This window comes from Numenius arquata, chromosome Z, assembly GCF_964106895.1.
Source record: "Numenius arquata chromosome Z, bNumArq3.hap1.1, whole genome shotgun sequence".
NCBI classification, from domain to species: Eukaryota; Metazoa; Chordata; class Aves; order Charadriiformes; family Scolopacidae; genus Numenius; species Numenius arquata.
The window spans coordinates 23,202,612-23,454,714 of record NC_133616.1 but is presented as its reverse complement, the minus strand read 5'-3'; the positions used below and the strand labels follow the sequence as shown (position 1 = coordinate 23,454,714).

At 37.9% G+C, this 252,103-nt stretch overlaps 3 protein-coding genes across 5 annotated transcripts; 1 reads left to right on the top strand and 2 right to left on the bottom strand.

The window, feature by feature from the left end:
• Positions 1-32,145: 32,145 nt before the first annotated feature.
• CWC27 (CWC27 spliceosome associated cyclophilin) lies at positions 32,146-148,681 on the bottom strand. Of its 2 annotated transcripts, none has more exons than XM_074166896.1 (14): positions 148,317-148,681; positions 147,070-147,166; positions 145,340-145,452; positions 143,761-143,904; positions 142,939-143,037; positions 142,658-142,761; positions 141,508-141,577; positions 137,535-137,614; positions 136,066-136,099; positions 131,685-131,860; positions 65,266-65,363; positions 54,452-54,561; positions 51,448-51,551; positions 32,146-32,577 (listed from the first exon to the last, which is right to left on the bottom strand). In XM_074166896.1, the coding sequence occupies exons 1-14, from the start codon at positions 148,356-148,358 to the stop codon at positions 32,415-32,417; spliced, it is 1,434 nt and encodes a 477-aa protein (XP_074022997.1). In that variant the 5' UTR covers positions 148,359-148,681; the 3' UTR covers positions 32,146-32,414. The 2 variants fall into 2 exon arrangements, with proteins under 2 accessions (XP_074022997.1, XP_074022998.1); XM_074166897.1 differs by having other exon boundaries at positions 32,415-32,577; positions 65,260-65,363; positions 131,685-131,853; positions 136,062-136,087.
• Positions 148,682-148,706: 25 nt separating this feature from the next.
• SREK1IP1 (SREK1 interacting protein 1) lies at positions 148,707-161,856 on the top strand. The gene is made up of 5 exons (XM_074166898.1): positions 148,707-148,776; positions 151,480-151,527; positions 152,792-152,932; positions 155,043-155,121; positions 159,810-161,856. Exons 1-5 carry the CDS (start codon positions 148,764-148,766, stop codon positions 159,997-159,999), a joined length of 471 nt encoding a protein of 156 aa, XP_074022999.1. The 5' UTR covers positions 148,707-148,763; the 3' UTR covers positions 160,000-161,856.
• A 9,105-nt stretch (positions 161,857-170,961) lies between these two features.
• Positions 170,962-216,461, bottom strand: RGS7BP (regulator of G protein signaling 7 binding protein). 2 transcript variants are annotated; one of them, XM_074166520.1, is made up of 6 exons: positions 216,286-216,461; positions 213,388-213,554; positions 188,561-188,691; positions 175,947-176,094; positions 174,426-174,496; positions 170,962-171,966 (listed from the first exon to the last, which is right to left on the bottom strand). In XM_074166520.1, the coding sequence occupies exons 1-6, from the start codon at positions 216,448-216,450 to the stop codon at positions 171,875-171,877; spliced, it is 774 nt and encodes a 257-aa protein (XP_074022621.1). In that variant the 5' UTR covers positions 216,451-216,461; the 3' UTR covers positions 170,962-171,874. The 2 variants fall into 2 exon arrangements, with proteins under 2 accessions (XP_074022621.1, XP_074022622.1); XM_074166521.1 differs by lacking the exons at positions 170,962-171,966; positions 213,388-213,554; positions 216,286-216,461 and having other exon boundaries at positions 174,464-174,494; positions 188,561-188,624.
• Between the last annotated feature and the right edge of the window lie 35,642 nt (positions 216,462-252,103).

The following is a 252,103-nucleotide window of genomic DNA, read 5'->3' as shown; positions in this document are numbered from 1 at the left end:
ACAAGGTGAGATCTGCTTGAATACAATTCTTGGGCACAGATTCATCTGGCCTCTACCTAAATGCCTACATGCTTACCTAGCGTTCTACCTAAGTGTCCCACCTAGATGCCTGTACCTGGTGCTTGTACAGCCTTTGATCAACTGCTTCGTAGTGGCCTTCGTAGTGACCTAGTGTCACAAAAATTTAAGTGGGATTTAATCTCTGTAAATCTGGGGCTAGCATTGTCTCTTGGTTTTGGGCTTCTATTTTAGGGAGAAACAAGCTGTGCAGATAAGCCCAGGATAAAGAAGAGGAAGTAGCAATATTATTCCTTCATTTTTAAATGAGACACCAAAACTTGGTCAAAATTATTTTGATTTTATTTTTCTTTACCTTGTGATTGATATACACAGACACTCTTAATTGGTCACAAATATTGTACCTGTTTTGTACTTCTTGTTTACCGTGGACCAGGACATTCTATAAGGTACTGTACTGTGTTATAAATCAAAACACATTTTGGGGACTGAACATCTGTAAATGATCTGTCTGCCATATATTTTAGAACTGTTCTCCATAAGTTAAAGCAGCAGCGTTGCTGAAGTTGCCAACATGGAGAAAGCTTATGTTTAAGAAGCATTTATTGAAATACAGCTTTCTACATCCAGAACTAGCCACCTGGATTTTTATATATTTCCTCACTGTGTTTCCTTCCTGTGCCTTGAGGAAGGGAAGTATCCCACTGTCAAACATAGTTACATAGGTTTTGAGGAAAGGGAGGGAACAAAAAAGGAGTCCAGTACAACCCTATTAGCCAGATGTTTACTTCCGTGCTATGAAATGAGATCTGCAGACAAAACAGAGTCTTGTGATTAAAACCAATTACCAAAGCATACAAAAATGAGAGATGATGAGCCATATCTTAGTCAGTGTTGAGCAAGTTTCTTATAGCACCAAAGCTGAAGAACTAACTTGTTCTTTAACCCAGAGGCGTAAGGCATCCAAGTAAAACATCTCAGTTTTTATACGTCTTTTGATGTAAAGGTGAAGTTTAAACTATAACAACATCAAATAACTTCTAAGCTCTGTTCAGATTAGAAAACAATCTGATGGCTTAGTTTTTGAGGTGTAATCAATGTACATTACATTTATTTAGCTCTTTACTGAAACTATTCAGTACTCCAACTAATCAACTTCAATCATCTTGTTAGTGGAAAAACAATGTCAGCACCTAAAAAGGCCAAGAACACTCCTTCCCCAAATAACCTTAGGGTCTTCTATAGATCTCCCCTGCTCTGAGCAAACAACACTGTAGAGATTTCTCTCTTCCTCTTTAAACAAGTTTGACTCATCTCTTCTCTTTCTTTGTTCTGGCTGCAGTGTCCCAAAGTAAGGTAATGGATAGAAAATAACAGGTACAATTAAGTTCTATTGTTATTCAAAATAAGGGCTTTATAACATGGAGTCCTCTTTTCAATATCTCAATTAAGTCTAGACTGCAAGCTATGTTTCATCCTCCATCCTAGCCTAGCACAAGTGAAATGTGTTCTTTGAATATACTGATATATTTTTTTCACATATATAAACATTCTAGCTATTTGAGGCTTTGATTAATACAGAAACTAAAACTCTGTAACTGTCGATGAGGTTATAATGACTCAGGAAGGGTCTTTGTAATTAAACAGCTTTTCAAATTCTGTAAAATGCAGGCATATAAAAATACTGGGTTTGGAAGTACCTCCGTTAAGCATGTATCCAGTTGCAAAAGCTCTTTCAATGGTTATGTGAAATTTGAACTTTGAAGAGACTAAGGAAGAATGAACTTATCACATGTTTTAATATTTTTGCTCAAAGTCCGGATCCAGACCGTATTCCATGCTTTGAGACTTGCCAATCTTCACTTTTTGCATAGGTCCATCCTCCTGTTCTTAGGTTAGCACAGGGTGTTGTAGTTGTGTGGCCAAACTTTCAAGTTTTAAAGAAATTATTTAATTTATTGTAACTTTTGTTAAAATAAAACCTGAATTTCAGGTCTAATTTGGATATTCAATGACTTTGCTGTTTTTAAAAAGGAGAAAAAATCCTTTTTTGCAGACTTGTTTATTGTTATATCAGTTTGACTCCTGTCATCTCTGAGATAACTAGATAGTCATGTCTCTCTAGCAAGAGGATTTAGGTAATATTTAAGCTAAAACAGAAGAAAAAATTTAGAACAAGCTTTTTTATTATAACCTTCAGAGAGCTTGAGGGTATGGACAAAAGTGTTTAACTTATCATTTGATAGGTACTGTCCTGTGTAAGCCACTGGAGATAATTGAATGTATGACAAACTTTTCATATTCTACTTCTATTATAAATCAAGAAAGTAACGAAGGAAAAGAAGGAGAAGTGGGAGTGGAAATAGTTGTACAACAGTAACAGATGATTGCCTACACTTCCTACTCCTTTTGTGGGCCTGTCTGTTCCGCTTAATTGCATCTTGTGGTCTGTAACTAATCTTTGATAAGCAGAGTCTTGAGGGGAGGAAACTGGAAAAAACATTCACTCTTGCTGTGGTATGTTTAGAAATCTCACTGTGTTCCATCATGTGGAAAAAGCCTCCTAAGACCCTTTGAAGACCTGGAAGATCTTGGTTACAACTCATCCTTAATGAAAGTCTCTTCCCATAGACCAGCATCTATGACATTGTAAACAGACATCTATAAGAAAGAGACCTTCCAGCTCCTCAAACAACATGATGAGCCTTTATATTTTATTACTTCTATGATTCTGGGATTTTGTTGGGAGAAAAGCTACTTACATTATCCAAGCTAGGATAGATAATCCTAGGGCTAGACCAATATGGATACTTAATAAATAGCTGGGACCCACATTTGATAAATGGTCATGTGGACTTCTGAAGAAATTAGAATTATTAGGATTTGGCTCTGCTACTTGAGACATAGAATCATACAATAGTTTGGGTTGGAATGGACCTTAACGAACATCTAGTTTTACTGGGCCGTGGGCAGGAGCACCTTCCACTAGACCAGATTACTCAAAACCCCATCCAACCTGAACTTGAACACTTCCAGGGAGGGGGCATCTACCACCTCTCCGGGCAACTTGTTCCAGTGTTTATTTCACCACCTTTCTTGTAAAAATTTCTTCCTTATATCTAGACTGAATCTACACCCTTTTACTTTGAAATCATTACCCCCCTGTCCTATTGCAACAGGCCGTGCTAAAAAGGCTGTCCCCATCTTTCTTATAAGCCCCCTTTAAGTACTGGAAGGCCACAATAAGGTCCCCCTGAAGTCTTCTTTTCTCCAGGCTGAATGATCCCAACTCCTTCAGCTTTTCTTTACAGGATAGGTGCTCCACCCCTCTGATGATCTTCATGTCCCTCCTCTGGACATGCTCCAACACGTCCATGTCCTTCCTGTGCTGAGGACTCCAGAGCTGGATACAGTACTCCAGATGGGGTCTCACCAGAGTGGAGTAGAGGGGCAGAATCACCTCCCTTGACCTGCTGGCCATGCCTCTTTTGATGCAGCCCAGGATACGGCTGGCTTTCTGGGCTGTGAGCACACATTACTGGCTCATGTCCAGCTTTTCATCCACCACTACCCCCAAGTCCTTCTTGGCAGGGCTGCTCTCAATCCCTTTATCCCCCAGCCTGTATTGATACTAGGGTTGTCCCGACTCATGTGCAGGACCTTGCACTTGGCCTTGTTGAACTTAATGAGGTTCACATGGGCTCACTTCATGAGCTTGTCTAGATCCCTCTGGATGGCATCCTGTCCCTCAGGCAAGTCAATTGCACCACTTAGCTTGGTGTCATCTGCAAACTTGCTGAGGATGCACTCAATCTTGGTGCCTATGTCATTGATGAAAATATTGAACAGTACTGGTCCCAGTATGGACCCTTGAGTGAGACCCCTTGTCACTTATCTCCATCTGGACATTGAGCTGTTTACCACTTCTCTCTCAATGCAACCATTCAACTGATTCCTCATCCACCAAACAGTCCATGCATCAAATCCATGCTTACCCAGTTTAGAGAGAAGGGTGTTGTGGAGGGCCATGTCAAAGGCCTCACGGGCGTCCAGATAAATGACATCTGTAGCTCTTCCCTTGCCCACTGATGTAGTTCCTCCACCATAGAAGGTCACCAGATTGGTCTGGCAGAACTTGCCCTTGATGAAGCCATGCTGGCTGTCTCAAATAACCTCTGTGTGCCTTAGCATAGCTTCTAGGAGGATTCCACTTCCTGTACAATTCTTTCTTGGCCTTTAGTTTGACCATCAGGTCTAGATTCAGCCATGCTGGTCTCTTGCCATTCTTTCCTGATTTCTTATACCTGGGCATCAAGAGCTCTTGTGCTCTATGGAAAGCTTCCTTAACGATCTGCCAGGTCTGTTCTGTTCCCTTGTCCCTGAGGGCAGTTTCTGAGGGAGTCTCATTGACTAACTCCTTGAAGAGCTGGAATTTTGCTTTCCTAAAATTCAGGGTCTTGACTTTACTTTTTACTTGACCCATATCCCTGAGGACCGTGGACTCCACCAGTGCATGATCACTGCAGCCCAGGCTTCCTCCAAACTGACATCACCAATGAGTTCACTTGCAGTGGTGACCAACAGGTGCCGTAACATATCCCCTCTGATGGGGCTGTCTATTACCTGGCTTAAGAAGTTGTCCTCAGTGCATTCCAGCGGTATCCTGGATTGCCTATAGCTTACCATGCTACTTTTCCAGCAGATGTTGGGGTGGCTGAACTCCCCCAGCAGGACGAGAGCCTGTGAGGACTCCAGCCTCCTGTAGCTGGAGTAAGAAGGCTTCATCAATAGCTGCACCCTTGACTGGGAAGCCCGTAGTGGACACCAGCCACAAGGTTCCCTTTGTTGCCTTGGTCTCTGATTCTTACCCATAAGCTTTCAACCTGGTTGTTGCTATTCTTCTGAGAGACCTCTTCACGCTTTATCCATTTCTTGATGTAGAGGGCAATGTCACTGCCCCTCCTTCCTCACCTGTCCCTTCTCAACAGCCTGCAACCATCGATAGCCACGATCCAGTCATGGGATGCAACCCACCAGGTTTCAGTAATAGCAACTAGGTTGTAGCTTCCTAGCAGAACACTGGCTTCCAACTCCTCTTGTTTGTTGCCCATTCTGTGTGTGTTGGTGTAGAGGCACGTCATTTGATTTGTCAGTATTTTTTTAAGGAATTAGTACCAATAACCAGGACAGTATTCTGATAAAGACATTAAAAACTGCATTTCCTTTCCATTTTCAACAGTCACAAAAGAACATGTATATGATCACCTGCTAGTTAATGATAGACTTTTCTCAGCAGTTTCCTTCAGGAAAAAATAAGGGATTATTGAACTTTTTCACTGAATTTCACTGAATTTTTAGAGTTGGAAGGGACCATAAAGATCATCTAGTCCAACTCCCCTGCTGAAGCAGGATTGCCCAGAGCATGTCAGAGCATGTTACTCAGGACTGCATCCAGGCGGGTCTTGAAAATCTCCAAAGAAGGGGACTCCACAACCTCTCTGGGCAGCCTGTTCCAGGGCTCTGTCACCCTCACGGTAAAGAAGTTTCTTCTCATGTTTGAGTGGAACCTCCTATGTTCCAGCTTGTAATAATTAATTACTAATTAATACTAAATAATACTTTATGGAAATCATTAATATCCTTTAGTGTGCAAAGTTATTCATGTTGTTCATGCTGTGGGGCATTATCTGACTTTGAATTACTCTATATGTTGCAGTGAAATAGCTTAGTGCTGTAAACTTGATGCCTAGAGGGATGCTCATTTCTTCTTCCTTTCAGTAATTTATTCTGCTTTCTGTGACAACCATTATGGTGATTACTTCAGCCAATAGATGACGAGGCACTCGTTTCCTTTCTGTTAATCACTTATGGAATTGCAGCCTCAGGGTATGTCCATCAAAATATGCAATACAGGTTACATTCTTGAATTCCTGACTCTACTTGCTACAGTAAATAGAAAGAGGTTTGAAGAAGCTGAGAATATCTTTTTGTGTAATGGTACGAATCCTCTCCTGACAATACAGTTGGACAAAAATTAAAAAGATTATACAAAATCTTAAATGTGACAGAATGTTATTTTTCTCAATACTAATTTACTTGAACTTTTAATGGGATCTTTCCAACAGTTAAACTATTCCATTAAATTTAATTCTCAGCACCTGCAAAGTATTTCCATGCTATGGTTAAAATGTCTCCTTTTGCTGGCTTGAAACAGGATTAAAGATCAGTGCATAGTTTATCTGTACAAACACAATGGAATTTTTTTTCCAAACAGATTTATATGTAACATGGAATTTGGGATGGATTTTTCCGGAAAAAAAAATAATTGGTGTGCATTTTCATTTGACTAGGAAGTCAAATCTAACTACAGATCTTCAAAAGACGACAAATAAGATACTTTGAAATATGTAATATAGATATATGCCAGTTAAATACCATCATGCTAAATGTCCTATTCCACCATATGCTTCTGAGTATATACTAATAACTTTGGAGCAATGAAGAAACATCCTTAATATTAAATAATCTCATAAACCTTGGAAAAAGTTTACCATTATGTGCAGTCTAAAAGAACATTTTTCTCTTAGTCTAAGCCATAGCAATGATATTCACCCAGTAAAAATAATTTATGTACCTTATATATATCAAGTTGTTTTCTCTTCACCATCTCTTCATTTCTCTTTTTTGCTGTCTGATATGTTTATGGTAATTAGGATGTACTTTGGTCTAGACTCACCAAGAAGCAAGAAGCTTCTTAGAATCTTAAGTGTTACCACTAGTAGGCATAATAACAAAATAAAACAAGACACACTTCATTTTCTCAGTTTTTAGGGAGAGTTTTCTGAATTATGGGCAGCCTGGAGTTTAGTGCTAGAAAGGAAACTTTCTTTCTCTCTCTCTCTCTTAAAAGAAAAGTGTTATACACAGATGGGTCCAGAGAAAAATGCTCCAGATTACAATTTATCAGCCTTGACTGTGAAACCAGAGTCTTCTTTCTGTGGTTCTGGCTTCATTCAAATTTTTCTTCCAGCTTTTTCGCCAAACTGAGTACTTGCAGAAGGCAGCCTTTTGTACTGCATGTGGAGCCTTGATTCACCCTCCAAATATGGAACATACAGAATGGGGCAGAGGTCATGAAAAAAAATTGTTTTGTGATCATTAAAGTATGCAACATAACATCATGGACAGATGAGGGGAGTGAGGGAGTGTTGCAGTCTCATAGGGAGTGTCCTGAGGTTCAGGCTCTCCCTACTGAAATGCAGTACTTCCCTCAGTTTTAGGAATTGCCACGTTCACAGGAAAGGAATGCAGTGGTGTTCAGTCTTGTAGACTGGAGTTGCAGTGAAGAAAATGTTAGACAACTAAGTAAATAGCTATTTACCCAACCTCAGTACTAACTCAGTATTAACTCCACAGTTACAAGGTTAACTTAGATGAACCCCTGAAGGATTTTTCACTCTTTCATCTGGTGAAGATTTCATACTTCACATCAAGAGTAAGATTCAATCCTATTGCAAAATCTGTCTTGGATATAAAATTATGCAGGTAACACTGAACTTCTCCTGAGGTTTTGCTCAGATTCAGACCCCTCTCTTACTAATACAAGCACATTCAGAATTTACTGTTAGGCTTCACACTTCTGATGGATTTTTCACAGCTCCTACCTGCCTTAAACTAGAAGGACCTTTGGGCAAAGCTCAGACTCCCAACAGTAAGCAGAGATTTTTAATGACTGCCCTGCTGCTGAAATATATTCAAACTGTTAACCTGTTGTGAGGGGAATGTTGTACTGGTGTTTTGGGATTTGTATCTAAGTGCACATGTAACTTTACACGCTGAAACCTATTTTTCATGTAGGAAAACTAAAAATTCCAAAAGCATGTACAAACCATTGCTACTTCTTAACTGAAACTAGACAGGATGATTGTATGTAACTTTTTGGATGCTAATAGTTTTGCAGTGAATATTACTAGCCCTGGCTTTGAGAAGTGTCTTTGTAAAAGGCTGGTGTCCTTTTAGTTCCATTCCCTGTTAGATCTGTAAACAGGTAGTTGAATTAATGTTGGATAAGCAGGTCTTAAGTTCATGTCCTTATTACTCTTGAGTGCTTGATTTTAAAAAATCATACTACTCTTTTTAAGGTGCTCTTTTGGTTTTAAATTGACTGAAATCTTTGGTTTATCATAGAGAAGCAAATCCTTTGAAGTAAGCAAGTAACTGGCAACCATAGTAGGTTGCTGTCCTCTGTATGAATCTTGGACATTTTGGCAGTGGTTTTCATAGATGTTGTTGGCAAGGGAACAGGGAAGTCAAAGATGATAAATATTTTCATTAAGAACATGATTTTTTAAAAGTTTTGCATTTTTTATGATGTTTTTCTCAGAATCAGCTAGATAATTTTGACTGACACATTAACTGTGGCCTGCTTGCCTGCAGAACTGCTCCTCCCAGATCTCAGATTGCATTTCTGTCTTGCAAAAAGCTGTAAAACAAATTGGCAAGGTGTGTGTCTTTTCCCCCTACAGATAAGGCCACAAAATGAGAGCCAGTCTTTTATTACTGCCACTAGCTCAAGTCCTGGGAAGTGCTACAGAGGAAAATTCCTAATCTTGCTACTTAATACATTGCAAGCAGGCATTTTGGTTTTAATATAGTTAAACATGAGAAGTTAAGAAATGCCAGGATTTAAAGCTGCTTACTGCTGAGCAGAGTTTATCATTTGAGGCTCAATGATGTGCTAAATGCAACAGTATGGCTTTTCATTCAGAGCTGGCACCTGTCCTGCTGGCTCACTTTGGGTGGAATTTTCATGTGCCTGACTGCAAAATGCCGTGTAAACAAATGCTGTGGGGGGATTTTCTAAGAGTGTGTAATGGCTAGATGCACAAGAGTATGTTGTGTCAGTGTAATGACATATCTCCCTTTAGTGGTATATGTCTTTACCCCTTGCTTAAGGTATCCCATAGTTTGATGTTTGGGGGGAAAAAAAAAAAGGAAAAAAGCATAGGTGAGGTATGGAGTCTAATCCCAAAGGCATATAAGGGCATAGAACCCTGTTCTCCCACATCCTGGATGACAGTCTTAATCACTGGGTGGGAGACAACAATGATATTTCCTTTATGTCTTGTTTTGACATATATGTGGTCTGACCGCATATACCCACAAGGGAGAAAGATTCAACATCTCTATTCTGCAAATAAGGAATAACTAACACCCCTCTGCCTAATGCGTCTAATGTGATATGCATTTAGGTACATACCTATAGCTAAGTTTAGTTTCTTAGTAACTTTGCTAACTAGTTATTTAGAGGCATAGGTGGGGGCATTCAGGAGTCAGGTTTTGATGGGCATCTAAATGGATGCAAGTCTTGAGCTTCTTTATGCACCTAATGTATTGACTTCCCCTGCCCTAATAGTAGCCATAAAATACTGCTGTTAATTTGCCTGAAGGTCAGCCTTATAACATTTTCCTGTGCTTATGCTAATTAAATGGGATCGTGAATGAGAAAAAAAATCTGGTTTACTGTACTGTGGAGTTAAATGTTCTTAGGAAACTTATGCTGCATTCAAATAATGCCAGAAACTCTTTTAACAGGGATAAATCCCGAGGATAAGCATTGTTTTGTATAGTTTTTGACTAGCCAGAATATAGTAGCTGGTTTTTTTTTTCTTTTGTTTCTCTTTTATATATTTTTGTTATGATCTTCCAAGTCTCTCTCAGCTTCTCTCTCCTCTGGGGTAAGCTATGCACTTTGGAAGCTTGGAAAAGAACAATAAGATTTGATGCATGTTTATACAAAACAATTCATTTAATAGCTGAAGGGGATAGTTCTGTAAAAGAAACATGATTTATAGAGCACAGGGTCAGCTTTGGAGTTTTTGAAGCCTTAAGCAATGGATGATTACAGTGCACCAAATGGGATCAGAGATAGCAGACTTTGCACCTGCAGTTGCTTTTTCAGCCTTTGTACTCTGTGCCATTGATTGCTCAGAGGCGCCTGAGGCTGTTCAAGATGATATGGTATGACCTGGTAAAATGAAAAGTCAAAATATCAGGTAAAAACAACAGAGCAAAGAAAAATTGTCTGTGCAGAGAAGACATGTCAGAAGTTGAACTAGCAGCTAACTATTCTGTGCTGAGTCAAAAAATACCATACTTCTTATTTGTTTTTGTTTTTTTTTAAATTTGTTTTTATATAACATTTATATATAAAAATTTATATATACTTATTTGTTATATATATATAACAAAAAAAAAATTGGTTTTATACTGCATATAACCAGCAAGTGTGCTCCTGACTGTGGTGTATCACTTCAATGCCAGCTGTGTAATTCCTTTGTCCAATTGATGCTTTGAAAGGAAGAGAGAAAATGGAATTAATAAAGACTGGAGAGCCAGTCCTTAGAGTCCTAGCTTCCAGTAAGGTTAACTGTGTAGTTGTGAACACACAGATATTAAATGACAAATGATGACTATTCACAGAATCATAGAATAGTTTGAGTTGGAAGTGACCTTAAAAATCATCTAGTTCCAACCCCCTGGCCTTAGACAGGAATAGCTTCCACTAGTCCAGGTCAAAGCCCCATCCAGCTTGGCCTTGAACACTTCCAGAGATGGAGCACTTATTCAGAACAGAGCTACAAAGAGCTGTCCTTAGAAAATATTGGAGATGCTAATACCATTATTGTTTTGTTTGTCTTCTTACAGTGTTTACATTTAAAAATTAGCTATTTTGAACTTCTAGTATCCCTCTTACCCATGTGTCCCAACTTTCCTAATTTGGTGCACAATCCTTTTTCCAATGCTGTGTTTGCTGTCCTATATTTCAAGAATTCTTTTGGGTAAATGTAGTTCTGCTGAGTTTGTGTGATAAATCATGTGTGACCTTATAATGAAATCTCTTGCTGTGATCTTGGTACACGGATTTAGCACACAAATACTTTGGGCCCTTTTTAGAAGAAAGATAAAACATGATGTCTGACTCCAGTGTGGTGTCAGGTTCTGATTCATTGCTGCTCATATGAGCATTTTGAGCTCCCTGGTAAATATTTCCGTGGTTTTGGATTTTCTTTCCTCAGTGAATCCAGCCCTTTCTCATCCCTGTTGTTACTCAGGATGATGTATAAGCTGCAAGCTTATTTTAGTTTTTCGATGATCAGAAATGATGGCCATAAGAAGAGGTAGACACAGTGATTAGGACAGCTAGAAGTACCACTTAATGAACTAAATAACTCACTGAAACTAAAAATAGTAGTATTTCTTTAAATTGTTTCACACTGATGAAGCGCTTCAGCCTTTTAACAACACTTCTCACGGAAACTCTTCCCCCCCTTAGAAAAGATAAATCATGTGATAAACTCTGGACAAGAGTGTGCACAGGCTTGCTGATAAGAAGGGTGAAGGCCTTTGAAGATTGTACATTTATTTAAGTATAAAGGCTGTCTTGCAGCTCTGACTCTTCCCATAACTGTGGTTATGCTTATATAAGCTTCATTTTGTTGGAAATGTGCATACTTCTGGTTATGAAAAGTACCCTGAATGTATTGATTGTACAGTACTTTTCTCAATTTGTAATGTGAAGTGGTATGTGAGAAGATCTTTCAAGGAGTTAGTGGGCAAATTGACTACCTGACTCTCAGCTCCATGTGCCAAATCACATAATGGCAAGAAAATTAGTGTTTGGAGTCTTTTTAAATTTGGCAGCCCTAATTTTGCCCTCAAGAAGCTAAGTGCACAAATAGAAAGATGTAAATAGGCATTTTTGATTTTCTGATCCTAGAGATTTTGCTTTTTCTGAAGCTAGTAATCCTTTATAAATAGAAAGTACCAATTAAAAGTACAAATTAGTGCCCAGAGTAAAGTAACAGCATAATTTAGGGGAATGAATTTGGCAGAGTGTTTTTGGGGAAAAGGGAAGAGATTACAAGCATCCACTTACTGCTTTTTGTGTTTTGACCTTAAATTAAATTTCTCTCTTTAATATTTTCCCCTTACATCTTGCCTTAACCATGCAAATAACTTCAAGTTGTGGTGTCTGCATTTATAAAAGCACTTTCTTATTAAGGGCACTTTTGAAAGTGTCCCTTCAGTGTTGAGTTGTGACTCATGTACTTTCAGTGATGTTCTGCTACTGCTCTGTAGTCTCTGAAGGGTTATTTACACGTCTTCGTGCCTTGTGGCACTTTTGAAATTGCTCTTAAGTGGTCAGATGTGTCTGCCAGGTTATTCAATTAACTTCTGCTTCTGCAAGGTTGGAGCCAGCCACTGGAATGAACATGTTTATGCTCCACTGACTGATGTGGCTGCCTGTGCTGGATCCTTTATCAGGAAGTGCTCTCTTTCCCTAACAACCATGAATGCAGATCTGGGAGAGACTGTCTCTGGCTGCACATTACATTCTTGCCTTAAACCCAGATAAATGGCCATTACTACAGATGCCCTTTCCTAGTGTTAGGTGGTCAATACTGAAGGCAACCAGATATCCAAAGAAACCAAAAATAATGAGTTTTGCAAATGTGTTCCCTCTCCTCCCTTCCTCCTTATTATTTCCATATCTCATCTCAGCCTCATGCAAATTTTTAATCTTTCCTAGTGAGTATTTCCTATATCTGTGCCTACAGCTGAACACATCTGTTCCCTGGCTCCTTCTTTCCTCTATTAAATGTGGCAACTGCATCAGTTCTTTCTCCAGCCTATTAGTGATACCTCTTTCTCAGTAAGTTGTCATAAATCTTTTCTATAAGGTTACCAGTTCCCCTTTCTTCTGCTTTCATAATTTGAGCATTTAAGTCATCTGGGTCTAGTGCTTTGCTGGCTTTCAGTAGTTCTAATTGCCTTCTTATCTGTTTTATGATGAGGGTAAAACCTTTCAATGATTCACTCCCGCAAGCCAAGGAAAACATGCCTCAGTCCCTAGGATGTTATCTTCTTTCCTTTTGTATGTACTGTCATGAAAAAATAATTTAGACCTGTAGCATATTAACCATCTATCACTAGTTTTCTTCTTTGATCCTCTGGTATTCATTATGTATCTTTTATTTTTGTTTTGATAGTATGCCTTTTTTTACTTTTTTTTTTTAAATTTTTTTCCCCTATCCTTTCTCTGTTCGTTTTCCATTGGGGCACTGTTTTGATTTACGTGTTTCATCATTTTGGTTTTGTCCAGTATCTCTTTATTCATTTTCTTATCTAGGAAATAAAATTTCTGACAACATTCTCTCATGCTACTCCTGCAGATTCTGCTTTTTTCCAGAATTTTCTGTTTCACTACTGCATATTTTTTGCAGAACAGCACACATAAAGGCAACTTCTCCTCATGCAATTAAATGGAGATCTATGAAATTTCACCCATAGCTATTTCAGTAATTCTAAACATGCATTTCCTTGTCAAGTGAATGTTGTGGCTATGTTTTAAAATCTCTCTTTACTAATTGCCTAGGACTGTAAGACTTAGTAAAAAATTCTATTATTCTATCAATATGCAAAAAAAAAATCCCATTTCTTTCAATTTTAAAAGCTCTCACTGCATGCTCTAAAGTTGGTGTGTGGCATGTTTTGTTTGGTTTTGGTTTTTTTGGAGTTGTTTTTTTAATTTTATGATGGCACTGGTGTTTTTTGTGTCTGTGGTAGCACATTATTTGGTCTGTGAGGGGGAATGGAATGAAAATTGACTGAGTGCAAATGAATCCCACAGGAGTCTGGGAAATGCAAAAATCAATCTAAATGATCAGATCTGATTTAGGCATATGAAAATAACTGAAAGCATGAATTGTAAAAGGTGTAGTTATGCTTGCCCTTTCCCTCTGAGATCTATCAAATGATGAATAGTAATCTGTCACTTGCAGATGAAACAAAATGATTTGATTTCCAGACAGTTAGGGTAACATACCCCCCTTCATAAGTGCTTAGTGTCTATATATATTCTCACCCTTTCAGAGTTTGTTTTTCCAGCCTCAATTATGATTTTTTTTTTTTTTTGTATTCACACTGTTCTTTGGACTGACATCCTAAAATCCCTATACTTTTCCTTAAGAGAGACCTAAGTTTGACCGTGGCTGAGCTGTGTTGTGAGGCCACTGACATGGCCTCCCAGAGGTTTAATCTTCCTGTCTGTTTACCCTGTTCCAACCTTAGGACACTCCGGGAGCACCTGTATGCTTGGATGGAGCAAGAATGAAGTCTTGGCAAGCAGGCTCTGCTTGCCAAGTCTGCCCATGTGCAGTTTCTGCAGCCTTCATTAGAGATCTCCCCATATTCAGTACACAGTGTTTCAATACACAGCACACGTGGTTGGTTGCACCAGGACGCTCACAGTTGTGTTGCCACCGTTCCATAACACACCTCTTCAAAGTCAGTGGCACAGACATAATTCAGAGGCCTCTTCTTTAGTTAATATAGTACCAAAGCGCCCATCATGTTGTGCTCATGCACTGCCCTACGTTGAGGTAAAACAATAACAAATTTTTTTCCAGTAATTTTACTTTTCAGTTAAGTCTCTTCTAACTAACTATATTCACTGAAATTAATGGTATGTTTTTTAGACAGTGCCTGCTTCTAGCAGATAACCTCTGATGTTTATAGTTAATACCAAGGAATGGTATGCAGAGAGGCTCTTGCATATACTTATCACTATAACTACCTAGGATAAGTATATGCAACTCAGCTCACTTTGTTATGTATCACATATCATGTTGGAGGGTCAGAAGAGTGCAAGGGGGTTGCACCTGTGGGGAGGAGTGGACAGGACAGGTCACCCAAAACTGACCAGTGGGGTATTTCATCCCATCTGCATCATACTTAGTACAAAGCTGAGGGAACAAAGGAGCTTCAATGGGTGGCATCCCAGGGGAACTCTGTCCAGTCCCCGTTTTTGTTCCTGATCCATGCATTCCTGAATCCAGTTTTTGAATCCAGTTCCGGTTTGCCTCTGAGTCCAGTTCCAGTGCCTGCCAGTAATATGATCGTCATCCCAGGAACTCGATATTGGTTTTATATATATTTGTATATATTTAATTATTTTCTTAATACTATTATTATCTTTTCTTTTTATTGTTAATGTTTCATTAAAGCTGTTCAAGTTGGGGGTTTGTTTTTTTTTTCAACCCATAAATCTCTCTCTCCCTTATTCTCTCTCCCACCCTTGTGGGAAGGGAGAGGAGTTAAGAAAACATGTCATTTGTTTAGTGGCCAGCCCAGCCTAAACCTTGACATGCCCTTACTGGTTGGTGAGAAGAAAAGAGAGGCATAGCATGGCCCCATACAGAGCAAGTATACAATTTCAGGAAGGCATGTAGACCAGTGCCTGGAGGGCCCAGCTGGGATTGGAGACCGCTTTGTTGGGAAAAAAGTCTGAAATGAACTGCTGAAGAATAGTCTTTCCAAGGTAGTAACATCTTATTGCCCTTCTCCTAGACTTGAGATGGCAACAAGATTGCTGGAGGAAGAACATCACTGCACACTCTGTGACTCTGAAAAAAGCCATCCTTGTGGGGTAAGAAAAAGACACTTGTCATTTGCTGGAGAGGGGAAGAAAAGCAGTTCAAAGTGAACATCCATGTCTCCATCCTCATGCTGTCTCCAGCATGGGTGATGGTGAGACTCACTGCTGTCTCTTAGCCAGGGGGGTGATCTGGTTGTGGTTAAGATTAGTCTATGGTGGTCGTAGGATGGCCTCTCTTACAGTTAGGTACATTTGGTGTGGGTTGCTGCCTGCCAGGTACTAGAGAGACTCCCAAGCCCCTACTTTAAGGCTGTCTGGCAGCAGGCATTACTCGCTCTTGAGCACTCAGACTCCCACTGGATTGCCAAGCATCTGCCGTGGGGCATCGGGGGAATTTTAGTGAGGAGTCCAAGGATCCTGCTGTAGCTGAAACAGGAGAGATGCTGTTTTGATGTTTGGCCTAGAATTGAACTTCACAGTGACCTTCATCATCTGCTGGAAATTAGGGTAGAGACAAAGTATAGGACAGGGCCACCACCATGGGAACTACTGACCATCTATACATTTCAGCGAACTACCTTTTCCATCAAGTGCATGTGAGGCTTTTGCCATTAGCTTGCACTAAACAATTTGGAAAATGGCATATACTGAAGTGCAAATGTGTGTCTGATTTCTTGTCTTGATTCTCTTAAAGGAAAGCTAAATATGCTTGTACCCTGACATGTGTATCATTCAACTCATCTTGTCCCCAAATTGGCAGCAAGACTGGAGCTTCCCATAAAAGACAAGCCAGATGAGGTTGTATGCTAAGGAGGCAGGGGAAGGGTAAATGTCCAGAGATCTTAACTTGGCCTTTTCAGTAGTGTGTGGTGTATTGGCTGGCTTGTCCTTAAGAAACAACCCCTGGCCATGAGCTACAGTGGTGATATAACTAAGGGAGAACATCTGACAGAGGGTGTGGTGGGATAAGAGAATGCAGTTCTGATCAGAAAAGGGTTGTTGCTTGCCCCAGCAGTGTCCTGGGATTTTTTTCCCTTTTTTAAAAAAAGGTAAGGAACAAAGAGGTTTTCTATCTTTGTAGCCAGATGTAAAAGACTCTTAGCAAAGAGGCAGAGCGGAAGGTATAGAAGAGTCACATAAGACAGATGGAGTCAGGCTGCTATATTTAATGGCAGCAAAAGAAGACAAGCATGTGGCTTTGCAAAGAGAAAGATTAGAATCATAGAACTATTTAGGCTGGAAAAGACCCTTAAGATCATCAAGTTCAACTGTTAACCTAACACTATGACGTCCACCACTAAACCATGGCACTAAATGCCACATCTACATGTCTTCTAAATACTTCCAGGGATGGTGACTCAACCACTTCCCTCGACAGCCTGTTCCAATGCTTGATAGCCCTTTCAGTGAAGGAATTTTTCTTAATAACCAATCTAAACCTCCTCTGGCATTACTTGAGGCCATTTCCTCTCATCCTCTCACTTGTTACTTGGGAGAAGAGACCCAGTCCCCACCTCACTACAACCTCCTTCCAGGTAGTTGTAGAAAGTGATAAGGTCTCCCCTCAGCCTCCTTTTCTCCAGACTAAACAACTCCAGCTCCCTCAGCCGCTCTTCATAAGACTTGTTCTTTACACGCTTCACCAGCTTCATTGCTCTTCTTTGGATGTGCCTGTAGTTCCCTGGATCCTCCTTGTGGCTCTTCTTGTAGGTGGGCATCCCATCTGCTAACCTCTAGTCAACCGGGACCTCCTGGCTTAGGCAGGACTGCTGATAAATGATTGGAAGCAGCTGAAAGAAGAAATAGAAGAAACCTATTTGAAAATAAGGAAAACTAAGAGGAAAGGGGCCTTTAAAGAACCTCTAGAAAGGTGGAAAGAGACAGAGAAAATGAAGGAGAAACTAAGCTGTATAATCTATTTGGGTTTTTTTCCCCTCATATTAGTTCCTTTTCTTGCTTCTGAGTGTTATATATATCTCTAAATAGACCTTTTATCCTATAAAGAAATCTGGTAATGACTCCAGAATTGAGACTATGATGAAAATTATTTTGAAAGATTGACTAAGACATTTCGTATGGTAATTTTTTTTATTTCATTTAGCAATTATGTTTAAAGGCTAGGAATGAAGTTTTTTCCTCAATGACTCCTTGGAGGGGAGCTAACTTTCCATTAAACAGTTTCTAATAAAATGGAGAGAGAGAATGAGTCTTTTCTACAGAAGTAATCTTTTTTTTTAACACAAATAGAGCTGCAAGGTTGATTTACATGAGGACACATTGTGTGAGCCCTTGGTGGGATTTTTCTGTACCATTAGCTTTTAAACATATTTTTATTTTATTAAACATGCTTTTATTTCACTTCAGAGAGAAAACATTCATATGTCTTACAGTTCAAAATGAATTTTTGTGCAATACTGAGTACTGACGCTGTGATCTTGCCATAATATGTTTATTGTGGAGAAGAGGAAAAAGCCTTCTGTAATCTGCCCAGAGATTGTTTTTTCAACAATCTCCAAGCTTGTTGTTTGATGATACTTTTCAGATAGTTGGTGAACAAAGTAAATCCATCTTAATCTATTTCAATGGTATTTGCATTCAATCTGCTTTATCAAATGGACTTGCTCCATAAAAATCTTCCCAGACGTCATGTTGAAAGGGAATTCAGAAAACAACCTCTAAACACCACAATAATGCATGATTATATTTTTTTGTCAAGGTTAAAAAGGGTAGTTTAATGTTTACGGTTTTCAAGACTGTCAGTTTTAAAACCCCAAGTACTCCAGAATGGCTTTTATGTCTCTAACTAATCTATAACTGAAGTTCTGAGCTTGAGAGCTGGTATCCTTGAAACACTAAGTCAGTATGCAACACCTGAGACTACCCATACAGGGAAGTAAAAAACAACTAGGATCCAAATACTGAGCAGGGACTTCTTCTCGTTGGATTCCTGGGGAATTAAGTGCTGTCTTCAAACACTTCATTTAATTTTTGTTTGTGAGCATGGGCCAATGTAGCAAGACACCACAGCTGCATTATTTTGGAGGTGAGTTGAACTGCTTTCAAATAGCATTGTCCCAGTACGTCTTCTGCCTCCCTACAGCCTAAAAGTAAGTTTGGCATAGGTGCTATGGAAAAACATTTGTAAAGAGAAAAATGTCACATTAGTAAAATCCATACAGTAAGATGGAAGTTTTAGAACAGGTGTTTCTGTTTGGTCTTCCTCCAAGAGTTTTTCACCAAAAATGAAACCCCAAAACAAAACTAACAACTTGGTAACCGTAACTTCTAATATCAAGTAAGTAAAAATAGCATCATATTAGGTGAAAGAGAAACAACTGTTTTGGTGCAATCAGTGTATAAAGAAGAAGTGTTCTTTATTTCTGACACCTAGCGCTTTGCTCTAACAAGAAGACAAATTTTTTTTTCAATGCACAGCATCAAAGCAGAAATGAGGTGCAAGCAGACAGAGGAGATGAGATAAGTGAGCACTGTGTTTGAAGCAGCATGTGAGTGTTTTACAACTAAAACTGACTGAACTTCTGTAATGTGCTTCTCAGAAGCGCAGCCCAGACTATGGTCATTGACCATGTTTTGCCCAACAGGTTGTAAGCTCTGCTTGGGTGGGGAGAGGCTGGTGGGACAGTCTGACTCCAATTCAACCCTGATTCAGGACTGTTTTCATTCAATTATGAAAACATGAATATTTAATCTTTCTCTTTAGACCTGAAAAGAGATAACTTTTTCTGGATCCTACTGTGAAGGGTTTCAGCCTTGATTGTCATGTTAAAAATGTCCTCATTTCAGAAAAATGAGTCTAGTGTGTGCTTTTTCTGGGGGATGCATCGCTGACCGTTGTTTGACCAGCTGTTTCTAGTTGTCTAGGCAGCAAAAATTTGGAGACCTAAGGCACAAACTACTCTTGTAATAGCCACATCTGCTCTGATTATGTAATGCCCACTGAAAAAGAGTTGTTGAAGAAATGCAGAAGTGTCCATTTAGTCAGATGATATTGTATTGGGTCTGAGGAAAGCAGTGGCTCTGTCCAAGAAGTGTCTGATTTAAAAATGGTCAAATTTTTGAGCATGGGACGGGATAGTCCTACAGAAAGCATCAATAGCAGAACACTAAGGACTGTGTTCATATGAACAAGGAACCACATGCTAGTACTAGCATCTCCCAGGAAAAAACTGTCACTCTTTTTTACTTGTACCTGGTAGTGGATCAATCTACTAATTCCAGCAGTACATGGAAACACTACTCCCCTAAACTGTACTGGTATGCCAGCAGGAACAAGAAAAGCCAATTGCTTCCCAGTTCAACAGACTTTTCAAGACGTATTGTTTTTCTTGGATTCTGTTTAATGAGCTATCAGGCCCTATTCACAAAAATATGTTCTTTGATCCTGAGAAGACAGTCAAATCAAGCTGCCTAAAGTCTCACTGATGTCCAGAGAAAAATCAAGGTACCAGAATCAAAGGCTAGATGATAGCAAAGACTGCACTGCACAGGACAGAAGGACAGATATATTTGGACCTGCTTAGTTACAACAATTCAAATAGAATATGCATCCTGATTATGTGTGCAATATTTCAGAAGATAAAGACAAGAGATTCACCCTCAGCCTGGGCAGTGACAGATTCTGTTTTCACATGCCAGGCTGGGGGTCTTCTTAGCGAACATCCCATTATCTCAGTGTAAGTCCAGTTGGCTTTCACAAATGCAAAATGCTGTTTTACATTCACAGTCACCACTAAGTATTTCACACACTTAGCATCTCCCTTATCTTCCTTCTCTGTAGTGTGTGGGCTTCCTCTCAGTGGCAGCACACTTAACTAAAGTGTAAAGAACCGTGTGGAAATCAGTCTAAAAACAATTGCTGGAGGTGTTTTACTTCCTTTGGTGCAGACATGGCAGGTCAGTTATCAATGGCAGATGAGAACAATTATTCTGACACTTTAATTCTTTGCCTTTTCACCTTTTTTCTCGGTAAGAGGAATTATAACCATTCATATGAGGACATACAGGAAATGAAATTTTTGTAGTTACTGTGTCTAGATAGCACAATTTGCCATGTCAGCACAAGGAATAAGCCTCTACAGTTTCCCAGTTTTCAGAAGGAGCTCTGTACCCTTGCAGACATAAAAAGATTGATAAAGCTCGGTAGTGCTTACCTGCATCATACCATCTGTTCAGACCCAGAGCTGGATTTTGATTGAGCTTCACACATTCATCCGGGCAGGACTTGGCCTGGATTTAAAGGACTTGAGGCTTGAGGTATGCATATTCTTGCAATTCACAGCCAAAGGTTATATTGCTACTGTTCACGACACACCTGGGGAAAAGAAATGCTCTGAATGGCTAATCAGGCTTTAAGCCTCAGCTCTGTGTTGGTTCATGCTGATGGATTTAGCGAACTATGGAAAGCGTTCATTATTTTACACAGACTATATCATATTTAGGATAAATTGCATTTCAGCAAATATTTTCCTTCCAAGGAGAAGATTTTTTCACTTCATATTATTCTTCAAAACATGACAAAATTGTACTTAGCTTTGGTAGCATGAATTTACTTTGGTTATCCAATTTCCTTCTAAGGTATAATAACAGAGCTTACAAATATCAGAGAAGTAATGCAAGTTTAATTGTTTGATAGTTTGACCTGTCTCATATGGCATTCCGTTAAGCAATTTAGGAAGCATTGCCTAGGCAAAACTGCAGTTAAAAAGGCCTGCAAGCATGCTGGAGAGTAAGACTAGAATTCATAATGATTGCAACTAATTGAAAAAACATCTGCTCAAAGTAGGGTGCAGTCCAATACAGATGAATACAAAATACCACTCTTGTGAATAATCAATCACTAAAATAAAAAATAACTGCTCACCAGTAGGTTACTAGCAAAGGATTTAAGAATTATAATTGTTCACAAGCTGGACATCATTTTATAAAAAAAGTCAATGGAGAAGGGGAAAGCAAAGCCCATGCTGGGATGAATAGGCAGGTGTGCTGTAATTTAAGATTCAGTACCCTCTTCTTAGCACTACCAAGGCTTTAGCTAGACTGCTGTTTCCATCCTTCTTTAGGTACAACAGGCAAAGAAGAATGCAGGCCAGCTGGGAGAAAAGCCAGAGAAGATCAGTAGGGATGATTTTGAGATATGCAAAACATGGCTGTTAAGGAAAGAAATAAAAATTTGGGATTATTTATTCTAGAGAAGAAAAGTTTGAAAGGACACATGATACATCTTCCAATACATAAAGTATTGCTGCAGAGAGGAAAAGGTTATTCATTCAGAGTGGTACAAGAAGTTATAGGCTTTACTACAGCAAGGGAGATTTTGGTAAGGTTTCAGGAAAATATTTCTGAAGACAAGAATGGTCATGCATCGGAAAAGACTGTGTTGGGGAAGTGTGGAGTATTAAGGGAGAGAGGTTAGACAAATTTCTCTCTTAAATTATGTAGGTACATTTGATTATGTCCCATCTGTTCTGACCTGAAATTACGCTTAGTGGCTATGTAATTTTTATTTGGAAAACTCAGTAAAAAGAGGGTGTTCTGTGTAAGAACAGAGCCAAGAAAGCATGAAAAGAGAAGCTACAGGGATATTTGTGTCATATGATGCCCCACTTGCTGTCAGTGAAGGTCTAGTATTAAAGGTTCTTGATTAATTCACTACTGTTAAATGAGTCTAGACTTAACTTTTGTTCAGTCAGGTTTTACCTTTGTACAATATCATCTTTTTTTCCATGATTAGAGTTGCTGCCTGTATTGTCCCTTCCTAACGTTACCTATATTTCTGAGGTGTATAGTGCATATTTATTCACTAGTCTGTGAATAAATGCCACCTCACCCTCCAAGCTCTTTTAAGATGCATTCATACCATTCAGAAAATGTATACTTTAGGTATTCAAGATAGAAATCAATCGATAACTTGAGGCACTGAGTCTTTGTGTGCGATGTCTTTGGACTTGCCCTTCAGCTGAGCAGTTTAACATATCTATCTTTTAAAACTACATTCCACACAGGGCGATCAGGAGACATAAGCTATCTGTCCATAGCTGTGTGATATTATACTGGCTTGCTCAAATGGATCTGAATGCTTGTGGCTTTCTGTGACCCCTTCTCCAAAAGCCACATGGTATCATTGTGGAAATAGCAAATAGTTTGTTGCTATCGAAGCTCTTTCCTTGCCTCTCGCCCTCCTGTTTGGAGCCTGAACTAACCCTGTGATCTGACAACTGAAAGGCCAACTGATATTTGTGAAATAGAGATCAGACCTAAACAACAGAATGTCCGGATGTGGGAGGGCAACACTCCACTGTCTGCTGCCAGTTCTTAGAAATGGAGTTGCTTTGACTAACAGTTCACAAAAAGCATTCTCAAAAACAAAACAAAAAAATCATTGCTTACTCTTGTGTAGTTTTTCTCATACAGTAAAATGCTCAAAAATTCTGCGTGTTTTGTCACTGTCAAAAAGCATGGATGTAAATGGCACAGAAGCAGAGGAAGAATGTCAGCTATTCCACAGTTCTGTATGGTAAATAAACACTTTTCTGTATTGAAAGTAGAACTATTATATAGTGGATAGAGCTATTATGTAGTGGATATATTATGTATTGTGAAGCCTCTTATGCCATGCACTTTTACTCAAAATCCCTGGCTGGGTTTTCCCATGGCTATGTGGGCTTCCCATGGTTGTGTGGCTAAGATCCTTACACAGTTGCAGTATTCTTCCAGCTCCTTCCTCAGCCTGTGGGGTCTCCTCTTGTGCTTCTGTTCCTCCAAATCTTACTTACACTATCTTAACGAGCCTGATGCATTGGGGTTGTTTGGATGCAAGTTGAATTTCAAGTGCTGTAATGTTTTGTAGCGCTTTTCTGGTGTGGACTTTGTCATCTCAGTCACTCACAGCGTGAGAATCATCATCCTTCTTGGTGCACTGAAGAGATTCTGATAGCGGGCAAGTGGCTTTCTTTAAGGAATAACGCCAGTGTCCTTGATAAGAATGTCTGAGTCACAGGAAAAAACACCTTTTCCAGTTTTTAAATGTTGAACTTCGTGAATAGAGAAGTATTCAATGAGAATTCCTGTTATTGCAATAAAATAGCATGCTTCCTGAATAAATTAACCTTTTAAACAGCACAGGTTACAAGAATCAGTACTGTTATCAGACAGATTTCACAGCATAAAAATATATTGCATTCTCACCATAATTTTAGTCAGTAATGATGAATTTGCAGTACAGGTTTCAGCCCCTGAAGAAGTATAATTTACCAGAAAAACTGTTACAAATTGGTAAGAAATAAAGCCTGTGGACGAAGCTTCTCTTCAAAGAACAGAGCTTTAGAAGAAAGAAATGTGCTTGTTTTACTTTACCTTCTAATTGCCTTCTGAAACATTTGGTCTGGTACTAATTGCTTTGGCTATGAAGAGTGCATTGTCTTCACCTTAGTATTTTTAAAAACCTTTTTTATTGGAGTTTGTGCCATTCCCCTCCTGTCCATTCCCTGTTCTAAGACTGTAGCTGAGAATACGCTGTCCTGTCTGCTTGTAAAAAGTCATATGCCTGAGTTACAAACTCTCTTTTGAAAAATATCTTTTGCATTTTGAATATCCAGGTAAGTACTGAATTCAGATGTATTTCTCACTTGTGCATTCATATTTCTGGTTAAGCTCAGGAATTCCAAAAATAATATCAGAGAGGAAAACTCAAAAGCTCATTGCTTTTGTGGCTTTTTTCACTGAGGCCAGTTTTAGACGGTACTGCCAATGATCAGTCTGTACTCTTTAGTTCTATATTATATACATAAGCTGTGTGTGCAACAAATGATGTTTTCTTAGCCTCTCCATATAGCCTATTAAACAGTAGTTGGAATACTTCCATCCCTAAAGTGAAACCTTTGGCATAAATAATATTGTCATTTGGATAGGCTAGACATACTTTTGCAAAGTGACCTTGTAAAAATATTGTCTGAGGTATGACTGAGCCTAAATTATATGACAGTAAGGTAGTATATTCTGGTCTCTCCGGTATCTGAGGTCTCATCTTGTAGCAGTAAAACCACCTGAAATTAAACAAAAAACAGTAGTGTGCATCAGATTTAGAGGTTGAAATAAGCTGGTTTGGGTGGTTTGTTTTTTTTTTTTTTTTTTTTTAGGTGCAGACGTTTATGTAAATTCTTTGTTTGGCAAAGGCAAACATTGCTTACTGTGGTTTTTCTGTCTGATGATTTTTGCCTTCATAAAATCAAATGATACAAAACACCTGAAGGTGACTCTTCTGCCTATATTATAAATGTAAATAAGTCCGGAGCAGCTGTGTCAGAATTACTTTTTCTTCTCTCTTTTACAGCTCTCTAAAATGTTTTTCTGTGTCATTCAGGGGTACCTTGATTGTTTGTGTGCTCTAGGTGACATCTTGTTCTCTATTAAAACATGCTTATTACATTTTCCTCTTAAGGATCAGTCATCTTAAAAACTGTCTTCCTCATCTACAGGGCAGGGACAGAAATTATAGTTGACTATCCCATTGACCAGCTCATCCCCCTGGATTCAGATCTGAATCCATAGCTGGATTCAGATATTTGTATTTCAATAGCTGCTGCAAAAACATGATCTTCCAGACTGTGTTTAATATAAAAAGCTTCAGCTTTTAATGCTTTATTGCTGCCAAAAAGAAGCTGCCAAAAAAAAAAAAGGCTATCCTAGGGCTTTTCTGTAACTGTGCCTTCTACTGTCATAAAGTAAAACAAATCATAAAGGGGAGGAAGTGTACAACTTAAATATCCTTATGAGTATTGGACTGAACTTTCAAGTTTGTGACTCCCATCGGCTGAGGAATATGACTGTCGTATCTTGCTTTCTTCCACAGCCAGTGCATTTCATAAATTAAAAATAGGAATCATAGTAGAAGCTCTTTATATTAGGAGTTTTTTCTCTTACATGTGATCTCCTAAGTCAAGAACAGTAGATTATCCCTCTACCTTCCCCATACTGCAAAATTCCGTTGTTTAGATTTGGCGAGTATATTCGTAAAAATGCAACTTTTTTTCTGATGCATTGAGGTTTAAGAACAGATTTTTTAATTTTTTTTTTTTTTTTGAGAAGGTGCTGTCTTGTTTGTAGTTTCCTTTCATGTCTGTAAATTTAGAGTTGTTAAAGTAGGGTGCTTGTGCTTCTTTTTAATGGAGTAGAAGGTTACTATCAACTAATTTATACTTGAAAAAATGCAAAAGGATAGGTTTGAATTTTTTGCCTTCAAAATTAGTTTACAGACTTTTGTACTGCTTTGGAGGAATACCAGATGCCAGCTGTAGGTTACAGTCAGATCCTTATTCTGTGGTCAGATTTTTCTGAGTAGCAGACACTTAGTACTTAGCCAGGTAATGTCAGTTTAGTGTAACAGTCTGGCATAGTAGGTATTTCTAGCAGCTTCCAGTTGTAATCCTTTATGTGTAACTTAAAGGTAGAATCAAGAGTGAAGAGAGAAAACACTTTTGGTATTTTGGTATGTGTTTCAGGAATTTTAGAAGTGAGATATACAAAGAAAGTGTTTTAAAAGTTCTAAAGTTAAAATATTAATTATAAATCTACTCACTGAAGCTTTGATGGCAGGGTTTTTTTTTGCATTTGTAGTGTGTGCAGAAACAACACATGAACATAAAATAAAATACAGCTTTGCATGTGGCAAAAATGTGGTTTTTCTAAGGGTATACAGATTCTCCAGCTCTGCATTGAGAAGCCAAACAGACACAGTTATAAAGACCAGGCTGGATGGGGCTTTGAGCAGCCTGCTCTAGTGGGAGGTGTCCCTGCCCATGGCAGGTGAGTTGGAACTCGATGATCTTTAAGGTCGCTTTGACCCCAACTATTCTGTGATTCTATGATTCTATAAAGATAGTTTGAGAGGACAATGGGGCAGAGCCTATAAATGTAAGAGCTATCCATTTTTAAAAGGGGAGGAGCAGGGTATAAACCTTTCCTCTGGCCCTTTGGTAATAGTGGCTGACAGGGAAGGCATGATGACGAGAAAGTGTGATGATGTAGTCTGGGGAGACAAAAAGCATTTCTTACACAGCTGGATGAGATGCATAAGAAAGACCTGAACAAGTGTGCAGTAGCTTTTTAAACTTACTCTTCCAATCTGTGTCTTATAAGTGAAACTTGTGCCGTGTGGGAGGGTTCTGAAAAAAAAAAAACCAAACCCAAAAAAGCCCAAACTCATCTGTGACAGATATGAAGTGGAAGAGAAATCCTGTCAAGAATAGCAAGTATTTGTTTCACAATATTGTGAAAAAGAAAATTAATTCATAAAGTTATTCTGTGGTGACAACAGCTGAGGTGACTTTTGGCCACTGACAGGCTGGGTGCCCTGGGTGTCTTGCAGATTTTGTGACCAAAGTTTATCAATCAGAGAGCCCTACCATGGGTATGAAGTTTCTGTCCATCTGCATGAAGAATTTGTGACCAGCAAGCTGGAATGTGGCAAATCAGACCAGGATATTTGGTCACTTTATAGCATTAGACAGGGGTATAGCGAGCTTATGGTACTGGCAAGGCAGGAGTGTTTTATCAAGGGATGATCATCTATATTATCATTATTCTATTCACAAGTGGGATGAGAGTTGATGGACACAAGCACATATTGACCCAGAGACATTTTAGTCCGAGGTACTGCCTGAGAAGGAAGACAAAATAGCTGTTGAGTGGAGCCTGGGTAATGTAGCTGCTGGAAGAGGAGGCCAGGGGAGCAGCGGGCAGTTCGTACCCAGCCTGGATGAATTCACACATATGCTGAGCAGCCAGGAGAAGCAGGGAGCTGGAGGCTGCGCTTCAGGGTAGTGATGGGAACTTGTCACCAGTCCTCCTCAAGGAACGTCAGTGTCATCCTTTTCAATGTGCATCCTGGATACATAGTGCACTCAGCCTCCTGTGTTTAACTGGTGACATTTGGTAGACATTAATGATTGGTCTAGCACTTTATACCAGGATAAGAAACATGAGGACACATGGTCTCACTTCTCAGTTTATATCCTCTGTGCTGTATATACTTCATCAGGAATCTTCTAAGTGTAGCCACTGTATGATCAGCTCATGTTTTGTTACAGTGAAAGATGTAAGCAAATGTCTACATCTTTTACTGAGAATACACACTTAGGAGTCACAAGTCTGTCATCATTTAAGTAATGACAGACACACGTCTCTGCCAGAATGAGGCAGAGTCTGGAGCTATCCATTCTGTCTGAGGCTAGTTTTTATGTTGCCAAAACATAACTGTGTCTCCTACAAACTGGAGGTCCTCTAGACGAAAGCAGACAACATTGGTGTGCAGTTATTTTAACCATTAGATTTCAGACACCCTTCTACTGGGGAATGGAGACAGCATGGGAAAAACCTCTTCCCAGACCTGCTCATGCTGTAAGCCAGAAGCCCAGGGAAGCTGCGTAATGTGGGATTGCAGACTACACGCCTAGCAGCCCAGGAGCAGTGGCTGTTTGGCAGAAATAAACCAGCTTCAGTTGTACTTCAGGGTTTTTTTAGCTCCGAAGCAGAAAGGGCACATTGTACTAGCTGTTGGCATCACGGACTGGATTTGTGAGGCAAGCCATTAAGCTGTTCTTGAGGATCTTGCTATTACCAGATGTGGCCTAGAAGGACCTTATCTACTTGAAATCCAGCTGGTCTGGAAACAAAAATGTCAACTTTACCAACAGAATGCTGTGCACAGGGATGCAAGACTTTCCCCCCACCCTTTCGTTTCATTTAGGAAAGTTAAATTCCCTCTGACATAATGAAAGGTCCCATTACAGGGAAAGCAGGTATGGCTGGAAGGACTCTGTTTCACAGACTGTTCGTCAACACTGGACCATTGTGTTGGCAGCAAAGCTAATGTATAGATGTTGCAATTTAGCTGCCACTAAAAATAGGTAGCCTTGACCTTTGTGCTCTAATTCAAGATTCAGTCATAGTTCAGACTCACACCATTTTTAGCTTATTGAAATGAGTAACCAAAAAGGCAGGTGGCGGTGGTGGGGAAGTGGAGCATACACTGCAATTCTAAACAGTGACTTTTTCCAAGAAATTATTTATGTATCAGCATTGTGGTGTGCAGCTTCAGGCTGGGTGGTCTGTGCACATAATTAGCATTTTCAGGAAGGAAAACTTCCCAAGTAAGTGTCAAATAACTGGTTTTGTATCAGTAGGGCGCAGACAAACATTCCTAGCTTTATGTTACAACCATGTAGAAGTGATGCTCACATATTTATACAGATAGGTGAGGTACCACCAGGTTGGAACACGGGAACTGCTAAGTAAAAAGATTCAAGCAAACATATTCAGTGAAAAATCTCACTACCACAGAACAAATCCTTTCTACAGCCAAGAAATCAGTTGTTTTCAGCCACTAACCTTGCACAAGACTGCTGCTTCGTGGAGAGAGGAACTCTTGCCCACATTGCATTTCCCACTTGCTCTTCAGTATTGCCAAAATATGTAACTCTGAATGTACGTATTTCATAGTCTACAAAAAATACTGCAATTCTGTGGCATTCAACATTTCATGTAACTATAGCAACATCAGACAATGAATGAAATAAGTTTGAGTTAAAAGATGCTTCTGCTAGCCTAGCGGTATGGGAAAGAGGCAGGATTGTTACTGGCAGTATGGAAGCTAGCTGTGACATTGCAAACTGGTTGTTTCAGAGAACTGTCATCATTACAACCTCTTTGCGGTTCTTACTCCTTAGCATTGGGTTTAAGGACAGTTACCTGAGTGTAAGTGAGGCTTCTGACAGCTTTCCATAACTTTGCTCCAGACATCTCCTAAATGAACTACTTTTGCCTTAGTGAAATTAATAAAATTTAGACACCTTAGTCCATTTCTAAGTGATTCTTGGTTGATTAGCTGAGATAATTTCTAATATTCTTATGCTGTAGTGTATGTCACTCTTTAGTGCTAGGAAAGTTTTGTCATTGGGTTGAATGAAGACAAAATAACAGGAATGCCTATTAAAATTGCCTTGCTTAAAAATGGAAGGTAAATTTACTGCATAGGTGTGGTTTCTTTCCTACAAGCATAGTTTTGTTCTTTCCTTAGGGAAGGAATAAAGGCAGGTCCTTTTCTTTTCTTGAAGAAACATTGATTGGTATTAATAAGGGCAAACTGAGAACTCTGAGAGAAGCCTATTCAATGAATGTTGTGAAATGCTGTGCAAGGCTGATTAGCTCTGAAACTAGTATCACTTGTAAAAATCACTGGTAATTATTAAAAACTGTTTAGAGGTTCTACAATGTGAAATAAGTAAATTTAAAAATGCTTGAATTCATTTATTTGTAGCATTTCTCATTGATGTTCCCTCATGGCAAGCCCCAGTGGCACAGGACTGATTTTAGACAAAAGTAGTCCAAATATCTTCACAAAGCATCCAGGGCCTGGCACTTGCAGCCATCCCCATCAAGGTAAAGTGGATTTTTCCATTCACAATCACTACAAAATCGAAGGATTTTAATCCAAATACCCTTACCCTTATGTATGGGTTTGCTACAGAGCAAAACGCAAACTGCCAGGGAAGTTGGTGCCAACTCTCATTTTAAAAAAAACCCTGAAACCAAACCTACTTCCCTTCCAAAAAGCTTTCCTCTTTCATATCCAGACAGCCAGCCTCAGTGCCAAGCACATGCCAGCTTACTACTGGGAACCTAGGTTTAATGAAATAAATGTCCATTACACCTGAAATGGAAAGACGGTTGCCTGAGGTAAGCGACCTTCCACTGGGGCCAGCCCTTGCGCTCTCCTAGCACAAAGCGTTAACAGTGTAGTACTTACAGTTACCTTAAACAGGCAACACATTTGGTTTCAACTTTGGCATTAATTACACAAGTTACATTATCTCTGGAAAAATGTTTATGGATTTTCAATACACATCTCACTTAAGAAGAAAATGTCAGCATAGTTACTCTCCTGTTCTTGTGACATTACCAGTCCTGTGTATGCAAGGTCCAGCCTTCCAGACCTCTTACTACTGAGCAGAGCCCTAAACCCTGTGTTAAGCTTTTCTCCCTGTGCTTGACTAGTGCTTAAAAACAGGAATCATCTGATACAGCACACACAGAGCGGCTGCAGGTAGTCGGCAAAAAGATTCAGCTAAAAGGGGTGTTAGTCAACTTGACCATTCATTGACTCATGCATCCTACTTTAGTTTATGGGAAAAATATGTAATAAGAACATTTTTCTATTACAGGGACAGTAGCTGTCTCCTGGAATTGAAGCTCAAGTTTCCTTCTAGATCTAATCCTCACATTCCCCATGCTGACCTCCTCTACCAACACGCACACACACACACTCACTCTCTCTTCCTCCCTCCAGTCCCCATCAGAATGGGGGTCTGATATGCTCATTTCCTGTAATGACTGTTTCAAAATCTTCTCCACAAACACAGGAATGAGTAGAGATAACAGCATGTGACATTAGATGTTCTTGATTTTGCCAACAGCAGCCCGACAGAAAATGACTTAGTGATTAAAACACTTGGACTTACTAGCTTGCAAATGGCTTGTGTTTAAGAATGTAACCCCTCTTAACTTCTTTACACCACGGTACAGTATAATTCACTCAGCCTAAGAGGAGGATAATGACAGCTTTATACAGGATCTCACATCACACCTCCAAGTTTCCTTCTTATCTCAAAGGTTGCACCGCGCATTAAAGCAATAGTCTGTATTAATCTAACCTCTGACATTTAGGCCATATTAACCCACCAATGCAGGTTTATGTATCTCACACCTCAGACCCTATCATGAAATTTGGCAGTGGCAGCTTGATAAGAACACCATACCTTACTGAACTTGTTCTAAAAACAACATCAGCAAAACACTCTGGTTGCACTTTTTAATGACCTTGCTCACTTGTGCTCGCTCTTCTTTAGTTATTGCCCATATGGTAGTCCATGCTTCTGCAGCATCAGAAATGCTGTAAGGAAGGAGGACTGAAAATTCCTATTTTTCTGTAAAAATATTAGCACCCTGGGGAACAAGTCTGTAGAAAGTCTATAAACTGGAAAGTTGACTTGTTCATTTTTAGGTGGTAAAATAATTGTTAAAAACAGGGTTATGTTTTTAATGAGACTGGCAACATTTTTTTTTGTTTCTGTACTGGACTAATTACCAAACCAATCTTCATTACTAGGTACTTTATAGTGAAAATTCTATCAGAGGGATGTTTCTGGTATTGCCAACAGTTTAAGCAACCACTACAGTACATTTGAATTCTCTTTTTTTGTTCACGGGGTACAGATAGTAAAGTAACACTCCTCAAATTGTGTATTATTCCAGCTTCCCAAGCTGGGATCTATGTTAGAATATGTGTTTCAAAAGAAGAAAATAACCAAATCCTCAAATTAAACTTAGTTTGTTTCAAGAAAGCTGGGACCATCCTAAGGAGATCTGCAAGTGCATCATCTTAATTCTGTGACACAGTGATTCAGCCAGGCAGTGTTTACTGCTGTAAAGTTTATATGCCTTTTCAAAAAAATAATAAAAATAATTAAAATTATACTTTCAGAAAATCTTTAAAGCCTGCAGATAGGGATTCTACCTTCTAATTTCACCCTTACTTAGACAAATTCTCATTCATTATGTTGAAAAGTTTTTGACTACCATATGTTGATTAAACAATGATGGTGGCTGTTGTAATTAAAGTACAGACAAAAGCCAAGTCAGCTGTTTTATTAAATACATAATTCTAAAAACTTTTAGAGAGGTTGGATAATAAGTGCACTGAGAGCACTTGACTGCACAACTTAAGAAACAAATGATAGCTCTGCTTCAAAACTGCACAACAGGTTCTTGAAAGATTCCTTTTCACACTTGTCCAGTGATATTTTTAGGAACTTCAGCCTACAAAAGAGCCAGTGCTTTATTGCAGTCACTTTTCAAGGCCGCTCTGGCCAGCTTTACATTCTTTTTATCTCCTTTCCTTTTTTTCTCTCATTATCTTCTTGCTTTCTTCTCTTCTCCTCTTAGTTACAGGATTCCGTGGATCATAGATCTCAAAAGTGTCTTCATCCTGCATGCTTGCATCTTTCACCTTTCTGCTTCTATCTTCAAATTGAAGTACATGTGACATCCTACAAAAATAAAACAGCTCAAATTCAGTGAAAGAACAGAAAGTTATGATTTGCAATTATGATATGCATAGCAAAATTTTAGCACTGTGAAATATTTTTGTGCATACCAAAAATGATCCAAGTTTTGCCATTTTTTATTGTTGTGGTTTTTTTTTCTTAGTAGACCCTAATATTATAGAGTAACCACATTTTTGAAAAGCCATTTTGAAAAATGCAGATAGAGTTAGCTCTGCTGGACTTTATTTCATGTACTGAACTCTCTTGTCTTGTCTTTTTCTATCTAACATATCTTCCCAAACACACTGAATAATTTTCCCAGGAGCAAGGAGTGTTTCTCAAGTTTTCCTATTAGTCACTTTGGATTTCCTTTCACCATTAGGGTTTTACAAAAGGGGAGAAGAGCTTGCTTGGAAAATGTTTGAAGTAGGTACACACAAGATCAAAAAGGGAATTCTTCAGGTTCTGCTGTTCTACCTTAACTTGGTGCTTGTCATACTTTCTATGTCTTTGAATACCAGACTAAACTAATGCTTTGCTCAATCCAGTATTTTTTCTACTGTTGATTAGAAATTTTTCCCCCAATAGAAATTTCCCCATTTCAGCACATTTCCACTGGTCTGAACACATCACCATTACAAGCTCAAGAACTGGGCCCATGTGAACGTCAGGAGGTTCAACAAGGCCAAATGCAGGGTCCAGCACATGGGTTGGGGCAACCCCCAGTATCAATGCAAGCTGGAGGATGAAGGGATTGAGAGCAGCCCTGCTGAGAAGGACTCAGGGGTACTGCTGGATGAAAAATTGGACAGGAGCTGGCAATGTGCACTCGCAGCCCAGAAAGCCAACTGCATCCTGGGCTGCATCAAAAGAAGTGTGGTGAGCAGGTCGAGGGAGGTGATTCTGCCCCTCTGCTCTGCTCTGGTGAGACCCCACCTGGAGTTCTGCATCCAGGTTTGGAGTCCATACCACAAGAAGGACATAGACATGTTGGAGTGAGTCCAAAGGAGGGCCATGAAGATGACCAGAGGGATGGAGCACCTGTCCTATGAGGACAGGCTGAGAGAGTTGGGGTTGTTCAGCCTGGAGAAGAGAAGGCTCCGGGGAGACCATATTGCAGCCTTTCAGTACTTAAAGAGGAAAAGAAAGATGGGGACAGCCTTTTTAACGGGGCCTGTTGTGATAGGACAGGAGGGTAATGATTTCAAACTAAAAGGGGCTAGATTCAGACTAGATATGAAGAAGAAATTTTTTACTCTGGGGGTGGTGAAACACTGGAACAGGTTTCCCAGAGAGGTGGTAGATGCCTCATCCCTGGAAACATTCAAGGTCAGGTTGTACGGGGCTCTGAGTAACCTGATCTAGTTGAAGATGTCCCTGCTTATTGCAGGGGGGCTGGACTAGATGACCTTTAAAGGTCCCTTCCAATCCAAACAATTCTATGATTCTATGATAACCTGGAGTCAAAAGTTGTTTGTTAGCTCTAGTCAGTGGCAGGAAAGCCTGGAGCTTATCAAATATGGCCTTATTAGCAGGTGTTGCTGAGGTGAGAATTAATACAGAAGTTTTAGCTTGGACAAACAAAGTCTTAGAGAAAAAGATAAATGACTTACTCTCCTTAAAGAAAGAGAGAGGGGGGAGGAAAAGAGAAGAAAACCAAAGATACCAACTTACAAGTTGACTGATTGTAAACCTATTGGTCTTTACTTACAAGATAGCAAGACTTTTGAATACGCAGTCGTAGTAGAGCTGCTACTTAGGATAGGGGAGAACAACTATAAAGTTCATACATTCAATTAAAAAATAGCCCAAAATGGAATTAAAAGATTTTTCAGTGCAAAAAAACATGCCTAGGCAAAACCCCCACATACATTTGGATTCTGTACTAATCAATTGCAAAAACATCTTTGATGGGACAACTTAAAATAATAATAAATATCCTCTTATCAATCTTTATAGCATAGTCTTTGTGACAGAAAAGCCAAGAACAACCAGTCAGTATGAGAATGAAAGTTTTGTAGCCAATGAAATACTGCTTTATCAGTCTCTTGCAACATGTAAGAGGTCCTGAATTGAATAGGTTTTTCAAAGAGCTCTAGTGCAAATCTCCATACATAAAGAAAGGAAGAACTAGCTCAGTTAGTGTACATTACAATATAGTACTATCAAAGAAACCAGACAAAATTCAAAGCTATGGACTCTATGGGATCTGTTTGAATGCTTTAGAAAAATCTTAAAAAACTGAGACTTTTCATCACAATTGATTCTTGACATGTGGGTTTCATAAATCTCTTACTGTACAGCATTGTCAGCATGCCTGCATATTATTATGCCTGTCCTATGGAAATACTTAAGATTTATTTCCAGTGTATAAAACTTCAGTAGATTATAACCCTGTACATACTACTAACACCCAAACTTATTTTTTTAGTCATATCTGCAATTCAGAATAACATAATGTACCATCAGAGTGACTCATGATTGCGTATTTGTAGTTTAATTATAAAAACATTGTCTCACAGTGGAGAGACTGAAGTAATTTATTTTGGTTAACATGCTTTCTGCATTTGTCATATTCTTCTCAACTTATTAAAGATGAGCATTTGAATATTTTTTTAAGAACACATACCAAATCACACTATCCTAGTCTGAATTAAAATATAGGGCTACAGAGATGGAGTCATCCCTTGGTGAGTGGTTTTAGAGAGTGTTACACAGTGTATACAGAAGTGTAGTCACACTTAGCCATTTCATCAACTTGGGTTTTCAGAGTATACCACAGCACACACAGAGGATGCAACTAATAGGAATTAAAAATAAATACATCTCTAATCCTTGGGTCAGGCCATACTGTGTCTCAGGTAGCTTGCAAATTAGATGCAGTGGATTCAGACTAAGCAATGTTTACTTCTCTCCAAGAGCTGAAAGAAGTCATAGTCTCTGACTCCTATTCATAACTTTCCACTGAGGTGTTCCCAGCTGTGATTAAAAATACGCCAATATTAAGAAACTTTTTGATATTCCCAGAATCAACTTTAGATGCAGCATTTTACAGGTAAAACAAAATAAACACAGACTGCAGTGGAGATTTTAAAAAATATTTTCCTGATCTGAACTTAAGCTTATTTTTTGCAAGTCACACATCTTCACAGGTAGACCTGTTTTGCACCTATGTAAGTGGTAAATCACACTTAATACAATTTTCCAAAACCAATTCAAATAGTTTTCTTTTTTAAGGAGTGTAGTAAGTATTTAATGATTATTTCTATATGAATTATTTGAATTTACAGTAATCTTACACAAGCTTCCCCAACAAAAGTTTGTGTACTTGCACAATTTTCCAAGCGCAGAGATAGGGCTGCAGATCTACAAGTATAGGTTGAATGAGACTTTTCCTTGCTTGGTTTATAGCTCTCTTCTCTTCCACATGCTCTGGGTTCAGTGGGGAGCTGGCTGCACAGTCATGCTTCTGCAGTCACTATGCTGAAGTCTCTAACTTCATGTCTGGTCTTTGGGAACCTACCAACTTGTGTTTATCACCGCTTGTTGACAGTTCATTTTAAACAATGAAGACATACAACTTTAAAACACCCTTTTTCTTCAAAATTTAAAGGATGAAAGGTTGTCAGATCTCCTATGCAAAACTCAAAAGAAAAAAAGGTTTTGCACCTTAGGTTTTTTTTTGCTCAAAACTTGGTTCTAATAAAATAGCTTGCCAAAATTGATGATTCTGGGGTTAAAGTATCTAGGTGTGCAATTGTTGAAGTAACTGTAAAACTATTTTCTTAACCTCTTTTATTAAGATAGTGCTGCAAATCAGAATCAGCTACCTTAGAACAGATATATTGCTGGAGGAAGTTGATTTTTACCCTGGCCAGATGACAGCATTCTACAGTTAAACCATTGTCCTATCCGATGTAATGGGGGAGCAGCTGTTCTGCTGTACTGCTCTTCTTTCCTTCCCTGTTAGTAAAGGACATTCAGTACTTGGCTCTCTTCGGTATTCCAAAAATGAAATGTCTTGAAACATTAGACTGAAATACCTGGATCCATTCAAGACCGTTTCAGAAACAGCACAGGATTTCCAAGGCACGTGGATATTCTCCTGGCCTAGTGATATTCTCAGATAATGATTTTTGCAACAGTGAGCAAACAAGACTGCTTCTTCACAGCTACTAGCACAGTAGCTCCTATACGTCCTTAAGCTGCAGGAACTAATACATCACCTTTGTGACCAGTTTAATTACTTTCTAGAAGATAACAAGTGGGAAAATGTTGGCTGCAACTGAAGCCATCAGCACATCAGAAAGCATTCAAGAACTATTACAGTATGATTAAGCCATGTGTCCAACAGCCTAACATAGTGTTGTGGTTTAACCCCAGCCAGCAGCTAGGACCACACAGCTGCTCACTCACTCCCCCTTCATGCCCCCTGAAGGGCAGGGAGAAAAGGAAGGAAAAGGGAAAATAACCTTGTAGATTGAGATAAAAATGGTTTAATAAACAAGAACGGAAAAGGAAAATAACAATAATAATAATCATATGGTAAAAGAATATACAAGACACAAGTCACTCTCACTTCCCAGTGAATTGGTTGCCCAGCCCAACCCAAGCAATGATCGTAGCTTCCTGCCCCTTGGCCAACCCCCATTTATATACTAAGCATGACACCTATGGTATGGAACATTCCACTGGCCATTCCATTGTTCTGTCTATGCTCCTTCTCAGCTTCTACAGGAAGCTGAAAAAGTCCTTGAATACTATAAACACCACCTAGCAACAACTAAAATAATATGCATTACTGACATTCCTTTCATACCAAGTCTGAAACACAGCAACCACGAGAAAGAAAATTAACTCTATCCAAGCTGAAACCAGAACACATAGGCAATACCATACTTGCCAACTGTGCATCAGAGAACGAATTCCACCTACACAGTGCTCTCCAGGCAGACTCAACCAGTTTATTCAGGAGACAGATCATGTTCTTTTGAATTACTCTAGTGAGATGGTACTTGCAAGAAAAGATATGATATGCAGAAATCCCTCTGATTTTGAGATGTGTGAACCACACACTGGATCTGAACCATATGCCAGCTGCTGACAGGTGGCTGTCATGTTAAGTGTGGCATAAACAGAAAACTGGTATCACAATGGCTCTGGCCTTTCCAGAACCGCCCTTTGGGAGAAACTGAAGCGGCAGTCAGTGGACTGAATCATTCTGAATCTCACCAAGAGCAAGGACGCACTGTGCTTTTGCACTAGTGATGAAGCTCAGATCTCCAGGTACACATGCACTGCAGACATTCAGTGATTTTTATACTAACTGAATGAGAGTGCAAAGCCGCATTGCTTAATTCCAGACTTGCTTTTCAAACTGACACAGCTGTTGGCTGTTATCAGCTCACCTGCTGCCCATTCAACCCTCCTTGCGCAAGTGACTCTACATAGAATGCCCTCTGGTGCCTCTGCCACTTCAGTGGAGAGCCTGGGACATTATCTTGCACTCACCTATGTCAGCATTTTAAATGCCTGAGCTTTGCAGTAAATCATCAACAGGTGTGGACAAAAGTTACATTCTGCTAAGTCTGCTGTGATGGTAACAGCTTTTGGCAGAGAGGGAGTAACTTAAACAGCTTTAGCCGTGATTCATTTGAAAGCACCTGTATAAAACATGGCAGCTGGTGATGATATATCCTTTGTTTCTGCAATCAGTAGGCAAAAGAAAAGTAACACAAAGCTTTTCCCTTTCCAAATGCAGAACTGCATGTTACTAAACATGCACTACTTACAGACAGTACATCTAAACTGGTGCTCAGAACATGGGCAAAAATTGCATACTACTTCTAAATGCAGACTAAAGGAATCAATTTTGCAAATTATTGCTACATTTCATGAAAGTTACTTGTTGTCTCCATCAGGATGCTTAAAATGAACAAAGCAGGAGTATGTACCTGTATCAAGAAATTCAGTGCTTCTTTTTGCATTGTACAGTCTGTATAAAAACAGAAGGAGACCAATATGGACCATAACTGCTAGAACTGCCATTTGGTTTTGAGTTCAACACCGCTTGCAAGTAATATGTTACCTACTTTTCTCAGTTATCACCAATGCACCCATATATTTAAAAGAAAAATAATGAGATTTCTGCTTTCATTAAGTTACATTATATTTGCCATTAACATTTTCCTTCAAATATTGTAAATGTGTATGTTGAACTATAAGTTTTAATGTAAGAAACATTATAACACTTTCCTCCCATCACCCTCATGATACATAGGCAGTGAATAGAAATGTAGCTCATGTGAACAGATGAGAAAACAGATGAGTGAATCCACAGATCAAAGCAAATGAGATCTCTCTCCAAAGGAAAAAACATTTTGGCTGTTCTGGAAGAATGAACTCACTGGCACTCTTCTCACTTCCAGCAGTGTAGCGGGTGGCACAGGAAGAGGAGAGACAGTTGAGAAACAGTGAGAGACAGTTGAGAGACCAAAAAGAAAAATAAATTGAGGAAGGTTAAGACTAAAAAGAAAGATAGGAATGAGAAACAAAAACACAGAAAAAGAGACTGACCAAAATGCAAATAAAATGGAGAAAAATGTGAAATGACAATTGAAAACAGGCAAAAATTTTGAATAAAGGCAAGAGAACACGAGTATGAAAAAGATAAAAAGAATGCCAAAACCATAAAACAATGGGAATTTTGAAGGAGGAAATACATTAATAACACCTAATCTTGTTCCCACCTTTGTTCAAAATTGAGATGCTACAACCAAAACAAGTCTCTTGGCTCAAGCTGCTGTCACCATTCCTTGCATAACAGCATCCAAGAGCTTCACAAATAAAACACAATGCAGCAGGGGAGAGGAAATATTTTTATGTCTCTAATGAAACCTGCAACCATGACTAAGTGCTCTGTGCAACACAACTCTTGCAGGCAAGTTCCCTAGTTTCTGTCTGTCCCACCTCACCATCCAGCTTTGTTTTTCTTTTCATGTAAGAGATAACCCATCATCCCTATTTTCACACAAAGGAGTGCTGTAATCCAAGTTTCTCTCCTTACAGATCATGAAAAGAAAAGTAGTTTTTCCCCAAATACCTGAAGGAGGTTCTGATTCTTCAGCAATGAGGGTTGATAGCATAAGCACTGCTCTAGATACAGTCTCAAACCTGGATTAATCTCTTTAATTCTCACTGTTTCACACAGCCACTGCCACACAAAAAAAGATGTGTGCAGGAAACAAGCTTCCTTGAGTATGTTTTGTCTCATTACCTCATAGTATCAGAGCTGTGCTAAATATTACCTATGAAAGCCTGTACTCTTCCATAGCATTTGCTATTTAAACCTTCCGCTGTTATCACACGCTGTTCCTGTTTGAGGCTAGTTTGCCAAATTGAGTTTGATTTCACTTTAACAAAGTTTAAAATGCCTCCTCGTAATAATCTGTGATCAAAGGTTTCTGCTGAGGTTGTTACTGCTAAGAGATTTCACTCTTTCTTATTTCACTGCTTGTTTCCACCATTCCACATTCCTTTGGTCCTGATTCACCATCTCCTTTCCTAATGATCAGACTACTTGTCCCTCCAATTTTTTTTGCTTTCAAAAAAGCTTCTGTTTTTCAAATTTATTGACTTGCTATTTAAAAAGAGAAATAAGATTTGCTATTCAGGCCTAGCCAAATTAAAATCATTAGTTATTCTTCAGAAGTTTCTAATATTAAAAAATGCTTATAAGAGTATTAAGAAAATTGCTACAAGTACAGATATTTACCACATTGCAGTCAATTTCACAGGTTAAGTAATGCTACATCAAAATAATACCATTTCCATCCATATTAGTTAATAAGGTACGGAGCACAGATTTTAGACTGCATTTTAGACTGAAATTTAAGATTTCACTGTTGCTATAAATACTCCTACCCCCAAGCACTCTCCTGAGGTTAATTTCATTTCAGCAAGAACTGAAAGTGGTACTTTCTAGCTTTTGGATGAACGGAGTACTATTAGCCTACAATATTTCCGCATTCAGATGTTAACAATGGTGGTAACAGATTATGGCTGCACTTGCACAGAGTAAAAATCTACCAAATTCTAAGAAGCAAAACTGATTAAAATATGCTTTAAAAAATACTATACAAAGTCAGACTGTACACTTCTGTTAACTTTGACTAGGCCTTTGAAATTGTATTACAAGTACTGGAGGATGAAGAAAAGGAGAATAACGAGCAAGTTGTGGGTCCTCCATAGGCCAAAGAATTAATTGTTTATATTACCTCTTGCTGTAGGCCTACAGCATAAAATGATCAGAACAGAACTTTTGCAGATATTTCTAACACACTATTTTTTGAGATATTCTATTTGAATTCGACAAGCACAGTTTTACAACAAAATAGTCACTGCAGAAATAATGAGAAACTAATAGTTTCACGAAGTATGGGATATCCAGGTTAAAACCCCCCCAAAGATACTTCAGTTTTTGTAAAGCTAACAACAAAGTAAAATATTCTTGGTGAAGACTAATGTAACAGAGTATCCTTCTGTTGTTCAAGACAGTACTAAGCATTTTTTTTTGCTCTTGAAATAAGATTTAGTTGTAAGTAACCTTCTAAGAGAAAGGGGAAAATCAACTTAACTACGAAAAAGCTCATCCAATTCAAAAGATAATCAAAGCACTGGAGGCTAATGTGATTCGTACTCATAGTATCAGAATTAAAAGTATGTAAACCTGTGATGACTTCTGATTTTAAGCAATAAATATTTTTCTATAAAAATATTCGGTTATCCTATTTTTATATTGCATCTGTTTGGTAACAATTCCTATATAGTATATTTACACTACACCCTTGTCCCTTTCACAAAAATGTTAAGTAGACTGATGAAAGAAACTGGGTGCTTTAAACAGACAACTGCTCCTGGTAGAGTACATTGGTATGGAAGACTATAATGCATATTCCAGATGTTGTTCCAGACAGTGTACCAGTGTAGAAAAACTTTACACAGCATCTACTATAAGGACATGGGAACCGTCATACCGGAATAGACCAATGATCCATCCAGTCTAGCATCCTGTCTCTGGCAATAGCTTGTACAGTATCTGATACTCTAAAAGTCAGCAAATTGCCTCCCCAAATTAATGCAAACAGACAGGCAGTATTGTATCACCAGAGCACAGAGTTGCAGTGAGGGGAAGAGGAGAGTGCTTCTAGCACAAAAATATTCAGATTTTCATAACATTCAACATTCTCTAGACACTTTCCCTTCTCTTTTGTCCTTCCCTCTCCCCATTCTGAGTCCAAATCCCTACTGTTTCAACATGTCATTGAATGACTTGAAGTTGGGGTGCTTGAAAAGATATGTAAATACGTATGAAGCTTAATTTAGGCTATTAAAGATTTAAAAGATTATTTCTTCATTCTTCACTAGGTTTTCTGGCAATAAATAAAATGTAAGATTTCCAGACAGTAAATGTAATACTAGATATCCTTTGAGTAAAGCATGGATCATCTCTGAATTTAAGTCAAACAGTAGTCGATTCCAGGCCCAATGCTTAGTCCAAATAAACTTAGACATGGAGGGATTAACAAAATATAAACAAACAAAAAACCCATCCCAAATGCTCTGACTTTCTCAGGCATGTCGAACAGCTAGAAGCAATAAATATATAACTTCAGCAGAAGAACAATTTGTTAATACAAAATTACTGACTGACGCAGAGGGCTAGCAGCTAGCATTTACATATCAAGTTTTGATCACATTCTAGCAGTAGTGGGGTGAAGGTGCAGAGAAAATTGGAGGGAAAAAAAAAAAAGAGCAGAAGGTATTATTTTTTCTTTCTTTCTTCCTTTAAATGTCATTGGCAATACTAAACCCCAAACAAACACTTATTTTTTGCCAAACAGAAAAGAAACCCCTCTTCCCAAGTGTTTTTAATACAGACCTCTGGCATTCATTTATCCATTGTAACAATCAAGTAAGTATTTTGTCAACTTTTTAAAAATGTATTTGAGTAAATCAATGGCCTTAGCAGGAGAGACCTAATACAGCGCCAGTTTTTCCAGACTAGTGGAGGAACGTTGGCTCAAGTCTGGATGGGAGGAGGGGAGCAAACATGGCTTTAATCCATCTTTGTGCCTCAATGGCATAAATTACAGCAGCACTTTTTCTTTCATTCCCCAAGCTAGCATCGGCATGTGAAAAAGACTGCTGCTTAGTTTTCAGGAGCTTACTGTGTTTGTCACAGTTAAGCTTCTGCAACTGAATCTGCAAAGACTGGTGCAAATCTTGAGGAAGCCATATTTCATAATCCTCAATCTGAGGTATTATAGCAAAGAAAGAGACTGCATTTTAGAAAATGTATATAAAGGTAGGTTTATGAGAGAAATATAACCATTATTTTTAGGCGCTTATCCAGAAGAATTTCACCATGCAAAGTTTAATAGTGAATGCTGTATTAAATAGGAAATCCTGGAAATAAAATGTGGAAGACATTATCAAATTTATGTGGTGCAGATACTAACAGTGTGCATCTTGATTTAGTTCCTAACATAAATGAAATCTTGCAATATAAAACCAGTCTTGCTAAATTCAACATTTATCTGATTCTGAAATTGCTATTTCAATAAAAAAACCTCTAACCCAGACCAATTCAAGACTACTCTCTGTAACACACATTGGAATGGTGGTGTCTTGATATTTTTTTTTTCAGACCCCAAACTCTCTCTCAGCCACAAAGCCTTTTACTGGGAGAATATAAAATAAATGAAATACTGTGTGTTCCCACTCCTAACTGCACCAGACTTTTCATTGAAACCAGTGTTAAATATTCTGAGAGAAGTTTTCCTTATATTATTAACAAAACCATTTTTTAAAGAAGATAAAGGACATAACTATTGATGCTGGATAGAAAATACCTTCATTGAAATACAGATTTTGTTTGTTCTGGAGTAATATATAACTATCGCTACAAACTGAGTAAAAAATTATACTATCAAATGCAGTGAATGTCCTGGCAGAAAGGGCTTAGCATTAACATCCAGTGTTGTCAAAATATTTAACTGGCCTCAGTGGTAGTGGTTTGCAAAATTCAGGACTGAGAACAGATTACAGAATTTGACACATATAAACCAGGCTGCACTTTAAATGGTTAGCACTGAGTTTCAGTGAGGTTTTTTTCCACAGAAGCAATAAATTAATAAAAACCAACCTGTTCCCTTTATTTTTTGCTATAATCTGATCATCAGATCTATGCAAACCGTCACTGTGGAAACCAAAATAATATTTTGTGACCAAGAAGAAGATATCTTTAAAAATCTTCTAAAAGGCACAAGATTTTAAACAGTCTATTTAAGTGAACAATGCCATTAAAATCCTACTTGAATTGTTTTTAATCCTTGCTATCTTAAATGAGGCTTGTCAAAAATAACTACGGTGACAATCGCCATGCCAACGTAAGTAATTACACAACATACACATGAAACAAACTACTAAGCAAGTCTGAAATGCCTTTTTGTTTGATATGGAAGACCTTATTCTCCCATAATTTTCACAACAACCTTTTGACTGTAAATTGAAAGGTTTTTTCCAGCATTGACTTATTCACTTTGATTTAAAACAAATTTTTCCTATTTTTCCTATCCCTCAGATTAACCAACATTTAGAACAGTTCAGACTCAAGAAAGGTCACTAACCATAAGAATTTTAAACTGAAAAACCATGTGAAAAACCATCACCACATTCCAAATTGCCATTTTACTCATTCTTTCTTGTCCCACAATATAGCTGAAAGCTGAATGGATTTATTTTATTTCATATGAAAAGAAAGTAAGTTTCAGAGTCTAGACATCGTCCCAAAAATACTTAAGTGACTGTCTCATTTACATTTGTCGCTTGGTTACAGCTATGAAAGCGTTCCATGGGGAAGGAAAAAGTTGATCTCTTTAAAGATTAAGAAGCTTTGTAGTTCATATCTAACACCTTACATTTCACCCAGGAAACACTGCAGTGGTTCAGTTATGAAACACTGGCATCACATGTTATTAATTAAATCAACTACATAGCATGCTGGTAGTCACAGTCAAATTCTAAATGGCTGTAGAGTTCATTACTGAGAGCAGACAGAGGCCAGTGATGACATCTGAAACGAGACGAAGAAATCCTAAAGTTCTAGCCCGGTGCAGAATGAAGGAAAAATTACTGGGCTCCACTGTAACACAAACTCTAAAATCAACTGGAGGTCTACTTGGAGCCCTTACTTGTGAACTGATGGGATTAATAATAGACCAAATGCCTCTCCTGAGGATGATAGAAACTTTGGCTGCTTCCCTAGAGGCAACAGTAGTTTAAATGCACTTCACATAATCATGTTCATCTGGTAAGGAACAGCTTTCACATGTTAATATTCCAGTTTCTACACTGAATACTGAAGGTTTAGCAGGATGAATTGGGCATCTTCCACCAGATCCAAACTGAAGAAGAAACAATAATGTAAAAGCATACTTACCAGGACTTAGATTACCACCATGGAAACAGTCTTCGAGCAAGAACAGAATACTGCTTCAATGCAATGTTCATATACCAATACCTTCTGGTGCTCTTCTCGTATTTGCTGCTTATTAGCTATTATGTACTTCAACTAAGAACTTAGTTTGTTGTAGAAGTGAATGGATGGGAACATCTTTTTAATCAATCCACACAAAAAAAAATCACCATGATTAGCTAGCCTATGTGTCTACCAGGATTTATAAGGTAGTGTAAACTTGATTGGTTTAGTATGCAATGAATTTTGTTCTTCAGTTGCATGGAGTGCTGCTCCTTTTGAGTTATTTGATCATAACATCTAAGCTTTAAATTCAAGAATGATACCAGAGTTGGTCTGTAAACCTTCTTGTGCATTGCATCTGTGAGAATGCACAAACAATGGGGGACCTTAATAGAACTATGCTAAATTGACTTGGCAACCAGGTGAGCTTCAAAGAAGGAAAGTGGGGGATTTTTTTTCTGCAGAAGACTCCATCAGCTCAAAAATTGTCAGGATTGCAAAATTTCTCATAGGGATAGAAATACTTCAGTATGTCAATAAATCTAGCAGTATCAGGAAGCCTCTGCTTGTTTTCAAAGATCAAAGAGAAGAGCAGAAGACAGTCCAGAATTTTGGTTAAGGTTATGACAGGTGTATTTTCATAGCAGAGAATCTGTACCTTCCACAAAGACCAGTATTCCATCTGGAAAAGTGTAGATATATATTTCTTACATTTCATAAGGATGTAAGCCCGGTAAAAATTCATCTGGAGACCCCTATTTTTAGGAGTAGACAACCATAGTTAAATGTCAAAGTGAAAAGATTAATGTGGTAGGGTTGGTTAGTTCACTTTGATTCATGACTTTACTGGAGAAGAATATAATTACAGAATGTTTATATAATATGAGGTTTGTAAAGTTGTGCTTTGAAAGTTTACTTTCAAATTTAGAATTTATGTGATTTTGGAAACAGGAGTAGTAGTATGAAAAATAGGATACAATTCAGAAAATGCAACGGCTGAATTTAAAAAAGGGCGACCAACAGCAAGGGTGAAGGACAGAGCTAGATTAGGCAACCATTCAGTAAGAAAAGATTTGTGGTTTAGATGGGATTGGATACCAGGCATGAAAGAAACAATGACAAATCAAGTAATCCTTCCACTCAACACTGACAAAGACCTAGCTGAGTGCTGCATCTAGTCTTGGATTTCACACTTTGGAAGAGAGATGAACCACTCAGAACTCTCAGAATTACTTGATGGGAGGTTGTTTCGGAGTACTAAGTATCACTCTTATCCTATTTGAAGAGGAATATTTTGCACAGATTAACTAAAGCAATCAATCTTTGAATATACTTGACTGCATCTCCCATAGCTGGATTCTCTCTATGGAAAATATTTCCGTGTTCACAAGATCTGCATCATTGGTTTCATTATCCGAAGTTGCCATAACTCTTTCTGGACTGAAATTTGGGCTTTACTATTGTTGTAACTATTTGATATTATAATCAGAGCCCTGAAGTGGCACTACAACCTGACTGGGTGTCACATGTGTGCAACTATATGTATACAGCAGTCCAAGTCCTAAAGAAGATGAGGAGCAGCAGTGTTCTGTATGAACTGTAGCCTGTCCAGTGTTTTCACTTTCAAATTCAGGCCTATCCAGATAGGAAGTAGCAAGTAGATGAATTATTCCAGCTGGGTCTTCTGCTGTGACATGTCTGGTTTTCATACTATTAGTCTCTAAGCACACGGCACCTCACTGATGCTGTGATGGACTTCATCTACATTTTGGGGAAAAGTCTTCTTGCGTAAGACTTTAAGTCCTAAATGAGCAACTGAATTCTGCCAGATCATTTCTACCTACCTCTGCTGCGCTCTGTATAACCTTTGTGCAAGAGAAGAATGAAGTAATGCATCTGATTCTTTCTTATTTGGACTGTAAGCAAATAAAGAACAACTAATGATGAAATTGTACTGAAGACATCTGACAAATCATTAAAAGAAAAGCATAAGCAATAGTTCTCCATATGAACCACAGAAACAATAAAGCTTGTGCCTGGAAGAACTAGGATCAAGCATGTCTTCCTGAGGTACCCAGATGCTGTGAAAATGTGTCTGTCTACTTGTTTGCAGACATTTTTATTGTTACAAGTACCCTTTCTGGCAGTACATACCATGTTTATTTTGATACTTTGGAATTCTGTAGGGGAAATTGGATTTTGATTGCTGCAGACAGATATATATATAATCATTCTCACATAGCAGTAGAATTTGCAATAGAATGTCTCAGCAAAGATTCTGGTATTTCATGTTAAAACTTAGTATTATGCATTTCTCTTCAGCTCTCTTCACAACACTTCCTCAGATGCCTTCTTAGACAGTAAAATCTGGTAATAATTATCAAACACCATACACACTGTTTACAATAGAGTCATATTTCTTCTTTTTTTTTCTTGCATAAAAAGTAGAAAGCTGCTGAAAAGTGCCCAAACGTCTGCTATGCTCCATGCCAATACAGCAGCTCAGCCAAATATGTAGAGAGAAGTTTGCCAAATAAAAGAAAACATAACAAATTGGTAATGGTTTCTATCTTGACAGAAAATGAAAATCATACCTCAATGTGTGGCCACTCATGTGGACACATAAAAATGTCTTAGAGGCAATCATTTTACCTCAGATAACACACCCTGACAGTAGAGCAAAGCATACTGGCAGGCTTTCACTTCCCATAAAACAGCAAACATGACCTACAAAATGGCCTGGAGGAATCACATAATTTGTGCATATCACATATGCATACACTATACGCTAATTATATTTAATAAAAATCAAATAAAGTAGGATTATTGTCTTTTGAGAAGTAGATTGGAATTTAGAAAGAATTTTAAATTGTAAAGTCACTATAGTTATCTCAAATATTCCAATACAAAAAAGACACTGAAAATGTAAACTCTTATCCCAAAATATGAAATTTAACTTTCCAAGCGATTCTAACAACCATTAATAGGTTTTAGAAGACTTCATTGCTTTGTTAATGTATGTGTTTATAGCCAATTTGTGTAACGTGTACATTTTACAATTTATTTAGCTTCAAAGTATATTCTTTGAAAATAACTCTGTAAAGTTAACATGCACTTTTACTGTGCTGTAAAATTAATAATATGATGTTAATTATTAGTCTATTATGTAGCTTCATATTATTCTAAGTCTTCATTATAGTGCAATTCTGAATGCAATATTATTTTCTGAACAAAAATATAACTTCACAATCCAAAATTAGGTGTCAGTAGTTACTCAGAAAGGAATAAGAAAGATAGTGATTGGACTTTATAAAAAAAGTCTTTAAAAGGCTGGTTATATTACTGTGACAAGAAAATATCAGACATAAAGACCAGTCCTTGAGGTTCATGGAAAGGCTGCATAAGGGAGGTTTAGACTGGACATTAGGAAGCATTTCTTTACCAAGAGGGTGGTCAAGCACTGAAACAGGCTTCCTAGAGAAGTGGTCAATGCCCCAAGCCTGTCAGCATTTAAGACGCAGTTCGACAATGCCCTTAGTCATAGAATCATAGAATGGTTACAGTTGGAAGGGACCTTAAAGATCACCTAGTTCCATTCCGCTGCCATGGGAAGGGACACCTTCCACTAGACCAGGCTATTCAAAGCCTCATCCAGCCTGGCCTTGAACACTTTGAATAACATGCTTTAACTTGGTCATCCCCGAATTGGTCAGGCAGTTGGACTAGATGATCATTGTTGGTCCCATTCAACTGAAATAGTCTATTCTATAATTCTTGGAGAAGTTAGAAGCATGTTGGTAGCTTAGAATGATCTCAAAATACCAGTGAAATTCAAGGACGTCAAAATTTATGCTGTATGTTACCCCTCATTCTCAAAGAGTCTGAGCTGAGAAAGAAAAGAGCAATGAAATAGATGGTGACAAGAGAAAACTTACAATCATAGCAAGTTAGTAATAACAGCTACCCTAAATGGGGCAAGACTTAGGAAATTATTTTCTCTCTTGTTTCAAAGATAATAATCCAAAGCCAAGATGTTTGTATTTTGATCTATTTGTTAAAATATGTCAAAGAACATAAGCAAAGAAAGCAAGGCTGTATTTTGAGATAATAGAATTAACACTGAAAATAGAAAGAAACTTGTACTTCAGAAGCCTAACCTGCATTTTAAAATGCTATGTTCTGTTCTTCTTCATAAATAAAAAATAAATAATGAGAGAGAGAGAGATAAGGAGAGACAGGGAGGATTTGCTTAGATTCTAAAGCTATGAGAAATGCCCAAATCTTCCTTGGGAAAAAAAAAAAAAGAAAAAGAATAGAATCAATAAAATAAAAAGCAAAATGTTTGAATTGCTATTATTTTGAAAGAAACACAGAATTTAAAGTAGCCAACTTAGTAACGCTTAAGCACGTTTTCAGTTATGAAAATGCCAAGGTATCTGTTAAGATGGAAGCAGACTACACTAATGCCCAAAAAGAAATACTGAAAAATAAATACACTCATTACCCACTACTTACATAAAAATGTTGTTTTATAAACTGCAAGAATTCTACACTAAGTGCTATACTACTAGTGTTAGTCTTTCCACCAGTACATGTACCTGAAGTTTTCTGCAAATCCTAGAATTTCCCATGTGAGGCCTCAACTTGATTCAGTGAAAAGCAAGAAGGTGTGAAGGTAAAGTTGCAGAATCTGTGTAGCTTTATCTAACTAAACTATAGTATATGCAATGATTCATCATGTATATGATACAAATACGAAAGGAAAAATTATCTAGAAGTGATCTAAAATTTTAATCTCATCAACACAACTGGTCTCAGAACTTGCAATTGAGCTTACCTTTCATGACATATGATTTTATTTTTATTTTTTTAATTTTTATGGAATGTATCTTCACCTAGTCTTAATATATTCTCATTCAATGTATAAAAACCCAAGCATTTTTATAATATAGCTTACTGTAAATTGACGTGTAACTTACAGACAGTTGAAGAATCTAACTTATCAATATGTGGAAAAAAAAGGTAAATTAAGATGTGAAAATCATTTTTCCTTCCATAAATTATCTTTCCTCACAGTCTTTTCTCACTTAAGTATGCATATCCTTTTCATTTGTAGAATGACAGTAAAAATAACTAGGTTATTTAGACAGTCTGCATTTCCTACCAATGCTGTCTTCTCATCTGAGACAACTTCAGTAACATGGTTATCTACAATTTTGTATGAGTCCTCTCAAAACAGATGCAGGATGCTTTAATCACATTTAGTTACATCATTTATTTTCAATTTTAAAAAGGTGTCTAAGGCACATGTTTGTACATTTTAGTTTTCTACTTATTGTAATTCAATTTTTTTCAGGTGTAGCTACTGGTGCTTTGGAGATTTGGGGGCAGGTAGGCATTCCATTGGTTTCCCTCTCCCAAGACGGGAGCCTCTAGGAAGATCGTAAGGGTATATAATATATAATTATATATGTTTTATATATAATTATTTAAAAAAAAATATATGTAATTACTTATTTTCACTTGATAACTTAAATTTGTCTGAGAGATGGAAATATTGATTTCTTAAAACACTTGCCAAGAACTTTGTTAAAGTTTCTATTTTAGTGATAGTTTTGCTGTAGCTGTGATGGCTTATGCCTACACCCAAGGAAAAAGTTGTAGGCAGAGACAGCCCATTTTATTAGACCAGCTATATTGCTCACCTTATAAAAAGAGATGACCTATCCTTAAAAAACACTTTTGTTACCTTTTTTTGCTTTTTTCCTAGCCATTTTCTGCAGATATTTTTACTATCAACTAACAGTTTGTAGTCTAGGACTTCAGGATCACACTGATTTTTATCATACTGATTTTTTTTATTGATTTATCACACTGATTTTTATCCCCTTGCCTACCTAAGATGGGTTCTTTCTATGGAAGATGAGCATGAGACACATGGTACAAGTTGCTTCCTTGTCTGGGAGGTGGTGAGGTAATAACTTCTGCAGCACGTTATCAATTCCAGTGCTACCTGCTTTGTTAGGGTCGCCCTACATTTCAGATGAGTCTATCAGTCTATCTTAATCTCATCCATCAGTTTTAAAAATACTTACCACGACCAACACAGAGTTTTAGTAGGACTTAACACTACACAAAGAAAAATGTTTTCTATTCTCTCACCTTATTTTCAAGAGTGTTAGACCAGCAGAGTTTAGCTGACTCCTGCTGCAGCAGCCATCTTCATATTTAGTGTTTCTGCTACTTAAATTTATGCTTAACAGTGAGACTATGTTAGTGCAGTAGGATTTCCTGTGTAGTAAACACAGAAATCCAAATCCAAAAAAACTCACCATCCTTCATCATTATCTTCTTCAGGTTCAGAAACCTCATTTTCAGGAGTTTCTTCAATTGCCTGGGTTAGCTTAGATTTAAATCGGTCCAACAGTGCCAGTGTCTGAAATTAAATACATGGTTTTAGAGAAGCTATATATACTTATACACAACAACAGGCATATTCGGCATCTTTAAACTATTATTATTTTGAGAAAGAGTATAAAGAGACAGAAGAGAGATGTTTCACATGAATTTGAAAGAAACACCATAGAGAGGCAAGTGAGAGAGCATGAGGCAGGGAGAGTTGGGGTGAGGGGTGAGAAAGCAAGAATGGATTGAGAGCACCGATCGAGAGAACAAGCAAGAGTGAGTGAGTAATGCTGAGGTAGCAAAAGCAAGCAGGAAGGGCACCCCACAGATGTGAGAGACCACTTCTCTGGCTGTCTGGTGAAATCAAAATGCATATTTGAGGAATAAAACCTTGTGGCTACTTATTCTACAGAATAAAATAGCTGATTAAAAAACACTGATGTCTTACACCAGATTTTACCACATGAACCTTTTTTCTTCTCCTAAAGCAATCCATTGTATAAATTACAGATCATTCAAGCTTTGAAGACCTAGTTTGATTGATATATACTTTCAATTGCTGATCTTTTAAATTATGTACCAACATTGAAAAAAATTTAAAGTTTTGACTCAAATGTGATGAGCCACTATAACTAATTCTACAGATGCAAGTTCTTATGCCGCATACATTAAGTTCATACTTATTTATATTTTGTATTTTATTCTCCAGCTAACATCGCCCAGTCTTCAGCTACAATGAAGTCATCAAATCTCAGGTGACACATGAAGATCAAACTGCAGGCCTTGCTTCTGATCATGTGGAATATTTTGATCATACAAGAATTGTATGCCTAAGCCTTGTGATGGGAGAGGGGTCTCTTCAAAAAAGAGCAGACCGTAAGAATAATTTGCACAGCCCACAGCTTACTTCTTGCTGATATTTGAGACATTCCTGGAAAGGAAAGCATCAGGGAATAAGCGCTTCACTGAATTTATGTTGCAGGCTACATTTGATCTGTAGGTGATAGGTTGGCCACCTATGTTGTAAAACACCTCTGTATGGCTGTTTAGTTTTGTTTGGTCAAGTTTTTCAAATTTAAAAGAATAAAAACTAAACAGGGATAGAAAACAGAAATAGGAAATACCAGAAGTGTTCATTGGAATCAAATTTCCTTCTGGGAGCAATCTTAACTTTAGGAGTTTCCTGGCTTTTGAATCCTTTCAAAAACATATTTTAGCACAGGCAAAGGCAGGTTTTGGAGGTTTTTTTGCTTTTTTTTTTTTTTTTTGTTTTCGGTTTAATCTTCTGTTTAAGATGGGAGAGAGGAAAATTTCAAAGCTATTTGGGCCTGCAAATCATTCAAGCTCTATAGCTTTCCATACTACTGCAAACAAGTCCCATACTTGCCACACCTGAGACAGCAAATCGCTGCCTAGGCCATCAGAAGAAAACAAACTAATCCTTTTTACACGCAATTGTGACCAACCACAGCCACCGTCCTTGTGTCTTGTCTAATTTTCTCTGGTACCAACACTCCTGTGAATAGACCTGGTGATAGAAATAACTTTGAAATACCTTAGTAGGCATTTTTGCAGTAAGTGATTAGATGCCATACTATGGATCAAATAACTTTATAAATTGACCCTTGTAGAATTATAAGGTTAGGACTTCCAATATCTAACACTGTAAAGAGACACATACCTTTTCCCCTCTTCTTTAACTCTTGTACAGAGGATGGAAAATGGTATTGTGCTGTAGGACAAGGTAGGAGGGATGAAAGGCTAAAAGAAGTTTTCCACAAGTGAAATGTATTACAAAGAACTTGATTAATTATTGTTGAATAGTTCCTAGCAGGGTTACATAAATCAAAATTAAGATCTACTAAAATATACATCCCTGTCATCTTATCTTATTTTCCTATGATGTCCAGGACAGGGCTGATACAAATTCATTAGAAGTGGTTTTAAGTCCCTTGATCCACATTGCCAACAGAGCCTTAGTACTCTTTGATTCAAAGTTAATGGGCTTTTGAATGTACAAAGTTTCCATAAACTTCTTAGTTTAGAGCTAAATCAGCTCGCTGCATGTATAAAGGTTTGCCAACCACTGCTTTGATGTTACTAAGCCTCAAGTTTCCAATCCCTTCTAGCTTCAACAGTTGATTATGAACATCTTCATAGCTGCATTGACATGCACTTATAAACCAATGTGTTTGATGTACTGCTCAGATTTTAAGTTAATGGTATTTTCCACTTCACAGGCAGTTTCATGTATTCAACAGTTTCAAACTTTCCCATTGTAGAAAAAACAAATATTTATATCAAACTTTACTTCCCTCATATTTGCATAATATATATATTATGCATATATAATGCATAATAAACCATATGCATTATACATAAACATAAGGTTTATGTAAAGTCTACATAAACCTTAGCTAATTTTGAAAAATAATTTTCATTATATTTAAAAAGGCTTTTCTTTTGTCAGTTCAGTTAAAAACTATTTCTGTTCATTTCACAACACCAAAAGGTGTGCATGAATTTAATCTCTTTAAAACAATTTAAAATGTTAAAAACCCCAGCTTGAACAGATGCCAAGTATGCAAACCTCTGTCCCAATGTTATCTTATGGCAAGCTGCAGAGCCAAGAAAAGTACTGTACAGAAATGCAAACTCTTGTAAATGTAATCAAGGATACTTCTGCATGGGCAGCATTTCCTTTGGAAGATTTTAGTAACTAAACTGATAGCACTTTCAAATACACATTGAAACATCATTGGGTAATCAGATAGGTGATCGAAGAGTACATATTTATTTTTACAAATAATAAGATTCTTTTAATGAAAAATAAAACATAATGGATTTTAAACTTTATTTTTACACAAATGAGAATAGAAACATTTCCAGAATTTTTTCTGCAATTTTTTCCCCAGGTTGTCAAACTATTACCTGATCTTCACGAGACGTCCCTTTCTTTGGCTGCTGCTTCCGCTTGTCTTCATATTTTCTCTTCTCTTGAAGGTATTCTTCAACAACACTGTTTGGAGCATGTTCCTCCTCTGAACAAGGAAATATATTTGGTTAAACAAATTAAATTTGGTTTTATGATTTAGTATCATTTTGGAGATCACTTGTGACTTCTGAAATACCAAGCAAAACACTTCCAAAAATTGTTTCAGTTGTATTGCTTTCTCAGCAAGTAGAATGATTTGCTACTTGCTGAAATGAAAAACACAACACTGTACTGGGCAGACAATGAGTCCAAAAATTTTTGTTTCAACTTTATTTTACTATGGAGCCAGGGAAAGCAGAGTAACAGAAACAAAAACTCTGATGTTAAGATGAGAAATGAAAACTGTTGTAACCCCTTTTACAAGTTTACCTTCATTTCTGAAGATCTTTCTTGGAGCAACCGAACTGTTGTGTGCATTAATATCATGTGACTATTTGTTACAGAGTAGACAAATACAGACAAATATTGCCTATAGACAAATTCACAGTTTTCCTGTTTTGTAAGCTGAAGTAGCCAAAAATCAAATCCTTGATCTTTCAATAGGGAAAAAAACCCATAACATTTTAATTTTGTCCACCTTGTCAATCAGGAAAAAAACCTCTGTACTAACAAAGTAATATCTGGGCTAGTCAACAGCTACTCTCCCTTGCCTTTTTTTAACAGTTTCTTCTCTGCAGAATATCCACAGACATGACAAATTAATAATTTAACAGGACAAAATCTGTATTCAAAAGTGATCAACACCATCCTTTCACACTTTCATCCTCTTGAATAGCATTAAGATAATTCACATATTGATTTCGTATACTTGAAATTTATTTACACTATTTACAGGATTGTTATTCCTGGTAAGGAACAGAAGAACACAACGTTACAGATGTCCATTGAAATGATGAACAGAAAATATTTATGAAGGAAATTGTTTCAACAAATTTCAGGATATACGTCCTCATCAACTGTAAATTTAAATAAAGCCCCGTATCAGTATTTTTTAGATGACTGCTGACAGTTATACAGAGAAAAATTCTGATTCCAAACTAAATTTCTCTCTCACCTAAAGTTTTTTATAAAGTTTATAAACATAAGATTTCATAATAAGAGGAAATAAATTTGTAATTGTACATCTACATATAAAATATTTGTTTATATATTTCTACAAATAAAATATCTTATTTTCTTTTTATCCTAATTTATAAATTGCATGTATGTATTTAAAGAATATCAGGGAAAACAATCAAACATACATAATATCATTCAGAGCTTTTTTTTCCTGTTTTCCAGTCGACATGTTGGATATAATGAACAACAGAGGATTACAGATACCAGCAAGATAAAGAAAAAACCCAAGTATCTAGAAACACCAAAAAAGATAAATGCATACACACAGACATTTAGGGATTATTAAACAGATGACTGAATGAAATCAAATCTGCCATAAAATCTCATGCAGCATAATTTCAGATCAACTGAAGAGAATAACAAAGTGCAGTATAAAACAAATTATAATGTCTCAGCTCCATCTTTCTCCCTATTATCTCAGTCTCTTCTACTAATAAAAAAACCCATTCTTAACTCAAGATCAACCCCTTGTGAAGACAAAACACTAGTTTTTGCATAAATTTATTTATCCAATCAAATTTGTTGACTGTGTGGAAACAACACATTGCCTTGTTTTACTAACATTTAGCTAACATCCAGATAAATAACTTGAACTACAAAACCACCTGCTTTCTTAAAGAAAACAACCTTTCAGGTGGCATTTAACTAAAGGACTACTTTGAAATTAATCCCATTTACCTGATGATAAGTATAATTGCCTTTCTATGATCAACGAAATAACTCAGAAGAGTGTTCTTGAAAACTTATGAAAACGTCAATCTCAAACTGGCCATAAACATTTAAATCTGAGATCCAAACTTCAATATAAATTTGCTGAATTTAAAGAAGATGCAATCCTTCGTCATACATGTCTTTTTACTAAGACTTTAGCTTAATCCAGTGCCGCTCAAATATAATTCTCATACAAATAGATTGAATTCCCCTGCAGTTGTGTGTTTGTGTATTTTTATCACACTCATATGGTTATCGCTTACTGTTAACACAAACAATTTAAATTTCAGTTTAAATCTTTTCTTGAGATTATTGTTTTCTTGGGTCTTTGCCTGTCAGAGTTTTTCTATTCCTCAACTTCATTCTCTCTGCCTCCTAGGAAAGCCTTTTCATAAGTTAGACAAAAGATAATCAGGTCCACCTGAACTAACTTCAGAGTGAGTCAACCAAAACAGTTATGCACTTGTATGCATCATATTTCTGCACGTTTCATTAAAATGACTTAAAGGCATGCTTGTATTTCTCCATGAGGTCTTACAACCTATTACTCCACACTAAAAGCAAGTAATACAACAGAAAGGACTTTCAAAAGCTCCTAAATCATTGGGTTTCTAACACATTTTAAAACTCCAAACAATAATTTCAAAACCACAGACAGTGTCTATTTTTCAATATAGATAAAATATTCGGTTTTGGTAAGTATCAAATCTTTGATAAAATTATTTGTGTCTGCATAAATAAACTCAGGTAATTAGGAAGCAAAAGAAAACATCTGGAAGAAAGATTTATTGGTGGGAAGAACCTTTTAAAAATTTAAAACCCTTTTTAAAGTGTAAAAATGGATTGTTGGCTGATACTTCCTATCTCCAAGTCAGCATCCCAGAGCCCCTCCAAATCTTCTGCAATAGAGATGGGAAAAATAGGAACCACAACACCATGTGATGGACTTGACCTTCACATCAAGGTTGACAAACTTAGGTCCACCTTGCTGATCCAGCAGAATGATAAGGATCATTATATCAGTCTTAAAATACTGAAGCTTCTAACTCCTCAATCTAAGAGGATTTATTCAGACAAAAATAAATTAAACATGACACAGATGTACAGCAGTGAAATAACAATTAAACACCTTATGTAAGTATCACAGGATGCACAAGATGCCAGTTTAAGTTACAGGGATCTTGCACACTTGTGCCCTAGAGGCTTCTCACCACAAAGTGTAAATAGCATCAGGCAAAGAAAGATTTTTTTCCTTAGTTTGAACAAGTTGCTGTTTACATTCTGTCAGTAAGGAAAGTGAGGAAAAAAAAAGAAAAAGACATCCTTCCTTATTTAAAATACACTTCATTGTACTTTTAACAGAATTTCTAAGTATATTGCTATTTACCTCAGCTAGCTTGAGTTACTGTCTAGAGAACCTTCATCTTACTGTGACAAAAACTTTAGCATTTAAGTAACTTATTTTCTTCCAGATATATTCTATCCTGAAATATTCCTTTAAGGAGTAACAGATGCCAACCTGATGGTTTAATCTAACGTAAAACTTTGGGTTTGGGATACGGTTTACAATGATAGCGTGAAACTAAGGAGGAGATTCAGAAGTCTTTAAACCAGAAAGGAAGAGATTGATTTAAAAAAATACAGAAGGGTTTATTTTGCTCACACTTAAATTAGGAACAGTTCAAATGATGTCAGTTTTTAACTACATAATTGCAGAAGTATAACAAAGACATGAGAACTTGATCCAAGGGTGTTGAACTGAACTGAATGGCAGTCTGGATGGTTTTATATCAATCCCTAAATATGAAGTGGAGCAGAAGAGAAAGCTTGATATTAAGCTTAATTCCTAAAGCACCTGGTAAATTTAATAGTGTAATAAACACACAACAAAAGTTGCATCAGACACACTCTATTTCAGAAACTGCAACTGAATTTTATCTTCTGCTTTATGAAAACTAAGAAGTATGAGTTTTAGGCGGCTGACTATGGTAGATAAGAAAAGTGCAATCACTGCCTATGCTGATATTCATGTCGGCCTTAATAACTGTGCTTCATTTCTAGCATTGCAGATGGAGTAACAGTGGCTTAACATGTACACCAATTTTGGGGCAGATAAGGTACAATTTGAGACAAATAGATTTCTGACAGCATGTATACAATTTTCCACAGTACAAACTTTGTTATTTTATCATTTTATTATTTGCATCAGTCTTGACAAACTTTGTAATAATGACTGACTTTGTAATAAAGGAGGTTGAATCTGTATAAAATCTAGAGATTTTGTTTCCTTTTTAAGAAAGGGACAATGAAGCTGCGCATAAAAAGTTTGTTGCAAAAAGAAGTGGTTTTGTTTGCTGAAAGTATTATCAGAACCACACTAATATTCAGAAGGGTAGAAACAATTCATATTGTGACAGAGAAAAATACCTGCTGTTTCTGAAGGTTTAATATCACCATAAAAAAGAAAGAGTCTACAGTACTGACGAGGATCAATAAAAGAATTTTGGTTTATGTTTTTTCTTTGATGAGGTACAGCTAGCATGAAGATTGTTACACAAATAGACTTAAGTATCTTACATTACAAAAGATTCCTGATATGCTGAACTTCACAAAAGTAATCCCATTAACTCTTGTAATGCACTTTGCATACGTAAGTATGAGTTCATGAAGAACGAAGGTAAGGTAATAAGGAGAGTGTACAAAGAAATCTCTATTAAAAGGCGCCCCAGTTTATTTAGCAGAGTTTGTATATGTTTTAAATGTGGTGGTCCCATTAATTTTCATCTGTGTTTCAAATGCACTCTTTAGAAACTCAGATGACACATTTCATATGGTAAAAGACCTACTAGACAGAAATGTCAAGAAATGCATGGTATAACTAGACTAAATACTGAAGGGGAAAACAAAAACCTGAGAAATGCTGGACAACTCTGTGTTTGAAATGAAAGAAGTTATGACTGAATGTTTTTGTGCATTAAAATAGGAGGCCTAAAACACATTCCTGTATTTGTGCAGTACATTCCACTTTCAGCTATTCATCAATATTCAGATAATATTGCATTCTTCTGGAATTACAGAGATATGCAGTACTGATTTTTAAAATTTTAATGAGATTCAAATCTTGAAATGCAAAACTATTTTTGCTCCAAAACCAAACAAAACCCTTATGAATTACAAAAGAAATTCTGATATGCGTTAATATTTCATAAATTAAAATGTTATTCCTATCAGAAGTGACAGATGGAAAACATAAAGCCACTTCATAAAATTAAGATCTAAGACAGATAAGACACTTCTAGAATCTTAAAAAAATTTTTAAAAAATTTTCTTCCAGCATTAAATACTATGTCTATGAAAATAAAAATATTAATTTGCTGTAAATGAGTATAAAAATGAATATACCAGAAAATACAATATGAAATAGCATTATGCTTGAAAATTTATAACATACTCTCCAGTATATTTTTGTTTAGGACTAATTCTCCTCCTGGGCTTTCATTGTACCTTTAACTTCTATTCAGTTACTGTTACTATAGCTCTGGCCTAAGTTCCCAAAGAGCCACTGTTTGCTTACAAGTTAGGTAAGAGGAAATATTTACTAACTGTGAATAACTGAATAGATTTGCTTACCCAATGAGCTTCCAGGGTTGACCTGACTACTGGATTTTCAGTTTGCTATAGTGAAAAAACCAACAGTTCTAGAACAAACTTTTTCATTCATTTAATCAACTCAAATAACAAAATCTTAGAAGTAATTCTTAGAGCTTCAAAGCATTTCTTTGAAAGTGCAGAGCCCACCAACTTGTAAAACAGTGTACACTTCAATATGCAACAGTGGAAGTTTCTGGTGAACATTTCTGAAATTTGGTAGCTTTCAGGCTCATAGTCCCAGTCTAAAAAGCGCTTAATTGTCTAATGTCAGTTAATTTTGAGCATATGCTTAAGTTTACTACTAAAATCAAAGCTGGCTTACAGTAAGGTTTTTGTCCTTGTTTCTTTTGTAGACAGAGAGACAAGAGGAAAAAACATTCACTTTAGCAGGGAAGAGACTGAATAGGGATGCTGGGTTACTCTAAGAGGTTAAATGAGGACAAAAAATGTAAATAGTGGAAGAAAACATAAAGGTTTGCAAAAGTGCAAGATGCATACTTTGATACAATGGAGCTATACTGTATATACTGTAAAATCTTCATACTTATTGTATTTGTGCTGCATAATTCACAAACCCTCAATATTTGGATTTCATTGTTTTCTTGATGTTCTCGAGGGTATAAAATTCTATTAGCCTCAGACTTCAAGAAAGCATCTTTCCATGTAAGACAGGACTTAAATGTTTAAGTGCCACTGACATTGCCCAAACTTAATAATAAAACAGAAATAAAACATAATCTTAAATTGGCAACCTTGTTAGATTTTGGGAGTTTCCCAAACGCTTCAATCATTTGATTCCTGTACCACAATTAAAGCAGAAAATAATGCCTCAGTAGAATTCTTATACTTGAATGTTGGTTTTTTACCTTACTTGTTGGGTTTCTTTGCTCATAGTATTTTGTAGCTGTTCTATTTTCTCATGTGTGACAATTAAATTTTACCATCCACAGACTATCAGACAGTTTATAAAAATGTTCTAACAAGAAAAACCTAAAATAGTCCTTCTTAAATACTACTATTTAAAACCAACATATAATTAAACAATTGGGCAGATGGTACTTGTCTAAAGCAAATTTCATTGAAGTATATTCACAGGTTTACACTATAGAACTTTGAAAAGTGTATCTTTTTCAAATATTTGATTAAGTACTTTGAAATGCTGAAGTAATTCAGCACTCAAATTATAGTGTTTGATGTAATTTCTGGCATCACTACAGCAAATGTCACATAAATGAAAAACATCTTATTTAAAGTAAGGTCTTGACAGCAGTCTGGCATAGTCAACAATCTTATTCACAAATTGGAAGGCTGGTTATAATCAAACATGTACAGAGGGAATTAGGTTTTTTCTCTGTCCTCTTGAAACAATGTAAACACATTTTCACAACCCAATCTTCCTTAATTACTCTAATCTCTGAATACAGAAAAAAATTAGGTAGGCATAATATGTGACATCAACAATTTGAAGTGTGATACCAATGCTAATGAAGATCTGTCAGTGGACATAAAATAGATGTGTCTCACTACCACCTGTTTATTAGCGTCCTCTCAGAATTCGTTCTGATCTTGCAAAAGTCCAGTATGATCTAAGCCTTATTCTCACAGTTCTGTGATCTTCAGTGAATTTCTCTGAGTGCAGTTTCAAGTTTTGGCTGAGACCCACTGTTTCTTAATCAAGCACAGAATCATATTAATGCAGTTACACAGCCTCTTGAACTAGCATTTTTTCCTAATGCAGCCAACTCAGAGCATAGGCAGCCACTGTCCAAGTGTCTGCACCATCCTCATAGACATACCTGATACAGTGTGACACAACTCACTCTCCATCCCACATTCCCCAAGAGGCCAGTCTGAGAACAATGGAAACATCTCTTGCTACATACACTTCATTTCCTGATAGTAGTCTGTTTTAAATATATGCAATTTCTTATATGTAAACTAATATGGAATAGGTAAACTGTTACAAATTTATCAGACTGTCTTGCATGTTGACAGCTCTATAGCACTGATGAAAATTCAGGCCAATAAACAAAAAATGACTAAGTGAAAGAAGTGAGATGTAATAAATGCTTTTGACTCTAGGGCAAAATTACTTGCTCAGGTACAACACTTTTACTGCTATTAGATTTCATTATATACAAACCAAAGTTTGCATATAATGCATATAATGAAATACATATATTTCAGTTTCGTACTAGAAAACAAATTGAACATGATTTTACATTGTAATGTGGCTGTGGTTGTGTGGTTGTTGCTACAAAGGCATTAACTGTAAAAGCACAGTTGTATTATTGCACTTGTTTCCAAGTGTTGTAACACCAAAAAAGATACTGAACAGTTGGATACAAACTAGCAGAAGACTAGATGAACTAATTAATTAGTAGATACTTTAAGATATGTCTAATTTAGGTAGGGAGTGGGATGGAAGAGTTGAATCTTAAGTATTTAAAGACGGTAAGTTTCCATCTTTAATGCTTGCATGAGTGGCTTTTGCTTTACTTATTAAGCTGTCTTTATCTCAACACACAAGCTTTCTCACTTTTACTCTTCTGATTTTCTCCCCCACCCCATCAAGGTTGGGAAACTGAGCGAGCGGCTGTGTCGTCCTGGTTGCTGGCTGAGGTTAAACCATGGCAACAAACTACTTACTAAAGACAGCAAATGAAACTTCAAATGACATACAATGTGATCTGTAAAACGTTGCAAAAGACACTTACTCTACATTTAAAAATCTGTTTTATTTAAAAGCTCAGTTCCTCTCTCTAAATCTGAATTTTGGCAATGCTGACAAGTGAGCTGGTGTCCTGATAAATTAGCAAAGACAATCTGACTCCTGAACTTTTAAGGACAGATTAAAAAAAATTTACTTAAGATTGAATCTCTACCTTGTTCTTTTTTGCTTCCTGCTGGCTCTGAAAAAATATCCAAACTGAGAGCTAGAAATGGATTTAGAAAAAATATTAAAGCATGGGTGAAGAAAAAAGTGTTGATTACATACCTAGCTGTGAACTGAATCTACCAACCCAGCACAAAACTATCCTACCAAAGAAAAAAACAGAACACTTCTTCCAACTTAAAATGAACCAGATCAGTAACAGCTCCAACATGGACTTGTGGAAGCGAAGAGAGGGTGCCACTCAGCTCTTCATTTTAACAACTGCGCATGAAAATGCAACATTAGCACATACATTTTTTCCCCTTCTCTATCTCATATATTTTTTCAGTCTGCAAATTTAATAAAGGTAATCTGTTGTTTTCTCCAGATCACTAATAAACAGATTCCCAGGACTCCTGCTTTCCAGACTGATTACAAACAACTCTCTTAAAAGCATTTTGTTAATGTTTTATTAATGTTAATGTCTCTGGGACTGTTTTATCCAACTCCCTAATATGCTTCAGTGAACGTCATCAAGTTCAAATGATTTTAAAGCACATAATTTATCTAAGTCATCTCTAATTGCTTGTTCTGTACCTGAACGCTTCCTTCTGTGTCACTGATCATATGTAACCATATGATCAAAGTTGACCACTATGCTAAAGACAGAGTGAAAACAAGCATTCAAGCTTATTTCCTCTTTCTTTAGCCAAAGACAACCAACTCCCTTCTTGTTCATTCATCTCCTGTAACTGTATTTTCATTAATCATTTTGCCCCTCACTACTTGCATCTCATTTAATGTCTTTTAAATTTTGTCTTAAATTTTACAATACGTTTATTTTCAGAAATTTTAGTTAGGTACTTCAAGAACATGTTGAATAGGTTCTTTCCTGCCATGTATCTTTCTCAACAGGTACTGGAAGACGCCACTTCCTGTACTCTGACAGTAATCACAAAAAGGAAAACCAAGATTATTCAAGATTATTTTCACCATTAGCTGTTACCTACAGATTTTCCATAGGTTTATCTCCTACCTGCTATTTATTTCAAAGAAAGCAAAAAATCCAACAACCCTAGTATATAAACTCCCCTTCCTTGAATAAAAAGTGTCATTCAAAACTGTACCATAGTAGTAACTATGAGTATTGCCCAAGTATTACTTTAATCAGTCACTGTAAAGGTGGATTTACTCAAATTGCTCCACAGCAAGTCTTCTGACTTAACTGGCACCAGAACAGGGATAACGTTTAAGTCATAGTATTACAACTGCCATACATGGCACTATTCAATATAATTTATCATATATGTACATAAGACTACTCTTTACCTTTTCTACACTTCTACTTGCAAGGTTTTTTTTACGTGACCAGTGGCAGCATTCATTATCTTGCCAATGAGATCTTATATTCATTCAGTGATTGAGCACGATTCCTAGAACTTTTTCAGAGCCACTACTTTGTAAAATTTGGTGCTAGATTTCGTATACAAATTCAATATACTACATTTTTTTTCTTGCAAAACTGGTTGCTGACTAAGCTTACCTGTTACTCAAGAGCGTCCATGAGTTTTTGCTGAAAACATTGATGTTAATGTTAAACTTTCTACTGCTCTTCTAAATTATGTGTTACATGGAATTTTTTCTAAATAATTTTATATTTTCTTCCAGATTTCTTACAGTATTGAGAACTGGACCAAGAATCCACTCCAAAAACGTGTCTGGCAACTCCAGAGTGCCTAAAAAACAGCCTGTTTTTTACCCTTCAGTTCAGCACTACAACATCCACCTTACATACTATTATAAACTTATCAATTTATGCACATTTAGAAAGAAATAGAGTATAAAATTTATCTGACAATGAAGAGGGCATCTGAAGATCCCATTTTGCTAAGGTTTATGGAAAATAAACATGGAACTGACTTTCTGCATTTGAGTTCCACTGGTGTCATATGATGCATAAAAGTCTGAAGTCAGTAGCTTTGAGTTCAAAGTTAACCATCTGCATTTAAGTACCTTTCCAAGTCGGAATGCCAAGACGACTTTCCAAGTCAGAGGTCAGAATAGATATGTCCCCACCAAAGAATTCAATCATATGCCATGATATTTTAACTCTAGAAGCTTGCCCAGCTACACAGATGTATCTAAAAAACGTTTGGAAAGACAAATACTACCTTGTTTGAAAGAATGGATACTACTGGTATAAGTTATCCATATACTGGCATCCTTACATTACTAACACTCTTAGGGAAAACTAATTTTCTTGGGAAAAAAATAATTACATTTCAACAACATAGTGTCTACATTTGTCCACATGAAACACAAAACTACTGAAAAACTTTAAAGCTGTAATGCTAACTGGAGATCTACACAACATCTGCTATAATATACTCTTACCTTCCTTTTCTTTGGGTTTTAAAGCTCTTTCTTCTTTTTTCTGCTTTGCTTCCAGCAGTTCACGTTTCAGCTGTCGTGCTTCTTTCCGTAGCTCCTCACTGCAAAGACAAAAATATTTACAAGAATTTAATCTTCTGGGAATGTAAAGCCACTCAGGAGAAACAGAATCGAAGTTAATGGGCAGTAAATCTCTGATATAAACAATGGGAATCTACTGACTCACTGATGCATGGAACGGGGCTTAAAAATCAATTAGAACCTAAGAAGATTCATATTTTCATTAGCAGAGACAACAAAAGAACGTAACAGATGACTTATTTTAAGACCCCATTAGAAATATCTCAAGGACATGAATAATAAAACAACGAACTTTCATTTGTATTTTTAATTTAGCATTTTAATATTTAACCATGAGAACCATACAAAGAGAATTTGAAACAGAGGCACTGCCAAATAAATATTACACGTGTTACAAAATTCTGTTTACTGAAGTAATAAATCTTAGCATCCTAGATTTCTTAGATGGACAGGCAATGTAGTTCTTACTGTAGTAGTTGTGAGTGATAAAGACATGATATCTATGTAAGCATATATTATTACCTATGAAAATTCATTTCACTTTACAAATTTTACCAAAAAACCCAAATCAGGTAACAATAGAAAGAAGAACCCAAAATTTATAAGTCATTGTGACAATATCAACTGAAATACCCGTCTTCATAGAATCACAGACTGGAAGGGACATCTGAAGATCAGCCAGTCCACCTCTCCTGCTCACAGCAGGGCCAGAATAGGTTGCCAAGAGCATTGTTCAGTCAGGTTTTGAATATCCAAAGATGGAGACTCCACAACTTCTCAGCGCAACCACTGCTTGTCCTCCCTCAATGCAAACAAAGCTCTTTTGGATGTTTAACAGGAATTCCTTGAATTTCAGCTCATGCCTATTTGTGCTAGTCTAATGGTTACCAGTGGAACAGAACGATAACTACTGCTTCAAGTTTTTCTGGTGTTAGAATCTGTTATTCCCACCTTTTTTCCCAATAAATTAAGTTCCATTAAGTATTCATCAAAGCCAGTGAACAGCAATAATTACCATGCAGGAACATAGCATGCAAGCACCTCCCTGCAGCTGTTTTATGTACCTCAGTTCTCAGCTGTAATACCATTACTGACAACACAACGGCCTTTTTAAAGCAAAGACTTGGAATTGTACGGTGATGACTTCTTTTGAACTTCATTGTAAAAGCATTAAAACAGTCAACTACAGCAGTAGGTCTTAATTTTCAATAGTGTGGCAGAAGCTGCATGAAACCAGATTTACAGCTTATACATAAGGCTTTTACTTTTCTATCCTGAGAAGAAAATCATAGGGGAAGGATAAAAAGACATTTTTAACGCAAGTAACTCCATTGCTTTTATATAAACTGGGGATAGTATGGTAAGGAAGCTGCATTACAACACTAATCTAGCATACTGTAGTATTTCTTACAGAAGTTGTACAGCAGGAACAACATATGTGTCAATAATAGTTATATTTTTCCAACTGGAAAGAGGTTTTTTTGAAAAAGACAGAAAGTCCTAATTCCTAGACAGCCTAATACTAAAATGTTTTTTCAAGCTCCCTCTATGATCAGTACTAGGTCAACCAGGACTTTGATACTTGCTCCTTGTAGATTCCGTACTTTCTATATTTTTTATTCCTAGGTTCACTTTACCAAGTCAGGTTGATGAGAAAGGTAATCCATAAAGCCTGCATGCTAAAGAGAAAGCCACAAGAACTGACTGATAGCAAAGCCAGGCTATATTCACAAGCCAGATTTACTGGAATAGAACTAGAAATAACTGACTTTTTGTAAATAAGAAAATGTCAAATTGATGAGGTAGAGCAGAATCAAAATAAAGGACTACAAATTAGTCTGTACCTGGCCCCTGCATCTTTGAAGCACAGGTCTTTGCATGCAGTAAATTGCCTCCTGTCCCTGGAAAGTTTCTGTTGCCACAGAGGTGTAGCTCTGTCTGCTCCAAACTTGCTCTCTTGGTCAAGCTGCCATGCTGCAGTTCTCCCTCTATTTCTTCCTCTTCTTGCCACTTCCTGCAGCCTGGAAGCTGTCCTCCCTCCCTCAACACAAAGAGGTAATCCCACAGCAGGTGTAATCTCCTCCCCTGCCTACTTACCACCATTTTGAAGGGCCAAAATGCACAAACGGAAAACAATTAACACGCAACTGTTCAACTGTTTTTTCTCTTCCTGAAATGGCATTGCCAATGTTGCATACAAACCCCAAAAGTATTTCCTTCCTAAATTTCATATTTTGAAAACAGAAAAGTAGCTCATTCTTTAAAATGCTAACCTTTTATTTCCACAGTTTGTGAAGAAAGCTTCAGTGAAATTGCTTAAGTACCAAGCTGGATTCCACCTTGCAGACTAGATAGCATGAACTGAATTTCCAACTACCAGTGATTTTTTTATAGCTTTTGAAAGTAAACTACATTTTATAGTAAAATGAAAGCCATAACTTTTCAAATACTGGCTAGCATTAGTTTATGCATAAACAACAGCTTTTAACCTTTTATCTGAAGTATCTTAGACATTATTTTTCTATAGTTATTGCAATCTCCTAACTACATAACTCTCAGTAGCTTTTTCTGACTGAAGTTGGAACATCTTGAAAGATAACAGCTGTTAAACAACTTTACCAATAGACTTATACTATCCTATAGCCAAGCACAATGGTCATAACTGTCTCAACCATTTGTTCCATATTCAATATCAAGCAAAGAAATAACTCTGTGTATATGTGTGTGTATATCCATGCATGGATACAATTATGCATTGAATGCTTCTGAAGAAATGCATTATAGAGCATATCCTTTTTCTATGAGTAACATTGCCAAAATGTAGGCAATGGGGTGTCTAGGAGACTTAGCTCCAAAAAGCACTATGAGAAAAAAGAAAACCCCCAAACCTGCCTGCACCCTCAGCAAGTCTGCAGATGACACAAAGCTGAGTGGTGAGGTTGACACACCTGAGGGACAGGATGCCACCCAGAAGGATCTAGATAAGTTTGTAAAGTGGGTCCATGTAAAACTCAGGAAGTTCAACAAGGCCCAGTGCAGGGTCCTGCACATGGGTCAGGACAACTGTGGTATTGATACAGACTGGGGGATGAAGGAACTGAGAGCAGCTCTGCCAACAAGGACCTGGGGGTACTGGTGGATGAAAAGCTGGAGAGAGAAGGCTTGGGGAGACTTTATTGTGGCCTTTCAGTACTTAAAGGGGGCTTATAAGAAAGATGGGGACAAACTTTTTAGCAGGGCTTGTTGCAATAGAATAGGGGAGTAATGATTTCACACTAGAAGAGGGCAGATTTAGACCAGATATATGGAAAAAATTTTTTACTCTGCGAGTGCTGAAACACTGGAACAGGTTGCCCAGAGAGGTGTTAGGTGCCCCCACCCTGGAAGTGTTCAAGGCCAGGTTGGACAGGGCTCTGAGCAACCTGATCTAGTTGAAGATGTCCCTGCTTATTGCAGGGGGGTTGGACTAGGTGATCTTTAAAGGTCCCTTCCAACCCAAACCATTCTGATTCTATGATTCAATCACTATTTGACTGCTAATCTCTAAGACAGCAATAAAGTGTATCAACATATCTCAAACAATTTAGCTTGCACCGATTGACTGAGAAGTACCTTTTCTTCAGCACAGCAGAAGTACCTTCATGATTTATTTGCGGTTTTATGCGCTTTATGGCGAAGCAGGACTCAGACACACAGAAGTATTGGTCTGGAAATTCTTCCTGTATTTTCTATGATCCCAAAATTAAAAGATTATGTTCATTGATATTTGCAATACATAAGCTGAAAAAGTTTCTTGACTCCAAGTCTAAGACTGTTTCAGAGATTAATGTCACAGGTCATATAAAGTTAGAATACCCTAGAAGCCTAGAGACATCCATATGGCTAGACAGACTCCACACACAATCTGATGGAGACTGCTTGGCCTTAATCCTCCTACTGAATTTGAAAGAAACCAGATTTTGGCGGATCAAGATTCCAACCCTATTAAATGTAATGGGAAGCAGTGGCTTGAAAACAGGACTAAAGGTTAGTAACATAACTCTTATAGTTGGTTCTGTCACTAAGGATCTAACCCACAAGTGAGCAAGCACACACTTGCTACACTGTGCCCTTAGCTGATGAGCTGTGAGCAAGCCTAGATCCAAAAACTCATGATTGTACTGCTCTGGAATGGAGTTTCACTATCTTACCCATTTTACTAATTCAAGCTCAGGTCTTTTTTGGAATGGTTAAAATGCCTGCAAAACCCACTTGTAGTGCTTGTTTACTACAGGAGATCTTCCATCTCTCAGTTTTCAGCTGTACCAGTATTTCAATATACTTTTATCTTAGTAGTAGAGTTTTCTGCAGTTATATTTATAACATCATATAATCCACGCTTCAGCTTTCTTACAGATCTATTTTATTTTTCTTTTGTATTTTAAAACATGAATTAATACTTGGTTAATAAGGAATAAAATCAATTGGAAATTTAGCCAAAAATTCTAAGCGAAATGAATACGCCTGTTTCTAAGTGCCATGTACTGAAGATGTCTTGCTGCAAATAACAAGGGGTCTTCTAAATTTACAAAGTTATTTCTTAATTCAAAAAGGAGAAGTTCTATATTTGACTTCACTTTGGCAGAAGAAAAGAGAACTGATTTCAGAAATAAACAGTAATTGTGATTTTGGTGTAAGTGGCCATATGATTATACTTGCTACGCACAGACATAAACCCACCCCTCTTTCTTTATATACATATATATATATGTATCTCTTTGTACTTGTATGCTCATGCACACATATAGATAAACCATAACTGCCTGTATTTATTTAAGCACATAAAAACTGTAACTCATAAAATATATACAATACACAAACATAACTAAGTCATTGAGAGGCACAGTACCTTATTCAACTGTGATTTAGGGAAAAGGTGATTGCATATATTAAAAATTTGAATTTAGATATTCTCCATCCAGTGATGACAAAGCTCAGTAGAGGCTAAAATTCATTTGATGCCTACATTTCGATCACAAAATGCCTGAAAACTTTGCCTCCTATGCATTTCCAAATTTATCCCAACTCCAATCTAAACTTCACTACCATTCAGTGTTTTCACAACTCCCCCTCTAAACTCCACCTAAGCCCCTAGAGGGGCCCAAACTGCTTGAGGTTACCCTAGCACACAGCCATTCACTGATCCTGGTACAAACAATATTAAACAAGGCCACATTTCTTTCAAAACTTAAGTATTTAGGTAGTGCCAAAACTATACAGATAGCCTCACAGCCAGAGGCTTCACTCAGATAAACCTGGATTCAACCCCTTCCTATGACAGGCAGTCACATTTTTTTTCCCAAAGTTATTAATTTCATAAAAAGCACGTTCCATATTCCCTTTCTTCACAGAATCACAGAATATTTTTGGTTGGATGGAACCTTTGAAATCATCAAGTCCAACCAACAAAAACAACAAAAAACCAAAACACCAAAAACAAACAAACAAAAACCCCCCAAAATGCCAGAGCACCAACACCAAAACCAAACCAAACCAAACGCCCACAACCACACACCACCCCACCCACAAACAGACACAAACCAACATTCTCAGGCACTAGAGCATGCCCTGAATTGCCATGTCTACATACTTCTTACATACCTCCAGGGATGGTGACTCCACCACCTCCCTGGGCAGGCTGTTCCAGTGCCTGACCACTCTCTCAGTAAAGTAATTCTTCCTAATATCTAATCTAATCCTCCCCTGCCGCAACTTCAGACCATTTCCTCTGGTCCTGCCATTATTCCCTTGGGAGACGAGGCCAACACCCACCTGTCTACAACCTCCTTTCAGGTAGTTGTAGAGGGCAATGAGATCCCCCCTTAGCCTCCTCTTCTCCAAACTAAACATGCCCAGTTCCCTCAGCCTCTCCTCTTATGACTTGTTCTCTAGACCCCTCACCAGCTTGGTGGCTCTCCTCTGGACACACTCCAGCAGCTCAATGTCTTTCCTGTAGTGAGGGGCCCAGAACTGAACACAGTACTCAAGGGGAGGCCTCACCAGTGCCGAGTACAGAGGCACGATCACTTCCCTACTCCTGCTGGCCACGCTATTCCTGATACAGGCCAGGATGCTGTTGGTCTTCTTGGCCCCCTGGGCACACTGCTGGCTCATGTTAAGCCGGCTGTCCACCAACACCCCCAGGTCCTTTTCTGCTGGGCAGCTTTCAGCCACTCTTCCCCAAGCCTGTAGCGTTGCCTGGGGTTATTGTGACCAAAATGCAGGACCCGGCACTTGGCCTCATTAAACTTCATCTCATGGGCCTTGGCCCATTGATCCAACCTGTCCAGGTCCCTCTGTAGAGCCTGCCGACCCTCAAGCAGATCAACACTCCCACCTACTTTGGTGTCATCTGCAAACTTACTGAGGGTGCACTCAATCCCCTTATCCAGATCATCAATAAAGACATTAAACAAGACTGGCCCCAAAACTGAGCCCTGAGGGACACCACTGGTGACCAGGCACCAATTGGATTTCACCCCATTAATTACAACTCTCTGGGCACGGCCATCCAGCCAGTTTTTTACCCAGTGAAGAGTACACTTGTCTATGCCATGATTTGCCAGCTTCTCCAGGAGAATGCTGTGGGGGACGGTGTCAAAGGCCTTACCAAAGTCCAGGTAGACAACGTCCACAGCCTTCCCCGCATCAAGAAGGTGGGTCACATGGTCATAGGAAGAGATCAAGTTGGTTAAGCAGGACCTCCCTTTCATAAACCCATGCTGGCTGGCCCTGATCCTTTGGGTGCCCTGCACTTGCCATGAGAGCTCACTCAAGATGATCCTCTCCATGATCTTTCCCGGTACCGGGGTCAGACTGACAGGCCTATAGTTTCCCGGATCATCCTTCCGGCCCTTGTTGTAGATGGGCTTCACATTGGCCACCGTCCAGTCATCTGGTACCTCTCCTGTTGACCAGGAATGTTGACAGATAATGGAGAGAGGCTTGGTGAGCTCTCCCGCCAGCTCCCTGAGTACCCTCTTTTCACCCTTTAATTCTTAAATTTATTAATGAAACATTTCAATGCCTATTATAACATTACCACCCATGATTTATACAGAAAGGTCATTCTAGAACTGACAAGCGGAGACCCTAATAATATCAGAGACAATGAGGAAGAATCCCTATTGAGATGATAGCTTTTAGTTTCTAATAGATACTCTTGAAAAATGAATAATATTCTGGTTGAGAATTCCAATTCTAAGTTAAAACATAAATAGTATTTCCAAATAGAGAACTTCAATGATAAAACAAACTAATATAAATGTCACATTTGTACAACTAACTGTTTGTGGAATGTTTCGAAAAATCAAGGGAAATGTCTGTTCTACAATGTCAGTTTTGAAGCCTTTTCTGATATTCCCCCTTCTGCCCCTTAGGGTACCTGCAAAACATACAACTCTTGGAATGGATAGCAAATTCCCCCATTTGGCATGTAGATCTAAGACTTTTCTAAGGGTTCAAGAATCTTATTTTTGTCTGGATTACATTACTGTTCATCTCTAACACTGCAAAGATTTTACAACTGCAAAAATGAGAATGAAAATTATGGGTTGGGAATATGCAGCGTGTCTTTTTGACAGCCTGGTTTTGCTGTAGGGGTCAGGCATATGTCTTCCGGTCTTCTGCAAATGGTACATCTCAGTCGTGTCTCAAATAAGATGATAATATAAAAATGGTAGAAGACATATTCAGCAACTCTTGACGCTGGGAACTTGTAAACAAAATATTTTAATATAGCTGCTGGGCCCTGTATGGACACCTGCACTAATGCTAATGCTAGCAGTTAATGCTGGTTTTGACTTTAACAGTACTTACTATACTACAGTTTGCAATTAGTACTGTAACTCTTTCTTCAAAAAACTTCTGCACTGAAAGACCTTATGGATGAATTGCGAGTATTTATACATTTCATCTAGGACTACTGAAAGATATCAATGCTGAAATCTAATACGGCTGGCATGTTTATTAAAGACTACATGGGTAACCATCACTGCCTTTCCATTTCCATAAACCTGAGTGTAAATAAGTGGATCACATAATTAAAGCATCAGGTAATTGGCACTCTATTTTAATGTAATTATGTGTACTGGACTGTAAACTACACTGTATGTCAGCAGTCTCAGTACTGAGCAATGAATTCTCACAGGCTGAGATTGATGAAGAATGTTACTATTTTACTCTGCTAGAAGAAGCTTAGCAAAACAGCAGGGCCGGCAGACTGAGCATGAAGTATAAACTTGCGCAAGAAGAAGAAAGATATTAAGGGAGAAGCAATATATTTCATTACAGCAACTAAGACAGCTGGAGAGGCGAAAAACCCACAGGTTTCAGGGTACATGAGCTCTTCTTCAGCTAGTTTGTTTCTCTTCCACAGTTTGCTTAATAAAAGATATTACCTTTCCCTACAAACTTTCTTCGCTTACATTGTTCAGCCACCAGTTACATTGCCAGAAACTGCAGATGTATGCATTAGGGCATGTATAGAAGCATAAATCATAGTTTTAGCTTAAGGCTGATTTTACGCACTATCTATACTTATATGTTAACAGCAGATTCTGGAACAGATAGAAGAACCTAAATTTTCCCAGTGTAAGAGAAGAAACTCACTTTGGCTAATGTAAGATAGGCAACATGGTTAAACTAAAACAAATAAACAGAAACTCTGGAGGAGACTGCCAGCATCTCTCATCCAGAACAATGGTATATCTATCTGGATTGCAAATGCTTAGCTTAATGCTTGATAGATACGCATTTGCCTTTTTTCTTTTTTTGTAATAGCACACTACATTGGTCATCCACAGCTGTTGTAATTAAGAGGTTTTCCTCCTCCTCTGTCACTTCGGAATGATGGCTTGCAGGATGAATTCTTGTTTTAGTTCCTTACTAGGTTCCTTCCAACCTAGACAATTCTATGATTCTATATACAGTTAGCCTAGAAAAAAAGATTATTTTTGCTCAGGAAATACCTAAAGACAAGTTAGTGTAGCAGAATCTCTTTTAGTAAACCAAATCAAGATACTTTTCTGTTAGCCACTAATCATTGTCTTTAATTATTCTTGCTTTCAAATCTAGACTATTGTATTATATTGTTCTATCATCTTTGAGAAAGCAGACCAAATCTGTAAGTCATTCTGAAAATTTAGAAGAGTAGTTTCACCAGGTAAGTCAGACAAGTTCTAATGTCTAAAATAAAAGTCCTAAATGCTTTAGAAGAAACATGGATGCTTCCTGTAAAACAATAAAAAGTATTAGATGGAATGCAAAGCTCACAAAAAAGGGACCAGAAAGGCAAGGAATTAAACAGTGTAACTGAACAACAAGACTTAAGAGGTTATTCAGACCAAATAATTTTGCATCTGTAAACCTAAAGCTAGGGCTGTCAGAATAAGTCGTAGAAGGTCATATGTGAGATGTATAAAAGGGGCCACGATGAGTTTTAAGGAGCAACAGGCTGAAGGTATTAACACTAAAATGATTGAATTAACTAAAGTAAGAAAACATAAAAGAAGGAAGAGGTCACTAGGTCACATGGGATTAAAGGGAATAATAAGGTAAACCAAAACCACTGCTGATAAGATAAATGATTGATTTGTGTCAGCTTTCTCAAAAGAAGATGCTAGGGAGGTAACTCTCTAAGAACCTGATCTGATTTGGACATAAAGATGAGACAAGACCTGAGACAGAGGTGTCAGAAGAAGAGATATCAACCAATTAAAGCATGATAAAGCTCCAGAGTACTCTGGAAGGAATTCAGGAATGGCTGTTCCACTAATTCACCTTAAAAACAATGTTGTACGGGATGACCAGATGGTAACAAATTGTACCTTTAGAACAAAGGGGAGCACGGAAGAAGTCACAGTAAACCTCATGGTAGCTTCTGGTGAGTAGTTTTAAGTAAATAATAAAATATACAACATCTTGAACAGTTAGTGTCTATGTTGCCTCACTAATCTAGCAGCTTCATTCCAATGTGTTGGTGAAGGTGTGGATGAGAGAGTAATGGACAAGGCAAACAGCTTTAGATATTCAAAAAGCCTTTACAATGAGCCTTGAGAAAAAGAGAAAGCAAATGGTGAGAAATGAATTGAAAACAAAGCACACAGTGAAAAGAATTAGACAAACTGAGACAAGAATAAGCAATTACCTTTCAATATGGCAAAGTTAATACTTCAAGATAAATATTCTGAAAAAACTGAGTGAGGTACCTGATGGTAACATTTCTGGAAGAATACAACAAAAAGTATTATAGTGGTACTACAAGAGACATCCAATATTGATCAATTTAGAATACTATAAGTGAAACTGGATATCCCATGTCAAAATGGCCAATACAGTAATACAAGAAACTCAAGAAAGGATGACAAAGATTATTGCCACCACAATATATCGCCCCTGACATGGAGAGAAATGGAAATATTCATTAGAGAAAGAAAGTGAGACAGCGGAAACATGAACAAGGACAGAAAACCCACAAATACTGCAGAGTTCTAATATATGAGTCAAGGAAACAATCAATAAAATCTCAGTAATTTAGAAAAAAAGGATAAAATATTTTTCACTCTTCAGATGAGACCACAGAATTCTTTTATGGATGATTTCTCTGGAATAAACCCCTTCATATTATTAAAAGTATCTCAGACATTTTCATGAAAACCAGAAACATCTATTTAGATTAATTAATACTAAAAATGATTTTTAGAAGAAATATAAGACTTCATTCCGTGGGACCATCTAATTATAAATCAGTTTGTGTATTGCTGATGGATTCCTCTCCCACTTCTCTTAGGCAAATGGTACTGGCCACCGGCCAGCCAATTCCTCTTGCAGATTCCAACATCATCAATGGAAGGCAAAGACACTTAGAACAGCAGCATATGCCTAATGGAGATTTTCCTCTCCAAGTCTCACTCTTAGTCTCCATTTTATGAAAAGTGTCATCAGTGCTCATGATTACTAAATACCAAAATATTTATATCAGCATCACAGCCTTAAAAAGAAAATAACATGAAGAAAGATGGAAATAGCTTTCTATATACTCTATAAATACTAGTGTACCATAGGACATTTTAAATATCTAAATGGAGAGATTAAACTAAGAGCACAATATATGCCAATTACATATCACTGTTTTTTAGAAATTGGATAAAACGCTTGCTCTGAGTTTTGCCTGCTGTTTCCCAACATCTGATAAAAATTTATAACAGATGGAAATGATTGCAAAGTGAACAGCACTCCCTTCATGTTCTCCATTCTGCTGATTTAACCACAAACACACTGAATCTGATAGTAATGAAACAATAGACTTGTTGATGAGATCACCAAATGGCTTCCATAAAAACCTATCGGACACTGTAAAATATAGTCACCATAGACATACAGAATCCTTTTCTGACCTGCCATATCACCTGTCTATACAAAATAGTAAATTATGTCATAGGAGTGGCCTAAAATAAAGCAAATAGTCAACTTCACTTGATTTGTAATTATATTGAAAAGCCAGATTCAAAAAAGAAAATCTTGCCAAAAATGTTTCACAGTTAGCTGGCCTAGACATTTCTACATTTTAGCATCCTACCCTATTATGAAATGACATTATTCCCAAGTGAGTCTGCTCTGCAGTCTCTACATAATGCCTATTTTAAACAAACAAATCATATTCAAATGCTCAGCTACTGCAAACTACAAATGAGAACCCTGAGTACACAGTAGTTAGTAGCTCTAATAACGTAAAAAAAGGCTCAAAGTTAAGCATGTACTGAAGTGTTTGCAGGATCAATGCCAAATTGTCTGAAAGATCAGCTAAACGTTCTACTCAATCTACTATTGTAGTCCTCCACAAGCAAGTACAGATTCTCTCTTTTACTAAGACTCAAAATAAGCAGATCTCTGAAGAGAAACAAAATAACTTAATTCTTCTAAAACCTCAACATTACATAAAATTGCTTTTCTATACATAAAAATGTCATCAACTTAATGTCAGTTTAAAGACTGATTTGCAGAATGTTTCAAGTCTAGAAGCAATCACTGAGCCTCACTCAAAACTAACAAAAGCCTCCTCTTTCCAATAGTACTATTTGAGCCTCAAAGGATTCAACAGAATGATTCATCGAGCCTGAGGATCCTTCCTGGCTGCCCCCTCTTCTAAGGGCTCCTCTGATCCAGACAAGAGAGAGCAGACTGGAAAGAATTTTACAGCAGCAAGAAAAAAACCTAGCTGGAGCACTGCCTTTCCCAAGCTCTTTTGTCACTTGAAGGAACCACATGCACATGATGCGACGAAGGGATGTAGGGCTCTCTGGGAAAGTCAAAAGCCAGGATTTCTGCTGTCAGAACAATTTCTCTGGCTTTCATCACCATTCTTGTGCAGGCATGAGGAGTTCCTGAAGACAGAGAGTGCTAGGTAGGGGCTGGATGAGATGTCCTGGTAGCAGCATTCTGCTCCTTGTTCCCCTTTTCCTGTTTAAGGCAGAAAACGCAGGCATATGCAGCAAATACAGCACTTCACGGAACTGGTCTTCAGAGGTGCACTGTACAATGCCTTTACAGTAAGCCAAATAATATTTCAGGAATTCTCTACCCCTGGAAAAACTATGTAGCTCACTCATCAGTCCAGCACCATAGCTCAGTCTACAGCTGCTTCTGTATTAGAACACAAGGGTGGTTAAGAGGACCTTTTAAGAATCCCTTGCCTTATTTTTATGATGCCTTTTATCTAAATGTGCTGACAGAAGGAGCAGACCACTTTCAACCGGGATTTCAGTGAGAATGGGCCATCAAGTCCCTCTGGCTGTCCAGTGAAAGAAGAGATCCCTCACGTGATTAGAAAAGCTGGATATGGACATTTCATACGGAAGGTGCATTAGAATGCAGATAGACATTGAATGAGCCCAAAAATGAAATCCAAACAAATACAAGACAGAAATGTCTTCAACAGAATGTAAGCTACAGGTATTATTCACTATTTTTCATATGACAAGGACTTGCGAGTATAAAATGAAGCTGCAAGACAGCAGATTTAAAATAAACAAAAGGAAATATTGTCCACACTGCTTACTATTACATTGAGGAATGTATTGCCACACTACATCATACAGATCAAAAGTATGAACAGGTTCAAAGTAGCTAGATCTTTTCACAGATGAAAAATACACCAAAGAACATTAAACACAACAGGACAAATGAACTTTCTGACTAAATAAGCCTTAAACTTCAGATTGTTGGAACCAAGAAAAGTTCCCCAGTAGTACTGTAGAACTACCCTGCTTCTGCCCACTGTCAGAGGCAGGATATTTGGCTAAATGGATCTTTGATCTAATCCAGCATAGTTTATTCTTAAATCAATTATGACTTCTAAAAAACTGACATTTATTACTTTGACTTAGCAGCACATAAGTGTGGAGTGATATTTTCCATACTGGAGAGGTCCATGTCTAAAGGTGCACAAATATCTTTTGTTTTTTGCTTGATTTTTGGATGAAATATCCCTACATAAAAACATTCCTCAGAGAAAATGATCTCTCATTTTCTGGTTTTGAAAGTAGGGAAAGTAAGCTTTTACACAGCTCTAAGAAAGATCCTCCTGTTTTTTATGTAACTGGAAAAGCTTGATATAACTTTAAGAGCAACAACTGTGAGATATGTAAAGGTGAAACAAAAAGAAAAAAATTCTCTTGTTTTATGTAATGCATGAATAGTTAAATAAGGAAAGAGTTTAATAATCATTAGATGGATTTAGAAATATAATCAAAGCCTCACTCAGTATTTAGGACTTATGTGAACTTCCATATTGAACAGTTAACACATGACCATTATGCCACAGCTGATGTAGTTATCCAGCAAATGCCTGAAGACTATAGAATTTTAATTACACTGATGTATGCACAATCAGAAAAACTCCCCCAGCTTTCCACAGTGTGATAAAGCTTGTATTTCAGTGTCCGTAGTGTATTCTGTGCAACTGGTTTTTTTTTAATTCAACTATAAAGTTAGTCATAAAAATCAGCAACACATTAGCTTCATAGCAAGACGCCTAAAAAAGAATTCAGCAAATTAAAGTGATAGTTCCTATGGCAACTATTAACATCTGTGAAGTCTGTGAAGAACAAAAAGCAGGGCCCATTAAGTCAGAGTTATAGAAGCACAATCTGAGCTCTAGGCTATTTTACAGCAGAATATTTGAGCTGATCTACTTGTTACCCCAGATGGATTTCATACTGTTATGAAGTAGCTCTGTCTCTAATCTCTTCCCTTTACCCATTCCCTTCTCACGTGAAGAAAGAATGGCTCCAAAATGCCTCTTACGTTACTACCCCACATCTGTACATCAATTAAGCATGAACTGTATGTAAGCCAGAAAAAACATTTTGAGAACTCTTTAGAATGGATGAAAAGTATTTCTAGATTGAGCTAAAGCAAGTCTCAAAAAGTCAAATCAAATAGCAAAGTTGTTTTATTTTTGCAGTAGATCTCAAACTGGACCTGAATCATATGATGTAATAAAAGTTGACTTCAGATGATCACCTCAGCCCCAGATGTAATTGAAAACATTTATTCTGATTAAAAAAGCAAAGCACTAATTCACTAATGATGAATATTATTTGTATCAAATCTATTTTATGATGCTTCACATTATTTTTAACTCTAATAGCCATAACACAGAGGTAACAGATTGGTATAATTAACCAAGTTAGTTATTTCTGTTATAAGTACAGTCTCCAATCCTGCACTTTTGTACTTTTCTTTACATGGAAATAATTCCACTGTGTTATTCAAAGTACAGTATAATTTATTTTACTTGTATATCAAACTGAAATAAAATGCTAAAAAAAAGTTTGGCAAGACTATTAACTGTGTGTCACATAGACTTAGAATGAGGCTGAAACAATTCCAAACAATTAGCTCTAAGAATGCAAGTTAAGTTTATATCTGAGCATTTGTAGGACAGGTGCAAGTTGACATGCATTTTATCCCATGTACAACTGCTTCAATCAACAAGTATCCTGCAATTTTCATCTTTTCAGGTTTCATTCAATTAACTTTTTGTCTTTACATGTCTAAGTTATTATAAAACAGTTGCCTGTATTTTATATTTAAGCTGATATAGATAATACTTTTACATTTAGTACCACAAGATTAGTTCTTTTAATACCACCATCACTGACATAAATTTGATCAGTGCTGTAGAGGGCACTGGTTTGTCAAAAATAAACATTTTATTATGTAGGTAAAACAATATTTTTATCTTGTTTAAATATAGTACTTGATAAAAAAAAATCTGAATAATGCAACAGCTTTACTATCGCTTAAATAATATACTACATAATAAACTATCAACATCTGACATACTATTCCTCATACACTCTATAAAGTAACAAATTATTCTTAATATAGACGAGTTCCATTAAACTGACAAGAAAACCTCTTCAGGTGTAACACTATGGAAATATTTCTATGACCTGTTCTATGTCATTTATGTTACGAAACAAAAAGTTAGTAACTGGATTAGTACATCCATACCTGCTGGAACACAATAGGCGTGTGGCATCATAAACAATGCTTTCAACACTGTTTTTAATTAAATACATAACATTAAGTGTGAACTTTGTTTTGTGAGAGATTGTCAGAGTCGATAAGAGTCTATTTGTCCAAAAAGCTCTCAGCATCAAACTGTATGTTATCACTAAGCTGCTCTGAATTTACATCTATTTAATCAGCTAAAAATATTAAAGTCCACCAGTAAACCAATAAAACTCAGTGCTTAAGAAGTGAGACAGACAGTTGAAATAATTATGATATTTGCACTTAGAAATCAAAGGATGCCTTTTCCTTTTAAAAAGTTTTCAACTTCTTACTAAAATTACTGGCAAAGAACATTTATTGCCCGTCAAGATCATTGAAAAAAAAGAACACTATAAAGAAAAAGATAAAGAGATCATAGCAAGAAGTAATCGTACTGGAACAATATAAAATTTAAAAATTTGCCAATGCTCTTTTTACTAGGGTGCATCTTCTGTTTTAGTTTAGTAACAAAGTAACAAAGTCACTGGAACACAGAGAATGGGTCTGATAGTTTTCAACACTACTTCTCCCTTATATCTAAAAAGAAAAAAATAAAGGAATTATTTTAAATAGGATTTCTCCTTTCTACCATAAAGTGCATGTATAATAAAATAAAAAACAATATATGTACAGTAATTTTTTTTTTACTTAAAAATTCATAGCTACTAACAAGAGTATTAGTTACTTCTCTATAATCACTATCAGCTTTTCGGTATCTGGTTTTCATTTGTTAAATAGACAGTAAAATCCTATTCCTGTTTTCCCTGAACTACTAATGATTATCACTAAATATTCTCAAATAAGGAATGTCAGTTGAAATGTTTCATATATAACTCTCTCATGGCTCTTAAGTTACCACAAACCAAATTCTCACAACAAATGAAGAGTTCATCTGATTTTTACTCTTTAAAATTAAAAATACTTTGATGGTTGTAAACTAAAGTCAATAGTCACTCGTCATCCAAGCTATCTGTACCAAAAATTTTATCCTAAACATATTTTATATCAGTAATTTTCCCCAAAACACTTAATCTCATTCTTCTTAGAAAACGTCAGATATAAATGGAAAGATAACAGCTGTATGCTCGAGAGTTCACATTCTAAAGAATTAAATGCAGACAAAGAAAGTGGACAAAACTAAGTTGAGGGATGGCAGTCATTTGACTTGAAGAAAACAAATTCATGGATTTATGAAATACTTCGGAGTTAATAGACTATTGAGAAGAATGGAACTTTATTCTTGAAGTTAACAAGTTAAGTATTAGATAATAATCAAAGAGGGAGTTTGTTGTTGCTTTTTTTTTTATAAAAAGAAAAACTTAAAACATATGTGGCAGACGGCCCCAGTTAGGAGGCTGCAAAAGGAGAGGAGGGGATTCAGCACATATTTTATTAACTCAATTTTCTTTTCAGCTTTGCAGTTCACCTTTAAAATAAAAGCCTAGGTTCTGCTGAAAACAGCAAAATTTGTGGAAAATCCATAGGGAGGCTCCAAATCCTTGGGATTTGTGGATTTTCTGTTTGAACAGATTTTTATTGTTCCTGTTGATTGCCCTAACACTCACTTTCAGGCACCAGGCTGCTTGAGTTATGTTATCTGTGGGCATTTAAACAGTACCAGCAGGTAGCTTAACTTTCCAAACTCATTTTTCTATAAGGTAGAATGCCAAATAACTGTTTGGAGAGACATGAAAATGTAAAAAGAATGATCTTATCAGTTTTGTTAATTTAACTTGGTTTAATAATTGCCACTCACTTGTTAGATATATTAAGTTATAAAAATATTTTTATATGGACTGACACCTCTATTTTCATTCTTTTTGTTATTGCCTGGTCACATACTATAGGAAAAATGGCTCTGTCTGGGCTAAATGCCCAGAACATTTGAAGCATCTCACACTGAAACAATAGTGGTCTTTGTTGGACACCATCTGCTAGCAGAATTATTATTTTTTTTTAAATCATTGTGTGTCTGCTAATACAGATGCATTGCACTTCTACAAACTGAATTACATTTACGCTCAGACTAAATACTATTCATGTAAAAAGTGTTTCATTTCACATTATGACTGAGCTGGAGTTATACTGATGCAACACACGTGAGATACGCTTGTTCCATGTGGCCAGACTACTTCAGAAATATTTGATTTTGCTCTTTTGGTTTTTACACAGTCTGCCATGCTTTTAGTACCACCAATCTTACCTTTCAGTGATCATCAATGTTTCGAATTTGTTGGTATTGCTCATCACTCTGTTTTTCTTCACTAGCTATTACAGATGAGTGAACTGACTTGGCTAATACATGAATCAGACAGTAAACAGCACATTAATAAAATCCGCAGACACTAAATAATTGTTATCTCCAGTAAGAAAACAGAAATGCATTAACAGACTTATAAAAATTAAACTATTGGCAGAAAATAACTCTGTTTTGAAAAGTGCAAGAGAAAACATCTGGGAAAAATAGTTAGAAGTACAGATAGTCAATGGGAAGAACTAAGTAGTAACACGAAACCCACAGACAATGCAAACAAACTGAATTAAAGCCAGCATTGTGGCTATATGCACAGTTCCCTTTAAAAAATTTTGTGGAAATAATATTCTGGTCATAACAGTCCTAGCTGAAATTTCACTATGAAGAATGACATGACAAATGTTAAACTGATTTTTGGAACAGCTACAAAGGGTTACTTCAAAATTTTTAGCAAATGATTTTTAAAACTGGAGGAAGAAAAAGCAAAAGATCTACTAGGTTACTTAGTTTATCTGCTTCCTCACTTCTACAGACAGTTTTTGGTACTCTTCCTTTAAATATCTGAAACAATCATTTCCGTATGTTTCATAATTTGAAAAATATTTCTGATATGCAGTTCAAATATTCTAATTCCCCCTTCCTTTCAGCATCCTGAACCTTTTCTGTTCTTGTTCTTTTAAAACTCCCATATATAACATGCTATTTTACACCCTCAGATAAAAGTAGATACCAAAACTTTTGAAGTGACCTTGTGTCCACTGACCAGTTATAACTGTATATGCACACTCAGGCAATCACAAATATAAAATAAAGCATATTATCTTAAAATTAAATTGTCAATTACAGTTACTTCAGGTAATTAATCTTGTAGTTGCAAAATATCATTCAGTACTTAACAGTAAACTAGGCCATATAGAATGTGCATGGTTAAGACTATATTAAATTGTATTTCTAAACTGAGTGGAATCCAAGATATACCAAAAGATCCACAGGTACTTTCCAAACAGATTTTTAGACAGATTAGTACTCAAAATGCATTAAAAAATGTAAATGGGTAACTGGCTCCCCTTATCCCTTAGTTGGTATTGTACTTTTCACAGAAAAAAATATTACGTAAATAATGCAGTTTGTAAAGAACATCTAGACAGCTATTTTCAAGAGGTTATAAGGTAACTAATACTTCTAGTGAATAAAAAAAGAGAAATCTACAGGGACGTGGTTTAGTGGTAACGTGTGGTTAGTCAGTGCTGGGCTAATGGTTGGACTTCATGATCTTAAAGGTCTCTTTCAACCGTAAGGATTCTATGATTCTACAATTTCAAGTGGTTATGGTCATTGGAAGACGAAGCCAGTAACAAAAGAGTATTACATATCTATAAGTCTATTACTCTGCAAGTATCTGGTGAATGTTCTATATAAAATCACCAGAAGGCTGTGATGCCAGTCAGTGAGACCTGGACAGGCTAGAAAGTTAGGCGGAGAGGAACCCAATGAAATTCAGCAAGGGCAAGTCCTGCAGCTGGGGAGGAATAACCTCATGCACAGGTACAGGATAGGGGCTGACCTGCTGGAAGGCAGCTCTGTAGAGAGGGACCTTGGAGTCCTGGTGGACAACAAGTTAACCATGAGCCAGCAATGTGCCCTTGTGGCCAAGAAGGCCAATGGTCTCCTGGGAGCATTAAAAGGAGTGTGGACAGCAGGTCAAGGGACATCATCTGCTCCTTCTACTCTGCCTTGGTGAGGCCACATCTGTAGTACAGTGCCCAGTTCTGGATCCCCGAGTACAAGAAGTACTGGGAACTCCTGGAGACAGTCCAGCAGAGGGCTACAAAGATGATCAGGGGAATGGAGCCCCTCTCTTATGAGGAAAGGCTGAGGGACCTGGGTCTGTTTATCCTGGAGAAGAGAAGACTGAGAGGGGATCTCACCAATGCTTATAAATATCTAAAGCGTGGGTTGTCAAAAGCTTGGAGTCAGTCTCTTCTCAGTAGTGTCCAGTGACAGGACAAGGGGCAACAGACACCTGCTGGATCACAGGAAGTTCCACCTGAACATGCGTAAAATCTTCTTTACTTTGAGGGTGACAGACCACTGGGACAGGCTGCCCACAGAGGTGGTGGAGTCTCCTTCTCCGGAGACATTCAAAACCAGCCTGGATGCGTTCCTGCTCTGGGTGAACCTGCTTTGGCAGGGGGGTTGGACTAGAGGATCTCTGAAGGTCCCTTCCAACCACTACAATGCTGTGATTCTGTGACAAATGCCTTTCAAAACACACACTCCTAAATGCTTTTACGATTTATGCTGTCACATCCTTAAAATTCTGACTTTCAAGACAAGGCTGGTGTTCACATTTCATATAATTTAGGTGAGGAAAATGATTAGTATTCATGGAATTCTGAAGTAATGTATTTATAAATAGACTGCAGGCTTGTAATTGTTCACCAGTAAAATATTATACATATTTTTTAAGTGCACTGTATAAAAGAATAATCTCACTTGCATATCTGTTCTCAGAAATGACCGAGTCATCATGAACCATAGCACATTTTGTTTAAAATAAGTCTTACAAGAACAAAACATAGAAAGGAAAGATAAACAATGATTTATATTACTGACATTTATATTGCAGGAAATTTCACAATTTGTAAAACCAAACTTTGTTAAACAAAATTTTAATAGCAAAGCAATACATGCAGAAACTTTCTCGTAAGTCATTACTTCCAAAGGTTTTCCATACTTCAGAATCTTGCTCAATAAGGGATTTGCATTACAGCCAATACTGTTTTCAAGTGATACAGAAAAGCAATTACTATAAGAGAAAGCACTAACAGGAAATCTCCAAGTTAAAACCTGGCAAGCATTAATTTTTAAACTGTGTATAACACTAGCCCTTAAAAACCATCAACAGTTTATTGGATTTTGGTATGCATAACATAATCAAAATGTTCCCAAAACCGTAAAAACATGGAACTATTAATTGCACGTTCAGAGCATTTTTAAAGTACACTCCATGTAAAAAGTGTGTACAGAAAATAAAGAAAAAATTGAGCCGCACACCTACATGGAAGCTGCCATGCTGACATGTTTGTGTCCCACAGCTGCATAAATCCATCTTTTATGTAGGTTGCCTCCACCTGCTCTTCATTTTGTTTTGTTTTGTTTTTGTTTTTGAAGTTTATCCACAAGTTATTTTGCAGGTTTTTTTTCCTCAAAAAAGTTTTTTTTTTTCCTGATAATGTACTCTGCATTAGGCTGGCTGCTAGCCAGCTACTGTTATGCACTCTTTCTATCAGTACTTAACATCAGCTTTGTGTAGCTTGGATGCAGAAAGAGAACTATCCTGTTTTCCTCACGAGTAATATTGATTGTCTTGTCTTCAACAGTAAGTCTTCTGTGTCAGTGCAACTACAAGAATCTACCCAACTTCTGTCTCACCTTGTTACTCAATGAGAAAAACATCAACCACACCATTTTTGACACAACTATTTAAGAGCCTGAAAAACCATGAAAAAATTAAATATTGAGTCAATCTAGTTCTATCGTTTATTTTAGGTACAGAAGTGCTTGCAACTTCCTTGGTTATTCATCATAGTCAAGCATTAATATGTTTGACACTAGTTTTGGCTTGTGGCTCGTTAGTTTTTCCATCAGTAACTCTTACAACAGTTTGTTCTGCCTTTCTATCAGTTATTTTTGTTTTCAGATTGTTCTACTATCTACTTTTTCCTTTTAACAATTCACTCTTAGGCAAACTATTGCCAAATGCTGTCTTTTGTTTATTTGCCTTATCTTTCTTGCAAGAAGATTAAGCACTTATTACAAAGAATGGTGCAATCTTAAATTTACAAATTATTGCCTAATTTGTGGTGTGGTATAGCATATTAGGGAAAAAAAAGAGAATGCATTAATTTATGATTGGTATATGAGATACTAAAGACCCATATTGCTTATACTTTTAGCAATGCCTTTACTAAACCACTTTAAGGTTAAAAAGAAGGGTTAATTAATTAAGAACAATTTTTTCCACAACTAGGTTAAGGTATGGAGAAGAGTGAAAACAGCAGGAGCAGTAGTGAGTCCTACTGAAGTACAGCCATGCCTTTCTTTTGCAGGCTTCACATCTGCCCTCCCTACCCACCCCTGACACTAAAAAGATATGTCAAAACCCTATGACAAATGAAAGTAATTTCTTTAAAATTCTGGAGAAAGCAGTAAAACTGTTTAAGAACTATGGCAAAATTAATACATACTTTTTATAGAGACATATTTAAACATAATTTCTTAGCTACATTTTATAAAACATGGAATTAGAAAAAGAAGCTGTGTTCTGATTACTTTCACATTTTCCTGCAGTTTATGATATTGAGCATTTTCTAGATAAAGGTTTTGATGTTAACAGAGAACACTGCCTTAAAAATTTAGGTGGTAAGCTTCTGTAGCAAGCAAAGGAATGTAGTGAGGGCTACAGGAACAGAACATTTTCCAAATGGCAGTGTCAACAAACAAAGAATAGCAATTTACAGTTTTATTGTTAAAAATAAGCAAGATCTATCACCAGATTGGATTTTTATCTGTAAATATACACATATAAAAAGCAACTTTTTTTCCTCTCCAGTATTTGATTGTCAAATGCCTTCATCTATGAATACAAATGAAAAGACTTATTTCTACAGAGTTGCCTGTAAATGGAAAACAATCCCTGTAGTCCAATAGGCATCAGAAAAGAAAGAATATCGCAGGGATCAAATTCAGTGCAGTGTCAAGCTCATACTTAACAAACCTTTATGTTGGAACATTAACTGAATCATCTCATGGTGTTAGTCTGCATGAAAATTCTTCTGGGATAACTGGCAACCCTGTTTTCCATGCCAATGCAAACCAAACTAGTTTATGAAGGTAAGAAATGGCTTTAGAAGTCCTATAAAATTATTCTAGTTGAGGGGAAAAATGTAATTTTGAAAAAAACTGCATAGCAGATTATTATACTGATTATTTTTAAAAATGGAGCCACCATATTTTCGAGAGTGGTAAATACATACAGAATGTCAGTGTCACAGTATCCAGGACCTCTTGAGCCCTTCAACCTTCTTCACTTGAACCACACAAGAACCAGGTTTCAGCCATGGAAATTTTGGCATGCAATCACAACCAGTAATTAAAGAGCAAAACCTGTGAACACTGATTATTGGTTTGAAACTGTGAATGCTATCGTACATACCATCTCAATTCTTATGATTTCTCTCCCACTCTACTCTTCTTTCTCTAGCCTTGGTGAGCTACTCCACCCATCCATCTAATTCATGCATCCTGCTTTGCCTAAGCCCCAGCCAAACCAAATCGATGGCACTCTTTCTTTAGTTATTCCCTCCTGTTCTGCTGTATACATCTTGATCTGATCAGATCTATGACACTGCCAGAGATCTGGAGCAGGGGAAACATCCTCCAACTGCATTAAGAGTGGAGATGGTGCACAATTGCAGCACCCTTGCTAAAAGACACACTCCCTTTAACCTTAAAATACTTACTGATTTCCTTCAGAACATTTTTCTGAGCCCCTAAGAGACTTAGGGGTGGAGACACACTTGGTATGTTGAGAAACTTAGTATTTTGTTTGCGAAACTATCAGTTGCAAGGATGGTTAGTTAACAGCTTGACATCCAATCAGACAGGCTAGTAGCCAGAAGAAAAAGAGGAGATGGCATACGTGCTCTCTCATACACTTAACACTTGCAAATGTTTATGTATTAAGTGACGGGCAGAGGGAAATTAAGGAGAAAACATAGTAATTCATTAATTAGTACTTCCTAACTGAATAGTCTGAGTTTTAAATATGTGTGGAGAACAGATTCCATAAAATACTTTGAGAATATTGCTACACATGCATTTTGACTCACGTTTCAGGGCTTTGCTTGGGTGGGGTTTGGTGTGGTTTGGTTGGGTTTTGTGGAGTTTGGTTTGGTTTGGTTTGGTTTGGTTTTGTGTGGTTTTTTTTACATTTGGTAGTAGTATACTAAAGGTATTACATATTTTTTCATTAATACTTCATGATCCATGATACTACTTACAGGTGATTTTTACTGCTTAGTGTCTTTTCTGTTCCTGAGCTTAGAAACTAAACCAAACCGAATTAAATTGCTATTACGTATTCAATATTTTTAAGTATAGAAAAAAAAAAAACCCAAAACATTTTCTGTTCTGTTGATCACTGTATTTTGAAGTCCCAAAAAGATACGTTGGGAACATATAAAAAGTGATTAGTTGTTAGCCATGAAGCTGCTCCACTACTGTACAGATTAGTAAAACGTGAAGTGCTGGGATTTAAGGAAGTCATCTGCTGGATGTAAAAGTCATTCTTTTCATCCCCATTGAAAAAATAATAATTACAAAATCAAACCTCAAACTCATAAGTATCTCTGGTATCACACTGAAATGGAAATTTTGTTGCTCTGACATTTTTAACATTGTATGGGTGGGCTAGGGGTGTTAACTCATTTAAAACGGAACATTATGATTTTATGGCCTGAGAAAAAATGACATAACTTTGAAGCATTTTGACATGAAAATAAAATTGCATGTTGTTCTGTGTCAGCTGGTTGGGGTTTACAGGAATGATTTTCTCAATGCAACTGCTAAATTTTGCTAAGTTTTAGGATAGCAAATTTTGCAGGAAATTTGGGAGTTTTTGTATTTTTACCTGTTTCATGCATGAATTAATATAATTCTTAAATATTTGGAAAGAAAAATCAGAAGAAAAGAACTTTGTCAAAAAGGTATGCCTACACTTGCTCTATACCCCAAAATACAGAATTTCCTCACAGCTGCCATTTTTCTTAAGAAGGGTAAGAAGGATGAAGGAGAAATAAAAGGCTGATCTCAGTGACATTTTAATGTACTATTTGACAACTATTCTTTTATTCCCCCAAAGAAAATAATAATCTTGCACAGTTGAAATAGTTTGATCCAGTGACAAAAAAGTTTATTATATTTGTATCTGTATATTTTGTGCTGCTTTTTTCTTCCTATAACATTAATAGGCTTATGAGAACATTGCAATTTAGCCAACTAAACTTAATGCAATACTTTGAGACTCTTTATACTGAACACATGCTTGTCCTTGTGTTTGATAGAAAAGTAGCTTACCTTTTGTATGCCAAATATTTATACTAATTTAAAAAAATAGGTAATATATACTCTATGACCACAGAACTAAAGACATGACATTCAACTGTCATTGTACTGTCCCACACAATAGTATATGTAAAACACTATTACATTAGAGATATATGCCTCACTGTGCTAAGCAACCCATCTGCAATTCTGAAATACTTCATTTCTTGGTCATACAGCAAATGTACCTTTGTCTCTCTTGGTGATCGACCTACTTGCAACTGGTAACCTATGGGTTGTACATGTTCCTTTTCATTCCAGTGTTAGATTAATTCAGTATCACATACTTTGTTCACGCTGTCTTTCAATACAGATAGGCAAGAACTATATACAAGGAACTTCAAGTCAAGAACCTAAACCATAGCAAACCTAAAAATCTGACTAATATTTTCTTTCTTTCTTTTTTTTTAAATAAAAAGGGAAAATACAAAAAAATCACATTATGTTCACTGTTTAAGTAAGCTTTATGAAAATGGTTAGGAAATGTGTGCAAAAACTTGTTACCGAACAGTGAACGTTAACTGTCTCAAACATTGCTCACTCACACTCCCTCCTTTCAGACGGCATTAGCAGTCTTTTTCTGACCACACCTGTCCCACAGGAGTCTCCAGTGGAGTAGTGATGTTATGTTTTGGTCTCAATTCACGAAAAGCAAAAAGCACCCTTTCATCTGCTTGGGGGGCACGTAAAAGACATTTCCAGCACACATAGTGACTTTTCATTAAAATGCATCCTTTCCCTATAACCTCATTTCCTTGAGACACCTCCAAACTCCTTCTCCCACCTCCATTCTGTGCTACATGTTTATGTATTTCATAAGAAGTTCTAAGACTTGGACACTGTTTTGTCTGTCTCCTGTTTCACAGTCTTAGTAAGCCTGTCCTCTTACCCCATAACCCAGAGCCTAGCCTCTTCAATTCAATGAGTCAGCAGCTTTTACCTTCCAGTGAAATGTTTGCAGAGCATTCTAGGTCTCCACCAGAAGGCAAACTGTATACACTACACATAGAAACAGCTATTAAAATAATAATAATAATAAAATGCAAATAAAGTCATTATCTACTTCCACTTAAAATCACTGAATATTTAAAACAATTTTGTGAACCTTCTCCTCGTTTTTAGAATTCAGAATAGTACAGTTGTACTGTTGCAATTTTCTGTCTGCTGCCAGGGTATAAGCTAGTGATAAACCGTGCACAGAAACTGCCAATGTTACGCAACCTCAATGTCTAGCACCAAAGAAGAGAAACAGATAATGACCAACTCTGTAACTTCTCATTACAAGATGCCAAGGATTTGCACTGAACCTTTCATGATTAATCCATAATAATTTTTAATAAAAATTGTAATTGTTTAGGTATTTTAAATATATAAAACCTATTTGGATCAACAACTAAATCAAGAATAAATTATGATTTGACTGCAGGGAAAAGGGAGATGAAAAAACATTCCAAAGATGGCTATATGAAACAACTTTTATCCACACATATATAGGGGATAAAAATTTTAAAAACCCATGCCACACTAAAATTCCAACTTTTTAATAAATGGTGTTTCTGATAGGAAACTCCAGGATACTCTCCAGGAGTATGATTACATACGGATGTAAAAAGTCAGTACACTAAGAACAAATAAGGATCAACAGTGAGAGATGCAATAAAATTAGTAGAGTTTGACATTCTGGTGGAAAATATAGTGGCTAAGACAAATGAACTCACTCACAGAAGCACTCTTCATAAAACTATAGAAAGCTACCAGAAGTGCACAAAAGATTCCTGTTTAGAAGAATCCATGTAAGTCTAGGAAAGCACACACCAATCTAAAAGAAGAAAAGGGCACAAAAAAACCCAAATATGCAACTATACTGCTGAAACAGTCCTGCTTGGCCAAGAAAATTGTGAGTACCTTAAAGTTCAGTTACTTAATAATCTAGTAGGAAACACAAAAAAGAAAGGAATGCCAGAAAACATATTTACCTATGAAGTAATTAAGAGAAGTGATGGAAGTACCATTACTCTGAACTTTTTGTCCTCAACACAATTTTAGAGAAGTATGAAAGAGTATAATCTCCCACTGATGACAGGACAGACTAGAGAGCTAGTATATACCTTCTTTTAGATTACATGAATTTACTATAATGCCCTTATTTCTAGTAGGAATGATCCCACATTCCAAGTACTTAGTGAAATGACACTAACTGGTATAATTGGCTAAATGGTATAATTGGCATTACTGAAACCTACTGGGCCAATACACATGGTTGGAGTGTTGAAAACTGCGTCAAAATTAGCAACCAGAATTCTAGTTAAGAAAGATAGTGCAGACTAAAAGAAGGTTAGGAAGGTGAAATTAGTTTAAAATACTTTTGGAGCTGGAGAAATCTTCAGGCCTGCAGGCTAGTCAGATAGCTAATTCAAAATTAACATCCTGAAAAAAGAATATTGATGTTGCCTACAAAACCAAACCAACCAACAAACAGCTCCCCCCCCTCCCAAAAAAAGGCGCAATACTTTAAATTTACCTGCTCATAAGACAGAGACAAAAACCCGAAATTATATTATATATAGGATTATCCAGGGGTATTATTGGCAAATTAGCTTGATATCAGTAAACTACTAAATTCAAGAAAAAATGAGGGGAGGAAAAAAGAAAAGAGTGTTTTGTAAACAGTCAGTGGCAAAATTTCATCTATTAAAGAAGTTTAGGGAAAATAGGTCTTATCTAACAAGTGCAATTTCATAGGTAGCACAGAAGTGAGCCGAAAAAATGTTCAGCTACTGGAGAAAATACCTTGTACAAAGAATGCAACCCTGCCTATTCTGTTTTTCCAAGAAAAAAAAAAAAAAAAGGTAAGATAGCGTAAGTCTACAAAAGAAATCAGAGGAAATGAAGCTAAGATTCAAGAAGGACCTAACCTTAGCAGAGAAAAACAAAAATATATATATGCTGGTACCAAATTTGGCACAAATGTTTCACAGGAGGTATACCAAATCACTACAAGAGACTACTAAAAGCAGGAGTACATTCTACACATTTTCTGGGTTTCACATGAAGATAGCCACTTCTCCAAAATATATTCTGCAACTGAACACAAATTCTGCCTTCAAAACCCACAGATTCCTGGGATTACAGGGACAAACTATGGTATACAGAAGGTCAGACAAGATGATCTAATAGCTCTAAAAACCCATGCTACTTTTTTCTATTTCTGGTTTACATGATGGAAAAAAGGAAAGTTTCACATGTTTCCACTCAGCCAAAATAAACACACTTCCTTGCCAAGCATTCAAAAATGTATAGTGCCCAAAATTAGCTAAGATTCATAAACCAGAACATAGACCTCTGAATAAAAATGAAAATTGCAAATCATAGATTTCTGACCAATGTCCCCATCATGTATTATTCTCTTTGAACAATCATTAGTATGAAGGTGACAAACTCAGGCACCATTTACTCACTTATACACAGAGACAGCATGGCCTACTCTAACATTGTAATTTTGCACAGTTACATAAAAAGACCTGGAAAGAAAATACGGTGAAAATCCTTTGGATCTGCTGTAGTTTCTGAAGCTGTTTTAGAATACTTGAACTCAAGTGTTTGGGCAAATTTAATAAACCCCCTGGCTACTTGAGCTAATGCCAGAATCATGCAGACCAAGAAGGAAATACTCTCTTTCCAGTCTCTTCCAGGCTCTGCGTAGTCTATGAAGGATATGTGAAAAATATTTGGCTTTATAATGATGACTGCAAGTAAATTTCATTTTCCTAAATTAAATGGTTAGATGCCACTCCTGAACTAAACTTTATATGAATGTTTAGTAGACTTTAAAAATCTTTTTAATAAACAGATAAAACTACGTCCATCCTATTCTGCAAAAATCTGATGTATTTGATTGCAGAAGTATTCCTGTGTCTAATCATAACCCTGAGTCAAAGAGGATAGCTGGACTTCATGAAAACAAAACAGTCATTGTATTTGTAAAACAAAAGAATGAAGATAACTCCAACATGTAATCAGCAAATTAAGAACAAAATATGTCTGCTTTTATTTTTCTTATTTTTATTCATATGATATCTCTAGTTCAGAGGTGTCAGTCATATAAATAAAGGACATAATGACAAGGATGGAATAAAACCCTAGTCTATTTTTTCAGATATGCTGAAGAAAACTGTAGACTTCTAGGCAGCATGGTAGTAAAGGATGTATTCAGAAAAGCAGGTATAGTAAAGAAGTGAAGAGAGAAGCAGCAAAATAAAAAGACAGCTTTGTGAGCACATTAAGGAAAGGGAATGTAGCCAGCTGTCATGTTTCTAGATGAAAAACTCTGAAGAAGCCTAGTTATATATCAATAACTATCTTCTAAGAGTAGTCTAATAGTTTTCCAGAAAGACATGTCCAGGTAAAACTCTGACAGGGCAAAAAGAAAAAATATCTGCAGCAAATATTTTAACAGATATTATAACAAAGCACTGGAACAGGCTGCCCAGAGAGCTGGTGGAGTCTCTGTCTCTGGAGACATTCAAACGCTGCCTGGACATGTTCCTGTGCAACCTGCTCTAGGTGGACCTGCTTTGGCAGGGTTGGACTAGATGATCTCCAGAGGTTCCTTCCAACCCCGTATCATTCTGTGATTCTGTGATCCAAATGTAATACTGAAAATATATGTATATGATAGTACCTATCTAAATTAAAGGAAAAACAGCACATGCTTTCTTAAAATAAATCTTGATAAATTAATGAAAGGGATCGCAAAATTTGATATCTGCGATACCAGGGGCCTGTTCTGAGCACCCTTCAAAGTTCCTTTTACACCTCTCTTCCTAGATTCCTAAATGTTCCTCTGCAAGCAGAATAGAATAGGTCTTTGTTTACTCAAAAAATTTCCTGGCAGTAAGCATATATTTATTAAAACCACTTTCCACATGACAAAAGAATAAGCACAAACTTTTTTATCTTAAGAATATAACATTTGCCTCTGATCTATTTTTATTACTCATTAACAAATGGCCCTGTTTCCCTGCACATACTTTACAGTCTATCATGAAAAGTTTAAGGTTTGCAGTTCTTCTAACATGGTCATGACATTAGCAATTCTCAATTAAGCCACTATGGTGATAATCATATGGTGCTACACAAACAAGGACAAGAAAGATTTTTATCCCACTTTTATATAACGTTTTCTTTCCTTCACAGAACCACAGAATTGTAGGGGTTGGAAGGGACCTTCGGAGATCATCTAGTCCAACCCCCCTGCCAAACAGGTTCACCCAGAGCAAGAATGCATCCAGGTGGGTTTTTAGTATTTCCAGAGAAGGAGACTCCACAACCTCTCTGGTCAGCCTTTCCCAGTGGTCTGTTACCCTCAAAGTAAAGGAGACTTTATGCATGTTCAGTCAAGTATATAACAAGTCACTAGTATCTGAGGATCCCACATTTTTCTGACACTAACACAATACAGTCCCGTATGTTATCTATAGATGCTGTACTGATAGAAAATTGGAAAAAAAAAAAAATCCTATCAATGTAATACACTGAAGAGAAAAAAATGAACTTCCAAAATTAAAATTTGAAAACTATGGTCTTCCCTGAATGGATGTCTCAATGATATTTGGTCTATTCATCTAGTAGAAGCTTGCCTGTCCTAAACTCCCTGTTGTCCAACACAGTTGCAAAACTTGGTTTACCTGGACAGTACTGTTCGAGACAGATGACAAAGTGCCACAGGTTATATCAAGAGCAAACAGCATAACACAATCATTTCATACATGAATGTACATATCTTTCTTGAAGACCAATCTGTAATACAAAGCTTAGTTGCATTATTGTTTTTATGTGCTTTTGAAAGACAGTCTGTCATCCAAAAAATCTGTTAGTCATCAAATGATGAGGCACCAGCACATGCATACAGACAAATGGGAAAGATGAGGCATTTAAGGTAAAAACAGGTTAAATTGCTAAACCATTATCTAATCAAATACGGGTTTAATTTATGTCCCTGAAGTTATTTGCAAACCTTAGTTCCAGCCAAATTCAGGAACCACAAAACCCATAAACTGAGTGTTTTCGCTATTTTAATTTATCATATTTTCAAAGCAAAACAGAAAACACCATTTATTGAAATAGATTCAAGTGTTTATAATCAACACCCATGCGTAAAAGCTCTTCATTAGATATTTTTTAAAAGCTAAGAGCGCGAGCTGAAATAAAAGGTTAAAGACTCTGGAAATGCAGTGCAGAGTGTCATAAGTCATAGTTTCTTATACCAAGAAGTTCAAGTACTTGACTCCTCTACCAAAAAAGGCAAAAACCCCTCAAAACGCGTAGTGGAGTTTGCTCTGAGAACCACAGCGGGATCTCAAACAGGAATCGCTATATCATTATTGACCTTTCTAAGTAACAATTTAAAAAAAACCCCACCCTCCTGAGGAAGTGGAAGCATAACTACCTCTGGACGAATTAGAGGTTCTCACTGAGAGTTCACGTGTCTAATCCTGTGTGTCACTGCAGAACTGCTGCTGAGCTCCTGTTCTCCACTTGCTTCCCATGGAGCTCAAAGCTTAACTTGGCAGCTCTGAAAGTTCTCACTGAAAATGGTTCACACTATTTACCATCACATCCTCACATGCACATGCAAAACACCACAATGTCAAAAACCATAGACCATTTTGAAAAAACATGAAAATCAAGAATCCATAGCTCTTATGACAGCAGTTTTACTGATGGGTTGGCAAAAAATTTATGTAACCCTAGACTCTTTTCTGGAGGGTGAACTGGAGGGCATAATATGGTTCATTTTGCATTATGGAATTTTTTTCCTGTTTCATGAGTTAGAGGCACTTAAAGCCTGAAAAGAGCATTAGCTGCATGTAAATTCCATTTTAGCAATTTTTTCAAGAAATCAGTATGAAATAGATCCAGTTTTAAAATGTTGTCTTATTAAAAAAAAAAAACACTTTAAAATTAAAAGAATGAAAATATTTAGAATTTGTGGTAGCATACATTTAAAATTTCAGACTAGCCAGTAGATAATATAACTTATCACCAGCTGGAGTGAAGGAGGAGAAAACAGAAGAAAGAAAGCAAAGAAAAATCAATCTAATTTGTGACAATGCTCAACATGAGGTCAAACTAAATCAGGCAGAAAAATTAAATAGAAAAAACTGGGAGAAATGAACTATGCAGATGTGAAAAACAGGATATCAAGATCTCACAGTGGCAGCTTGCTACAGCAGTAGCACAGAAAAGAAAATATAACTTTAAAGTAATTGGTAATTTCTCTACCTTTCTGTTCAAATACTTTCAGAGAGAGACGGAAATCAACTTTAAAAAATTTTCTCTTCTTCAATTGATTTTTAGTCCACCCGAACTGAACAAAGTGAGCAGAAACAATATCATGTATGTCCTAGAGAACACATCTGAAGGAGAGAAAGCATCATGTATTTGAATTCAGCATGTTGGATTCATCAAGTAAAGTAAGTTCCCAAGGAAACAGTTGGAAGAAACTTGCTGTTCTGCATCAGGCTAATGGAAGTGGCAAAGCATTGACCATATAAGCTTCACTGATGTACTCTTCCATTCATATTGAAGTACAAAACTTTGTTATCAGCAACATGCTAAGAAAGAATACAAAGCCTCTCAGGTTCTTACAAGTATGTTCCTCAATTTCTAGTGGCAATACAGAAACAATTTTTAAAACAACTGAAAGATATTACTCCCACACACAATTTCTTTCTACTAAGGAACTGAAGTCTCCTGTCTTTCCCAGGACTTACTATTACATGCTACTTACTGCAAGACTGGCAGACACAGTAGGGAAAGAAAACTATACATTTGAACTTAAATTAGGTTTTCCGTACCAAAGTAACTTGACTGGCATTCCTCTTTTTTTCCAGGGTGAGTGCTCCAATAGTACCAATTCTACAGAAATCACACTATTCCGTATTTTTTCAAACAATATTTTCTACCATAACATCACAAATCTGTATTTCTCATTCGCAGTTAAGTAACAACTCTACCTGTAACTATAACAAATGACCTCCTATGACACAGTTACAGCATTGGTGGATAAGGAAAGAGCAACTGAAATCATGTACCTGGACTTGTGCAAAGTATTTGACACTGTCCTGCATGACATCCTTGTCTCTAAATTGGAGAGATGAGGATTTGATGGATATCACTTACCCACTTGGGGCATAAGGAACTGGCTGGATAGTCACACTGAAAGAGTTGTGGCCAATGGCTCAATGTCCAAGTGGAGATGAGTAATGAGTAGCGTTCCTCAGGGGATGATATTGGAACCAGTGCTGTTTAACATTGTTGTCGGTAACATAGACAGTGGGATTGAGTGCACCCTCAGCAAGTTTGCCAATGACACCAAACTGTGTGGAGTTGTCAACATGCTGGAGGCAAAGGATGCCATACACAGGGACCCTGACAGGCTTGAGAGGTGGGCCCATGTGAACCTCAGGAGGTTCAACAAGGACAAGTGCAAGGTCCTGCACGTGGGTCAGGGCAACCTGAAGCACAAATACAGGCGGGGCAGAGAATGGATTGAGAGCAGCCCTGTCAAGAAGGATGCGGGGTGTTGGTTGATGAGAAGCTCATCATGATCTGGCAATGTGTGCTTGCAGCCCAGAAAGCCAACTGTATCCTGGGCTGAATCAAAAGAAGTGTGGCCAGCAGGCTGAGGATGGTGATTCTGCCCCTCTGGTCCGCTCCCATGAGACACCAACCTGGAGTACTGCGGTCGGCTCTGCAGCTCCCAACATAAGAAGGACATGGACCTGTTGGAGCAGGTCCAGAGGAGGGCCACAAAGATGATCAGAGGATTGGAAGACTGATTGAGAGTTGAGGTTGGAGAAAAGAATTCTCCAAGGAGACCTTATAGCAGCCTTCCAGTTCCAGCCTTCCAACCTAAGGGGGGCCTACAGGAAAGACAGGGAGGCATTCTTTGTCAGGGATTGTAACGATAGGACGAGGGGTAACGATTTCAAACTAAAAAAGGGGAGATTTAGACTAGATATTAGGAAGAAATCCTTTTCTGTGAGGGTGGTGAGACACTGGAACAGGTTGCCCAGAGAAGTTGTGGATGCCCCATCCCTAGAAGTGTTCAAGACCAGGCTGGATGTGGCTTTGAGCAACCTGGTCTAGTGGAAGGTGTACGTGACCATGGCAGAGGGGCTGGAACTAGATGATCTTTTAAGGTCCCTTCCAACCCAAACCATTCTATGATTCTATGAGTTAATGGAAAGGTAAAGTTCAGAATACAGGAAAATACTAAATAGGTTTTAATACAATTTGACACCTGGAAACTAACGTCATGAAATACTACAGAAACTGTTTGAGATTTACCATTATGCATAGACGAAAGTCTCATTAACAGCTCAGCTGACTTAATAGTCTGCTGACACTGAAAGCAAAAGGTATTGCACTACAGTTCCCCCCAATCTGCTCCTCCTTCCTCTACCACGATATCTAGTTTAGGCAACCTTACTCCCTTTCCAAAAGTACACTTTTTATGGCTTTTGCTCTGTTAATTTTCTTATAGGAAAGTGAAATAAGATAGTGGGATTCTAAGGAGGGTTGGAACACATGCGCACAGTAAATGGTAAAATGGTATTTAAGGCCATGCCTCAAATACTGTGTTCAGTTTTGGGCCATGGAACAGACATCCTGCACTCTTTGGGCAAAGAAGGAATGGGTGATGTCACTTTGGTCACATAAATTAGAGAATAGTAGGAAGTATTCTACTCGGTACTGCGTTCAGATTAGTCTTAAAAGCGAAAGAAAGACTGTATTAGAGCTTCTTTCTGTATAGCTAGAAAAAGAGGATTAAAAGATTATGCACAGAACAGGAGCTTAGTCTACAACTGACCACTACTATTACAACAATGTATATTCCCCATGTGGATGCATTCATTTTTCAGAAAATAAAAAAAGTTTTGTCATGGCAAGGCTCAAGTAAGTTTCAAATAAGTTTAACTGGCAAGTTAAGCCAGAAAAAAGTTTTGTTAGAGTTACAGTAACCACACAGGAATTACAGATTCCTTTATATTTATGCTCTGTTTTACACTTAGCTGTTCAGCCAGACCCTCAAGCAGAAGATGTAAGGACGACTTGAGCCTTCGGGTACAAGTCTGAACAATTTTTAGTATTTAATAAAACAAAGGTATGCAACCCACACACTTTAAGAGTTGGTCCTGAGATTCCAATAAGACTGAGTCCTGGTTTGAGGTAAAACAGAACCAATTTTCTGTTCAGTATTTTCACTTTTTAGCTAAGCCCCTCTACCTAACTGGTCTAAAATTAACAGCATATTGTGCAGAAACTGTTTGCTCTTAGAGTGGTAAGACCTGATTATGCCAAGGAATGGGATGCAGAGAGGCTCTTGCTTATACTTATTGCTATAACAACCAAGGGCAGCTCACTTTGTTATTTGTGCCATTGGAGGGTCAGAAGCGGAAAAGCGTAGAGGGGGCACATCTGTGGGGAGGAATAGACAGAAGAGGAGACCCAAAACTGACCAGTAGGGTATTCAATCCATACAATGCAGGCATGTATTTTCATAAAACTATATTAATCACAAATAATACTTGTTATAAATGTATTTAAATTGAGTGTCTTTTGGAGTATTTTAGTAGAGCCTGATGAAACAATGATGGCACCAATCCTCATCTACAATTAGCCTGAATGCAAGAATTACTCAAAGATTTAGAGGTATGAGAAAGAACTTATTATTTAGCCTTTTGGCATACAAGTTTCAGTAAGAGTACTAGAAATATACTTATTTAATATATATTACGTAACTCTTTGACCTGTAAGGATTAGATGATGTTTTAAATGTTCTGGCATCAAAAAAATAACACAGGAGAAGAGACACAGACCTCATGATTTGTAATTGTTTCAAGAACTATTTTATAAACCATAACAGTACAAATATGGAAGTTTTATTGTGCAAGATGCACTTAGAATTCATACTTTCTAATAGGTCCTAATGGATAAATTGGCTTGTAAAGAAGAATTCTGCTGAGCAATACATGAAGTTTAATCCACCCTTAGACCTTGGAGCTTTTTGTACTGTCATAGTTTATCAGCAAATTATTCCCACGAACAGGAGACAACATTGTCACTTTATCTTAGCAGGCATTCTTGCTGATCCTTTAGCCAGAGGGCTCTAATGTTAATAGAACAATAGTTACCATTCAAAACTGTCCTTTTCTGCCAACATGCTGCAACTACCATTTCAGCAGTCAATGAAAAAAACAACAAAGTTGAGCCTAAAGGTTACTGGGCAGTGAATTGGTGGAGGAAGTGCTTGAATGAAAACACAGACACCCATGAATGCTTCTTCCCCCACCAATATTCTCCAACCTTGTTGATTACACAGATACGAAAACAGCGGTTTAATCCTTTAAACTTCCCATCAAATGGCTACAACCACAACTCTAAAGCTCTGATATAACCGTATGTTAATACACCTGCAACTAACAGACTGCAGATATAATTTTGCAGATGCAAAATTGAACTATTTTGTATACCTTTGAACAAGTTAAACTACTTATGTTAAAGTCTGTAACAGTTCCTCTTTCGTCTGGCCACTGGAAAATTTGCAGGACAAACTTCTAGTCATATAAATAATGGACAAGATTTGAGAGACAGCCCATAAAACAGACCTGGAAAGCAATATATATTATGTGACTAAAAAGTCCTCTTTGACTAAGGATGATCATATTATTTTGATCATCTTTGTTGAAGAATTGCCAAACAAAAATAAAAAGACTATAACAGTTTTAATAGCAATAATAATTCTTTTAAAGTATCACTGGATTTTGATTCATACCTAAAGCAGGATAAATACTGTTTTCTTGTTTTTTTCAAAGAGAGTTTATTTTTCAAAGAGATTTGAATTCAGTTATACAGGAAGGGCATAACACGTTGGTTTCAAACCCTAATAAAATTCCACCAACTGCAACTCTCTTTTGGGCACAGATAGTATTAAAAACCTTCAATTAAAAAGATTGTTTTCACTAGATCATGCACTTTTTAAAAAACACAATAGTTTGCTTTTAGTTCAACGCTTTCATAGCAATTAAAGATTATTGCCACATTTAATTCAATGACATTTTCCATTAGAAATATTTATCATAAAGATATTACCCCATCATGAAATACAAGAGGCCATGATATTAAAAATACAGCTATTTTAAGTTGCCAAACATTTATTTTTCATTTAAACAGTTACTTCTGCAAATATACTTTATTGATGAAAAAAACATACTTTATTGATGAAAGGTTACTTTAACTTCAAACATATTACAACTCTGATACACAAATATGTATTTTAGAGGGTTAAAGTGATTTGTTTGTTTGCTTTATATCTTACAATCTCTTTTTCTTTGGGCAATTTAACAAATTGGCTAGTTTCAGATACCGTATCTTGTAATCAAAAGAGCTAGCAATCTGAACATACCTAAGAAACAGTTCAGTAACTATTTGTCTTAGGGTAGTGTGAATGAACAGTAAATTGCTTAATGTTGAATTGTAAGACAAAAATTGAGTACATAAAGCACCTATGAAACAATCTGAAACCTGGACCACATCTTCATTATAAAATAAATAATCAGAATACCCAAAGTAAATTGTAATTAATATCCCTAAGTAAGTCTTGAAGAAGCTGTGAGTTTGAGTGTTTCACAGATAATACACATTAAAAATGTAAAAAAAAATGCAGTTCAGACTAAGCTTAACATATTAAATCCATCCCCTTTCCCTGGAGGTGATTATGCAACCGATGACCTCAATACTTTTATGTATTTTTTTTTCCATTTTGTTTTCTAGTCACTGAAACAGCTATACAACTACTTGTTAAAGAATGCTATCTAAAAGAGGGCAAATATATAATATATATTTATATATATATATAAAATATATACTTGGAGGAAGTAGTTAATGATTTGCTTATGCACCTGGATTCACATAAGTCTATGGGGCCAGATGGGATTCACCCAAGGGTACTCAGGGAGCTGGCAGGAGAGCTCACCACGCCTCTCTCCATTATCTGTCAACATTCCTGGTCAACAGGAGAGGTACCAGATGACTGGACGGTGGCCAATGTGAAGCCCATCTACAAGAAGGGCCGGAAGGAGGATCCAGGAAACTATAGGCCTGTCAGTCTGACCCCGGTACCGGGAAAGATCATGGAGAGGATCACCTTGAGTGAGCTTTCATGGCAAGTGCAGGGCAGCCAAGGGATCAGGGCCAGCCAGCATGGGTTTATGAAAGGGAGGTCCTGCTTAACCAACTTGATCTCTTCCTATGACCATGTGACCCGCCTTCTTGATGCGGGGAAGGCTGTGGACGTTGTCTACCTGGACTTTGGTAAGGCCTTTGACACCGTCCCCCACAGCGTTCTCCTGGAGAAGCTGGCGAATCATGGCATAGACAAGTGTACTCTTCACTGGGTAAAAAACTGGCTGGATGGCCGTGCCCAGAGAGTTGTAATTAATGGGGTGAAATCCAGTTGGCAGCCTGGTCACCAGTGGTGTCCCTCAGGGCTCAGTTTTGGGGCCAGTCTTGTTTAATGTCTTTATTGATGATCTGGATAAGGGGATTGAGTGCACCCTCAGTAAGTTTGCAGATGACACCAAACTAGGTGGGAGTGTTGATCTGCTTGAGGGTCGGCAGGCTCTACAGAGGGATCTGTACAGGTTGGATCAATGGGCCAAGGCCCATGAGATGAGGTTTAATAAGGCCAAGTGCGGGTCCTGCATTTCGGTCACAACAACCCCAGGCAACGCTACAGGCTTGGGGAAGAGTGGCTGGAAAGCTGCCCAGCAGAAAAGGACCTGGGGGTGTTGGTGGACAGCCGGCTTAACATGAGCCAGCAGTGTGCCCAGGGGGCCAAGAAGACCAACAGCATCCTGGCCTGTATCAGGAATAGCGTGGCCAGCAGGAGTAGGGAAGTGATCGTGCCTCTGTACTCGGCACTGGTGAGGCCTCCCCTTGAGTACTGTGTTCAGTTCTGGGCCCCTCACTACAGGAAGGACATTAAGCTGCTGGAGCGTGTCCAGAGGAGAGCCACCAAGCTGGTGAGGGGTCTAGAGAACAAGTCATATGAGGAGAGGCTGAGGGAACTGGGCATGTTTAGTTTGGAGAAGAGGAGGCTAAGGGGGGACCTCATTGCCCTCTACAACTACCTGAAAGGAGGTTGTAGACAGGTGGGTGTTGGCTTCTTCTCCCAAGGGAATAATGACAGGATCAGAAGAAATGGTCTGAAGTTGTGGCAGGGGAGGTTTAGGTTAGATATTAGGAAGAATTACTTTACTGAGAGGGTGGTCAGGCACTGCCTGCCCAGGGAGGTGGTGGAGGCGCCATCCCTGAAGGTGTTTAAGAAACGTGTAGACATGGCACTTCAGGGCATGCTCTAGTGCCTGAGATTGTTCATTTGTGTCTGTCTGTTTGTCTCTGTTTGGTGTTTTGTGTTGTTTTTTTTTTTGTGGTTGGACTCGATCTCAAAGGTCCCTTCCAACCATGAAGATTCTGTGATATCCCTAATAATTAGCATGGACTCTAACTTTTACCACAACAAAATCAGCAATAAATTATTGATTCACTATCACCTATTCCACGTACAGTGCATTACAGTACACATATACTTTTAAACAGAATATTACCATAATGCCATTTCTGTAACAATTACATGCTATATTTAAAGTCACTGCTATTTCTTGCTGACTTTTTTTCCAAAATACTGGAGCACAAACACTAGTACTAGGATAGTATTTAATGTACATGCACTCAGAAACATTCTCCATTCCGTATACAACTAACCACTTCCAAATCAGATGTTATGATTTCACAACTAATATTCAAATGTTAACACCATCACGAAAAATGTCATGGTTTCCACTGGGATGGGGTTGACTTTCTTGCTAGCAGCTGGTGTAGTGGTAGGTTTTGGATTTGGGATGAAAATAGTGTTGGTAGCACATTTGTCTTCCCAAGTAACCAATATGTGGCCTTTCAGTACTTAAAGGGGGCTTATGAGAAAGATGGGGACAGCCTTTTTAGTAGGGTCTGTTGCGATAGGACAGGGGGATAATGATTTTAAACTAAAAGAGGGTAGATTCAGAATAGATATAATGAAGAAATTTTTTATAATGAGATTGGTGAAATATTAGAACAGGTTGCCCAGAGAGGTGGCAGATGCCCTATCCCTGGAAACATTCAAGGTCAGGTTGGATGGGGCTCCGAGCAACCTGATCTAGTTGAAGATGACCATGTTCATTGCAGGGGGCTGGAGTAGATGATCTTTAAAGGTCCCTCGCCATGCAAAGCATTCTGTGATATCATAATTTTTAGCAAGTACATTCTTATTTGATAAAGAATGTTATAAGAGAATCAGTCAAGTAATGAAAAATACCTCTTGTTAAAGTTGTTTAATTTCTTAGCAACAACCATCAATACCAAAATCCTATTTTATTACATCTTCTGTGTACTTGTTGTCTTCTGAAATTTACAACAGAAAAAATAGCAAAATACTTACAACGCAAAATTTTATTAAATTCCAAACTTAAAACATTTCTAAATCTCTAAGTTCCATTTAATGGTATGAGAATTGCTTCTCTGAAGTAAAGGATAATAACACAGCAGTATTCACACCGTGAATTCTACATCTGACCGTGTAGAATAACCTAATTAGCTTATTCAAATTGTCCAAACAAGTTTAGCAAGTTGCTCATTATAAAATGTACAAAAATTGCAAAACATATGAGTTATCTCAAATTCTAGTGCCCAAGATACTCAGATGTACTTTCAAAAATTCATCATTTTTTTCTTGTACTTACAATATGTTCATCAATATGAACATATGTAGAAAGGAAATATTTTCAAGATATATTGAGGAACTCAAACTATTTAACTAGCTGAAAAGTACACTGGAATTAAAAGACAGTTTAAGTATATAAATAGCAGGAAACACCAACATAATTACTCACATACAATAACTATACTGAAAATTCAATGCCCCATATAGGATTATGTCATAAAAGGCAACACAATGAAAAGCACCTGAGACATTTGAGGACTCAAACTCTATGACATGGAAGGGACATCTAAATACTAACAAATACATATGTGCGTGTGTGAGTGTATATATAGATATCTAGATATATTTTCCCTGGCTACTATGAATTTTTTATTCATATTTTTTAATTACACTCCAAGAAGAACAAATTGGTAAAGAATTTTTCATTACAAAGGACAAACCCACAAATGAATACATTCTGTAAAAAAAACCATATATGTTCTTAAGTTAATTAAGCATTGCCTTGAAGGAAAAGAACCATGTACTTTACTTTCAAGACATCTGCAACATTCTCATTTTGGGAAGCTCACATGAGCTGAAAAGTGACAATTTGAATTTAACAAGCACAACAGATTGCCAAACTAAGATTACATCTAACAATGTTTCCCAGTGCACCAGGCTCTTTCCTGCTCCTGCTGACCTCTCAACACGTGGTTCAGAGACTACTGGATTAGAGCTGTTAACAAGTGACAGGTGCAGCCAATTAACCAAGCAGTGACGTAACTGTGACTTTCAGTCTTAACCATAAGGCTTGTTTAGCAAATGATGCTTTTCCATCAATGAGCTCAGTATGGCTGCTTATCAGCCAAACTTAAGAAGAACTTCAAAAGCTCTGTACTGCTGATATACTTCTCATTAAAAAGTGATTTTGCAGTGAAATTATCCAACTGTGACTATGGTATGCTTTGCTGTTCTCCAACTTGGGAAGTTGTCAAACAATGCTCATTAACCCTTTTACTGAGAGGATCATGAGTTCTTAAGTACACAACGAGTCAAGATGAGAACTAATGGAAACAGTGATAAGAATTGTGTGTCAGTTTAAATCTCTCAAAAAAAGTATATAAGAAACCAAGTAGTTGCAATATTAGCCAAGCAATGAGTATGAACAAAATATTGTGATATAACAATTTGGAATACAGTATTTGCTCAACTTCAGTTCTTCATGATGGTCCCAACCGTTTTTAGAAATAGTTCAAAACTATATCAATCTATAATGCCATCAATAGTCCTTTCCTAATGTCAGTTACCATATAATGTACAGTGATTAACATTTTCCTGAATTTGTATTTTCTGTTACAATTTGAGGCAGAATGTGTAGGAAAGCATTAAAGGTCTGCTTATCTGAGGATGTATTCCACTGTCAAACCGGTCCATCCAGATCTTTACTGTTCCATGTTTTAACCTCTGTCTTATGTCATTTTAATGGATATTAATTTAATGGATACATATTAAACTGTAACTTCTTTGAGATTGATACCTATTTTATTTATCAAGTATTTTTCACAAAAAAAAAAAAAAAAAAAAAAGAATATTGCCATATAAAATGCCCAGATTTTCTAGACCATGAACAACTCCTCAGGTTAATTGTAGACTACAAAATACATCATCATCACACATCTAACTGACTATAAACATGTACGTACATATGTGAGTATGTAGTCCCATAAGCTACTTAGAAGACATCATAGCAGCCAATGGATGACAACTTGGAAAAACTCAGTTGTAACACAAAGTGGTACACTGTAGCAGCAAGCAACAGGTATATACTCTTCGTGTCCAGGCCTAGGAAGAAACATGCCACAAAATCCACTCCTACCTATCACACAGATGCAACAGAAGACCATATAGACACTCAATCTTGAGTGAGCTGGGGGGTGTGGTGTGACTTACTAGTCCAACTCGGCAACAGGCACTGTTGACCTAAAGAAACATGTGAATCCAGCAGCAGACCTCAAAGCACCTAGCTAGACCTACGTGTGAAGACAGCAGGCTGACAAGTCTCACCTGTAACACTCATCTCCAGAGACAGATGAAGTCTGAAAAGGGCAAAGATCACTTTAATGAAACATAAAACCAGAAACAAACTCTAACGATAACTGTTTTTTTTTCAGGCCAGGTCTGTAATCCCTCGAGTTCCAAGCCCACAAACTTGGTGCCAAGATAGCAAACTTTATGGTTATCAACTGAAGTCCAACACGATTTACCAGTCTAACTCAGCATCAGATACATTGGAACAAGGATGGCTCCCAACAAGACACTTGCACACCTTGGTGTTATATTTCCCAGTATTCTAGGAGGGCTTCTCACAGTTTTTGGTTGTTTTTTTTCCCAGGTAAATGCATAAATCCCACTTTGGTTCAGTATGTTCCAATAAAACCTCCACATTCTGGAATGTTATAAGCACTATGCAGAAATATTCAGTGATTTTCTAGAAGTTGGGCTGAGTGCAGCCTAGATCTTGCAGAAACAAATTCAATAAGCCATGCTGACCCCATGCACCACCATATGGTCCAAAATGGTCAACTCTATTGCTCTAAGAACACGTGCAAGAATACACAAGCTGTCTCCACACATTACTTGATAGGCTGGGCAGGACTTACTAACTTTGATCCCACATTGCAGTAATATGGTTTATGCAGATTTTAAAACTGAATTCTCTTTGCAGGCAGTTAACCCACGCTTCTGTAGCACTGCACAAAATCCACTAAAACTCGGACTGCCTTCCCACCTACTCTTGAAGCAATACGTCTTTCTTTTAGCTAGAAATGGGCAGGTAAGAATAATGCAGCATTGCAGCATGCTACATCATTTTCTTCTGCCCACTCTTATGACTCCTATCTCTCTGATGCCTTGAAGCAATTCCCCTAACTCATTGGAAAGGGAAGAGGCAGTGCCACGAATTGTCTGAGCTCTGGGAACCGAGAGAAATAGAAAACATACTATAGGGAAAGAAGCTAATGGTAAGAAACAAATGAAAACTCACAGGCTAGAGCCATCTCCATGAAATTGTGTATTTTGTGCCTCTATTCCCACTGCAATTAATAGTACTATCTGTTTCATCGGAGTTCTTCCCTCATGTGAGATGCTTTTATATCCTAATACCCCTGAGAGTAACAAGTTGACTGCACAGCCATCCTATAGCATTAGTTCAGCCCTTTAACACCTTCTTGGTAATAAAGTCAGTCTCTGCAAAATGCCATTCTCTATAGAAGATGGCAATACCTGGTCTAGTTATTAATAGAAGTAGCTAGGGACAAAGACAATTTCATCATGGCATTCTGCAGCAAAACAAGAAGAAACTACACTAATTCATCAAATCAGTTTTCTGTCAGGTGTTCCTTCACAGAGAGACCTATTTTCAACTTTTAACATATTACAGTACAAAAGAAACATTACTTTCTAAAACCAATTTAATATGAAAAGATGTCCTAAATCCACGATATTTGGCCTTGATACTTGGATTTTACCACCATCTTAATTTTATATTCAAGGTCCAGGGAACTACATTTTTCTATTTAAAAGTATTTTTACCTTGTTAAAATAACATCTGAGGCCAAGTTAAGAAAAATAAAAATTTCCTGTTTGGTAACATTTTTTATTCAGGCATTTGGCAGCAAATTACAAATAACCAGCTTCACCCTTTTTTCTGAGCCATGGGGAACACTGGTTGTGAATAACATAGGAGGGAAATTCTAGAGAAGCAGGATGAGAAAGAAGCGGGGGAAACCATAAAGTTATATCACTATTTATAAGGAGAAAATATAACTCAGGTAATTCTAAGCCTGATAAACTATTCTTGAGCAAAAATAACAGAACTATTAACTTAGAGCCGTGAAAAAAATTCCTTTATTTCTGCTACTTGCAGACAGAAAGAGATACTGTCAAACTACCTTCTGTGAAGGAAGAAAACCACTGAATTTCTGACCAAATTTACACATGACAAAGACTGGGAAAACAGTAAAATGCAACAAAACAAAGGTTAATGCTCAATCTACTTAATTTATCAAATGTAGTTTAAGGGTGATTTGGTCACAATTTGCAATTGAAGATGGATGTGCTAATAGAAGGCTAGCATATTAGTGAAAAACGGTCAAATATCTCTAAGATGAGCCAAAAGGCAAACCGAAAAGTGGCATTTTTATTTACTTAACAAGAAAGGCACTTATCAAAGAAAATTTTAGTGAGGTATCTTTCAGCATAAATCTCTACGTTAAAATGGGATTTTTTTCCACCAGAAGATAAGAGCGAGACAAAAGAATTTAAGAGAGTCTTGTGTGCTCTACTAGGTAAAACACTGGATTAAATGATCATAGCAGTCTTTTCTGCCTTATCCTCTCAAAGTCCAGGCTTTTTGGATATTTTCCATTTTCACTAGATAAACAGCTTCTTCTCATTAGAAGCAGATATACCCTTATAAGGACTTAAGTTGAGTTTTCTTTATTCCTGCTGACACAAATTCTAGTCAGAATTTTGATTAATACATTTTAGATCTTTTTGCGAAACAATTAATGCAAGTGCTTGTGATGATAATTTTCATGAAACACATTTCTGACAAAACATCTAAAATAGTTTTTCTCGCTTAAAAACATTAGGAAACTCTGCTATGTTCTGCTTGCTTAAACTAACTGTAAAGTCAAGTGATCCTAAGAAACAGGTATCAGCTTGTAAACACTTTTTATGGAGCACATGCATTGAAATATATCAAAGTTACAGTTGCTGAATGAAACAACACTGTTTTTTCCCCAAAACCAATTAATTTACAATTTACATAGCTTTGCCTTAATTATGTGCAAAGGATTCTGATCAAAAAGGGAGTGTTTCAGTCTGTACATATTCTTGAATCTAGACCAATAAGAAGTCTATCCAGCAACAAACTTCAAAAGTTTGTTCGTCGAAACATAATTCTTAAAATTTATTGTAATACTTATTACCACGTTTAGTCAGTTTTACTGAATTCAGACTCAGTGAACTAGTAAGACTATTAATTAGAGAAATCACGACACTTGCAGCAAAAGGTTGGAGGATCTAGCTTTTAAGTGCCATGTTTTACTCCCTTTTTCTCAAATAAGCTCCTGTGTCCTCAAAAAGACAAAAATTTGAGCTGCAAGAAAATATCCAACTTATCACTCATTTCAAGCAAGTAATCTCACAGAAAGAAAATTAATGGGAAAAGAAAAAAAATTCCAAATTCCATATTAAGATGTAGCAGTAAAGATATATTCACACACACAAATCTTAAAATTGTTGATAATTTACTATGAAACTATTTTGCATAATTATCTATGACGAATATAGATTACACTCACAAGCACGCAGGGCACGGAAGTGTGCTTATGAGAGTGTAATTCATAAATGTAAAAATATCACTATACAAGACTATAGTAGAAAATTATTCATACTTAGTATCCTATCAACGCTCTCATTAAGGCTGCCTTTCAGTATACTACAGGGACATTTTCAAAAGGAGGTAATAATTTTTGCTGTCTCTATGACCGTAAACTCCCTATACAGTGCCATATGTTGAGATCTAATACTATTTACACACTAGTGTCATTCAATATAGAATTCAACAGATCACTACAAAAAGGCAGAAAACAATACACATCATCACTGGCTGCATGTTTATGTTGAAAACACAGTTGATCAACTAATAAAAAAAAATTAAGTTATTTTTTTTTGCAAGTAAAATGTTTCACTGCTTAAGTGAAGTACATGTAATCTTAACTGAGTTAAGATTATGATTAAGTATATGTAATCTTAACTGGAACATTATGCAGACAGTTGTAATTTATATCCAAAATAAACTTGAAAATGTGAAGTTTAACAAATAATGGTAAAATTATTGAATCTGAAGGATGCTGTTAATAGTATTACTATTTTTAGCTACCTATATAATGTTTAAATTGTTCATATGGAAAGCAAAATACCACATCACATAATGACATTCACCCTTTACATAAAAAGCAATGCAAAAGAAAACAAAAACCAAACAAAACTAAAATTTTGTAACTTGAATTTCTTTATGAGAGAATTTGCAGAAGCAGCACATAAATATTTAACAATATGTTTGTGAAAATCCATCAACCAGTAATAAATTTCCCACAAAACACAGGCTGAAATTGCAACTACTATCATTTACAAAAAATATTAGGCCATTTATGGGAAAAACAGAAAACACACATTGCTTTAACATCCACTGAACCTGCTTATAATTTCAACTTAAAACACAATTATAGCCTTCTCTTTCTTGGAGTTTACAACTGTGAGGAAATAGTATTATTATCATACAAGAAATGAGAAAGACTTTTGCAAGATTGGATTTGTAAAGTTCACTGCAGAACTTAGTGAGTAATGCTAACCACTAACCTATAAACATGGTCCACAATGATCCATTCAGGAATATTTGACAGTGTTAAAAATTAAGACCAAAAGACCAGTGCAATGCTCAGGGTTTGGTTTGTTCCCTTCCCTCTCCCTGCCCCACTGTTTACCATAGAGAATAGATTTCTAAGAGTAAAAATTGCATACATTACAAAGCATCTTCTCGGAAAACCGAGGGTCAATGTAGTGTATTCTGGTCTTCAGTTCTAGAAAATTGCCAGTGTTTTTTTTCTTTTAAATATAGACATCAAGTTGTCTAATAGGCTAGAAGAATAAATGCCTTCAACAAAATTCTGAATTTGATTGCTAGAAACATTGAAGAAAGATTTATGAAGAATCATTTAATCTGAAATAACATTCCTGAAATCACATCTGTAAGATTCACACAATATCCACCAGAAGTATGCAGGTCACAGTGCAGCTAACAATCTGCAATTAATATATATGTATCTGTGAAAAACCTTGAAAGAAACCCCTTAAAAGAAGCAGACTAAATGTAACCATAGCTATTGAAGTTCCTCTCAAATTATTTCCTTTACCATTTTCAAAGAAAACAGATTTAAACATGAGCCTACTAGCAAAAAATTATTCACAATTTCTTCAGATATTCTATGCCCACATTCAGAAGAAATGTGAAAAAATATACAGCTAAGAAAGTAAATTATCTAGATACAAATGTATTCAAAAAAGAAATGTATTTTCATACAGAAAATCAATTTACTATTGCACTCAGGGACAGACACCATTTAACTTTAAAATTTAACTTTAAAATTAAGTTTAAAAAAATTAAAATTTTAAAAAGTTATTTTAAAAAGTCGATGTATTACAAATGAAACAATCACCATTTTACTATGCAAAAATCTTTTAATCAGAGCAAATATTCTGCAGCGGAATTCAACTCTAATTTAATAACAGAGTGGCAGCAACAATTTCCCCCCCCACTAAAGTAAACTGCTCTGAGGAATAGCTAGCAAACTGAAAATTAAAAATTTACAAAGGAAATGGGAATGTAAGTGATCTTCAATAGGCTCAACTGTTAAAGCAAAGTGTCAGTGGAATGAAACAGAGAGAAGCCTAACAACAGTTGGGAAAGGACTAAAAATTTGGTTGATTAAAGTTCAGCAAGTGGCAAAGAATCAGAAAATTATATTGCTGTATATATACAGCAATAAAGGAAATGTCCTCCTGGAAAAGGTCCTGGACAGTGGCTTGCTTTGGAAAGGTTGCTTATATACCTGTGGAAAAGGGAACACAGGGAAGGGGAATAGTGCTTTCAGCCAAAAAAACCCACCAAAACAGCGCAGATAAAAGATGCAAAAGAAAAAGTTCATTACCCTACACTACACAGCTCTCGGAGAAAGAGAGCTGAGCTCCCCTGTTGACCTAAGTGAAAGAAGAAAGAAACCTTTAATACCACTGTTGATTTATATAGGAATTTACATCAAGCTCATCACTAAGATAACACTGTAATGTTGATGATGCTTTGATTAGAAATAGAATATTTCAGGCTTAAGAGAAAGAGGGCTTAGAAGATTCTTCCCAAAAAACCATGATGGAAAATCTATCATTCCAATTGACAGCAAAGATGACAGGTGGACTTGCAGAAAACTTGGTGAAGACCTGTACTCAAAAAATTACCAGCATGTTAAGTGTTATAAAACAGGATGGAGAATAATATGAAATACGGCTTTTTCCCTACGACAGCGTAGTAACTACAATCTTTGAGGTAAAAAAAAAAAAAAAAAAAAAAAAAATAGTAGTAATCAATTTACTAGCATTTACCTTTACCATCTGAAAGATTTCCAAATAAAATCTGCCCAGCTCACAAAGTTTGTAATTTACTTACAACTACTTACAACTACTACTACTAACTACTATCAAAAACTTAACAACTTTTGAGGCAAGAATTGAATTTCCCTTCTTTTTGTTCATGAAATATGATTAATTATAAAGATTCCACAATCAGAATCTGACAACCAATGTAACTTACTCTACACTATACTAAAAGTACCTATTACCTATTTGGCTTTGTAGTAAAGTATGTAAAACAACACAAACGTTGAATTATACCATGAATTGACTGTTGAGACAAACAGCAGATGTGGTGAATAAATAAAATGTTTGGATATACTGTAGTCAACCTTCACTGCAGTACCACTTTAAAAAGTATTGCTCATATTTACAAAAAATGTATTCTATAACAGAAACAAAAACCTCAAAATGTCTCTTACCCATGCTGCTGAACTCTGTTGAAACAAAGAAAGGAAATGGAGCGTGAACATTTAGCAATTAAAAAGTAAATGGCCATACCACTGTTAAATCCATCCTTATGTTACCAAAAAAAAAACCCCAAAAAACCAAACCATCACGTGCAGCTAAACAACTGAGAACACTCCGGCCCTTTGAAATGGTATCTTACCCACAATATAGTGCTAACAATTCACTGTGTAATAAGGATTACACATTCTCACCTTCCATCGTGCTAACTGCATTTTCACGGGTCATCTACGCATCCTTTTTCCAGGTGACTAGACAAATGCACATACTAACTTCACCTAAAAATACACTGACTCTTGCCAAGTATCAGCAGGATGAAATATACCACAGTAACAATCCTGTCTTTGTCCCAGGCTAACAGTATACCTATTAACACGCTTTGATGCTTAGCCAAGAAAAATCTCAGTGCTGGGATTCTGGGTTTTGTGCCCAAACAATCTGGGCTTGTGTTTAATATAGTATAGTCTGCTTTTAAGTTACTGCCAATCATTAACTCTACAAAGAATATGTCTGGGATTATTTTTTCTTTACAATGAATGTTATTAAGGTAAAGAATACAGAAAAATCTACATTATTTTGAAAAGAATAAATGAATCATGCAATCCTTAGCACTAACTAAATGGTCTTATTCAGAAAAATAAAGTATTTCTAAAACCAATTCTGAAGTAATCTTTCTTTCCTATATGTCAGTTATATATGTCTGAAATATTGAGTTTCTTGAACAAAATATAAAAATGCAAATGAAAAGTAACATACTAGCTTCTTAAAAACTTATGGATAACTAAGAAATTCATTTTTACCAAAGAATAAAATTCTTTTCATTTTCTGAGATAATTAAAAAGAGAACCTCATCAGTCAAAAAGTAACTAATCAAGTTTTAAATAATGGATAAAATTTGAAACATTACACTTTGCTAAATCAAATATTATTGCATTCCTTAAAGAAAATTAGTCCAACTGAGGTGAGTGATCCCCCATGCACTGAGGAAAAGTAGTGTGCAAAGCCAAAGAAAATATAAATTAAGTGTACTTTAAAAGCATCAGTACTATAATATTACTTGTAAATATAAGAAAAAAATCCCAATAACCAAATGACTTGATAAACCATATAAGGATTAAACCAAAAGTGAGTTATCATTCAAGGTTTTAGTCCTAGCACCATGCCTTCTCCATTTCTCTCTAAGACTGATGTCTGTATCTTTTACACAGTGTGCTGTGGGCAGAAGGTCATGCACATTTTCTAAAGCACTAAAACTTGCTTAAAAGTCTCGTCTTTGACAGGTTACTTCTGGCCCTGGCTTTGTAGCTGAATTATTTTTTTTTTTACTTGATTTACTGGGATTGTATAAGGGATGTATTTTACAAGGAACTCCATAAGCAACTGTAGCACTCTAATTGACGAAAAAATGGTATGAAAAAGTAGCCAAGGGTAACACAAAAGGAAGGCAATAATCTCTTCAGACAGCCTTATAAAAAAAAAAAGTTACTCAATCGCCAGAGTAAGGACTTTTTTTTGTCATTTTATCAAAAATATACCTTCCTTTCCTTTGTCCTTTGTACAACATAATGACTGTCAAATTCCAGTCCAAAGGAATTTCAGTGGTTATCAGGCTTATTTCTATGATATTTTACTGGAATCACTGACTCATGTAAACATTTGCAGAAGTGAGTAGTTCCCATATGACAGTGGATAAATAGCAATTTATAAATTAGCACTTTGATTTCAAATCCATATTGAATTTATATGCCATGATAAATGACACAAAGCATACAAGGCACGCACAAATTAAACTGGAAGCCTATCAAAAGAAGCATCTGACATGTAGGTAGGTATGACTAAGATATTATATGGCAAGTGGGTGAGTCTGCGTATGGTGTCACTACAAAGTCAGAATATCAATACCAAACCAAAAGATTCAGAAAGCATTTCCCTTCTTCCAGACACTCTTGAAACATATAGGACTAAGTCTCTTTCTTTTCCCTCTTATATCTAAACTGAATTTTTATGTGATTTTCCAGTTTAACATTATTGATAGAGAAGATCAAGCAAGGCAGCATAAAAATATCTAACATTCTTTCTTCTGGGGATCATCAAAAGAAACGTGGCCAGCAGATCGAGGGAGGTGATTCTACCCCTCTACTCTGCTCTTGTGAGACCGCACCTCGAGTACTGCGTCCAGCTCTGGAGTCCGCAACATAAGAAGGACATAGACCTGTTGGAGCGGGTCCAGACGAGGGCCGTGAAGATGAGCAGAGGACTGAAGTACCTCTCCTATGAAGACAGGCTGAGAGTGTTGAGGTTGTTCAGCCTGGAGAAGAGAAGGCTCCAGGGAGACCTTATAGCAGCCTTCCAGTACCTAAAGGGGGCCTTTGAGTACCTACAGGAGAGATGGGGAGGGACTATTTATCAGGGAGTGTAGTGATAGGACAAGGGGTAATGGTTTTAAACTGAAAGAGGGGAAATTTAGACTAGATCTTAGGAAGAAATTCTTTACTATGAGGGTGGTGAGGCAGTGGAACAGGTTGCCCAGAGAAGCTGTGGATGCCCCATCCCTGGAAATGTTCAAGACCAGGGTGGATGGGGCTTTGAGCAACCTGGTCTAGTGGAAGGTGTCCCTGCCCATGGCAGGGGGGTTGGAATTCCATGATCTTTAAGGTCCCTTCCAACCCAAACCATTCTATGATTCTATGAAATACATTGATGTGCTGGAGTGTGTCCAGAGAAGAGCAACAAAGGTGGTGAGGGGTCTAGAGCACAAGTCTTATGAAGAGCAGCTGAGGGAACTGGGGTTTGTGTAGTCTGAAGAAAAGGACGCTGAGGGGAGACCTTATCGCTCTCTACAACTACCTGAAAGGAGGTTGTAGCGAGGTGGGAGTTGGGTCTCTTCTCCCATGTAAAAAGCCACAGGACAAGAGGAAATGGCCTCAAGTTGGGCCAGGGGATGTTTAGGATGGATATTAGGACAAATTTCTTCACTGGAAGGGTTATCAAACATTGGAACAGGCTGACCAGGGAAGTGGCTGTGTCACCATCCTTGGAGGTATTTTAAAGGCTGGTAGACATGGTGCTTACAGCCACGGCTTAGTGGTGGTTTTGTCAGTGTCAGGTTAATGGTTGTAGTCAATGATCTCAAAGGTCCCTTTCCACCTAGATGATTCTATGATTTATATGCTTACACTTTTCAAAAGGCAGAACCTTAAAACAGCTACTACAGTAATCATACAAACAATCAAACTGAAATTTAAAGAATTAATTCTTTTACGCACTAATTTAAAAGAATCATAGAATGGATGATAGAACACATCAAAATAAGTTCCTATTTCAGATTTCTTCATGAAACTCACATTGACTTAGCTTACACCATTACCACTGTTTTTTGATACCTACACAATGAATTCACACCAATTTATGTCTGTGCTTTTTCTCAACACTACAGGTGGGGAAAAATGAAGAGTTTTCCCTTTTCTGTCAGGTAACTCCAGCTCATACACATCTGCTTAGCATAGCTGTGGCAATAAAGCACAACAGTCATGTTCTCCAAGGTAACACAGACAAAATTATTTAGGATTCAAGAGAGTTCCACCTGCGAACCACAGGAGGCACGCATAAATCAGAACCAGTACAATGTACTGTCAGCATCAACTAGGTATTATGCTGCATAATAATACTTCACAGACCATTATTTTGTCTACTTAATTTCTCAAACAATCTCTAAATTCTTTAAAGGTACTGCACCACTTAAAGCATTTCACAACTGAGTGACATGTTGAGGAATACCTGAGCTGAGTTTGCCATATGTATGGCGAGGACTGTATGTAGAAACACCTACACTAACAGAGTAAAACCAGTAAAATGTGTTGACCTTGACATGTGGCAGCAACTTGCTGTATTCTTATGCCGTAAAGTCAATTCATAATTAATGGAATAACTTAGTCCCTCCCTAACAGCTAGTACTCCAAACTCTTTACCTCTTTATTCAGACTGAGTCTTGTCCAGATTCCTGCAAAGTGATCCCCTAGTGAAAGAACACTGTCTTCTCTATACTGAAAATATCTAGGTAGAATTTCTATATTATGCAAATAGTACCTATGTCCTACGTCCTTGCCAGGTCTTCACAGAAAAGTTCACATGCTTGAATTAATATCTTATAAAGAATTCATATAATGAACAAGCAAAATTGTCTAATTCAGCTAGTGTTTATGAGGTATTGTATCTAAGGCAAATGGAATTCTGTGTGGACACAAGTCAATCAAGATAAGAGAAAAACAGGAAGACTGAAATACTGCTGTACTGCTTTGTACATATATCAGCATACTTCATATACGTGGTACTTTGCATCAGAGAGGTACTGCTTATCCAAAGAGCTTTTCAAATGACATTTCAAGACAAGAGTGAAAGAGCAGAAATAGAGATCCAAATCTATTAAATACTGAAGAAGAACAGTAGAACTTAGAACAGTCCTAAGTTTGTTTAGTGTAATATAAGCCCTAAAGGCTAGGATTTAAAAGAAATATTTTGATACTCTGCATTGAAAGAGGACTAGTAGGAAAGATTTGCTGCTTACGTGTTCCCTTGAAATTCAGCATTATATGAGCTTTTGCACTTTTTCAGAACTATTGGTTAGAATTTTATGGATTATGGAATAGGTGCTACATCCTACTTGAGAAAAGCTGCAGGGCAGTTCTGAGGAGTAAAATAATTTCCTCAGGAAGTTTATAAACTCTGTTTTCCAGACAATAATTTCAGACCTTTCTGTCAGTATATTATGGGACAAAACTGCATAAAAGGACGTGAGATTACGTAAGATAATGCATGACTTCTTTGACCTTTAATTGCAAAAATGTCAGTATATAGGATTTTCCCATAACACTTTTCACTCTCTTGCAAGCAACAAGAGCTATAAAGTCAAGAACATATAGGTGGCCTCTCAGTATCTAGCTTCCACTCTAATACTATATATTAAAATATTTTATTTATTAGACTATATTTTAATATAAAACATACAGTATGCTAGCAGATGGAGCTCTGGGGATGCTGGTGGTAAACACTAGCTTGGTACCCCATGACATTTCCAAAATGTTATATAAGCTGTACCTGAAAATCCGCACTCTGAGGGCAGGGTGAGGAATGCTATAGACTACACAGTGGAAGGAAGTTATACGCTTAATGGAATTTTGCAAAGCACAGCACAGAGTCTCTTAATACAAGGAAGCATTGCAGAACAAATAAGAAGTATTGAGAAGGAAAGTTGGGGTTTTTTTGGTCATAATACTTTCAATACTTCCTCCTCCTGCCTCAAGAAAATATTACAGATCTCTAGTTACTATTCTATTTGAAGTACAGGTTACATAGAGCTCTATGACGTCAAACAAAAAGTGTTGTAACTCTACAGCTGTCATTCTATAACAGTGTATTACACAGATAGATATCTAACTTTGTCATGTATTATACAATCATTACCCATTCAGTCTTCAAATCAAGACAACGTACTTTGAATGTACTCATCTATCTAGTAAAGCAGAAATAGAAAAAAAGTCTAATTTCATGTCACCACTCAGTAATTGTTCTATTTCAGTATGTGATTAAATAGCTACTTTTGCATAAAATTGGAATTTCTTAATTTAATCTATTAAATTGTTTAAAATAGCTTTGGATGCTTATTTTAGGGTGAAGTACTAAGTGGCCCACTTCAAGGAAGTTAAAATGAAACAACATAAGATGGTTTGCTGGTTTATAACTACTGATGGTTCCTAGTTTTAAAAGAATACCCATATGGATGGAGCACAATAATCAGACAATAAATATGATGTGGAATGATTCGGAATAAAACACAAATATTTACAATTAACCTTCCACTGTCAGATGAAACACAGGCATTTCTCTTAACACTTAAAAACATGGAAAAATTAAAAAGATCTAAGAAAATGAAATTAAAAATGCAGGCAGCATAGTAACAAAAATCTGAAGGTACCATAATATGAAAAAAATGCAAGAGCAAGAGAGACACAAATTGTCAATGCAATCTCATGCAATAATCTTTTGTAGTAGTAGTAGTACAGTATATCTAGTGATATCTTGTTTCCACTTGACAGTTTTGACGTTTTTTTCTTCTATTCTTTTAACACCTAGCAGATGTACTCCATTATTCTAAAACCTGGCACTTTATGGACTTCAGCAAAGACTTTTGGATCCAAAATTAAGAGGTCATGCTAAAAGGATAATAGGTTTGCATTTATTATAATGAGCTGCAGCTAAAGCTATTAGTTTCATTACATATCCAAAGAAGAAAACTAACCGGTTTACATGTGCTCATCTCAACATTTAAATTATTTTTACATCAATTTTATTGGCAATATCTCTTTTTAAAAGAAAATCTGGTACTGGATTACACAAAAAAAGTACTCCCTTAATCAAGCTAGAATACAATAATCCAATAAAACTTTCCCGCAGAAAAAACATACTAGTCAAAACCAAAAAAATTTCAGAGTAGCATTTTGATTCTGACAAATGCTATCAGAGAGTTCCTTAGTAGAATTCAACATGAGTTCCTGACTGGTTGCTAACTTGGCTAATTTTAGAGTCAACCCAAATAACCCCTCTTAATATATGAAACCAGGAAAGCTTGCTTCCCAGAACTTTCAAGTAAGGAAGTCCATAAAAAAAATCAGCAACACAAAACAGGCTGAAAGAACATCTTCATTAAGTCAGAATTAGTGTAAAAACGTTATTGCTTAAAATAGTTGCCAATGAGATATCAAACACTGACTGGAAATATATCTGTTCACCCCAGGGAACTTAGTACTAAATCCACTACTAGCGAAGCACACAAACTGTCACAGTAGCAAATCCTCCCATCAGGATTGCTGGGCAAACTGGGCTTGCTAAAAAAAAAACAAAAGCTGAAGACAATTAGTTGCCAAAATCTAGGAAGCAAAAAACAGAGTAAGTGTACAAAATGGCAAACTAGTCCTTAGAGAGTGATGACTGAATATCTGGAAAGCTCTAGCAACAATCTCAGTGGAATATTGGTAAGAAGGGCTCATGTGGGCACTGTATGAATAAACAGCGAGATGGAAGTAAGAGAAAAAGTTGTTGCTCTCTATATACAGCACTAGTAAGTCTAATAAGAGATTACTGATCAAAGCTCTTCAAGAATGTTGAAAAAATGGAGAAGGAACAAAGAAAGCCATAAAGTGATTTGAGGAATGGGAAAAATGTTCTACTCTGAAAGACTGAAAGAACACAACAAGTACAGCTTATCAAAAAGACAAAGGACTCAATTAGAATTTAAGTAGTTGAAGTAAGAGAAAATAAAACATACTGCAGCGAACTTCAGGGAAAGGCACAGCAAAAAAAAAGTCATTGGCTGCAAGCTGAACGCAGACAAATTAAAATGTAAAATTGGATGAGGTACTCTTAGGGATATCTAAATACTGGAATAGACTACATCGTCTGACTAAATATGGACCAAACTACACTCTCTTGATATCTACAAATTACGTTTGAATGCCTTTCCTGTTCATTTGTAGCCAAACAGTGAGCTCAATACAGGGGTAAACTGGCAGTAAATTATGGCATGAGATACACTGTTGATCTAATGGTCTCCTTTGGCTGAAAACACTATTACCAGAATGCCTGAATTTGCTATATGAAAACAGCAGGAGCTCTTTAGGTATAGTGAAGTTTGAAGCCAGTTGCAAAGAGAGTTTGTATTTAAGAACCCAAAAGCCAGTCTTATTAATGTACAATTTCTGTTTCCTGATGCTAAACTGAAAAACAAGGAAACAAGCTGTATTGTTGGACAAGTACTAATACTAACAGTTATACCCAGTTTAATAAAATCCTAGTAGGATTACAAATAGAGTTAATAAATTGGAAATAGTAATTATTGTGAAGAAAAAATATCACAGTTCTACATAGAAATAGATAAACTTCACATTCCAAAGTTAACCGGTAGTTCTAAGTATATGGCATTCACATCACATTGCCACTACAAACAACATTCACAAAAAAGTGTAACACATGATGAGATACTGGATTAAGTTTAAATAAGCAGAAGCATAAATAAAATATCTAAATACATACGCATGTAACTTAAAAAAATAATTTAAAAAATCCCAACAACTAAAGAGCTGCTGTTGTTATTCCAGATCTCAGCAGAGTCTAAGCGGGGTGGGGAATGAGAAATAATGATTTTTAAAAAATAATAAGAAAACCCCAACAGATCACAGAAACATTTAGGTTGGAGGGAACCTCAGAAACTCATCCACTCTAGCCTTATGCTCAAACTAGATGACATCCACTGTTGCCCCCTCATCTTGTCTTTGATAAATCTATGCTATTTCCAATCCCCTTTTTCTCCTTCATGTGCCCAGAATAGCTTCCAAGAGGACCTACGCCATGACTGCCCAAAGACCAAAGTGAGGCTAACTGGATCATCCCTATGATGATTGCCTTTTTTGAAAATGGGTGCAACATCTGCAACGTTCTCCAGTCAGAGGATTTCCATAGTGTCAAAGACTACAGACAGCAGCGTTACAATGACATCAACCACCTTGCAGTGACGACTATAGACAGCAGACTTGTATGACATCTCAGCCCCCTTGAACCCATTCCACAGATGCACAGAAATGTAACTGTTATAAATAACAAAGTTATAAATTTTCAACAGTTACAAGAATGACAAGTATTCTTCCACTGTAGAATTATGTCTCCAAAATTATTTTTATTTCTTTTCATTATAATGCTTCCCCTATAAGCACAAGGTAAAAGTACACAGTAAATGAATTTACAACAAAATATTCTACCATATATTATTGATTTATGAAAAATATCCAATTCTTCATTTATAACAACTGCAGATTTACAAAGAGAAAAAGCAGTTTTGATTTGAAGGTCTTTTAAAAGATTTCCATGAGATCACACACAAAATTACCTTTGTTTTATACCACAGTACTATGAGACCAATTTAGTAAAGCAATCTTGCATGCTCAGTGTGTTAATGTTTATTCAGATGCTAGGAAAATGTTAGTGTCTTAACTATATAAAAATTTTACTGCATGGTCTGAAATGGACTTAGCATGACATTGAGCATGTCTACCTAGCATTATTAAATATTTTTATTACTATTGTGCCTAGATGACAAAATGGCACTGGGGATGCAAGTCATTTGACCAAGTGCAGCTATCTCTAAGTAAACTAGCTATTTCATCTTGTCTTTTAACAAACGGAGAAAAAGAAGTCAGAGGAATTACACCTTAAAAAGTGTTACAAACTTCTGCTTTGAAGATGAAGCAAGTAATTCTTACATATACACACAGTAGATGTCTAAAGCTTCATGAGATGATTTATTTGACCCATGAAAAGCAACATGCATATAAGAAAAAGTAGGAATGCAAGGGAGTGGCAATATAGCTACTATTAATTACAATAGTAGTTAATAGTAACTACTGCTACTACTTTGTCTTACAGTAATCACTGATGGCTTATAAACCAAAAAGAAATGTGATTACTTAGTTCAGCTGCAATTCATAGGATTATTAGGACCAAAATATACAACAGGAAATTGAAAAAGAAAAGTCCGCTTTTTTTCCTACATAGTTTACCTATTCCAGACACCTATTTAATACTGCTATTTAATACCACATCCATTATAAGGAAGTGACTGAAATTGTTGACTGTATGGTGAAAAACTGTACAGTCACCTGTATGCTACTTGCACACTGCATGTCTTGCAAACAAGCAGTGAAAATTTTTAAAAGCTGGTACCCAGATATGCGTAGCACCTGAGCTCCACCTACAGGATGAGAACAAATGCAAACCCACTATTTTTAACTACCAAACTAAAAGGGGACTGTTTACTCTGAAGTATGCAGATGATCAGCTCAAGCCACTGTCATTTCACAAACTCAATGTAATGCTGATAAATCTCATTACTATTGCAATGATGGAATGTATATAGATTAGAGAAGTGTTTGTCTTCATGTAAAAAGCTGTTCTATACTTTGAAGTTTAGGTTTAAGCTTTCTAATAAAAAAAAAAACAAACATAACAGACCTGTGAAATTTCTCTAACAACTTCCCAAAATGAATAGGGATTTTTTTGCAAGGTTTCTTATCTAATACAAAATAGGAAAATTTTTCAAACTGTTTTAAAAAACATATACAAAAGGTTCAAATGTCTACTGAAATGACTAAGATTAATGTCACCATTTGAGCACTCCAAGTATGACTGCATTTAGAAGCGGTGTTAGATCTCAGTACCATGAATTTCAGAAGGTGTCTATTATTTCTGTATTGTTTTTCTGAAGCAGAAGTGCAAAATTCTGACTTCACAAATCTATTTGTATTAGAAGAAACAGGATTGATACAAATTAATACAGATTGGTAGAAAAAGTCATGACGGATGTTTAAAAGACAGCGTGCTGAAAAAATATTTTTAGGTGTTCAATTAGCACATTTAAATAGCCGATGAGTTGAAAAATTCTGATAGGTATCAGATGTTTCCTGGCTCTCTGGTATGTTAGCAGACATCACCTCTCAAGCTATGTATGGTGGATCCAACTTTTTGGTTGATATTTGCACCTCCCACATCTCTGCCTGCTCTGATCAACACACACTTGGACTACAGTGGGAGGTGAAGTCCTATGAGAATACTATCAATCATCTCCAGTACAGTTACAGAAAAGTCACTATTCCATACAATAAAACTTGATAATATTTATCTTACTTTATCTCATCAGACCTCAAAGTTAGTAACACCTTATTTATAACAAAAAATACCATGCCTTTGATTTTCATGTCAGAGGATGCCAGACCATTATTTGGAAATCAGTAAGTCCAGAAATTCATGTTACTTGTAGTACTAAGGAGTGTCTCCCAAGGCTATTGCTCCCAACTGCTAAAAAGGCATCCAGTAAAACCCTCTTCTGAGTTAAGACAACCCATTTGGCTATAACGCTACTGCTACTGTCCTGAAAGAGGGGAATAACCACAAACACAGCACATTGACCATTCACGTGCGGAGCCATCAGCTTATGTAATGCCTACACAACTGTCTCTGAAAATGTGATAAAATGTCAGGCAAGCTTGGGCATTGAGTACCTTATTCCTAAGGGTATGCTCTAGCTTTGTGTTCCCTTCACGCTACAAACTTGCTGTTATATTTTAGCCAAATTTGTTTCTAGCAGCCATCCCTGTAAAACCCAACAGACAGTTAAACATGTTGGTGGGCAGGCTGTTGGACAGAGAGGTAGTAAGTACATAGAGAGTCCAACATCTTTTGCTATTTGAAAGATCTGGCTGCCATGTACTTGAAGGTACTTTTTGAAAAAAAAGCTCTCCTTGGAGAACTTTTAAATTTCTTGGTCGTCACCTCCACTATCAGATACAGCTACCTAACACTAATCTGTGTTTGTCCAATCTCCACAATAGAGAACAGTACACTGACTCCAGGAAGCTTATACTTATTCTGCATCAGGGAATATTATGGGTAATATCACAATAATTATTAGGGTGCAGGATTAATCAACCACTGAAGGCAGAATACTGAAAACCAGGAATTACTTCTTTCTTCACTCAGGAAACTGCTTCACCACGATGTTTCTGCAAGCTTTGAGACAGAAAACTACCTCACGTACCCTTGTCCCAGTTACTGACATATAACCATTTTAATCAACACAAGATAAATATTCATGTAATTTACTACTGGGATTATGCACCGATCTCAACCATCGGACTAGTAACCAGATTTTGGGATCCAAGTTATTCATAATCCTCTTTGATCTCAGTAGACTTCCTGTGGACGAGCTGTCTACGGCAGAGAGAGCACAGCCACCAATTTCCAAAGCAGCCACACAGCACACCTTCAAAGATGGCAGAATGGAAAAACAGGGGATAGGTTTTTAGGTATCTTGTATATGTCCTCTGAAAAAATACCCAGTTATATCTAGCACGGCCATGAAAACATGGCACTAGATTTCATGTAATGTGATTTAGGTGCTCTCACAGAGAGAAAAGAAGAACGAGAAACAGAAAGCTGGTGCTCATTAAGCAGAGCTTTATGCTGGTGTGCCTAACACTATATGGTTCTACAAAGAGATCAGATTTATGTATCCAAAAGAAATAGATTAACATCAGTTTACAGATCTGACCACAGAAGTCTTGCCGACTACATAACATTTGCTGAAGCATAAAAGCTAGTTGCCTTGCCTCTAACTAAAACTAACTATGACAGGAAAAACTAATGCTCATTTAAATTATAGATTTTGTTTGCTGAGTCCTTTTATGTTACTGTGCTCAATTTTTTATGTCAAATGCTCTTGCTTATTTATCTCCAGCTATTAAGTATATTGAGTCTTCTCTTCAGCAAACACAAAATTATGAGGAACTTTGGTAGTAACATCATCTATGCCTGAAAAAGGACTGACTAGAAACTCCTCAGTGGGGTCGAGCGCACCCTTAGCGAATTTGCAGATGACACCAAGCTGAGTGGTGCAGTTAGCACATCTGAGGGACAGAATGCCATCCAGAGGGACCTGGACAAGCTCGACAAGGGGGCCCATGTGAACCTCATGAAGTTCAAAAAGGCCAAGTGCAAGGTCCTGCACCTGGGTTGGGGCAACCCCCTGAATACAGGCTGGGGGGTGAAGGGATTGAGAGCGGCCCTGCGAAGAAGGACCTGAGGGTACTGGTGTATGAAAAACTGGACATGGGCTGACAATCTGTGCTCACAGTCCTGAAGGCCAACCATATCCTGAACTGCATCAAAAGAAGTGTGGCCAGCAGGTCAAGGGAGGTGATTCTGCCCCTCTGCTCTGCTCTCATGAGACCCCACCTGGACCACTGTGTCCAGCTCCAGGGCCCCCAACATAAGAAGGACATGGACCCATTGGAACCACAAGGTATCAGAGGCCTGAAGCACCTCTCCTATGAAGACAGGCTGAGAGAGTTGCAGTTGTTTAGCCCGGAGAAGAGGAGGCTCCAGGGACAATTTATTGCTGCCTCAATACTTACAGGGGGCCTACAGTAAAGATGGGGACACACTTTTTAGCAGGGCCTGTTGCGACAGGACAATGGCTAATGGTTTTAAACTGAAAGAGGAAGAAGATTCAGATTAGATATAAGGCAAAATATTTTTACAATGGGTGTGGTGAGACACTGGAACAGGTTGCCCAGAAACATGGTAGATGCACCATCCCTGGAAACATTCAAGATCAGGCTGGACGGGGCTCTGAGGAACCTGATCTAGTTGAAGATGTCCTTCCTCATTGCAGGGGGAGTTGGCCCAGATGACTTCTAAAGGTCCCTTCCAACCCAAACTATTTTATGATTTGTTCAAATTATAAAGGCTTCTGTACTGTACTTAGTGTGCTTTGCAGATTCAAATCCACAGTGGAGAAAATGTAGAAAAAAACATAATTTCCTGCTAAACCTCATGAATATTTTTTTCTGGAGCTATTCAAACTTATTTAAGTGGTTAATAGAAATTATTTTCTTGGCAATGTTCTCACTGCTTTTCACTGCTCCGAAAAAGTGCTCTGAGTGCCATCACTGCTCTGAGTGCCATCAAAACCCACATAATGGGCAATCAGGGGATCAGGCCTAGTCAGCATGGGTTTATAGAAGGCAGGTCCTGCCAAACGAACCTGATCTCCTTCTATGACAAGATAACCAGATTATTGGACGAGGGAAAGGCTGTTGATATTGTATACCTGGACTTTCGAAAAGCATTCGATACTGTCCCCCATACAATTCTTGTGGAAAAACTGGCTTCACACGGCCTGGATGAGCATACGATCCGCTGGGTCAAGCAATGACTGACTGGAAGGTCCCAAAGAGTGGTGCTCAATGGATTTAAATCCAGCTGGTGGCCGGTCACAAGTGGTGTGCCTCAGGGCTCAGTGTTAGTACCATTTCTGTTTAATGTCTTTATTGTGATCTTGACAAGGATATAGGGCGTATCATCAGCAAGTTCGCAGATGACACCAAGCTAAGCAGGAGTGTTGATTCCCAGGAGGATAGGGAAGCTCTACAGAGAGACCTAGATAGATTGGATCATTGGGCCAAAATCAATGGCATGAGTTTCAACAAGGGCAAGTGCCAGGTTCTGCACTTGGGCCACAACAACCCCAAGCAGCGCTACAGGCTTGGGGAAGTGTGGCTGGAAAGCTGCCTGGAAGAAAGAGACCTGGGGGTTCTAATTGACAAGCGACTGAATATGAGCCAGCAGTGTGCCCAGGTGGCCAAGAAAGCCAACGGCATCCTGGCTTGTATTAGAAATAGCGTGACCAGCAGAAGTAGGGAGGTGATTGTGCCCCTGTACTCAGCACTGGTGAGGCCACACCTCGAGTATTGTGTCCAGTTTTGGGCACCTCAATACAAGAGAGATATCGAGGTGCTGGAGCGAGTGCAGAGGAGGGCAACGAAGCTGGTGAAGGGCCTGGAAAACAAATCATATGAAGAGCGGCTGAAGGAGCTGGGACTGTTTAGTATGAGGAAGAGGAGGCTGAGGGGAGACCTCACCACTCTCTACAACTACTTGAAAGGACACTGTAGAGAGGTTGGTGCTGGTCTCTTCACACAGGTAATTAATGACAGAGCAAGAGGGAATGGCTTCAAGCTCCAACAGGATAGGTTTAGACTGAACATTAGGAAAGAATTTTTCACAGAAAGAGTGGTCGGGCATTGGAATAGGCTTCCCAGGGAGGTGGTTGAGTCACCATCCCTGGATGTGTTTAAGAGCCGTTTAGATGTGGTGTTGGGGGATATGATATAGGGAAGAACTTTGTAGTGTAGGGTAGATGGTTGGACTCGATGATCCCAAGGGTCTCTTCCAACCTGGATGATTCTATGAAAAAGGTAGACAAACAGCAACACTTAGAGTTGGCATATTTAAATATACCAATATCAAAAGATTATCCAAAATAACACAAGTGTTCCTACCATTCTAAGAGCACAGCCTGCTTCTAAACATACGGGCCATATAGAGTTAAAAACACTACCTCCTGTGGAATGCTCAAAACTTACTAATCTTGCCTTTAAAATCATATAAAATTATTTCAGTAAGAACAATCAGATTGATATCCATGAAGTTCCACATGTTCGTGTGTGATTTCCCCTTTCTCTTAATAATTAGTTGTGTTTTACAATTAAGATAATGATTGAATGCCCACCATAACAGACAACAGCCCCTTCTTCAGTGAGATGTAGTTGTTTTTATTTTTAGCAGGTAGAGATAGTCATATAAAACAAGATTAACCTGCAAGGGGTGCAAGTCAGATATGTGAGTTTCTGATGACTATAAAACAACATATGATTTTGTTTCAGTTATTCCTTCCATTTTCCAACCAAAATTTCAATATGTATTTTATCTCAAAGTATATTACTATTAGAAAAAAAATGTATCTTCATGTGTCTTGACCCAAAGCCTTTACTTCCCTCTACAGTTATTAATGGGGATGGTAAATGCTATGGAACTCATGAGGTGTTTATATTGACTACCATACACACTTTTCTCACAAACAGAGTGTCCTGGATTCTTCCATGATGGCTATATGCCTTGACCATATGCCTTGGCCATTACATGTAAAACCATATCTACAGTGGGGATAAACAGGGGGGGGGGAAAGAAAAAAAAAAAAAAAAAAGAGGAAAAAAAAGAGGAGGAATGGTTCAGTTCAGAGGAGACTCTTCTGGGAGAGAATCTAAGACAGCTACTACATACGCAGAATTTAGTATAGACAAAACCTGCATAATATCATTAGGCAGTTACTTACAATAGCTGTGCAGAGTTAGAATACAAAATCTAAATTACCTTCTTGATGCTTCCTCCTGCTACCCCCCAGTCAGTTTCACTAAGTAAGTAAATTTACACATCGGACTTTACAACTGCAAAGACTTAATTGTTCAGTAACTTCTCGAGCCCATGTTTATTAAGATACTGGACAATAACTCCTAGTAAGCTTGCCATCAGATCCAATACACATCACCTGCATACATGATCAATGTTTTCATGAATGTTTTATTAGGCAGAAATTCACAAACCAGCTCTGGAAAGAAAGACTGCCAAGACACAAGGTTCCAAGAAAACAACTCACTGAAAACTGAGTGCTAATCAGTACAGATGTTCACGAAGGCTGGCACAGCTGTATTACGTGACTGATACCCATGATTTTATGTCTCTAAAGAGCTGAATACTGCTACAGAAATATACTTGTCCAGAGCTAGTTTAATAATTTGAATACAGCGTTACACTACTAAACACAGACATATTCCAACACCCTAAGAACAGCCTTAGATGATATTTAAAAACTGATGTATTAACTGCAGCGTTGAAAAACTGGTACGGCATAAGAATGACTACTGTGTTAAAACAGACTTTAATGGATGACTTAGAAAGCCTTTACTTTTTGTCTCAGTGATGGATGACTACCATGTGTTAACAAAGATAGAGAAGCTATATAACTCAAACTTACAAATGAATAGAAAGACAAAGTAAAGCATGATAAAAACATAAAAATACTCTTCATTCATAACTCATGGGGAGAAATACAAATCAATTAAGTGCTCAGTGTACCAAAATGTAACTTAATGGCTCAAACCACTAAATGAAACTAAGAAATGAGAAAGCAAAAGGCAATTTCATCTTCCATAGTTGGAGATGGGCAGGGGGAAATAATTTTAATATAATACAAACCTATCAGTGTTGTAACTGCAAAACTGGAATTGAGCTGAAAATCTAACTGTAAACAAGCTGAAAGGAAATACAAAACCAAAACCAAAGTACATTACTTACCTGCGACTAGTTGTTTTCTTTTCTGTCTTAATTTCTTCCTCATGAAGTTGCTGTTTAGCATTTTCACTTGTATCAATTTTCAACTTCTTGGCAATGCGTTCTTTTATTTGAGATCTCTCATTGCTAGCAGCTTCATCTTCTACACTATCAGCATCTTCATCATGTTCTTCTTCCTCCTTTATTGATGTAAAATGATAAAACTTCTCCTTTAGCTTTTTTTTTACTACAGAATGCTGAATATGGAAAGTTTTTCTTACAAAGATAATCTCTTACAAAAAAACCCAGAAAAATACTTCATTTCAAAGCAAACTTTTCAAACAAATATCTCCTTATTTGCTTCAGAGGGAAAAAAAAAAATTAGAAATATGATAATTAAATATTTTTCCATACACAAATTATATCATTTTTGTATGATGAAAAAAACCTAAAATAGCTTGTTCTACACTGTAAACCCTTGCAGGTCTGCAGAAGACCTCATAGCAATGTGGTATTAGTCTTGTCATTGTTCATGAATCCAAAATTTGATCAAGGCAATATATTAAACAAGTCCTTCATTTTCCACTAAAAGCAAAAATGAAACTTAAGAACTTCCTACCATAGGGCTATACTACAGTCATGATGCGATGGAAGAGGTTTGCCCATCAGTCTCCGTGAGGAGACAAATACCACATTGATCAAAAGAGGTTGTGAAAACCTGTGGAATCAACCAATCTGACTTGCTATGAGGTACTGCACTTCCAGGCCTAGCAGATGAAGGCAAAAGGGGATAAACCACCTTGGTTCAAAGATATTTGGAGAGAGAAGTCATTCCTCTCAGTAACAAAGAAGCAGCCTGACTAGACCTAGGGATCTAAGTTTGACTACTTCCTTCCTTGAAGAAGGAAGCCTGCATGAATCTTAGTGGAAGGATGTCAGCTCAAAGACTAGATGGTACATCTTTTCATATTTATTTCGGAGTGATGCTAATTACCTAAAGAAAAAGTGTAAGACACTACGCTTTTTGTAATTTTACCCACATAGAGAGGAAGGACAGACTTAGAAATGGTATTCCAGAGGACTATACTGTATCCAGGAGACTGCCAGGGTGTCAGCACCGGGAGGAACACTCTAAAGACAGCGTACAAGGCATGGGTGTGACTGACAGGTAGGAGGAAGAGTATCATGAAAACCATGTCCATAAACATGGAAGGGGAGAGGGGAGAAATATAAAAGAACCAAGGGGCATGATTTTGGGAATAAAAGAGAAAAATCAAGAGCTGGATTTCAGATGTTTTATTTGAGTCATTGTTTAGGAATCTTCATACTACCATGCCTGGATTTTGGATTTAGACAAGAGAAGACCAGTCAGGAATAAAAAACAAAATCTGTGAATATTCAGCACAGTAAAATAGCTGAATATTTTGTTGACAAAATGACTGAAAGGTTATTGGGGAGTCGGGGCGGGGGGTGTGTGTTGTCTGTTCTTTTTAAATAGGGGAAAGAGAAAAGTGGGACAAAATCAGCATTTCACTTTATTTCCCAAGAAGTTATTCTTTGACAGAGGTGATAATGAAACTTTCTGAAGGACTTGCTTACTTCAGAAATTATCAGGGAGACTGAATAACAACAGACCTCACTGGCAGGGGGCAGAATCCAGAAAAGGAACATAACAGGACTGTGTTTGAGGTGTTTAACAGTCAAGAATAAAGACAGACTCCTTGTGGAGATTTGGCTAGGGCCTAGGTAAGAGCGTTTCACTGAAACACTGAGCTGGATAGGAGAATTTCTAGAATAAAAATGGACAACTCTAGACAAAATGCAATTGCTAAGTAGTAAGTTAATTAAAAATTACAAAAATCTGAATAACAGTAGAAGGGTTTCACAGATAGTATTTCAAAATGGGAGAGACAAAACGGTTCAACTTGCCAACTCAGCTGAATTCCCTGCTTCCCAAAACTTCCATACCCCTCACTCTGCACAGGATTTCACCAGTTTTCTTCTAGAGTAACTCTGACAAAATAGGACATATCCTTCCTCCTCAACCCCTTGCTTCCTGCAACTCTACTCTTTTCTTCTGCCCAGTTTCCTCCTTCAGTCCCTCTCCTGTCTCATTAACTCCATCTGGTCTTGTAACTTTTAGAGTCTCATTACCAACTAATAGATTTAACACATTTCCACTCAGAGTGGGCTACATGAGAACTCAGAAGGGAAGTGGCTGTTCAGTTGGATGGTGGTGTTTCTTCAGTGACGTAGAAATGCACAACTGTCTGCCTAGAAGTTGTACTAGTTTTTGCTGCTCTTGTTAACTGAGTGGAGTTGTCCTATTCTTCTCTTTGCTCTGGATACAAAATGTGTCAGAATGACTAATGGCTACTGTATGTAATATGATTTAGCCATTTAAGAAGATTATTGAATTGGGGGGGCAGATATCAAGCTTTACCTATCCGTAGTACTACACGAAACTTACTATTCAGTAACTAACTGACAAATAGGTAGAGGAAAACAAGTTGCGCAGAAAGAGGAAACGAAGGAATCTCAATGGTGAGAAAAAAATTTTCAGTCTTCTGAACACATTTCGCATAATGTTTACATTAATGACAGGCACTAAATGAAGTTTAACAAATAGCGATGAAGTACTGTTAATACAAAGGATTCAACTCTCAAAGTAAGAAATGTATGACCTTGAAGACTGCAATAAGAGAAACAGGATGATATTTAATAGCGTGAACAGTAAGGTCAGGCTTTTTGGGAACAATAAGAATTCTTCTTACACACTAGGGACGTGTTATTTGGGGGCGGTAGGGAGATCTGGAAGAATTATTTGGTCATAGGATGGCAATAAAACTACCAACATTCTGCAGCCGTGTAAATGTAAAAGTGATCTTGTGATGTGTTAACTGAAATAAATCCAAGTGAGATGATAAAATACTAGTACCGCTTTACAAGGCTCAGGTGACTGCCTGAAATGCTAGGTTCTAGCTAAGGTCTTTCAATGAAATGAAATCTAAGGAGACCACCTGCAGCAAAAAAAAAAAAGTCTTCCTATTTCCTACTTCATTACATTATTATAACAGCATTCCGATTAGTTAGGCTGAAAAAAAATAATAAATATACCTAACATGTCCCTGTTCTACATTCCCCAAATACAGTTCACTTAAAGGGCTATTTGAACATCTGAAGAATTATCAATTATCATTCTCAGAACCCTTCTAACAAATGCTCCTGCATAGCAGGAATTACAAAGGTCCAAGAACCTGAACTCATACTATGCTTTGTGGAAAAAACACCAGGAAACAGGGTGGCAGCAGACTGTTTTTTGGGTTTTTTTAGGCACAAGAATGCGATAGATCGTGTCTTTCCTTTACTTCCACAGTGCATCAACTAACAGTGAAGTACCTGTGCATGGTGGATAGATACAGAAAACAGTACTTTTCAGGATTCAGTCTGAGGAATGAAAGATTACATTCCTAGTCAAATATTATATCATTGTCTCAACAGCAACTCAAAGAGCTACCCCCATGACCTGTGGCTGGGGGCAAAGACATACTCCAGCTAGCAACTTTACTCTGCACCATGTATGACAATCTCCTTGTAATTAAAATACTCTCCATGTTTGGTTGAATGTTACTGATTGGTTATTCAGATTTCCTGTCTTTCAGAGGTGACAGTCTTCATAAATTCAAGGGATAAATATTCACTGAAATTTTGTTCATTGAAGGAACACTGAGGTTCAGGTTGGATATTAGGAAGAATTTCTTCACTGAAAGGGTTATCAAGCATTGGAATGGGCCGCCCAGGGAAGTGGTTGAGGCACCATCCCTGGAGATATTCAAAAGATGAGTTGACACGGTGCTCAGGAATATGGTTTAGTGTTGGTGGTGGTGTGTTTGGGTTTTTTTTGTTTGGTTGGTTTTTTTTTTTTTTCTTAAGGTTGGACTAGATGATCTTAAAGGTCCCTTCCAACCTAGGCGATTCTGTCATTCTGTGAATTTTTCCAACAGGACTCTCAGTAATACACAGATTTCCTCTCAAACTTCAGAGTTATATTATTATTCACGACAAACTTGATTTTTTTTTTTTTTTAGAAGCAATTTCAGGGCTTTTATTAATAGTTTGTCACTCTGTGGCATGTAACCTCTCATATACCTAATCTAATGACTGAAATATGTGAACAGCAGTTTTTATAAAATGCAGTAGGTAGTATCAGTAATAACTCTACCCTGCTGTGAATGTTCACAATGGCCAAACCTTTAAGCTCGGAAAGGGTCTCCAGCTTTTGCTAGAAATCTGACTTGAGCTAGTTAATTTTCAAAAACCTGCAAAGTAGCATTTGTTCCCCTAAGAAAATCTAATTCACACACAATAAAAACCAAAGATTTATTTGTAAAAAGATGTTACTTACCTCACTCAAATCCCCTTCTTCACTTGCTGCGTCACTAAGGAAAGAAAAATAATCCTAACTACTTTGAAGTACCAGAGGAGATTTAAAATACTGTTTAAAAAAACCCAGTTCTTAAATAAAAAATTTTGTTTGGTTAGCCACTTGAAATTTTAGTCAACCTAGTCATTTACATCATCCTCACGTTAATCTTAAAAGTATCAATTAATCGTATTTTCCATCATTTGACTGTAATAATAATTTCTAATTAGAGATTTTAAAAAAAATACAGGATAAAAAACACATTCTAACCGTATCTTGAGCTATCCAGACAAAACACAAATGTATACAGTTAAAAGAAAAAAAAAAAACCACAACAGACTCTTTAGCAGGGCCTGTTGTGATAGTACAACAGTTTTAAATAGAAAGAGGGCAGATTCAGACTAGATATAAGGAAGAAATTTTTTATAATGATGATGGTGAAACACTGAAACAGGTTGCCCAGAGAGGTGGTAGATAACTCCTCCCTGGAAATATTCAAGGTTAGGTTCGAGGGGGCTTTGAGCAACCTGATCTAGTTGAAGATGTCCCTGCACATTGCAGAAGGATTGGACTAGATGACCTTTAAAAGCCCCTTCCAACCCAAACTATTCTACGATTCTATGATAAGCAAATTCTCGGGAGTTGATAAATTTTCATGGAATTGTCTCAGCTCAACACTTAACAGTGGTTAAAAAAAGCAAATCAGAAGTTAAGAAATATTAAAAAGAAACAGAGAAGAAAGCAGAGACTCTATGCAAACATATAGATTTGTGATTCACCTCATTTTTAATGTTGTTTAGATTTGGAAAAAAAAAAAAAAAAAAGGTATTTTAGAGCAGAACCAGGGCTGGGAAGTGCAACGAGAATATCCACATGTACAGAATAACTTGTGTGTGAAGAAAAGTTGAGTAGGCTTTAAAAGTTTAGGCTAGAAAAGAGATGGCCTAAGAAGAGATTGTGGTAAAGAAAGGTATAAAAGGGACTGACTGCTCAGTATCTCCTCCAGTGTAAGAGTTAGAATTTATCAAATGATGCCAGCAGCAGCCAGGTTCAGAACAAAAAGGGGAGGTACTTCTTGCAGCAGACAGAAGGATGTAAATGTAAACAATGTTATAAGAGACTGAATAAGTACTTTGATGGGAGCTCTATTAAGTACCACAAAATAGATGAATCACATCAACTCTGACAGTCCCCTGAGCTGAAAGTAGATGGAGGCTGGAAGATTACTCAGGTCAACATTATGCTTGCTCTGCTTTTATTCTCTGTTGGGCATCCAGTGATGGCTAATGTTGGTGACAGCATAGAGGGTTAGAGGAATATCTGGTCCAATTCAGCATTGCCATTCTTAATTTCTTAAAGAGTAACAGACAAACAATGAGTACACAGGATGCTAATCAGGCCTAATATCCTGGAAGTAAATCTGTTCTGGAAATTGGAAATCACATATTAACCTTTTGACAGCAGGAACTGAGCTTAGATGTGGATCATCCTTCAGTAGATCATGACTACTTTTACTTTTTCCTTTCATGCTCTGTTAAAAGAAGAAAAGAAAACAAAAGAAAAAAGGTATTATAAAACTTCGGTGTTTGAGAGAATAGACGGTGAAAAAGGATAATGGTAAGAAAAAGACAACTTGTTTCTCATTAGCTTAAGCCTAACCAGTAAGTACAAACACTTTTAACACCAGAAGAACAGACGAAGTGTTCCAGAAAGAGGTGCATCAAACTGACCACATAGATTAAAACAGTATTTTTGCAATAGCAATGCACTTAATTTTAAAGGAAAGAGGAAAAAAAATAAAAAAAACCAAAGAGATTGTTTAATCATCACAATCTTTATACATCATAAAGATACGTGGTCTAGCACTATATATTTAAGTGAATGAAGAACTTGACTTTCCCATAATGGCATACAACAATGCAATACATATCAATTGGTAGGACACTAATTAGACCACTAGGGGGAAAAAAAAAAAAAGAAAGAAAATAACAACTTGTAAATCTAAGGCCACATAAGATATTCAGGCAGAAAGGGTGCAGTAAGAAAGCATTCCCTGTGCTAATCCAGAAACTACACTTAGATTTCAGACTGAAATCAGACTAAAAATCTCTTTTACAGAAAGAGTCTGTATTGTGACCTGAATGTCTCTACTTCAGTTGGATTTTATAATCCTTTCAGGAAGACAGTAGTTGTGTGGATAATAAAATCTTAATTATTTAAACACAACTTCAATTTCTTATTATGTAGAAAAAAAAGACTAACATATTCAGCAACATGAAGAATTACTTCCTTCAACAAGTAATTTGTGTGTGCGATCAGGAGCTAGACAAAATATAAGACAAGTGCTTATCACCTTTGTAAACTGCTTGAAACAAATACAATTAAGCGAGCAGTTTGGACACTGGAAGCTTCAGTTTAAACACTAATCAACACCCAGTGGGGGTCCCACTGTCAGGTCCCTAATGCCTTAGTGGACATTATTAGTGCGCTAATAGCCTTAGTGGCCTTTCCCTGGAGATCCTCTCCCTATGAGCACCATTTCATCTCAGGCCTGACAATCCACTTGCTGCCTGAGCTATGTCAGAGGTGTACCTGTGTTCCGGATGGGCCTGTTGGTCCCACATCATTGACTTGTCTCCAGCCCTGCCTTCTGTCCCATCTCTTGCCACTTCTGACTGCGCTCTTTAAATGGGGACCTTGGTCTTTGTTATTGCTTGCCACGTCTAGGACTGTTGACGGACCCTATTACCAGGAACGTATTTTGCCTGCTGTATCTAGACCTTGTGGATTATGCCCCTGTTGGTGAGTGCACTGCCTGTGCTGAAACCACTCTTGCCTTCTCACTCACCCTCCCTCAGGCAGCCAGTCTGCTCTTGCCTCTCCTCGACACAAACTTCCCTAATCCTGTGATCTCTGCCTTCTGTAACCTCCTGGGGCACACAAATTTTCTAAGATTCATACTCTCTATAACATAACCATTTAGAGACTCTCCTGATACAGAAGACACAATTTGACCTCTAACATTTAAAAGACACCAATGGCCCTAAACTCTTGCTTAATCTCTTTTTGAAAGTATTTACGCTTCTCACTTCAGTCATGTTCTGTGGCATAAATGTTGAAAACTTCAATCCCAAAAGGAAAAAATACTTTTTCTTTGTATATTTATTTGCTTATTTCTCTTTGTGTCTTAACTTTCACATTGTAAGAAATAGGGAATAATAATTCTCATCTTTCTCTCCCTCTCTTCCTTTTATTTTATTTTAAAGTTACCATGATCCACATCCCCAGTTATCCTTCTTGCCCTTCTCTGTACAGTCTCAGGAATGAGTCTGGTAATGCACTGCAGTAAAAGCAAAATATATTTCCTCACTTAGACTAGGCCAGAGTATAATATTGGTCATAATGGGGAAGATGGAGAAAAGACTTATGGAGGCAATCTTAAATTCAGTACTCACTTGCCTAATATGATGCGACTGAGACAAGAATTCTTATTTTTCATATGTAAGCATGAAATCAATAAATACCATAAAAATTTCATCCTGATATATGGTGTTTTCATTTACTCTTTGGATAATTTTATCCTCAGCCTCACTGCTCTAAAAATTAATAAAAAAATGTTCCCTTTTACCAGATCTGTTAAAGGATTCCTCAGCTTCTTGCAGACTTTCCTCTCAACATCAATCCTTAAAACATACCCTTCTTACTTTGAAACAAGCAAGACTTACTGTATCTAGCAAACAAAAAAAAGTTCACAGATTCTGAATTTGTAGATGTCAAAGAATCCCATTATTAACTTTGACCTTCAATTTTTCTTATCAAAAGCAGAGAATGAAAGTTGGTGCTGAAGTTCACATATTTTATCAACTTAATCAAGATTAAGATAATGCCCAGAACTATAGAGATACTATCTAGACCTATTAGAAACAAGCAATGAGAGTTGGGAAAAAAAGTTTCATTCCATTGTAAGGAATTAATAGAAAGTTTTCATAAACAGTTGATTTGGTTATTTTCCTAGCTACAGCTAGTCCAGAATTTAGTCAGGACAGATATAAGAATGAGATTTTAAGACTGATTTGAAGACAGCATGACAACACTGAAACGGGACTTGTCATGGAAAAGGTTTTCTATTTAGACAATTTTAAACTCTATTGTATTTGGTGTGACAGGGAAGAACATCAAAGCAACTGAGTTAAATATAATATTAAAACCCAGACACATACCAATAGCAGAACAGCACATGAGCATGTTAAGTTAAACAATTTAGTCTGACTGGTAAGTTGAAACAAGAAAGAACAATAGTTAAAACTAACTGTTACAATAAACCTTTACTATCATCCTGACTGACACCATTAATATTGTTCATCATTATTCATTGTTTTCTTTTGTATTTTAACTAAATCTTAAGGGCTGAGGATCATTTTTTCACTTACGTGGCACAGGACTCAGCACCACATAGAATCATAGAATCATAGAATGGTTATAGTTGGAAGGGACCTTAAAGATCATCTCGTTCCAAACCCCCTGCCATGGGCAGGGACACCTCCCACTAGACCAGGTTGCTCAAAGCCCCATCCAGCCTGGCCTTGAACACTTCCAGGGATGGGGCATCCACAACTTCCCTGGGCAACCTGCTCCAGTGCCTCACCACCCTCACAGTAAAGAATTTCCTCCTAACATCTAATCTAAATCTCCCCTCTACATAGTCTGATCACTAACTGAAGCAGGTAGGTACCTGAACCATACAAATAAGTAAGAAAGCTTTCAGCTCTAGAGAAATAATTTGGTCAGCAGTGGAAATGAGAATGACAACTTGTTAAAGATATTTTTAAACTAACCTTATTTAAGAGGCAAAGTCAGGCTAGGAAATGTCAGATCAACTATCTCTGCAACCCTAATTTTGTGAACGTGGACAATTCACAATAGTGCAATATTTAATTCTGATAATGCACTATTTTCACCCCAAAAATTCCACTTGATTGTGCACACAGAATGGATATACATAAGAAAATGGAGCTAAGAATGCACTGGCAATGAACAAGTTGATCTATTTCAAATCTCAAGCATTTTACCGCCAAATCACACTCTTATAACTAAGGAGGTGAAGAAGAAGAAAGTTGCTATCACCTCGATGAATTTTAAACAGTAGACATACATCTGCACTATGAAATATGAAGTTTTTTGTTTATGGAAATGTAAAAGTATCACGCAGTAACTGAAAGCACCTTTAAAGTTAGAAAATTTAAAAACCTCTGTTTTTTCAACATGTTAAAATAGCAGAAGATAAAAATTGAAGTAATTTCTAGTACTACTGTTCAAAACTCCAACATAAAAAGAACAAGATGAAGAACTTTAAAGCTTTTACAAATATGCAAACTAAGGCAAATTTAAGTTGAAAAGAAAAAAGAGGATGATTTGGGAAGGTACCTGACTAACTCTATTGACTTCCTCCTCTTCTTCTTCAGCTTCTTCCCCAAAGGAAAGCAGGTTAAAATTTCTTTAAGAGAGAAAACACATTTTCTAGTACAACTTGAAATACTGTTTCATTAACATTCCATAAACTTTAAACATATTACTTTCATACTGTATGCAATTTATCAAAAAGCTTTTTGTTCTGCTAAATGTTCCAATTTCAAACAACTACAACACGGTTTTGCAATAAACCATGAATATTTCAAGAAACATGTTCTATTCTATTCCTGCGACAAAACAATCAGCATAGCTAAGCATCACTAAGAAAATGGTAAGACGGAATTTAAGAAATTCTGCCTTGACTAACTTTCACAGACTCTTAAATGCTGACAGCTCTGAAAACAGAGAAGTTGCTTTTTTTTCATTTTTTTTTCTTCTAACAGAGCAACACTGAAGTACAAAACACAAAATTTTCAAGATATGGCAGCTCAGAAAGGCATCAAGTGCCCACAAATTCACAGAATGTAATTAAAAGAAATAATAATGAACTTTTATATTTTTTTTTCAAAAGTAATTGTTTACACTATGTTGAAACCAGTCACCTGCAACATGTTGTATTTCTGTCCAACAGAACTGACAGCATATACACACTTTAGATTTCCTATTACTTTTCATGGCATGCTTATGACTATCAAATTTCTTTCACAGAGCCTGAAATTTCCTATGTCAAAATGCCTGCCTTTTGCTAAGTTGTTTAGTGGGAGAGAAGTGGTAGCTGATAAAATAAGTTCAAAACCCTCAAATAACTGAGCTATGACCTTATTACTAGTATGTATTAACCTCGGTGTCATCTCAGCCACAAAAGCACAATTACACATTCTTGCCCATGGGAAAGGTTTAAGCTACCTTTTACCTCTCTTTCGCAACAAACTACCAGCAAACATGAAACAGTTACAGCTCAGCTGATGCACAGTAAACACTTCGGTCACATCAACTAGATTTGTAGGATCTCTTCAGAAACAGGGAAGAAAGGTTTGCTAAGATTAGGGACCATTCCTGTGCATTTTGGTAAAGCCTTGTGTTTTAAAAGCAGAAATAGAAAATTACCCAGCTGCAAATTAAAGGTGAAAGAAAATTAACCACCACTTAAGTTGCATATATTTACTTTGTGCCTTTTACTTTGGACTTTTTCATTTCTTCTTCTGGTTTCTCCTTCTTCTGCTTTCTACTTGGTCTTGGAACAATATCATCAAAAGGATTAAACAAAACCTGTTAAAAAAGCATTATTTTAGACACATCTTTAATAAGCACTTTGTTATAATTAAATCATTCACTATTTTAATATATATAAAAAGACATGCCAAGTTCTTCTACTAGAACACAGTTTTCTGAACACTATGAACAAAATATTTTAAAACTTCAAATTTCAAACCAGAACATACTTACCTCACTACTTCTTATTTTGTGTGGACTGAGAGGTCTCTCTTCCTTGCCAACTTCTACTTCAGCCAGGCGCAACATGTTATATATTGTATCCCCTGTAACCTGTCAAATTTATGAAAAAGGTTTGAGAGTCCTTGCCTATAAATTTTGTTAACTATTCTGCAACATGCAAGGCAGCTATTATGTAAAGAATTTTCAAAATACAAATGATACAGAAATACTGTAAGCAAGTAAGATTTCTAAAAGACAGCAAGTACAAGGTACAAAGATTGGCATTTCTTAAATTTAACAGCTGAAATAGTTTAAAAGTTGAAGGAATACAGGTAGCTTGACATGCATTTTGAGAGCATACAGAGGAGAAGATGTCAAATTCTTACTCTGAGCTGTGAAAGAGGAAAATGAAAGACAATGTGAAATTTAAAAAATAGTTGCTTTTCTTTCAAGTAAATCAGAAAAGTGCCAAATTCATCTTATGTTGTTCCTTTTCTCAATTCTTCTTGAGTAATTAGAATTTACAAACAGAGTTTTCCAACTCTGTATTAGATGAACTGATTAATAAGACAGAACCATAATAATATTAGGATTATTCAAAGGAAGCACAACACGAAAATATAACTTAGAAGAACAACAACAGCAAACTAGGTAATTATGGGAACAACCCATAGAAGCATTTCTACCAGACATGGGAAACAGGGAACGGAAACAGCTTAGAAAGCAGTGAAATAAATTTCGAATGTACGTAACAGCAAACACCACTAAAATAGCCTTTGAATACAGAGGAGATTCTGTCAAACTCAAACAGGGACTCTAGTCTGTGTAGCAAACCTTTCCAAAGATCGTGTGCTTGTTATTAAGTTCATCTGCACGACCCAGCGTAAAGAAAAATTGACTCCCGTTATCATGGGGCCCAGCATTTGCCATAGCAACGAGTCCTCTTCGATTAAATCGCAGTCGTGAGTGGAACTCGTCCTGGCAAAGACAGAAGAGAAATGAACACAATTTATGTAAGTATCTGTATATTCCACTTCCTTAGCAGGTTATTTGCATCAATATGCACACACAGAAAATATGCTCTTTATTTTTTTTTAAATTCAGACAGTAAAAAAACCAAAGTATTTTGAAACTACATGCCACAGTTGTATTTAAAACCTGTTTTCAGCAGAAAAGATCAAAGAAAACTTTTAGTAAAAGTTTTTTCTTCTTAGTGCCGACAATAATGCAACAAGTGAACAAGCTTCTTTCAGAACAAAGCATAAACACATAACCAACAAACATCGAAAGACAAAAATTACAAACTACTATATCAAAAACAGAAAGACACAATTTAATAAAAACTCTAAGTTTTGTCATGTTAACTTTCTCTTTTTTCAGTTATTGCCTCCTAAGCAATTGTTACTCATTACTTTTGTTGGAATTTATTATCCTCCAAATATTAAAAAAATCCAAAGCATTTCTAAAAGTAACTGCATTTCATATATTTCTCATAAAACTAGTACTCTTGTTAACCACTGTATTCAGGGGAAAAAATCCTAATTTGTGTAAAGTAATTATAACGTCAGTAACAGGTTTAATTGTACAGTATTGCAAAAATCCATAGGAAGAACATTTTCTCGACCATAAGTAAAAAGAACAGGACTACTTTCAAAGCAAGGTGAAAGCGATGATTAATATATTAATACCATGGTAGTATCACAATTCTAAATGCTGCAATACTGAGATATCACTAATTTTAAGCAGCGATGCTATTACAATATTGGTAATATTTGCTTTGCTCTCTGCTCAGGTACAACCCCTTCTACAAACTTCACGTTTCTGTGATAGGTATGAATCTACACTAGCAGCAGGGAGACAGAAGACCCAGAGACAGGCTATGCAGCTTCAGTCATGAGTTAAGGTGCCTGCCCCATCTAAAATAAAACAATTGGGCAGAAAGAACACAGCTGCTGTGTGTGTCACTTCACTCAGGATCTGAGCCTCCTGGTTAAGAGATGAGCCATGCTGGTATCAACAACACCAATGAACGCATATACAACATTGAGACCTTTGCTAGATGAGATACAATGTGCATAAACAATGTACAATTCTGCATCTGAGTTTCCCACATATCAACACCAACTCTTCACTTGCTCCCCTCCCTATTTTTCCTTGTGAAATTCATGCTAGTATACATTATACACGCTGGTGTACATTATACATTTATCATAATATCAGGACAGCTAGATTAAGAACTCCCAGTTCAAAAAGGCATACTCAAAAATACTGAAGTAACATGTGAAAGCAATTACCGTACATGTATAATGTTGCATTTCTAATACAAGATTTGTTTTCTCACAATCTAACACAGTAGGAAGAACAACTGATCAAAATAACCAAAAATTAATGCAGAAGAGATACAGATACGTACTTTGAAAGGAGCTCCATAGATTGAATCTCCACCTGATCCAGTACCAGTGGGATCACCTCCCTGTACTATAAAGCCAGGCACTACTCTGTGAAATATTGTGTTATTGTAATACTCTAAAAAAAAAAAAAAAAAAAGAAGAGGATGTTAAATACATGTAAGTGGTTTAAAAAACTCAAACTTTCATACAAATTATGCAGAGATGTCTAGAGACTGAATTTCCAGAAAGCAAGTACTGTAACTGGATTCTGCTATTTCCACTGGGTTCCCTCCTCTTCCACTGTCTTGCTCAGTGTGACTGTATCTCAGCTACAAAGTATCGATGATGACATTTATGAAGAAAAAATAAAAATGTGGTATCATATGTTTCTGTTGCAAAAGATTGCACACCACAAACAAGATGACATTGATTAATTATTTTCTTTTCAGATTTTATGTTTTATCACTGGAATGATACTACCAACATACATCAATGTAAACGGAAAGCTAAAACTACTATGCTGTCCCAGGCAACGTCTCACATACACCATTAGCCATACCCACACACCAAAAGATTAGCATTTTCAATCACCAGCATGGAACACAAGTGTCACCTCTTTCACCACCTACACTGTGCGCAAACTGATTCCGTGATTTTCAGAGAATTAAATATTTTGCTCCGTAAGTTAGCCTCTTCCTCCTACCTATCTATCTATCAGATAAGGGTGATGAGATCATAAGAAAACAAAAGGAATGAAAACTTTACTTGACATATTTCTGGTTGATTTTTTTTTAAAGAAATAAAAATAAATCTGCAGCATGCTGCAAGGCAAAGCAGGAGCTGCAAATGTTACAGCATAGCTAGATGTATTAATGGATGGTTTTATGCTAGGATACTCAGAAGAGTATTTATTATATGAAGCATAGGATTCTACACAGCAGTCAGACAAACTCAGAAAGGAGATAAAGCACAGTTCTTTAACACTGAGGATAACTGAACTCTTAGGACTTACCAAGGGCTAAGAAATTGATTTACCATTGCAAAAGATCTCTACATCTCCACATTGACAGTAAGAACACTGAACAGGCTGGAACCGTGCTGGAGGCACAAATCCCAGACTGCTATTTTTCCTTAACGGAGGAGGGCTAAAAGAACTCTTAGCCACTCTATAAATGCATAAATGGGATAATAGCAGCAGCTAGAACATAAAGGCACCAACCAAGTCCTTCACAAATTCTTGTTACTGTTTTTCCAATAGGAAGCTTCTCATTCTGGTACTCACTAATTCAATAACGAGCATTACAGAGCTTCCATCAAAAAAAGCTACAGCAAATGAAACATGAGAAGCACTCAAGAAAAAAAAGAAAAGGTAGTAAAGATGGTAGTAAAGAAATAAGAATTTTGGAGGATGTTCAATATTGCATCATTGCCATTTCAAACATACATTAAAGAAGTAGTTATAATTTGTAGAGGCTTGCTGAAAATAAGCCTTCCCACGTCTTTGACATACAACTTCTAACAAATACTGTCATCTGCTACATTTGAGAAAACAATCTAAAATTTTTATTTTTTTTCAACCAGCTTCCTTTATAACCTTGAAAAACATTGTCTGTTAGTTAATATTTTCTAAGTACAAATAAATTAATTAACTATTAAAGTTAAAACATAGTTATGACCTCTATTTTACAAAACAAAAGGCACAAAGATTGCATATGAAAAAATTTCAACAACTCCTATCCCATTCAGTCATTACCTTCCATACAAAGCTGGATGAAATTTCGACATGCCTTTGGTGCTTCTTTTGACCATAATTCTATATCTATATCTCCTGCTGTTGTTCTCAGCAAAACCTATAAAAATACAGATAAATACACCATTAGTTTTATTGTAACCTAGTCACCGATCAAAGAATATCATTGCTGGGTTAAAAAAATAGTTCTGAATACATTAAATTAGTAAGAGTAATAGACATTCAAATGTGCCAGGTAGCTACTGCTAGTTCTAGATAGTACTGTCAGAACCTAACATACAGTTCTGACCTGATAGGTATAATAAGGCTTAAAGGCCAACGACTAGGTATCTGACACATGACAGAAACTTAGATACCCTTTATCACTTCCATAATGAAACAACATTAAAAAAAAAAAAAAAAGGCATATAGAATCATAGAATGGTTTTGGTTGGAAGGGACCTTAAAGATCATTTAGTTCCAATCCCCCTGCCATGGGCAGGGACACCTCCCACTAGAGCAGGTTGCTCAAAGCCTCATCCAGCCTGGTCTTGAACACTTCCAGGGATGGGGCATCCACAACTTCTCTGGGTCTCACACGTTCCAGTGCCTCACCACCCTCAAATTGAAAAAATTCCTTCCTGATATCTAATCTAAATCTACCCTCTTCAAGTTTGAAGACATTACCCTTCGTCCTATCACTACATGCCCTTGCAAACCTCTCCTACAAGTAATGCCACTAAATTCAGTATGAGATCATAAAAAAATTAAGAACCTAAGATATAGTCAAGAACAGAGGAAATTAAGCGCTTCAAGGTATGTATCCACGCAGCACGTCATGCTTTGACTCAGCTAGTGTCTGTAAGGGCTATATCACCTCAAACCGACTTTAATCAAGCCAGCACCACCACCCAGAAACCACCGCCACAGGCATACAGTGCATGTTCTCCTCACCTGTCCCCCCACCCCTTGCAACACACCGTTTCTTCACACACCCCCCCCCATGCAAAAGCAGCCTCACTGCACACACCCACACCCTGCAGAGTGTGCACCCCCCTCGCCTGCAGAGCCCCCACGGAGCACATGGTTTCCTCACCCGCGTTCCCCGAGGGGCGCACACCCCGCTCAGCAGCAGCTTCCCGCCCGCCCTCCTACCGTGGGCAGCCCCCTCACCGACGCTGCCGTACAGCTCGCCTCCAACCGACGGACTGGCCGGGCCGGGCCTGCCCTGCCCCTGGCCCGCCGCAGCCCCTGCCCCCGGCGCGCCTCACCTTGCCGTTGGTGGGGGGCTCCTGGATGTAGATGTTGCTCATGGTCGGGAAAGAAAGGTCCCGGCAGGTCACCGACCGACCAGGCTCGACGCGCGGCTACGCTTTGCCTCCAACACTTCCTACTGCCCCGAACCTCCCGCCATCTTGGGCGCCTCTGCAGCCCAGGGAGGTGGGGAGGAGGTTGCCCAAGCCAGGAGGAAGAACAAGGGATAAGTCCTCGTTAGGAATTTCTACGGGAGTCAATGAGGAATACATTGCTTTCGGAAAGATCTGGATGCTTCTCCAGGCGCCTGCATCCCCAGCCCATGGTTCCCGCCGGGGACTGAAGTCCCGCGTCCCCCCTGTAAGTGGCACGGTCCGAGAGTGCTCCGGGAAAAGCCTTCCGGCGGGGAGAGGTGCCGATGCAGGCCCGGGCCGGGGCCGGCGAGGAGGGTGGCGGGAGGCGCCATGGCTTTGCCGGGTAAGGCGTCGCCAGCCGGGTTCGCGGGGAGAGAAGCGGTAATGGCCGGCTGGCCCCAGGGCCGGCGTGTGGGGAAGGGGAAACAAGCGGTGGGTTGATGGAAAATTACGCGGGGAGAGCGCCGGTCTCAGCGGGCGGCGTAAGGCGGGGGAGGGCGGCCGGGCCGCGCGTCTCCGCGGGGCGGCCGGTGGAGAAGCGTTTCTGGTGTCTGGACGGCCCGTTTGCTAAAGCAATGGGCGTTGGGGCAGAGGGAGAGAGGGAAGGAGGGAGACGGGCGGGGGGGGGTCAGGGCAGCTGTCGATGAGCGCAGCCGTGCCTTCGCGCCCTTCTAGGCCTGCGGGGCCTCTCCCCGCCTTCTGGATGAGGGATAGCCAAGTGCTACGTTCCTGTCGTCAGTTGGTATCAACCATCTTCTTTAAGGGTAGATCCAAAGGATGGTTGTGGTCGGACTTGGTTTTCCTCCTCGTCTTTTACTCTGGGGTACCGTTTGTGTCCTCCTAGGTTATTGTTGAGAAGGATGGTGAGGCAGGGCAGGGAGAAGCGGTTGTGCTATTTGCAAGGTTTATTTGGATCTGTGTTAGCCAAATATATAGCCGTTGCTTCATAATTTTTTCTTGATCCTGATACATGAGGAGTGTTTGGAGAACAGCTGAGGAAGCCTGAGCTTTGGTAAGCTGCTTCTCTGAAGAGAAGACATAACAACCTTGCTGCCATTCTAGAAAGGGTTCTTGAGGAAGACAGCTCATGTTTGCATTCAAAGGTTTCCAAAGCTTTTTTTGCAGCCTTGTGCTCCACTGAATGAATGAGGTCCTTCGTGATGGTTGTTGCTGTGTTGTTTGTTAATTTTCTTGAGGAATAACATCTGGGAAGAAGGGAATGCAAAAAGGAAGCATCTAGTAATTTGTTTGCTTTTAATTATCTGAAACCCTGCTTCTAACATTATTAGTTTAAGCCAAAAATAATACTAAAATATCAGTCTTGGGAATTTGGTGGAGTATTTAGTGACAGTATTCTTGTTATCTGCTGAGTGTTTCTGTTGGGAATCCTGACAAATGGCACCTGCACGTGTTACGGGAGATTTTGTACATGACTGTACTGACCTCCCTTGCATGCAATACCAAATCTTTCTTTACTTAGAGGTCAGTTACACAGTAGGACTAAAGTTTACTGATTATTTCAGAAAGCTGAGACAAAGTAGGGAGCCTGGGTGGTATTGCTTTTTAGTCCTAAGGTGTAGGGAGCAAGCAGATGCTGTTTTGAGTATTTCTTTGACATGACATTGCAAGATACAGGTATACTTTTGTTCTCTGCTTCCTTACACTTTCTTTCATGTTCCCTGATTCCTTACCTCTCATGGATTTCCCTCAAAAGATAAACAAGCACAGAAACACTGCTGAGTTTGTAGACCTCAAAGGGCACATGCAATACTGAGGTTTTGGGATCCACAGAAAACCATGTGTCATAGTGGAATGTATCTTTATTGCTTAGCTTTCCAGTACTTTTTGGCGCATAGACCAGTGAGTTGTCTAAGTTCTCAAGTTAGTTTTTCAACCTGGGGTTTGAAGGTTTCTCTGGTATTTTGAGTAGAATTTTCTAAAGACAGTACTTGTCTCAGTAAGTTTAAATTCATGGAGCAAATGTACCCATTTTCTGGTTCTGTAATTTCTGTCATGGATTTCTCGTTATGTTTGCTTATATATTTATTTATTTAAATAAATTACCTAGTTATTCTGAAAACTATATATATAGCTGTTAAAGTTACTGTTTTTTTCATACTGTATTCAGTTGGAAGATAGAAGGGCACCCTTTGATTTTGGAAATTCAGTTATGACTTTCATTATGAATAAGCTCAGAAGATTAAAAATAAGACTGTTCTATTTTGGGGGGACGGATCTCTGGGGTTTCTCTTTTTTGGGGTCACATCCTACTATGCCTGTTTAACTTTACTGTGGGCTCAGATGGGAAAATCAGACACTTTCTATACCTAAAATTTGCACTATTCTGTTCCTCCTTCCTGCATAGCATCTACGGACTTTTCTGTTACTCTCTTCATTCCCCATCTGCTTTCTTGCACCCATTAATTCTTTGTATTTGGTGCCATGTTGCCTGGAGTCAGAATCATTTAACTATTTAGTTTTTGGTTTTTTTTTTAATTGCTTCTGTCTTTCTTTTTTTCCCTTTTCAGGAGTGATTGTTTATCTCTTTTTCTTTTCTTTTTTTTTTTTTTTTTTTAAATTACCTTTTTAAGACAGTTCTTGTAATTAAAATATAAATTATTTCAGAGTTTCCATTGAATGTCTGTCAACATCCATGCACTGCTGGAATACAAGTACACTTGTAGTGCACAGCTATGGATCACTGGAATGTAAGATAGCTATTGTATTCATACTGTAACTAAACAAATGCATAAGCTGTAAGAGAAGTGGAATAATTATTAAAATTATAATGGAAAGGTCATAATAAATGAGGATTTGGCAGTAGGTTAAGTGAAACTGAATGATCCATAGCAGCAAATTTGTTCTGATAGATTACTGCACAGAAAAGTGACCTTAGAAATGCACTGTTTTGCTTTGCTTTAAGTTTTTTTAAGATATCTCTGAGGATTGATCACTCCTGACGTGTATTGAAATTATCAAGGCAGATTTAAAAGAAACTTGAGAGTTCTGTTTAGCAACACCTAATCGGTGAAATTTTCTCTTTCAGGTGGAAATAAGGATAACATCAGAGCAGGATGCAAGAAGTGTGGATATCGTAAGTCTGTAATAAGCAATATGAAGTTACAGTGTTTTCTTCAATTTATGATTTGAAACTGCCTTTTGAGGCAGTTTCTCTCATAGTTCTCTTATAGTTTCTCCCTCCCTTGATGATGGCGGTCCAGAGAACTTCTTGCCGTGGTGCTGGACCCTGGTAGCACTCCCAGAGCCGTTGCAGTCGCAGTGTCTGACATTTGCTCTCCACTGCTGCGAGTGCGCAGCTTCCTACTGATAGAATTGGCTGAATATAATTCTTTTATATCTTATATCAGTATCAGGATCGCTACTGGTTCTTTAGTATTATTGTGAATTATTTAGTCCTATCCTATTAAACCTTTTCATATTTCAACTCTTGTGTTTCCTTGTTTTCCCCAGTTCCCCTTCCCAAGTGGGGAGGGGTAATCGGGTGATAGAATGATTGTCTGAATGACAATAAATTATTATGGGTTTCTCAAACCATAACAAATATCTACTGAGATTAACATTCTGAGTCTCACTGCAAACCTGGGCAGGCATTTCAGCTCAAATTAAGTCCAATCTGTTTTAAAATTATTTTTTATTTTAAATCTGTATGATCTCCTACGGTAAGAAAACATACTTCTTTGTGCATTCTACATTTCAAGAAACATTTATTTTTGTTACTTAGAAGATCTGTAGTTAACATTTAGCTAATGCTTTGCATTATGCTCTGATAATATGAGCATGTTTGTGGCTGCTCTCCTGATGGAGACAGGTCTTAGATTTAATGTGTTAATCACTAACTCTTATTTTTATAATGGTGGAGGGGTGGACACTGGATTTGCAGTGAATTGTGTTGAACTTTGCCGAGTGATTTAATCTATTTTTTTGTGAGCATTACGTGGTGTGAGGAGGGGAAACAAGTTTGCTTCATTCTTTCACTGTAGACTTTGTCTCCAACAAATTTTGTCAATTAATTGCTCTGTGTATTTGTTCTTCCAATGGAACATGGATATCAATAAGATTTAGTGCTTCATTTCTACATGCAGTAAGTATCAGAAGCTTTCTGAAAGAGAAGGAAGCTTGTGGTCAAATCACACAACTTGTATTTATGTTCCTAAATGCTCTGTCTTCAAGGTGTAGGTATTTTGAAATGAAGATGAGTTTTTCAATTACTACTTGGATTCCTCTGTCTTTAGCCTAGCCTTTTTTCACTTCTCAAAACTGAATAATACTAAAATAGATGTTCTTTAGTATCTGATATTGTTTTGGTAAATTGTAATTTTTCTTCCTGTTTTGTTCAGCTGGTCATCTGACATTCGAATGTCGAAACTTCCTCCGAGTAGATCCTCAAAGAGATATTGTTTTAGATGTCAGCAGCACTAGCAGCGAAGACAGCGAGGAAGAAGAACTACAGAGATTGCAAGCCATGCGTGAAAAAAAGAGTAAGGCATTTTGCTTTTTGTTTTTTTCTTAAAGAGTAAATTGGATAATGATCTTCCGAAGTACTGGAACTCTCATTTTATCCTTTTTGATGCCTACTGCTAATTCTTTTAGCCTGTGCTTTAAAAGTAGCTCTTTTACTTCATGTGTTCAGACTTCAGAGATTTGGTACAGCCACTTTTATTTAAAAATTTTTATTAAGTCCTCTCATAGGAAACTAATAATGTACCCACTTGGAAAATCTCAAAAAGGGCTCCTTTATAAAAAAGGTTGTAAGACTTACTAAGAAGCTGCTTAGGAGAAAATGATACGGATGTTCTGAGTTAATCTTTTGATTATGGCATGTAGTTTAAACATCTTGAAGTTGATAGTAACTCTTAAAACTATTGACAAATAGAACAGCTGAAATCCTCTCCAGTTTCTAAGTAGTGTTTTGACTGAAACAGCTAGTGAATTGAATTTAAGTGTTCATATTCGGAGAAGTACTGTGCTCTGTTTGGAAGGTCTGAGCATCAACTGTTTGTCAGAAAGAGAATGGATGGGTTATTTAGCGGATACTTGAGCTCATTTGAATTTGGACTCCAAAGAGACTGTTCCCCTATGTAAGAAGGGGAGGTTGTTTCACCATAACATGTCTTAAATGGATTAATGTTCTTCGCCTCTGCCCCTTGAAACATCATGTTTTGTTCTGTTGCTTCTCGAAACTCAACATTCAGTTCCTACTAAAGATGCTATTTAAGAAGGAGAAAGGATAGGCAGAAGCCTGTAATTTGCTGGAACACTTCAAAAGAAATGGATGGTCTGCTTGTCAGGAGTGCTAAATTCATACTGCAACAGTCCTTTCTTGGAACAAGTCTCTTTAAAAAAGCTTATTCCCACTTATTATGTACTTTTGAATGTAAGGGCGTTTTTTGGCCCTAAACTGATAGAAGATGCATGTCTGCAGGAAAAGCAGCAGTTTACTTGATCTTATAATATCCCTGTTTATTATATGCTCTTCCTCAAATGGTGACTGCTCTGTGTACTGTAAGGAGATATGTATCTCTAGCTGTCAATAATCTAGGAAGGATTTTGCCATTTTCAAGTGGCCTTGTCTTCTCAAGATTTTTGCATTGTTTGCACTTATAGTTAAGAAAACAGTGCAAAAATCTATACTACGTGCTTGTTCACACATTCTTGTTCATGGCTTTTAATTGCTCCAAAAGTATTTTGCTTTTTGCAACTCATATTGAATTCTTTCAAACTTCGCTCTAGAACATACCGACCAGTAGTTTCCATTTGTGGTAGCAAATGAATAACTGCACTACCATGTAGACTCTATGGAAAGTTATTTGTATGATAGAAATAAGATGAATGCTCAAAATTTGCTATGTGTTTTAAGGATAAATTGTAAAGCCAGTATTTTCCTGTTACCTGACATAGTAACATAGTATTTATGTAGTGGATTTTCATTTTGGAGAATTCAAAAATACATCTTGAGCTAGTATAGAAAATTCTAACGGTAGAAATTTCATCAGTGTATAAAAATATTGCTTGTAAGTGAAATATGATGATACTATACAATGCTATACAGTGTTAGTGCCAGAAACAAACATGACTGGATGAGGGATGACTCTTCTGCCAATTTTTGTAGCTAGTATATTGACAGTTAACTCGAGTTTATCTTAGTTATGGCATAGCTATTTGTGAAGTGTGAAATGAAGATATGTGAAAGTAATTCAGGTAAGCCTAAGGGAGTTGTTTTTTTTTTTTTTTTTTTTTTTTTAATGTTCTAGTTAAATGACCTGTTTTCAGCCTTGGGAAAGTCTTTTAAAATATGGAAGAATGGATATGAAATCTAAAGCTGATGTCACAACTTTTTTCTATGTTTTACAGGCCTCCCTTCATTTTTAGTGCTTAGATCAAACTCATTATAATGCAAATTGTATAAAATGTTCTGCTACTCTGCAAAATATTTCTGAAATTACTCTACTAGACAAGAACTTGGAGAAAGGAAAAGAAAAATTTTTAACAAGAATTTTGTAGTAACTTTACATTGCTATCAAAGCCACTCTTTTAATGCTGATCTTAATTCAGACCGGTGTTTTCTGAACTGTAATTTTTTATCCATAGATTTAAATGAGGAGGAAGAGAAAAAGAAACAAAAAAGAAAAAGCAAAGAAAAAACAAAATTAAAGAGACCAAGGAAAAGGTAACTATTGCACACCTATTTTAATTTCAAAACAGAACTTTAGAAGTATTTGTGATGTTTGGGTTGTTTCTCAGAAGACAATGCTTCTTTTGATGCAACTTTATTTGCAAGTACATTTTTGGTTTGAAACGTTTCCTGTTTTCCAGAGAGAACTTGTTTGTTCTCTAAATAATGGTATAGCCACAGGCTTTCTGCTGTGGAGTTAGGACCATGGAAGTGTAGGAAGGTCTAGCAAGCTGGAGGCCTGCAGGTCTGAGAAAGCAATGGCTCCCTCTGACTATCCAACACTAGGCAAGATGTGGTGGGAGAAAAGCAAAGAGTCAGGAGGGTTATGGGATTGGTCCCTGTCTTAGCTCACACGGAGAAGCCTCCCTGCAGTTCAGAGACCCAAAGATTCCCTGTTTGCATGCATGCACACACACATGCTCTGAGTAACATGTAACCACCAAAATGAACGTTTATGTAGTTTTACTTAGTCTGTGTTGAGTTCTAATGTTCCTGTTACTGTAAAAGGCTAAAAAAAGTGTTACTCCAGCCTCAAAGGAAAATCTCATAATATCCAAATTTATCATGAATCTGAGTTTTGGCCTGCTGACTTATTTATTTATTTATTTATTTATTTTTAGTTGAGACTATAGACTTCTTAGTCATTAGGACTGTTGATGAGACAGTATCCCTGGAACTGCACCGAGAACTAAGGAATGTATAATGTACTTGGAGACCACAATGAGATGGTTTTCAGAAATAAAGAAGCAGGATTTAGCACTGGCTGTATTGGCATTTTCCCCTTCCTTATTTACATAGTGTAGCTCTAGCTTACACTTATGAAGACAGTAAGAAAGAGTCAGTCTGCTGGCTGTAATCTTTACATGCAAGTAATTAATAGTTAATCATATAAACAATAGGACAAAACTGCCCTCTTGAGTATAATAATCGTGACTTTTCTTCTAATATCATCTTAATTCTTGTATATTTGTAATAGCTCATCACTGCTGGTTAGAGACCAATATAATCAGCTGCAAGAGCATCCAGATTTGTCATACCTGTTTCTCTTAGTTTTTTGCATGAGAGAAATATGTTAAGATTTGTCTGAAGGCATTACTGTACCATTGTTATTGATCATGTGATATTTTGAAAGCTGGAAGTTCTGTCTTATTGTCGTACTTACAGTTTTGTATCAGTCTGCACTCTTAGTCTTTTCCTTATTGAAGGTTGAGAAACATGCAACTTACCTATTCATAGAATCACTGAATGGTTAGTTGGAAGGGACCTTAAAGATCATTGAGTTCCAATCCCCCTGCCATGGGCAGGGACACCTCCCACTAGACCAGGTTGCTCAAAGTGCCATCCAGCCTGATCTTGAACACTTCCAGGGATGGGGCATCCACAACTTCCCCGGGCAACCTGTTCCAGTGCCTCACCACCCTCACAGTAAATAATTTCTTTCTAGTATCTAATCTAAATCTCCCCTTTTTCAATTTAAATCCCTTACCCACCCCTTACCTTATCATTACACTCCCTGATAAAGAGTCCCTCCCCATCTTTCTTGTACGCCCCCTTCAGGTACTGGAAGGCTGCTATAAGGTCTTCCAGGAGCCTTCTCCAGGCTGAGCAACCCCAGCTCTCTCAGCTTGTCTTCATAGGAGAGGTCCTCCTGCCCTCTCATCACTTTTGTGGCCCTCTGCTGGACCTGTTCCAATACGTCCATGTCCTTCCTGTGTTGAGGACTCCAGAGCTGGACACAGTACTCCACGTGGGGTCTCACGAGCGCAGAGTAGAGGGGCAGAATCACCTCCCTCGACCTGCTGGCCACACTTCTTTTGATGCAGCCCAGGATGGAATTGGCTTTCTGGGCTGCCAGTGCGCATTGCCAGCTCATGTTGAGTTTCTCATCCACCAACACTCCCAAGTCCTTCTCGTCAGGGCTGCTCTCCAGCCATTCTCCGCCCAACCTGTATTTATGCCTGGGATTGCCATGACCCAGGTGCAGGACCTCGCACTTGGCTTGGTTGAACTTCATGAGCCTTGCACCTCTCAAGCCTGTGCAGGTCCCTCTGGATGGCATCCCTTCCCTCTAGTGTGTCAACCATGCCACACAACTTGGTGTCATTGGCAAACTTGATGAGGGTGCACTCTGTCCCACTGTCCATGTCTCCAACAAAGATGTTAAACAGCACTGGTCCCAGTACCGACCCCTGAGGAGTACCACTTATCACTGGCTTCCATTTGGACATTGAGCCATTGACTGCAACCCTTTGAGTGCAACCATCTAGCCAGTTCCTTATCCACCAAGTGGTCCATCCATCAAATCCATGACTTTCCAATTTTGAGACCAGGATATCGTGTGGGACAGTGTCAAATGCTTTACATAAGTCCAGGCAGGTGATGTCTGTTGCTCTGACCTTGTCTACCAGTGCTGTGGCAATATTGTAAAAGGCCACCAAATTTGTCAGGCATGACTTGCCCTTGGTGAAGCCATGTTGATTGTCACCAATCATCTCCTTATTTTCCATGTGCCTTAGCAGTGATTCCAGGAGGATGTGCTCCGTGATCTTGCCGGGCACAGAGGTGAGACTGACTGGCCTGTAGTTCCCCGGGTCTTCCTTTTTTCCCTTTTTGAATATCAGGGTTATGTTTCCCCTTTTCCAGTCAGTGGGAACTTCACCAGATTGCCGTGACTTCTCAAACATAATGGAAAGCGGCTTACCAACTTCATCTGCCAGCTCCCTCAGGACCCGTGGATGGATTTCATCAGGTCCCATGGACGTATGCACCTTCAGGTTCCTTAGATGTTCCTGAACCTGATCTCCTACAGTGGGTGGTTCTTTGTTCTCAGAGCCCTGTTTTTGCCTTATGCGACTTGGGCAGTTTGGTTAGAGCCCTTGCCAGTGAAGACTGAGGCGAGAAAGTAATTCAGTAACTCAGCCTTCTCCGTATCCTGGGTGACCAGGTCTCCTGTTTCCTTCTGGAGAGGGCCCACATCTCTCCTAGTCTTGCCTTTATCCCTGGCATATCTGTAGAAGTTTTTCTTGTTATCCTTGATGTCCCTGGTCAGATTTCATTCTGTCTGGGCTTTAGCTTGCCTAATCTGGTTCCTGGCCACTTGGACAGTTTCTCTATATTCCACCCAGTCTAGCCGTCCTGGCTTCCACCCTCTGTAGGCCTCCTTTTTGTTTTTGAGCTTATCCAGGAGCTCCTTGTTTATCCTTGCAGGGCTCCTGGCTTTTTTGCCTGACTTCTTTTTTGGGATGCACATCTCCTGAGCTTGGAGGAGGTGATCCTGGAATACTAACCAGCTTTCTTGAGCCCATCTCCTCTCCAGTGCTTTTTCCCATGTTACCCTGCCAATCCAGTCCCTCAAGAGGCTAAAGTCTGCTCTCCTGTAGTTCATAGTAGTGAGCTTGCTGCAGACCCTCCTTGCTGCCCTAAGGATCTTGAATTCTACCATCTCGTGATCACGGCAGCCAAGGTTACCCTTGAGCTTGACATTCCCTGCTAGCCCCTCCTTGTTGGTAAGGATGAAGTCCAGCATGGCTCCTTTCCTCGTTGGCTCCTCTACCGTTTGAAGAAGAAAGTTGTCATCAACACATTCCAGGAATTTCCTGGATTCCTTGTGCCTTGCTGTGTTATCCCTCCAGCAGATATCAGGGTGGTTGAAGTCCCCCATGAGGACCGGGATCTGTAGCCATGATGCTGCTCCTATCTGTCTATAGAGGGCCTCATCCACCCTATTGCCCTGGTCAGGTGGTCTGTAGCAGACCCCTACTGAAACACCACCTGCGCCTCTGTTCCCTTTAATCTTGGCCCATAAGCTCTCTGTTGGGTCTTCATCCATCCCCAGGTGGAGCTCCGTGCACTCCAGTTGTTTGTTCATTGACATAGAGGGCAACACCCCCTCCTCCTCTCCCCTGCCTGTTCTTCCTGAAGAGTCTGTATCCTTCCATTCAAAGACTCCAATTGTAAGAGCCACCCCACCGTGTCTCTGTGATGCCAATAAGATCTTAGCCCTGGACGCATGCACACATCTTTAGCTCCTCTTGCTTGTTCCCCATGCTACGTGCATGACTTACTGGCTGGAGTGGCTGCATTTTCTCTGTGCTGCTCTTCAGGTGGTCTTCTTTTGAGGTGTTTTATCTGTGACTCCCCGATTCCTATTGCCTCAGGAGCCCCTGGCTCGTCCCCATAAGGCTTTGAGTGTGCTGCAGCCTACCCAGCACATCTCAGAGCAATAGGTTGAGGGCCTTTGCTAGTGATCCATCCCACAGATCTTGGAGCATCATCCCTTGGTTTCTCAAGAGCTAGCCAGATGATATCCCCCTCCCCCAACAAGCTTAGTTTAAAGCTCGGTCAATGAGCCCCGCTAGCTCATGAGCTAACACCTGCTTCCCCCTTTCAGAAAGATGAACCCCATCCAGTGCCAGCAATCATTGTGAATTAATCTGTATGATAAACATACTGCTTTTCGGGCACAATAGTCTAATTAGAAAAGTCGTTGTTCAGTTGAATACACCAACTGAGATTTTCAGTGATGAGCTTTCCAGTGGATGCTACTGTATGAATTCTACACCAAATTTTATTTGTGACGTTATATAAATGCCAAAATTGAAAAAAACGACATTTCTTTTGTGGCATTTTCCTTCTTTAATTACATATCAATCTGTATCTATCTCTTTTTTTGTTTTTACTAGATCTTCCTCATCAAGTGCAGCTGAAGAGGATGGGCAAAAGTCAAAAAAACAAAAATCACACAAAAAAGAAAGGGAAAAGGAAAAAAAGAATAAATCTAAGAAAGGAAAACATCGTAAAAAGGAGAAAAAGAAGAGACGAAAGGAAAAAAGTTCATCTTCTGATAGTTCAGACAGTTCTAGTAGTGACTGAGGTGCTGGCCTATTTTTGTGTTCATTTCTGCAGAGAATATGATTTTCTTTTCAAATCAAATTTATTTATGCTTTGCAATGCTGTTGTTTTAAAATGAGATATATATATTTTTAAGAAATCTATTTGCAAATATCAGTGCTTCAAATTATTAAATGAACCATTTGGTAAAAAATCTGCTCCTCTATTTCAAGTTTATTGATACTGAACCATGAAAGGTTAACTAGTATTTCACTCTTATTCTTAGTTCAGTTGTGATTGACTGTGTTTGGAATCCCTCACACTAGGATATGGTAAACTTTAGTTTGCAAGTCTTTGTGTAGAAAGATTTGGACTTAAATATGCTTAATGTCAGAGTGGTTAAATCAAATTTGGAAATTAAAGTGAGATTTTCTATTATGTTATTCTTTAAATAAATGTATGTTTTGCGTAACATTTTCTACTTACATTAATCAGTAAGTGCAAATACGAAATAGACTTTGGGTCCAGAGAAGGGAAAGAAGGAGCAATGAAACGCTGAAAGAGGTTGCTCCTTCAAAATTATCTTCTAAAATTGTTCTCATCACAGACTGTGAAACACAATTACTCGTTCTTTTGGCAGGATCACTGTGGGCAAGCTGAAAACAAACAAAAGCTATTCATTTATCAAAGTCCTTTCTTTCTGCCTAGGTTTTGTTCTTTTACAATCATAGCCATTTCATCTTTGACATAGATACAAAGTGCCACTTCGTAACATTAGATGACTGTCCAGCAAGATTGTTTCTGAAGTTCTAAGAACCATGTTAATACAGTATGTGGTGATTAATGCCTACATGAACCAAAACAGGAAATTCAAAGACTGACAATTGACAAGAATTGTGAAGCCTCCATTCATTCTAATAAAACTCCCATTGAAAAGTTAAAAACCAACCAACCAACCAAAACTCTTGCTGAATGTAAGCAATCTATCATGTTGAAGTCGGTAGCAAAATTTACCATTTGCTGTCAGGAGCAATGTTAAGTATATCAAAACTTTATAACTGTATTCTGGGGTATCCAATTTGTATCTTGTATTGTAGTAGGGTACAGGTTCAGGATAGACTGATACTTTTGAGTTGAGCAGATTTTAGTTGTCAAATCCTACCCCAGAAATGCCTGAACCTCAAAGTGCCTACATTTACAGCTTGTTGACAATGCTCTTCTTGCCTGTGGTTTCGGGGCTTTTTTGCGCTGAGACATAGACCTGCTTCCCCCTCAGCAGCTTGGCGTACAGCTGCAATCTAAGTCTTACGGGAGTCAAAGTATGAGGAAGAACACCACCTAAGCTTTCTTAAAAATAGTATCTATTGACTGTGTTTTCTACAGTGGGTTAGAGCATTGAGTCAGTAAAAAATGTTTTACGGTATTTTAATGGCTACTGCATTCATCCCGAAAGTGAGATATCTAGATCTAACTCTTTCTTTCAAACTTTTATGTCTCAGACCAGTACTCTTATCATTGGGCAACTTGTGCTATAGATGCTGTGCTAGGGAACATTAAAGATCAAAATACTCATGGAACCCACAGAACAAAGAGAAATAATCTGTAACCTTCTATGTAGGCCTTTTAGTAGAGGATGGGAAGAGTCCTTGCATCTGCTCTTTTTCTTACTGGCTTTGGCCCAATCTAATTTTTCATATCATGTATCGTGATTTCTGGGATGGGTTTGGGTAATATAACTGAAGAGAGACTGGACTCTTCAATTAGCTGATGCCTGTGCATAGTATAAAGAACATTTCTTTTGTAAGTACTAATTTAACAGATTTTGCTGTGCATCCAAGAGGTGGGACTAAAATTGAAAGAAAAATAAATTCTGAGTGATACAGTATTATTACACAGCTCTACAACTGAAGGGTTTTGTCTTCTTTTTTTTTCAGCAATAAATTGGGATGAAGAGTCATAGCTAAGAAGGCAATTATAGCTAGGAAAAATCGCAGTGTCTAACTATAAACTTGAAACAGACTGAGTAACCTTACGGGCTTGATCTTTAAGGACTTAAAAGCTGCTGAGATAATCAATGCATATTGAACTCTGTATTTACTCAATGCTTTTATACAAAGCAACAAGCAAAACAACAAAGCAAATTGTAGCTGCAGATAGACTCCAAGAAGTATCATGAATAATGAATCTGACACGGTGCTTGTTGTCTGTTTCATACAATAATCAGTTCCAGGAACTTCTAAGGTGCATTTTCAGCAGTTCATCTTTGCAGTTCCTCACGTCTTCTCTCCCCGTTCAAAAAAGGGCGCAATCTATATGTATGCAGATATGTATGTATGCAATGTCAGATATCACAAACCTTCTAACTGACCTGATTATTCAGTAGTGCCCTGCAGTCTCCACAGTAGAGCGAGCAGTAAAGCTGTTAGGAAGTAGTTCTGACACTGCCATGTCTTGGGCACTTGTCTTAACTTGTCAAAATTACGGTACATTAGAGACTCTTTTAGGCAAAAGCATGCATTTGGTGCCTCTCACCACAATTCCTCTGCCTCAAGGCAGAGAAGGACATTAATGGAGAGACTAAGCTACCAATCACAATAAATACAAACAAGGATAGGAAGAAAAAAGCATGCCAAAAATACTTCTGTAATAAAAATGCCAGAACATTGAAACTCTTCCCAAGAAAATCTAGTATAATAGTCATGAGATTAGGGGATAAAGAAGAATACAAGATGAGGTGGTGGTAGCAAAAAATAAACAATTGCAGAAAGGGTACAAGAATGAAGAAAGCAAAGGGACTAGTGAAATGCAAGTACAATGGTGGAAAACTTATAAGCAGTCTAAACCAATGATTATTTAGTACAGGAAAATCCTTTCCTATCAAGAATATGATATATTTCTATGTTAAAAAAAAAAAAAAAAAAAAAAAGAAGATAAATGATTTGAGAAAGAAGATCATAGGGAAATGTTTGTCTAGAAATGCAAATATTCTAAAATAATGTAGTTTAAATAACAGCAATAAAGGAGAAAAGTCTGTAATAGAAAGAGGCTATTTAGTAGAGTTCATTTATACTCTAGCATAGTATTCAAAATGTGACTAACTTGTTTACAGTTTTCTGTGTGAGCTAAATATTTGTGCCACTGAGAAGGTATACAGTTGAGAAGAATGATTAATCCTTATTTATCTGTATTGCATATAAATAACCCTGAGGCTTTAACTTAGTGTAATAGTTTATAAAATATCTTGGCAGAATCTTGACCATCAGAGAATTTCAACGAAGAATTAAGTTGAGCTGTAAAAAACACACTGTATAATAGCAGTGTATGAATATTGCCTTTTGTCCCTGTGCGCTTTAAAGCTTAGAAGTTATAAGCCACCTTTATGGACCCTCTATTCCAAACTGCCACGACAATAGTAAGCAGTGATATTCTGAAGATATAGTTCACAAATTGCAATTTTTATCTAAATAGATCTCCTGCACTTAATTTAAAAACCCGAAGCTATAGCTTATTTTAGGGACAACTCCACTACAGTAATTTAAAACTAAAGAGAGATGGTGCCAAGACAGCTGATCAACTTCAGCAACTAATTTTTATATGTACATCTATTTAAAAATATTTTATTATAGAGTCTTTAGTATCCAGCCCAGATCTGAGGAGAAGGGAGTTTCAAGACTGTTTTAGATGTAACAGAAATACTAGTTTAAGGTATGCTCCATGCTTGTAGTGTTAGTTTAAATTCCTACTGATTAATCATTTTCCTCTATTTTATGTCATTTCTTCTCTTACAGGAAGTTCAGCAAAGTCCACAAAAACAGCTGTTTCTGCAGCCAAACCAAGTGTGCATAACTTTTCAGACTTAGGAACCTAATGGAAATTATTTTTGTGGTAGAAGTAATTAATATTTTAAATGAACAAAATTTGGTGTTCTAATTTGCAGGAAAATTTAGAGTCAGTTCACAAACAGACAATTATACCTTAACTGATCCTGGACTGTATGCATTCCAAAGGACAACACCAAGGAATACTTTACAGCTGTTACATCCCTCCTGCTGTTTTTATCACACTTCACTCTTATCTCTCTTTTCTCCCATTTGCAGGGAAAGCATCTGTTCCGAAACTGTTGACCTGTTTTAGTGTGAAAAGTAGGAATTTTCTGTGATTGGTGGGTTATTTCTACTTTTCAGGAAAACAAAAAAAGAAATTAAGCTCAAAATTAATTATTTGATTTTTTTTTTTTAATTTTTAACTTAATTATGAAATATTACAGAAAAAAATGGGACTGAACAATGCAACACCACCCACCCTCCCCCACATCCTCAGGAACTTGTAAAAATTAGTGCAGTAAGGTGAAGTTTTCCTTTTCCATGTATGTAAGAAGTGTGGGTATATGGAACTCCATGGTATATGAAATTCACTGTGCAGGCCTCAGTTTTCCACGTTATGTTTAGAAAGGAATGGGTTAAACTCTTGACTTAGATTTGTGCAAGGAGTCTGGGGATATTTACACTTGAAAACCCCTGTCTTTTAAGAACTTCCAAGAATTTAATGAGGTAATCATTACAGGGAAAATAATCTATTTTTTAATACAACAGGAGGCCTCCAATACTGGACACTAATAGTAAGCTGTCTCAAATAGGCTTCATATAATATGTAACAGAAACCTTTCAAAACAAAATCTAAGAAACTCAGATGCTGGTAGGTGTTTCACAGACCACAGAAGTATCTGGGCATTTATCTTAAAAAATTTCTTAATATGACACTTGACCCAAGAATCTTATTTCTGTATTTAGATAACCAGTACATGATGGTTTGCCAGTACATGAGGGGCTAATTTGCCAAACAATCACTGGAGGATGCTTAAGTTTCCATTAGAGGTTCTTCCTCAATTCAGATAAGCTCTCTGGGGAGGTATTGAAATTAACAAAGTTCCTGTGGTATTAAGCCCAACTTCAGAATAAAAGAAGTAGGGAAGCTGAGGAGGATGAAGTTTTCTTTCTAAGAGACTAGGTTGCTTGTGCCAGGGACTAGGAGTATGATGGTACTGGAAGAAGGATGAAAGACTGGGATCTAACCAAAAAAGTCTTTTTGTGGATTTGTACCAATGAGAACATGAATATTTCTTTCAAAGGAGAAAAAAACAGACTCAATTCTTTGAAAGATACCATTTTTTAAGATACATAACCTTGACTTCCTTAAGGAAATCTCTTCTGTTTTTTAAGTTCTATGAATTCACTTTGCCAAACCTTTCCAAATCTCTGAAGTGTTCTGAATCTTAAATAATGCTCTCTTTCTAGAACATCTACCATCTACCATCTGTTCCATGTGCAATTGCTGTTGCTGATGTTACTGTATCTTCTCCTGACTGAAAGAGATTAATTGTTTGAATCTGGAAAAAAGTGGCCAAAAGAGTGTTGCTTTTGGGATCAGCAACTTTCTTTCCCCTTCCCAGCCCCCTACCTGCCCCAGCTTCAGAAGCTTTATTACTTTTCTTCCAAGTTGCAGCACAGAAAAATTAAAAAGACTGTTCTCAGTGCTGACAGTAAAAATTATTTCTTTAAATTTTCCCAGATGTCTAAAAAATAATTTTCCAATGTGATATAGAGAATGGAGGAGGTAAGTAAATTAAAGGAAGAAAAGGCAGAGAAGAATAAATATTTATGGTCTGTTGTGAAATGAGTATATGTGTACATTACCTTTCACTTGACGGCTAAAAATGAATAAGGTATTTCCAATATGAGTGGAAAAACCCCACACATTTCTTATTATTAAATTGAAGGATTTTTTGCTCTTTTCTGTATGCTGTGAACAGATCTTTGGTATTCCTAAACAAAGCCTTAATTTGATACCTTTTCCCTCTTAAATTTCATAAGTGCATTGTATTAAGTCCTGTTTCAGTAAACTGTTACTGAAGGAATCAAAACCAGAAGAAAATTGGTATTTACTCAGTTTTTGAGAAGGAAGGCGTTTTCACTCTGAAGATATTGTTATAGCAATGTTCACAGGAAACTAGGGAAACTTGACTTTTCAATTATCAAAATGCAATCTGATAAGGGTATAGGCCTCCCTAAATGTTAGGGGATAAGATGTAAACAAAAGCAGAGAAAGCACTTAAAAGATAATATAAGTATACAAACAAATTGGTATTATTTGTCCAGAAGCAGATTTAGGCTGGAAATTGGCAGAAGGTTTCTACGCATCAAAGAACTGCAGTCCCAGAAGAGCAAGAAATACAACTTCTGAAAGAGGGAGCTTGGTACATATAATGGCTCAAATGAAGATGTGGTTGAATGAGGCAGCAACAGACTGGACAAATAGAACTAGGTGCTCTTTTGGAGTCCAGAATTCCCATTACTACTGGTACTTAAATACACTTAAGAAAAATGGAAGGGATATAAATATCATACCAAGAAAATTTACAGATAATAGGAAAAAAGGTGAAGTCTCAAGTACTAGTGAGGAGGAGACCAATAGTCCAAAGCTAAATGAGTTCAGACAGGAAAATGAAAAAAGTCAGACTGGCAGCATGAGACTAGTTCTGGACAGTAGATCAGGCATATGCTGTGAGCAGGTTAAAAGTTGAAAAATACATATTAGAGGGTATAAACACCAGCTAAGGAGTAAAGGTATACCTCTTACTTGAGGTATGACTGAGGCAGTAATTGAGATTTTAAAAATAGTACGAGGAAATAGAATCTCAGGAAAAAGATTTCTGGATTTAATATAAATGATTCATCTGTGGAACAGTTTAAAGTCAGTGTTCCAACCTTTGCCACACTGTGATCCCTAGAAAATGTCTCCTGTCCACCTGCATTTAGCCTGGTTCAGTTCTTTTTGAAGCAGAAAAGAAGTTTATGCTAGTAAAAGATGAGTTTTGCTGCCTGTCAGACAGTGCCTTCAAGGTCCTGGAACTTAAACAGGACCACAAACTTCCCAAAATAATGCTACAAATCTCTTCTGGCTGAATCAACACAGGACCGAGCAGGAGCAGAGATAGATGTCTCATTCACTTCTCTTGCTTCTTGTCCATGAAGCTGAACAATAGGTTGCATACTTCTTACATAGATAATAAGGAATCTATTAAGACCAGTAGGCATTTTAAAAAGAGGTATCAGTGTGTCACTGTGCATTTATTCCTGAAATGGGATGAAAGTAGGCTATTGTATTTTTCCCATTTTCTGACACAGATTTTTCTAAGTTGAACATCACATCAAGATAAAAGTAAAATTTAAAATTGTAATTTTAAGCTTTCCTTATGATGTTATGATGTATTGGTTTTGGCTGGGATAGAGTTAACTTTCTTCATAGTAGCTCATAGGGTGTCGGATTTTAGATTTGTGACCACAGCAGTCTTTTTTGTCCCCCGGTGTGGGACTTGAAGTGTTCCAGATAGCAACAGATGTGACTGGATATGCAACAAATATCACACCTAGTTCTGGGTGAACTACACCAGTGTTTCTAAATCTAAACACAAAAATAGCAGGAATACAATAGTGCTGAAGTCCCAAACGGCTGTAGGTTGAAGCACGTCAACCAAGAGGCCCGTTCTGGGCTAGGCTGAGGGCAGGGCCGTGATTCTGCCTGCAGAGCAGCACTTCCGTAAGTGGTGGAAGCAATGTCTGCGTAGAGGCAGCTGCTGTAGGACCTGTCATTGCAGGCTGGCAGACAAAAACTGAGACAGAGGAGGGAATGACCTGCAGAAGGAATACTGGCAGCATATGAAGTTCCCAGTTCCACGTCTTTGCAGATTTTGCATGCTAACTTTTACATATTGTGTAAGTTAACAGGCAGCCTTCAATATGGGTTTACCATCTACTTCTATATGCTTTTATTTTGCTTCTGCTCTGAAAACTTTAGACTATACATAGATAACCAACTTTTTAGACAGGAATTTTTTATGACGACGTATCTGTGAAAACAAGAAACTTACTACACGTGAATGGTGGTTATAAAGAATTTGGTTTTGCTCTGAAAAGCCAGAGCTCCACAAAGTTTTAATAAAAAAGAGTTGCTGGAACTCGACGTATTTGGTGGGTAGAGAAATTGTGCTTCTTATTTCAAACCCTGCAAAAGAGTTGTGGTGCCTTTATCCTACAGCACTTTCAACTAAAATGTCAAATTCCCATTCAGGATTTAGAAAGCAAGTACTGGTTTCCTCAGTATTTTCCTTAAATTGACTGTTTTTATTCATTCAAGCATTTACCAATGTAAAGTTGGCCTTCCTCGTTGGCAATACTTGGAAAATAAACAAATAAAAGAATGGTTCTAAATAATCTCTAAGTGATTTGCATATCATTTTGTTGTGGGAACTTTTTAACTTTGACTCCACATTGCCCTATTCCATTAAACTAAAATGTAGTAATATCATTAACATTCATCCTTCTTGGAACCATATGACGTTCTGGGGCTTAAAAAAAGTTTCTTTTGTTTCCCTTTGAATTTTAGTGAAAGGTAATCCTCTGCATTCCTAACTAAGCCAATTTATCCCTTAACACCTTTCAATTCAGATACTTACCAGGCCTTGGTTTGTGGTCATTATCTATTGAAAGATAACTGGAGGACATTCCATTCGCCCCTGATCACCAGTATTCCTTAAGTGGCCATAAAGGTTGGGAATTAAAGCATGTGTCCATTAGGATTAGCAACAGGTATAATAAATACAAGGGGTTTGAGAGAAGCTGCAAAATTGCTTAGAAGTACAGAAAGGCTTCAAAATGAGCAAAGACCGAAATATTAGTAGTCTTTAGTTCAGGAATAAGAGACACAAATAAAGTTTCCAGAATAACAAAAGGTAAAGGGGTATGCATGTTACTGTACACTTTAAAACAGTGCAAACAGGAAAGACTTTAAAGACAACTTATGTAAATCTGTTTCCATCACAGAATGTGCTAAAGTTGTGCAGCAAATTCTGATGAGGTATGACAGATGTTAAGAGCTTTGCATAATTAATTAACATGTATACATTTGTCTCATGTATGACATATACTCTATTGTAACAGATGTGATAAAAACACAGAGATTCGAGCTGTCATGTAACTTGGCATGTTAACTTAAGTGTGATGATACGTGGGCAGGTACTGCACTAGACAGGCTTACTGCTTAATCTTCCTTTGAAAGCAGTTGTTAAAAAAAGACATCACAATGAACTGATAAAGCAATGTGTGTGTGTGTGTAGTAATATAAGAAGTTTTTAAAATAATTAACAGAGTTTGCTTGTGTGAAATTTTGTTTCTCCCTTTCTCTCTCATAGCATTGCTGCATGTTTAGTCTTTTGTTCATACATTGTTTTTTGGCATTAACGTGTACAGGATTAATAAAATAGTAGCAGTCTGTCTTTTTAATTTACGTTGAACCAAAATTAATTGATTAATTGTAATTACAGATCAACTCCCCAGACAATGTTTTTAATAGCCACCAGACATCAGGAGTTATTTTTCCAAAATTTTAACAATTGCAAAACCTGTTGTATCTCTGGGGATGGCATCATAGAGCAAGTCTGTTTGCAGACTTTTAACAAAAACACGTCAATGCTGCCCCCTTTTGGACAGTCTTTAACTACTTATTATGGAAAACTAGGACAGTTAATGAGCAGAGTTAATGAGTTAATGAGGGGTAATGGTTTTAAATTGCAAGAGGGGAAATTTAGACTAGATCTTAGGAAGAAATTCTTTACTGTGAGGGTGGTGAAGCACTGGAACAGGCTGCCCAGAGAAGTTGTGGATGCCCCATCCCTGGAAGTGTTTAAGGCCAGGCTGGATGGGGCTTTGAGCAACCTGCTCTAGTGGGAAGCGTCCCTGCCCATGGCAGGGGGGTTTTAACTAGATGATCTTCCAACTCAAGCTATTCTATGATCCTATGAAAAAATGCATTTGTACTCACAAGCACACAGCTTTGTGAGTGTTCAGGGATCCCTGCATTAAATGCCGTGTACACTGAAGAACAGTTTGTGACCTGAAATCTTGAAACACGTTGCAGTCACCTTTTTCTGTGATATTTAAAGTATTTAGTCATGCATTCCTCAGATGGAATTAATTTTGCTTATGGAAACACACAATTTCCATGAGGGCATTTTAGATTTATTTGCTCTCATTGTAGTTAAAGTATTTATTTGAGGGCCTTATTTTTCAAAAATACATTTTTTGTCTGGGAGACAGAAAGGTGAAAAATGAACAGATCAGTTCTGTTCTAGAAAAAACCAAAACATCTGCTTTATCTGAGTGAAAAGAAAAATATCCTTCCAGAGAAATGCTGGAAGTTCAGTTACATGAATGCCTGAAACAAGAATGGTGTGGCTCTTCAGGAAGAAAAATTTCTGCCTTCCTGTCTTGGGAAACAGATTTCAATTTTTGGTCCTTGCTATTGACCTGACAATGTGGGTGTTTCCTTCCTTTTTCAGCAAACAGCATTCTAGGAAAAAAACTTGGTATAAAAATGAGTCAGCCCAAACTTTGTAGGTGCCAGATACAGTTATAGCTATCCCCAACAAACTGCTTTCGGGAGTGTACTAGTAGCCTAAAAAACCACGGAGAATTTAACTGTGTGGGTGTTTTATGTGACAAGGAAACAGTATCTCTTTACACACCACTAAACCCTCACACAGTAAGAAGGAATTTGGTTCCTGTTGATATGCTGGGTCATGGTGGAATGGCAGAAGGGCTCATAGTCACCCTCCTCATGTATTACCGACTACAAGGGTACGGTGACCTGCTCTACACAATAGTTGAAGATTGTTATAGGTTTCATAGCATTGCAGCCTAGTATTAGTTTAGTTCTGGTGTCTTGCCTGTCATCCTGAAATATCAGTACAGAGTCTGACCTATTCATATCTACTGCTGCTACTAGCTGTCAATTTAGCATTTATATATTCATTATAATTTTTTACCTGTCTTTGGTATCATAGTACTTGAAATGGAAAAATTATCAAAACTTCCTGCACTACTCTGACAACAAAATTAGAAAAAAAAAAAGGCATATTATTGCAATATAACTAGAAGCAAGAAAACACTTAATTTAAATAAAAATCTTTATTAACAATGTAAAACATTTAATATCTTAGAATCTGAGATAATTCCGGCATGCCCTATAAGAGTTAGTACTTAGTGATATGCAGACACCATGCTTTGAATTCTATGGGAAACAAAATCGGTTGGTGTTGTGTTTTACATTGTTTATTTTAATACACCTTCTTTTCATAAATTATTTATTTTTTCCAAAAGCTTGTAGAGACACTATAGGCTTAGAAGGAAATCTGTTGCTTCTACGCATTGTACAGTATGTAGATACTATGATTTCTCTGTATTTACAAGTTCTAAGTATTTTCATATATGGTTTGTGTGTCATAAGATATTTTTCTATGAAGCTTTTAAATTGAGATATAGTGGAAGACTAAATATGAATGAGAGCACAAAAAGCAACCGGAGATTTTGTGCAAATTCTGTTACAATATTGTTTAAATGTTTTAGGAGTTTAATACTTTTGCTGTTAAATAGTTTTCTATGCTTAAAGACTGTTAGAATATGATCAAGTATTTTAATATGATACTAATAAGAGTACTGTACTATGCACAAACTTTTAGCTGCAGTTCAAACAATAAAAAAAACTTAAAAATTATCTATTAACCATAATTCATGTGTCTCTTCTTTGAGTGGCTGAACGTAAGCATGCAAAACATACTTTAAAAAGTTTTAAAAACATTCTTAGTTATGCTAGATCTATTCCACGGCTGGTTTTTGACCACCAGAACTTTAAACTATTAAAACTCTTATTTTGAAAAGAAGGATGGAGAAGAAGAGAAAAAGGAATAGGCTAGTGTAAAAAATGTACTTTATAATCAAGAGTAGTAATGTTCATCTTTTCAGTGGCCAAATAATAGTGGTTTAATCAAAGTAATGATTTTCTTGGTGCTTCTGTACTTAATCTTCTAACTTGAGACAAGGCAACACAGTCCAAAGAATCTTCGCTTCCGTCTTCTTACCAATGGATACGGAGTCAAGTTTAGGAGGCTGCTATCATCTGTGGTGAAAAAACCCACATTTTAATACAAGTATGTACGCATGCACACACACAAAGGAGTTTACTTCATTTATGTGTTCTTATAGCACCTACATGATCAAGTAATAGATCCTGTTGTTCTAGGCATAGAGCAAATAATAACCTGCATTTTGTATTTAAGAGTCTTACAATGCTAATTATCAGCATTTCCATAATAATGCAATAGAAATTTTGGCGAGAAGAATACTAGTTCAATGACAAAGGCTAAAGGAAATTACACCTCCAGTACTGGGAGACCTAAGCCACAATGTTCCTGCATAGATGAATAATGTTAGAGTTCCAAATAAAACATAAAGATAAGTAGCTTGAGATATTGCAGACATGAAAATTTGGAAATGTTGATACAAAGGTTAAATTCTGGCTTATTTGAAACATTAAAAAAACCCTTGTTGTGCACATCAGGGAGAATTTCCATTTAAAACTGCAACACTGGAACATCTTTGCATATCAAGAGAAAAAGCACTTGTCTGGGAAAGCACAATATGCTCACCTTGTTTCTGGTTAGCTTTCTACCTTTTGTATTAACTCCTTTTAAATTCATATAAAATGTATATATTAGTGCCTGCACTTATGATAACTCATGCACTGTCAGTGAGCTATCTCGCAAAAACCTTAGCAATCACTTTGAATTTGAGCCATCTTCAGGCATGGTTTCAGGCTAAGAGCTCTGCCTCATTATGTTCCTATTCTGGTTATATCAGGTACCTAGTTTTGATTGTAGGCTCTAGACACTACTGTAACACTAATACTTAAGAACATAGGTAAGAGGTCATTTCACATTGTGAGTCAAGCTTATGAACCATATCAACTAAATTTCTTAGCATAGTAACTTTCCTGTTCTCACTTAAGAAAATTCCACACAAAAAAACCCCAGGACTGTGAGGAGTCAGCAACATTTTGTACAGCTTTTGTGAGCTTGCAACGGCTGTCACTGAAATCAACAGCAAAACAGTCTTTTACTGAAAGTAGGATTGGGTCTTGTAAAGATAAACTCATTCAATGGCATTAATTCATCTCATCATCACTCTCTTAAACAGTACTTGTAATTCACATACATGTCAGAATTACAGTCCAGACCATATTAATTACCTATAATGTTATTTGTTTGTTCTATTTACTTATACTGTTATGTAGCTTTAATTAATTAAAGGTCTTGGAATATTTAAAAAATTTTAAGGGCTGTGTGAATAATAAGTATGACTGTCCATTCCTGAGGCATCTGTTCTCAGAGGTCACCTGTAAGCTACGATCATGGTTGGAGTCTGTGGGAGCTGCAAAAACACCATTTATGATTACCTGATCCTGGAACATGTCTCAGAGCTTTTAAACTCCAACTGCTAAGTTTCCCATCCTGCTGCACAGGTGATCAGTGATTTTCTGGCCAGCATTGAAGGGCAGACTAGACATCAGAGAAGAATTCTGTACGCCCTTATCTCTGTTCTGAATTCAAGTCTTTATATCCCCTAAATTTGTCTTTTTCTTCCTTGTTTCTACCATGGTCCTTTCTTCTTGGCTAGGCATGGACTTTATAGCATTTTTCCAATCTCTACAATGGCACATCTGCATCATGTATCATAAGCAGTTCCCTTTCTCCATTCGCATAGTTTTCTACCAAGCCATATGGCTATAAACTCTTTACTTGTATAATGAAATCATCCCTTCTGTATTCACCTCTTTCCATATTATGATGAATGCTAGACTGCTTAGTTACTTGGGACAAGACCTAAGACACATTAGGCGTAGTCCATCAGCTGCCACTAAGCAAAGACTACACAGCATTTAAGAAATACACATTATCAAAAAAAAAAAAAAAAAATCTTTTTAATGTTGTTCGCATGAAGAAAGAGAGTCCCTGTGTATGTGGAACATTTAACACTGCTGGGCCACAAAATGAAGGCCCACTACATAGGATCCTGCCCCCCTGCATTTGTATGAGGTGCCTTATAGCTGGCTGCTGGGAAAAGAAAGTTGTTAACAGAGTTGAGGCAAATATATTTTCTACATAGGGTCAATGTCATGTCACAGAAGCTACAAGCCTTGTAGTGGTAAAGCAAACTCCACCAGTCAGTAGGATCCCTGTCATAGGGATCTGTGCAATTTACATCTTCATTACCTTTGAAAAAGAAAGCTTCCTGACACAGGGAATTAGTTGTGTTGCTGCCACCAAGTCACCAGGAAAAGTCTTTTATTTTATCTATAGATACCATAACTATAAAATTCCAGAATACTTCATGTAAAACTCGAGAGGCCAAAGTTCACATACTAAATTCTGGTTCCACTCAATCAGTAGGGAAAAGACTTCACCTAGATTTTTCTTTTTGTAACTTCTATAAAAAAACCCTGGATTTCTTTGGATGTAAGGGAAGGCAAACCCTTTAATTATCTTCATTTTCCTTACATGAAGAAAATACAAAACCTACCTTGATTTTTCAGTGGTAAAGGCATAGTCTCCCTGAGTTTACTTAAAAGGTTTTTCATTTCTCTCATATCTCTGTGGAAACAAAAGTTAAATGAGATACAATAGAACAGCAGTTGAAAACTGAATGGGGAACGGTTCACAGTATAGCTTTATATGCTGAAATAATGGAGCAATAAATATAAAAATCTATTGGGCAAGTATTTGGTTCACACACATGTATCACAAGACGCATACCAAAATAAAGAGCAGTAGATTTAATAAGGGAGCACTTTTAAGCCAGTCTGACATTAACTATTCATCTCTGGTCCAAATTTATGATCTATTCTGGCATTTGAGTATTCCATATTAAACGAGTTGGTGGGCACAACTAGTGGCAAAATACACAATATGACTTAAAATTAGCACAAGCTAGTACTAATATCAACTTAATAACCCTTATCAGCCTTTTGTAGCCTGTGCCATGAATGTTTCATTGCTTAGAAGGAAATTATAATGTATGCAACTAATCCACGACACTTAAGCCCTCTGCACAATAAGTGAAAATTTTGGAAACGTGGTTTTCACTCTCACTCATCTTTTGAGGACTCTGGCAGGAAATTTTCGAAAAGGAAGAAGATGGAAAATATCATAACAAAATATCATCTCATAAAGCAAGTTACATTTGGATACGTCTTGAGAGAAGTCAGAAGTTGCAAAAAGCTTGATGTTTTACAGATAGATGGCAGACTGGCAATTTTGTGTGCAGGCTTGTAATGTCTTAAGGCTTTCAGGATTTACAAACAATGTGGTCTTGCCTCATTCATCTACATATAAAATAGGTCTTAGAAATGAAGCAGTATGACTAATAAGAAATTGCTTAGTTTTATTCTCCAAGTTACTCTCTCAGTAGAGGAGAACTTCATTTAATATAAATAAGCACGGTAACCATTAAAATCTCAGCAGCAGCTTAATATACAGTGCCATCAAAATAGGTATTTTTTGCAAAGAAATGTTGGCCATAAGGATTACTCCGTACTAAAGGGTCTCATTTTTTGTCTTTCAACTGCATAGTTAAGGGGGCAAGAGAAGTCCACTTTGAGAAACCTGTGGATGATGTTCCCCTCTCCTCCTAATGCTTCCACACTCGTAACTGTGGGCAGAAACAACTGACATGAACTAGATTCTGTGCTTTTGATTTATGAATGTAGAACCACAGGTCAGCAGATTTCAGGTACAAAATCAGAAACCTCTCAAGGTGAGACAAAAGTTGCCTCTTTTAGAGAACTTGGCCCACTAGCAACATCATTTCCCACTCTTTGTTTTGTGACAATTACTCTCTGGTAAGTAGCCTAATTAAGGATGCCACTTTTCTCTGCCCTTCTTTTAGGAGTTGCTCTCAGATATGTTAAATGTAACAGAAATGTTAACAGGTTATTTAATTTACTAATACCTTTAATAGAAACACTGGCTGCCTATTTGGAAAAGACTAAATAAACCTAAATTAGAAATTTGTTTTGTTTTAGGAATGAAATGCCACACATACCTTTCAGTGTTATCAATATCTGTGGAAACCTGCCATAAATGCTGTTGAATATCTGTTGGTGATGATGACGTGTCTTCTAAAATAGGTACTTCGGAACTCTCCTCCACTTTAGTATCTAGGATCTTGGCTGGGGCACAAGGCTCTTTTCCTTTAAAATATTTAAACAAAAATTATATATCCCCTTTATTTATTAATTAAAATACACACTCAGATTATAATATTGATGTTTTGATGTTGATCTTGCACAGTGTAAATGAAGAGAGAGTGCAGAACGCAAGCTCTGAGTATGAACTGTTCAGAAAGAGAGCAGACCACACCAGTCTGCTGATCGGAGTGCTTCTGTATGTTACTCTACCCAACAAAACTGAGAGAAGTCCCACGCAGGCAGGTGTGGAGTGTGAAGAATCCAACATAGTAAGTATTATGCAGGGTTTCAGTTAAACTCCAGTGGCTCATATATGACACAACATAAGAGCCAGAAAACAAAACAGAACAAAATAAGTAAGAAAACAACAGCATGCATTCTGAAAGCAACTTCAAAAACTTTTGACACTAAAGAACATGGACACTAAGGACATGGACACTTTGGCACTAAGGACATGGACCTGTTGGAACGGGTCCAGCGGAGGGCCACGAAGATGATCAGAGGGATGGAGCACCTCCCCTATGAAGACAGGCTGAGAGAGCTGGGGTTGTTCAGCCTGGAGACGAGAAGGCTCCGGGAAGACCTCATAGCAGCCTTCCAATATCTGAAGGGAGCCTACAGGAGAGATGGGGAGGGACTCTTTATCAGGAAGCGTAGTGTCAGGACAAGGGGTAACGGTTTTAAATTGGAAAAGGAGAGATTTAGATTAGATACCAGAAAGAAATTCTTTACTGTGAGGGTGGTGAGGCACTGGAACAGGTTGCCCAGGGAAGCTGTGGGTGCCCCAACCCTGGAAGTGTTTAAGGCCAGGCTGGATGGGGCTTTGAGCAACCTGGTCTAGTGGGAGGTGTCCCTGCCCATGGCAGGGGGGTGGGAACTTGATGATCTTTAAGGTCCCTTCCAACGCTAACCATTCCATGATTCTATGATTCTAACATTGCAATCCATGTTTCCTAGTACTACAGCAATACTAAAGGAAAATGAAAGACAAAAATGTGAAGCTTTGTACTTAGTGATTTTAAAAGCAATATATAGCTGCCACCACTCACAGCCCAATAGGCATTATATTCTGAATTTTCCTAATTCATGCTCACTATATGAAAATACAGTGTTGGAATCTAATGGCGTTTTCATGACAGATCTGCCAGGGCTTTTGTCAGGGAGAGAATGGGATAAAGGATGTGGACCATGATAGTGGAGTATGCAAGAGAGTTAAGTACTGGTGCAATTCTTTTTTTTTATCTTTGCAAATCTCCTGTGGACTGTCTGATGGTATTCCTTTTCCATAGTGGCAAGTACAGTCCTGGCACCAGTACATTTACATGAGAAAATTAAAATTGGAGTGCACGCCAGACACATTATTGAAAGGTTAATGTTTTTCCTCCTCTGAGTTCTCTCATGAAATGAAGTAAATGATCTCAGAAAGAAACAAAGAAAACTTTCTAAAAACAGAGAAAAAAATTACAATATTTAAACCAATGGTATGAGGAGTTGAGCAGGAAATGTTTCTTTAGCTCATAATTTTTGCAATTTGACAGGTTTGATAAAGAACAGGAAGAACAAGAACAGAGCAGTGGTCATTTAGCCCATTTTTCTGGGACACTAGAGACCAAGGTTGCAGATCATGCTATATTGCTCTTCTACAGCACAAGTATCCCTGCTACCAGACTTTTAATCTTTTTTTTTAAAAAAAAACCCAAAAAAACCCCCCAAAAAAACAAACAAACAAAAAAAAAAAAAACAAAGAAAACGCCAACAAAAAACAACCCAGAAATTCCTGGATCTTAAGAAGCTCTTTTCGGGCAGGTTCTCTAAACTGTTGCATTCTGGTAAAATATTCCTTTGCTGAAAAAAACAGTATTCTTAGCTACTTGTCTGAATGTCAAACTAGACATTACTTATACTACAGAAGATGCTTGCTTAATGTTTTCATTACTCTCCAAAGTCCGTTAGAAGCACTTTTCACCGCTTCCCCCCCCAACCAAGTTATTCAACTATGATTCCAAGACATTGCATGACCTGACATTACAAGTTTACTATCTATAAAAGAATAATGTCTTGTATCCATTCTTTGCTGCTTACTTTGGCATCCACTGCTAAATTCTGCTTTGCCAGATCCTTCTGTGAGCCACTTTAACCTATCAAATGGTAGATTAGCCCAATAAAAGGAAAAATAAAATGTGAAGTTTTCTAATGTTGCTGTTATTTAAGTCAAGTCAGTAAAGAATCCTACATGTTCCAGAGCAAGTGCCAGAGGCAGATGATCATATGGCCCAGAGCAGTAGAAAGGAAGAAAAAGTGAAGGCATGATGAGGGAGGGGAAAGGATCAAGACCTTTCTGGTGGTAACAAGCTATTATGCTGACTCAGTTGCTTGTGGAACAGCAGCCTATGCCCAGATTATATGTTTTACTGTGTATCACCATGTAGGTGTAACTTTCAACCTTTTCTAGTTCTTAACTGCAGCTTATGCTATCATTTTGAGGTACTTCATATTGTACAATTTTGATTTGTGTAAGCTTCATTATTCCAATTGGTGGCTGGTCACAAGTGGTGTTCCCAATGGCTCAGTATTGGAGTTGCTTCTGTTTGATAACTTTATCAACGTCCAGGACGAGCGGATTGAGTGCACTCTCAGTAAGTTTGTAGATGACACCAAATTGGGTGGGAGTGTGGATCCATTTGAGGGTATAAAGGCTCTACAGAAGGGTCTGGACAGGCTGGGTTGATGGGCTGAGGCCAATGGGATGAGGTTCAACAAGGCCAAGTGCCGGGTCTGCACTTGGGTCACAACAACCCCATGCAGCGCTACAGGCTTGGGGAAGAGTGTCTGGAAAGCTGCCCAGCAGAAAAGGACCTGGGGGTGTTGGCTGACAGCTGGCTGAGTCGACAGTGTGCCCAGGTGGCCAAGAAGGCCAACAGCAACCTGGCCTGCATCAGAAATAGTGTGGCCAGCAGGATTAGGGAAGTGATCGTCCCCCTGTATTTGGCACTGGTAAGGCCATACCTTGAGCACTGTGTTCAGTTTTGGGCCCCTCACTACTAGAAAGACATTGAGGTGCCAGAGTGTGTTCAGAGAAAGGCAACAAAGCTGGTGAGGGGTCTGGAGAACAAGTCTTATGAGGAACAGCTGAGGGAGCTGGGTTTGTTTAGTCTGGAGAAAAGGAAGCTGAGGGGAGACCTTATCGCTGTCTACAACTACCTGAGAGGAGGTTGTAGCAAGGTGGGGGTTCGTCTCTTCTCCCAATTGACAAGCAATAGGACAAAAAGAAATGGCCTCAAGTTGTACCAGGGGAGGTATTTCTTCATAGAAAGTGTTATCAGCATTGGAACAGACTGCCCAGGGAAGTGGTTGAATCACAATCCCTGGAGGTATTTAAAAGATGGGTAGACTTGGTGCTTAGGGCCATGGTTTAGCAGTTGTTTTGTCAGTGTTAAGTTAATGGTTGGACTTGATGATCTTAAAGGTCCCTTCCAACCTAGATGATTCTATGATTCATTATTTTTCCCATTATAAGAAGCCTGTAACACAACATACTGTTACCAATATCTCACTTACCACTTTGTAAAAGAGGGCTGCTCCAGGGAAACCATCTAATTTGCCACTGATCTCACAAGGTGTTACTGCTGTACCTGGGTATTAGTTAATTTTCCCATTATGTAGAACCATTATGTTGGAACTCTGACCTGACCTTTGGTGACAAGCTGTCAAGAACAACTCTGTCTATAGATGCATCCTTCAGGGATGTGAGAAGTGTCTCAATGGAAACAATAACAATGCTAAATGAAATAACAGAAAAAGTTCCCTTTCGCAACTTGAGAAGAGAAGCACTGAGACTGTAACCTTCTTTTTGTTAGCACAAAGGAAAGCTCTTGCAGATTTAGCAGAATGAACAGCACAGACTTCTTTTCAACTGAAAAAAGCTCTTTACCAGTAATTCTGTTGTATTGTGAACAATTCATGAAGACTTTCTTGAATTTCAGGGCATCTGCTCAATCACTTGAAAACAGTTAAAGTCAGCTAATGATAAAGGCTTTTCTTGCATAATGTATATGACTCAGGCTTAACATTTCTACTATGTGGCATAGCCTGTAGAGAAAAAAAAGCTCTTTAATCTTCTCACCCTTCTACTGGCAGTAAGGATATTTTTTGTATTACACATTCTTAAAATAAGGATATGGACCTACATTTTACTTTCAATTTAGTCAGTGGAAAGATTTTTACTAATTTAGTTGGGGTGTGACCGTGCACACAATGTTTTCAGAGGTGTCCACATACACTTGCTGTTCTTGCCAGTTGAGTAGACCGAAGCTCTTTTTACTGTGAAATTTTAATATAAAACGTGATGTATTCTTTGTCTTCTAGTTTCTAATTCAGCATTTTTTTTTACTTTAAGAAGCAGAAAATGCCTTTAGTATGAAATTAAATTAACTGAATTAAATAATGCTGAAGATCAAACTTCAGTGAGGATAATCAGAAGGTAGAAAATGATCAGTTCAGTGAGGGTACATACAACATCTGTAATCACTGTGCTTTATGTGTCTCACCTGTTGTGCTCCTTACTGATTCAGTGGTGACCTCTGTGTTTGCTTCTGGCATGCTACCCTACGTACCTACCCTTAGTCACCACCAGCTTCCCAGAGAAACTCACATAATTAAAAACACATCTGTTAAAGGTCCCTCAGAGCTAGTTAGATTTCACTGCAGATGAATTGGAAAGATCTTTGAGGGGAACAACAAAATTTAACAAAGCTGAGAAAATACCTCTCTCAAAAAAGAAGCATCATTTGTATCAGGCTTCTAGCCTGGCAATTAAGGATAAATGTACACGCCAAAGATCACAGCTAAAGTGAATGAAAAGAAGAGCACAAAAAGGGGAATAGGAAAAAATCATGTAGGAAGTAAAAAAGAAATGTGGCAAATACGACTAACAGCCTGATGAACTTCATTCCCGATTTACACTTGGGACCTGCAGAACTCATGAGATTGTCTCACCAGAAATATTACTATTAAGGAAAACGCAATAGGAACAACAAGCCTGTAGAAGTTGTGTTTTCCTCTTACCATGCGTATTTCTGTTCTATTCATTTTGGCCTGTTCAGAGTGCCCACATGAGAATGGGTGAGTCTCTGGATTTTTTAAGCGCTTGTTTCTCCACACCTATGTGCTTCTCTTCTCTCTCACATCTTATCCCTCTTCTGTAAATATGTCTAAGTAATTACACAGATCTACCAATCTTTAAATAGAATGCTGAGATTGCAGCACATCTGTTAAACAATCCTTCCTTTCTCCTTCAAAACTCTAAGTAGCATGTAATTTAAACAAAGCCAAATAAAACAAAAATCCCTTTCCCTTTTCTGAATTGAGGGTTTATTTTTGTGATCTGTAACATAAACTATCACAAGCTTTTAGGTACTATTTTAAGGAAATACATGTTGTTATCACAAAACACACACTGGAAAAACAACAATTATGCTATGAACTTCTATGGTACCTGATACACAGTTTCCTGTGATTTGATATCATTCTCATGTACCAACAATGCAGGAATGAGTTCCGTCTGAACTTCCATCCTAAAAGCCTAATGATTTCTGACCATAGTATCCACACATGATTTTCCCATATGATTTAATACTTCCCTTTTTTACCTGAGTATTCAGGTAGCTACCACTCTAGTTAGTGCTGGTATCCTTCTGCCCTCAACTATGTTTATACAAGTCAGATGGGGCCCACACATCTCAATTACAGCGATTGAACTGTAGTTTTTCCTTCAGGGCTTCCAAAAAGGCTTGTGTTAAGAACAAACAGTATGTAGGTTACAAGCATTAAAGTATTTTGCATCTTATTCTGAGAAATTATTCATGTATAAATATATCATTTAGAAAAAAAGACATAGGAAAAAAAAAGACTTTGAGACTGTTTCATACAAGAAACTGTAAGATTCTAGGAATCTAGTGTACCCTGGACTCATTTTTTTCGCACAGATAATCAAATTCTACTAAAATGAGTAGACGTATGTGTAAATAACTGACAGTAGGTATTACGTCTCAGTCTGTGTATGCTTCTTTTTGAATAAGTTACACACAAAATAGCAGGTTGTACTGACTCTGGACTCTGGACTCATAAGAATAATATATTATATCTATACATAAGCAGTGACTTACTTTGTTCAAACTCAGCATAAATGACTACCAGTTTCAACCCCTGTACTTCTTTGACAAGGTAGCTTTAACTATTTTTACAGCATGTTTTGAACTCCGGAAAACACCTCCAGTTCATTTAAACTGTCTCCTCTTCCTTTTATTTTTTACACAGGTTTACTCCCTTAATTATTAAAATAAGTTCCTTGAGCAAATACTGTATAGCTAGTTAGTTAAATGATTGCAATCTGAAATTTAGGATTTTAAAATATATTTTCTAATATATGTAATTATATAACCAAAGAAGTAATTTATATTGTAGATGATCCTAAGAAATTAATGGTTTCTGTGTAAACGTGTATAGACATTAAACTTCAGTAATGTGTGCTTCCACAGTGACATGCTATAATGATCCAATGATAACAATAATAATATTTAAAGTTCCTTACAATGAAAGGAATATATTACTATTTTGGATATATGAATCAGCAAAGCTCTTTTATCTGTTATGTTTACACATTTGTTTACATATTAAAAATGCAAAGAAGTTCTTTATAAGGTATCAGTGAAATCTTTTGATCCCAAAATATTTGTGGCTGAACTACAGCAATGCGTTCTGAAGAGTACTTAAGAACTCAAAGGTTTTTCTGTGTTTTCTCAGTGTGGGACCCTTGACAACCTCAGTATTAACTTGGAAAACAGGCAATCACATCCAGCAGCTTCCATGGACAGAAATTATGTCAACTACTTCTTCTAAGACCTTGCTAGCTATGCCAGGATTTGCTTATTTCATCAAAAGCATGCAAAACCAAGTTGAGGAGAGAAGCTGCAGGTCCTAGGTAAGTGGACTCATCTGTTGCTTGACAAAGTCTGAGAAAGATGACTCTATCCAGAGAAGTTCTGCCAGAGTGTGATAATGATGCAGAAGAAAACTAGGTGAACAAACGCAGTGAGAAGTCTCAGCAGATTTCCCGGAAGAGCTGGAGCATAAGCTGCCATCTGTCGTATCTGCCCCAATAGGTATTTGCTGTAGTCACCCCCAGCAGGTATTTCCTATGACAAGAGGGACAATAAGATCCTTACATCCATCGTGTTAGAGACTGCAGGGAGACACCAGAGAGTTTCTCACAGTGCTGCCCTGAAAACTGGATTCTGTACCTACCCCAAGTTTTCATGTGATCCTATCCAAGTTGCTTAAACCCAGCTCCTCAAAATAGTTATCGATGAAGCATTTCTAATTGTCTGGTTGCTCAACCCAGAGCCTCTTTGCACTCAGCTGCAAACGAAGCTACTGAAAAATTACTCGATAAACACACACAATGCTGCAATCTCAGATTCTAAATTAGGAATCTTTAGCTTAATCTCTCTTTGGTCCTTCTTTTCAATGGGAAAAATTGCTACTCCCTCTCTACTCAAGGCAGTTCTGAAGATACTCCCACCAATGTATGAGTTACTGAGAACGATCTAAGGAACAGACGGATTCTGCCTTTAGAACAGAATTGTGTGCAATAAATACAATGTATGAAAATGAACAATTAGGATAAATGAAAGATGTATGCCCAAGTAAATATTTACATGTGTATTAGTTAGCCAGGAATCTTGGGATTGTGAAAAGGAAGAGTAATAAAATATATAGTCAGGTAACCAAAGACCTAGTAACTACAAAGAGCTTGAATTAAGGCTACCTGGACACGTTTCATTGTGTCCTTTGCAAGCTCTTTGAATGTTGAATTTTGCAATCATAATGTATTTTCAACACTGGGCTTTTGTGGTGTATGTATCTTAGAAAAAAGTCATTAGAGAGCACTTACCTTAGTTTACTCACTGCATAACACAGCTGGAAATATTTATAGCTTTTGGTCCCACTGAGACTTTACATGTCAAAGAAATAACAGACTACCTGACTTTTCTAGCAGAGGTTGTATGACAGTAGTAAGTTAATCTAAAGCACTGTAAATATGCAAGAAATTTCTGTACAGAAAGCTTGATATAAACTATACAATATATAGGAATGTTTGTTCAGTAGAACAGAAACAGTAGAACAGAAAGATAAGGAAAGACAGAAGATCAGTGCTGTGAAAGACAGTGAAGATACCCAGAGCTCAGCCCCTCAAATTGTAGTGTGGTGCTTCATTAAAAAGCATGTTTCCCAGATCACTGGCTGAGTTTCTCTCAGGAAAAGAGCATCAGCATGTCTTAGCTTTATTAGTTCTATAGTTTGTTGACAATGTCCAGTCAAGATACCAGTACCCACATTACTATGTATTAGCTGCAGGTTGCCGAGAATAGCCTGCATGTCCTTCTACTTGAATCTCTGCTGGCTCCCAAGTAAGAACGTAAATTGCTGAAATCTCATGGGACATTTAAATGCCTAACAAACCACTTACCCAACAGGTAAGAGGACTACAAAATGGAAAACATTACATCCAAATAGAAAATACTACCTTCAAAAGTGAGCTTCAAGACACAGCAAGAACATCACACATGTTCATTTGTGACTTAAGTAAGGTTTCTACAGTTAATACTCTTTGTACACAAGGAAAGTAATTTCTTTTTCTATGGTCACTCAGATGGAAAAAAACAGGTGAAAAAACAAGTGAAAAAGTAAAAAAGCTATATACAAGCAACAGCACAATATATTTTATAATGGTGAAATTACCAGCTCTTTTATTCCTAGAGATAGATTTATGCACTTTGCCTACACTGCAGTACAATTCTCTGTAAGTAAAGACATTAAAGAAAGGTAAGTGTTCATTCTCCTCCTTGGAAAATAGTGTATTTGGTTGGCAAATAGCTGGTTGGCATTCAAGGATTGCCTCCTTCAAGCTCAGGAGAGGTGCATCCTGAAAAAGTTGCCCTCTACAACTACCTGAAAGGAAACTGTAGAGAGGCGGGGGTTGGCCTCGTCTCCCAAGGGAATAACGGCAGGACCAGAGGAAATGGTATGAAGCTGCGGCAAGGGAGGTTTAGATTAGGTATTAGGAAGAATTACTTTACTGAAAGAGTGGTCAAGCACTGGAACAGCCTGCCCAGGGAGGTGGTGGAGTCGCCATCCCTGGAGGTATTTAAGAAACGTGTAGACATGGCTCTTCAGGGCATGCTCTAGTGCCTGGGATTGTTGGTTTGTGGTGGGGTGTTGTGTGTGAGGTTGTGGGTGTGGGGTTTAGTTGGTGGGTGCTTTTTTTTTTGTTGTTGTTGTGGGGTTTTTTTTTTGATTATTTGTTTGCTTGTTTGTTTGTTTTTGTGTGTTGTGGTTTTTTTTGTTTGTTTGTTTGTTTTTTTTAATGTGGTTGGACTTGATGATCTCAAAGGTCCCTTCCAACCGCTAAGATTCTGTGATTCTGTGATACTGCCACAGGCTTGGTGGACAAGGGCAGAGCAACAGACATCATCTACCTGGACTTACACAAAGCGTTTGACACTGTCCCGCACGACATCCTGGTCTCAAAATTGGAAAGTCATGGGTTCAATGGATGGACCACTCGGTGGATAAGGAACTGGCTGAATGGCCACCCTCAAAGGGTTGCAGTCAATGGTTCAATGTCCAGTTGGCAGCCAGTGACGAGTGGAGTTCCTCAGGGGTCGGTACTGGGACCAGTGCTGTTCAACATCTTTGTCAGAGACACGGACAGTGGGATAGAGTGCACCCTCAGCAAGTTTGCCGACAACACCAAGCTCGGTGGTGCGGTTGACACATTGGAGGGAAGGGATGCCATCCAGAGGGACCTAGACAGGCTTGAGAGATGCGCTCGTGCAAATTGCATGAAGTTCAACCAGGCCAAGTGCAGGGTCCTGCACCTGGGATGTGGCAATCCCAGGCACAAATACAGGTTGGGTGGAGAATGGCTGGAGAGCAGCTCTGAGGAGGACTTGGGGGTGTTGGTGGATGAGAAGCTCAACATGAGCCGGCAGTGTGCACTGGCAGCCCAGAAAGCCAACCAGATTCTGGGCTGCATCAAGAGAAGTGTGGCCAGCAGGTCAAAGGAGGTGATTCTGCTCCTCTATTCTGCGCTCGTGAGACCCCACCTGGAATACTGCGTCCAGCTTTGGAGTCCTCAACACAGGAAGGACATGGACCTGTTGGAACGGGTCCAGCGGACGGCCACGAAGATGATCAGAGGGATGGAGCACCTCCCCTGTGAAGACAGGCTAAGACAGCTGGCGTTGTTCAGCCTGGAGAAGAGAAGGCTCCGGGGAGACCTCCTAGCAGCCTTCCAATACCTGAAGGGAGCCTACAGGAGAGCCGGAGAGGGACTCTTTGTCAGGAAGTGTAGCGATAGGACAAGGGGTAACGGTTTTAAATTGGAAGAGGGGAGATTTAGATTAGATATTAGGAGGAAATTCTTTACTGTGAGGGTGGGGAGGCACTGGAACAGGTTGCCCAGGGAAGTTGTGGATGCCCCAACCCTGGAAGTGTTTAAGGCCAGGCTGTATGGGGCTTTGAGCAACCTGGTCTAGTGGGAGGTGTCCCTGCCCATGGCAGGGGGGTTGGAATTCGATGATCTTTAAGGTCCCTTCCAACTCTAACCATTCTATGATTCTATGATATTTTGGCAGAACACAGAATAAATAGGTTGCAAGGTCATCTAGTTTAACAGCCTACTGAAAGCAGGGCCAACTTGCCTCAGATTGCTCAGGGCTATTCAAGTTATCAGTATCTCCAAGAATGGAGATTTCACAGCCTCTTTGGGTGTCCGTTCTAGTATATGACTACCTTTACTGTGAAAAAATACTTAACACATAACTGGAATTTCCCTGTTGCATGATGCATACTTCTAGGTGTTGTAAATACCAGGTATTTAATATACAAGAGCACTGTTCTATTGGCTAAGTTCCAAAATTCTAATCCCTGTGACTACATAATTTTTGCCTATTCTGAATTTTTCTCAAAGAATGTCACAAACACTTGGAGCCGAGTTACTGTGGTTATTTCTACATGGATACAGAACAAAATTACTCTATTTAACAATGGCAGAATAGCTACCATGACTTTCTCTATGGTGAGAGGAGGAACCAACTTAAATCAAAAGTACTCCCAGATAGGACCTAAGCTGGCCCATAACATAATGCTGTAATTCATCTTATCCAACTTTAGACAAATTCTAATAGTTTGATGTTTACTTTAAGTTATTAATGTAGATTCCATCCAGAGGCAAAAGGGAGAGACAAGACAGATCAGGGTTACTCAATCACCTCAAGCTACTTTCTTTCTGCAATTACAGAAGGTGGTTTGACAACTGTAGCCAATGCTAGGAATCATAGTACAATCTATCTTAAAAAATGATGATTCATTGCAGCAGCTACTGGCATCTTGTTATAGGATGGCTCTGTCAATTCTACCTCTTCCTATTTTATAGATTTCTTTTCGACTTGAGAAAAATCACTGAGAAGCTCAACTGAGCAGTTATAAACCTCTAATTCTTATTTTAATAATAAAAACATCACTGGCTTTAGCTATATTCTACAGCTACATATGAAAAATACATTATGGGATCTTTCAGCATGACAGGAAATACATAAGGTTCATTACAAGACCTTCATTACAGTTCATTACAGAACTTTGTCTTGTCTTTGCCTAGTATATTCTGCTGAGATTTTATCTGGCGAGAGAGTAGTTACAATTAGCAGAGATACAGTTCCAATCAGTGTGTGCTATCATTGAGTAATGAGGTTACTAAAAGTAACCTATTCAGTGAATTATCTGCATTTCCACATCTTCCTTTCAGTAGGTGGCTAATCAAATATGAAATCATTAAAGAGATGCATTTTCACTGAAGCAAGGACATCTCCTTTGTGTGTAGAAATATTCTATGAGGTAGATTTCAGTTCTGAATCTAGTATCTATACAGATACGCAGCTTTTTAACTATATTTGTCCATCTTTTGCTATAAGCTGGCATTGCTGGATAAATAACAACAGGAATAGTAAGGGATCAGTTTAGTACTAAACCCATGCCATATTGCTCCACCAAACACTTGCTCTCAAATATCATACCCAACAAATACCTGTAATAAAATGACTAAGATAGTTTGCTCACTGATCTGACTAAAGACCACTAAAAATTTTGGGACCACTCTTCAAAAAAAAAAAGAAAAAAAAATCAGACTTCTAAACTACAAGGACATTAGAGATACATGCCTGATATGACAATTCTGTTAAATGGCAATAATGAAACAGAAATACAGGTTTTTTTTTTCAGTAGCTGGAAAGCTTCAGTGACAGAGTTCATTTAACAGTTTGGTGCTTTGTCTTTCATGAACATGCATACACGCCCCAAAAGACTGTTCTTTCTTTTAAATCAGCATCTGTATATTTGTGCAATTCGATACCTTTCCGATGAAACTGCAGTGATCCTAGCAGACACATGGACTTAAGCATTTCTGTGGTGTACATTTCTAAGCAACACTGCAACTGGATGTACAGTCTACAGATTTCAGGATGAATTTCACCATCTTCTGGGCTGCAGTAAAAGAGAAAAATTTTAGTTAAGGATGGAACTGGAAGGATGTGAGGGCCAACAAATCCACTTTCCTACCGTTGAAAGCAACCATATCATAATCTGCTTAATATGCTATTAAGATATGTGTATATGATAAAAACTTGTTTCTACCAAACTGTATATACAAGAAATTCTTTAGGTCTGCAGAGCTCTAGGCTCAAAACATCTAAACTTGGGTTGACTTTGGTAAGATTGAATGTCCTTAATTTCTTCTCTGAATGTTTTTGGAAAAGGGATAAATATGTGACTGAGATCTTTTCTCCTCTCTAAAAGCTTTGGATAAGTATTTTATGGTAGATTGCTGGGTTCTTTCATCATCCAGCTTCAGTTACCCTTGGTCCTGGTGCAGACACAGGAGACTGCAAGGCCACTTTCACAGTCACTGTTCAGGTTACAAATCCTGTGTCAGGCATAATCAACCCTACTTTGAAGACACTCATCAGAAACAAGTCAGTTGTTGTCTTTTGGTTCTACAGTTTTGCCTGAATTTCCTTCCCCCTCTTCGCCCCCCATGTTTAAATTACTATTCATGTGACACTGCACTGTGAGGAGAATGCGATATTCAAGAATTTTTTTCAGAAAAGTAATAATAATCTTGAAAACAAAAACTGAAATCAAGAGTAGTCCTACACCTCCAATTAATAGCTTAGAAAATTAATTGCTAAGAAAATAATCTACCCATATAGAGGAACCAATTTGCATGCCTGGCTGTAAAATCAGACAAAATTGAACCTCACATCTACTTTCCTACTTTTAAAGTGAAGTCTGTGCTTGCTGAAAAATTATACCATGCACCGTATGGTATTTCCTGCACCTTAATCGTAAGTACAGAATAAAGCTATGGTGACAGAACAAAGACGGTTCACCCCCAATACTCTGAAGACGCCTTTTCAGATGCTTCCTATAATATTTCTTCCTATTCTCAGTGATTCCAAGCTGGAAAACATTTGATAGCCATAAGACCCTGAATAATTTTCCTGAAAAATTAATAACCTGACAGATTTTTTTTTTTTTATATGACGTCCTTAACTGCATGTGAAAATATGTATTTACTAGAAATGAATCTGTGTTGAAATCTCACATTCTTTCAAAGGATCAGAAGATAAATTTTTTAATGACTGCATAAACAGTATTATAACAAAATAAAGAATGTTAGTTCTGAAATGCTGAAAATTATGCTTAGAAGACACACAGCATTACAACACATATGCACAGAAAATTACTTTGGGGTAAAATGAATTTGATTTTTTAAAAACTGTACTTGCAGACTCCTCAGACACTTAGGAGTTCTAATTTGTATATTATAACATTTTCTATTTTTTAACCTTGGATTAAGTATCTAGTGCTTTTTATCTTGCACTAATCCATAGTATCTTGTCCTGGTTTAACAAGAGTTAAATCTTAACATTCTCTGCAGTTCTGTTTGCTGTTTCTTTCATTTTTAACCAATCTATTTGTTATATGAATTGCAGCTGTTAGATCTGTGATCACTTAGCTGATTAGGAATGGACTGTTCTCTCTGCATAAACAATCACCATAAATTTAACAGCATTTCTTTCCAAATTGGCAGATGGCAAGAAGGGTTTTTAATGTAATCATATTGGTACTAACCAAAGAAGATAAAACACATATAACCCAGACAGAAATATAATTTGTTTTAATATAATTCAGGAGCAGTTCTTCAGAAGCAGACTGTTATTTCTAAATCACATCAGCATTCTCAAGACCAGCATCTAGTCCTTCATTTTACATGTATGGCTAATGATTCCAACATTTTCTGTAAAAGAATTATTACAAAATTAGATGAATCTTAAGAGAAGAATAGGATTCCGATGCTTGATGTAAGAGACAGTCGCTGGAGCAAATATAACCTTACAGAATTGATCTAACCAAATTCAGCATGAACAAGCAACTAGCCAAATACAGCAAAAGTACAGCACACCACATTTTCTTCCTCTGGAATAGTATTTTAACTTTCTGAACTTTGGATTGTATATAATTGGTTTTATTTCTCTGATTGCTAAATTTAAGAACCACGACATAGATATTCAGGCAGTACATGGCCTCTTGGAGGCTTTTACTGTCCTGATTTGTCCTACATTTTAGCTTATAGATGAGATTTTTTATACCCCTTAGTGTCACATATTCTTACATGTGCATTGAATGCTATTCCCAAGTTCAGCACCATGGAATTACTGCAGTAGATGAAGATACGGCGCCTCCCCATCCCATCATCTGCATCACATACTGTTGCAGCTCATTTCTCCATGGACACACATACAGGAATTTCCTTTGAGCTGTCCTTACCAATAGAGTGATTACAAAAATATTTAGGAGCGTAGAATTCCATTTACTTTCCATAGTTAACACCCAGGTCCAACATCTAGCTCTTCAAAATTATTGCTTCTTTCGTGTAATACCTAAGTCCTGGAGCCCCAACAATATACACACAAACACATCCAGTTTCTGCTTGAGTATCCTAGATGCCTAAACTTTTCTTTCTAAGCAGGGTTTCCTCGTCCTGATCATGAACTGTTACACAACTAATAGCGGATAAATGAGTCATTGATTTGTCTATTCCACCTGCAGGACACCGCCCCGTAAACGTTCACGTGCAAAGTGGAACCTGCAAAAAACAAAGCCACCACAGATGGTAAGGATGACCTTTTTCTGCTCAGTGACGACAGCTCTTCCTGGTAGGGAGATACAGATCTACTCCACTCTCTTATGCAAGTAAAGCTGAATCTGTCTAGTTCTTCTGAAAGCTAGGATTCATTACCCACAAGTCTATCACTAAGAGGAGTATGGAAACTTACATCAGGATAAGATAATTTCTGTCTAGCAGATTTAGGCAAAACTGGATTATGGTTGATTTATTTTTCTCTGCATTGTTTCAAATGTTAGAAATCCTTAGATTTTTTAGAAGTCATAGCCATCACAGGAACTTTATTTATGATCTTGAATGTATTAATTTCTTTACTTCTACCTGTCACAGGCAAAAAGATTAAGGGTCTGCACACAGGTGTAACAAAACAGTATTTTCTTCATACAGCTATTTAATTTCTAAGAAGCAAAAATGGTGAAAGCCTTTCTTTAAAACTTTTTTGGTCCTACTGACAGATTTTTTAATTATGCAGGCTAAGAAAGCAGCAATTACATATAAGATGGTTGGTTCATACGACAATTTGAATTTATCAGTGTCTTCTTATTTACAAATGAGCTGGAAGAGTAACTGGAAAACACAGTAATAGGTATTTTAATTGACTTTTTTTTTGCCATTGTAAATCAAATATATTTTTCTTGTAAACTGTATTTATGAATAGCAAAAGAATAAAAACTAGAAACATCTATGATATATGCATGTTCTGACCCATTCCTGTTTTTTCAAGAATATGGAGCATCTGTAATTGGACTGCGAGCAAAATTCTTCTCTATTGTGCAAATCCAGAGTAACAGCAGTGACATCCAAGAAAAATATTTTTAATTATCCAAAGTTTATACAATGGGAATTATTTCCAGGCTGCTACCCTCACTGATTATCTCAAACTGTTTAATTAGTGTTTAACTGCAATAATGACCACAAGAATCCCATTAGCTTGCAACCAAACAATTTCCTCCTATGCACGTATATAGGCCTCATTTTCATCTCTGAAAGCCACATGGTCTGATGCCAATGCACATAATGATTTCTTTTATAATTCCTGAATTACACTCTGCGTAGTGGGCTTAAAATTTCCCTTTGAAGCATCATCAATTTCACTTCTCTCAGTAATCTATTTATGTATGTTCAGTGTCATGCCATGAGGAAAGTTGACCAGGGGGCTAGTACAGACATAATTTTCAGAATGCTAGTATGTTTATTATTAAATAGCTATACACCAAATTAATATATACTTACAAAGAAAAGTCTATGCAAACTTCTCTTATTAAGCCCCAAAGTCAGTTACCTTTGTTTCAGTTAGTCCATCTGCATTTCTTTATGAAGACCACTTAGATACTGAAGAGAAATCTCATGTAACACAATCTCATACAACTACTGTGCTAAATTGTGTTCTCGAGGGAGCTGTTTAATAAGCTTATGTGCAACTGGACATACAAGAGCCACCACGGCACTGAGCACCTGCCCGTGAGCCAAAGACTAGTTCCCAATTGCTGGCTTCTGAGGACAGCTGCCACGAGGCTGTGAATAGGAATTGTGTTCACTTCCTGCATCCCTTGTGGAGTGGGGAGAAATTTTCTTCCTTCTCCCTATCCACTTAGGTAAGACAAAGAGGTACTGACAACCTTTACAGCATTTGGATACACAGATTGTGGCATCCTGGGCATACTTCATCTGACAAGGGAACACTGCTGCCTTTCATAAGACGAATGCAATGAATGGCCCATGTAGGAAGGGACTAAAGATAAAATTTATGGCATTCTACTGCTCTGAGAGAGCCTCTTAGATTGCCAGTGAAACAGCAAGACACACGTGTTCCCAAACATGAGGAAGGGGAAATGGTGAGATGGGTATACATGTGCATATGCAAGTATTTTGCACATGGGGTGAAGTTTATAGGTCCACACATGCTGGCATATTGCTTAATAACTGTCAGGCTTCACTCCTGCCTGATCTTCACTAGAAAAAAGTAGGCTTTGATTTTCAAATAGAACTAAGAGAATGGGTTCCTTCATACTGAGATCAGTTTGGGTTTTTTTTAGTAATAAAAACTCTGTATGAAAGAAAGCCAGATGGTTGGCTTATTACTACCAGCAACTACATTTTCCACCATGAGGTCTGTAGGATTACTAATTTGACTTAGAAACACTTGCTGATGTCTAGGGAAAACCGGCAGATCATTTGGCTCTGATTTTCCTTTTTTCTCTCTCTGTTAAATTATGCTGATAGCTGTATATGAAATAGTTTCAGATACCCTGTCCCTCCCTTACTAGAAATTTCTGTAGTTGTCACATGAATATTATACCACCAGGATGTCATAAAGGGTAGAAGTCCTTATTCAAAGATGTGAATACTACTCAGTTGATGAGAAATTCATACTACTGTGAGCCATACTTCTGCAGTTTGAGAGCTCTGATACCTATGTGTACTAAAAGTAGTTACAAAAGAGAAAATGCTGGTTTATTCCTTTATATAACAGTAGCTTAAGTTACGCAGTTTATCAGGCTGCTGTTAAAATTAAAAGTATAAATTTTTGTAAATATAACTTAAATAAATCTATAATGTTTAAAACTCTGTTTTTTTAAAATCAAGTCATTTTGTTCAACTGAATATGTTTATGAAGCACTGACAAGAGGTGGAATTTACTTTCTTTTATATTTTCCTACACTGATATTTAACATAAAACCTATAGAGGGAGCTCTTACACCAACCATATAGAACACAGTACACATAAGAAAGGCGAATAAATGCAGTTCTTTGAATAATAATTTTAAAATACAAGAATAAACATAATGAAAATGCCCCTCTTTAATAGGAAAAGGTAGAGTGAAAATTCCATTTAAAATTTTAACTTTTTTCAAAAATAGTTTGCAGATTCTTTTATTGTACTGTTAAAAGTTGGTTACAACTGAAAAATGCCTTCCAGTTTTCCTGAATTCCCACAAGTGTCAGCATTCATAGTTCCATTGAAATTAATGAAACTTAGAACTACCAGAACTTAACAAAGATTGTGGTCTAATTATGAATTTAACTTAAAAAATTTAGTCACATGTTTAAAACAAAGCAGCATTTTACTTTTACTATCAACAATATTCAAAAATACATACTGATGTATTATCTCTGGTTAAAAGAGTAGATAAGTTATACGAAGGGTTTGATACACCCTTTAAAAGCATTGTTTTGACAAATTCTGTGCTATGAAAAAGTATTATTTTTATGAACAGTGTCAATAGTTTTAAAGTATTACGAGCTGAAAGGAGTATTTAGGCATATAATGGAGACTGCTTTTCTTCAAAAGCTAAAGGAAAATAAGCCCTTGGCAAATCAGAAGTGAAAATTAATTAATCAAATCCTACCTTAAGCCCCATATATGTACTTCCAAGGAAAAGGAATGTAAATTGGCTTGGTAAACTGTGGAAAATCACTGTCCACAAATATTACTCTGTAGATTGTCTTTTAATTTAGTATCAGAAACAGTACATTTTAGAAATAAATAGCAGCTACAAAGAGAATCCAGAAATAAGACCTATCTCAGACATTAGGGTTCTTCTGCTAGAATTAAGAATGTGACAAATGCTGCAGAGGAGATATGCTCAGTCTATTAGATAATGAGGGCAAGAGGGTCCACTGATTATAGCTGAGGTGCAACAGCCTCCTGAACCTGCCTTTGCTTTTCTGTCTTAAACACATCATTTATTTCTTTATCACTTAACCATTCATCTTTAAAGGTAACAAAAGACTTACTGATTCATTTTGAATGAAAGTAGAAAAGTCATCCAACGACAATGTTTTCTTCTAAACAGATCTTGAGAAAATTCTTATTTGTGTTCCTCCCATCTGCTGAGGGGTTTTTGTTTTGGTTTGTTTTTTTTTTTTTTGTTTTGTTTTGTTTCACACAAATTGCTGTCAGTTTCAGTATAATGTGTTATTTTTTTGTTCTCTACTAATGCGCTGTAATACTGTGATACAACTGCTAAACGACATGCTAGTCCAGCCAGGGCAAAAGCAGTGCTAATTCTTTCTAGCAGACCCATAAATGGTTGCAATGTTGTTTCTATTAAATCAGGTTGTTGTTTTGAAGCAGTTACAACAGTGCTCTCAATAGCAGAAGACACGTGATCAGATTTTGTGTAGTTAGACCAGTGTAAATCTCCAATTACTCTGATATGGCTGATGGAGTCAATCCGGGTGTATGATAATACAAAGAGAAGAAAAACACAATGCAGTGATTCATATAGTAGAGACATTTCTAACTCCCAAGTTGATGGCAGTTTATATATTCTCACGCTACAACAATTTAGCAACAACTATAACAGTAGCATAAACACTTTTCTTATCCATTCAAGATAATCTCACTGACTTCCACAGAAGTTATCTGATAAACCAAGGGCCATGTCTGGTCTGCAAATTACAGTCATTTTGAATACGCTGTTGCTTCCATTTTCTGGTGGCCTCCCCTCTTTCAGAAATACCCCCAAAGGAAAAAATATAGCATCACTTATATTATTGAAGTCTTCTATTTTTTTTTTTTTTTAATGTTGAAGTTCTAAAATTCTTTTGGAAACTCACTCTATGAGATAATTACTACAAATGCAGTGACCTTACATTAAAATGGGTTAATTATTTTCTAATTAATTAATACTGTGATTCCTCCACACCCCTGGCTTTATGTTATGAGAAGAACAAGTACCACATACTGTTTTTAAGAGCAGTACATGTACTTAGCAGCTTATCTAGTACTTGCAGGTGCTAGTCAGAAAACATTTCTTTGAAACAATCAGAATCACAGACTGGAATTTTTTACACTTGCTCCCTCAGAAGGGAATTTTACTGGCTGAATTAACTCAAGCGTGGGCAAGAAGTAAATTACCAAAGGACTGTCCAAGCTGTTCCACTAGAGGACAAAGCCATTGGTAATCACTTGGGGGACCCACAGCAGGTCACAGGGGAGCCCATCGGCCAAGTGTGTGTGTGTCACCTCTTCAAAAACTTATTTTTAAAAAGGGCAGAAAACACCAGAGGGAGAGAGGAAGATGGAACAAAAGCGTGAGAAACAAGAGAGGGAACATCAAGGTCAGCAAAAGGAGGAGGAAGTTCTCCATTGCAGAGCAGATATTCCCTGCAGCCTGCAGAGAGGAACACACCAGAGCAGATGGATATTCCTGAAGGAACTACCACCTGTGGAGAGCCTATACTGGAGCAGATTTTTCTGACAAGACTGCAGCCCGTGGAGGAACCCACACTAGAACAGAGGAAAGTGTCGAGAGGAAGGAGAGGCAAAGCAGAACTGTTGTGGACTGACTATAGCCCTCCATTCCTCATCCTCCCGGCACTGCTTGGGGGTGAGGTATAGAGGAGTCTGGAGTGAAGTTGAGCACAGGGAAGGGGGGAGAAAAGGCATTGTTTTAATGTTTGTCTTTTTGCTTCCCATTACCCAAATTAGCAATTATTTTTATTTTAATTGGCAATGAATTAGGTTAATCTTCTCAAAGTCAAGCCTGCTTTGCCCACAACAGTACTTGGTAAGAAACATCCTTGTCCTTATCCTCACCCCTGCTTTCTCATTCCTGTTCTTTGTTTTCTCTCCATGTCCTGCTAAGGAGTGCGTGAGCAGGAAGTTGGGTGGGAGTTTGGCTTTTGGCCAAGGCTAAACCACCACACTAGCTAAGCTTTAAATCCCAGGATACTTCTGAGCACTCAGAATTCCAAGTGAAATTGCACGTCTCTAATTACGCTTTTGAGTTATGAGAAGATTTAAAAAAAAATAAACACAGGGCTTCACTACAAAACATTTGCAGAAACTAAATCTAAGCCCCCTTTCCATAGTTCTTTCCTTCAGCTGGTTGTCCCTTGCCTTTACTTTAGGGAAATCCATAAGATCTCTGCACTAGCCAAAGATGGGCTGAACAGGCCCTTTCTCTCTGCACATTATCAGTCTCTCTGATGAGAAGAGATGGTGTCAAGTTAGATGAAAGAAATTTTTGGGTGAGCTCTCAAGTCAGCCTTGTTTAGCGCTAGCCTCAGCTGGCCAAATCATGCCACAGCCTCAAATTATGTGATAAAAACTACTAAGTAATAGACAAACCCAAACCATGACACAGACCTTCCAAAAAAGACCTGTACTAACCAAGGTGGTGGCAGTCAGATTACTTGTATATGCAACAATTTTTAAGTTTCCCAAATAAATTCCTATTCAGCACCCTGCCTTGTCAGCATCTGCAAGTTGTTCTCACATGAATTTCTCTGATAAACCAGTACTGAGAGCAGAGACAGGTCTGTGCCAGCCAACAGGCTCAAGCCCAGTATACCTCAGTATTGCCTCTTACAACTTGACTGCATATGAATTTCCCCTTTGATATTAGTTAAGCTTCTAAATTCTTTAAAATGTCCCTTAATCACTTAACACTCATTAATAAATTATTTACAAGCTCTATCTTTGAAAAGATTTCAAAGCTTAAACGGTAAGAACTCGTACCTACACTCCTGTGTAATTTCTTTGGTTAATAGTTGAAAAAAGAATGTTTGAAAACTATCAAGTATCTCATGGGATATGATCTATGAAATTTGTTCTGATCTGTGTGGACAAATAAGGTCAGACTTCCCAGACAGGCTTGAAAATGAACGAAATGCTTCGGGTATTTGGTGCTGTAGGATCTAGGTCACAACAAACTGCTAACATATGGGATTTAGAAGGAACTCTGCTGCAGGCAAGTGATGCCATCTGCTGTTGACCATCCACAGGACACTGAACCAGATGACTGCTTTGATTTATGACACTTCTCTTTTCCATTTTTTTCTGTCTGTAGTACCTACTTTGAATATAAATTTTAATATAAAATTTTTTCCAAAGTGTATTCCATAAAGCGCTTGTGTGATCTTGATTCACAGATTCATAGATTGGTCCAGGCTGGAAGGGACCTCCAAAGGTCATCTAGTCTGACCTTCCCACAGTCAGCAGGGGCACCCCCAACTAGATGAGGTTGCCCAGGGCCTCGTCGAGCTTCACCTTGAATATCTCAAGCGAAGGGGCCTCAACCACCTCCCTTGGCAACCTGTTCCAGTGTTCCACCACCCTCAGAGTAAAGAACTTTTTCCTAATATCCAATCTAAATCTCCCCTTCTCCAACTTAAAACCATCGCCCCTCATCCTGTCACTGCAGGCCTTTGTAAACAGACCCTCCCCAGCCTTCCTGTAGGCCCCCCTCAGGTACTGGAAGGCTGCTATTAGGTCTCCCCGGAGCCTCCTCTTCTCCAGGCTGAACAACCCCAGCTCCCTCAGCCTGCCCTCAGAGCAGAGGTGCTCCAACCCCCTGATCATTTTAGTGGCCCTCCTCTGGACCCGCTCCATCAGGTCCATGTCCTTTCTATATTGACGGCTCCAGACCTGCACACAGTACTCCAGGTGAGGTCTCACCAGAGAAGCAGTAAAGTGGCAGAATCACCTCTCTGGATCTGCTGGCAACACTTCTTTTGATGCAGCCCAGGATGCGATTGGGCTGCAAGTGCACATTGCCTGCTCATGTCCAGCTTCTCATCCATCAGCACCCCCAAGTCCTTTTCCTCAGGGCTGCTTTCTAATACCTCATCCCCCAGTCTGTATTTATACCGAGGATTGTTTCGGCCCAGGTGCAGAACCCTGCACTTGCTTTTGTTGAACCTCATGAGGTTCATCTGGGCCCACCTCTCCAGCCTGTCCAGGTCCCTCTGGATGACATCCTGTCCCTCTGGTGTATTGACAACACCACACAGCTTGGTGTCATCTGCAAACTTGCTGATGGTGCTCTCAATCCCTCTATGTCGTTGATAAAAATGTTAAACAGTACCGGTCCCAGCACAGACCCTTGAGGGACACCACTTGTCACTGCTCTCCATCTGGACTTCAAGCCATTGAGTACCACTCTCTGGGTGCGACCATGCAGCCAATTCCTTATCCACTGAACAGTCCACCCATCAAATCCGTATCCCTCTCATTTAGCAAGCAGGATGTTGCGAGGGACCGTGTCAAAGGCCTTACTGAAGTTCAGATAGATCATGTCCATAGGTCGTCCCTTATCTGCTGATCTAGTCACTCTATCATAGAAGGCCACTAGGTTAGTCAGGCAGGACCTGCCCCTAGTAAAGCCATGCTGGCTATCTTGAATCATCTCCATGTCCTCTATGTGCCCAAGCATGGCATCTAGAAGGATCTGTTCCATGATCTTCCCAGGCACAGAGGTGAGGCCGACAGGTCGGTAGTTCCCAGGGTCCTCCTTTCTACCCTTTTTAAAAATGGGTGTGAGGTCTCCTCTCTTCCAGTCCACAGGGACTTCACCTGACCGCCACGACTTTTCAAATATCATGGAAAGTGGCTTGGCAACTACATCAGCTAGTTCCTTCAGGACTCTGGGATGTATTTCATCAGGTCCCATGGACTTGTATATCTTCAGGTTCCTCAGTTGATCCTGTACTATGTCTTCACTTACAGTGGGAGGGACTTTGTCACCTTGGTCACTAACTTGTGGGCCATCAACATGGGAGCTAGGAGGAAAGGGCTTGCCAGTGAAGACTGAGGCAAAAAAGTTGTGGAGAACTTCTGCCTTCTCCTCATCCGTTGATACAAGTTCCCCACTGTTGCTCATCAAGGGGGGTACGTTTTCTTTGACCCTCCTTTTCTGGTTAAGGTACCTGTAGAAACCTTTCTTGTTTTTTTTTTACATCCCTTGCCAAATTCAGTTCTAGCTGTGCCTTGGCCTTCCTGACCTCATCCCTACACAGCTGGGCAACGTCCCTGTACTCTTCCCAAGATGCCTGTCCCTTTTTCCATTTTCTGTGTAGCTCCATCTTGCCCTTCAGTTTGACCAGCAAATCACGGCTCAACCATGGTGGTCTCTTGCCCTCCTTGCCCAATTTCCTACATGTCGGGATTGAGATCTTTTGTGGTCTATAGAGAGCATCCTTAAAGATCTGCCAGCTTTGTTCCGCTCCCTTGTCCTTGAGGGCCATTTCCCACAGGGTCCTATTTACTAACTCCTTGAAGAGCTGGAAGTTTGCTTTCTTAAAATTTAGAGTCCTAACTGTGCTTCTCGTGGGCTTCAAATTTCTTAGGACAGTGAACTGCACTAGGGCATGATCACTGCAGTCCAGGCTGCCTTCAACTTTGACATCCCTGATAATTTCACTAGCATTTGTGACAAACAGGTCCAACAATGCATCTCCTCAAGTACGGCTGTTAATTTCTTGTCTCAAGAAGTTGTCATCTAGGCACTCTAGGAGCTTCCTGGAGTGCCTGCAGCCAGCCGTGTTGCTTATCCAACAGATGTCAGGGTGGTTGAAATCCCCCAGCAGGATGAGAGCCTGTGATCGTGATGCCTCCTCAAGCTGGAGTAAGAAGGCATCATTGACAGGCTCTGCCTGGTCAGGAGGCCTGTAGTAGACTCCTACCACAAGGGTCCCTTTGTTGTCCTGATCCCTAATTCCTACCCATAAGCTTTCGACCTGTTCATGGCTATTCTTTAGCAACAACTCTTCACACTCTAGCTGCTTTTTACATAGAGGGCAACACCTCCACCCTTTCTTCCTCTCCTGTCCCTTCTGAACAGCTTGTATCCCTCGATGGCCACACTCCAGTCATAGGATTCATCCCACCACGTTTCTGTGATGGCAACTATATCATAGTTTTCCTGCTGTATAATGGCCTCAAGCTCCTCCTGTTTGTTGCCCATGCTGCATGCGTTTGGATACCTGTTACCTGTTTCTAACTTAGATTTCTGGTTTCTGGTTTTCAAAATGAGAAAAACAGAGGAGATATGAAGAGATGGTAAAATAAGAAGAAGCAAGAAACAACGTAATTGCATTTCCTCAAAAATACAACAAAATATTTTGGTATAAGGGCTACTGAAATTAAAGGGAAAATATTCTGTAAGCTTCACTGGGATTTGGGTAAGAGCTGTATTGCATTAAAAAATACTGAAAAGATCCATATATTCTCAAAATCCTTTTTTTTTACATTTATTTTTTATTTTAGTCAAACAACGTGACTGCTACAATTCTAAACTGTAAGGAAAACAGTCCACCAAGCAGACCATTACTAGGTTGCTCAGAATAAGGTAGTATTTGGGATTCTGGATGTATCAAATGCTTCTAGGAGTGCTTTTAATAGGTGTTTCTTATGCCCTGGAGTATTTTTTTGAAAACAAATATCCAAGTACCTCCATATAAACGTATTCCAAGTGAAAAAGAAATTGTGGTATAGTGACAGTAGAAGAATCTCACAGAGCCGTATCAGATATTTTACAGATCAAATCTGTATGAGTAGTTAAGTTAAAAATCACAGCTGAGAGACTGTGAGAAAACTTGAATGTGTCAAAAAAAAAAAAAAAAAAGATAAAACAGAAATACATTAGCTTCCTGAAATGTTTAAATTCATATATGGAGAAAGAAATTTTTAAAACCATCTGTTGATAAAATGTGCTCAGGAAGCAGTATTTTAGCATAAAGAACTTTGCATTTTTTTCACTTTGGATTTTTGAATCCTGCTCTAGTCTCCACTTGACTTTATGAACTGGTGTTACTTTTTTTTCCTCTTTGAAATGCCTATTTCTGCTTGAGAAGCAAGGATGCTTCCACAAAGTCTTCCTTGGGCAACCAGTACCCTGTATTAGCAGCTGCACAGACATACTACTCATCTCCACATCTTGAATGATGTAAAACATCCAGCACAGCTGTACACTACTTTGGGGAGGTCTGCAGCTTATTTAAATGCTCAGACTTTGGAATGACCACAACTTTGGGGTCCTGGTGTTCTTCAGCCTGCATGAAGGGACTGCTTCCTCAGCATGCAGCCTCACATTGCTCAGCCCATGTCCAGGGCTACGGTCGCCGTTGTTGTACCATCCCCAAGTACCAATCTCTGTTTTGTTGGTGTTGGAGATTTTTATGGGTGGACAGATCTGCTTCACCACAGTAACAGCTCCGGAACTTGCAGAAATAACTGGAGACTGCTGTATAAACATGGCACTTTTAAATATTTTGCCACTTAGCCATTGACATGACGACAAGGTTACCAACAGTACATTTGCAATGATCTGTCTTGCCATAGACAGAGATACAAAATGTCAGCTTTTCTTTGCTCACCCAATAAATGCAAACTTGCTTTCCTCTGCAATGGGTAATCAGCTTGTTCAACAACTTTGAGCATGTAATTTAATATAATATGACAGTATTTGATTTCTTATGTCAAATTCCTATACCGACAGGAGATGTTCACACAGAAAGTATTCATATGAAATGTAAGAATAGCAAGGTAAAAAATGGAATGTAAGAGAGAAAAGCAAGACCCACAGTGAATAATTGTTCATGTACAAATAACTGTATTATTTCTCTTATAGTTAAAAATTATGTAGAAAACCTAAATGTAGATCTGCAAATGTATCCAGTAAAAAGGAAACAGTATTCAATAACAGCCAGGACTCCAGTATATGTTTAATTTTAAAACACTTAAACGTCATTTAATTGATAATACTGGAAGGATTCCTAATTAAGGAATACTTTGATACAAAACTTGAAAAGGAGTTAAGAAATGAGAAGCAAAAAACCAGTATACATGGAATTATAAGAGCTCACGTTGAAGTCTTTTTCTGATGCTCAACTTCATTATCTCATGTTCTCATTTCTCCTAAGATATATGAACATATTGCTAAAATAGTCTGGATTTATAAGAACTTCAGTGAGAATCAGAAGTAATTTTCCGAACATAACCAAAGCTTTACAGAACAAAGGTAAGCAAAATGTAGAACACTAAAAAATGCAGCCCTGTGGGATTTCTTAATCAAATGGTATTTAAGAAAATGATCAGGAAAGAAGCACTTACAACTCATGACTAAACTCTCAGCTTTGGCCTCAGCTGTGCTTCAGTGAAAATCTAGAGAAGAAAATTACTGAAATATGCTAGTGAGACAGATCTCAGTCCAGTGGGCCTAAATGGGACATGAAGGCACTCTTCTTGGCCATCTGCATTGTAGATCAGTGCAACTGCATCTTTTAATCACATCTGTGAAGATAGGCATGAAACTTGGGTATACTTTTTTTTCAAAAAATGTGGTTTTTGCAAATTTTGCCAAGAAAGAAATTTCCTCTCAGAAATACTGAAATGAAAAAAAAAAATTTGATTAGTCTAACATTAATTTTGAACTCATGTAGGCTTCTGTGGTACCCATAGTTTTTGTGGGCATAGGGTCATTAGCATGACATGAAAGACTCATCATTAGCTACGTTTGTAAGTTTTTAAATACCTTTTAAAATTTAGTTCTAAATCCCTTTTTAAAGCACTATTTACAGATATAAGTTAGTATCACTCAGGTTGTTTCTCAGGAAGAGCCCATTGACTCATTCCACTTGAGACATGCCAAAACATACAGGAAGGAGTTGCTATGTTCTGTTACATGTTACGGCCTAAAATTCAGAATCACAGAATCACATGGGGTTGGAAGGGACCTCTAGAGATCAATTAGTCCAACCCCCCTGCCAAAGCAGGTCCACCTAGAGCAGGTTGCACAGGAACTTGTCCAGGTGGGTTTTGAATGTCTCCAGAGAAGGAGACTCCACCACCTCCCTGGGCAGCCTATTCCAGTGCTCTGCCACCCTCAAAGTAATGAAGTTCCTCCTCATGTTTAGGTGGAACTTCTTACATTCAAGTTTGTGCCCATTTCCTCTTGTCCTGTCACTGGGTATCACTGAAAAAAGGCTCCATCCTCTTCCAGCAAACTGACATTTGAAATCAATTTTTCAAGAAAGAATTTAGGAAAAAAATATGATAGAAATGTAATCTTCATATGTTTTATTTAGGAAACTCTATAGCAATAATAAAATATAGTATTTGAATATTATGCCTTCCTTTGGAATAGTGAACTATGATGTAAAAGCTATGATGTAATATAGGGTATTTTTCAGAGATAATAAGTACTGGTACACCTATTTAATAAGTGATTCACCTAAAACATTAGTCAGAGGTTGAATGAAAGATTTTCAGGACGTTTCCCAAAACATAAAAAGAAATAAAAATATTCATAGCATTCATTACTCTTGTTAATCATGTTTTTACAGTAATAACAGAGATCTAAAGGTATGTGGATTCCAGTGGGCTTGTTATAAGTACATTCAGATATCTGCCCTGAAAAGTTTCCAAATAGTTAATATGACAGCAGCAAACTTGATGTTAATTTCAGTACTGTTTGGAGATGCACTACAAGGAAAAAAAAGGCCAGAAAAGAAACAGTGAAGAAAAGGGATGACAAGGGAGGAAAGTTTATGAGAAAATGTGGAGGGAAGAAAAGGTAACAGCAGCTGTCAAAAAAAGAGTAAACACTTAAAGTTTACAGGCTTTTCAATACCCCCAGTCCCTGCTTCCATAGATGTACCTAACAGCTGGATCCTCTGGCTGATTACTCCCTAAGAAAATTGCTTTCATAGAAGAAGTCTGAAAAGCTTTTTATGTCCAACAGTGATAGCCAGTATTCTGAAGGAAGGACAAAACAGGGCAAGAGAAGGGCATGAAGTTAGAGAATGTTTGCAAAAACACTGAATTGTGTTTTTGAAATGCTGCAGCATTTCTAAAGGGACCCTGCCAATATAATTTAGTCCCCAAATCTCTCTGGCTACATTTTGAAGGTTGTTTTCCTTCACTTCAATTTCTGATGTAAAAAGTTTCAATAGCTCAAAATAACGTAAAACAGAGTGGTTATTTCAACCATTGCTACAGATAAATAGGCTTACCTGTGGCTGGAATACTCCTTTATTCCCCAGTTAGATTTAGAGAAACAACCCCCCTGGAATCTAACCTTAGTGGAATGTTATCCATGCATAGAACAGAAGACCATTCCAGTGAATGACTTAAAATACGACACCACTTTACTTTCTGGTATCCTCTTCCAGGTTGGTAATTGGGACCCAGAATGGAGCGCTGAATGCAGATGGAATGTCAAAACAGAAGCCAAACCACCCTAAACCTACAGCCTACTCCAACCCCAGACCAAGGTACTGTGTAGGTGAGTTTACAGTTCACCAGGTTGAAGACACAGAATGGTGAAGAACACTCAGCATTTATATGAATTCTGAATCTCTGCTCCCCTGCACCTTTACATGTTTTATTTGCTTAAAACACAGAAAAAATCATGGGAGCGTGGACTAGAACACAAGTTCTCCTTATTACCAAGGAACTTCTTTAACAACTGTCAATTTCTCCCCTGCACTGGCACTGCTTGAAACCCAAGTAGAGTGCGGACCTCTACACTGTTTTGCTGCCTTGGGCGCAATAGTCTGCCCACTGGGTCAGAAGATGGCAACATTCCTTCCCCGCAGCTACCTCTTCAGGTCACGCCACAGAGGAAGAGCTGTGCTGGCTCCTCTCCAGGGAGAGCGTGGCGATTTGTGGTGATCCTTGAAGCCTCTCCTCCGTGACAGGACCCTTCACATAGGTAAGAGGCTCACCAGCATATGCAGTCCTTGAGTGTCTCAGCAGTGGCAGTACTGCACCGGGAGGTGCTGTGAATATGCTAGTTGAGAATGAGATGGAAGAAAGTGGCAAATAAGTGACTGACAAAGATGATGTACATCCTACTTTTAGCTCCCACCTTCCTCTGACTGCAGTGAGGGCATTTTTCTGGGAGTGAGGTGCAAGGGTCTAGAAATTGACTCACCTGCAGCTTTGGTCCAAAAGAAAGTGGCAGGTGCCACTGTGTTTTGTGAGGAGTCAAAAATTCTAAGTATGTGTTAGGCTCTAAGGATGCTCTGACAGCACCTATGGGATCAAGCTCATTGGAGCTTGGCCAAGCAAGAACGCCTCTCTTCTGCCTGCTGATTAGGTTCACTGTTAAGCAAGGTGCTAATCCCTTCTGCTTTGTCAAAACTAAGTTACACTGTGTTACTGCAGCTGTAGAACTTTCAGGCTTTTCAGGATTGCTGTTTTGGACATAGAGAAGTAAACGCTAAATTCGCTTTTAGGTATGTTTGCCCTTGACTAAATCCAGCCTTCAGTTATGAAAGACAGATCTATACAGGAAGATATTAATATCTTGTATCTTGAAGTCCCAACTGCCTATTAGAGCACAGTTCCAAAGACAAAGGTACAAAGGAAAAGTGAGTCTGTCGAGGTTAGCTATTTTGAGAACTCTAGCTTTAGTAAGTAACCTTGTTTTCTCCTCCATTATTTGCTTTCTGAATGGACCTATTAGGACTTGAGGTATCTGACAAATTATTTCTTTTTCAACTTGCAACTCAAATGGATTAAACAGACTTTATTTTCAACAACAGAACCACCTTAACTCAGTTCCACAGTAAATGGCCTTAGATTTTCAGTGTCGCTTTGCATCATTTTAGATGCACATAGCTTGTCTAGTTAGAGAAATTTTTGCAACGGAATCTAGTGAGAAAAATGTATGAGCACCTTAGCCTCTTGAGAAAGGAGTAAGCTATGGTATCCTTACTGCACTACTGTGCACTATCTTATCCATAAAGAGTATGTTCACAAAATGTCCATATCTGAGCTTACTTACCAAAACTTTTCCATGGAGAACAACTCCCATTACTCAAAAATGGGATTTGAGTCACTGCAACAGGTGCAGTCTCTGACAGACAGTAGTAAATCTGAAGCCACTTCATGATTGAGAAACCAGTGAAGATATTTCAAAACAAAGTGGAATAAACAGTCAGAATTTGCCCCTAGAATTTGATATGCTCAAAATCACAAGAAAATTGTAAGCATTTAAGAAAGTTACAGTAAATGTTTACAAAAGCTGAATGTAAAGGCTCAGGGAAAACAAGACTTTATATGGTAAGAATGCTCAGTAATGAAACTGCTCCAGATTCTGAAAGCTCTTCTTTGGAGGAGACAAAGATCTCCCTGACTTCCCTCATTTTGGACAGTCCCGGTTAAGTCATCAGGACTGAGTGAGGTACTGTTCAATGACTGTAAGAACTGTGGGATCTGGCCTGTCAGACTGGAACAACTTACTGAGATGATGTTAGTATACGCCTGTGAGTGCAAATGGAAAGTTTAATTTCCAACAGTTTTCAGAAGCAGAGAATCTCAACATTTTGTACTTAGCAGGATTTTAAAGGTCAGATTTTTAAGGTCTTACTGTTTTAAATTTCTGCAACATTTTGGCAAACCTCCTCCCTCCCCCCCAGTATGAATTCAGGGATAGTACCAACAGCATAATGCAACAGTACTGATTCTTGCAAAGACTATTGACAGCTTTGTTTTCTTACATGTCAACACATTATTTTTAATATTTAATTATACTCTCTTCAGGCCATATTCTGGGTATCATGGTGCAACCTCTGTCAAGCACCTACCTTATTCTTAACTTTCACCTCGTTGTACAAACAATGCTAACTGTAACTGAGGTAGGATACAAGGGCAGTGCTTGGGATTCAGAACTCCAGGGATCAACATTAAAATCACTCTCCCTGCCTCTGGCACATACCCTTAGAGGAGTCCACCGTCAGGGATTGAAAAGATATTCAGGGAGGGCAGAGATCTCCATACATGCTGCTTGACAGGTATCTAGCTTGGGCAGGGCTCTAATTTGTTGCTCTGTCTGCTGGCACTACCTTGTTTTTGATTCATGATTATAAAAATTCTTCCCTGTTAAGCTAAGTGTTGCTACATTTTGCTTCTGCTCAGCTATACTGCCTGCCAGCAGTGCTTTATTTAGCATCTGAAGTCAAACAGTTAAAATGGTTTCTGTTATGTCTGTGTTAATGCCGCTTTCATTAAGTTATAAGCCTGAAGTCTCCTTTTCTCTTAATTTGTAAAATATTTTGGAACAACCTTATTATGCTTTAGAAAGCTTGTGTGCTTTAGAAAGCAGATAATAATTTTTAGGTGTCATAATTTGGGGAAAATTCAGACAGTTTAATAAAAATTTGGCGACAACTGGGTGTTAATAGAATGTTTTAACACAACCTTAGGAACTGATCTAGTATTAAATAGGTCAGGGAAATTACCCTCTACTTCTTATTGAAAACACCAGAAATCTACTGTAGATTGCAAAGGAAAACAAAAGTAGAAATTATGTAAAAATACATACTTAAAGCAACATTATGGTAACATTTTTGTGCACTGCAATAAAGACAGGAATGCAATCAGGATGTGATTTTTAGGTCTACTTCCTTAACTTTTCTTGAACTTAGGGGAAGTTACATTATCAACTGTTTTGTAAAAGTAACAGATGCACTTCAATGTCAAATAAGGAAAGTTTATGTTTGAGTTTTCCCAATGAGAATATTTACAGCGATTGCTGTCTGATGCCGGAAGGGTCATCTAGAACTAATCTAGTCCAACCCTCTTCCTCAAAGCGATGTCAGCTAGAGCAAGTTACTAAGGTCCATGTCTGCTGTTCTGAGTATCTCCAAAGATGGAGAATCCACATCCTCTCAGGGCACCTGTTCCAATATTCTACCAACCTTGCAGCAAAAAAAGGATTTTAAAAATCTTTAAATCAGATTTTCTGTATTTCAATTTATGCCTGCTCTCCTGTCACTGGATATTACTGAGAAGAGGCTGGCTGTGTCTTCTTTACACAATCCAATCAGGTATTTTTTGTACACATTGATAAAATCCCCTTCCAAGCCTTCTCCAAGCTAAACAATCCCAGGTCTGTTAGCCTCTCCTTGTATGTCAGATGTTGCATGCTGTTAGTCATCTTTATGGCCATTGACTAGACCGTCTCCAGTATGTCCCTTTCTCTTTTCTACTAGGGAGCCCAGAACTGGGCACGGTACTCTAAATACGGCCTCAACAGTGCTGAGTAGAAGGGAAGGATCAACTCCCTCAACCTGCTGGCAACACTTCCTAACGCTTCCCCACAAGGGCACAGCACTCGCTGATGTTCGACTTGGTGTTCACTAAAACACCGCAGGTCCTTTTCTGCAATGCTGCTTTTCCAGGTGGTTGGCCCCCAGCCTGTACTGGTGTAGGGGTTTATTCTTCCTTAGATTCTGGACTTCACACCACCAGTCTGAATAACAGAGGACAACCCCTTTCAAAGCTATATTCACACAGATGCACGTTGCCATGCACCCCTGAGCTCCTCACAAGAGTTTCATTTCATGCAGAAAAGTGCCACTGTCAACATATATATCAGGCTGTCACAGAGATACTGCCAGTTCTGGTTTCAGCGTGCCAAGTGCACACAGAAGTACTCGCATTATGTAAGCGTATCAAGGGCTTGAGAACATGAAAGGGACGTTTACAAAAGCATGTACACAGTTGTGCAGACCTGTATCTTAAAATACAGTTCTGAGTTACCTTTCCATTTATACCCCAGACTTAGTGTACTTCACCTATAAAGCCGGCTCTGCTTGATGACTTCTAAAATACCGTCAGCCTATATCATCCCATAAAGCAGACTCCCTTCCAAAACAGAGACTTTCAGCTTTTTCCCCCACATCTTCTTATTGTTGCCAGCATTTTTCCTTTCTTTTCTTTTGGAAAAAATATCTTTCTGACTCATTTTCTTGCTGCTTTACTTTCTCTGGTTTTGACCACAACATCTGGTACTGCAAGGGTGCAATGTAATTAATTAGAGATATTTAATTTCTGATAAATTAATGCAGCAGAAAATATAATGAAAGAACCAAACCTTACTCACTTTCTTCAGAAGCAGTTCAGTAAAAGTCATGAACAATTTTTAGTATGAGTGCGGTGAACAGGAATTGACCTTAAGTCCTGAGAAAACCACCACTGAAAAAAGAGTTTACTTTAATTTGCATTCCTAAAAGATCATCAACTAGTATATTTCAATTTAAATTATTTTTATTTCTAATCTTTGTTACCTGAAAGCCATGATAGTGTTGGTAAGCTCAGGCATGTATCTACTCTTTGATAAAATTTCAGTTATTTCTACAAGCAAAACACCTAAGAGAGAAAGTTAAGAAGAGGATGTAATAGCTATGAGGCCCCATTAAATTGGAGATTGAAGTTTCCTTTCTCAACAATCTTTTCTTTTTGTAAATTAATTTCTAACATTTTTAAACACACCACAGTCTAAAGATGTTGTTATTCACCCTCAGCACTTTCTGAGTAAAAGACCTTCCTATTTAGATAAATCCTGCAATCATCTGTGAGAGCTCATATTTGTCAGATACAAATTGTTCAGATGCAGCTTTTGGCTCAGGAAACCTTGAAACTACTGATTGCTGGGTAGTGGCAAGTATAGGAGGGAAGGCATCATTCTATACACAGACTGCTTGATATGCTTTTTTTTTGGCAGCTGTCAGATTTGAGCTAGATGGGGTGGTATGGTCTAATCCAGGGCAGACTTCATAAGGTAAACGTGGCTTTCATTTCTTCCATTTCCCTAGCTGAATCTCCTTTTTGTTGGCATATCAGTGTATACTTTTTCTACAGCTCCACCATCAGTCTTGTCTTCTTGTTCATATTACACCACCATCCTACTCTGATGTCCATCTAGTATTCCAGAACTGATAGCACCATGATTAAAGTTTTTTCCTCGTCATGACTTCTATCCTGCTCAGTTCCTAATGCATTATCTCCGCCTCAGCATTTCTTTCCCTTCCCACAATTCCCAAATTTTCTTCCAGAGCTGCTTTTCTTAGCACTAGTGGATCTGTTCTTGTTTCTTCAAAGTCTTTGCAGCTTTCCTCTTTGCTACCTTCCCTACTCTCATAGAACAGGTGAGTTAGGAAGGGAAATAGGTACCTCTTCCAGCTGCTGGAAGCAGGAGTGCATTTAAGAGTCTCAAATCCTGATGCATTCAAACAGGAAGCATAAAATGAAGCTGTCTGCTAATTTTCCAAGGAGGACATCAGCACAAACAAGATTAATGAACTTCACATTGTCCTAGACAATGATGACGACTTCTTGAAAGAAAGAATGCCCTGCAACAGCTCAGGTCATTTAGAGAGTAGCTGAACATTACTAATGACCTTAACTAATAGAACGCTGTTATGTAATGAAATTTTACAGTCTAGTAACATAATTAGCTAATTGCTATTATTCTCTCTGGGTGGGAAAGGAATAGGCTTTCTTTAACAAGCTCTGGAATATGGAAATGGTTGTGTAACCCCTAAGTTCGCACAGTGCAGTACTGTGCATTCTGAACTAAAGCAATGAACTAAACGAGCCTTTGTCCCATCTGTTGGCTATCAGCAGTTTGTGAGCAATACACTACTCTCCTGACTATTTAATAAGGATGATTTAATACATTCCTGTCCCTAAGTATTTTTCTTCCTGATACTTTTTATTCCCACCAAATTAGGTTCCCATTCCAGATCCTATGCCATATGCACTACATCACTCTCCCTGCTGAATTGAAAACCAAACCTCTGAGACTATTTATTACTCCTCTCCTCCTATTTCTTTTCTACATCTTCATCTCCCATCTTTCCTCACAGATACACCAAACAAGTTAAGTTGGCTCATATGGCTTTCCTCAGCTGTAGGAGGGTGGGGATGTGAAGCACATCTTGTAAAATGTCTGTCAAACCAAACAAGTAATTTCCAGAGGGTTTCTAACACCTACCAGTTGTTATGGATATCACATTATTATCACAGTTATTTAAAACAGTTTTAGATTAGCTAAATGTCAATCTCGCAGCAACTGCACAACCTTCAGGACATCTTTGTGTATATGACAGACTCTTAACTGTGAAATGATTACTCAAAAGAACTCCATACTTCTACATGAGAATGCATCAATTGTTTTCTTTATGGAAAAAAATAAATTAAAATATACAAGATAGGTTCTGTTATTCAGATGTATTATTTTGGTTTGTATTAGTCTCTTTTGAGTCTGAAAGTGCACAAGATCAATTTCACTACTGTTTGCTTCCACAGTTTGAGTGCACTGGTTAAAAAGAACTGTATGTGTTGTTGGTTGGTTGTGGGTTTTTTTTAAATTCTCACAGACTTTAATAAGTTATAAGCACATATTTTGTTTGAGGAACAAATCAGAGGTCACAATGTAAACTTAAGAGTCTTTGCACAAAATCACATCTAAAAATGTTGACAATTCTATTAAAATGACCAACTATTGTTTTCTTCTGTTTAGTTTGTTAGTGTGGTCTTTCCACTAAACCTATGACAGATTTCTAATATAGATTAAAGTGATGAAAGAACTTCAATGGGATTATGCAGAGCTGCAGAAATACAGAAGTTTGGGTTTTTTTCCCCAGTGGTACACGATGGTTTATGGCAGATTCGGCAGGTGCAGAAAGTTCTCACAAAGTGTAGTCAGAGAGACACAACTCAGGAATGTGTGTTCATACAAATGCCCCGGTCACCATACTGTGAAGAACCCACAAATAATTAGACTTTGTGTAATCAGCATGAATTCCCATTTTGTAAGAAACAGCTACTTATGCTGGTATATCTTGTATTGAGGCAGAGTCTCAAGTATGTGATGATACATTCTGTCACCATGGAAAGGAACATGTATAATGCAATAAATGAAAACATTATATGCTAGCAAAGCTTCAATCCTCATTTCAACACAAATAAGAATATAAAACATGCAGAATGTAAATACAAGTTCTCTCAGTAGCATATGTGTTCACCCTACTCTTACATAATTTTCACCTAATTATTTTTTCATTTCATTTTATGTCTTTAGTTGAGCTGAGCTAGTTGTCTCTAACTGTTCAGTTAGGTATACCCAATAAAGGATTGGGCAGAAAGATACTGCTATTTCACCCTTGAAAGGCAACACTTCTCTCATGATCTTTTTAAGTTCTCTCATGACACAGAGTAAAATCCTGTTCATCTTACATAAAGGCATCCAGTGAAATCAGCAGGATACCATCTTGGTAAGGGGACCAGGATTTGACCCCAAACCGCACTATCATAAGGATATGAGCATTCTGTAGAATTTGTGGTCATACATCTCTATGCCTAAAACTGAAACATGAGTTAACGCTTTTCTTGAAAGTTTCCATAATGTAGTATTTAGCAAAGATGTGCATGTGAGTACAGCTTTAATTAAACATAAGTAAACTCCTACCCAGAAATTGCTGCTAGTTTTTGATGAGCCTGATAGGCCATCTCACATCCCCGGGTTCGAGTTTTGTGCATTTCTGCATGCAGAGACGGGCAGGTGACCGAGACATCCCCAATTGAAATCACCAGCTCCCGGTACAGAGCCACCTGGGTATTGAACTCCTGGACAAGCTGAAAAACAAAGAGGATATACTTACATGAGATGTTTAACCAGACTGATAAAACCAACTGAGTTTTTAAAAAACACAGCCAACCTAGGGCTTGTTCCTGCTGCTCTCAATTTCACTGCATATGGGATCAAGTGCCCAAGATTTAGTAAATGACTAGGGCCTCCATGACAGCTGCCTCTTCTGTGAGCTATAAATGTTCATTTGAAGGAAAGTAGTGTCTCTGTCTAATATCTCAAAGTGTTTGAGTTGTTAGTCTTAAATATTAAGCAGACAAAAAACCAGCTGTTTTACTAGTAGCGTGAGGTTATTTTTTGCTATCATAAAAGACAAAAATATCTCCAGAAATGATTGCCTTTGCTCCTCCTGCTTCCTGATTAACAGCACATTTAGGGACTGGAATGTAGCATTTGCCTTTACACTGGTGATTTTGCTAATTTATTTTGTAGTGATGTCTCTTCTGTCACTGGCCTCTAACCCAATCCTCAGTCTTAAAATTGATCCGAGGTTGCTGGCTGAGAAGATGTACCAGGCACTTTCCAGTTAGGATTTCAAAAAGCACTTTTTCTAATGTGTGTGTGCTGAAAAAACAGACAAAGAAGTAAAGAAACACTTTAACCTTTACAGAAATCCAGTATCCAGCAGATACACATGGCTGCTATTAGATAAACGAGTAACTTTTACAGTGACGGGAAGCTCATTATAGTTTAGTTCCACTGATCATGTACGTGGGATGATATTTTAAGGAAACGAAGCATTATCTGTCTTCTGAAAGAAAGCACATCAGACCATTTGCTCCACATGATGGTGGGGGTGGAAGGCAGGGAGCAATAGAACAGAGTATTCATTTATCTGTGTTTTGCTAATTTGACCTCAATTTCCAAACTACATAAAAACAGACAAGAGTAACTGCTCATAATTGTGCAGCCATCATTACCACCAGGAGTTCAACATATCCCCACATACAAGCATGCTAAAAACCTGGATTCTGTCAGATCCACCGAATTTTATAGTCAAGCCCTCAGATTCTCATAGTCAGAAAATAAAGAAGTCACTTCTCCTGCACTGTTACATTCTGCCTCTTCATGCATCCTACTATAATTACTCTGTGTAACTGAGAACTAGTATCGGGACCCATTTTTTGGCCACGTTTTCTTAAATTTCATTGTAAGAGCAGCAGATAGGTTTCTCTGCTTCTGGAGCAGCAGAACAATCCCAGTGCATTCCAGTACATCTGCACCCTCCCACCTCCCAAAGCCCGAACAAAAGCAAAAGCACACACCAAACAAAGCCCCAGGCACATTATTGGCTAAACCTGGCTTCAACTCTCTCATTCTGCAGCTTAAAACAAAGCATGAAAGTAATGGAGAGACCAAAATAAATAAATAAATAAAAAATTGTGCTACGTTGTGTCATAGTGTAATTACTCTGCATGAAGAAAAAGAGAAATATCTCATCCTGGAAGGGGTAACTGGTTGCACCAGCCGTATTTTGCCAGTGCTCACCTGACATCCCCTGTCTAAACAGAGGACACATTCAGCCACCTCAACATTGCCAAGGAAAACAAAATCACACTGATGTTCCAGCGTCAAGACCGAGAACATGAAAAAAACCCACTGGCTTTATCTCCCGAATCTTACAGCATCTTGACAACCCATCTGTAAAACATATTTTATTCCTAATCAGTGAAATTCTACAAGGCTAGCACTTCTGTTTAACTAACCACATTATGCTGTCAGGAATGAGAAAAAAGGCAGGACCCAGTGGGGGTATATATATATACCCACTTGTTGGGTATATTTATAGAGCTACTTTGGCAGCTTTTGTTCCTCACTGCACTGGGAGTTGCTCCCAATTTTGAAGTATCAGAGTGGATATCTGCCAGCACAATTTGCAGTATTAGTGGAAACAAATTGCCAGAATCCAAGCAGAACAGAAGTAGCAGGTAGGTACATTTCCAATGCTATTGGACAAAACTTTAGCAACATCCAGATTTTTCAAGTAAAGTGGTAGCAACTTCATTTGTTTTCTATTTCTGTCATTGGTTAGAGGACCAATGGTGGGGCCCAGATCTCAAGATGCCAGATAAAGGGGCATACGGCACTGGTTTGGAGGAGAAGTGTCAGGATCCAAGCATTTTGAACATGAACAGAGAAAAATGCCACACCATAACGTGAGAGTCCAAAAATTACATGGATGCAGGTGCTTGATCTGAGGTTTTACAATTGCAGCCAACTAACTCTGGGGCGACTGGAAACAGGTACTACGTATGAAATTTCAGGGCCTCAAATTCTGAGTCCCGTTTTAGAAAGATTTTAGGGAAGGAGTGCGGTTGCTGCCCAAGACAGCAAGCAGAGAGTGCAGTGATGCAGCGGAGGCAACTGTCCACCTACTCAGGCTTCAGCGAGTGCAAGTCGGGGGACAGACTTGGCCGGACCTCCCAAAAAGCAACTCCAGCGGTGCGGGCTGGGGCGAGGGCTGCTGCTCCTGCAGGACCGTTCGCCCGTCCCTCCACCCCGGTACCCAGCCGGCTGCCCGCCGGTCTCCTTTCCCCTCCCCTCTCCCGCCTTTGAACCGCTCCCATGTGGGTTGCGGGGCAGCACCCCCGACGGGGACCTGCAGTTTTAAAAATAGCGCGAGTGCACGTGATGGGAATCGGCAAGCCGCCGCCGGCGACGAGGGGCGCTGGGAAAAGAGGGGAAAAAACCCCAGCCAAGCCCACCGGCCGTACCCACCATCTTGCAGTCATCCAGGGCTCGCTGGGTCTGGTAGGCGCCCTCGGAGCCGCTGCCCCGCCGTTCACCGTCGCGGCGGCGGGGCGAGGTCTTGCTGCCCGGGAAGATGGAGGCGGCGGCGGGGGCGCGGGGGCGCTTCCTGCGCCCGCTCGGTGCCGCGCTCATGCACGCGCATCCGCCGCGCGGAGCCGCCCGCTGCGCGGGGCCCCGCGGCCGCGGGCAGCGCCTTTCCCCGCCGCCGCCGCCCCGGGGAGGGGAGGGGGTGCGGGCCCCCGCCGCTCGTCGGCCTCGGCCCGGCGGGGGGAACGGCGCCGCTCACGGCAGCTGCGGGCGGTAGCCTGGCGCCGGCGGGAGAGCCCGGCGAGCGCCCTGCAGCATCGCCTCCGCTACCGCGGGGAGAGGCGGAGGGGCTGGCGCCTTCCCTCCTTCAGCAGCATGTCAGTCCCCGCGGAACCGCCCCGCCGGTGGCATGCTCCGCCGTCCTCCTTCCCGCAGCCGGCGAAGAGCGGGGGGCGAGCGCGGCCGTGCCCGGCGGAGGAGAGCTCCCATCCAGCGGCCGCCGACACCTGCCCGATGCTGCCGGCGGGGGGGGAGAGGAGGAGGAGGAGGTGGAGGAGGAAGGACGGGGACGAGCCCGCCCCGCCGCGGCACTACGCGCTCCCCCGCGGCGCGTCTCGCCGGGGCGCCCGCCGGCAGCCGCTCGGAGGGGCCCGGTGGGCTGAAGCCGTCAACAGGGCGCCGCCCCCAACAGGGCGGGAACGCCAGTGGCAGCCGCACCCCCGGGCCTCGCCTCCCCCCCGCGCCTCGCCCTCCCCGGGCCTCGCTGCCCCCCCCCGCCCCGAGTCCGCCCGTGGGCGGCGCCGGCCTCAACCGACCGCCCGCTCTCCCGGCAGCCGCGGCAGGCGGGTAGGCGGCGGGGCGAATCGCCCTCCCGGTGGGAGCCACGGGGAGGAGCCGGGCAGAGCCTTGCCGTCGGGTGGCTGCAGCCCCAGCGGCAGCCCCCCGCCAGGGCTCCTGCGGGCTCTCGCACATCGCCCGCCCGGCTTCTGCCGAAGTTGGCACTGGTCTTCAGGAAGCCTATTAGAAAATATTTTTCTATCTAACAAGGACTTGGTTCACTGCTCAGATTTGTTTCCTTTCACTAAAAAACATCTTATTTTGGGGCTTTAAGAAAAACGTTTGGAAGGTGTGATGCAACTAGGTTGTATTGTTCACTGCAGAAAAGATTAAATAATAATCGATTGGAGAAATTTTTTCCTCTATGCTCCAGCACAACAGTGCAGTCGCAGTTTACCAGGCTGATGCTCAGAGAGTCTCCAGGCCTGGGGCACTGGTCCCTCCAATGCGGGCGGCTGTGGGGCTGTGCCCACACTGTACAGGCAGGCACCTTCCCCTGGGGGACCCCACTGCCCTGGGGCGAGCTACGGCCTGGGCCAGCTTCAGCTCCAGGGCTGGTCCTGTTCCTCTCCGTAGCTATGGCTGCTTAGATCACTTCTGGTATAACTATTTCTCAGGACATTAAATCAAGGGTTTTTTTTATGTTTCAGTAATCTTCTTGATACAAAGGGAACACCAAACGCATCACACGCAGAAACCCGGTCTCGCCAAGGAGCTTGATTGAACACACCAGCAATGGGTCTCTGACAGGTTGAAGGCCCCTTTTCAGGCTGCACTGTTACTGTAACACAGACAGCCTGGTATCTACCTGAGTCTGAACATTGCCTATTAATCTGCTTTGAAACTCTTTTTAGACATTTCCTGCTATTTTCCCAGAAATGAAAGCTACTGGATATTTGTTAGTGCTGAAAATTTTGCAGCGCTTGCAAGCACTGTCATCACTTTAGCCAAAACTGAAATGTTCTTGTAATTATAAAGTTACCGTTGTAAACATACTACTAGATCCTCAGAGCAGTAAGAACTTGCAGTTCGCAAGTGCTATTTTAAGGACACCACACTTTTTTTTTTTTTTTGGTAGTAAACTTAATTCTATTACTCATAGGAAATAAATGCTTGAATTTGGTGCTGCATGAACACAAGCTTTGAGCCAGGACATCCTGTTGCTTCCATATACAGACAAACCATTACCTAATGACAAGGAAGAAATTTTAATACTGGCAAAAAGCAAAATGAACACATCTTCTCCTCACATCTATTAGAACAAAACATAAGTATTTGTAAAGGGAAATTAAAATATGTTACTATGCCACATTAATGCTGGTGTTTTAATTATTGCTCATGTATCATTTTAGTCCTATGTTCTAGTCTTATTTCAGTCTATTTCAGGTCTTATTAAGAGCTACTGTAATAGCAATAATGAAACCATGCTAATATTAATACTAAAACCAACAACAATAACAATAAATCTACCAAAACCTACTAAGATGTGTGCTTGTATATTACCTGTCTTGGCTGAAGTTCTGGTCCCTTGAAGTCAATGCCAGAAGTCCCACTGACTTTTAAAAAAGTTAGAAATTTAGTTCCTGGTAATATATCTGCCCTGTATAAAGCTAAGTCAGAGCTGAGTTTTGCCCTTCAGCCAACATCTGGAACAGTTTTGAAGTCCCACTGACCTGCAGCATGTTCACTCTTGATTGTTTATATATTCAGTATATCCACATCTAGAAATGGATCTGCTGATTCTTTCTGTAATTTATAAGACCGTGTGTTTTCGTAATTCTTCCAGTTGACTTCTGAAATCATCATGGATCAAGATGGATTTGATGGCACCCCAGGGTTATGTTGGAGAAGCAGGAGTGATAGGGAAAAAGTCTGGGATACATAAGAAACAATGATTTTTGAAGGCATCCCTGTTCTCAGGCTGGGGGGAAGACCTCCAAGCTAAGCCACCAAATGCTGTCACAGGGCAGGCAGCAGGAGCAATGAGACTCAGTCTGAAAATATATGCCACCAGGAAACAAAAAGCTCTCTTGAGAAAACAGATATATATGCTGCAAGACTTTCCTGAAAAGTGAGAGAGATGATTCTCTCCTCTAGTCTGAGCTAGAGTTCCTGTCACAAATGGCCTTACCCTGGCTTTGTCTCCTGATGTTTAATGATTGCAACAAACAGGGGCTTGTTGCTCCCGCCCACAACATCTGCTCAAGACCATGGGTAGGTGACCTTGAAATAAATTCAGAGTATTTGGCCTGTTACATAGTCAAATTCTTCAGCACCTTCACAGCTCATAATGAAATAAAAGTAAATATGAGGCTTTGCTATACCTAGCCTATATTATAGTTCTAAAAAATCAGCTTGGATTAACTTTTTACTTATGAGTCTCTCCCGTTCCATTTTGTTGTAATCTTTGTCTAATCCATTTATTTCTCTGGTCGTTGGCTTCTGGTAATATTTCCCAAGGGTGAGTAGATTGTAATGGACTAGATAAGTTACGAAAGAGGCACTGATTAGCTGAGAAATATGTGGAGATATCTTAGGAGGAAAAAAAAAAAGGGCAGGGAAAAAGGGGCAAAAGGATAGAAATGGCAAGAAAGGTCATTTCTGTAGAAAGAGATATAGAAACAGAAGAGGAAACACAGAAACAGGTACTGAAGAAAATACAGGAAAGCAATTTTGCATGATATCCTCAGGACAGAAACATAAAATAAGAATTTTAAAGTTAGATTGAAAACGAAAACTTAAGAACTTAACAAAAGAGACTTTTTCACACTTCTTTAAAATATTTTTTTAAAGAAAGTGAACTGACTGTCTTTCTAAGTAAGTATGGTGCATTTTAAACAGAATATAAATTTATTCCCTGGAAATGCAGATCAGTGTCTGGAGGTGAGTATTCAATTTTTATATGAGACTTCCTGTGGGGTAAAACTGTTCAACCCTCATAAATAATGATGTAATAATGCAATTGAGAACCACAGTTTCAGTGGCCATTTCACTTTTATTAATAATTTCCTACGGGCTAGGAAGCTAGGAAAAGGAGTGTCACAGGAGGCACTATTCTGGTCTGATTCCATAAACAAGGTATCTGAGGTGTTAGCCTTCCTGACTTCAGAGGTCCTCCAGCGGTGACAGCTCCCTGCACCTCTTCTCCTCAACCTGTGCTCAGTGCAGGGCTTTCCAAGTCAAATCATTTTGTAGCAAAGATTGCACATTAGTATATTTTTAGTGTCTACTGGTCCAATATCAGGATACAGGAAAATATTATACTTAGTCTCTTTAGAAGTCAGTACAGTATTTTTGACCCCAAATATAGTAATTGAGTCTTTTTAAAAAATGTCTAAAAATAATTTGCATAGATACCGTGCAAAGCAAAGACATCCCTGTCCTGTGAAATTTATAGCCACAGTTCAGCAAAGGCCAGCAATAGATTAGTTGAGATTGTAAAGAAAATAGGAAACATAGGAACATTTTTCTAAGTTCTGTTGTGTCAGTCTCAACACTTTCCAAGTTTACTTAGCAAACTAATGTCCGTGCTGTGTATTAGCAGTGGAGATGCTGAGGAAGAGGCTTATTTTGCTTGCAGTCACTGGAAGTTTTTAAAAAATGCAGTCATTAGTGAGTCTGTCTGTGGCTGTCAGGTGTGTTGCTCCTGGTTATGAATGCTTAACAACATAATGAAACAACATGCTTAAGCTAGCAAAAATGTCAAAAACGCTTAGTCTGCTTTACTTGCCTTCTCTGTAAGTGTTGCAAAAAACTGTTTGTGACACTGAAGTCATGCCCTGAGGATGCTAGAGATTATTGCAGTGAGATTTTTGCCACTTAAGAACTCCTGTATTCCTTAAATCAGGGAATGAAAGAAGTTCTAAATCAGATAACCCTGGATAGGCTCCCACCTTCTCTATTTCCCTTACAACTTATATTTACATATGTAATTCCAGCATGAATTTATGTGGAAATACCTGTGGGAACACTCAGGTAGATAGATTTGGCTGTGTCCAATTTAGCTAGATTTGGCTAACACAATATAGGATTTAATGACAAGAAAACCTAAGAGGATGGCCCATACAAACAGATAGGTTTTGCATTCACCTCTACAGGTATAATTTTTTTTTTTTTAAATATAATATCATTACTAAAATAATACAAATTCCATCAGCACTTCTTATTATGAGAAAAAAACAAATGCCTACTCTCAAAAAATAAACATTAGCATGACAAATCTTCAAACTTCAGAAATGAAGAATTATGAATAAAAAGAACAAAGCTAACATCAGTAGTTATGAAAGTATCAATGCAATAATTTACCTTTAGCTCTAGCATAGTCAATAGAATACAAAACGGTTACAATAAATAAATATAAATTTGCCTTAATGTTATCTTTTTTATGATAGAAAATTTTGGCATAAAACAAAGTCACACAGTGAATGGGAGATAAAAAATACCACTGATAAATCCTCCTGTAAATGCCTGCAAAAAAGCCAAGAAAAATCATCTTTAAGATCATAAAGCACAAACCTCTCAATAATTTAAAAAATACTTATAGGAACTAACAATTTAAGTTTTATATTATTAAAATTCCTCATGAATAAGAAGTCCCATGACAAATTTCATAAATGACTGGGTAGTAAAATGTTAGAAGAATGTCTTACACATAATAAATCTCTACATTATTTATGGAATGGTGAAAATTAAACTCTTAAAGTAAAACACTGCTATTGTTAAAAGTAGAATAGGAACAGCTATGGGAAAGAAAACACTGTGGATCTGTAAGGAGCTGTAAGACACAGGAGTGAGAGAATGTAGTTCTAGCCAAATGGATATTTAACAAATTAATGTCTATAGGTGTCCCCGTGCTTTGCTGCTTAGAAAATGCAATACTTGGCGGATAGTGGTTTGGAGACTGTTTGATTGATGCATAGGAGAAATACATGGGGTTTGTGTTTTTATATTAAATGCATAAGTTGCAGTCCTCTGTGTATGCAGGGAACATATACTTAATTCAAAAAAACCCAAGTATAATCTTTTGAGAATCTGAGAATAACACATAAATACTGAAACCAAATTATCTTCATCCCCTTACTCTTACAGGAAAAATGCCTGGACCAATACAGAGGTCCTCCATTACATCTTCAGGAATCTGTTAAAAAGTCATATGCTTTATAGAAGCGGAATAGATGGCAAAATTCGTAGTCACTGCATGTCCATGGTTGTTCTGTAGACCCATGTGGTTGGTAGAAATAAAAGTCCTATACGAAACTTCTGTTTTAATCAATATGAGAAAGGGTTTGCCACTATGCCTGTACTGTCTCCTAGACACATGGCTTAGATGCACAGAAATGGAATAACAAGCAGTATAAACTATACCAACGAGAAGACTCTTGCTAGTAGGCTACATGTAGACTTTCTTTTTTTCTTTTTTTTTTTTTTTCTTTTTTTTCTTTTTTTTTTTTTTTAAGAACAGTTATTTTTATAACATTTCAGCTGTTCTCTTTTGAGATTTGAAAAAGCAAATGTCTGATAACATTTAAAGAAGGAAAAATATTTTCAGATTTCAAAAGCAAGTCAAGGATAGTAAAATTTCACTACTGTAGCTAATGTAAATATAGCACAAGAATTATGTTGTTACAAGGAATAATCCAAACATGACTCCCAGAGCTAGTGACCTAATGAAAATCTGGAAACTAAATCAGACTGGACACACAGGCTGAGTCAGTTTCACAAAATTCCGTTTGTGTTATAAGAGGATGAGAATGTAGCTCAAAATCAGTAAACTCATTGGAGGCAGCAGTACTCTGAAACCTCTTCTGTTTGCCTTCCGAATTGGACCTTTGTCGAAAAGCCTTTAGTGGCTACTTTGTATCTCCGCTCTTCTGCTTGCTCTCCTTAACTATTCACTAGCTACCTCTTTGAGAGAGATATTGTAGCCCTACAAAGCAAACTTTTACTTCAATTTCAGTTATTTTGTTGTTGCACATTTCTGTTAAATGGTCAGAAGAGATACAACATTGATTTTTTTAAAGTATCATTAGTTCACTTAGGAATTAATGTTTTCTTGAAATGAACAAAAATAGAACACATTCTTTTAAGAACTATCATCTGGACTGTTACTATGCAGGGTCAATACATTTTCACATTTGAAAAATGATTTGAATAACCACATTTTCATATTTTCTTTAAATGAAAGCTTAAATCACACAGAAAATGATGTGGTTTTCATATAAGTGTCATTACCACACACCGCAAACAATGACTTAATCTACTTTGGGTACGTGGCAAGTGCAGCACAGTTCATTTTTATATGAAAATGCAGGATGGGTTGAATCAAATGATCAGTAATTTCATTGGGAAACCTGAGCTCTTATTCTGCCTTACAAGCTTTTTAGCCTTGCTGCTCTGAGTAACTACGCTGAAACCAATAGAAACATAGACTGCCAAGTGCCTTTGTTGGACTTGTCCTTAATCTTACTATCACCAAGCTCATCAGCCTTCTAAATTCACATTTTATTTTATTTTTAATTTCATGGGTATAATTTTCAATTCCAAACAAAAGCAAACAAAACCTGTAATTGTTCTTGATGAATGCTGTGCACTTCTGAGAATGTGGCTGTGCATATGTGACATACGAGGACAGTAATGAGGATCTTAATTTTTTGCTTTCCTGACTTTTCAATATTACATTATCTTTTTAAAAATCTAGAGAAGGATTAAGAATGATGGTGCTGCCTGATATTATGCCAAGGACATTCACTGAAAGCAGGAAGAGTTTTAAGGAAAACTAGAACTGAATAAACTAGGAAATTTAAGAATATGAAAAACAGAATATGAAAATCAATAAAAAAGAAAAAAAACGAATATCCATATGCAAGCAAATGAAAGTTCCATTCTCCCCCACACCCCCCAGTACTTCAGAATGGTAGAGTCATGGCTTCTCAGAAGACACTGTCCAGTTTTGTTGTTATATTATATGCACGATTCTGCAAATTGTAGTGAGTTGAAGATTGCTTTAATTTTCTCTCTTTACCTGTGTGGAAAGTTTGGGAATCCTTATTGTGGTGTGGTTGTGCTGGTTTGCTGCTGTAGGCTTGAAGTTTTACCTTGTTGGTTGGTAATTGAGGTGATGGAGAGATTCATAAATAAGAGAAGTGGCCTTCTGCTTGTGGTGGCAGCTGCATTTCTTGGAACCTGAGAAACATCAGGATGAAGGCTCTGTCTGGCAAATTCCACCTCCTCTAATTCTTTGCTTAGAAAGCACCTTTGCTTAGAAAGCACCTTCTGCTTTCTTCTTTGCAGATGACAAAAAGAAGAAGAACCTTTTCTAATAATTCTTATTTAGGCTTTGCATGATAGTGAAATAAATAGCTTTGTAAGAGTCAAAAAATAATTAAACATGATCATGAATTCTGAAGAGGGGGGGTTTAAGGAGACATATTCACCAAGACCAATGTTTCTGACAATGTATTTCAAAGGCAAAAAAAAAGGAAAGCAGCTTAAGTTTTAATGAATCTAGCTTAGATTGAGAAAAGGACACAGCATGTGGGAGGACCTGCAGAGATTCGGAAAGATATAGCACATCCTTGTCTTGAAATATGTTTTTAAATCCTGCATGAGGCGGTTGTGCTGCCAGTAGAGAGCTAAAGATTTGAGAATGTATGACTACTCTCCTAAAAATACAGGACTGAATTATTGTATAAAGGCAAAGAAATAAGTGATTGCTTTTAATGTTGTTGCATGGATTTGCATTTTCATTCTTGCCTTTTCTTTTTCCTGTTTTTTTTTTTTTTTTTTTTTTTTTTTTTAAAACCTTGTCCTATTGTTTCTTTGCTTTAATTTCCTCACAGTTTATGCTGTATGGTTTTTTAATTGGACTGTTTTCATCTTCTGTTTGTTATTCTAGTCTCATGTTATCCTTCTTCTCTATATTTTGTTCTTATTTTTCCCATTTCGTTTCTCAGTCAGTTCTCTGTTGTTCACATTCCCATCTGTTTCTCCTGTATGTTCAAAGAACAGTTTTGTGTTCTGTTCTTCTAAATGACTAGTGGAACTACAGTTTTGAAGTTAGCATGTCAGATCTCCAAATGTGAACAAAACAAAAAACTTACCCTGCATAGGCTAAAACTCATGATGAGGTAGGAAGATTTATCATACAAATGACCTTTAAAAATGACATAAAAATTCATACGTAAACACAGACTACGCTACATGGAAGACTTACAGGGCCAGATCCGTAGTCCTGCCTTTGTTCACCATGAGTAACCACAGAAGACTGGAGAAATCCCATGGAATATATGTTGCTTATGTATAGAATACATATAAATATATATATATTTATATAGATGAATACCTGCTTATATCCTATTCTTCCCCTTCTCCCAGGGGAATGACAAAGCTAAGGGAGGACAAAATAGTTTGAACAGCTCAAGGTGGACTCACGGTAAACTCTTAACGTGGAGTTTACATGAATGAGATTCAGCAGATGTCTGCTGACAGTCTGATTGTATTCAGCTGTGTTCCCCATATCCTCCAGATGACAGTATTGAGAATATCATTACTAAATTAGATGACATGAATCATAGAATAGTTCAGATTGGAAGGGACCTTAAAGATCATCGAATTCCAACCCCTCCACCATGGGCAGGGACACCTCCCACTAGAGCAGGTTGCTCAAAGCCCCATCCAGCCTGGTCTTGAACACTTCCAGGGATGGGGCATCCACAACTTCTCTGAGCAACCTCTTCCAGTGTCTCACCACACTCACAGTAAAGAGTTTCTTCCTAGTATTTAGTCTACATGTCCCCTCTTTTAGTTTAAAACTATTACCCCTCGTCCTATCTCTACACTCCCTGATAGAGTTCTTCCCCATCTCTCCTGTAGGCCCCCTTCAGGTACTGGAAGGCTGCTATAAGGTCTCCCTGGAGGCTTCTCTTCTCCAGGCTGAACAACCCCAACTCTCTCAGCCTGTCTTCAGGGGAGAGGTGCTCCAGCCCTCTGATCATCTTCATGGCCCTCTGCTGGACTCATTCCAACAGGTCTGTTTCCTTTCTATGCTGAGGACTCTGGAGTTGGACACGGTACTCCAGGTGGGGTCTCACAAGAGCAGAGGGGCAGAATCACCTCCCTTGACCTGCTTGCCAGGCTTCTTTTGATGCAGCCCAGGGTGTGGCTGGCTTTCTGGGCTACAAGTGCACATTGCCAGCTCATGTTGAGTTTCCCATCCACCAACACCCCCAAGTCCTTCTTGGCATGGCTGCTCTCAATCCATTCTCTGCCCAACCAAACAAATTGTGCTTGGGATTGCTGTGACCACTAGGCTTGGTTGAACTTCATGAGGTCCACACAGTCCCACTTCCCAAGCCTGTCCAGGTCTCTCTGGATGGCATCCCTTCTCTCCAGTGTGTTGACTGCTAGACAAGGTGGGCTAGAAAATGTGAACTCTGTGGAGACTGAAAGCATATAACTGGGAGAAAATAGCAGTTCTCAGGTACTCAAACTGGTGCAGCATAAGGAAAGAAATAAACTTTTTTATCTGGCATCATAGAAACACGTAATAAATTTCAGCAGGAATATTAGGGTTATATTGAAAATTCTTTTCAATGTTCAGGATAGTGAAGGACTGGATTAGTTTTCCACAGGAGACTTTAACTGAAGGTTTTTAAGAAAATTATAGACAAACTTCTGCCAGAAATTAAGCACGTGTTGTCAATCACCCCTTGGGAGGGAAATTGGATTATAGACTCCTCAAGGTCCTTTTCAGCTCTATTCCTCTATGACTTTTTGGAATTACAAAAATATCATGTCAGCTTCATAAGAAATATTAACTTATAAATTTTCCTATACAAGGTAAAAACTGCTTTCCCAAACTTCCTCAGTCTTATGAAAGGTGTTTTCATTTCATGGAAGTTTATTTGTCAATTCATGAGACAGATAATTTTTTCCACTGTATTTGCTACTACCTCAGCATCTTTTTCACTTCTCAAATTCAGTACTGCTGCAAGCATTTCTTAACATTCAGTTACTGGAAATGCTCTTCCCAACCAAGCACTAAGGAAGTGATTTAATGACATCAGTATCAGTGCTATTAAATATTCCAGAAATTTGTACAGTTTTTGAAAATAAGAGTATTGAAGAAGTAGGGAAGAAACACAGGATGAGAAAAGGAGAAACACATACTAATATGAAGAAACAAAGTGGAAAAAGCTGAAATGCAACAGAGAATGCTTCTGAATGATGAAATAAAGTGAGATGGAACGTGATAAGAGAGCAGCTATTTAGGAGTGAAGTTCAGAGTGAGAAAAAGCAAGTCAGTGCGACACAGAGAAAGAGCAAGTTCAAGTTTTGCCAGTAGCCTTTTTCTATTTTCCCCTTTCTTTCTATTCAGAGAACTCCTACTATTGACATTTGAAAGAAAATGGAGCGTTCTAAACATTTTTCTGGGTTTTTTTGTAAATATTTTCAGTTATTTTGAGGAAATGTCAAATGAAAGCTTTACTAATTCAGCAATAAAAAGGAAGCTACAAGTATGGATGAACAGCAGCAAGTGTATGTCAAGTGGGCCTGGGTTTTGTGTTTGTTTTTTTTTTTTTTTTTTTCTCCTTGTAGACTTCCAACAGATAAAAAAGAGTTTGACTCCTTGAATCCACTTATTATTTTTAGTCGACACTGCTTAAATCCATCGGCTTTATGTGTAGAAAAAAGGAATACACATGATTCCCATTTAAATGTGCTGTCCATTTGCAGTCTTTCGTAAATAAACCTAAGATAAGTTGAATTTCACAATACCTGTGGTTTGTTGGTTTATCATAGTTGTGGGTGGTCATCTGCAGCTTTCTGGTTATAAGTTGTCTCAGGCAGGACCTTGTGTTCTTACCTTTAAAGCAGCCTGTGGTCTTTGCATTGTCAACACAGCCTCAATTCTTGATATGATGGGTAGAAACCTGTTGCTCTGATCCAGGGGCTGAAGCAGTACTCTGAAAGCTTCAGCATAGTCCCATAGCCCTTGTCACAGCAGGACAAACACACGATTTGTATAGTGGCAGCACCTTTGTGGCTCTTCCAGTCCCTTTAAGAGGTGTACCACAGTATGTCTGTGCTCTGCAGAGCCCAACTTCATAGGATACATAGGGTGTAGGGCACGCACTTTTGCAGGCTCTTCCCCAGAACTCCCCTCTACAAGTGGAGTACCCTTTTCAAGTATGAATAAAGAGTCAAAGTTTGCCTCTAAGATTGCAGAAATAAAAGGAAAATCTAATCCCAGAACTATGGGGCCATAATATAAGATCACCAATCAACAGTGACTTCTCAAGAAAAGAAAACCGCTAATCTAAGTGCTACTTGTAGGAACTATGGGACCATTACTTCATGGGAGATGTCCAAGACCATTTAAGTCTATGCCAGATTTTTGATTTGGTCTGCAATCTGCTTCATAATTAACAGGCAAACCATACAAAGTGTGCTTTTGTAAAGAAATACTGTTTAATAAACAGAACAATTGAGTCTTAGTTGAAACAGACTTTGCTGTTGATGTGGGCAGCAAGTGTTCAGACTCCCGAATGAGATTGTGACAAATAGTTTCAGAGATAGCAGACAACAAAACTGGCTACTGAAAACAGCAGTGTGGTAACCCAGGAAATTATGAGACACAAGCTAGTTTGTTTGGTAACTACCCATAGAAGTAAGGCAAAGGTCTTTTAAGGTTGCTAAGCCAGCACAAGGCTTCTTATGAGCCGAAAGAGAAAGCAAAAATATGTCAAGTAGATGATTCTTCCTCCTTATGGATTTTTGTTTGTTTTGCTTTGTGTTTCTAAACATATCTGTCCCTTCAGTCAGTTGGGTGGAAGGATGAGGTCAGCTGGTCTTTTTTCAGTTCTTACTATTTTTGGTTATTCTCTTGCAAAGCTCAGATGTTAGTTAATTTTTAGGAAGTAAATTTAATTCCTTATAATCAAATTTGGTTTTCTGCTCTTGTTTTATGTATACTCCAAAATGAGAATATATACAGCATGGAACATGAAAAGATCATATTTTTCAAAGGAAAGTACCATAAGTGGTTGTACCCATAAAAATCTGCTTGTGTACACTCTAACAGTCACTTTCATATTGAAGAGCCTTCTGCTCATGCTAGTATTATTTCAAGTTTAATAAGTATGTGGGATTCTGCCCTTAGCAATTAAATCCTCTGCAGAAGCAGCTTAGCATCCAGAACCCTCTAGGATAATTCATCGAAGAGAGACCTTTTCAGGGACTACACCAGTATTACGTCCAGGATTTGAACCAAAAACCCACTTACTGCTGCCTTTGTTTAGGATTCTTTAACATACACAGACTTGAGAATACTGTGGCTGGTGTTTCTTATGCCTACTGTTGAACTGTTTAATGTTTTTTATAGGCTACTGAGAATGATTTTTTTCTTTACTCCATATTCTTTCATGTTCGATGCAGAAAATAAAATCATACTAAGCTGAGAGATTTTTTTTTAACCTCAGCTATCTGGCTGGGCATTAAATGTATACTTTTTTCTTGAGGCTTCATAAAAAAATGCTCCCATAAGGATGATTGCCATGGTTTAACCCCAGCTGGCAACTTAGCACCACACAGCTGCTCACTCACTCCAACTTCAGCTGGGATGGGGGAAAGAATCAGAAGAGTAAAAGTGATATTGATGTGATATGATATTAAGACAATTTAATAAGTAGAGCAAAAGCTTTGCACACAAGCAAAGCAAAAGAAGGAATTAATTCACTGCTTGCCATTGGCAGGCAGGTGTTCAGACATCTCCAGGAAAGCAGGGCTCCATCACACATAATGGTTACTTGGGAAGACAAAATGCCTTACCTCCAAATGTTTTCCCCTTCCTTCTTCTTCCCACAGCTTTATGTACTGAGCATGATGTCGTATGGTATGGAATTATCACTGTGGTCAGTTGGGGTCAGCTGTCGTGGCTGTGCCCCCTCCCAACTTCTTGTGCACCCCCAGCCTGCTCACTGGTGGGGTGGTATGAGGAGCAGAAAAGCCCTTGAGTGCTGAGCAACAACCAAAAAACATCAGTATTCCCATCCCAAACCCAAAACGCAGCACTATACCAGCTGCTAACAAGAAAGTCAACTCTTTCCCAGCTGAAACCATGACAATGATTTATGATTGTTTTAACTTATCTAAGTTGTGAATTGAAATAGATGCACAAAAGTGTCCTTTACCATTGTGTGTATCTACAATAGCTACAAGTGGGAAGCTGCAAGTGCTCTTTGTCCAATATTCTGTATTATTCTAGATACAATTAACTGCGCTGTGTTTACATTGTGCTCATGGGATTTTCCTGCTTTTATAAATAGAGTTTAGATTTATATTTAACAGGAAATTGTGAATTTGTTCTCCTTTCTATCTTGAAATGACATCCATATTTCGTGCTGATACAACTCGACTGACTTCAGTAACTTAGACCACAGAGTAATGTAGCCTATTTTTTTAAAATTGTTTCAGCTTAATTTTTAACAAAATGTTACTCTAGTGCATCCATGAGTCGTTTACTATTAAAAGACATTGTCTTGTAAAACTTAGTTTTAACTTCTTCTATGAAAATGGCATTTAAAAATCCTGTCAATTATCTAGTTTGATCCTAAAATATTATTGTATTTGCAGAACATAGGAAAGCTTATAGTAAAAAACAGTACCCTTGACATCCCTCTATGTGTTACTTCCTGAATTCTTGAGAGAATTAGTTGGTAATAGTATATGAATTATGTGGCATATTAATTCTATGACTGGTATGTTGATTAATATGAATTAATTTATCCTTGACTCTCATAGCCACTCATTCAACAGTTAGAAGTAATGGCAGAGTGAAAGAAAACAGCATTCAATAACATTCTGTTTCATGGATGCTGGAACTTTCTAATTGAAAGGTGTCTATCCATAAGAATTTCCTTTATTATGGATATTTATTAGTAATACGGTAGCATTAGTGTAACACTCCAATCCCTAGAGCTTTATACTTAAATCCCTTATGTTGTATTGCATAGTGCAGTCCTATTGTGAATAAATTATTTCTGACAAAATATTAAATTTAAATAAGCTATTTTCTCTGATATGTAGCACTGATTGCATTGACAGCCAACCACAGGTACATTCCTATATAGCAGTCTTTGCCATGCTGTAGTAGCATGGCATCTTCTATATTCTCTGCTCCTGAGGGGACTCTGGAGATCACAAGACAATTTTAATTAGATCATTGGTATTCACAAGAGATGCTAAAAACTAGCACACATTACAGTAAAACTTTGAGTCTGTTAAAGTTAGGTTGACTGTGAAGTTGATTGAAATCCCTGATCTGAACTGGCTTTATACTGCAGAAATGTTTCTGTTGCTGACCTCATGTTAATTTGTTTTGAACATTTGACTGAGAGAATAGTGAATAAAATTTCTCAGGAAATGCATGTGGGTGATGATGGTTCCAAAGAATTTATTTAAGCAACAAGCTACAACCTGTTACTTTGATGTACACGGTTATCAATTGTTATCATGTATTCTCAGGTTCTGGCTAAATTCTTCTTGGTCTTCTTATAGGATTTAGTACAATAATTTGAATCCTTTTACCTTCCCATTTGCAAAGGGAACACAAACCAAAAAAGGCTAATTTTGACTTTTCAAAGCTTGCAAGTAAAATCCCACGTATCCTTTGCATTTGAGAAATGATTCTCTGCATTAGAACAAGCTCCCCTAATTCAGTCACCTACAGAGTCATCTCTTGCAGTCAGTCAAGCTTTCCTCCTAAGGACAATGACGGATAGAACTGTATTTATTACTTTTGTGGGAATGTCTCAATTTTATCTTACAGCAGGTCTCGATCACTTCTGCTGGCCACTATCATTATCTGCAAATCATTTATACTGGATATAGTAAGAAGAAAGGGTAGACTGGAATTACCTTACTTAGATAAACTCCAAAGATATATTTTGTAGCTTTGTTGGTATTGTTAACTTCTCGTAAGCATGGTTGTAAAGTGGAAGCTAGGGGGCTTTAAAAATGTTGGTTTTAATTAAGGCCAAAACAAATGATGTTCTATGTGTCTATTCAGCTTTATGGGACTGAAGGGATAATACACATTTGTATGTTTTTCTTTTTCTACTGAAAATTATAAAACAAATCTGGTCTTTGAAAAAAATTTCTAGAATTAAGGAATGTATGTTGCAGATAATATATTTGGAACCTTATTACTCAGGATTTTTTAGAAGTATTTCTTTGTCCAGCTGATACACAGCTAGATAGTTGTATGAATACTGTGGGAGGATCAGAAAGTAGTCTAGGAAATCCTATAGCCAATGCAGTACTAGGAGATGCTTATGCTGATGTAGCACTAGCTACTTCAGGTGACTATTTAAAACATTTTTGGTAACCCAAAGTGTTTCGAATATGTTAATATTTAACCTTGGAGATGTGTCTTAATTGTTTAGTTTGGGGTAGTCCTTCCAAAATATCTGAGTAAGAACAAGTCCACAAGTCAGGGATTTGTAACACAAAATAAAGCATTCAAAGATAGTTATATTAGAAGAAAAGAAACCTCTGAAGAAATTAGGAATTTAAAACTAGCAAAAAAAATTGTTAAAGCAAGTCTTAATGTTTTGTATACCATTACACATACTGAAAATATCAGCATGTTAACGTGTGAAGTAATCACATAAGCTAACTGCTTCAGATTGTGATTGAAGTACAATAACATACATGTAATGCGTATATGAACACATAGTCTTATGAGAAATAATTTTAAAATTGGTATATATAGGTTAGATGGTAAGATTCCCATTGCTTGAAAGATCTGTTTTTCTGTACACTCCCTGTCTCTGTGGTTGTTTTTATTTTTTATTTTTTGTCTTTTAAAGCATATGGTATCCAAGGCAGGAATCAAGCATATTGTGTTTGTACAGCAAATATGGTAAGAGTGAAGAAAGATGCTTACTTAAAGTACAGCAGTACTGTAATGAGACAAAATAGCCTGCTTGAAACCCTGGTTGTAGTCTCCCAAGCAACATATTTTTGCAATTATTTCCATTCCTCAATCAAATAAGAAGCAACTTGAGAACACATTTCCTACATATAAAACCTTGATCTTACTAAATCTGCAGAGCAATTGGTTTTGCCAAATATGCTTTAAATCAAAATGAAAGTTTCTACAAGTCTTCATATACAAACAATTTTGGTGGTGTTGCTAGATCTATTTTCCTGTTCTTCCTAGCTAATAATTACTCTCTTTATACTGGTATTTGGGAGTTTTATTGGTAGGTTTTTGTTTTGTTTTGTTTTTTTAAATCAATATTTTACCTGGAGCCTAGATGGCTTTGGTTTCAAATTGGCTTTATTTTATGATGGAATGGATTACAATTGAGATTTGGCTTCTCAATCTACTAAAGCATACAATATTTAAAAAAAAAAGAAAGCAACAACACACCTCTAACTATCTTTGTTAAATCACAAGTTTGCTTAATTTTCTAAGGCTGTTTAATGCATATAAAGTTAAGTATGCATATACGTCTTTGCAGTATTGACTTCTACCTCACTGTTATTTGAACAACTTTTTAACACACATTCTTTCATATTTATCATGACCTCAAACCACAGCTAACTGCAAATCTTTCAATACATGAAGAAGACGTATTATTTAGCCAAATGTTTACAGAAGAAAAATCCTACAGGAAATATAATTATTTTCTGTTATGATTTTGCATATGCCCTTTCTTTAAACTGAGTTACCCAACAGAGGATTTTATTATGGATGACCTTTTTGCCATCCTCCCTGTTGTAGATCCACTGCTAGTAGTCGAAATTGCAGGGTGACAACTATTGGAAGCTTTTCAAAAGGAGTTTCACAGGTACCCAGCTCTTGATGGAAAATCTGTAGAGTGATCATCCAGTCTGTTCTATCTGTGTATGAAAATATTAGTTATCTTAGACACTTAAAAATGTTTCATAGAGTTTCACATAATGCTGATAATGGTCTCATAAACCTTGTGTCATACTTGCACAAAGTATGATTACTTCTTTACATGAAACATTTCTAATATTATTACTGTATTATGCAAATATAAAACCTGGAATAAAATCTCAGATACCTTTGGTAGTGTCTTAACGTAGATGATCAGTTCTGGACTGTTGGCAAGAAAAGTAACAACTGTTGCCTTGAATACCCTTATAATTGTAAGATACTTGGTGCAAGTATGATCTTATTATTCTTGTTATTTTAAGAGCAATGTCTTTTTTGCTCTTAGTCTGCTCTCATTGCACTGTCCTGAATGGTTCATTAATTTGATTTATTCCTTTTCCCTACCCAGTATTTGTCTTAACTTCCAGATTTCCTCAGGTAGCAGCAATAGAATTTGGGCTTTATCCAACGCAGAACCAGGACACAGAACCATAGGAGACTCAGTAGAAAATCAAGGACTGTATCTGCAGGAAAGGCAAGTCTACCAACTTGCTGTTAAGAAATACTTGGCCAATTCAATTTGTGGTATGTTTGTTGTTATTATTCATGCTTGTGAAGCTTTATTCCCATGAAGTGCAATCTGATTGATTTCTGAATTATGAGACTATACTTGATTATAATTTGACTCTTTTCCCTTTTTTTTTCCATCAAACTTCTTCATTTCCTAATATTCCTGTGTCTTTAGTTTGATAAATATTCTTGCCATCCTACGAAAGATTAAAAAACACAGATATCAAGCCTATTTTTTAAACTCTTTTACTCATCTTCTAGTAAAGTTCACACATGCAAATACTGTTTTTGCATATTCAAATTAAGTATAGCTATTTGTAGCCACAATCTCTCAGTCTTATTTGCATGCAAAAATGTACATCTTCAGTCTGGAAGTTTTTTGAGAAGGTAGCTCCAAGCAATTTCAACTCACTTTTCAAATGAATAAAAAACTCATGCTAAACAAAAAACAAAATAGTTTTATTACTAATGCTTTTGCAACATTGTAATTCAAAGTAATTTTGAAGTAGACATTTAAATGTCTACACTTACAGAACTGTCATATATGAGAGTATAACTATTTCTCTCAGAGACTTGTTTCTTATGGTGATCTTTTAACCATCCAGTGTACTGTGAATTTGAATAATGCAAATAAACCTATATAATACCAAAAATACAAAATATTAGGACATTAGTCTATGGGAACTTTATCAGACTGCAGCTGAGAAAAGGCAGGAAAGATCTGTGACAGCTTCCTGTAAATCCACAGAGCAGATACTTTATGGATATGGTAACACTTCCTCAGATACAAGCTGCTTCACAGATTATTCACAGTTGATTGTTTTGGAGTGATCACTCCTGCAAGGCATGTAGTGATGGTTTTCTGAAGGGACATGAAAACGGAGGAGGTAGAAAAGACTGTTTTGAATCTCTAGTCCCCTTGTAGGAAAGTGAATTTAACATACAGATGCTTTTGGGTTTAGCATGTAAGACTTTCAAAGCACAAAAGCCTTTATGATAAAGTCCCCTCTTCTCAGAAAGAATCTGTGACAAAATTATTTTTGCAGGATGTAGGTCTACTGATATATCCTGGCACTGTCACCATCTATCTCCTTTTCTTTCTTAGCCTCTCATAAACATCTCATAAATGTCCATAAACATTTGGAAAGAGCAAAGATTGTTTCTGTCTCCTCCAGGCACCAGTGGCAGAGCTTTTGATTTACTGGGATTTCCATGGTCACAAAAGTTGGAATTAATTTAAAATAGCTTCAACAGCAAAAAGAAAGCTTTAAAAGCAGATAAGACCAGATTGTGATTGGAAGACCTCCTTCAGCTTTGATACACCTGAGACTAAAATTGGATATGTGGATTTTAAGTCGTGATTTACTTGCGCAGGTATGAAAAATCGCACCTAAGATTTTATTCTTTACAGCCATGAATACAGCTCTTCAGGTTTTTTTAGATTCTTCTCAGTGATGCTTGAATAAAGCTGTTTCTTTCAGAATAATATTTACTTATAAGAAGGGACGGATGCTGATCTAAGGGATTCTTTAGATGACTACAATACTAACTTAAAGGTCTTCTCTGTAAGAGAGTCTTGCCATCTATTCATGAACCTTACAGACTGAAATACATCCTTATTTTCATATCAATAAACTATGCCCCTGCCCCAAGTCTGAGATGCAGAAGAAAAATCTAAAAAATCGAATTTGCTTCCAGGCACTTTAAGACAGGACTTTTAATTGTCCAGAAAGCAGTTCTCCTTAGTCAAAAACATACAAAACACTCAAGAAGTGAGGCATTAATCTTTAACATCTACGTTGTTGCACTTTAATGGGCAGTTTATGGCATGTTCTAATACTGGCTGTCTTGCATCTTGCTCAATTTTTCCTGTGCCCAAAAGACTGTATAGAAAATGCTGCCTTTTATTTGTATCATATGTCTCACCTTGTGAACTTGCAATAATAATAATTCTTACTTAGAATATTTAGTGCTTCATAGACAGGACATGCAGAATATGGTGCGTGGTTTTTAAACTGACTGCACAGAAGGACAGAGAAGTCACTTCGTAGTAGATGCAATACCAAACTTGTTTTAATCTCTTCCAGAATAGGATAGGGAAGTCTACCTGACATTCTGGGATAGGCACTTGTTACATACACATTTTTGATCCTAAGAATGGTGTGAAAAGCAAAGTTAGTTGAAATCATTTTCACAGATCTAAACTACATAAGCCAGACAAAGGGTTACATGCTCCTATGAATGGCACTGAGAAGCACAAAAAAGTCTATCTTAAAGCATTCATATTAGCTAAACCCTTCTATTTGTAATTTGCCAAAGTAATTTATAAGCTCATATCTGTAAAGGTTTCAAAAATTCTATTGGGAGTAGATGGTTTTGAGAAAGTATGAAGGAAATCAGGTCAAAGCCACAGAACAAAACCTAGAAACACTATTAGCATTCCACAATGGAGAGCTCAAGATAATGCAATGATGATCTAATTTCTGATGAAAGTAGATGTCTCAAAGTTCAGTGGGAGAAACAGAGGTTCCTAATTTCCCTTCTAAGTCTTTTCTTTGACTGTACTCCCATAGGTTCACTGGCTATGCCTCTTTATCTCCGAACACTGTGTGAATTGCTTTATTCTCATTTTTCTCTCTTTGAAAAGCCAATAAAAAAATGTAACCTTTTTTTCTGTTGGACCTACTCCTAGCACAAGAGTCTTTTGATGGATAATAAAAGTGGCCTAATTGATGTCTTCCTTACCTCTCCTTATTGATCCTGCTGCAGCAGGTGTGTTAGGTGGAGAAAGGAGTCATCGTATTCACAGCCTGTCCAAAGCTAAAACTGCCCCCCATTACTTTAAGTGGCTCATGAGAACAGTGGGCTAGGGCTCCCTAATGGGTTCCTTGATACATGCATACAGGTCAAGCCAGGCTATTGTCCCTCTTTGAATCCCATACTGGCTCCCTTCTTGTCACCACATCAGATTTAAACTCTTTTTCCTCACACAGAAAATCAAAAATAAATTATTCTTTTTCATGATTCTCCCTCTCACTTCTCGTCATACAATTCAAACTCACTGATGACTTTCTTCTATTAGAATAATCGATATTCACTTTGCACAATATGTGTACTGTTCTCAGTCTGTGGATCAGCAGGAATTTTTAATCTTTGAAAAGCTGCTGGCGCTACATGCTCACGTGTGTGGACCCTGTGTGTACGTAGATCTCTAGTGTCCTCACCACACAGTGTACTAATAGTATTTCTGAAGGAACAGGTAGGATATGTAGAATTCCTGTTAAGCTCTTGTTTCAAGCTGTGGATTTGAGGGCCAAAGTTTTAAAATAGTATTACGTGTAACTAACTGGCATGTAAGAAATCTCTAGCAAAAAGCAGTAGTAGTTAAGTTGAAGCTTAACTTCTAGCTTCAATTCGTCTGCATAAGATTGAAAGTAGAGATCTGGTAATGAATAGTTCATCCTACAAAAACTTGAACAAGCGGTAATTCCACAATCATGGTCTTTACCATCCATGAAGCTTGGATTATTTAACAAAATTATAGGATTTAATAAAAACCTGGGGTTTAAAATTTTTATTAAATATAGCAGAGTTAACACCCGTTAACAATCTGTTTGACATTTAAGCTGCTTAAATGATCAGTAGTTAATATCATTATTTTTTTCTTTTTTTTTTTAATAAAATTTATACTATATGACTTTATTATAACATTTTTGGAATTTGCCACAAGCCTTTGAAGAAAGCATAGTTAAAAAAAAATCAGTAAATGCAGTGCCTGCTATAGAAGGAAGGATTTGTCACATTTCCCAGAAAATAAACACTCGTGACAACTTGGAATGGTGAGAGAGGAGGTTTTGTACATGTTCCCCATGGTTCTCGGGAAGGACCACAGAAACTCTGAGTCTGATAGAATGTGATAAACTTCATCAAGGCTAATACAGTACCTAAAAGCTGCATCTTCTATGAACAGGTAATGTCAAACACCAATTTCTTAATGGGTGCTCAGCATAATTATGTTGAGTGTTATTTTACATTTTCTTTCAAATAAAGTTGAAAAGTTTCATTGTTATGAACATTTATTGGAAATAAATACTGAACTTTTTTTTTGTGTTCATCCATTATCTGACAAGAGAAACGCATTTTCTTGGTTTTTAAAAAGGTTTTTAAAAAATTGAGAAACAAATGTTCAGATATTTAGTAATTGAGTTCTGCTGGTGGCTATATCAAACCAACTTTTTCCTATTCTTGCTAAAATTTTATTGAAGAAAATTTCAATTAATTTTGAAGTCCATTGCTTGCACGTGCTAGCACGTATGAATTTGCTTATAATATTAAATAAGAAATATATTTACCAATGTAAAAATAAATGACAAATCTGCTGATTTCCAATAAAATATTAACTAGTACAATCATACTAACGCTTATGTAGATTACAGTAATGATTGCAGGGGGATACTTAGACAATTAGTATAAACTAACATAGAAATGGCAAACATTCCAATAGATCATTGATCATAGGTTATAGAATGGTTCATGTTAGAAGGGACCTTAAAAGATCATCAACTTCCAACCACCCTGCCATGGGCAGGGGCACCTCCCACTAGAGCAGGTTGCTCAAAGCCCCATCCAGCCTGGTCTTGAACACTTCCAGGGATGGGGCATCCACAACTTCTCTGAGCAACCTCTTCCAGTGTCTCACCATCCTCACGGAAAAGAGTTTCGTCCTAATATCTAACCTAAATCTCCCCTCTTTCAGTTTAAAACCGTTACCCCTCATCCTATCGCTACACTCCCTGATAGAGTCCCTCCCCATCTCTCCTGTAGGCCCCCTTCAGGTACTGGAAGGCTGCTATAAGGTCTCCCTGGAGCCTTCTCTTCTCCAGGCTGAACAACCCCAACTCTCTCAGCCTGTCTTCATAAGGGAGGTGCTCCAGCACCCTGATCATCTTCGTGGCCCTCCACTGGACTCAGTTCGACAGGTCCATGTCCTTTTTATGTTTGGGGGAGCTAGAGCTGTACACAGTACTCCAGTGGGGTCTCACCAGAGTGGAGTAGAGGGGCAGAATCACCTCCCTTGACCTGCTGGCCACACTTCTTTTGATGCAGCCCAGGATATGGTTGGTTTTCTGGGCTGCAAGTGCACACTGACGGCTCATGTTAAGTTTCTCATCCACCAGTACCCCCAAGTCCTTCTTGGCCGGGCTGCTCTCAATTCACTCATCACCCCAATATTTTTCCTTATGACTATTTAAAAGAGAAGTGTCTCCAGAGTTTTAATCAGGTATTATTTTGATTTACTGCTGTTTTAATATGATTAGTACTATAATTATACCTTCTCCCTATATATAGCAACATATAAAAAAAAACAGTAAGCACATTCATACATATTATTGCATTAATTAAATACTAAGAGGTTTTAAATAGACAGTGGTTTTAGCTGCATTTAACTCTATTTCATTTTTACAGGACCTCACAAAATGTACTGGGGTCGTCAAGCTGCTGCTGCTTTTAGAACACTGAAGTTTTGGGGTTTTATTTTCAGAAGTAAAAAAGTTGTTTTCTAGGAGCTGGATTCATGAAGGATCATGGCTAAGAAGGGCTCAAGGTATCAACTTACTCAGATCTTCAAGTTAGGCATTTATGAAGGGAACTGAAATTCAAAATAGGACTTAGAATTTCCTCTATTTACAGTAGAGAAGATTAGATGCAGGAGAATGGGGTAATCATAGGGTGACTGGGGGTAATAGCCCCTAACATGTGAAAGGCATATTCAAGACTGCTATTTGCCTCTTCTCCCCTTCTCCCATATGTCCCAGTCTAAAGCATGTAACTTAAAGATCAGATTTCTGCGAACCAGGAACTCAGAGGCTCCATCCCCTGCAGTCAACGTATTTAAACTCAAATAGAATCATAGATTCATTTAGGTTGGAAAAGAGCTTTAATATCATTGAGTCCAACCATAATATAGTATTTTTTTTTACTTGATAGTTAATTGTTGCTGCCCCTCACATGCCCACTTAATCACCTAGTGCTTAGGGCATTTGCCGTGGACAAGGAAGATTTGGTTCTAGGACAATATGCTTAAACCATTTTCCTGGAAGTTCTCTGGCCATGAAACTGTAGAAAAAGATTACTGTGATCCGTGATAAGCACATGTACCATTATACATAGCAGAAACTGCTATTCTAAGGGGAAGCAGGTGTCCAGGACATTTGGACAATTTTATGTTACAGTTCCTTCCTGGGAATAAAAGAGAAATATTTGGAAAGATGCAACCACTCAGTTTCCACTTTTTTCACAGTCACCTACAGCCTGTTCTGGCACTGCACAGGCAGTTTGCAGAGTCATCTGACCACACTCCCTGCCATCTGTATGATTTCCTAATGCCAAGCAGTACTGCATACAGCCAGCTATGCTGGCTCTACTCCCTGTGAGGATTCCTGCACTAAAAGGGGAGTAGAGCACAGCAATTTCAGATGCAGTATGGCTGGTGCAGTGATACAGAGAAAGGACTAGTGGGAGACTGGATTTGTCCATCACAGTAGGTTAAAAACAAGGGGCTGGTGGGGACTTCCATTGCTGAAACAAGACTTCATCCTTACCTGCTTGGAACACTCTCTTTTCTAGGACTTGACTTTTTCTCCTTCAAGTCCTTTATGTCAGCTGCATCGCAACTAGGTTACTGTGCAGTGGCTGGACTCACTGCTTTACCTTTCAGGAAGAAACATAAATGAATCACGGTTGTTGATGCATTTGAAGATTTAAAAAAAATATTATATCATTCGTTATGTTTGAAACAATCTGTTACCCTGCTTTTGAAATCTACCTATTATTAATGTCTAAAAAGTCAGTCATTTCAATACCTTTAAAAAGTTGGGTTTTTTTTTGTATTCACCATATATAACAATTGTGCTGTTTTTCTAATGTAAAGCTTATATTATGCTTATAGTGTTTTTCAAAGAGACAGCTCAACAGTCCTTACAAGCATCCCTTTGTACAAAAACAGTTGTATGACTGCTATGATCACATTGCTGATCACTGGTGATGCTGACAACAGAAAGGTTTCTTGACTCTCAGGTTTGTGCAATAACTACTGGCTTGCTTTACTTGTGTTGGTTAAAAAGCTTAGACATGAAATTAACTATGTTCTTGTGAGTAAAGAACAGAAAAATATTTAATAAATCACATTGTGATTTATATTTTGTTGCCCAAAGCAACTTGGTTTCTGCACCATTTAAAGGTTTAGGCATTTTCTCCTTTTCTTGCTGAGGGTGCCTAGCCAAGCAGCACATGGAGGCTAGTGGGAATCTTCCAGAAATCTCCTTCTTCCCAGTGGATCACCAACAAATCCTGAAAAACTTTTAATGCTAAACTTCTTGTAAAGCAGTACATGCTGTAAAACATACTGCTTTTATTTTGCCTCAGTCTTCACTGGCATTCTCTCTCCCCACACCTCTCGAGTGGATGGACTGCAAGGCAGGGACTGGGGGAGCAAAGTCCCTTCCACTGTAGGACAAGATCAGGTTTGAAACCACCTAAGGAACTTGAACATATAGAAATCTATGGGACCTGATGAGATGCAGTCCAGAGTCCTAAGGGAATTGGCTGATGTAGTTGCCAAGACAATCTCCATGATATTTCAGAAGTCATGGCAGTCAGGAGAAGTCCCCAGTGACTGGAAAAAGGGAAACATTGCAGGGTAGGAAGGAGGACCCTGGGAAGTACGGACCTGTCAGCCTCACCTCGGTGCCTGGGAAGATCAAGGAACAGATCCTCCTAGAAGCTATGCTAAGGCTCATGAAGGACAGGAACGTGATTCAAGACAGCCAGTGTGGCTGCACCAAGGGCAAGTCCTGGCTGACCAACCTAGTGGCCTTCTATGATGGAGTAACTACATCAGTTGGCAAGGGAAGAGCTACGGATGCTGTCTATCTGGACTTCTGTAAGGCCTTTGACACAGTGCCCCACAACATCCTTTTCTCCAAGTTGGAGAGATACAGATTTGATGGGTGGACTGTTCGGTGGATGAGGAATTGGTTGGATGGTCGCATCCAGAAGGTAGTGATCAATGGCTCAATATCCAGATGGAGGTTAGTGACAAGTGATGTCCCTCAAGGGTCCATACTGGGACCAGTACTGTTCAGTATCTTCATCAGTGACATAGACAGTGGGATTGAGTCCACCCTCAGCAAGTTTGCAGGTGACACTAAGCTGAATGGTGAGGTGGACACACCTGAAGGACAGGATGCCATGCAGAGGGACCCGGACAAGCTTGACAAGGGGGCCCATGTGAACTTCATGAGGTTCAATAAGGCCAAGTGCGAGGTCCTGCATGTGGTTTGGGGCAACCCCCAGTATCAATACAGGCTGGGGGATGAAGGGATTGAGAGCAGCCCCGCCAAGAAGGAGTTGGGGGACGGGTGGATGAAAAGTTGGACATGAGCCGGCAATGTGTACTTGCAGCCCAGAGGGCCAACTGTACCCTGGGCTGCATCAAAAGAAGCGTAGCCAGCAGGTTGAGGGAGGTGATTCTGCCCCTCTATTCCACTCTTGTGAGACCCCACCTGGAGTAGTGTGTCCAGCTCTGGATTCCTCAGCACAGGAAGGACATGGACCTGTTGGAGTGAGTCCAGAGGAGGGCCATGAAGATGATCAGAGGGATGGAGGACCTCTCCTCTGAAGACAAGGCTGAGAGAATTGGGATTTTTCAGCCTGGAGAAGAGAAGGCTCCGGGGACACCTTATTGTGGCCTTCCAGTACTTAAAGGGGGCTTATATGAAAGATGAGGACAAACTTTTTAGCAGGGCCTGTTGTGATAGAGCAAGGGGTAATGATTTTAAACTGAAAGACGATAGATTCAGACTAGATACAAGGAAGACATTTTTTACGCTGGGGGTGGTGAAGCACCGGAACAGGTTGCCCAGAGCAGTGGCCAATGCCCCATCTCTGGAAACGTTCAGTATCAGGTTGGACGAGACTCTGAGCAACCTGATCTGGTTGAAGATGTTGGGGGAGTTGAACTAGATGACCTTTAAAGATCCCCTCCTTCCCAAACTATTCTATGATTTTAAACCAGCCTTTTTTCTTTTTTTTTTTAAAGTCAGTAAAGAGTTTAGTTAGTAGCTGCACAAGCTACGCATGTATAATTTGGCTGTCCCTTGAATTAAATTTTGATAATAATGATAATTTAGTTACTGCTGCCAAAATGTGTTAAGCTGTTGGATTAACATAGTAATATCATCTTGTACTTGTTAAAGTGCCTTTCATTTGGGGAGCTCTAAGAGCTTTGCACCCTGAGCATTGTTGCTAATAGAATGGAAGTTCTGAAGAACTTGCTTCTACAGATTAAAAATAATGAGAATTTGACCTGCAAATCACTCTGAAAATAAGTCACTTAAGGAATAATAGATAAGGAAAGAGAAGGTTATCTCGATTTATGGTATTGTTATTGCTACACTGTACTCCTGTCTTAAGTGGAATTAAAGAAAAATACCAGTACAGCTTGCTAATTTAATGCCATTATGTCATTTTTTTGTACTTTGTCACAGTCTAGATGACAAATAAAAATGAGATTTGGAGCCTTAACTCCTAGGTAAGTATAATGCAAAACTATCAGAGAATTTTCTAGGTCATGCAATTGCTGTTCATGTGAAATTGTACTACGTCCATTGGAAAAATCTGTGACCAAACAGCTAATTATTAACTTCCAAGTTCATTTAATTCACAAGCCTTTAAAAAGATAAAAAGTGGGGTCCACTTCTTTAAGATGGAACCAGATAGAGCTATAAATTGCCTGTAACATTAACTTCTTCCATTCTCTTAAGATATAAAAGAAAATTAGCATATTCTTCCTCCCCTGAAATTTAATTCAAATTATTTTAGAACTAGTTTAACTTCTGACAGCTGAAATGCATACATTAGCTAGCTAGAGCCATCTGCAAGGCAAACACATTCTTACCTCATATGCTTCTAATTGGAATGTGTTGTCTTTCTGGCATCATCAGATGCCATGTTATGACTGGTAACGAATTCTGGAATCATGTACATTCCTAAGAATTTATAATCTGCATGGATTAAGGACAGGCTTTTGTGAATTTCAGTTACTTTCATATGTTGATTTTGAGTCTAAACGATATTTCTTGGGTAGCACCCGAGTTATATGAAGTGCTGGTACTCCCAAACCAGGATTATTTTAGGGAGATCTGAATTACATAGGATTCTTTAAAGTATTATTTTTCACTTTTCATTAAACAGGATCATCATCTAGATTTTTATGTCAATATCTAGCATCCTTTATTTTATACAGATAATACAGTGAGGTTATATGAGAGTTCCCTTCTGAATTTCATTCTCCAGCTCAGAAACAGTGGAGTACATTATATGGTTATCATTTTTTTTTTAAGGCCAAGTAAAAAGGATTTTAAATAATTAGTTTTTAATGCTTGTATCAATATCAAATGACTTACCATGATCTTTTTATTGGTGGCATTTACTTTTTCTCCTTCGTCTTGTTTGAGGATAAAAGATTAGATGTGGAGTATATTTTAAATGATTGCCTGATTACATTTTAATGCCTTAGCAGAAATGTAGAAATATTTTAGTGAAATGTTGAAAATGTTTGATGGAAAATGAAATAGATTATTATTAAGTTGAAATTATATCTAGTGAAAAGTCAGAATATAATTACTGCACTTTTCTCATCCTAATAAACCATCACTAATACAGTATCATAATGGTATGTATCACTTGTATAACATCAATCTAGAAATCGTGGGAACAGTTTAATTTCACTTGTAAGTTAGTAGTGAGGTGTCCAGGGCATGAAGATGAAGGAGTCTTTCCAAATTTTATAGACTAGATGGGACTTTAAAAAATGTGGCTGAGGGAAGGCAGCATTGCTGATGGTCACCAGAGGAGTATCTGATTAGGATATGCTGTAGTACTGAGGTCTAGGATAGTCTTCAAACTCAGGTCCTGCCTAGTTAAGCACACACAGGATACTGACTGCTGTTACAATACTAAAAGAAGTGCTAACAGATATATCTGAAATGTCAAACAGTCCCGTGGGACATTTTCAGTAGTGACACTTTTAGTGTATCATGTGCAATCCTGAATCAAGGAGCACATTTTCCCACCCAAGGATTAACGTGTAAAGGCCTTATACCTCTGAGAGCCCTTAGGAAGGCAGGTCCAGGCAGGCTGAGCCAGGATCTCGGCGGCTTTCATGTTCACAGATACAATGAGCAAATAGGTTCATAAGCCACTTTTCTGTTCCTGTTCTCATTTCCTACCAGCCTCAAACAAAGCTGAGGGAATAGTCGGCTGTTTTCAAGGAAGTGGTCAGTAAAATAGCTTTGTGCTGTTAACACTGACCTTCTTTTTTCTAGGCCAAGCTGAAAAGCATCCAGTACCTGCCACTACTGCCCAGTACTGCTATCCAGTACCTCCGTGGCAGTGGCTGCTTTGCTGTCTCTTGCTTATACGCTACTTTACACCTTCATGGTTGGTTTCTTGCAAGTACCAACCATTCTCTTGTGCTGGAATCCGTTATAGAGAACTTCTATACTGGGACTCTAAAGTCACTTTGAAAAGATCTTGAGATTTCATTTATATCAAGTGCTACAAAGTGTTTCATGCACTTCTTTGGCAGGGAATATCTCTTCCTCCTGTTTACGTTTGCCACAATTTTCATTAAAAGCTGAAAAATAAATTTGCAGATTCTCACCTGGGTATAAGTTCAGAGTTTTAGGGGGTTATGTCATGCCTCAGCACATCAACTGATTGAAGTGCAAGAGCAGCTCCAAAGGGCAAACATTAATGAAAAAGAATAGCACATAATCTTTCCTCCTTTGGGAAGAGTTTAGCAGTCACAGGTCAAGCAAAAGACCTTAAGAAAACTGGCAATATTCAGGAATGTTTTAATGAAGAAAAAAAAGGAAAAACAATGTCTGCCATCAGATGACCTAGGTCAATTCCCAAGGACTTGCATGGGACACCTGTGCATTAGACCCTAAAGTACCAGTGGAGACTGTGTATCTGAAGATGTAGAGAGTACCCTGTGCAGCACACAAAGGGCAAGGAAAGCCACTTAGTGTCCTACACGAGTATCTCCTGCTGAGAGCCTTTCCTTGGGAAGTGAGCCCTGAGCTTTTTGTTCTATGGTGTCAATCTGCTGACTTGCCCAGAAGCATTCCTCAGATCAAATTTGTCAGCTTATTAAGAATATTTTCTCCAGCATGTATCAGAGATGAAGTTTGTCCTGTAGGATCTGTCTGTAATAAAATAATTCTAGTGAAATCACAATACAGAATTATGCACTTTTTAAAATAAGAAATCACTCTGTAAAAAATATAATCAAGCAAGAAGTGAAATGTCCTAAATTAAACATTACATTTTACAGTTAAACTTCCACAGCGTAACACTGGAAAGTACTTTCAAATAGGATTACCCTTTAATGCCTTATCGGAAATGTAGAATTATTTCAATGAAAGAAAATGTTCGATGGAAAATGAAATAATTATTATTAAGTTATTTTTCACTTAACTTATTTTAAACTAAGTTATTTTATTAAGTTCATTTTGACAGATGTATTTTCCAGGATTACATCACAGCAACAAAGAAATCCTAACATGTCTAAGGCACTGGAGGCTTAGTTTACTTTCGGTCATAGGGTAACCAAATGTAATTAAATCTAAAATTTGAACTTGCTTGTGCCACAAGAACTTCTGAAAACTCATTTCAGAAATTCCATTAGAATACCTGTTACAGTAATGGACAACATTTTTAAAACAAAAATCCAGTTGCAGATATATAAGAGAAACTAGATCTTTATAATGATGGCTCCCATTTATTCTGCTGGGATCTGGATTACTGCTGATGTCCATCATAAACAGGTGTACTTAAAGTTTATCGGGCTTTGGGTTCCAACATAAGAAAACCTAAAGAACCTATTTTGGAGAAAGATGATCTTCAGTTCTGTATCAGGTCCCTTTAGAAGGAAGGTCTCATGTTGGGAATACCAAATCAAGGCACCTAAAATTAGGAGGCAATTTTTGAAATTTGAATTTAAACCTTTACCTGTAAAAAAGCATATTTTAGACTTTAAAATTTAAATAATAATAAAAAGATTAAATATTAAATTCTGAATATATATTTCTGATGGTAAGACGAATCATACTGGAATAATACAACTTGTGATTCTTTCCTTGGTACTCTTCTGAACTTTACCATTACAGGACTGCAACAACCACAGATTTCAATAGGTAGGAGGAAAGATAACCCATTAAAGTTTGAACTGGTACCCAAAGGGAGATTGGTTGCATTGACTTAAGATACCAGAGAGAGAGAAAAACAATTATAATGAATTCTTCCAGACAATTACAGATATGTATAGAAAAGAATAGAAACGGACATAAATGTGGGCCAAGTTCTTCCAGCATTGTACTGCCTTGTGCTATTAAGGGAAACCACAATGTTCTACTCAGAACTTTCTGCTCTATTTGCCCGTTATTTAAGGATCCACTTTTTCTAGTCCTCAACCCTTTAAGTCTTGTGTGATGATTTCACAGAATCACTCATATGAGAGATGCTCCAGTCCCTTAATCATCTTAGTGGCCCTTTGTTGGACTTTCCCTAGTAGCTCTGCATCTGTGTTGTACAGGGGACCCCAGAACTGGACATAGCACTCCCAGTACTGAGTAGAGGGGAAGGATCACCTCCCTTGACCTGCTGGCCATGCCTGTGCCTTATGCAGCCCAGGATAGCATTACCCTTCTTGATGCAAGGATGCATTGCTGGGTCATATTCAACTTGGTGTCCACCAGGACCCCCAGGTTCTCTTCTACAGCTTTGCAGCACATATTGAGGCGTGGGGCTGTTCCCAGGTGCAAGACTTTGCACTTCTCCTTGTTGAACTGCATGAGGTTCCTTCCAGTCCATTTTTCCAGCCTGTCAAGGTCCTACTGGATGGCATCCCAAGCCTTTGGTATATCAGCCACTCGTCCCAGTTTTGTCCTCTGCAAGCTGCTGAGGGTGTGCTCTGCCACATCATTCATATCATTACTGAGGATGATGAACAGGATAGAATCCAGTTTTGACCCCTGGGGTACCACTAGTTACTTGCCTCCAGGTAGACTTTGGGCCACTGATCAAAACCCTCTGAGATTGGCTTTTCAGTTTTACTGTCTGCTATTACTGTCTGTCTTAGCACTTTCTGATAAATAAAGTGTATCTCTATGGAGAGCTTATTGTCTTGCTCCACATCTAGCCCAGGGGAATCCACAGCTCATCTCGCCTCCTTTCACAGAACCACAGATGGCATGGCTTGTAAGGGACCTTTGGAAATCATCTACCCCATGCCTTCTCTCAGCATCTGCCTGGGTGCAGGGCTGAACACCAGCAGAATGCTCTTTGTGTCCTACTTTCATCTTCTCTGTCTGCCTGTGACTCCCCTTGTACAGATCTGGATTCCCCAGAGGGCACTGTGCAGCCCACAGTTACGAAGAGGTCAGAATTGCCAAGGAAAAAAGATGCTGAAAACACATCTACAAAAGCAACACTACACACCATCAAGATAGTTACTTGTCCCATGATAGCTACAATAACTACTCTTCCTCCCAGAGGCTCATGTTATCAGCACTACTTTTCTGTAAAAATTGCAAAATAAACCCAAACTCTGCTTCTTCATCATTCTTTTCCATCTCAATATCAGTAATGATGGTAATGCTGTTGTTGACATATGGTAAATATTTAAGGTGTGTATGTAGCGTATGGGTTAAGGCTTGGTTTAGATCTCAGCTTCTGTGGGCAGGCACACAGCTCTGAAAGAATCCATTGTGCTTCACAGCAGCTACTCCCTGTGCAGCTGTTGCTTGGGAATTTTTTTTTTTTTTTTTTTTTTTTAAATTGTGTGAGGGAAGGAAGATGACTGGACCTTTGGCAGGTAGGAGAGCTACAAACATACCCACTGCTTGGCAAGAAACTCATACACTTCAGAGTGCACACAAAGTCCCTTTGCCTGTCAAAGCCAAACTCACTCTTGTCCTGGATTTATGTTGCCTTCAACAGTTAATTGATCTAGATTAACAGCACAAGCACTGAGTATTCCTCATTATCAGAATGTGTTGAGATCCACACCTTGCCCCAAGATGATTTCTGAGCAAAGCTGACCATTTCCTGCAAAGTACTGAAACAAACAGAAGGCTGCTAGTATGAAAAGAGTTAATCACAGTAATAAAAAAATTCAACAATCCCTAGCTGCCCCCAAGCAGAAACAGAATAGACAGGATAACAAACACGACACTGATTGAAGAAAATATTAAAATTTAATTCCACCAAGCAAAATCTAGTGAAATGACTCCAAAATATTACAAACAACTCATATTTTATTGCAAAAAATTAATACTATTGCAGATAAGAAAGACAAGCTTGCAGAACAAGATAAATTTAACCAGAAAATTGCTTACAAAGGACTTGCTCTTGCTCTCACAGGTAGCAACAGCATTTTACAGGCAGACTTCAAGGAAAACCAAATTTGAGCCTTTGAATTGTTATTGTATTTTTATAAAAGTATTTATCTCAAAAAAGCAATAAAGGACAAAAAGTGCCTCCACTCTACGCCGTTTAGGTGTTTTCTTATGGAGGATGTCTCACTGAGTTGCATCAGTCTCCCTTATATACTTTTGTAATCTTTTAAAACTAATTATCCCCTTGAATTAATAACAATCAATATAAAATAAAACAAGAAACACTTCATTGTTTAGGCTTCGAAGAAAGGTTGAGTTACACAGTCAGAAATATCATACAAGATTGTCACTCCTACTAAATTTAGGAAAGCACGGCCACCCTCAGTCATCAGTTCTTGCTGTAGATGTACAAAAGAGGCCAATATTACATTAGATTTTTTTACTCTCCTTTGTTGCCTTTTTCAGAATAAAACCATGGTAACATGGTATTAAAAATTATGTAAGTAGCTCTTTTTTATATAATTAGTTAGTACCTATATTATGTTTCTTATGTCTTGGTAAAATTTTGAATATTTACTTAAGGATATTGCTTTAGCAGATATCCTAGTTAAATAATTTTAAATGACATCACTGGAATTTCAGACTATGTCAGCTAATTTAAAGTAATTTTTCATGACATCTTTTTATTTTAGTATTTTCTGGAAGAAGCAATTTTGGCTTAACAGGTGAATCAGTCCCTCTCTGCTAACAGGAGCAGTAAATTCATAAGATTAGAGAGACAAGCAAAAATTACAGTTAGAATCCAGTCCTGGCACAGATAAGAAAAATGTTTTAAATTATTGATTATATTTGAGCATACAAATCTACACATCTGCATGTGGCAAAACATGAGCCTATGACCTAGCTTTTAAAAGACTTCTTCCTATCAACAGAAAGAGGGAAATTCACCAAGTGCTTTACTACAGCCTTAAAGCTTTTAAAACATTATGCCTAACGCCACTAGTAATAAAGCAAATCACCTTTTGGTAGAGACAACGTAACTAGATATACTCTAATTACAGAAAATGCATTTCTGTCACAACCATGACCATGTGGTGATGGTGAATTTCAATATTATATCCCCTTAAATTTGCATATATTAAAAAAGATGGCAAAAGTTATTAAGTCCAATCAGTGTAGTTAGACTTGTAATTTTTACTTTACACATATATTCACAAAGAGATTATTTTATGCAGCCTGCAAGAAAGCTAAATATTAGTAGCCGATTTACTGCTGTTTTTCAGATTAAGTGAAAGTTTCTGGTCTTGATCACTTTATAGCCTATAAGAGACTGACCATGTTGGCCCTGCTCCAGCAAAGAAGCAGAAGCACATGCTTAATAAACCCCCTGAATTCATTCTATTCCATCACATTTGGCAGATGGCACCTTCCACAACACATTTCTCCTTGTTCTCTGCTAGAACAGGGGAGTACACCACCTACTGAAAAACCACAGGTCTCCCACACAAATCCTGGTACCAGAGGGACTACATACATACACTCACATGCTTTTCTAGATGAAACCACAGCGTACTTTGCAGGGTGATGCCCTTAGAAATAAGAACTTCCTTGTACCTTCCTGAAAAGTAAGCCCCTGAACTATCTAGTACCATTCTTCAGCACCTGATTCCTGCAATAGTTTATAATATCCTTTTTATAGTTTAATAGGTGTTCTTTCATTTGAAAATACTGTGTAAAGCAGCAAGTACGGAAAGATTGCTGAACTGGCTGCAGCTTGGTACTGTAGCTCAGCAATCTATATATAGAATAACTATAAAGTGCTTTAGAATTGTTTCACATGAAAGGTGCAAATAAATACCGGGTCCTCTTATGTGGTATCCCTGGAGACACATAGTCCTGGTACGCACACACTTGAGAGCGTCCTAAAATTGTTACAACAATTTAATAACGCTACTGATCTCCTACACTGGAGAATGCTCCT

Coding starts and splice junctions, on each gene's coding strand:
- CWC27 (XM_074166896.1), bottom strand. CDS start 148,358: ATGAGCAACATCTACATCCAGGAGCCCCCCACCAACGGCAAG. Junction 137,615..141,507: donor AAGTCAATAGAGTTAGTCAG/GTACCTTCCCAA, acceptor TTCTTTTAACAG/AGCATGAAAGGAAAAAGTAA. Junction 32,578..51,447: donor GAAGATAATGATGAAGGATG/GTGAGTTTTTTT, acceptor TTATTTTTGTAG/GATGTCACATGTACTTCAAT.
- SREK1IP1 (XM_074166898.1), top strand. Junction 151,528..152,791: donor ATGCAAGAAGTGTGGATATC/GTAAGTCTGTAA, acceptor TGTTTTGTTCAG/CTGGTCATCTGACATTCGAA. Junction 155,122..159,809: donor TTAAAGAGACCAAGGAAAAG/GTAACTATTGCA, acceptor TGTTTTTACTAG/ATCTTCCTCATCAAGTGCAG.
- RGS7BP (XM_074166520.1), bottom strand. CDS start 216,450: ATGAGCGCGGCACCGAGCGGGCGCAGGAAGCGCCCCCGCGCCCCCGCC. Junction 188,692..213,387: donor AAACTAGCAGCAATTTCTGG/GTAGGAGTTTAC, acceptor CTTTTACTGCAG/CCCAGAAGATGGTGAAATTC. Junction 176,095..188,560: donor ACTGCAGTTTCATCGGAAAG/GTATCGAATTGC, acceptor AATATTTTAAAG/GAAAAGAGCCTTGTGCCCCA.